Genomic DNA, 288,358 nt, shown 5'->3' on the forward strand with positions numbered 1-288,358 from the left:
CATCAGCTAGGCATATAGTGCCTCACTCAGCTGAAATCCCAGTGCCAGTTTTCCTTGAACTACCCTCATTATAAGAACAGCGAACAAACTTACAGCAATGATGAAGATTTTAAAATTGAAGATGTCTTAGTTCGTAAGGAAATTTAACCAGCCTGAGTTGAATGATTTGCAACGAGATTTAGGACTATCAAATAAAGCTTCTGAACTTCTAGCATCAAGACTGCAAGAGAAAAAGTTGCTTAAAAAATGCGGAAAGATATACATTGGATCCAGAGAAAGGGCATTTCTACAATACTTTAGACGTGACAGTGGCTTTGTGTATTGCCATAACATAGATAGTTTGAGAAATTGGGAATTCCAATCTATAACTAAAATTAATGGTGACTATACATCAACAGCTCAAAGCGGAGCTTGATGTGTGTCCTTGTCACATAGTGACTACCGGAGTTCCGCCAGGAATGAGAACCCCCAGCAAGTGCCGCAACAGGGTACAACGGGAGCACAATACAACAGTGGGCTCTGGTGCTAGGGAGAGGGGAGCAGGGTCACCTTCTGCATTCACCTGAGGCTGTTCCCTACACTTCCTAACGACATTCTGGTTCCAGACTTGCCAGAGATGTTCCCGAGACAGGTTACACCCATGAGAGTCCACAATGACAATTTATTTGGTGCAGTCTTAATTGGTTATTCAGTTTCTCTTTGTGAACAATACAGAGACATAACGAGAGTCATTGAGTTGTCAGGGTAGATGGGATGTACATATGATGGCTGACTACTGTTGGACCTTCAGAAGAGATTGTCCTCAGATTGAACAGTCCTGGAAAAGCTATAAGCGTACATTTTTACCTTCACTACTACCTAACTTTACTACTTGCACACAATATATCCTTTGTATGAACAAAATAATTTTAACTCCTTCACGACATTTGACGTTAGTTTACATTATGGTCAGGAAGGGTTCCAACAAAATATGTCATGGCATTAATTCGGGCACAGGACCTGTGCCCACACGATTGCCGCTGGGAGCTCAGCGTGATAGCCTAGCTGTCACCACTAGGGATGGTGAGTGCACGGCCCCTGGCTCTTTAACTGCCTAAATACCAATAGCGATTGCAGCATTTAGGGGGCTGAGAGAGGGAGTGCGTCCAATCGAGACACCTGCGATGTAATCACAGGGGCCCAATCATTGCCATGACAACCCGAGGTCAAATGACGACCTCCGGGTCTGGCAGCTACGGTGGCCTGTTAGACCATACCAGAAGAACGGTCTAACAGGGACTCTGCCAGTGTCACCCACATTGCAATACACATACACTGCGATCACATACATTGATAAACATACATTGCGATCACAGTAATAAAAGTTAATGTCTCATATAGGGACAAAGTAAAAATAGTAAAAACAATTGTAAAAACAAAAAAAATAAATATATATATTATACCAATAAATACGTACATTTATGTAAAAACAAAAAAGCACACACATTTGGTATTACTGTGTCCAGAATGACCCAATCTATAAAACTCTCCCACTAGTTAACCCCTTCATTGAACACCGTACAAAAATTAAAAAGAAAACTTAGCAAAAACTGTCTTTTCATCATAAAGCTGACAAAAAAGTGGAAATGTCAAGTATAAAAATGGTATCTCTGACAACGTAATCTTGTCCCGCAAAAAACAAGCTGCCATACTGCTCTGTCAATGAAGAAATAAAAAAGCTACAGCAATCAGAACACAAGAGTGCAAAAACAATTATTTTCTATATATAGTTTTTCTGGAAAAGCGGCAAAACATAAAAAAAGAATATAAATGTGGTATCATTGTAAGGCTATGTGCGCACTAGGCCGTTTTACCCGCGGATTTACCCGCGGATTTGCTGCGGAAATTTCTTGAGAAATGTCTGCAATCTTTGTGCAGACATTTCCCAGCAAATCCTATGAGAAAAAAAAATAGCTGTGCGCACGCTGCGGAGAAATTTCCTTGAGAAGATTTCCTTGAGAAAATTTCTTGAGAAAATGAGCATGTCAATTCTTTTCCGCAGGTACCTGCGGATTTCTGCAGTACAGCCTGCAAAATCCGTAGGGAACAACCTGCGGGAAAATCGCGGCAAATTCGCAGCTAATCTGCGGCAAATCCGCATGCGGATTTGGTGCGGATTTTTTCCGGAGGTCCGTAAATCTTCCACTCCCAGAAGTTTCTCAAGAAATTTTCTTGAGAAACTTCACATTTCTAGTGCACACATAGCCTTATTGTACTGACCTGAAGAATAAAGCTGTGTTATCATTTTACAACATGGTGAATGGCATTACTGTTTTTTTCTGGATTCTGCTTCCCAAAAAGTGGAATAGAAAGTGATTAATAAATATGATGTGGCCCAAAATAGTACTAATAAAAACTCCACTGATCCTGCAAAAATAAGCCCTCGCAAACCTTCAAAATTTGGTGATGAAAATTTTTTTTTTGTTGTAAGAAACACGTTTTTTAGCGTGATAGTAGCCAAACCTAAAACAAGCTATATAAATCTGGTATCGCTGTAATTGTACTGAACTGAATAATTAATTTGCCTACTATACAGCAAAGTGAATGGCGTAAAAAATAAAGACAGTTCTACCATTGCTAGATCAAGGCTTATGGAGGGTTACCAAAATTTTTACATGTGGACCAATGGTTTACATGTAAAAAAAATCATACCTGTAGTTCACGAATCAACGTTTTCTAGTGCAAAAGTTGCATGTTCCGCTAAATTGTTGCATTACTTGATCAAAAATTTCAGATATGCATAAATTCACTCCAGGCGGGACTAGAATACATTTGTGTAAAAATGTTATGGCTTTCTAAAAAGTTACATATGCATAAATAGCAGAAAATATCTATAAATCCCAAACCTCCCCAAGAATGATGAGCACAGTAAGACGCAAAAATAAATAAACAAGAACAAATTTAAAAAAAAAAATGTGAATGAAAAATGGACAAAAAAACTATACAAGAAAGGGCGCAAATTAATTATGGAAAAAAAAGCAGAGGCCATACGGACACTATCCTTATGGCATACTTTTTTAACAGCTCCATTACAATAGTTAACATAAGAAACAGTATTTCACACTGTATCATCTTTTAACTGTTGATATGTAAAAATAGATGACATATGGATGTCAAACGAACATACAGATCACATACAGATGGCGTACATATGACAATATGGAGAAAAAGTTGACTGTTTAGATTAAAAAAAGGAACAATTTAACACATGCTTGTCTGAACCAGGCCTAATGCTAAGGATGATGACCTGTCTTTATGCCCATTGTTGGGTGCATATGCTCTTTAGGCATATGAGCGACAATGGCCAGTCAGGATTGATGCCCGGAAAAGCATACACAATTAGACACCCTTGAAAGAAAAAAAACCCCAACATAGTACTTGATGTACATTTTTGCAGGAGTGGTCTGTACAGAAGTTAAACTGTACATAGATGCATAGAACACTGATTTGGCCTTCATGTGGTGAATGGAGTGCTATGGGAATACAATGTGCACTAAACCTGGGAAAATAATGACATCATACTGTGTCTGTAGACCAACACTATATTACGCCAAATAACAGTGCCATTAAAAGACCACATAACACCAATAAAGTGGATGTTGTAGCAGTATCATACATAGCATATAAGGCTGGTTTCACACTACGTCTTTTTAACATCCGTTGAAAACGTTATTTTAGCGGAAGTACGGATCCAGGGCAAATGCGTTTTCATTTCAATGCATTTGCAATGGACTCGCGTTAACATCCGTTCACCTGCGTTTGCCTGCGTTATAGTGCGGATCCGGTGACTTGCAGTTTTTTAACATGTTTCAAAAACGCTACTTGTAGCGTTTTTGAGCTGCGTCAAAATACTGCAAGTCACCGGATCCTGACTAAACAGCACGCGAACGCAGGTGAACGCTGGTGTGCTGATAGGCAGGATCCTGCTTTTGTACTGAGCATGCCCAGAAAGTACTGAGCATGCCCAGAACCAGTCTCGCGTGATCTGTCTCTCTCCTCCTCCCTCCCTCACCCTCTCTCTCTCTATCTCTGTCTTTCCCCCTTCCTCCCCTTCCTCTCTCTCCCACCTGAGAGCTGCGGACACTCGTAACCAAGGTAAATATCGGGTAACCACTTGTCTTAGTTACCCGATGTTTACGTTGGTTACGTGTGCAGGCAGCCCTGCTCCTAGCAGCTGCAGACACTCGTAACCAAGATAAATATCGGGTATCCAAGGCCGATGTTTACCTTGGTTACCAGCGTCTGCAGCTGTCAGAAGCCGGCTCCCAGTCTAGTTACCCTCACTCCCGATCACATGACTCCAATGCCCGTCCCTAAACATCCAGTGCAGGATCCTGCAAAATAACAGATGCGTTTGCATACGTTATTTGCTGTAAAAGCAGGATCCGTACTTCCGCTAAAATAACGTTTTCAACGGATGTTAAAAAGACGTAGTGTGAAACCAGCCTAATATAGCTGAGGCAGCTTTAGGAAAACCTGCCAGTGAGGACGTTTAGAATGTGATGGCTGTATTGGGGGCAGCTTAGGCCCCTTAATAAATAATGACTGGGGCAAGTGCCTCTTTTGCGCAGGACTCACCTATGGCTCATCCACACTCTGACCTTCTGGTGTTTCCTTATAGACTTGTCTAAGGGTACATTCCCAAAATCAGCGTTTGCAGCATTTTGGATGCAGTGTGTTTTCGCTTTGTCCAAAATGCTGCGTTGTGCAGCATAAGCACAGCGAATGGGATTTCTAGAAATCCTGTGCCCACTGTGCGTATAGGGCCCGCAGCGAAAACTGACCTGCGGTGCGGCTTTCAGAGCTGCAAGCATGTCAATTCTTTGCTGCAGAGTCGCAAGCATTCTCCATAGGGAGAACACAAACGAGAGACCGCAACTGCTCCTATCCCTGATCATGGGCACAGGCAGCTGTGATCTCCTGCGGAGGTGACTCGTGGCCACATTGCATCCAGGACGTAGCGGGTCCTGATCGTGGGCATATGCCCTAAGAGTATTTTTTGCACAGAAATCAAAAGAACAAGTGCTCAAAGAAATGGACACATATCATTCTATGTAAAGATGATATCTAGTTCATGTTTTTGCACGTCTTTTAAACACTTCACACTTTCAAAAGACGCCAAGTGGTTATAAGACGTGACATGTACATTTTAATGGTTACTTAAGGGGAACCTGTCAGAAAGTTCTGCATCCCCAAACATTTATATATTTAAGATCTAAGCAACTTGATCCCTCTATGAAACAAAAGTGATGCTCCAGAGGGGAGATATCCCATTGTGAGGTTCTGTATGGAAGTGCATTGGTTTGTGAGAATGCACTTACAGCTCCTCAGCCTCACATTGTATCTCCTGCCTAGCACCACCCTCCTCTGCCTGATTGACAGGTTTAGGCCTAAGTCACATGGCAAGAAAATCGGAGCGAGTGAAATGCGATAAAACATCACAATCCACTCGGACCAATAATATTCTATGCGTCAGCACACATGAGCGATTATTTTCTCAGCCCTAATCTGACCGAGAAAACAATCGCAGCATGCTGCGACTGTAATGCGATCCAGGTTTCTCTTGCACCCATTAAAGTCTACGGGGCGGGAGAAAAATCGCACTGCACTCGCATGACACTCGGGTCCCGCTCTGCTGCCAGCGTGAGCCGAGTGTCATGAGAGGATCGCAGTACTCCCCATGTAGCCCCAGCCTAATAACTCCAATACAAGGCAGGGTTCAGTGTGAGGCTGAGGAGCTGTGAGAGCATTGTCTCACCCCAATGCACTTCCAGACACAGGAACATATTTCTCACTATTCGAACTTTCTTATCTTTTAAAGGGCGAAGAAGATTCTGACAGATTCCCTCTAATTCTTTACAAGTCAATGGGAAGACCAATGGGTGCCCAAGAGTATCATTGAGGATTTTGTCAGCATTTATCATTATTAGGCTGGGGCCACACGAGGATTACTGCGATCCCCTGGCGTAACACTCTGCTCACGCTGGCAGTACAGCAGAGTCGAGTGTCATGCGAGTGTCCCAGCGACTGAGGTCCGATCATGCGAGTGGACCTCAGCTGCGGGGGGCGGGCTGGCGCTGAGGAGGGGCGAGCCGGTGCTGCGAAGGAGAGGGATTTATCTCCCTCCTCCGTAGCCGGCTATTGCCTTTCTCGCCCTGCACTCGCGGTACAACGGAGTAATGCGAGTGCAGTGCAATTTTTCTCTCACCCCATAGACTTGAATGGGCACGAGAGAAAATAGGATCGCATTAGTCGCAGCATGCTGCGATTGTTTTCTCGGTCCAATTAGGGCTGAGAAAATAATCGCTCATGTGTGCTTGACACATAGGTAATATTGGCCCGAGTGGAATGCGATTTTTTTATCGCACTCAACTCGCACCGATTTTCATGCCATGTGGCTAATGGTGCTTTCACACATCCGGCATTTCGCCGGATTGCTGGATTCGTCACACTCCAGTACAGTGCAATACAGTACAATGGCATCGCGGCAAGCTCCGGTCACATGCTCTCATGTGACCAAAGCATGTGACTGGAGCTTGCCACGATGCAATTGTACTGTACTGTATTGCACTGTATTGAAGTGTGACAGATCCAGCAAACCGGCGAAATGCCCGATGTGTGAAAGCACCCTTAGGGCGGCTTTGCATGTTGCGACATCGCAAGCCGATGCTGCAATGTCGCATGCGATGTCGCATGCGATAGTCCCCGCCCCGTCACGATATCGTGTGATAGCTGGCGTAGCGAACATTATCGCTACGCCAGCTTCACATGCACTCACCTGCCCTGCGACCGTCGCTCTGGCCGACGACCCGCCTCCTTCCTAAGGGGGCGGGTCGTGCGGCGTCATACGGCCAATAGCGGCGGAGATGAGCAGGATGTAAACATCCCGCCCACCTCCTTCCTTCCGCATATCCTACGGAAGCCGCGGTGACGCCGGTAGATGTTCCTCACTCCTGCGACTTCACACACAGCGATGTGTGCTGCCGCAGGAGCGAGGAACAACATCGGACCGTCGCGTCAGCGTAATTATGGATTACAGCGACGCTGCACCGATGATACGATTACGATGATTTTGCGCTCGTTAATCATATCATCTAGGCTTTACACACTACGATGTTGCATGCGATGCCGGATGTGCGTCACTTTCAATTTGACCCCACCGACATCGCACCTGCGATGTCGTAGTGTGCAAAGCCCGCCTTAGACCTTAACCCTCAACTGGTGAGGTGGGGTTTGCAACACCCCAGGGAAATTTTGTTCAGCTGGCATTCATTGGAAAATGCTGGTATGAATCATCAATGTATTACATTTTCCGATACTTGTGGGTGTCAAAAATTTGGTATACTCATGTGTAATCAATCGCCAATAAGAAAACTATTAAAACAAATGTGATCTTTGCATTTTCTGTAAAAATTAGAGATTTCTAAACACTGGGGTATAGGAAGCCCACATCACCAGCTGCGTAACAAAAATGCCAACCTCACCAGTTGAGGGTTAATGGATTAAAGAAAAAAAGAAAAAGTCCTCAGAAAAGATCCCAAAAATAAACCCACTAAAAAGAGACACTTTAGCCTTAAAACCCCCACAGAATAGGAGGCATTCTTGGAGCTTGCTTGAAATATGTTTGGGAAAAGCTTCGATGTGAACACAACTTAATATTTGTATTTTTATAAATAATAAATAAAAAAAGCTATAAAAATTGTTACTTCTATTATAACCCTCTAAAATGTGACAGTGCCGCCTTCATGAACGGGACGAGGTGCTATACAGTGTGTGCACGAGTCCTGTCATACGTTTCCCGCCTAAAGTCAGACTGGTGCCATTATTTCCCGGCCAGCCCTGACTGGGATGTAACAGTGTTTTCTAGTCAGGAGGTGGCATGTGTGTGGACGGTCACACTGGGGCAGGACGAGCCATGTGCTCAGTGTCCGTCACCCACACACAGTGCAGCACGGGCAGACACTAATCTCCACAGAGCAGGGTTTTGTACGGCAGATTGTGTTTCAATAAAGTTGTTTGAAAGATTTTCTCCGACGTCAGGCAAAATGGCAGCCAAGGGAGCTGCGGTGTCTGTTTTGGCTCCTAACGGACGGCGGCAGACGGTACAGGTGACGGCGGGCACCCCACTTCTTCAGGTAACCCCTCAGCTGCACATAAACCGGCGGCCATTCGGTGTGAACAGCCGCTAATCCCGCCCACATCTCCTCAGGGATGCTATGCTTGTATTCACCTGCCACGGGCGGGTGTCACGTGACAGGCTCCTGCACGTGACTCCTCAGTAGCTTCTGCATTAGAGGACTACAACTCCCAGCATGCACTATTTCACATCTGTCAGGAGGACGAGCTGGGACTTGGAGTTCCACAAGATCTGTTGTGTCACATTTTGCTGTGTCATGTGCGGCTGACAACCCGGCTTTACATTGCAGTGGTAGTCAGCAGGTCCCAATGTAGAGCAATACGCCTTTTCTTCCTTTTCCTGCTGACCCTCATTATAATGAATTGTTCCCCCTGGCCTCCTAGTGAGGTGTCGTGGCACGACCAGCGCCATTATAGATATGAGTGGCGCCATGTTTGTATTGGGACACTCTGGGTCTCGGTGGTTTTGGGGACACATGCTCAGCGAGCCCTCTTCTCGTTCGATATTACCACCCAGGCTTCTTGTTGTTTTTATCATTACTGGTTTCGGGTCCGTACCACTTTCTGATTAGACACAGTGGTCAACTTCACCACAACCCGTGGGTGGCGTCATGAACTCAAACACGGCTCCGGCCGTGCCCCTACCTACCCCCCTCCAAAAGCGCCAGCACCCTTTTCAGAGCGAAGTGACCCCGGGTCTGGAGGCGCCCGAGCCACCCACCAACAAGCCCGGATACGAGCGGCTCGGCTGCAGCCGAGTGCAGGGCGGTACAGTACACAGGGGCGTTCAGTAGACACCATGACAGTGCCATCAGCACCCTGCAGTCATGAGGTACAAAGTACACTAGAAGGGGCTCCGTCCACCCCGAAACCTCAAATAGAGGCCCTCTGAGGATATGATAAAGGTGCCGTCACGGGTCAGGGCAGGTTGCAGCCCGAAATACGTGGCTGTGGCCTTTTCTGTTATCACATTCTCTCGGTCACTAGCTCTATCCTAGAGGTTATCCTGCTGCACTTCCTGGGGTTCCTCAGACCTGAGAAAAATGCATCAGCAGCCATTATACTTCTATAGTCTGGATCATCCCTTTAAGAGGAGGGCTGGTTATGGCAGTCTGTATTCTGTGTACTAAGCAAAACATGGTGAGGATAAGCCATTCACATAACAACTCCTGTTATCCATCACATATGCCTGATGTCTTTTCTAGTGATCAGATTATGGGCACAGATGGTGATGTGGGCACTGATGAATCTCCACCACTTTTGGAATAAATGAAGATCCTAAGAATGGTCTGCTATATACATTCTTCCTAATCCGCTCATTACGTATTCACTTTAAAAGCTCGTCTGCGGACATTTCATTCTTGGAGGCTACAGATTTCCTTGGACTTATGCCGATCCGTATAACAGTGTCCATATCCTACTATGGGCAGATGCTGTACAGTTATATTCACCAATTCTGTGTCCAGGCACAGATTGTACAGGGTTCATGGCTGAAGCTTTGACGTGTACATGAACTCTAAAGGCGGCTTTACACGCTACGATATCGTTAATGTTTTGTCGTCGGGGTCAAGTTGTTAGTGACGCACATCCGGCGTCATTAACGATCTCGCAGCGTGTGACAATGACCAGCGACCTTAAGCGACCTCAAAAATGGTAAAAATCATTCACCATGGAGAGGTTGTCCCAATCTAAAAAATCGGTAAGGGTTGTTTATTCAGGTGGTTCATCGCTCATGCGGCAGCACACATCGCTATGTGTGACACCGCAGGAGCGAGGAACGTCTCCTTACCTGCCGCCGGCCACAATGCGGAAGGAAGGAGGTGGGCGGGATGTTACGTCCTGCTCATCTCCGCCCCTCCGCTTTGATTGGCCGGCCGCTTAGTGACGTTTCGGTGACGTCGCTGTGATGCCGAACGTCCCTCCCCCTTGAAGGAGGGATTGTTCGGCAGTCACAGCGACGCCGCCGACCAGGTAAGTATGTGTGACGCTGCCGTAGCGATAATGTTCGCTACGGCAGCGATCACAAACAATCGCATGCGCGACCGGGGCGGGTACTTACACGCTCGATATCGCTATAAATTGCTAGCGATATCGCTACCGTGTAAAGCCCCCTTAAGGCTATGTGCCCACGGGACAATGTCAGAGAAAAAGGCAAGTCCTGCACTACTCGTGCGTAGCTGTTACCACGTGGGCTCACTCACATATAGGAAGATGCAGCTTCAGCTGGCCATACGGGTCCCGGATCAGTGTGCAGGTCAGAAGGAAGGGAAAGTTCCAATGATCCAAGGATAAGAAGAAACTGACCGCAAAACAGCTGCTATACCGGTAAATCTTTATTCCAATTTCCAAAGGTGCAGGATACAATCGGGCGGGAGGAAACCTGGATGCGGCCACTTGCTGAGGACGATGGCCATTTCGCCTGTAATTAGGCTTCTACGGGTCCACCCACCATTCGTGGACCCGTAGAAGCCTAATTACAGGTGAAACGGCCGTCGTCCACAGCGAGGGGCCTCATCCAGGTTTCCTCCCGCCCGATTGTATCCTGAACCTTTGGAAATTGGAATAAAGATTTACCGGTATAGCAGCTGTTTTGCGGTCAGTTTCTTGTTATCCTTGGCCCACGGGACAATGTACCCGCGGATTTTGCCGCAGAAAACCTGCGGATTTATCTGGATTTTCTAGATAAATCCGCAGGTTTTAGCAAGTACAGACACTCCCTATGTTATCCTATGGGACATGGGGAGTGTCTGTGTCCATGCTGCAGAATGTGCAGCTGGGGAATATGCTGCGGATTCCTCGCAGTCGCACGTAACTGCATGTCAATTATTCCTGCAGAAATATCTGCGGAAGTCCCGCCTCTTCACTATGGAGATAGAGGTCGGGACTTCCACAGGTAAGTCGTACGGATGTCTGCAGGTTTACCGCAGATATTTCGCTGGAATCCCGCAGCAATGGATAGCTGCGGATTGCAGGGAGCAGCTGCGGGAAACCTGCGGACATACCTGCGGATATATCCGCAGCCGCACATATCGCATCATTGACACAGCACTTCCCATATCCCATAGGATAACATGTGGAGTGTCTGTTCTTGCTAAAACCTGCGGATTCATCTAGAAAATCCAGATAAATCCGCAGGTTTTCCGTGGCAAAATCCGCGGCTACAGAGTCCCGTGGGCATATAGCCTTACAGCTCTATTAACCAATCTACATAGTAAATGCAGGAACAATTTCAATGTAAAGAATAGGCAGAGGAACATTTTTTTGAAACCTCATTCACATGTAAGGCCATGTGCACACATTGAGTATTTTACCTCAGTATTTGTAGCCAAAACCAGGAGTGGGTGATAAATACAGAAGTGGTGCCCGTATTTCTATTATACTTTTCCTCTGATTGTTCCACTCCTGGTTTTGGCTACAAATACTGAGATAGAAACCTCACCAAATACTCAGTGTATGCATATGGCCTCAGAGGAAAAGTACAATGGAAACACTGGGATCACTTTTATGCCCACTCCTGGTTTTGGCTACCAATGCTGAGCTAAAAAACTCATCAAGTACTCAACGTGTGCACATGGCTTAAAAGATTTTTTTTTCCCTGATTGAATTTTCAAAGCTGCAGCTTGGCTATTATGGAATAGCAAAATCCACTTGTTATAAAAAATGCAGAAAACATGCCAGTCACCTGAACTCGCCCTTAGGCTGGAGTCACACTTGCGAGTATAATACACACAAGTCTCGCATCGCATTATCTGGCACGGCTGCGCACTCTCTGGACAGGAGCATCTCGGCTGCATAGAAATACTTGCAGCCAACCCGCTCCTGTCAAGAGAGTGTGCGGCCGTGTCGGGTGATGCGACGCGAGACTCGCACGTATTATACGTAAGTCACTCGCAAGTGTGACTCCAGGAAGATTTCAGAATGGACTGCAATGTATGGACCAGCCAAGTGTCTCTTGACCTGAACAGAACAGCCCCATATGTGCTTATTGAGGTTGATGCCTTCAGGTCAGGACACTTGCAGCTAATCTGGACGGTCTTTAATCAGACTGTGAAAGTCAAAATGATTAAACCGGTCTTAGACCGGAGTCACACTTGTAAGAGACTCGCATCGCATCACTCGGCACGGCCGCACACTCTCCTGACAGGAGCGGGTCGGCTGCATGTATTTCCATGCAGCTTAGACGCTCGTGTCCAGAGAGCTTCAGGCCGTGCCTGATGTTGCCATTCGGGTCTCTCGCAAGTGTGACTCTGGCCTTAAAGGGGATATTTGTGTTTTGAAAAACATGACTGTTTTTTCCCTAAAACATTAGCACACCTACTCATAAGTTGTATTCAGAATTGCTCAACTGCATTTCTTTCAAATGAGTTGAGGTGCAATACCAGACATCACCCATGAATAAGTGTGACATTGTTTCTAGAAAATGGCAACCATGGGGCCCATTCATCGTTACTGGTGTAGCGCATGTCTTGATGGAGTACAAGAAGCGCTGACTCCCCTTGATGAATTCAGTGATTCTTCTGAGTGGTTTGTGCCTCTGTGTGCCGCTCCAAAAATGCTATTCCAGAATAGAGTAGTGTTTTTCCTGTACAAAATGCTGGCAGTTTTAATTAATTGGACAGGAGGGCATGGCCTCAAACTGGTGTGAAAATGCCAAAAATTGTACTTTTCACAGCTTTTATGCCACTTTTGTGCCTTAAAAGGGTTGATTACTTGGCTTCTATGTTTAATCTTAGTTTAATCTCTTTAATCGCTCTGCCTTTGTATTTCATACTACTAGAAGGGGTGTGGATATGTGGAGAGAATCAAAAGGGAGTTTGGAGTGGAAAGGAAGGAGGGTAGACATCAACTAGTATATGTGTGAATGTATATGAATATATATTACAGTACAGACCAAAAGTTTCGACACACCTCATTTAAAGAGCTGTCTTTATTTTCATGACTCTGATAATTGTAGATTCACATTGAAGGCATCAAGACTATGAATTAACACATGTGGAATGAGATATTTAACAAAAACGTGTGAAACAACTGAAAATATGTCTTATATTCTAGGTTCTCCAAAGTAGCCACCTTTTGCTTTGATTACTGCTTTGCACACTCTTGGCATTCTGTTGATGAGCTTCAAGAGGTAGTCACCGGAAATGGTCTTCCAACAGTCTTGAAGGAGTTCCCAGAGATGCTTAGCACTTGTTGGCCCTTTTGCCTTCACTCTGAGGTCCAGCTCACCCGAAACCATCTCGACTGGGTTCAGGCCTGGTGACTGTGGAGGCCAGGTCATCTGGCGTAGCACCCCGTCACTCTCCTTCTTAGTCAAATAGCCCTTACACAGCCTGGAGGTGTGTTTGGGGTCATTGTCCTGTTGATATATAAAGTGAAGGGAAATGAGCATGAGCGGGACCACGGGCGCCCAGGGGCAGCGTCCTGAGATATGAAATTCAGCGTTGGGGGTGGCGTAAATCTGCTGGAGGAACAGCAACGGTCAGCAGAGAGCCCGCCCCATGGACGATTTACAAAATTTACATCGCAAAAGGTACAAGTTTATAAAGTATTTAATTTGGTTTAAAAGGGGCCACAAAAAGTACAGGAACCTTGCTAGAATGCAGCCCAGGAGCTGCAGAGGGGGAAACTTTTAGGTTTCAAGCTAAATTTCTGATGACAGGTTCCCTTTAAGTATTTCATTCCCATGTGTTAATTCATAGTTTTGATGCCTTCAATGTGAATCCACAATTTTCAGAGTCATGAAGATAAAGAAAACTCATTGAATGAGAAGGTGTGTCCAAACTTTTGGTCTGTACTGTGTGTGTGTATATATATATATATATATATATATATATATATATATATATATATATATTACACACACACAGTACAGACCAAAAGTTTGGACACACCTGTAAAAAAAAATAAATATGCACATTGTATTCTGTGTTATATTGTTGCCATATAAGTTGTGGATTTGCTCGGTTTTGATGAGTGTATTTCTAGGTGCTGGAAGAAGTCTGCAAGAAACAGAATTTCAATTCCAGAGAATATAACCTGAAGTGAGTGTGTAGTACTAAGGCTCTAGTATCATCATTTATCACCAATCTACACATATATTCATATATAGTCATTCATATCTCTCATAATAAATTAGCAACACATTAAAAGGGTTGTTTTAAAAAACAAAGCAATACTCCCCTACTGGCACACAGGTTTCTCCATGGTCCGTACTTACACCTAAAGTAAGTTGTTACCTCTGGAACCTGTGATTGGCTGCCGTGGTCTGGTGACCGTAGCAGCATGTTATTGGTGATGTTGGCAATGACATGATGTTGAAGACATCTGACCACAGCAGTCAATCACAGGTCCCAGCGGTCCTGCAGCTTCTTTGAACGGTGACGTCTCCCACAAAGTGTCCTGTTCTGGATCCCAGTAAGTGCCTGTAGGTGAGTAGAGCCTCATTTGTATATTTTTTTAATGTACCAAGTCACTGATAACATTTTAGTTTTGCCCAGATAACCCCTTTAAGCTAATGAGTGTTCAGTGGTGCTCTGACTGTGGGGCATATTGTCAGAAACAGTGCACTCCTCCTTGCCATCCAGGCATGTTTCCACAATCAGATGTCCTTCCCCAACAGTGCATGACTGCAGGAGCTGACTAGTTTGTTGTCTGTAACCATGGAGACACATATGACATTCAACACTAGGATACCTTTTATAAAGATGCACAGCAAATGTTCTTCATTCCTTATTTTAGATGTATTAGAGCAATAAAATCTATTTACCTGACATGCAATTTTAGTAAGATAACTTCATCCTGGTTTATGCATCTATTTTTTTTAAAATCAGTAATATTGTATTTAAAATATTACTTAAAGGTGATGTTCACCTTATTCTGCCCATATGTGTGCATGCAACTTGAACCTTTTAAGTTAGCTATTCCCAGACCCCCAGTCTCAGGATCTGCAGGGTTTCCATTGCCATCTAATAAAGTATCTTTATGTGGTGCTGCTCATCAAATCCGAATACTCCCAGCAATAAATGTCTCATTATTCACAAATCGATTACTAAAAATATGACTACACTTCTTGAGCACCATACACAGATGCCTTATTTCTCATATCCATTCCTATATGTTAGCATGGGCTTTGGTAAACTCTGACATTTTGGTTGCTATGGTCTTAAAAGGGAATCTGTCAGCAGGTTTTTGATACCCCATCTGAGAGCAGCATAATGTAGAGACAGAGATCCTGATTCCTACGATGCATCAATTAATTTACTGGGTGACGTAGTTATAGAATCAGTCTCCTTTGCTGCAGATCTAGCAGTACTCTGAATGCTGAGCTCTGTATAACCCTGTCCATACAACTGATTGTCAGCTTTCTGTGTACATGGTTTATTGACAGAAAGCTGCTAATCAGTGGTAGGGGTGGGGTTATACATAGCAGGAGGACTACAGGGCATGAGACAAATAGTCTTTTAGTGATAATCTTTTGATAAAATACTGATTTTATTGAAACAACAAGTAATGACTTAGGCTGCTTTCCCACATCCGGTTTTTGCTGAGCGGCACAATACGGTGCTCTGCAGAAAAAACGCAACCATTTTTTTTTTCCGCCGGTTGCGTTTTTTCCCGCATAGACTTGCATTAGAGCCGTATTGTGCCGCATGGACTTGCGTTGCGTCCGTTTTTTGCCAGATGCGGCATATTTAGCCCATGCGGCGGCCGGATGGAACGTTGCTTGGCACGTTTTTTTGTGCAACGCGATGCGGTGCAATTCTCAATGCAAGCCTATGAACACCGGATGCGGCGTCCTGCGGCAAAAAACGCATCCGGCCGCCGGATGCGTTTTTTTATACTGCACATACTCAGTATCAAGCCGCATCCGTCAAAAACCGGACGGGCCGCATGGAAAAACTTATGCAACGGATCCATTTTTTTCGCCGCATCCGTTGCATATGTTCTTGAGCCGGATTGTGCCGCTCAGCACAAACCGGATGTGTGAAACCAGCCTTAGTAAGTCATACAACACTGAAATCAGGGTCTCAGCCCCTTCATTATGCTGCTGACAGATTCCCTTTAAATAATGGAATTCTATATTTGGGATTTAGAAAACCTTATTCAGTAGCCTCATGTGTTAGCCTACATGGGGAGTAAGTACAAAGTGCACCTTTCCCTTGAGGACCCGTTGCACCCACATCAGATGCAGGTTACCTGTGGCATTGCAGCTGCATTGAAACCATGCTGTTGTGCACCACAGATTACAGCTGATTACTGTAGTCTCAGCAGCAGGACACCCTGAGATCATTAATTATCAGCAATAACTTCTAAGAATAAGAAACTTTTTTTTTTAGTATTAGATAATAAAATAAGGTACCCACCTTACGAGGTGCCCACAGCACGCAGCATGAAAGGAATTCTTAAGAGCACTTGCTCCTTGTATGTGTCCCTGACGGGATTTCACTGTCTGGGTCAGGATCATTCGGTCTAAGCTCTACATTGTTACTTCTTATAAAGTCATTAATAATTTTATCATTCACCTGCAGATTTCAGAGGACAGTGCTGGATCTCTCACTTCAGTGGCGATTTGCCAACCTCCCCAATAATGCCAAACTAGAGATGGTGAGCTCGGCTCAGCAGCGTGCTACAGCGGGGAGCACGGTAAGACGCCTGCTGCAGGGCTCCGGGAATTCTGTCTTTTCTGGTGATGAGGAATATTTGTGGTTAAAGTGCATATTACGTTTACAAGCATTTTCCTGGTTTTACACAAGGCTATGCTGCAGCGAGTGCTCTAAGTACAGCATGAAATGTTAGTTTTCTCTAGGCACTGTATGCACCTTGCTGATTTCTGGAACAACTAGGGTGTCCATGCTAATGGCTAGCTATACCGGCGGCTATATCTCCCGCTCTGGCAGAATTAGGCTGCTTTCACACTTGCGTTGTTTTGCATTAGTCACAATCCGTCGCCATGAGGAAATACGGTATCCTGCAAAATATTTTGCAGGATTCAGTTTTTTCCCCATAGACTTGTATGGACGACGGATTGCGACTGATGGCCTTGCATTGCATCCGCCGTGTGACGGATCAGTCGTGGAACGACTGACCGTCGGGTGGCAAGAGCGCAGCATGTAACATTTTTTGAGCGTCGGAATCCTTTTTTTTTGCTCAGCTCTTGTTTAATCATTGAAAGCAATGTCTCTCTCTCGGCGGCCGAACGATCAGCTGATCGGCCGGCGTCGGCTTTTGTGAACGATCTGCTGTTTGCCCAGTGGCCGGCTACTGTGAACAATCAGCTGATCGCCCAGCGGCCGGCTAATGTGAACGATCACCTGATCGGTCTGCGGCGGCTTTTGTGAACGATCAGCTGATCGGCCGGCGGCGGCTTTTGTGAACGATCTGCTGATCGGTCGGCGGCGGCTTTTGTGAACGATCTGCTGATCGGCCGGCGGCGGCTTTTGTGAACGATCTGCTGATCGGTCGGCGGTGGCTTTTGTGAACGATCTGCTGATCACCCAGTGGCCGGCTACTGTGAATGATCAGCTGATCACCCAGCGGCTGGCGTTTGTGAACGATCTGCTGATCACCCAGCGGCCGGCTACTGTGAATGATCAGCTGATCGGCCGGCCACTGTGAACGATCAGCTGATCACTCAGCGGCCGGCTACTGTGAACGATCAGCTGATTGCCCAGCGGCCGGCTACTGTGAATGATCAGCTGATTGCCCAGTGGCCGGCTACTGTGAATGATCAGCTGATCGCCCAGCGGCCGGCTACTGTGAATGATCAGCTGATCGCCCAGAGGCCGGATTTTGTGAACGATCAGCTGATCACCCAGCGGCTGGCTTTTGTGAACGATCTGCTGATCACCCAGCGGCCGGCTACTGTGAATGATCAGCTGATCGGCCGGCTACTGTGAACGATCAGCTGATCACTCAGCGGCCGGCTACTGTGAATGATCAGCTGATTGCCCAGCGGCCGGCTACTGTGAATGATCAGCTGATCGCCCAGCGGCCGGATTTTGTGAACGATCAGCTGATCGCCCGGCGGCAGCTTTTGTGAACGATCAGCTGATCGCTCAGCGGTTGGCTACTGTGAACGATCAGCTAAAACAGGTAAAACAGTAAAAAAACAAACAAACAGATCGTTGTTTTGCAGCCTCAGTCACATCAGTTGTGCCACTATCTTCAATGCATCAGTTGCATCAGTCACATAACTGATTGTAACGGATGCAAAACAACGCAAGTGTGAAAGTAGCCTTAGTGGGTTACACAGTCGTCCATTCATTTGAATAGCTGGCATGTTACGCTATATTTTCTCTGTTGAAGAAACCGATGGGAAGACACAAGTTTCCCAACTGATAAAAGCTGAAAAAAGGCAGACTGGCAAGATCCAATACATATAACATTATTACAGATTTTGCCGTCTCTTTATTCCTTGAAGAACTTAAATGAATGTCTAACTTCCATTTTGTGTCATCCTTTCCTAGAAAGTTCGAGTAGCATTGCAGTTGGAAGAAGGGGCAAGATTACAGGACGATTTCCTCTGCTGCCAAAGTCTTTGGGATGTCCTGACCCATTTCCCACAGAGCAGGTAAGTGGATAATCTATCAGTTATTATCTATGACTACAATATTATCCCAATAGAATGCATCTACTTATTAAAATAGTGCAAAATTAACATGTTGCCTTCAGTAACCAAAAATCTTTACAGGGGAACGCCGACACGTTAAACTATATTCTGTTCAGTAATGTGTATGATGTACCCTGAAGGGGGTTCCAACATGTTCAGCATTGACACGGAGTTTGTCCGTAGCCCCCTATTTACTCAATTGAGACCAAAAGTGTGTCCTTAGAGATGGCATGCACTGGTTTTAACAGTTTTTAATCACAGCAGACTGCAATTTTGTATACAGTTATTCAATTCAGTAAAGAGATTCACTGCCAACTACACAGTATAGTAATTCTACACATGGAGCCAACACAACAATATAGTAGTAATGGTGGATAGATAAGTACCAGTTAAGCGGTCTTTACATGCAACAACATCGCTAACGAGATGTCGTTGGGGTCACGGAATTAGTGGCACACATCCGGCCTTGTTAGCGATGTTGTTTCATGTGAAACGCACGAACGACCGTTAACGATCAAAATTACTCACCTGATTGCTGAACGTTGTCTCGTTGTTCTAATCCCAATTATCGTTGCTGTTGCAGGACGCTGATTCTTCGTCATTCCTGTGGCAGCACACATCGCTATGTGTGACACCGCAGGAACGAGGAACATTACTGTCCCTGCGGCCGCCTGCAATGAGGAAGGAAGGAGGTGGGTGGGATGTTATGTCCCACTCATATCCGCCCCTCCGCTTCTATTGGGCGGCTGCTTAGTGACGCCGCTGTGACGCCAAACGAACCTCCCCCTAAGAAAGGAGGCGGTTCGCCGGCCACAGCGACGTCGCTGGGTAGGTAAGTCCGTGTGACAGGTGTAAGCGATGTTGTGCGCCACGGGCAGCGATTTTCCCGTGACGCACAACCGACGGGGGCGGGTGCTTTCACCAGAGACATCACTAGCGATGTCGCTGTGTGTAAAGCCCGCTTTACTGTTGGTACTTGCATACTATCCTTCTCCTGCATTGCCAGAATGTTTCTGCCTCTTTATTATTTTTTTTTAGTTCAATAGGTTAAAACCAGGTATTCTCACCCTCCTTTTATGGATCTGTAAAAGTCACATTTGCAGTGATGCATCTCCACCTATTATATGCAGGGATTATTTGCCATGAAGGAGTGGAGCAACCACAATATACCCCCATGGGAATAATCACATGAAGGCCTACGTGGATGGAAATTTTACATTTATTGTGACTTTTCCCTTTAAGGAGATGGAGTTTGTAGTCGTAAAAGACACCATGGAACACGCTAGAAAATAGCGAGTACAGTAAGAGGAGAAACAAATTTAATTAAGAAAGGTCTCTATAGAATTGTGCATAAATTGACAGAAGAAATGACTCCAGGATTATATTAGGCTCTTCAAACGAAAATGTTATTTATAGAAATGTGTTTACCCAGGTTGTCTTCTTTCTGGGAGGTTTGGGTAGTCTGGCTCCTAGCTACATAGATGAGATGATTCTGTCTGATTTTTAGGTTTAGTTTTAGTGATGTTGTTTATATTTTTCAGGGTGTGTTTGGAAGAGATTGCTCCTGGAAGCATTGCCGTATGCATTTATATGCGGGATGAGGTAAGTTAGAGCAGGAGAATACAGAACCAGACAGCTCGTTAATGAGTGATTCATTTACGCTTGTGTTTCCAGCTCGCACCTCTCTGTGTCCTCAAATCCTATGAACTGATGTACGACAGTGGCCAGAGAGTCCCATCAACAGGCTTTGAAGTTCTAATAAAAGTGCATCATTAAAATGGGCTTAAAAGGAACACAGATGACTTCATTATACAGTTGGCATTGCGCTGTGTGTGCCCAACTTCTCTTAAAAGCTTGTGTTAGAGCAAATGAGAGAGCCGCTTGTATCCATGGACATTTGGGTTGTTTTCACCAGTTCTGTTAATGTTCCTCCACTTACATTCTAATGATCAATCCATATATATATGTTAACAAAATAGAATGTATTAACATTCCCGGGATAGAATGTATAAATAGAATATATTAACGCCCGGGATAGTAACTGTCTCTCTGTTTCTCTCCCATTCTTTGTCTGTCTCCCCCTCTGTATATATCTCTCTGTCTCTCTCTCTCTATCTTTGTCTGACTGTCTCTTTCCCTGTCTGTCTCTGACTGTCTCTGTCTCTTTCTCCGTCTGTTCAATGCCTTTCCTTGTCTGTCTATCTATCTCTGTCACTTTCCCTGTCTGTCTTTTTCCCTGTCTGTCTCTTTTCCTCTCTTTCCCTGTCTGTTTCCCTGTGTCTGTCTGTCTGTGTCTGTGTCTGTCTCTTTACCTGTCTGTGTCTGTCTCTTAACCTGTCTCTCTCTTTCCCTCTCTTTCCCTGTCTGTCTCTTTCCCTGTCAGTCTGTCTCTAGTCTGTCTGTCTCTTGGTGTCTGTCTCTTACCCTTATCCATATAAGGGTGTGGCTGCGCATTCTTCTGAAGTTCTGGCTGTGGCTCCCAGCTCCATTCGCTTTAATGGAAGCAGTTTATTTGGCGAATAACTGTAAATAGTGGGGTTAAAATTTCCCCTCAAAACATAGCCTATGACGCTCTCGGGGTCCAGAAGTGTGAGTGTGCAAAATTTTGTGGCTGTAGCTGCGACGGTGCGGATGCCAATCCAGGACATACGCACGCACACACACACACACACGCACACACGCACACATACACACATTCAGCTTTATATATTAGATATATATAGCATATATATATAATATTAATTACATTAAAGGTAAGGAAGTCCAGAAACATCATTGTTTCTACATAGGTTGAATCAGGCAGAAAAAAAAAAACCTCAGACAATTGGTAGTGGAATTCAAGTATTTTATGTGCAGATTGTGACACGAAGGATTTCAACAATCACTTTGCAAAGGGTAAAAACCATGATGCATGCATTCATAGCATACCTTCAAATCTGCCGCCTATGTAATATAAGCATCATTCACATGTACTATCTGTGTCAGTCCACAACAAGTTTAAGAGTACATTCCTATTAGGATTAGTAGCGCTTTGGACTAAGGGGTGCTTCACACACAGCGAGATCGCTGCCGAGATCGCTGCTGAGTCACGCTTTTTGTGACGCAGCAGTGACCTCATTAGCGATCTCGCTGTGTGTGACAATGAGCAGCGATCTGGCCCCTGCTGCGAGATCGCTGCTCGTTACACACAGCCCTGGTTCGTTTTCTTCAAAGGCGCTCTCCCACTGTGACACACAGATCGCTGTGTGTGACAGCGAGAGAGCGACAAATGAAGCGAGCAGGGAGCAGGAGCCGGCGTCTGACAGCTGAGGTAAGCTTGTAACCAAGATAAACATCGGGTAACCAAGGTGGTTACCCGATATTTACCTTAGTTACCAGCCTCTGCAGCTCTCACGCTGCCTGTGCTGCCGGCTCTGGCTCTCTGCACATGTAGCTGCTGTACACATCGGGTTAATTAACCCGATGTGTACAGCAGCTAGGAGAGCAAGGAGCCAGCGCTAAGCAGTGTGCGCGGCTCCCTGCTCTCTGCACATGTTGCTGCATTACACATCGGGTTAATTAACCCGATGTGTACTGTAGCTAGGAGAGCAAGGAGCCAGCGCTCAGTGTGCGCGGCTCCCTGCTCCCTGCACACACAGCTAAGCGGTGTGCGCTGGTAACTAATGTAAACATCGGGTAACCATACCCGATGTTTACCTTAGTTACCAGTCTCTGCAGCTTCCAGACGGCGGCTCCGTGCAAGCGCAGCGTCGCTTGCACGTCGCTGCTGGCTGGGGGCTGTTCACTGGTCGCTGGTGAGATCTGCCTGTTTGACAGCTCACCAGCGACCATGTAGCGATGCAGCAGCGATCCTGACCAGGTCAGATTGCTGGTCGGATCGCTGCTGCATCGCTAAGTGTGAAGGTACCCTAAGCGTATTTTCGCTGCTTCCAAAATGCTACATAATACAATTCAAGCACAGTAGATGGGACTAATAGAAATCACATTGTGCTTCTTTTTAACACTGTGTAAACTGACCTGTGGTATGGGTGCCCTATCCACATCATGTCAATTTCTTGTGCTGAGATGCTTGATTCTCCTGCATAGGAGAATAAAAAAAATACGTTGCGTCCAGAATGACACATAACCCTGATCGTCAGCTCGTACCCTAAAACATCTGAACAAGGCCTTCAGAAAAGATCCCATGGTGAACTGAGGGATCAGGCAGGTTGCCTTCATTGCATGCACAGGATTTTGGCCAGTGTGATATACTGTATATGGCAAATATAGTCCTGATCGTATATTATCTCTCAGATCTCAGGTGAGCATTCTTTAAAACAGACAACCCTCCAGTCTTTGGGTCTTACAAGTGGAAGTGCCATAATCAGGTGAGAATTTTTGCTTAGGGTTATCATTTGATTTAAAGAGGTATTCCTATCTCCAAGATCCTATCCCAACATGTAGTAGGTGTAGTAATAATAATAATATTAGCAAATACTTCCAATTAGAAATGTAGTATAGGTCTCCTGATATAGCCATGTTTTTTACCTCACGTGCAGGGCATTGCAGTAGCTTAGGTATCCAAGGTTACCGCCACGTAAATGGCAACAGTTTGTTAGTTGCTTGTTGTTGTAACTATGGATAGCTGAGCTCCTGCCATGCCTGCAAATGAGGTAAGAGATATGCAGTTGAAACCAGAAGTTTACATTCACTATCTAAAAAGACATATGCATGTTTTTCTCACTATCTGACATGAAATCATAATAAACCTTTCCCTTTCTAGGTTAATTAGGAATACGAAAATTATTTATATTTGCCAAATGCCAGAATGAGAGAATGTTTTAAGGCATTTTTATTACTTTCTTCAAAGTCAAAAGTTTACATACACTAAGGGGTACTTTGCACACTACGACATCGCAAGCCGATGGCAGCGATGCCGAGCGCGATAGTCCCTGCCCCCGTCGCAGCAGGGATATCTTGAGATAGCTGCCGTAGCGAACATTATTGCTACAGCAGCTTCACATGCACTTACCTGCCCTGCGACGTCGCTCTGGCCGGCGAACCGCCTCCTTCCTAAGGAGGCGGATCGTGCGGCGTCACAGCGACGTCACACGGCAGGCAGCCAATAGAAGCGGAGGGGCGAAGATGAGCGGGACATAAACATCCCGCCCACCTCCGTCCTTCCGCATAGCCGGCGTGAGCCGCGGTGACGCAGGTACGCTGATGTTCCTCGCTCCTGTGGCTTCTGACACAGCGATGTGTGCTGCCGCAGGAGAACGAGGAACAACATCGTACCGTTGCTGCAGCGAAATTATGAAAATGTCGGACACTACACCGATGATACGATTACGACGCTTTTGCTCTCGTTAATTGTATCAAAAAGGATTCACATACTCCGATGTCGACAGCGACGCCGGATGAGCGGCACTTTCGATTTGACCCCACCGACATCGCAGCTGCGATATCGTAGTGTGCAAAGTACCCCTAAGAGTACTAGACCTTTGAACAATATGGGACAGCCCATATTATGATGTCATGTCTTTGGAAGCTTCTGATAGGTTTATTGCCAACATTTGAGTTAATTAGAGACACACCTGTGGGTGTATTTTAATGCACACCTGAAACACACTGGTTCTTTGTGTAGCATTGTGGGAAAGTCATAAGAAATCAGCCATGATCGCAGGAAGAGAATTATGGACGTGCACAAGTATAGTTCATCCTTGGGTGCAATTGCCAAATACCTGAAGGTGCCTCATTCATCTGTACAAACAATTTTGCGCTAATACAAACAAGATGGGAATGTACAGCCATCATACCGCTTAGAAAGGAGATGGGTTCTGTGTTTCAGAGATGAACGTGCTTTTGTCAAATATGTGCATATCAACCGAAGAACAAAAGCAAAAGACCTTCTGAAGATGCTGGCAGAAGCTGGTAAGATCGTGTCATTATCCACAATGAAATGAGTACTATAGTAACATTTCTAATTGTCGGTATTAGCTAATATTTTCTTTATCGTTCCTATGGGAGACCCAGACCATGGGTGTTTAGCTTCTGTCTCTGGAGGACACACAAAGTACTACACTTAAAAGTGTAGCTCCTCCCTCTGAGCTTATACACCCCCTGGAGAACCAGATCTAGCAAGTTTTATCGCTTTGTGTTCAGGAGGCATACATCCACACATGCATTCTCTAGGTTTTGCCTGAGAACCGAGCCGATGGTGCCTTCTTGTCGGCCTCGCCGCTTAGTTTCGTTTTCCTGCCCTCGCATGTCACTCATGCAGAGGGACAGGCTCGGCTCCTCCCGGCGGCCGTTCTACACAGGGGAGGGACACTCCCCACTGCTGGGGCGTCCCTCCTCCCCTGCAGGTCTCTATAGCCCTCCAGTTCCCGCTCTCCTATAGGAACGCCCCCTAGTCCCGCCCCCTCTCCTCGCTCCGGCGGCCATTGCTCACGCAGAGTTCACTCTGCTCTGGGACATTCTGCACTCTGCATCTCTGCTGAGGTGCTGTGCACTGGGGGACCGGGCTTCGGGATCTGGAGGGCACACAACACCGCGCCCAGCGGTCTGGTAAGCCACAGCCGGTCTCCGGTTGTGGACCTCTGTATATTCTCCCTGGGGTTCATTCTCTGCAAAGCCCCCACTCCAGCAGCATGTCTCACACAAGGAGCAAGGCTCCAAAGTTTTATTCAGTATGCACTGCATGTAAGCTCCTGCTGCCTGAGCCGAGCACTTATCCACACTGTGATGGTTGCTCTAACTTGGCGGTGCCACAGCCTGGAGTCTCACCCCCAGTGGTCTCTCAGGCTGCTGCTGCACCTGTGGCTGAACCCCCGGCCTGGGTAGAGTCCTTTTCTAGGTCCATATCCCAGTCATTTGCTGAGTCCATGGGACTTTTGTCCAGGACTTTGATGAATATGCATCAGCCCTCCTCACAGGGTGCCTCTAATACTCTTGCCAGAGGATCCCTATCCTCTGACCTCCGTCCATCAGAGCTCACAGAGGATTCATCATCAGGTCCCAGACCCCGTCTTTCTAAGAGAAGGCGCAGGGTTTCCTCCCCCTCCTCATCCCACGGCTCTGTCTCAAGAGCTGACTCGCAAGATGAGGAGGATGCCCTCACGGGTGGCTCGGAGGCTATGTATCCCTTCGATTTCTCTGAGGGTGACTCAGATCTTCGTGACTTGATTGCTTCTATTAATTCTGTACTGGATCTCAATCCGCCAGTCTCAGAGGAGCAACCCTCTTTGGCAGAAAAACATCAGTTTACCTCGCCTAAGAGAGTGAAGAGTTTGTTCTTTAACCACTCCAGTTTTCAGACCGCTGTGACCAAGCCCAGGGCCTGCCCTGACAAACGCTTTCCAAAGCGTGGTTCTGATGATCGGTTTCCATTTCCACCTGAGGTGGTCAAGGAGTGGTCTCACTCCCCAAAGGTAGACCCTCCGGTGTCTAGGCTCTCAGCCCGGACCGTTGTGTCGGTGGCTGAAGGCACCTCACTTAAGGATTCCACTGACCGTCAGATTGACCTTTTGGCCAAATCTGTGTATGAAGCTGCGGGGGCCGCGTTTTCCCCGACTTTTGCAGCAGTGTGGGCTCTCAAAGCCATCTCTGCTTCTCTGGAGGAGATGCATTCCCTCACCAAGGAATCTATGCCTGAGATGGTTACCTTAACCTCTCAGGCTTCAGCTTTTTCATCTTATGCCATGTCTGCAATGCTAGAGGCTGCTCACCGCACTGCGGTGGCTTCAGCTAATTCTCTTGTTATCCGCAGGATTTTGTGGCTTCGAGAGTGGAAGGCAGATTCTTCTTCCAAGAAGTTTCTTGCTGGGCTCCCTTTTGCTGGTTCATGGCTGTTTGGTGAACAGCTGGATGAAATCATTAAGGAAGCTACTGGCGGGAAGAGTACTTCCATGCCACAAACCAAGACCAGGAAACCCGCCCAGGGTAGGAATCAATCGAGGTTTCGTTCCTTTCGTTCCTCCAACTGGTCATCCTCTAAGCCTTCCGCCTTGTCCGCTAACTCAGCTAAGGATCAGAAATCCAACTGGCACACAAAAGCGCGTCCGCAGAAGTCCGCAGGAGGTTCTGCCACTAAGGCAGCCTCCTCATGACTCTCGGCCCGCTCCAGCCACGTCCTCTGTCGGTGGCAGGCTCTCCCACTTTGGCGACGCTTGGTTAAAGCAAGTCTCCGATCAGTGGGTGAGAGACATCATATCTCACGGCTACAGGATAGAATTCTCTTCCAGCCCGCCAAACAGATTTTTTCTCTCAACTCCCCCCTGCTCCAAGGCCGCCGCCTTCTCACAGGCCGTGGCATTCTTGCAGGCAAACGGTGTGATTGTACCAGTTCCTGCTCCAGAACGGTTCAGAGGTTTTTACTCAAACCTCTTCCTAGTTCCAAAAAAGGACGGTACCTTCCGGCCCATCCTGGATCTCAAGCTTCTCAACAAGCATGTCCGGGTGCGGCATTTTCGCATGGAGTCTCTGCGATCAGTCATTGCCTCTATGACCCAAGGGGATTTCCTGGCGTCCTTCGACATCAGAGATGCCTATCTACATGTGCCAATCGCAGTGTCACACCAGCGTTGGTTACGTTTTGCGATAGGAGAGGATCATTTCCAATTCGTGGCTTTCCCCTTCAGGTTAGCCACGGCCCCTCGGGTATTCACCAAGGTCATGGCGGCAGTGATTGCGGTCCTGCACCTCCAGGGGTTGGCAGTGCTTCCTTATCTGGACGACCTTCTGGTCAAGGCTCCATCCAGCGCAGACTGTCAGCGGAGTGTCTCGCTCACTCTCGCCACTCTAGCCCAATTCGGGTGGCTTGTCAATCTTCCCAAGTCCACCCTGACTCCGACCCAGAGTCTCACGTACCTATGGATGCAGTTCGAGACTTTGCCGGCACTTGTGAAGTTGCCCTTAGTCAAACAGCAGTCTCTCCGGCTAGTAGCGGTGCGCTCTCTGCTGCGGCCCCGCCGTTATACCCTCAGGCGCCTGATGCAGGTGCTGGGTCAAATGGTGGCGTTCATGGAGGCGGTTCTCTTTGCCCAGTTCCATCTGCGCCCCCTGCAGCTGGACATTCTCCGCTGTTGGGGCAAGCGGCCTTCCTCCTTACACAGGTTAGTGGCTCTGTCGCCACGGACCAGGAGCTCTCTTCAGTGGTGGCTTCGACCCCTCTCCCTGTCCCAAGGGCGCTCCTTTCTGACTCCGTCCTGGGTGATTCTCACCACGGATGCCAGCCTATCCGGCTGGGGAGCGGTATATCTCCACCACAGAGCACAGGGCACTTGGACTCCGTCCGAGTCAGCCCTTTCGATCAATGTGCTGGAAACCAGAGCTGTGCTTCTAGCTCTCATAGCCTTTCACCACCTGTTGGCGGGCAGGCACATTCGAAAACCAGTCAGACAACGCGACAGCGGTTGCCTACATCAATCACCAAGGCGGGACTCGCAGCCGCCTGGCAATGTTGGAGGTCCAACGCATTCTTCAATGGGCGGAGGACTCCAAGTCCACCATATCCGCAGTCCATATCCCAAGCGTAGAAAACTGGGAGGCAGATTATCTCAGCCGTCAATCCGTGGACGGTTGCGAGTGGTCCCTGCACCCGGCAGTGTTTCAGTCAATCTGCCGCAAGTGGGGCACTCCGGACGTGGACCTAATGGCATCCCGTCACAACAACAAGGTTCCGGTTTACGTGGCTCGCTCCCACGATCCTCAGGCCTTCGCCGCGGACGCTCTGGTTCAGGATTGGTCCCAGTTTCGTCTTTCCTACGTGTTTCCCCCTCTAGCGCTCTTGCCCAGAGTTCTGCGCAAGATCAGAATGGAGGGCCATCGAGTCATCCTCATTGCACCGGACTGGCCCAGGCGAGCTTGGTATCCGGACCTGCTCCAACTGTCCGTAGAGATGCCGTGGCATCTTCCGGATCGTCCAGACCTACTCTCACGAGGTCCGTTTTTCCGCCCGAATTCTGCGGCACTCAATTTGACGGCGTGGCTCTTGAGTCCTGGATTTTGACGGCTTCTGGTATTCCTCCTGAAGTCACCTCCACTATGACTCGGGCCCGTAAGTCTTCCTTCGTCAAGATCTATCACAGGACTTGGAAAATTTTCCTGTCCTGGTGTCGCTCTTCCGGCCATCCTCCTTGGCCATTCTCGTTGCCGACCCTTCTGTCTTTTTTACAGTCCGGTCTGCAGCTAGGACTGTCCCTCAACTCTCTCAAGGGACAAGTCTCAGCTCTATTAGTGCTGTTCCAGCAGCGTCTCTCCCGGCTGGCTCAGGTCCGCACCTTAATGCAAGGCGCGTCTCACATCATTCTGCCTTATCGGCGGCCCTTGGATCCCTGGGACCTTAACTTGGTCCTCCCGGTATTGCAGAAACCCCCTTTTGAGCCCCTTAGGGAGGTTTCTTTGTATCGTCTTTCTCAAAGGGTGGCCTTTCTAGTTGCCATAACTTCTCTCAGGAGAGTCTCTGATTTGGCTGCGCTCTCCTCGGAGTCACCTTTTTTGGTTTTTCACCAAGACAAGGTAGTTCTCCATCCGACTCCGGACTTTCTTCCTAAGGTGGTCTCTCCCTTCCACCTTAACCAGGACATTTCCTTGCCTTCCTTCTGTTCGGCCCCTGTTCATCGCTTTGAGAAAGCGCTGCATTCTCTGGATCTGGTGCGTGCTCTCCGGATTTATGTGTCTCGCACCGCTGCGCTTAGGCGGTGCACCTCTCAAGCTTTTCAAAGCACACTCGACCAGAGCTGTCGGTGCCTCTTGGGCTTTTAGGCACCAGGCTACGGCTCAACAAGTCTGTCAGGCTGCCACTTGGACTAGCCTGCATACCTTTTCGAAGCACTACCAAGTGCATGCTCATGCTTCGGCAGATGCGAGCTTGGGCAGACGCATCCTTCAGGCGGCTGTCGCCCACTTGTGAAGTTAGGCTCCGCCTACTTCTTAGTTTTTTCTGTTTATTCCCACCCAGGGACAGCTTTGGAACGTCCCATGGTCTGGGTCTCCCATAGGAACGATAAAGAAAAAGAGAATTTCTTTATCGTTCCTATGGGAGACCCAGACATTGGGTGTATAGCTTCTGCCTCCGGAGGACACACAAAGTACTACACTTAAAAGTGTAGCTCCTCCCTCTGAGCTTATACACCCCCTGGAGATCCAGATCTAGCCAGTTTATCGCTTTGTGTTCAGGAGGTCACATCCACACATGCATTCTCATCTGATTTTTTCATTTTTTGGAAAGAGTCTGAAGAAAAGCGGGTCCAAGCCTGGACCCCCGGCACGTCCCTTCTCACCCCACTGTGTCGGCGGTGCTGTTAAGGTTGATTCCCAGGCTGGAGCCTTACATGCCGTGCTCCTTCACCATCCCTCCGGGGCTCTGGGTTGAAGTGGGAGCCAGCACGGTTCTCCATGCTTGGCATGAGACCGGTCTCCATCCGCAGCCCTTTAGGATCCTGCTGGCCCGGAGCACTCATCCCCAGGGACTGGCTACCCTGCGTCTCAGCAAGCTAAGTACCTGAGACGTTTATTTGTGGGGGTCCCTTGTACTTTATTGTGGTGGGAGAGTGTGCTGAGTTATTTTTATGACATTTCCGGCGGGTTCTCTGGCTATCGCCTGAGAACCGCGCCGATAGTGCCTGCGCGCCGGCCGCACCGCTCAAATTTAGGCCCCGGCTTTGCCGGAGGCCTACTTTCGGTTTCACTGCCCTCGCATGTCATTCATTCAGAGGGACAGCGCGGCTCCGCCCAGCGGCCGTTCTACAAAGGGGAGAGACACTCCTCATTGAGTACATGTCTCCTCCCCTGTGAATCTCTTTGGCCCTCCAGATCCCGCTCTCAGAGTGAGTCCCGCCCCCTCTCTTCACTCCGGTGGCCATTTTCTCAGCGTTTTTCCCTGTGATCACCACTGGTTTGCAGCATCCCTGCTGAGGTGCTTGGGAGTCCGGGCTTCGGGATCTGGAGGGCACACAAACCGCTCCAGCGGTCTGGTAAGCCACAGCCTCTGGTTGTGGACCTTCTGTATATACTCTCTGGGGGTCATTCTGGCAGAGCCCTCACTCCAGCAGCATGTCTCAAAGCTGTTTTCAGTATGCACTGCATGTAAGCTCCTGCTGCCGGAACCGAGCACCTATCCACATTGTGATGCCTGCTCTAACCTGACGATGCCTCAGCCTGGAATCGCCCCCCCAGGGGTCTCTCAGGCTGCTCCGGCTCCTGTGGCTGACCCCCCGGCTTGGGTAGAATCCTTAACCAGGTCTATCTCCCAGTCTTTTGCCGATTCCATGGGACATCTGTCCAGGACTCTGCTGAGCATGCATCAGCCCCCGTCGCAGGGTGCCTCTGCTGCTAGGTCTCTCTCAGGACCGGAGCTCACAGAGGATTCATCATCTGGTCCCAGGCCCCGTCCTTCTAATAAGAGACGCAGGGCCCCCTCTCCTTCGTCCCGCGGCTCGGGTTCAGAAGCTGACTCGCAGGATGAGGAGGATGCCTTTACTGGGGGCTCGGAGACTACCTCCATGTGCCCCTTTGGTCTGTCCGACAGTGACTCGGATGTTAGTGATTTGATTGCGTCCATTAATTCTGTACTGGATCTCAATCCGCCAGTATCAGAGGAACAACCCTCTCTGGCAGAAAAGCACCAGTTTACCTCGCCTAAGAGGACGAAGAGTGTGTTCTTTCTTCAGCGCTCTATTGGGAGACCCAGACGATTGGGGTATAGCTACTGCCCTCTGGAGGCCACACAAAGCACTACATCAAAAGTGCAAGGCCCCTCCCCCTCTGGCTATACCCCCCCGTGGTATCACGGGTTCTCCAGTTTTAGCTTTGTGTGCGAAGGAGGTCAGACATTCCATGCATAGCTCCACAGATTTTAGTCAGCAGTAGCTGCTGACTATGTCGGATGGAAGAAAAGAGGACACATATAGTGTCCCCAGCATGCTCCCTTCTCACCCCTGGATGGTGCTTGTAAGGTTGAGGTACCTATTGCTGGTACAGGGGCTGGAGCCCCACATGCTGTTTTCCTTCCACATCCCCTTGTAGGGCTCTGTGGAAGTGGGATCCTGCCGGCCTCTCAGCTCTGATGCCGGGCTCCATCCACAGACCCATTGGAACCTGATGGATTCGGAGCAGGAGTACGATCAGGGACAGGGCCCTGCATCTTACAGGTACTCTGTGTCCCCGGCAGGCACAGACACACTCCGGGCTGGCTGGGTGTTATAGTGCGCCGGGGACCGCAACGTGGAGTTGGTGTCCCTACAGATTACTGGGGGATTGTTTGTGTTTGGGAACGCAGCGCCGACCCCCTCTGGACCGGGCGGCGCTGCTGTGACTTGTGGTGCGCCGGGGATCCGCCGTCCGCGCTTTTACGGCGGCGGCGGTTATAACTTTAGTCCCAGGCTTTTTGGGCCTAGGACGCCGGCAGCTCCGTTTCGTTCCCGCCCCCACCCTGTCATTCAGGGTAGGGGAGAGACGCTGTTCGCAAGCAGCGACGAGGGCTGGAGCCTGATTTACATGCTCCAGCCCTCTCACTTGGCACAGAGGGAAGCAGGCTTCCCGCTCCTGGCCAGGAACGCCCAGGGCCCGCCCCCCTTCCTCTCTCGAGACGCCGGCAGCCATTACATGCATGCCTGGCTGGAGGAAGGACGCAAGGCTCTGGGAGACCTGGACTAGGGGCTATCTGGCGACCACACACCCGCTTTTTAAGCGGGCGGTAAGCGATTTTCTGTGCTGGTCCCTCTAGTGCCTCACTGTGTATCAGTGTACTGGATACAGTTATATAGATATTGTATTTCTTGCACTGTGAGGTGCGCTTCTGGCTGCATATCCCAGATCGCTCTGTGGAAGCAGCAACATGTCATCCTCAAAACGCAAGGCGGCCAAGGCAAAAAGGGCTGTGTATACTGCGTGTGCTGCATGTGGGGCTAATCTACCAGCAGGCTCTGATGACCCCCATTGTGTGCAATGCTCCGACCCGGTGCTGCTTCGCCAGCCGGAGTCAGGAGAGGTAGCGACCCAGGCTGAGACGCTTGTAAGTTCTGCCCCGGTGACAGGGACGGACTTTGCAGTTTTTGCAGATAATATGTCTGTTTCTATGGCAAAAATCCTTGAGACCTTGCAATCTATGCATGGGGCTCAGTCTCTGGGCACGGCGAGGCCTCTGTCCTCAGGTCCCCCTTACTTGGAATGTATCCAGCCCACAGGGGGGTCCCCGGCTTCACAGGCCGAGGATTATGACTCAGATGATGGCCCCAGCCACCCTAAGCGAGCTCGCTGGGAAAGACCCTCGACGTCTTCACACTGCTCAGGGTCTCAGCGCAATCAGTCTCCCTGTGATGTGTCTGATGAGAGTGATCAGGAATCCACTCCTGGAACCCCTCTCAACCTGGATACCCCGGATGGGGATGCCATGGTAGACGACCTTATCTCAGCCATCAATAGGCTGTTGGATATTTCTCCCCCAGCCCCTTCAGCAGAAGAGGCGGCTGCGGAGCAGGAAAAGTTTCGTTTCCTTTATCCCAAGCGTAAATTGAGTGCTTTGTTAGATCACTCTGACTTCAGAGAATCAATCCAGAAGCACGACGCTCACCCAGAAAGGCGTTTCTCTAAACGATCTAAAGATACGCGTTTCCCTTTCCCCCCTGAGGTGGTCAAGCGCTGGACACAGTGTCCAAAGGTAGACCCCCCGATTTCCAAACTTGCAGCTAGATCCATAGTTGCAGTGGAGGATGGCGCTTCACTTAAAGATGCCAATGACAGACAGATGGACCTTTGGTTAAAATCTGTCTATGAAGCTATAGGCGCGTCGTTTGCTCCGGCATTCGCAGCCGTATGGGCACTCCAGGCTATTTCAGCTGGCTTAGCAAAAGTGGATGCTATCATGCATCCAGCAGTGCCGCAAGTGGCGCACCTTACCACGCAGATGTCGGCGTTTGCGTCTTACGCTATCAATGCGGTCCTAGAATCTACCAGTCGCACCTCAATGGCGTCCGCCAATTCGGTAGTTTTGCGCAGAGCCTTGTGGTTAAAGGACTGGAAAGCAGATGCTGGTTCCAAAAAATGTTTAACCAGTTTGCCTTTGTCTAGAGAGAGACTGTTTGGCGAGCCATTGGCTGACATCATTAAGCAGTCCAAGGGTAAAGACTCCTCTTTACCACAACCCAGAACACCCAAACCTCAGCAGAAAAAGTGGCAGCAGAGGTTTCAGTCCTTTCGAGGTTCGGGCAAGACACCATTTACCTCGTCCAAAGGGACTCAGAGGACGCAAAGAAACTCAGATTCGTGGCGGACTCACACACGCCCCAAGAAAGCAAATGGAGGTACCGCTTCCAAAGCGGCTACCTCATGACTTCCAGCCCCCCCCCCTCCGCATCGCCGGTCGGGGGCAGGCTCTCCCGCTTTTCCGGCATTTGGATGTCACAGGTCAAAGACCGGTGGGTGACGGACATTTTGTCTCGCGGGTACAGAATCGAGTTCAATTCTCGTCCTCCAGCTCGGTTCTTCAGAACCTCCCCACGTCCAGACCGAGCAGATGCTCTGCTGCAGGCGGTGGATTCCCTAAAAGCGGAAGGAGTGGTTATCCCAGTCCCTCCTCAGGAACAAGGGCAAGGGTTTTACTCCAATCTCTTTGTGGTTCCAAAAAAGGACGGCTCGTTCCGTCCTGTTCTGGACCTAAAACGGCTCAACAAACATGTGCACGCCAGGAGGTTCCGGATGGAAACCCTCCGCTCTGTCATTGCCTCAATGTCCAGAGGAGACTTCCTTGCCTCAATAGACATCAAAGATGCTTATCTCCACGTGCCAATTGCTACAGAACATCAACGTTTTCTACGTTTTGTGATAGGAGACGACCATTTTCAGTTCGTAGCTCTTCCATTTGGTCTGGCGACAGCCCCACGGGTCTTCACCAAGGTCATGGCGGCGGTGGTAGCAGTCTTGCACTCTCAGGGACACTCGGTGATTCCTTACCTAGACGACTTATTGGTCAAAGCTCCCTCTCGGGAGGCATGCCAACTCAGCCTGAATGCTACGCTGGAGACTCTACAGTCTTTCGGATGGATCATCAACTTTCCAAAGTCGATCCTATCACCGACTCAGTCACTAACGTATCTTGGCATGGAGTTTCATACTCTAGCAGCGATAGTGAAGCTTCCGCTGGACAAGCAGCGGTCACTACAGACAGGGGTGCAATCTCTCCTGCAGGGCCAGTTGCATCCCTTGCGGCGCCTCATGCATTTCCTAGGGAAGATGGTGGCAGCCATGGAAGCAGTTCCCTTTGCGCAGTTTCATCTGCGTCCACTTCAATGGGACATTCTCCGCCAATGGGACGGGAAGTCAACGTCCCTGGACAGGAAAGTCTCGCTTTCCCAGACGGCCAAAGACTCTCTACATTGGTGGCTCCTTCCCACATCATTGTCTCAGGGAAGATCCTTCCTGCCCCCATCCTGGGCAGTAGTCACGACAGATGCGAGTCTGTCAGGGTGGGGAGCAGTATTTCTCCACCACAGGGCTCAGGGGACGTGGACTCCGCAGGAGTCCACCCTTCAGATCAATGTTCTGGAGATCAGAGCAGTGTATCTTGCTCTACTGGCCTTCCAACAGTGGCTGGAAGGAAAGCAGATCCGAATCCAATCGGACAACTCCACAGCGGTGGCATACATCAACCACCAAGGAGGGACACGCAGTCGGCAAGCCTTCCAAGAAGTCCGGCGCATTCTAATGTGGGTGGAGGACAGAGCATCCACCATATCCGCGGTTCACATCCCAGGCGTAGAAAACTGGGAAGCAGACTTCCTCAGTCGCCAGGGCATGGACGCAGGGGAATGGTCCCTTCACCCGGACGTGTTTCAGGAAATCTGTCGCCGCTGGGGAGTGCCGGACGTCGACCTAATGGCATCCCGGCACAACAACAAGGTCCCGGCATTCATGGCGAGGTCGCGCGATCAAAGAGCTCTGGCGGCAGACGCCTTGGTTCAAGATTGGTCGCAGTTTCAGCTCCCATACGTGTTTCCGCCTCTGGCGCTCTTGCCCAGAGTGCTACGCAAGATCAGATCCGAGTGCAGCCGCGTCATACTCGTCGCTCCAGACTGGCCGAGGAGGTCGTGGTATCCGGATCTGTGGCATCTCACGATCGGTCGACCGTGGTCACTGCCAGACCGACCAGACTTACTGTCCCAAGGGCCGTTTTTCCATCAGAATTCTGCGGCCCTGAACCTGACTGTGTGGCCATTGAGTCCTGGATCCTAGCATCTGCTGGATTATCTCAGGGAGTCATTGCCACAATGAGACAAGCTAGAAAGTCGAATTCGGCTAAGATCTACCACAGAACGTGGAAGATTTTCTTGTCCTGGTGCTCTGCTCAGGGAGTGTCTCCCTGGCCATTTGCATTGCCCAAGTTTCTTTCCTTCCTGCAATCGGGGTTAGAAAAGGGCTTGTCGCTCAGCTCCCTTAAAGGGCAAGTTTCGGCACTATCCGTGTTTTTTCAGAAGCGTCTAGCACGTCTTCCTAAGGTGCGCACGTTCCTGCAGGGGGTCTGTCATATTGTGCCCCCGTACAAGCGACCGTTAGATCCATGGGATCTGAACAGGGTACTAGTTGCTCTCCAGAAGCCGCCCTTCGAGCCTCTGAAGGAAGTTTCCTTTTCTCGGCTGTCGCAGAAAGTGGCGTTTCTTGTTGCAATCACATCGCTGCGGCGAGTGTCTGAGCTGGCAGCTCTGTCATCTAAGGCTCCCTTCCTGGTGTTCCACCAGGACAAGGTTGTGCTGCGCCCCATTCCGGAGTTTCTCCCTAAGGTCGTATCCTCTTTTCATCTTAATCAGGATATTTCCTTGCCTACTTTTTGCCCTCATCCGGTTCACCGGTATGAAAAGGCCTTACGTTTGCTAGATCTGGTGAGAGCACTCAGAATCTACATTTCCCGCACGGCGCCCATACGCCGTGCCGATGCACTTTTCGTCCTTGTCGCTGGTCCGCGCAAGGGGTTGCAGGCTTCTAAAGCCACCCTGGCTCGATGGATCAAAGAACCAATTCTAGAGGCCTACCGTTCTGCGGGGCTTCCGGTTCCTTCAGGGCTAAAAGCCCACTCCACCAGAGCCGTGGGTGCGTCCTGGGCATTACGTCACCAGGCTTCGGCTCAACAGGTGTGCCAGGCAGCTACCTGGTCCAGTCTGCACACTTTCACCAAGCATTATCAGGTGCATACCTATGCTTCGGCGGATGCCAGCTTAGGTAGAAGAGTCCTGCAGGCGGCAGTGACACCCCCATAGGGGAGGGCTGTTTTGCAGCTCTAACATGAGGTATTTATTTACCCACCCAGGGACAGCTTTTGGACGTCCCAATCGTCTGGGTCTCCCAATAGAGCGCTGAAGAAGAAGGGAATTTTGTTACTTACCGTAAATTCCTTTTCTTCTAGCTCTTATTGGGAGACCCAGCACCCGCCCTGTTGTCCTTCGGGATGTTTTTTTGTTGTTTGCGGGTACACATGTTGTTCATGTTGAACGGTTTTTCAGTTCTCCGATGTTATTCGGAGTTAATTTGTTTAAACCAGTTATTGGCTTCCTCCTTCTTGCTTTGGCACTAAAACTGGAGAACCCGTGATACCACGGGGGGGTATAGCCAGAGGGGGAGGGGCCTTGCACTTTTGATGTAGTGCTTTGTGTGGCCTCCAGAGGGCAGTAGCTATACCCCAATCGTCTGGGTCTCCCAATAAGAGCTAGAAGAAAAGGAATTTACGGTAAGTAACAAAATTCCCTTCTTAACCACTCCAGTTTTCAGGCCACTGTGACCAAGCCCAGGGCCTGCCCTGACAAACGCTTTCCAAAGCGTAGTTCTGATGACCGTTTTCCCTTTCCACCTGAGGTGGTCAAGGAGTGGGCTCTTTCACCAAAGGTAGACCCCCCCGGTGTCTAGACTCTCAGCCCAGACCGTTGTATCAGTGGCTGATGGCACCTCACTTAAGGATTCCACAGACCGCCAGGTTGACCTTCTGGCCAAATCTGTATTTGAGGCAGCAGGGGCCTCGTTCTCCCCGACTTTTGCAGCAGTGTGGGCTCTCAAAGCCATCTCTGCTTCTCTGGAGGAGATGCATTCCCTTACTAAGGAATCTATGCCTGAGATGGTTGCCTTAACTTCCCAAGCTTCGGCTTTTTCATCCTATGCCATGTCTGCCATGCTGGAGGCTTCTCACCGCACTGCGGTGGCTTCGGCTAATTCCCTCGCTATCCGCAGGACCTTGTGGCTTCGAGGCTCCCTTTTGCTGGGTCCCGGCTGTTCGGTGAACAGCTGGATGAAATTATTAAGGAAGCAACTGGCGGGAAGAGTACTTCCATGCCACAAACCAAAACCAGGAAACCTGTCCAGGGTAGGAATCAGTCGAGGTTTTGTTCCTTTCGTTCCTCCAACTGGTCGTCCTCTAAGCCCTCGGCCTCGTCCACTAACACTGCCAAGGACCAAAAATCCAGCTGGCGCACAAAAGCGCGTCCACAGAAGATCGCAGGTGCTGCTGCCACTAAGGCAGCCTCCTCTTGACTATCTGTCCGCGCCAGCAATGTCCTTAGTCGGTGGCAGGCTCTCCCACTTTGGCGACGTGTGGTTTCAACACGTCTCCGATCAGTGGGTGCGGGATATCATCTCCCACGGCTACAGGATAGAATTCTCTTCCAGCCCGCCAAACAGATTTTTTCTCTCAACTCCCCCCTGCTCCAAGGCCGCCGCCTTCTCTCAGGCCGTGGCATCCCTGCAGGCCAACGGAGTAATTGTACTGGTTCCCGGCCGGGAACCGTTCAGAGGTTTCTACTCAAATCTCTTCCTAGTCCCCAAAAAGGACGGTTCCTTCCGGCCCATCCTGGATCTCAAGCTTCTCAACAAGCATGTTCAGGTGCGGCATTTTCGCATGGAGTCTCTGCGGTCAGTCATTGCATCAATGACCCAAGGGGATTTCCTGGCATCCATCGACATCAGAGATGCCTATCTGCATGTGCCAATTGCAGTTTCTCACCAGCGTTGGCTACGTTTTGCAATCGGAGAGGAACATTTCCAATTCGTGGCTCTCCCCTTCGGGTTAGCCACGGCCCCTCGAGTATTCACCAAGGTCATGGCAGCAGTGGTTGCAGTTTTGCACCTACAGGGGTTGGCAGTGATTTCTTACCTGGACGACCTTCTAGTCAAGGCTTCATCCAGCGCAGACTGTCAGCGGAGTGTCTCGCTCACTCTTGCCACTCTAGCCCAATTCGGGTGGATTGTCAATCTTCCCAAATCCACTCTGACTCCGACCCAGAGTCTCACGTACCTAGGGATGCAGTTCGAGACTCTGCCGGCACTTGTGAAGTTGCCCTCAGTCAAACAGCAGTCCCTCCAACTGGCGGTCCGCGCTCTGCTGAGGCCCCGCCGTTATTCCATCAGGCACCTGATGCAGGTGCTGGGTCAGATGGTGGCGTCAATGGAGGCTGTTCCCTTTGCCCAGTTCCATCTGCGTCCCCTGCAGCTGGACATTCTCCGCTGTTGGGACAAGCGGCCTTCCTCCTTGCATAGGTTAGTGGCTCTGTCGCCACAGACCAGGAGCTCTCTTCAGTGGTGGCTTCGGCCCCTCTCTCTGTCTCAGGGGCGCCCCTTCCTGACCCCATCCTGGGTGATTCTCACCACGGATGCCAGTTTGTCCGGCTGGAGAGCGGTATATCTCCACCACCGAGCGCAGGGCACTTGGACTCCGTCCGAGTCAGTCCTCTCGATCAATGTGCTGGAAACCAGAGCTGTGCTTCTAGCTCTCCTAGCCTTTCACCACCTGTTGGCGGGCAAGCACATCCGAGTCCAGTCAGACAACGCGACAGCAGTTGCCTAAATCAATCACCAAGGCGGGACACGCAGCCGCCTGGCAATGTTGGAGGTACAACGCATCCTTCAATGGGCGGAGGACTCCAAGTCCACCATATCCGCAGTCCACATCCCAGGCGTGGAAAACTGGGAGGCAGGTTATCTCAGCCGTCAAACCGTGGACGGCGGCGAGTGGTCCCTGCATTCGGCAGTGTTTCAGTCAATCTGCCGCAAGTGGGGCACTCCGGACGTGGACCTATGGACCTAATGGCATCCCGTCACAACAACAAGGTTCCGGTTTACGTGGCTCGCTCCCACGATCCTCAGGCATTCGCCGCGGACGCTCTGGTCCAAGACTGGTCCCAGTTTCGTCTGTCCTACGTGTTTCCCCCTCTAGCGCTCTTGCCCAGAGTTCTGCGCAAGATCAGACTGGAGGGCCGTCGAGTCATTCTCATTGCTCCGGACTGGCCCAGGCGAGCTTGGTACCCAGACCTGCTTCTTCTGTCCGTTGAGGTGCCGTGGCATCTTCCGGACCGTCCAGACCTTCTCTCACAAGGTCCGTTTTTCCGCCAGAATTCTGCGGCTCTCAGATTGACGGCGTGGCTCTTGAGTCCTGAATCTTGACGACTTCTGGTATCCCTCCTGAAGTCATTTCCACTATGACTCGGGCCCGTAAGTCTTCCTCCGCCAAGATCTATCACAGGACTTGGAAAATTTTCCTGTCCTGGTGTCGCTCTTCCGGCCATCCTCCTTGGCCATTTTCCTTGCCAACCCTTCTGTCCTTTCTACAGTCTGGTCTGCAGCTGGGACTGTCCCTTAACTCTCTTAAGGGACAAGTCTCGGCTCTATCAGTGCTGATCCAGCGGCGTCTCGCCCGGCTGGCTCAGGTCCGCACCTTCATGCAGGTCGCGTCTCACATCATTCCGCCTTACCAGCGGCCCTTGGATCCCTGGGACCTTAACTTGGTCCTCACGGTTTTGCAGAAACCCCCCTTTGAGCCTCTTAGGGAGGTTTCTTTGTTTCGTCTTTCACAGAAAGTGGTCTTTCTAGTGGCCATAACTTCCCTCAGGAGAGTCTCTGATTTGGCTGCGCTCTCTTCGGAGTCACCTTTTTTGGTTTTTCATCAAGACAAGGTGGTTCTCCGTCCGACTCCGGATTTTCTTCCTAAGGTGGTCTCTCCTTTCCACCTTAACCAGGACATTACCCTACCTTCCTTTTGTCCGGCTCCTGGTTCATCGCTTTGAAAAAGCGTTGCATACTTTGGATCTGGTGCGTGCGCTCCGGATCTATATGTCTCGCACCGCTGTTCTTAGGCGGTGCACCTCTCTTTTTGTGCTAACCACAGGTCGGCGCAAAGGCCTCTCTGCTTCTAAGCCGACCTTAGCCCGTTGGATTAGGTCGACCATTTTGGACGCCTACCAGTGTTCTCAGGTGCCTCCCCCGCCGGGGATCAAGGCACACTCGACCAGAGCTGTCGGTGCCTCTTGGGCTTTCAGGCACCAGGCTACGGCTCAACAAGTCTGTCAGGCTGCCACTTGGACTAGCCTGCATACCTTTTCAAAGCACTACCAAGTGCATGCTCATGCTTCGGCAGATGCGAGCTTGGGCAGACGCATCCTTCAGGCGGCTGTCGCCCACTTGTGAAGTTAGGTTCTGCCTACTTCTTAGTTGTTCTGTTTATTTCCCACCCATGGACTGCTTTGAGACGTCCCAATGTCTGGGTCTCCCATAGGAACGATAAAGAAAAAGAGAATTTTGTTTACTTACCGTAAATTCTTTTTCTTATAGTTTTTTGAGTGTAGTACTTTGTGTGTCCTCCGGAGGCAGAAGCTATACACCCAATGTCTGGGTCTCCCAATACGGAACTATAAGAAAAAGAATTTACGGTAAGTAAACAAAATTCTCTTTTTTGTTTACTTACCGTAAATTATTTTTCTTATAGTTCCGTATTGGGAGACCCAGCTCCCTCCCTGTTGCCTGTTGGCAATTTTCTTGTTCCGTGTGTTATCACCGGCTGTTGTCGTGGACAGAGTCTCCGGTTGTTCCGGTTCTTGCTCGGTTCTACTTGTGGGTGGCTATTCTCCTTCAGCTTTTGCACTAAACTGGATAGATCTGGTTCTCCAGGGGGTGTATAAGCTCAGAGGGAGGAGCTACACTTTTTAGTGTAGTACTTTGTGTGTCCTCCGGAGGCAGAAGCTAAACACCCATGGTCTGGGTCTCCCAATACGGAACTATAAGAAAAAGAATTTACGGTAAGTAAACAAAATTCTCTTTTTTGTTATTACACCCACTGCATATTGGGTTAGGATCTTGGAGATGGGAATTACCCTTTAATATTAGGTTTACCGTGGCCTACTAAAATGTAATAAAAACATATATCTCTACCAGGTTTATAGTGCGGAAGAATGAGCCTTCTGGAAACTGGCAGCCTGAGATACTTCAGGAGGAAACAAAGAAGAACATCTTTGCCCCCAAGACTGCGAGGGAAACTCCTCCAGTAACCAAGAAAGCAGTAGGGAAACCTTCTGCTGGCCAGAAAGAGCCGCAGTCCAGTGACACTACAAAGTTAGATCCCAGTACTGCTCTTGTGCAGGCAGTAGATGACGGATTATCATCAGCAAAGCCTATAAACCAAAGCTTCAATTACATAAAGGCCAGCCAACCAGATATTGAGTGTGACAAGCCTGGACCTTCCTCTGTAGGCTCATCTACATCATCTGCTCAGGTGACTTCATTTATGCCTTTTCAAGGTGGTGGCCATCGTCTAGGAGGTGCCAATGCCCCTACAGAAGCTAACATGCCCACCGCCACAGCTCAAGAGCCTTTCCAGAGTCCAGGCCCATCTAAGCCAAAGAAAACTAAGACTGATGAAGAGGAAAGTGCTTTAGAGGTGAGCACTGGTGATTGTTAGGATTGTCTAATATTTCTTTTGGCTAACCCTTATAAGATTAAAGGGGTTCTGCGTGGCTATAATATTGCTGATTGAAGCGTGGCAGTGACCGCAGCGTCCTCTTCATTGTTTATCAGTCCAGTCTCTGTACTTTCAGTATTGGCTGTGCCTGATGTTACAGCTCTGTCCAATTATCAGATACACGCCACTGTGCCTGGTACAAAATGAAGAATTAATATACAGTGGAACCTCAGTTAACGAGTAACCCAGTTTGCGAGTATTTCGCTATACGAGCAAAGCTTGCTGTAAATTTGTAACTCAGTTTACGAGCAATCTTTGCTGTACGAGCAAATACTCACCGCACACACTTCCGGTTCTGTAGTTCCGCTCTAAATCACTCTTGCAGTCTGCACAAACACACACACACACATTATGCTCATCTTACCTTTCGTTCCATTGCCGGCCTCCCGGTTCTTGTAGTTTGCCGCTGCAGGATGTGTATCGGGTAACCATCGCGACGATGGAGGAACTTCCGCTGTCAGCCGCTACTGAAAGGCAGCGCATTGACCAATCAGAGGCAAGCGGCTCCTGCCTTTGATGTAAGCGCGCTGGCAGCAGAAGGTTCGGCATCGGTTGCGATGGTTACCCGATACACATTCTGTACTGGTGAACTGCAAGAACCAGGAGGCCGGCGATGGAACGGAAGGTAAGGTGAGCATAATATGTGTGTGTGTGTTTGTGCGTGTGTGGAATGGCACAATAGGGGACCAGGATGGGACATTGAACAAGTTGTGGAACGAATTGTCTGCATTCCAATGATTTCCTATGGGAAATTTTGCTTTGCTAGACGAGTAACTTGGTTTACAAGCATACTCCCAGAACGGATTGTTCTCGTAAACCAAGTTTCCACTGTATTGCTTTGGGAAATCACTTAAAGGTGTAAAATCTGAAACTTATTGTTTTTGTTTTGTTTTCTTTTTAGCCAATAGATAGACAGAGCCTTGTGTGCCACTTGGATTTGGAGGAAGGCAGGAGTGCCAGTTTTCTGGAGCTCCCAGATAACTTTTTTGAGGTCACAATGGATGATGTACGGAGACGATTTTCTGAACTTAGAGGTGAAAGGTGAACAATTCTGTTATTTATCTCACTTTATGAAATCAGAGTTTTCTTGTTTTTATAAAGGACACTAAGGGACTGATTCACCAAAGTTTTTACACCACATAGACTTGCACAAAAATGTAGTGACTTTTGGCATTTTCACAATAGTCCGAATAGTCTCCTCCAAAATGGGCGAGATTGGGGTTGTGGCCACGCCGGCCCATCAAATTTATCAGAGGTGCCGACTTTTGTACAAAAGAAATGCTACTCCAGTCATGCAGCGCACAGTACCAAATTCATTAAGTGGCGTGTGTCTCTTAATGAATTTAATGACTTCTAGTCCTGCAAGACTGGCATAAAGGGATTGTGTGCTACGCCAGTCTAGATGAATTGGCCACTATGTGTCGAGAATGTCTTACCCATATTCTGCCCCTGACACATACAATATGTGTGAAAAATGTCAGCTGCAGACTTTAGTTGTAATATACCTATAATAGGGATAGTAAATGATATCTCAATAATTGATAGGTATAGAGAATATTGGAAATGCCTAGAGAGGTATTACATAAATTGCAATCTATCCAGTGGATAGGTCATATTTATTGGATCGATGTGGGTCTTGTTTTTCCTGACTGCATGCTCACATCCAGCGGGGACTTATTGTAAATGGAGCGGCTGGTCCATTCTGCTGAACCTTACCACTCAATTGGATAGCATCAAAGATGGTGAACCTGTGCTCAGCTATATTTGCCCGGTTCATAGAGTTTGGATGGAGCATTGACCAGCTGCTGGTAAGTTGGTTAGCGTGACCAAAGCTGACCTAACTATTGTGACCTATCCAGAGGATACATGATAACTTTAGTTAAACTGGATCCACCTTTAGGTAGTTCCACTAGTATCCATACATGTCAATTATTGAGACTATGTTTGGTGCATTTCTTCATCGTTCCTATGGGAGACCCAAACCATGGGTGTATAGCTTCTGCCTCCGGAGGACACACAAAGTACTACACTAAAAAGTGTCGCTCCTCCCTCCGAGCATATACACCCCCTGGATAACCAAATATAGCCAGTTCAATGCTTTGTGTTCAGGAGGCACACATCCACACATGCATTCTCATCTGATTTTGATTTTTGGAAAGAGTTTGAAGAAAAGCGGGTCCAAGCCTGGACTCCCGGCATGTCCCTTCTCACACCACTGTGTCGGCGGTGTTGTTAAGGTTGATTTCAGGGCTGGAGCCTTACATGCCGCGCTCATTCACCATCCCTCGGGCTCTGGCTTGAAGTGGGAGCCAGCACGGTTCTCCCTGACTTGCAGGAGACTGGTCTCCATCCGCAGCCCTTCAGGATCCTGCCGGACGGAGCACTCATCCCCAGGGACTGGAAACCCTGTGTCTCACAAGCTAAGTATCTGAGACGTTATTTTCGGGGGGTCCCTTGTACTTTATTGTTGGGGAGAGTGGGCTGTGTATCTATGCTGACATTTCCGGCCGGTTCTCTGGTTTTCACCTGAGAACCGCGCCGATGGTGCCTGCGCGCCGGCCGCATTGTTAAATTTAGGCCCCGGCTTCGCCTGAGGCCTAGTTTCGATTTCACTGCCCCTGCATGTCAATCACTATGGGGAGATAAGGTATGCACACCAGTGACTATGTAAGGGGAATACATGGAATAGCAGAAACTGCTGTGTGAATACTGACTTGAAAAATCCAATAGCTATATGAAGAGTGAAAATGTGAAAAATGGAATCTGCATTACTGCCATGAACATATGAATCAAGAGAAATTTAGCTACTGAATTGATCAATGCAATAGAGCCCCAACACTACGCCAAAGTATTTCTCTACGTTGGGGTCCCTAGCTTGTGTGTGTCCTCTCATGCAGTTATTCGTTATTGTTAGTAGTTTTTCGTTTGTGAACCCTCCCCACCACACCTATTGCCAATCCGTATAATACGCATAAATAGCCTGGGTCTCAGCTTCCCATACACGGTAAGTTTTTTAACTGCATGAGAGGACACACACAAGCTAGGGACCCCAACGTAGAGAAATACTTTGGCGTAGTGTTGGGGCTCTATTGCATTGATCAATTCAGTAGCTAAATTTCTCTTGATTCATATGTTCATGGCAGTAATGCAGATTCCATTTTTCACATTTTCACTCTTCATATAGCTATTGGATTTTTCAAGTCAGTATTCACACAGCAGTTTCTGCTATTCCATGTATTCCCCTTACATAGTCACTGGTGTGCATACCTTATCTCCCCATAGTGATGTTTTTTTAGGTTTTTTGCACCCAGTTCAGACTTAGAATGGTGTTCCAAACGTTATTCCTTATTGCCTGCATGTCAATCATGCAGAGGGACAGTGCGGCTCCGCCCAGCGGCCGCTCATTTTGGACTTGATGCAAGATTCCTAGCAATATACATGGAAGAAAAATTATGTCCTAGGGGTTTGAGGATTAACCGCACCTCCCCCTTCCCTAATGACTCAGACTTTACTAAAGAATGGGATAATATCCTGCAGGCTTGCATGCAGGGGATGATTAACTGTCTTTACAAAAAAAGATCTGCTATTGCAACAGCTGCGACAGCCTCTATTACCAAAATGTATACCAATTTATCTTGTTATGATTTCCATCCTGAATTCAGACGTTTGAATACTGAGACGAACACTAAATTGGCACAGTTGGAACATGACTTTATTATGAGGAAATGTAAAAAATTGCAGAGGGATCGCTTTGACAAAACCAACCCTGTGAATAGGAACGATAATACAAATATGAATAAAGAGGGCCATAACCCGGGTAATCATTTCACTAAGAGAAGGGATAGCTCTAATAGAAACTTTTTTAATAGCAAGTACCATAAACCCAGGGGCAGCACTGGAAGGCTAAATTCTGAGACCAACAGTGATAAGCCCTTGGACACAAAAAGGACCCACCCCACTTTAGCCTCTAATCAGTCCACTGGGATTGAGGTGGATATGTCTCCCAACACCAATATGGGGACCAACACAAAAAGCTCCCCCTGTGTTACTGCAGAAAATGTACCCCAAGTGACCAGTACTAGTTGTGATAAAAAGAAAATTATCTCCAAAACTATTAACATAGAGGAGACAAAGAGACAATTGGCTCAAATAAAAAATCAGATCGAAAAAATTAGACAAAAAAGATCTACCATCGCTGACAATTTTTCAGTTTTTGAGGAAGATAGAGATTTCATTGATTTAATGGATCTCACGATACATGAGGAATGTGGTTCCCTTTCCAATTCCCAAGCTACCAATAGTAGGGGTGACCCTCAAATTGGTGTTACAAAGATTAACACAGAACCAACACAAAATAATAAAAGCACAAATAAAATCACTATTGACAATAGTAACAAGAGAGCCCCATCGGTGCCTTTTTTGCCCTCAGCTACGGTCTCCAACAAGGAGATCATAGTACAGCAACCCACACCAAAAGCCACAAAAAGAAAAAGTGTACAAGAGGAAGCAGAGCAGGAGTCAAACATAACCAAAAAAGGAAAGAAAACCACCCAGCAAATATAGGAAATATTTTTAATTTGTCCAACTCTGTGCTCTCCAAATATGAAATCTCTGTTTTAAATAGAGGTCTCTCGTTTTGCCCCACCACGCGATCTAAAGACTTTGTTGTATACCTTGATTTTCAAACGTATATTAGAAAACGTACTTTAAAAAGACACTTCCTTATGAAAACAGATCTAGGTAATGACAAGCGGTCAAATGAACACATTGCTAGTAACCCACCCATCCTTACTGATTCCTTCCTGCATACTAATGTCAAAGCAAAATCTTCATTTTACCCAGTAGCAAGTAAAGGTCATCCATATAAAAACATTTTGCGATTTAGTTGTGAATGATTTTAAAAAGCTGAGCCTGAATAGCAGTAATAATCATGGACAATTCAATTTGGGTAGAAAAGAACGGTTGGCCCTTTCTGCACTAAAGAAAAACATAGACATCGTGATACGCTCGGCGGATAAAGGTGGTGGTATAGTGGTCCAAAACAGAACAGATTACATCTCTGAAGCGCTAAGAATTTTATCCAACCCCTTGCAATACCAAAAAAGTGATATATCACAATATGAGAAAGCCATTGTGGAATACAATGATTTCATTTTAGAAGCAATCAATAAAAATATCATTAATGAAAAAGAGAAAAAATTCCTACAAGTAAAAAACCCCAAAATGGCATTTATGTACCATCTCCCTAAAATTCATAAGGATCTTTCCAACCCCCCAGGGAGACCCATTATTTCCGGGATTGAAGCATTGACTTCAAACCTAGCAACATATATTGATGAGATAATGCATGTCCATGTTGTTAAACTGACGAGTTACTTGAGAGATACAGCACAATTAATCACACTTATCAAAGATATTGAATGGAGAGACTCTTATCTTTTTCTCACTATGGACGTATCTGCACTTTACTCCAATATTAATCACGATCTTGGACTACAATGTTTTTCAGTATTTATTGAAAATGACATGAGAATTCCGGTTTTACAAAAAAAATTTATCCTACAAGGTATGAAATTCATTTTAAAGAACAATTTTTTTACATTTTTAGATGTTTTATACCAACAGATACTCGGGACCGCAATGGGGAGTAAAGTAGCACCTACTTATGCTAATTTATTTATGGGAATTTTTGAATCTATTTTTATCTACAATTCTATTTTTAAAGATGCCATTGTGTTTTACAGAAGGTACATTGATGATTTGATATTTATTTGGGATAATAAGGATAATAATATCTCAGATTTTATTACACACATCAATAACAATAATTGGGGTTTGGCTTTTTCACCCTGCATAGGTGATAAAGAGATTGATTTTTTGGCTCTTACCATCACGCATAGGGATAATTGTCTTATTACTAAAACTTTTTTTAAAATGGTAGACACTAATGGATATATACATTTTAATAGCGCCCATTATAACAAATGGCTTCTTAATATTCCCCGAAATCAGTATAGAAGAATCAGAAGGAATTGTAGCCAGGATGAGGATTTTGAAGCACAGGCCAAAATTTTATTAAATCGGTTTTTAGAGAAAGAATACCCCAAAAAACTTTTAAAAAATGCCTTTAATGAGACCCGGGGTCTGAAACAGGAGGACTTAATTTTATCCAACGCAGAAAAATCTGTATCAACAACAGAGAATAATTTTATATCAAATTTCATTACCACTTTTAGTGAGGACAACGGGTCCATAAAAAGAATACTATCCAAACATTGGAACATTCTCAAAAATGATCCGGTTTTGAGTAGTAATATTCCTGACCACCCTGGCATTACCTTTAGAAGGGCACCCACTATTCGCAATGTTGTGGCACCCAGCAGACTAAAAATCCTTAATAATGATTATAAGAGAATGACTGATCTTCCTATGGGTGCGTTCAAATGCTTCTCAAATAAATGCTTATGTTGCAATATAATTAAACATAGGAGAAAGAGTTTTGGCCCAAGGGGAGAGCCAGAACTTTACTCCATTAAGGGACACATGACCTGTCAATCAGATTTTGTGGTGTATCTGATTGACTGCCTGTGTGGGAAGCAATACATAGGCAGGACCACACAGGCATTACATAATCGTTTAAATTCCCACAGGCATAATATCAAAAAAGGTTTCCTGCTTCATGGTCTTTCACGTCATTGTACGATGGTGCATGACAAAAAGATAAATTTTACTATTACTCCTATAGAACAGATTTCCAGCAATATCTCCAATAGACATGAAATGTTGAGTAAAAAGGAAACCTTTTGGATTTATTAACTGAATACATTGAAGCCTTTGGGTCTCAACGAAGTAACTGATTTATTTTATTGATCTTATAAATCCTCTTACTTCAAGAACATGGCCATATTTCTGATGCTTGTTGTAACAATATTAATGATTTTAATGTTGGTTTTTTTTTGGTTTTTTTTTTTGTGTTTTTTTTGTTATATTTTATTATTATTTTTTTATATTTTTTTATTTTTGCAGTATTTATTTATGTAGCACTGTTTTGTAATACTATTGGGGGCTGTAAACAATACAGACTTTCCTTTTTGGGGTTTAGTACTAATATCAGGTGGGCTTCCTCTTACTGCCGATACAATTTTTGGTTTTATTTATTTATTAAATCCCATCCCTGATCTACTATGAATATACTCCTGTGATCTACTGCACTTTTTGTTTTTTTTCTTGTACTTATATATATATATATATATATATATATATATATATATATATATATATATATATATATATATATATAATATTTTTCTCCTCTATGCAGCATCTCTCCTATGGGCTCCCTAGATATTCAATTGACTAGCATCTGCACTGGAGTTACCTTGCAGGACATGCGCATAAGCATTATTTCCCACGGTCTGGACTTTCTTGACCTGTCTTCTATCAGCGCTCTGTTATGCTACTCGCTCCTGAGCCCTGAATATAACACGAATTTTCCTTTTTCACTGTGGTGATGTTTCTACAAATTTTAACATTTTTTATTGATCTTAATAAAGGTTTTACCTATTTTTAATGTTTTTCCGGTCAGCGCTATTTTTTATTAATTGTGAATGTCACTTCAGGTTTTTTAATACACATAGACCCTATCCTTTTAATACACATAGATCTCTACTATACACTCCTCTTTTGTTTTCACATTTGATTCTTTCTTTGTCGCTCCATTGGGAGACCCAGACAATTGGGTGTATAGGCTATGCCTCCGGAGGCCGCACAAAGTATTACACTAAAAGTGTAAAGCCCCTCCCCTTCTGCCTATACACCCCCCGTGCTCCCACGGGCTCCTCAGTTTTTTTGCTTTGTGCGAAGGAGGCAGACATGCACGCATAGCTCCACAGATTAGTCAGCAGCAGCTGCTGACTATGTCGGATGGAAGAAAAGAGGGCCCATAACAGGGCCCCCAGCATGCTCCCTTCTCACCCCACTCTTGTCGGCGGTGTTGTTAAGGTTGAGGTATCCATTGCGGGTACGGAGGCTGGAGCCCACATGCTGTTTTCCTTCCCCATCCCATTTAGGGCTCTGGGTGAAGTGGGATCCTAATCGGTCTCCAGGCACTGAGACCGTGCTCCATCCACAGCCCCTGGGGACTCTGCTGGATAATGGAGCCGAGTATTGTCAGGGACATGGCCCTGCTACTTTGAGGTACTCTGTGTCCCCGTGGGGACCGCGCACAGAAACACTCCAGCATTGCTGGGTGTGTTAGTGCGCCGGGGACCGCGGCGCTGACCGCAATTGTGCCATCACACGCTGCAGCGTGGCTGGGTGTGTAGTGTATTGGGGACTACCGCGCTGACCGCCGCTGCCATTGTTATACATGCGGCGCGGCTGGGACTGTTAGTGCGCCGGGGACATCCGCGCCGACCGCGCTTATACGGCGGCCGCGCTTATAACTCTAGTCCCCGGCTTTTGCGGCCTAGTCTCATTCTCTTCCCGCCCCCAGGCCTGCCAGTCAGGGGAAGGGCGGGACGCTGTACAGAATGTCAGCACTGAGGGCTGGAGCATGCTTTGCATACTCCACCCCCCTCACTGTGCACAGTGGGGCACCAGTTTCCCGCACTTTCTAGGGCATGCCCACGGCCCCCTCCTCTCCTCAGGACGCCGGCAGCCATTCCTGTCAGCTCTTCTGACGCTGGAGAGGGGAGACAAGCTCTGGGAGACCCAGGCAGGGATTCTGGTGGCCACACAACCGCTTTGAGCGGCCGGTAAGCAGCACCTCTGGTGCTGGCCCCACTTGTGCAGAAGTGTACTTATAGATTATATGATTATAGGCTATACTTTACACTGTATAGTGCACGGTTGATTTTTGGCTATATACCCTCCTGGGTTGCTCAGGGGAGACAACAGCATGGCGCCCACAAGAAGCAGGGGTGCCAAAACACAGGCTTACTATGCTGCCTGCGCCGCATGTACGGCTTCACTACCGGCAGGTTCCACTGACCCTCATTGTGTGCACTGCTCGGCCCCTGTGGCACTTACTCAGCCGGAGCCTCTGCTAAGGGTGGCCCAGGGGGAACCACCTGCTAACACTGTCCAGGTGACAGGGACGGAGTTTACAGTTTTTACTGAAAGACTTTCTGAGACTATGGCTAAGATACTAGAAGCTTTGCAGTCCAGACCGGTATCTCAGACCATGGGCACTGTGGAATCATTGCCCCCTGGTTCCCCTCAGTTGGAACAACCATGTCCTCCCGGGGTGTCTCATAGATCCCAGGGTGAGGTCTCTGACACGGACCGCAGTCCCAGACCGCCTAAGCGAGCTCGCTGGGAAATTCCCTCGACATCATCACATTGTTCAGGGTCTCAGCGGGAGGACTCTCTGTATGATGAAGCGGAGGTAGCTGATCAGGATTCTGATCCTGAGGCCGCTCTCAACCTTGATACTCCTGATGGGGACGCCATAGTGAATGATCTTATCGCGTCCATAAATCAAATGTTGGATATTTCTCCCTCAGCTCCTCCAGTAGAGGAGTCAGCTTCTCAGCAGGAGAAATTCCGTTTCAGGTTCCCCAAGCGTACAACGAGTATGTTTCTGGACCACTCTGACTTCAGAGAGGCAGTCCAGAAACACCGGGCTTGTCCAGATAAGCGTTTTTCTAAGCGCCTTAAGGATACAAGTTATCCCTTCCCCCCTGACGTGGTCAAGGGCTGGACTCAGTGTCCCAAGGTGGATCCTCCAATCTCCAGACTGGCGGCTAGATCCATAGTGGCAGTTGAAGATGGGGCTTCACTCAAGGATGCCACTGACAGACAGATGGAGCTCTGGTTGAAATCCATCTATGAAGCTATCGGCGCGTCTTTTGCTCCAGCATTCGCAGCCGTATGGGCACTCCAAGCTATCTCAGCGGGTCAAGCGCAAATTGACGCACTCACACGTACGTCTGCGCCGCAAGTGGCTTCCATAACATCTCAAACGTCGGCATTTGCGTCCTACGCTATTAATGCTGTCCTGGACTCTGCGAGCCGTACGGCGGTTGCAGCCGACAATTCGGTTGCAATACGCAGGGCCTTGTGGCTACGGGAATGGAAGGCAGATTCGGCTTCCAAAAAGTGCTTAACCGGTTTGCCATTTTCTGGCGACCGTTTGTTTGGTGAGAGATTGGATGAAATCATCAAGCAATCCAAGGGAAAGGAAACATCCTTACCCCAGGCCAAACCAAACTTACCCCAACAGAGGAGGGGACAGTCGAGGTTTCGGTCCTTTCGGGGTGCGGGCAGGTCCCAATTCTCCTCGTCCAAAAGGCCTCAGAAGGATCAGAGGAACTCCGATTCATGGCGGTCTAAGTCACGCCCTAAAAAGACCGCCGGAGGTGCCGCTACCAAGGCGGCTTCCTCATGACTTACGGCCGCTTCACACCGCATCCTCGGTCGGTGGCAGGCTCTCCCGCTTTTGCGACACCTGGCTGCCACAGGTAAAAGACCGTTGGGTGAGAGACATTCTGTCTCACGGTTACAGGATAGAGTTCAGCTCTCATCCTCCGACTCGATTCTTCAGGACATCTCCGCCTCCCGAGCGAGCCGATGCTCTTCTGCAGGTGCTGGGCACTCTGAAGGCAGAAGGAGTGGTGGTCCCTGTTCCTCTTCAGCAACAGGGTCACGGTTTTTACTCCAACTTGTTCGTGGTTCCAAAGAAGGACGGGTCTTTCCGTCCTGTCCTGGACCTAAAACTGCTCAACAAACACGTAAAGACCAGGCGGTTCCGGATGGAATCCCTCCGCTCCGTCATCGCCTCAATGTCTCAAGGAGATTTCCTTGCATCGATCGATATCAAAGATGCTTATCTCCACGTTCCGATTGCTCCAGAGCATCAGCGCTTTCTGCGATTCGCCATAGGAGTCGAACACCTTCAGTTCGTGGCACTGCCGTTCGGCCTGGCGACAGCCCCACGGGTTTTCACCAAGGTCATGGCTACAGTAGTCGCGGTCCTCCACTCTCAGGGACACTCAGTGATCCCTTACTTAGACGATCTGCTGGTCAAGGCTCCCTCTCAAGAGGCATGCCAGCACAGCCTCACCGCTACTCTGGAGACTCTCCAGAGTTTCGGGTGGATCATCAATTTTCCAAAGTCAAATCTGACACCGGCCCAATCGCTGACATATCTTGGCATGGAGTTTCATACCCTCTCAGCGATAGTGAAGCTTCCGCTGAACAAGCAGCGTTCACTACAGACGGGGGTGCAATCTCTCCTTCAAGGTCAGTCACACCCCTTGAGGCGCCTCATGCACTTCCTGGGGAAGATGGTGGCAGCAATGGAGGCAGTCCCTTTCGCGCAGTTTCACCTGCGTCCTCTTCAATGGGACATCCTACGCAAATGGGACAGGAAGCCGACGTTCCTCAACAGGAACGTCTCCCTCTCTCAGGCAACCAAAGCTTCCCTTCGGTGGTGGCTTCTTCCCACTTCATTATCGAAGGGGAAATCCTTCCTACCCCCATCCTGGGCGGTGGTCACGACGGACGCGAGTCTGTCAGGGTGGGGAGCAGTCTTTCTCCACCACAGGGCTCAGGGTACGTGGACCCAGCAAGAGTCCTCACTTCAGATCAATGTTCTGGAGATCAGGGCAGTGTATCTTGCCCTGAAAGCGTTCCAGCAGTGGCTGGAAGGCAAGCAGATCCGAATTCAGTCGGACAACTCCACAGCGGTGGCTTACATCAACCACCAAGGAGGAACACGCAGTCGGCAAGCCTTCCAGGAAGTCCGGCGGATTTTGATGTGGGTGGAAGCCACGGCCTCCACCATCTCCGCAGTTCACATCCCAGGCGTGGAAAACTGGGAAGCAGATTTTCTCAGTCGCCAGGGCATGGACGCAGGGGAATGGTCCCTTCACCCGGACGTGTTTCAGGAGATCTGTTGCCGCTGGGGGATGCCGGACGTCGACCTAATGGCGTCCCGGCACAACAACAAGGTCACGGCATTCATGGCACGTTCTCACGATCACAGAGCTCTAGCGGCAGACGCCTTAGTTCAAGATTGGTCGCAGTTTCAACTCCCTTATGTGTTTCCTCCGCTGGCACTGTTGCCCAGAGTGTTACGCAAGATCAGGGCCGACTGCCGCCGCGCCATCCTCGTCGCTCCAGACTGGCCGAGGAGGTCGTGGTACCCGGATCTGTGGCATCTCACGGTCGGCCAACCGTGGGCACTACCAGACCGACCAGACTTGCTGTCTCAAGGGCCGTTTTTCCATCTGAATTCTGCGGCCCTCAACCTGACTGTGTGGCCATTGAGTCCTGGATCTTAGCGTCTTCAGGATTATCCCAGGAGGTCATTGCCACTATGAGACAGGCTAGGAAACCAACGTCCGCCAAGATTTACCACAGGACGTGGAAAATATTCCTGTCGTGGTGCTCTGCTCGGGGTTTTTCGCCCTGGCCATTTGCCTTGCCCACTTTCCTGTCCTTTCTTCAGTCCGGATTGGAAAAGGGTTTGTCACTCGGCTCCCTTAAGGGACAAGTCTCTGCGCTCTCTGTGTTTTTTCAGAAGCGCCTGGCCAGGCTTCCACAGGTACGCACGTTTCTGCAGGGGGTTTGTCACATCGTTCCTCCTTACAAACGTCCATTGGAACCCTGGGATCTGAACAGGGTGCTGATGGTTCTTCAGAAACCACCGTTCGAGCCAATGAGGGATATTTCTCTCGCACGCCTTTCGCAGAAAGTGGTTTTCCTAGTAGCAGTCACTTCACTTCGGAGAGTGTCTGAGCTGGCAGCTCTGTCATGCAAAGCCCCCTTCCTGGTGTTTCACCAGGACAAGGTGGTTCTGCGTCCGGTTCCGGAATTTCTCCCTAAGGTGGTATCCCCCTTTCATCTCAATCAGGATATCTCCTTACCCTCTTTTTGTCCTCATCCAGTTCACCAATGTGAAAAGGATTTGCACTTGTTAGATCTGGTGAGAGCACTCAGACTCTACATTTCTCGTACGGCGCCCCTGCGCCGCTCGGATGCACTCTTTGTCCTTGTCGCTGGCCAGCGTAAGGGGTCACAGGCTTCCAAATCAACCCTGGCTCGGTGGATCAAGGAACCAATTCTCGAAGCTTACCGTTCTGCTGGGCTTCCGGTTCCCTCAGGGCTGAAGGCCCATTCTACCAGAGCCGTGGGTGCGTCCTGGGCTTTGAGGCACCAGGCTACGGCTCAGCAGGTGTGTCAGGCGGCTACCTGGTCGAGCCTGCACACTTTCACGAAACACTATCAGGTGCATACCTATGCTTCGGCAGATGCCAGCCTAGGTAGGCGAGTCCTTCAGGCGGCGGTTGCCCACCTGTAGGACGGAGCCGTTACGGCTCTATTATGAGGTTTTATTTTACCCACCCAGGGACTGCTTTTGGACGTCCCAATTGTCTGGGTCTCCCAATGGAGCGACAAAGAAGAAGGGAATTTTGTTTACTTACCGTAAATTCCTTTTCTTCTAGCTCCAATTGGGAGACCCAGCACCCGCCCCTGTTTTTTTGTGTACACATGTTGTTCATGTTGAATGGTTTCAGTTCTCCGATATTCCTTCGGATTGAATTTACTTTAAACCAGTTTATAATTTTTTTCCTCCTTCTTGCTTTTGCACCAAAACTGAGGAGCCCGTGGGAGCACGGGGGGTGTATAGGCAGAAGGGGAGGGGCTTTACACTTTTAGTGTAATACTTTGTGCGGCCTCCGGAGGCATAGCCTATACACCCAATTGTCTGGGTCTCCCAATTGGAGCTAGAAGAAAAGGAATTTACGGTAAGTAAACAAAATTCCCTTCTTTTTCTCTATCGTTTCATTGGGGGACACAGGACCATGGGTTATGCTGCTGTCACTAGGAGGCTGACACTAAGTAAACATAAAAAGTTAGCTCCTCCCTAGCAGTATACACCCCGAGCCGGAGGCGGGCTCAGATCAGTTTTAGCTTAGTGTCGTAGGAGGCTGATGTGGGCCGTCTCGGCCCCCCTCAGCCATGTATGTTTTTGCGCTTTTTCTTTTATTTCGGCGCCGCTCATCACTCTCATACCTGTCGTCTTTTTCTCTGCAGGTATTCGCTTCACTCATCCTCCGCAGCCCCGTGGGTACCACTCCCTAGGGTCGCAGGGGCTTGAGACTTCGGGCCCTCTCCCCCGCCCGTCCCCGTGGTACCACTCCCGGGGGTGCGCGTGTGGGCAGGTTGTTTTGTGGGCACCCCTGATTCGCCCTGCGGTATCACCCCAAAGGGCGTACAGGGGAGTACAGCAGGGATGGAACCTCCGCAGCGTGTGTAATAGATGGGGCCCTGTCACGCTGCCTTCTCCTGCAAGGGGGCTGCTACCCCCATCATGATGTCCACTATCCTGCCTCAGCACGATCTCCCCCGGGGTCTTCCTGGACGAGTAGCGCTGTACACAGGCAGGGGCAGGGAGCCCTGCCTGCACCGCATCCATCGCTGGGCCGGCGCCGCCGATTACAGGTAGGACCGACCTCTCCTGCACTTTCCCCCGGCCCTCTCCATAAATTTAGTCCCCGGTCTCGGCCTAGTCGCTCCTGCGTCCTAGCCACGCCCCCGCTGCAGCGCTATTGGCCGCCGGTCGTCTCCCTCTGTATCCTCCCACTGCTCTGCCTCCTGGCTGATGGTGGGGGCTGTGAATCCTCCGGTTTTTTCGCGCCGGAATCCTGCTCCTCCCCCAGCCTCCTCCAGCGTCCCCTCGCCATTTTAGCCTGCCTCTGGTTCCCCTGAGGCTGCAGCGCGCCGGCGTTCTGACACTTCTGGCCAACTCACTCCTGGACTCCACTTCTGGACTGGTGGGCAGCACGCAGGACCTGGGTAAGCTCTGCTCCTAAAGAGTAGCCCTCACTAGGTAGCGTTCTCTGAGTTTAGGGACGAGTTAACCCTCTCCTGTCTCCTTCCTAGCAGCCACCAGGGAGAGTACCTGTTTGCACCATGCCTAAGGCTAAGCCCACCCAATCCAAGCAGGCCCCCTTTGCACTATTTTTTGCATGCTCCTCCTGCAGCTCCAAATTTTCCCAGGGTCAGGACGCCCCACTATGCTCCGTCTGTTCTACAGACGCGCAGCCTCCGCAGGACTCCGCGGCCGACGCTTCTGATACCGCAGACGCCACAGCGCCATATTCTGCAGGGCCCTGCGTCCCGCCCCCCCCCGACTGGCTAGCGTCCCTGTCCCAGTCCGTAGATTCCCTCTCTGAGGCTTCTCGGACCATCGCGCAAGCTCTGCGCCTGCTGCCGTCGCTCGCCCAGATTCCCGCAGACCCGGCGCAATTGCCTCCGGAGCAGGTGAGCCCCGTTGCAGGGTCCTCCTCTGCTGCTCAGAAACGGACCCGCCAGGTCTCGTCCTCAGACTCTTCCCAGGTTTCACCTTCATCCCCAGGTCCAGACCGTCAGTCCTCCAGGGAGGCTTCTGACTGCTCCGATGATGATTCCGATGCGGCACCCCTGCAGGACTCAGAGCAGGCGGCTGATATTCGGCGCATGGTGAATAGCCTGATAGAAGCAGTAAACCAGACCTTGAAGGTACAGGTGGACCCAGTCTCCTCCCAGAGCACCCAGGTCTCCTTTAAGTGGGTGAAGCGGGCCCAGAACACATTCAGCGGACATCCAGAATTCGCTGAGTTACTGCGCAGCCACAGGCAACAGCCGGACAGGGTATTTACCAGCGGTAAGTCCATCGATTTGCATTATCCCTTTCCTGAGGGTCTTCGAAAGGATTGGGCAGGATCCCCTGTGGTCGACCCCCCAATCTCCCGCCTGTCTTCTCACACAGTCCTTCCACTAACTAGCGGTACGTCTCTCAAGGACCCTACGGACCGTACTATTGACAGGTTGGCCCGTTCCGCCTTCGAGGCAGCGGGCACATCCCTCTCTCCGGCCTTTGCCTCGGTTTGGGTTGCGAAGGCCCTGATTTCCTGGGCGGACACGCTACGCTGCGGTCTCCGCGCCATTCCTGCCAATCCGGACCTGGTTCCCATCGCCTCGCAGATTTCCCTAGCGGGTGAGTACTTGCTCAATGCAGCCCTGGCGTCTGCAAGTTGCGCGACCCAGGCCGCCAGCAACAATGTGGCCATCCGTCGAGCCCTTTGGCTCCGGTCCTGGAACGCGGATGCGGCCTCTAAGAAGTCACTAACTTCCCTGCCCTTCCTAGGGGAGCGTCTCTTCGGAGATAGGCTGGACCAGCTGATCTCCGATGCAACGGGAGGAAAGAGTACATCTCTCCCCCAATTGCGCCCCAAGCGCTTCCAGAATCGGCGCCCCACCGCTCGTTTCCGGCCCTTTCGCAGCTTCAGCTCCAGATCCCCCTGGCCGCCGATGCCTGGGTCAGAGAGATCATCACATCAGGCTACAAAATAGAATTCGAAGCAAAGCCACCGAGACGTTTTTTCCTATCTCGCCCTCCCGAGTCTACCGCGCGGGCTCGCGCGTTCTTTCACTCCATAGACTCCCTCCTCCGAGCCGGAGTCGTGGTACCAGTTCCTCCCGCAGAGCGTTTCAAGGGGTTCTATTCCAACCTTTTCGTGGTCCCCAAAAAGGACGGCTCTGTCCGTCCCGTCCTCGACCTAAAGCTTCTAAACAGGTCGGTGAGGCCTCGGCCGTTTCGCATGGAGTCACTCCGGTCCGTCATCGCATCCATGGAGGTAGGCGAATTCCTGGCATCGCTGGATATTCAAGACGCCTATCTTCACCTCCCGATAGCCACCTCTCACCAACAGTTCCTCCGTTTTGCGATAGCGGAAGATCACTTCCAGTTCACGGCTCTTCCCTTCGGCCTCGCATCCGCACCCAGGGTCTTTACGAAGATCATGGCTGCTGCCATGTCCGTCCTGCATACCAGGGGTGTCATGGTCATCCCGTACTTGGACGATATGTTGATAAAGGGCTCTTCCTTCGAGGAATGTTGTCTTGGGGTTCAGGTCACGATCGACACCCTTTCACGGTTAGGGTGGCTGATAAATCGGAAGAAGTCCTCTCTGACCCCGGCCCGTCGGATCACCTTTTTAGGCATGGTATTCGATACCATCCAAGGGCGAGTTTTCCTCACACAGGAGAAGATGTCCTCCCTACAACGAGGCCTCCGCGCTCTCCGGCGTCAGCGCCAAGTTTCCATCAGGTTCGGCATGCGAGTCCTCGGTCGTATGGTGGCGGCGATGGAAGCGGTACCCTTTGCACAGTTCCATCTCCGGCCCCTCCAGCTGGCCTTGCTGAAGAAGTGGGACAGATCTCCCTTTTCTCTGGACCGCAGGTTTCATCTTTCGCCGGAGACCCACCACTCCCTCCGTTGGTGGCTCAATCAACGCAACCTCGCATCAGGAAGGTCTTTCCTCCCACTCCACTGGAAGATAGTGACCACCGACGCCAGTCTCCAGGGTTGGGGAGCAGTGTTTCGGCATCACACAGCGCAGGGCCGATGGTCACCGCGGGAGAGTTGCCTCCCGATCAACATTCTGGAGATAAGAGCCATCCGGCTAGCCTTGCAGCAGTTTCGGCACCTAGTACAGGGTTGCCCGGTCAGGATCCAGTCGGACAATGCGACGGCGGTGGCGTACATCAACCACCAAGGCGGCACAAGAAGTGTCGGGGCGATGCGAGAAGTCAAGAAGATTTTGCACTGTGCCGAGTGTCATCACTCCCTGATCTCAGCGGTACACATCCCAGGCGTGGACAATTGGGCGGCGGACTTCCTCAGCAGGGAAGGCCTCGCCTCCGGAGAATGGTCCCTCAACCGGGAAGTCTTCAACCAGATCTGCGACAGATGGGGAGTTCCGGACGTGGACCTAATGGCCTCCCGGTTCAACCGTCAGGTTCCGCACTTTGTAGCGCGGTGCCGCGTCCGCTTGGCTTTAGGAGTCGACGCCCTCACCCTGTCATGGAGCCAGTTCAGTCTCCCGTACATCTTCCCTCCGCTCCCTCTAATTCCGAGGGTCCTCAAGAAGATCAAGGCGGAAGGAATACCGTTCATCCTAGTGGCTCCGGACTGGCCCAGGCGAGCATGGTTCGCGGAACTAACTCAGCTCCTCGCAGACGCTCCGTGGCGCCTTCCAGAACGTCCAGATCTCCTGCAGCAGGGACCTCTCTTCCATCAGAACTCACAGGTCCTAAATTTGACGGCCTGGCCATTGAATCCTGGGTTCTAGCTAAGGCTGGTTTTTCCTCAAGAGTGATTCAGACAATGATTAGGGCCAGGAAGCCATCTTCATCAAAGATTTACCACCGCACGTGGAAGGTTTTCTTCAGGTGGTGTGAAGAGCATAATATTTCTTCTCCCCTCGCCTTCTCCCTTCCTTCCCTATTGGCATTCTTGCAGTCAGGCCTAGATGCGGGTCTCTCGCTCGCAACACTAAAAGGCCAGATATCGGCGTTATCAATCCTGTTTCAGAAGCCACTGGCCGCTCGTTCACAGGTTAAGACCTTCATCCAGGGAGTGGCCCACCTGGCACCGCCGTACCGTCGGCCTCTAGAGCCGTGGGACCTTAATCTAGTCCTAGGGTCACTTCAGGGCCCCCCATTCGAGCCCTTGCGAGAATCTTCCCTTTCTCACCTGTCTTGGAAGGTGGTGTTTCTTGTTGCCATCACTTCTATTCGCAGGACGTCAGAGCTGGCAGCTCTCTTGTCGTTCCTCCTTTTTGATTTTTCACCAGGACAAAGCAGTTCTCCGGCCAGACCCCGCTTTTCTCCCAAAGGTGGTCTCCCCGTTCCATCTTAACGAAGAAATCGTTCTTCCGTCCTTCTGTCCTGGCCCCTCTCACAGCTTGGAGAGGTCCTTGCACACCCTGGACCTAGTGCGTGCACTTAGAATTTATGTCTCCAGAACCGCGCCGTTCCGTAAGTCAGATGGTCTGTTTGTCCTCCCTTCCGGTCCCAAGAGGGGTGAATCGGCATCAAAGGCCACAATTGCCAGATGGATCCGTTCCGCCATATCAGAGGCCTATCGGATTCGGGACAAGTCTCCGCCGCGGGGGGTAAGGGCACACTCTACCCGTGCAGTGGGAGCCTCTTGGGCGATTAGGCATCAGGCGTCGGCCGACCAGGTCTGCAAGGCCGCCACCTGGTCTAGCCTGCACACCTTTACTAGGTTCTACCAGGTTCACACCCAAGCATCGGCAGATGCTATTTTTGGGAGAAAGGTCTTGCAGGCAGCAGTTGCACACCTGTAATAGGGTGGCAGCATTCAATTATAGTGCAAGCCCGCCGAGGGAGGTTGTTGTTTTTCTTCCTCTCTGCGGGTTTTTCGGTATTCCCACCCAGGGACTGCTTTTGGACGTCCCATGGTCCTGTGTCCCCCAATGAAACGATAGAGAAAGTAGGATTTTTGTGTACTCACCGTAAAATCTCTTTCTCTGAGTCTTCATTGGGGGACACAGCACCCACCCTGCTTGTTTTTTTGGTTGTTCAATTGCATTTGCCTGCTATTTTTCAGCGGTCTTATGTTCATAGACCTCTTGTTTGCACGCTGCATTGTTTTAGTTACAACTTATTTTTATGTATGGTGATTCTGGTACTCCTCCTACTGCTTGTGCACCAACTGATCTGAGCCCGCCTCCGGCTCGGGGTGTATACTGCTAGGGAGGAGCTAACTTTTTATGTTTACTTAGTGTCAGCCTCCTAGTGACAGCAGCATAACCCATGGTCCTGTGTCCCCCAATGAAGACTCAGAGAAAGAGATTTTACGGTGAGTACACAAAAATCCTACTATTTCCTACACATCTTTCACAGAATATGGAATAGCCAGTTTCACTAATAACACTGACTTTGAGGTTTTAAGGAATCCACCCTATGTGGGTTCTAGTGTAATGTTCACACCTAGAAAAGGGTTTTTTTCTTCATATAATAATTTCTGTTTTCTTTTTTTCTTTTCAAAATAATTTGTCACTCCTATAACTTTTATATTCGTTATTCATTATTATCTATTAGTCTATATGTGAATTTGAGTTCTACTAAATATCTGTTATGTCACTGAATCAGTGGTTCCTCCCAGGGTTTTTTTTTTTTTGGGGTTTTTTTTTCTTCATCTAATGGGCGGTGCTCTCTGTTATCAGCTGTATATATATGTCTGACATCTTCATTTATGCTATACTATGTTGATGCACTGGTCCTGAAGAAGAGGTATATCCTCGAAACGCGTAGACCGATGGAATAAAAGAATACGTTTATAACATCAACGTGCTACATCTTCATTTTGGCTGATGCGCGGCATTAACCCCCTCTTCACTCTGATTTGTATGCACATCCTCGTGGGGCTGCAGCAGACGCCATCATCCTATGCTTTATCAGTGGTTGTGACTATCACAACCTTTTCAGGTGAGTGTATTTTTCCTGATCTACCTCACTGATCTGTTGGTATTACACTATCAGCGCTCCTTATTTTTCAGTTTATATAATCATGCAGAGGGACAGTGCGGCTCCGCCCAGCGGCCGCTCGGCACAGGGGAGGGACACTCCTATCTGAGGAAATGTTTCCCTCCCCTGTATATCTCCTTGGCCCTCCGGATCCCGCTCTTAGAGTAGGCCCCGCCCCCTCTCCTCGCTCCGGCGCCATTTTATCAGCGTTCTTATGCCATGTCTGCACAGCGATCGGCGCTGGCTGCAGCATCTCTCTGGGGGTCTGGGCTGTGGGATCTGGAGGGCACAGAGACGTCCCAATGTCAAACGGTCTGGCAAGCCACAACCTCCGGTTGTGGACCTGCTTATATACTCTGCTTATATACTCTGCTGGGGGTCATTCTGGCTCAGAGCCCCTACTTCAGCAGCATGTCTCACACGAGGAGCAAGGCTGCAAGGCTGTACTCAATATGCACTGCATGTAGGCTCGTACTGCCTGTACCGAGCACATAACCACATTGTGATGCCTGCTCTAACATGGTGGTGCCTCAGCCTGGAGGCTCATCCCCAGTGGTCCCTCCGGCTTCTCCGGCTCCGGTGGCTGAACCCCCGGCTTGGGTAGAATCCTTCTCTCCATGGGACAGCTGTCTCGGACTCTGCTGAGCATGCATCAGCCCCCTTCTCAGGGCGCTTCTGCTGCCACGGCTCGCTCAGCAAAGCTCACAGAGGATTCTTCATCTGGTCTCAGATCCCGTCCTCCTAAAAGGAGACGCAGGGTCCTCTCTCCTTCCTCGTCCCGCGGCTCTGAGTCACGAGCTGACTCGCAGGACGAGGAGGATGCCTTCACTGGGGGCTCGGACGCTACCTCCATGTACCCCATTGATCTGTCCGAAAGTGACGCAGATGCTAGTGATTTGATTGCGTCCATTAATTTTGTACTGGACCTCAATCCGCCTGTATCAGGGGAGCAACCCTCTCTGGCAGAAAAGCACCAGTTTACCTTGCCTAAGAGAACAAGGAGTGTGTTCCTTAACCACTCCAGTTTTCAGGCCACTGTGACCAAGCCTAGGGCCTGTCCTGACAGACGCTTCCAAAAGCGTGGTTCTGATGACCGTTTTCCGTTTCCACCAGAGGTGGTCAAGGAGTGGGCTCATTCACCAAAGGTAGACCCTCCGGTGTCTAGACTCTCAGCCCGGACAGTTGTATCAGTGGCTGATGGCACCTCTCTTAAGGATTCCACTGACCGCCATCTGTATATGAGGCGGCAGGGGCCTCGTTCTCCCCACCTTTTGCAGCAGTGTGGGCTCTCAACGCCATCTCTGCTTATCTAGGGAGATGCATTCCCTCACCAGGGACTCTATGCCCGAAATGGTTGCCTTAACTTCCAGGCTTCAGCCTTTTCATCCTATGCCATGTCTGCCATGCTGGAGGCTTCTCACCGCACTGCGGTGACTTCGGCTAATTCTCTCGCTATCCGCAGGATCTTGTGGCTTCGAGAGTGGAAGGCAGATGCTTCTTCAAAGAAGTACCTTGCTGGGCTCCCATTTGCTGGGCCCAGGCTGTTCGGTGAACAACTGGATGAAATTATTCAGGAAGCTACTGGCGGGAAGAGCACTTCCATGCCACAAACCAAAACCAGGAAACCTGTCCAGGGCAGGAACCAGTCGAGGTTTTGTTCCTTTCGTTCCTCCCACTGGTCGTCCTCTAAGCCCTTGGCCTCGTCCTCTAACTCAGCCAAGGACCAAAAACCCAACTGGCGCACGAAGCCGCGTCCTCAGAAGACCGCAGGAGCTGCTGCCACTAAGGCAGCCTCCTCTTGAGTATCTGGCCCCGCCAGCAACGTCCTTGGTCGGTGGCAGGCTCTCCCACTTTGGCGACGTGTGGTTTCAACATGTCTCCGATCAGTGGGTGCGAGATATCATCTCCCACGGCTACAGGATAGAATTCTATCCAGCCCGCCAAACAGATTTTGTTCTGTCAACTCCCCCCTGCTCCAAGGCCGCCGCCTTTTCACAGGCCGTGGCATCCTTGCAGGCCAACGGAGTAATTGTACCGGTTCCCGCCTGGGAACGGTTCAGAGGTTTCTACTCAAATCTCTTCCTAGTCCCCGAAAAGGACGGTTCCTTCCGGCCCATCCTGGATCTCAAGCTTCTCAACAAGCATGTTCAGGTGCGGCATTTTCGCATGGAGTCTCTGCGATCAGTCATTGCCTCAATGACCCAAGGAGATTTCCTAGCATCCATCGACATCAGAGATGCCTATCTGCATGTGCCAATTGCAGTTTCACACCAGCGTTGGCTACGTTTTACAATCGGAGAGGAACATTTCCAATTCGTGGCTCTTCCCTTCGGGTTAGCCACGGCCCCTCGAGTATTCACCAAGGTCATGGCAGCAGTGGTTGCGGTTCTGCACCTCCAGGGGTTGGCAGTGATTCCTTTTCCTGGACGGCATTCTAGTCAAGGCTTCATCCAGTGCAGACTGTCAGCGGAGTGCCTCGCTCACTCTCGCCACTCTAGTCCAATTCGGGTGGCTTGTCATTCTGCCCAAGTCCACTCTGACTCCGACCCAGAAGCTCACGTACCTAGGGATGCAATTCGAGACTCTGCCGGCACTTGTGAAGCTGCCCTTAGTCAAACAGCAGTCCCTCCACTGGCGGTGCGCTCTTTGCTGAGGCCCCGCCGTCATTCCATCAGGCACCTAATGCAGGTGCTGGGTCAGATGGTGGCGTCAATGGAAGCGGTTCCCTTTGCCCAGTTCCATCTGCGTCCTCTGCAGCTGGACATTCTCCGCTGTTGGGACAAGCGGACTTCCTCCTTGCACAGATTAGTGGTTCTGTCGCCACAGACCAGGGGCTCCCTTCAGTGGTGGCTTCGGCCCCTCTCTCTTCAGGGACGCTCCTTCCTGGCCCTGTCCTGGGTGATCCTCACCACGGATGCCAGTCTATCCCGCTGGGGAGCAGTATATCTCCACCACAGAGCGCAAGGCACTTGGACTCCGTCCGAATCAGCCCTCTCGATCAATGTGCTGGAAATCAGAGCTGTGCTTCTAGCTCTCTTAGCCTTTCACCACCTGTTGGCGGGCAAGCACATTCGAGTCCAGTCAGACAACGCGACAGCGGTTGCCTACATCAACCACCAGGGCGGGACACTCAGCCGCCTGGCAATGTTGGAGGTTCAACGCATCCTTCAGTGGACGGAGGACTCCAAGTCCACCATATCCGCAGTCCACATCCCAGGCGTGGAATACTGGGAGGCAGATTATCTCAGCCGTCAAACCGTGGACAGCGGCGAGTGGGTTCTGCATCCGGCAGTGTTTCGGTCAATCTGCCGCAAGTGGGGCACTCCGGAAGTGGATCTTCGCTCCCACGATCCTCAGGCCTTTGCAGCGGATGCGCTGGTTCAAGATTGGTCCCAGTTTCGTCTGTCTTACGGGTTTCCCCCTCTAGTTCTTGCCCAGAGTCCTGCGCAAGATCAGAATGGAGGGCCGTCGGGTCATTCTCATTGCTCCAGACTGGCCCAGGCGAGCTTGGTACCCAGACCTGCTCCATCTGTCCGTAGAGGTGCCGTGGCATCTCCCGGACCGTCCAGACCTTCTCTCACAAGGTCCGTTTTTCCGCCAGATTGACGGCGTGGTTCTTGAGTCCTGGATCTTGACGACTTCTGGTATCCCTCCTGAAGTCATCTCCACTATGACTCGGGCTCGGAAGTATTCCTTGGCCAAGATCTATCACAGGACCGGGAGAATTTTCCTATCCTGGTGTCGCTCTTCCGGCTATGCTTCTTGGCCTTTTTTTCCTTGCCGACCCTCCTGTCCTTTCTACAGTCCGGTCTGCAGCTAGGACTATCCCTCAAGGGACAGGTCTCGGCTCTGTCAGTGTTGTTCCAGCGGCGTATCGCCCGCCTGGCTCAGGTGCGCTCCTTCATGCAGGGCGCATCCCACATCATTCGCCTTACCGGCGGCCTTTGGATCCTTGGGACCTTAATCTGGTCCTCACGGCTTTCCAGAAACCCCCCTTTGAGCCTCTTAAGGGGGTTTCTTTGTCTCGTCTTTCACAGAAAGTGGTCTTTCTAGTGGCCATAACTTCCCTCAGGAGAGTCTCTGATTTGGCTGCGCTCTCTTCGGAGTCACCTTTTTTGGTTTTTCATCAAGACAAGGTGGTTCTCCGTCCGACTCCGGACTTTTCTCCCTAAGGTGGTTTCTCCTTTCCACCTTAACCAGGACATTTCCCTGCCTTCCTTTTGTCCGGCTCCTGTTCATCGCTTTGAAAAAGCGTTGCATACTCTGGATCTGGTGCGGGCGCTCCGGATCTATGTGTCTCGCACCGCTGTTCTTAGGCGGTGCACCTCTCTTTTTGTGCTGACCACAGGTCGGCGTAAGGGCCTCTCGGCTTCTAAGCCGACCCTAGCTCGTTGGATTAGGTCGGCCATTTCTGATGCCTACCAGTGTACTCAAGTGCCTCCCCTGCCGGGGATCAAGGCACACTCGACCAGAGCTGTCGGTGCCTCTTGAGCTTTCAGGCACCAGGCTACGGCTCAGCAGGTCTGTCAGGCTGCCACTTGGACTAGTCTGCATACCTTTTCGAAGCACTACCAAGTGCATGCTCATGCTTCGGCAGATGCGAGCTTGGGCAGACGCATCCTTAAGGCAGCTGTCGCCCATTTGTGAAGTTAGGTTTCGCCTACTTCTCAGTTTTCTGTTTATTCCCACCCATGGACTGCTTTGAGACGTCCCATGGTCTGGGTCTCCCATAGGAACGATGAAGAAAAAGAGAATTTTGTTTACTTACCGTAAATTCTTTTTCTTATAGTTCCGTAATGGGAGACCCAGCTCCCTCCCTGTTGCCTGTTGGCAGTTTCTTGTTCCGCGTGTTATCACCGGCTGTTGTTGTAGACAGAGGCTCCGGTTGTTCCGGTTCTTGCTCTATCTCTACTTGTGGGTGGCTACTCTCCTTCAGCTTTTGCACTAAACTGGCTATATTTGGTTATCCAGGGGGTGTATATGCTCGGAGGGAGGAGCTACACTTTTTAGTGTAGTACTTTGTGTGTCCTCCGGAGGCAGAAGCTATACACCCATGGTCTGGGTCTCCCATTACGGAACTATAAGAAAAAGAATTTACGGTAAGTAAACAAAATTCTCTTTTTACCTTTCACATTCTAGGATTACTAAAAGTAAAATGGGCAGCTTGTAAAATCAAGTCTCCCTTGTTGGTGGATAGTGGTACCCACACCAATCTAACAATTGTCACCGATCTAATGGTGATCATTTGTGTAGACACGATTGCCCTGTTAAAAAATAACCAGATCTACACATGGCTTATTTACTTAGTAATGCATCCATGCTAATGTGAAGAAGAAAGGCAGACTGACACAAACAGTACCTTCAAAATTCACTTAATTTTCACCATTTATTAGAAATCACCATTTATTATAACCTATACATCTTAGCTAACACCTAAAAAGTATGTATAGAATCAGCCTGATAGTGCCAGTATAGCACTGGCTTTAGGTTATAGAGGAATATCCTGGTGATTAGTGCACTTTAAATTGCCATGGGATGTTTGGATGTCGGGTCTGGTCTCCACTGAATGTTAACTACCATTTAATTTCACTTGTTAAGGCTGGGGTTACACGAGCATATAAAAATAAATCCGTCCTTATCTCATCCAGAAAAGTGTGGCCATTTTTTGGTCACTTGTCATCTGTGTGCTGTCCGCTTTTTTACTCTGCAGCTAGTAATCCTTTACAGGACAGTTTACAGTTTCCCATCTTACAGAATTGTAATTTATCCGTAAAAATCAGATGCCTTACTGATGGTCTGGATGGCATTTCTTCTCGCACTGTACTGATTTAGGAGTCCAGTCGCAGCGTGCATGCCGAATACACCTGAGAAAATGCACAGACCTGCTCTGCCTCATTGAATAACATTGGTCCGAGTGCAATCCTTTCTTTTATCTGATTGCACTGGTCCGGTTTATACGCTTGTGTTAGCGAGCCCTTAATGTGTAGATTTTTTTGAAGCAGCTAGATCGCCTGTGTAATATAATTTCTCTTATTAGGAAGCGGCTTGAAGAAGCTCCTCTACTGACTAAAGCTCTGAGGGAAGCACAACAAAAGGAGAAACTGGAGCGCTACCCAAAGGTAGGATGGGAAACCTGCATCATTGAGACTGATCTACCCATAGTCCTTATCTAAAACCTCAATTGTGTCTATACTATAAGCATTAAAAATACAGGTAAGACAAGTAACAATCACCCATGTGACAACTGATCTCTTCTGGCCCTTTACACTAGCTGATAATCCGCAAATGATCATTCGTAGGAATGCATATTCCTATTATGTCAATCTAACTATGCCTGCAAATGCATAACAAACTAGCAAAATGCTTAATCATTATGTGGCAGCACATAAGCATGAAGATAATATGACCTGTATTAATGATTGACAATCAAAAGTCCCTCACATCCATAAAATACCAACCTTATTGTAGATCATTCCATTAAAAGTGAATACGCAGGGCCTTTGATTAACGTAAGACACATTTTGGATCACGCTACTGTAGAATTGTCACAATAATAAAATAGTTTGGATTTTAGGAATGTGCTGGACGTTTTCTCCTGTGTCCCTGACACAGGAATAGTCGGCTCCTTCAAAACAGCTGCTTATTTTCTATCAATCATGCATTTCATAGACGCTGTTTGATTAGTGCCAGTCCATGGGCTCTATCCGGTTATGCTGGTCAGCCTCATGTATGGCGTGCCCAGACAGCTAGGCACACTGATTGAAACTGGTCTAAAGAAAAGATAATAATAATAATAAGTTTTATTTCTATAGCGCCAACATATTCCGCAGCGCTTTACAATTCAGAGGGGACATGTACAGACAATATGAGACAATACAAAATAACAAAATTAAGATACCAGAAGAAGTGAGGGCCCTGCTCGTAAGCTGACAGTCTATGAGAAAATAGGGGAGACACAAAAGGTGAATAGGGGGGCAAGCTTGTCATATATGGTCCAGCCATCGATTTAATAGGGCATTCAAAAGCAGCTGCATGAACCCATCGGTGAGAATTTATACAGGTACAGGGGACAAAAACTGGAAGTACATTTTTTGAAGGGCAGAAAGGGACTAGATTAGATCAGGGCAGTGAGGGGATAGGCTAGACTAAAGAAATGCGTTTTTAGGGCCCACTTAAAGGTGTGGATGAAGAATCCTAGCTGCAAGTCTAGTTCAGATAACACGGTCTTCTTCTGGGCCTCATATATGCGGTTCTGGCACTTTCTGGTCTTATCCTCTAGACTTATATAGTTTACCTCTTCTTGATATGGAGGTTGTAGTTCTTCGTTGTTTCTACTTCACAGTTACAGAACCTATATTTATCAGGTAGGTGACAGCGCCATGATGGAAGTCATCACGCTGACAATGATTTCCATTGAATAGGCAACTTGTTGGGCATCGATTATTCTCCAGCTTCCATGACAGCCTGAAAAATGTGAAAAACGAAAGAGATGGATCATTGCATAGAGATTTCCCATCCTTTTCTCTCCTTAATTGGCTCAATTTACCTCCAAGTCAATTCCTCGCCCCTTCTGGTCACATGGGTATCTTAAAGGGCATTTCATGTAGGCATTGCCGTGTCAGCCTGGTTTTATAGCATTCGGCTGTTGCAACCAATTTAAATGTGATATACAGATGTTTCCTCTATAAAGTGTTGGGATTTAACGCTGTGGATATTTTAAGCAGCAGTTTAGTGGTTTGTAAGGGTTTATTCGCATTTATTTTTTACATTAGAAGCCTTCATTGGGTAAGGCTCCCAACATACAGGGCATAGAAATGCTTGCAGGTCCAAAAGTGATAATAGTTAAACATATACAGATAAATGTTTGCCTTGCTGATTATGGGTAAATGATGCTATATGCTCATCTCAATTGGTCCATTTATTCTAACATTTTGTAATATTTTCTAAATTCATTGGTTCATTCATGCTTCACTTTACAATCATTCTAAAAAAGATCTGATTGCTGTCAATGAATAAAACACAATTGTCTACATTCTTTTTCTGAATCTTGTCCTGTTCCTATATAGTCATGCTTAGGCTATGTGCGCACTGAGCGTTTTTCTCAGCGTTTTTGTGCATTTTTGTGCTAAAAACTGCATGACTTTGCTTCCCCAGCAAAGTCTATGACTTTTCATTTTTGCTGTCCGCACAAACAAACGCTCAAACACAGCGTAAAAAAAACGCTGGGTGCGCACATGGCTTTAAAGAGGACCTAGCACTAGGTAAAAGTGGCCAGTTTTTGCCCTTATATTATTCCCACAGCTCCCCCAAGTATGCCGTTCTTTGTTTTCTTCACAATCCGCTATACGGTTCCAGAGATGTGACCCTTTTTTTTAAGTCCTCATTTTCATAGTCTTTTTTTTCCAAGGGAGCAGTGCTCATAGGGTAATGCAGAGAACCTTGGAAAAGTCCATAAAAATTAGCACTAAATTTCTCTGGAGCTGTAAGGAGGATTTTGATAAATAAGATGGATTACTCAGGGGAGCAGTGATAATATTTTTATTTGTAGTTTAGCTGCAGTTTGAGGAGTAAAAAAAAATAACACCCAAATTGCATATAAAATAGAAGACTATTATGGGATTCCTACATGTGCCACATTGCTAGTTCTCATTTTCCTCCCTCGAGTTGTTTTTTCTTTTCCGGCCCTTTAATAATTTGTCTGTTTTTAGCCAGTAACGTGATCCAAATTCCGAAACTGTGAAACAGGTTTTATCAAGCAATCGGAAAGTGCGACTGTAATCGTTAGAGAATGAAGACTTCCAGCGCACAAGTATGCTTTGATCTGGATTCAGTGGAAAGTTTGTCGTTACCTACTAAGCACTTCTCGTAATTGCGGACGTTACTGATTCTTCCGTAATGGATAAAGTGAGAATCCTCAGATATAAGGTTATTTTAGGAAAAGGACTGCAGAGGCAACTATTTAACAAAAGCCGCAGTGTCCTCCAATTTGAAGAAAGCTTTGTGATAATAAAAAACTATAATCATACATTTTCTATAATCTCCTCCTTTCATGGACAGTTCCTTTAATTCTGTAATTTGTGGCAGAAGAGATGACATACAGATACGGGCTTGCTGTACTGTGTTATAGGGTCACATCCCTCTATGAAGCCATAGTTTTTATCTTTCACTGATGAGGGTGAACAGGCCAGAAATAGTAGGGAGGTTGAAATGAAAAGCACTGGGGTCTGATTCTTCATTGCATTTGCACCTTATTTTCTGGAGTATAAATGTTTATAATAAAGATTTTTTTCATTATTTGCTCCCTATTTGTTGCTTGGCTTTGTCTGCTTTTCTTTTTTTTTTTTAGCATCTTGGCTGTGATTTTTGTTTTGCCAATATTGTAGCCTTATTCAAAATCATTTGTAATTTTTCAAAATATTTCAACATTTTTCCTCAATAGTTATCAAGTACCCTAGTCCGAGTGGAGTACATAATCTGTGTGTAGATGAAGACAAACATGCAATATTTTAGCCCTGTAAAGATATGAACAATTTTGTATTTGCACTTCAATTTTTTCCTAAAAAATATTATATTTTCATAAGATGGACTTCTAAAGACCTGACAATACCTAATGTGTTTTATTTTTTTGGTGGGTGAAAAGGAGTTGAGTTAACTTTGTATTCACCAGAAATCCCCTTTATCACCTATGCACAGGATCAGTGGGGGGTTGACTGCACCGATTGGCATAACAGGAAACTTTTATCCCTGTCAGATTCGGAGCAACAGTGTGTATGTGCAATCTGTGCTTCATGCATTTCCTAGGGGGCTGCTGAGCGCTGCACTTGTTATTTTCCAGCATTCCCATAGAATATGAATTGAGAATCAGTCGGGCATCTAATCTGCTACGGTCAAACTAGGTACGAGGAAGTACCAAGCGAATGGTGAAAGGTAAGGGAAAGGGACCCGTGCGACTAAGGAAGGGAAAGATGGTGACCCCTGACCAAACTTACTGCTGATCCCTGGGGTTCTTCACCACCCCAGATATGTTTCGCACCTATGCACCAAGTCAAGTACCTGACCCTAGGTATCCCTAGTGCTGTACCCTAAATAGGGAACGTATCGGATGGGTTCTTCGTCAACCCCACTAAACGCTAAAGGAAGACACACGGGGGAAAAGCATGAAATGCTTATCCCTATATGACACAGGCAGGAGTTCAGCAAGCTTCAGCAACAATACTACAGATGAGAGCAAGCCACCTGCTTGTAACCAGAGCTAGAATGAACTGAATAATATCACCAGCACCAGTCCAGGGGACAAGGGAAGGGAGTATTTAAAAACCAAGAGAATACTGGTGATCAGCAGCTGGGTGGAGGGCGTGTGCCTGCTGGGTCCAAAACAGAGAGAGATGAAAATCCATCAGGAAAGCTACCTATACCAATGAATACTGAGAACAGGAACAATGGAAAGTCAGGGAGCGGTTTTCACAGCCAAACGCTGTGACTTTCTATAGCCAGAAACCACATGACTGTCTGTCACCCGTGACACACCCGTGACAGCTGCTCCTTTTTGCAACAGAGATTAAAAAGTTGCCCTTCGGGCATAAAAATTCTGTTGATCAGTAGAGGTCCCTTTGGTCACATGGGCAAGTTGTCACCGTCCCTGCAGATAGATGAAAACTTCATTCCATATTACTGCTTCTTTAAAGTATACTCCTCAACACTGAAACTGAAACACCATTGATATGCAAATGATGAAAACATGGAAGGAACATTTTAAAAAATGATTTATTCAGTATTAGGTATGAGTGCTATACGTAGAAATATCTGCACTTGCATGTTATCTATGAGGTTAACGGTTGTCTGAGGAATCTTCTGCCATTCGAGATCCACCCGCTGCTGTTAAGTTAAATGCCGCTGTCTAACTCTGATAGCGTGGCATTTAACACACCCTAACCGGAATCTAGTCACTGATCCCGTCCATCAGCGCCCCTTCACGTGATCATGGGCCCGATGGGTTATCATGGCAGTCGGGGGTCAGCTGATTAGCTCCATGCCTGTGATCACGATCCTCCTGTGAAAGCCGGGTGCTAGTCAGCATTCATAGGAGATTCTGATTTCTGCTGTACAAATCAGTACTGATGCCCTGCTTTGTGTAGCATAAGTGATCGGATGATCGCAGCTTTATGTCTCCTAAGGAGATTAATAAATACTGTAAAAAATAAAAAAAAAGTTTTAAAATATATTAAAACAATCAAACCCCAAAATTTCAAATCGCCCCTCGACTGTAAATAAAATAATTAAACAAAATACAGATAGATGATATGTTAAAAAATTCCCGATCTATTAAAATATAAAATAAATGGTAAACAGCATAAAAAGGAAAACAAAATCAAAATGACATGATTACTTGAATTTTTTTTTTCACCACTTAACTTACGGTAAATAAAAAAACTGTACATGTTTGGTATCAACGTACTCATACTGACCTGGAGCATCATATTGCTAGGTCATTTTTACCATATACACAGATATATAGTGAACATGTTGAATGAACCCCCCCCCAAAAAAACATTGTGGAATTGCACTTTTTTTTTACAATTTCACTGCATTTGGATTTTTTTCCCATTTTCCAGTACACTGTGGCAGAATTAATAGTATTATTTAAAAGTATATCTCTTCCCTCAGAAAAATTTAACCCTCATTCTGCTACATTGACAAAAAAAAATTAAAATGTTATGGCTCTTGAAAGGAGGGGAGGAAAAAACGGAAAATCGCTTGGGGGTGAAGGGGTTAAAGAAATGGCTGTACCACTAGTTCATCAATCACCAAATCAATATAACACCACGCTGTTAATGTACCTGGAATGTAGCCTAGAGCGGTCCGGCTACTGTATATTTGCCATACCATTTTCTCTTGAAGGCCTCTTCATGGCATTTCTCATGTTTCCAGACTAATCTCCGGTTATCATTATCTCCAAAACAAGAGCAGGACTCATCACGGAAGGGGATAGATCTCCATTCCATCCTCCTCTGCTCCATGATAGCCTTTGGGCTCTATCCCACTTTTTTGTGGCCTTAACCATGGCCTGCAGCGTCTCCAAAATTGTCCCTTTTTGATTACAGCTGAGATATAATTGTTCAGCAAGCACCAAGGGAGCTGGCATCAGCAGATCTTGAAGATTTGCGGGCACAAGCGCATTCAACTGGGTGACCTCAACTGGCTCGGTATCATTATTGTACAACTTAAAGGGAATATGTCAGCAGGCTTTTGCTACCTCATCTGAGAGCAGCATGATGTAGGCAAAGAGATCATGAATCCAAAGATGTATCACTTAGATTACTGGGTGTAGCCGTTCTGACACAATTAGAATTTTTCATTTTAGACTTGTAGCAGAGGTGAGAGAGTTATTCCCACCCATACAAGGCTCTCTATAGAGATTGTACATTGATAGTGAGGTGCCAATCAGAACAGGGAGTGTGCCGGACTGGCGAGTGCGTGACTTTGTAGTTCAGCAATTAGTCCTAAGACACACAGCGAGAAAAACGGAGCGAGTGGAGTGTGATAAAACATCACATTCCACTTGGACCAAAACTAGCTTGTGTTTCAGCGCACATGAGCGATTATTTTCTCAGTCCTAATCGGACCGAGAAAACAATCGCAGCATGCTGCGGGTGTAACGCGAGACTCTTTCTCTCGCACCCATTCAAGTCTATGGGGCGAGAGAAAAATTGCAGTGCACTCGCAGTACACCGGTGTTCCGCAAGTGCAGTGCGAGAATGGCAAAAGCCGGCTACGGAGAAGAGAGGGCGAGATAAATCCCTTCCTCCCCTCCTCAGAGCCTGTCCGCCCCCCGCACAGTCGGACCTCAGTCGCAGGGACACTAACATGACACTCGGCTTGCTCTACTGCCAGTGTGAGCCGAGTGTCTTGCGAGGATCGCAGTAGTGCCCTGTGTGGCTCCAGCCTTAAGCTGGTGTCACACACAGCGACAACGACAACGACGTCGCTGCTACGTCACCATTTTCTGTGACGTTGCAGCGACGTCCCGTCGCTGTGTGTGACATCCAGCAACGACCTGGCCCCTGCTGTGAAGTCGCCGGTCGTTGCTGAATGTCCAGCTTCATTTTTTGGTCGTCACTCTCCCGCTGTGACACACACATCGCTGTGTGTGACAGCGAGAGAGCGACGAAATGAAGCGAGCAGGGAGCAGGAGCCGGCGTCTGGCAGCTGCGGTAAGCTGTAACCAGCGTAAACATCGGGTAACCAAGGGAAGACCTTTCCCTGGTTACCCGATATTTACCTTCGTTACCAGCCTCCGCCCTTGCTGCCAGCGCCGGCTCCTGCTCTGTGCACATGTGGCTGCAGTACACATCGGGTAATTAACCCGATGTATACTGTAGCAAGGAGAGCAAGGAGCCAGCGCTAAGCAGTGTGCGCGGCTCCCTGCTCTCTGCACTGTGACATGTAGCTGCAGTACACATCGGGTTAATTAACCCGATGTGTACTGTACCTAGGAGAGCAAGGAGCCAGCGCTAAGCGCGGCTCCCTGCTCTCTGCACATGTAGCACAGCGACGTTATGATCGCTGCTGCGTCGCTGTGATTGACAGCTAAGCAGCGATCATAACAACGACTTACAAGGTCGCTGTTACGTCACAGAAAATTGTGACGTAACAGCGACGTCGTTGTCGCTGTCGCTTAGTGTGAACCCAGCTTTAGAAGGGTACTGCTACTTAAACAAACATAGTAAGTAAACAACAGATTGGACGTTGACAACACAGGCATCACTGAATTCTGTGTCTTAGCCCTTACAGCATGCTGTCTTCAGCTTACATAGCAAAAACCTGTTGTTGGATTTCCTCTAAATGCTGCTGTCAGAGATTAACAGCAATATTTAATTGGCTATGATGCAACCTTAAGTGATAGCTCTGATTTCTGCTATTAGAGGCAGCTGCTGACTGTATTACACATTTGGCACCTGACCTGTGCGGAGTGGACTCACCGTCTGAGCCTACGCCACACCCGCGTCCACACCCCACCATGTACTAATATTACCTAGGAAGTGTATAAAGCTTAATATGAAGGGACTGTGCTATTCTAAAAAGGTGCGAAGGAGCCAGAAGGATATGTTTCATTGTATGCTCATTTTCATAACTTTTATGTAAAATTCACCAAAGCAAAAAAAAAAAACAAAACAAAATGACAAAAAATTACTAAAATAAAAAATGCCAATGATGTATCTGTACCTGGAATTATAGGCTCTGTTCCATGCTGTAGATGCTTCTGAGTACACACTGGTGTTTCTTTTGTTTCTATGACCATGAAGATGTGAAGACACACAGGTTTTCTTCTGCTGCTATCACACCTCCGGTTTTAGCAGAGCCGGCCAATCCGGCTCTAAAACCTATGCAACGGATGCGGCAACAAAACCGCTTCCTTTGCAAAAGTTTTTTACATGCGGCCCGTCCGGTTTTTGCCGCTTGCGGCAGGCTACTGAGCACGCGCAGTGGAAAAAAACGCATGCGGCGGCCGGATGCAGGTTTTGCCGCAGGACGCTGCATGCAGCACCTATAGGCATGCATTGCAAATCGCGCCGCATCGGCTGGATGCGGCGCGATGCGGTTTTTTTGCCGGACAAAAAAACGTGCCAGGCAACGTTCCATCCAGCCGCCGCATCTGCTAAATCTGCCGCATGCTGCAAAAACTGGACGGAACGCAAGCCCATACGGCACTAATGTAAGTCTATGCAAAAAAAAATGCAACCGGCGGCAAAAAAAAAAACGGTTGCGGTTTTTCTGCAGAGGGCCGGATTGGGTCGCACAGGAAAAAACGGATGTGTGAAAGCAGCCTTAGGAGTAAGGCTATGTGCCCACAGGAGCTTGCTTCTGCGGATTTTGCCGCGGAAAACCTGCGGATTTATATGGATTTTCCAGATAAATCCGTAGGTTTCAGCAAGTACAGACGCTCCCCATGTTATCCTATGGGACATGGGGAGTGTCTGTGTCCACGCTGCAGTATGTGCGGCTGCGGAATATGCTGCGAATGTCCAGCAGCCGCACATAACTGCATGTCAATTATTCCTGCAGAATTACATGCGGAAATACCGGCCCTCCACTATGGAGATAGAGGCCGGGACTTCCGCAGGTAAATCGCATGAAAGTCTGCAGGTTTACCGCAGTTATTCCCCTGTACTACCGCAGCTAAAAATAGCTGCGGATGCTGGTGGGCAGCTGCGGTAAACCTGCGGCCGTACCTGCGAATATATAGCCTTAGATAATTTTAATCACACCAGTGTGTAAAGTTACTTCACATAGATGCAATAAAGACGGTTGTAATGGTGTACACAGGCAATACGCTTTATGTATTCTTTACCAATACCCTGGATCCACTCTTATTAGGTTAGGACCCCATTATTATCTGTTTAGAGGTAAAAGACTTGTGTGATTTCGTCCTTACATGTACAATGACGAGACTTTATAGAGCGATCAGATACTACTGACTGGATACCATTTAAGTCAGATATAAGGGATTTTTTTTTTTTCAAGCACTGTGCAACCAATTTGTCATGATTGACTCCTGGCTCAGCTGGAGCTGAGCCTTTTTTTTAGTTTCACTTCTGATGCAAGTCACGTTAGGGGTTAATCCTTTCTGCCTCGTTCTGGAGGTCATGCTGCTTTATTAGGGCACTGTTTCTCTTGGACTTCGCCAGTGATACTTCTGGCTCTGCTGTGTTCTGCTCTTGAGTGACCTGTTGTCTGCCCTGCCCCCTCCTGACCTCCGTGTTCACCTGACCTGTTAACCTCCTCTGTTGTCTGTTTCCATCATTGTCTCTCCCGCTGTCTCCCTGTTCGTTCCTTATCTGTTTACCTTAATTCTGTCTTGTGTTCCCACTCCCCCTCGCTTCTAGGCTCTGATTTCCCGGCTACTGACTATTTGCTTCCCTCTGACTACGTTTAGACTTTGCCCTTGTGTACTTACAAGACCTCATGTTGTGACACGGCTTTCTGACGATTCTGCTGCCATCTGGTGGGCTTGACTAGTATTACCTCTGCTAGGGAATTCTCTGCTCATATGTTTCCTCCACTTTTACGCCCCCTAGTGGTTTACCAGCTAACTACCTTCTCAGATAGTTTCAGGAATCCTCTCAGTCCCACATTACTGCGCTGTACTGCTATTGTACATCTTAGAGTACAGTGTAACACAATTTAATTTATTTATCAAATTTAATAGTATAATTTGTTCTTGGCTGATAATTCTTGTCATGTCTCTACCCACATCGTCCCTTCATGTATGATTTGAGAAGAGATGTTGCTTTTATAGTTTGAGTGAATGGTTTCCGTCTAGACAGGTTGGCATTTTCCTTTCACAAAACCATAAGAAGATAATGTATACATCCTAGCATATAACCCAAATAGGAAGGATTTAATCCTTGTATAGGCACACTCTATTACACTAGCGTGCCAGGGTCATGCAAACTGCTGGATTATCTCATTTCATTGATACACTGACGAGCAATGTTTTGAACATCTGACTTTCAGGCTCTGTATCTCACCATCCATTACAGCTTTAAACGTGGGACTACCTTCATTTTTATAGACAATCATCTTGGCTATCTCATACATAAATTTGGCTTACAACTATTTAGCATATAATTAGTTATGCAAATTCTTGGTATGTACCTGCATTGTTACTGTTTTGCTCCTGGTGGTGGAAAATAGTTTTCTTCCTGAATACTACAAATTACAACCTGTTCTCACATTCCCTATTAGTGTTTGTTATTAGGCTGATTCCCAAGCCAAAAGTCACTCGTTCGAGTCGAGGACCAGCCTGAAGAAGATTTCACAAGAAATGAGAAATTGCATCATCGAGCTCATTGTTACCTGTTTCTTGGCCAAGAAAATTGACAGACTGTATTATGTGAGGCCATGACAGTTGGAAGAATACTAAATGAAATCCATCCAATCAAAATCCATTAGGTGACATCCAGGCAACATATCGGAGTTAACAAGTTCAAGTTGGCTCATCATAAGTTATATCAATCCTGGAGCAACAAACATGGCAGTGAAGGCGGCTCGTATGCTTCATAATAGTGAGATCACAGATATCCATGCAAACACCGTGCTACACACTTTACACAAGTCTGGAATGGTGGCCCAAAAAAAGGTGATGAAGTGTCGACTTCAATATCGTCATAAGAAGAGTTTGCAAAAAAGTATGAAAAGTGGACAGTAGAAGATTGGAAACGCTTGATTTGGAGCGATAAGATGAAAGTCAATAGACTGCTCTGATGGGTGCAAATGGGTCTGGAAGAAGCAAGAGAAGAGGGGCTAGCAGATCAAGAAAGTGAAGGAAATGTCAAGTTCAGTGGAGGAAGCCTGATAATATGGGAATGTTTCACAGTCAAAGGCGTTGAATACTTGATCAGGATCGATGGTGGTCTGAATGGTGAGCTATGTGTGAGTATCCTACATGAGGAGTTACTTCATACACTCAAGTATGAAAAGGATGACAGTGTTCCAGCAGGACAACTACCCGAAGCATATGTCAAGATTGGTGAAGAAATGGTTTAATGACAATGAAGTAGAGGGGCTGTATTAGCCCTGACAGTCCCGAGACCTCAACCCAATCAAATACTAGTAGGTAGAGTTGAAGAAAAAGCTATATACATACCCAAGTGAGTCAACAAGTATGCACCAACATTGGGAATGTGGAGAAGTGACCTGGCATCAGATTTCGGTTGAGGCAAGCTTGAATCTTGAAGCATGTCCAAAAGAATTGAAGCAGTTTTGAAAGCCAAAAGGTTGATTTACAAAATACTAACAAAATAATAAAAATTACATTTTAGATTTTTAAGAGCAAAACTGTAACAATGCAGTGACATGAGAAGAATCTGCATAACTAGTCAAGTGCTAAATAGTGCAAGTCAAATTTATGTATGAGATAGGCAAGATGATTGTTAATAAATGGAAGATAGTTTCATGCTCAAAGCTGTAGGGGATAGTGAGATATGGAGTCTGAAAGTCAAAAGCTCTAAAAACATTGTTACTCTTTTTTGTTCGTCAGTGTAAATATTGGTCCTCCTGTAATCACTGTCATACTGATTCTGCATCACTTCTCTTTAAATTTGATGGCTCTCATCTGAATACTCGCTCTGCTGCGTGTGTAAAGCTGGGTTCACACTAAGCGACAGCGACAACGACGTCGCTGTTATGTCACCATTTTCGGTGACGTAACAGCGACCTTGTAAGTCGCTGTTATGATCGCTGCTTAGCTGTCAAACACAGCAGAAGCAGCGATCATAACGTCGCTGTGCTACATGTGCAGAGAGCAGGGAGCCGCGCTTAGCGCTGGCTCCTTGCTCTCCTAGGTACAGTACACATCGGGTTAATTAACCTGATGTGTGCTGCAGCTACATGTCACAGTGCAGAGAGCAGGGAGCCGCGCGCACTGCTTAGCGCTGGCTCCTTGTTCTCCTTGCTACAATATACATCGGGTTAATTAACCCGATGTGTACTGCAGCCACATGCTGCCAGCGCCAGCTCCTGCTCTGTGCACAAGGGCGGAGGCTGGTAACGAAGGTAAATATCGGGTAACCAGGGAAAGGTTACCCGATGTTTACGCTGGTTACAGCTTACCGCAGCTGCCAGACGCCGGCTCCTGCTCCCTGCTCGCTTCATTTCGGGAGAGCGGGAGAGTGACGACCAAAAAATGAAGCTGGACATTCAGCAACGAGCAACGACCTCACAGCAGGGGCCAGGTCGTTGCTGGATGTCACACACAGCGACAGCGACGGGACGTCGCTGCAACGTCACAGAAAATGGTGACGTAGCAGCGACGTCGTTGTCGCTGTGTGTGACACCAGCTTAAGCCGAGTGTCATGCCACTGTGCTGCAATCCTGTGATCGTAACACAGCTGCTGAGGGGAGGGAGGTACTAATCTCCCTATCTCCTCCATTATCAGCTGATGTGTATATGGCACTGCACTTCTTTGTAATGCAAGTGCAGTGTGACTTGTATGGGTGCGAGTGAAAACGAATCGGATTCCTGCGATTATTTTCTCAGTCCGATAAGTGGCTGAGAAAAAAATCGCACATCCAACAACCAACATCCAGTCCTCAGACAATTCTAAATGAGGATTACATCACTACTTGCTTAGCTTTATCAGGTTACGCTAAGTTGCAACTCAGATCCTGCATATTGCTGTAGTTTATTTATTCTACAAATGAAAGTTAAAGGGATCTAATCATCAGGATTTTCATATATAAAGTAAAACCAGTTCTATACTGGTGCTAGGATGCTGAATGTAACCATACGTTTGTTCAGAGATTGTAGATTTTATTTCAGAAATATGTGCAAGTAAAGTTCCAGCAATGCACTGCTATTTGATTGACAGGTGCAACAGGAATGGAATATGTGCGTCAGTTCTTTCTATCTATTCCCGCCTTTGTCTGTTCACCTGCGCTAGAATTAACATCTATGATGGTGACATGGGGAGGAAGGCCAGGCAGGCAGACAGGAGCAGAAATAGATAGCAAAACCCGACCCACATCTTCCCGCCCCTGTTGCACCTATCAATAGAACATTCAATCTCTGAACAAAATGTATGGTTACATTCAGCATCCTATCTCTAGTGGTACTAACCTTACTTTATACAGTGGAACCTCAGTTTGCGAGTATTTCGCTATATGAGCAAAGCTTGCTGTAAATTTGTAACTCAGTTTACGAGCATGCTTTGCTGTATGAGCAAATACTCACACTTCCGGTTCCGTACTTTCACCGCGCTCTGACCCGCACTTGCAGTCCGCACACACACGCACACACACATATTATGCTCACCTTACCTTCCATTCCATCAACAGCCTCCCGGTTCTCGTAGTTCGCCGCTGCAGGATGTGTATCGGGTAACCATCGTGACGATGGAGGAACTTCAGCTGTCAGCCGCTTCAGGATATCTTTTCTAATAATTGTTACTTGGTTACTTTTACAGGTTGTGCTCCGCATCCTCTTCCCAGACCGATATGTCCTGCAAGGTTTCTTCCGTGTGTCAGAGACAGGTCTGTACCAATATTTCTGTAAATTCCTCTTCTGCCTCTCATTTAAACTATTAAAATGCTGATTGTTATCCACTTTCCTGTGCAGTTGGAGCAGTGCGGGAGTTTGTGGCGAACCATCTTGACGAACCTGAGATCCCATTCTACTTGTGTATGTAAACACCATCATTTGTGATCCGAGTACTAACAATCTGCTCCTGTATGGCTTAGTCAGGGGTGGTGTGGTAATGTGCTATACTGCTAAGCTGGAATCCTTCCACTTTACATGCTACAGTCAGAAAAAACGTGATCCAGTAACTCATCCAAAATATGTAAAACAAATCTTAATTCCATAATGTTAAAAAAAACCATGAATAGGTTAGATGTAGAAATACAAACAGTGCATCCAATGTATAAATGCAAACAGTTGCTGGATCACCTTTTTTTGGATCTTGCTGTGCTGCACCCTTGGACAAGGAGCCTCTTCCATGCACCATCCTGACCCAGGAGCCAAGAGTTTATGGGTGAGCTGACAATCTTTTTTCTTTGCTTGGCTTTACAAGCAACAATACATTATTGTCTGGCATTCACCTTGCTCCAGCATTGTGATAGATGGTGATGACAGGCAGATAGGAGAGTGAAGAAGGTCAACTGTGCCAATGTAGACTGCAAAGAAGGATAGTGTTGAATTGTTATCAGTGACAGTGTTCACAGGGAACAGAATGTGACTCCAAAACATTAAAATATAATAAAAAGACACTAAAAATCCCACAATCTGGTATTCTGGTCTGATAATATATATTTTTTCGTTTTTCTGTTATCCATGTTGTTGCAGACGTGTGAAAATGTAAAATTATTAATAACTAGTTTCTCATATTAAAAAAAATAATATATATATATATACACATATGTATTGTGAGGTAGCGTCGTCGGCTGCGCTGCAGAAGACACGGGATCCAGGCACCAAGGTTCACAGCACACGGTTTATTCCAAAGAAAAAGTTCACAATAGTACATAGGTGCCTTTCCGGCAGAGAACTCAGGGAGATGTGATCACCCCCTCACACCCGGCACCTCTGCCCTTGTTCCTGAATCTATTTATCCCTCCCTTCAGCCTGTAGGGAAAACAGCATTAACCCTATAGTGGATTATCATGGAGTGAGCACAACCGGGGCGAGACATACCGGCCGTCATAGATAACCCCGGTCACAGTCTCACAGTATATATATCCATATGTATGTGTATATATATATATATATATAAATAAATATATATATATATATATATATATATATATATGTGCATATAGAAGACTCAGAAAAAGAGATTTTACGGTGAGTACACAAAAAATATATATACACACACACACATACACACACACACACACACACACACACACACTGTGTTTTCATACCCCATGAAGTTTTCCACATTTATTTACCCTAGACCCACAAACTAAAATGTATTTTATTTTGATTTTAGGTGATACAGTATATACCAACATTAAGTAACAAGTATATTGAAATGTAAACTGAATAATACATATAATTGTGACAGGCATTTACGTTCAGCCTCTGTAATCTTATGCCGCTAAACAAACTGCCGTGTGACCATTTGTCTCCAGAATTCACTTAGTAAATTGAGTCCGCCTATGAGTAACTTATTCTCAGTATAAGTACAGCTGTTCTGTGAAGACATCAGAGGTTTGTTTGAGAACATTAAGGATCAAACTGCATCATGAAAACCAAGGAACTCACCAGACAGGTCAGGGATAAAGTTCTGGAAGAGAGTAAAGCAGGTTGAGGATATAAAAAAAAAATGCCCAGGCTCTAAACATCTCACAGAGCACTGTTCAATCTATTATCCAAAAATGGAAGGCGTATGGCACCTTATCAACCAAGATATGGCAGTCCATCTAAACTTACATCCCAAGCAAGGAAAGCGCTAATTAGAGAAGCAGGCAAGAGGTCCATGTCACTGTGGAGGAGCCTCAGAGATCTACAGCTCAGATTGGAGAATCTGTCTGCAGTACAACTATTAGTCATATAATCCACAAATCTGGCCTTTATGGAAGAGTGATTAGAAAAAAGCCATCTAAGGGACAGAGCTAGTATGAAGGAGAATGTGCTTTAATCTAATGTGATCTAATCAGGTGAACCCTTTTGGGCTATATGCAAAACGCTATATGTGGCAGTAAACTAACACTGCACATCACCCTGAAAACACCAACGTCAGACATGGTGGTGGCAGTATCATGCTGTGGAGATGCTTTTCTTCTGCAAGGGGACAGGGAAGCTGGTCAAATTTGATGGAAAGAATGATGGTGCTAAATACAGGGCAATCATGGAGGACAACCTGATAGAGGCTGCAAAAGACTTGAGACTACGATGTTGGTTCACCTTCCAGCAGGACAACAGCCCTAAACATATCGCCAGTGCTACAATGGAACGGTTTAGATCAAAGCATATTCATGTGCTTGAATGTCCCAGTCACAGTTCAGACCTAAATCCCATTGAGAATCTGAGACAAGACTTGAAAATTGCTGATCACAGATGCCTCCATCCAATCTCACTGAGCTAGAGCTGTTTTGCTAAGAAGAATGGGCAAAAATTTCAGTCTCTAGATGCACAAAGCTGGTAGAAACATACTGCAAAAGACTTGCAGCAGTAATTGCAGCAAAAGGTGATCCTACAATGTTTTGACTCAGGGGGGCTGAGTACATATGCCTGTCACAATTTTCAAATTTAGATTTCTTAAATATTTCGAAAAATATGTATCATTTCTTGAAAATCTCAATAAAATGAATTTAAGTTTGTAAATGTAATGTGAAAGATATGTAAAAGTTCACAGATATAAATACTTTGTCAAAGCACTGTATAGTAGCAATTTTGATGTCCAGATTGTATTTTACCATTTTTTTTATTAAGTAAAGCCTGTGCAGTGATCATCTGGTCGTTGTGAGCACTGTAGCAGGAAAAATGCATTTTATCCTTTCACTCATATCAATGGCCAATGACGTAAAACATAACCTGCTTTAGTGCAGCAGACTGACGCGGTTGTAGGTATATAGACTGTAGTCATCAATGGAAAATAAATAACGGATATACTTTCCTGTGGCAGTAGAGAGAAGTGCAGGAATAAACTCTTTCCTAATAAAAGTACAGTCGGTGTTTTAAGCCACAGCAGCATGCATTCTCTACACCCCCTAGCTACCGAGAATTTCATGGTCTCTTTTGCAGTACCCTACAATGGTTGCAGGTAGCTATAGACTAAAGATCGCCCATCACATCTTGCTTTTACAGCTGTATCATTGTAATAATGTAACCTTATTTCTGTCTTCCTTGTAGTTATTACTCCTCCAAGAACTGAATTGGATGACTCCCTTACCCTTTTCCAGGTAAGTGACATTTCAGGTATTACTGTCTCTGTACCACATGGCAAAAAATCTTCAGCCATCGACCCAGGTAATTAAACCAGAGAGCTATTCTGTCACTTTCACATCACATCATTGCAGCATGATATCTACATGTTTAATTGTAAAACTGTGTATGTTTGGAAATGCCATAATGATCTTTAAAGGGAACCAATCACTAGGATTTTCGTATATAAGCTAAAATCAGCCTGATAGTGCCAGTATAGCACTGGCTTTAGCTTAAATCCTAGTGATTGGTTCACTTTTAAGACTTTTAGAGCATCTTTGGGTTTGGGAGATGAAAACAAATGATTAGAAAGTGTAAAGGTGTATAGTATGGGAAGGGGACTGTCCGAAGACTAAAACACCAGTATGCATGTCATTCCGACAGTCAATGACCAGTGGCATGCCAAAAGCTGTTAAGGGGTGTCTGAGATCCTGCAGACTTTGTCCAGAGGGAATAAGTTGAATAAAATAAGAAGAGGATCTATACTCTGCGGATTAATCACCTGCCAATCCAATTCCCAGTCAGTCTTTGATTACTTTCCAGCAGCGATGACATTCTATTTGCCCAAATGACTTTTAAATCCAATCACTGGCCTCAGCTCTGTCAGACATGAAACCAATGAGGCCAGTGATTGGCTGCAGTGGTCACGTGAGTAGATGATATTTTAGTGCTGCAGTTAGGTAAACGGCGACCATTGGGGAACATCAGATCAGCAACCTTTTTAAGAGGTAATTATAGTTTTGGTTTTTTTTTCTTATTTAATAACTTTCCATCCCTCTGGACACATTATGAGGATTTCAGAAACCTCTTTAATAACTAAGTAAATAAATAGCTGCTAACATGAAGAGAACATATTGTGAAGACTGAATAGGTAATAGCTAGTAGCAAAGCGTACGGTATATTATCATCCACTGTAATCCGCTTGATTTCTAGGATGTCTTTATACCAGCATTATATACTGAGCTGGATGCAAGGTCTTCCCTGTGCATCCTATACCTGTCAGGCCATTCTATATATGATTAGTTTGCTGTGTGGGTCTCTCCATCCTCCTCTACAGTAGTAACCTGAGACCCCTGCTTGTGTGTTCAGCCTGGAGTGGGTTCCTGGGAGGAGAGGGGGTTCTGAGCTCTTGGCAGCTTGTGAAGGGGTCTTTCTTCTCTGTAACGTTCCGGCAGCGGAGCCTCTCCTGCCTCAGACTTTCATCTTGCTGGCAGCCCTGTTATTCTTGGCTGGCTTTCCATGACTGCTGTTCCTAATAGAGGCGCTTCCACTGAACCTTAAACTACTCAATAAAAGTGTCACCGGTGGAGGGAGGTCCTTCCCCAGGGCTCAGAGGGCAATAAGACACATCCTGTCGTGATGGAGATTGTGTATGTTGCTGGAAGAGGGTACTTACATCTGAAGGACGACTGCTCATGTGTGATTTCAGTCCCACTGGTGCTGGGTGTTTTTTTTTTTATTTTTGCATGTGGAAAAATTATCAGCCTTTTAAACCTATTCTGATCAAAAGGAAGAAAGTTGTGTAGTTTTCCTTCACTATAAAGGCCCAGTCACACACAAAGACTTATCAGCGATCCCGAAAACGATGCCACCTGAAAGGGATCGCTGGGAGGTCGCAGGTGAGATGTCACACAGTCAGACCTTACCAACGATGCAGGAACGATACAGGTCGTAGTAGCGACCTGTATAACGATCTCGGCAGTCACTGTGACCCTATCACACAGTGTCAAACACAGCGATGTGTCCTGCCCAGCAGGACATCGCCTTTGAAGAAAATGGCCTGGACCATTCTGCAACGACTAGAGATCTCACAGCAGGGGCCTGATCGCTGGTAGGTATCACACATAACAAGATCGCTAACGGGATCGCTACTGCGTCACAAAAACCGTGACTCAACAGCGATATGTTATGTGTGACGGTACCAGTCGCTAAGCGAAACCCTAAGGTGATACATTTTATTGCATTATATAGATGGTAACTGATTCATTCATATGCCCTAGAAAGGGCAATCATAGTAGGATCTGCCAAGCCTGAAGATGATTGTGACAAACAGAAGATATTATATATTACTCATATACACTGAAGCATCCCCTCTTTTCATCAGTTAGCAGGTCATTATGCCCTACTGCATGGAGGCTATTAAGCTTTAAAAGGGAACCTGGCACCGGGTTTTTCTTTGTCGCTCCATTGGGAGACCCAGACAATTGGGTGTATAGCTATGCCTCCGGAGGCCACACAAAGTATTACACTAAAAGTGTAAAGCCCCTCCCCTTCTGCCTATACACCCCCCGTGCTCACGGGCTCCTCAGTTTTTATGCTTTGTGCGAAGGAGGCAGACATCCACGCATAGCTCCACAGCTTGGTCAGCAGCAGCTGCTGACTAGGTCGGATGGAAGAAAAGAGGGCCCATAATAGGGCCCCCAGCATGCTCCCTTCTCACCCCACTTTGTCGGCGGTGTTGTTAAGGTTGAGGTGCCCATTGCGGGTACACAGGCAGGAGCCACATGCTGTTTTCCTTCCCCATCCCTTAATGGGCTCTGGGTGAAGTGGGACCCGGATCGGTCTCCAGGCACTGGGACCGTGCTCCCTCCGCAGCCCCTGGGAATCTGCAGGATAGGAGCTGGATATCGTCAGGGACAAGGCCCTGCTACTATGAGGTACTCTGTGTCCCCGTGGGGACCGCGCATGGAGCGCTGGTCCCATACACATTACAGCACTGCTGGGTGTGTTAGTGCGCCGGGCATGGAGCGCTTGTGCCAGACACTTTCCAGCTCTGCTGGGTGTGTTAGTGCGCCGGACATGGAGCGTTTGTGCCAGACACTTTCCAGCTCTGCTGGGTGTGTTAGTGCGCCGGACATGGAGTGCTTGTGCCAGACACTTTCCAGCTCTGCTGGGTGTGTTAGTGCGCCGGACATGGAGCATTAGTGCCAGACACTTTCCAGCACTGCTGGAGGTGTTCGTGCGCCGGGGGACTACCGCGCGGCCGCGCTTATTGCCGGCCGCGCTTATAACTTTAGTCCCCGGCTTCTGCGGCCTAGTGTCATTCTTTCCCGCCCACAGGCCTGCCAGTCAGGGGAGGGGCGGGACGCTGCACGGATCGTCAGCGGAGGGCTGGAGCATACATTAGTATCCTCCTCCCTCCTCACTCAGTACAGTGGGGCACTGGATTCCCGCACTTTTCTTGGGCACGCCCACGGTCTCCTCCTCCCCACAGAACGCCGGCAGCCATTCCTGTCAGCGATTCAGACGCTGGAGAGGAGAGGCAACACAGGGAGACCCAGGCAGGGAATCTGGTGACCACACAACCGCTCTGAGCGGTCGGTAAGCAGCACCTGTGGTGCTGGCCCCACTGAGTACCGAAGTGTATATATATATATATAGGCTTATAGGCTATACATTGCACTGTACGGTCGCTCTGTTGATTTTTGGCTATATACCCTCCTGGTTGTTCTCAGAGGAGACAACATGTCATCTGCAAAAAGCAAGGGTGCCAAAGCACAGGCGTACTTTGCAACCTGTACCTCATGTACAGCTGTACTACCGGCAGGGTCCACTGACCCTCATTGTGTGCAATGCTCGGCCCCTGTGGCACTTACTCAGCCGGAGCCTCTGCTACAGGTGGCCCAGGTGGATCCACCTGCTACCACTGTCCAAGTGACAGGGACGGAGTTTGCAGCCTTTGCTGACAAACTGTCTGAGACTATGGATAAATGGTCTGCTAAAATACTGGAAGCTTTGCAGTCCAGACCGGTGATTCAGGCCCCGGGCTCTATCCAATCCTTGACCCCTGGTCCCCCTCAATTGGAACAGCAATGGGCCCCGGGGGTAACCCACAGGTCCCAGGGTAAGGTCTCTGACACGGACCGCAGTCCCAGGCCGCCCAAGCGGGGTCGCTGGGAAATTCCCTCCACTTCATCACACTGTTCAGGGTCCCAGCAGGGGGACTCTCTGGAGGATGAAGCGGAGGTATCAGATCAGGATTCTGATACTGAAGCCGCTCTCAACCTAGATACACCTGAAGGTGACGCAGTAGTGAATGACCTTATAGCGACCATGAATCAGGTGTTGGATATTTCTCCCCCAGCTCCTCCAATTGAGGAGTCTGCTTCTCAGGAGAAATTCCGTTTCAGGTTTCCAAAGCAAACATTAAATATGTTTCTGGATCACTCTGACTTCAGAGAGGCAATCCAGAAAAACCGAGACTGTCCAGACAAGCGTTTTTCCAAGCGCCTTAAGGACACACGTTATCCCTTCCCCCCCGAGGTTGTCAAGGGCTGGACTCAGTGTCCTAAGGTGGATCCTCCAATCTCCAGACTGGCGGCTAGATCCATAGTTGCAGTGGAAGACGGGGCTTCACTTAAAGATGCCACTGACAGACAGATGGAACTATGGTTAAAATCCATCTATGAAGCTATAGGCGCGTCTTTTGCTCCAGCATTCGCTGCCGTATGGGCACTCCAAGCTATCTCAGCTTGTCAGGCGCAGATTCATGCGGTAACACGTACATCTGCCCCACAAGTGGTGTCCTTAACCAATCAGGCGTCGGCGTTTGCGTCCTACGCCATTAATGCTATCCTGGACTCTGCGAGCCGTACGGCGGTGGCATCCGCCAACTCGGTGGTACTCCGCAGGGCCATGTGGCTACGTGAATGGAAGGCAGACTCTGCTTCCAAAAAGTTCTTAACCGGTTTGCCATTGGCTGGCGACCGCTTGTTTGGTGAGCGATTGGATGAAATCATTAAACAATCCAAGGGAAAGGATTCATCCTTACCCCAGTCCAAACCAAACAGACCTCAACCACGGAAGGTACAATCGAGGTTTCGGTCCTTTCGGACCGCGGGCAGATCTCAATTTTCCTCGTCCAAAAGGCCTCAGAAAGATCAGAGGAACTCAGATGCATGGCGGTCTAAGTCACGTCCTAAAAAGACCGCCGGAGGCACCGCTCCCAAAGCGGCCTCCTCATGACTTTCGGCCTCTTCAAACCGCATCCTCGGTCGGTGGCAGGCTCTCCCGCTTTTGCGACGCCTGGCTGCCACAAGTAAAAGACCGATGGGTGAGAGACATTCTATCTCACGGTTACAGGATAGAGTTCAACTCTCGTCCTCCGACTCGTTTCTTCAGAACATCTCCACCCCCCGACAGAGCCGAGGCTCTTATGCAGGCGGTGGGCACCCTGAAGGCGGAAGGAGTGGTGATCCCGGTTCCTCTTCAGCAACGGGGTCACGGTTTTTACTCCAACTTGTTCGTGGTGCCAAAAAAGGACGGATCCTTCCGTCCCGTTCTGGACCTAAAGCTGCTCAACAAGCATGTGAAAACCAGGCGGTTCCGGATGGAATCGCTTCGCTCCGTCATCGCCTCCATGTCCCAAGGAGATTTCCTGGCATCAATAGACATCAAAGATGCTTATCTCCACGTACCGATTGCGCCAGAGCATCAGCGCTTCCTGCGCTTCGCCATAGGGGACGAACACCTTCAGTTCGTGGCACTACCTTTTGGCCTGGCAACAGCCCCACGGGTCTTCACCAAGGTCATGGCAACAGTGGTGGCAATCCTACACTCTCAGGGACACTCGGTGATCCCTTACTTAGACGATCTACTTGTCAAGGCACCCTCTCAAGGGGCATGCCAACACAGCCTGAACATTGCTCTGGAAACTCTCCAGAGTTTCGGGTGGATCATCAATTTTCCAAAGTCAAATCTGACACCGGCCCAATCACTGAAGGTCCCGACGTTCATGGCACGGTCTCAAGATCACAGAGCTCTGGCGGCAGACGCCTTAGTTCAGGATTGGTCGCAGTTTCAACTCCCTTATGTGTTTCCTCCTCTGGCACTGTTGCCCAGAGTGTTACGCAAGATCAGGCCCGACTGCCGTCGCGCCATCCTCGTCGCGCCAGACTGGCCGAGGAGGTCGTGGTACCCGGATCTGTGGCATCTCACGGTCGGCCAACCGTGGGCACTCCCAGACCGACCAGACTTGCTGTCTCAAGGGCCGTTTTTCCATCTGAATTCTGCGGCCCTGAACCTGACTGTGTGGCCATTGAGTCCTGGATCCTAGCGTCTTCAGGATTATCTCAAGAGGTTATTGCCACCATGAGACAGGCTAGGAAACCAACGTCCGCCAAGATCTACCACAGGACGTGGAAAATTTTCCTGTCGTGGTGCTCTGCTCAGGGCGTTTCTCCCTGGCCGTTTACCTTGCCCACTTTTCTGTCCTTTCTTCAATCCGGATTGGAAAAGGGTTTGTCACTAGGCTCCCTTACGGGACAAGTCTCTGCGCTCTCTGTCTTTTTTCAGAAGCGCCTAGCCAGACTTCCACAGGTACGCACGTTCCTGCAGGGGGTTTGTCACATCGTACCTCCTTACAGGCGTCCGTTAGAACCCTGGGATCTGAACAGGGTGCTGATGGTTCTTCAGAAACCACCGTTCGAGCCAATGAGGGATATCTCTCTCTCACGCCTTTCACAGAAGGTGGTCTTCCTAGTGGCAGTCACATCACTTCGGAGAGTGTCTGAGCTAGCAGCGCTGTCATGCAAAGCCCCCTTCCTGGTGTTTCACCAGGACAAGGTGGTTCTGCGTCCGGTTCCGGAATTTCTCCCTAAGGTGGTATCCCCCTTTCATCTCAATCAGGATATCTCCTTCCCCTCTTTTTGTCCTCATCCAGTTCACCAATGTGAAAAGGATTTGCACTTGTTAGATCTGGTGAGAGCACTCAGATTCTACATTTCTCGTACGGCGCCCCTGCGCCGCTCGGATGCACTCTTTGTCCTTGTCGCTGGCCAGCGTAAAGGGACACAAGCTTCCAAATCAACCCTGGCTCGATGGATCAAGGAACCAATTCTCGAGGCTTATCGTTCCTCCGGGCTTCCGGTTCCCTCAGGGCTGAAGGCCCATTCTACCAGGGCCGTGGGAGCGTCCTGGGCTTTGCGGCACCAGGCTACGGCTCAGCAGGTGTGTCAGGCGGCTACCTGGTCGAGCCTGCACACTTTCACGAAACACTATCAGGTGCATACCTATGCTTCGGCAGATGCCAGCCTAGGTAGGCAAGTCCTTCAGGCGGCGGTTGCCCACCTGTAGGACGGAGCCGGTTGCGGCTCTATTATGAGGTATTATTTACCCACCCAGGGACTGCTTTTGGACGTCCCAATTGTCTGGGTCTCCCAATGGAGCGACAAAGAAGAAGGGAATTTTGTTTACTTACCGTAAATTCCTTTTCTTCTAGCTCCAATTGGGAGACCCAGCACCCGCCCCTGTTTTTTGTGTACACATGTTGTTCATGTTGAATGGTTTCAGTTCTCCGATATTCCTTCGGATTGAATTTACTTTAAACCAATTATAATTTTTTCCTCCTTCTTGCTTTTGCACCAAAACTGAGGAGCCCGTGAGCACGGGGGGTGTATAGGCAGAAGGGGAGGGGCTTTACACTTTTAGTGTAATACTTTGTGTGGCCTCCGGAGGCATAGCCTATACACCCAATTGTCTGGGTCTCCCAATTGGAGCTAGAAGAAAAGGAATTTACGGTAAGTAAACAAAATTCCCTTCTTGATATGTAATCTGAGAGCAGCATGAAGTGGGGCAGAGACCATTATTCCAGCGACGTGTCACTTACTGAGATGTTTGCTGTCATTTTGATAAAATCATTGTTTTCTCTGCTGTAGATGTAGCAATGCTCAGAATCCTGAGCTTTTTATAACCCTGCCCACACCACAGATTGGCATCTTTCTGTGTACACTGTGCATAGGCACCAATCTGCTAAATAGTGGTGAGGGTGGGGTTGCACAGAGAAGGAGGACTACATGTAACAAGACAACTAGTCTTGTATTGATAATCTCCTGCTGATAAAAAAAACCCCTGATGTTATTGAGACAACAGCACAAAGTTTAGTAATGATCCATGGCTGGAATTAGGGTTCATGCCCCTAAACTATGCTGCTCTCAGATTACATAGCAAAAACCAGCTGACCGATTCCCTTTAAACATAGGTGAATCCTTGGTAGTAATCATAAGATTGCAGAAAGAAATGTATTACCTATTTAAAAGGGTTTGCTCGCAAATCCAGTTTCATGCAGCAAATTTGCTTACAGCAGCTTACTGCAGAAGTGGCCATGACTATAGACCCACCATTGTCCTGCACCATTATCCTAATGTCTCCACTATTAATTAGAAAACAGTGTAATTCCTAATATACAAGAGTAGGTTTACCAGAGTTGGGGCTAAGGCTTAGAATGGTTTCAGGCAGTGGTAATGCTGCATTTTAGCGTCTATTTTCATGCCGTAATTGTGGTCTCATGGGAATGAGGCTAAGCCTATGTGCGCACGTTGCGTAATTGCATGCAGTTACGCTGCGATCTGCACCGCAGTGTAACTGCATGCGTCCTGCGTCCCCAGCATAATCTATGAAGATTATGCAGGAGACGTGCGCACGTGGCGTATTAGAGAGCAGCGCTTCGGCTGCTGCCCGAAGCGCGCGTTCTAAGAAGTGACATGTCACTTCTTTCCTGCACTTTGTCTGCATCCCCCGCCCTGTCTATGGGAGGGGCTGCACTCAGAGCGCATGGAATCGGCTTTTTTTTCTTTCATTACGGACTGTTTCTGCAGCGATTTGAAGCGCACGTGTGCTGTTCAAATCGCTGCAGAAATTTTTGCAGGAACAGTACGCAACGTGCGCACATAGCCTTAAGCGGGCTTTACACGCTGCGATATTGGTACCGATATCGCTAGCGTGGGTACCCGCCCCCATCTGTTGTGCGACACGGGCAAATCGCTGCCCGTGCCGCACAACATCGCCCAGACCCGTCACACTACTTACTTGTCCGGCGACGTCGCTGTGACCGGCGAACCCCCTCCTTTCTAAGGGGGCGGTTTGTTCAGCGTCACAGCGACGTCACAGCTGCATCACTGAACCGCCGCCCAATAGAAGCGGAGGGGCGGAGATGAGCGGGACGTAACATCCCGCCCACCTACTTCCTTCCGCATAGTGGGCGGGAGCCAGGTAAGGAGTGGTTCCTCATTCCTGCGGTGTCACACGGAGCGATGTGTGCTGCCGCAGGAACGAGGAACAACTTTGTTACTGCTGCAGTAAGGATTTTTGAGAATGGACCCCCATGTGACCGATGAGCGATTTTGCACGTTTTTGCGACGATGCAAAATCGCTCATAGGTGTCACATGCAACGGCATCGCTAATGCAGCCGGATGTGCGTCACCAATTTCGTGACCCCAACGATTTCGCATTAGCGATGTCGTAGCGTGTAAAGCCCTCTTTAGTCACCAAACATCCCTGACACTGCTTACTAATGGGCTTTTCAGCATAGCAAGACGTAGTATATAACTTGGTCTTGGACATACTCTAACTTAATGCACCTGTAGAAAATCTATGGGTACAGTCACACTGGACGTTTCTGCTTCATGTTCGCCTGTAGAAAATCTATGGGTACATTCACACTGGACGTTTGTGCTTCATGTTCACCTGTAGAAAATCTATGGGTACATTCACACTGGACGTTTGTGCTTCATGTTCGCCTGTAGAAAATCTATGGGTACAATCACACTGGACGTTTGTGCTTCATGTTCACCTGTAGCAAATCTATGGGTACATTCACACTGGATGTTTGTGCTTCATGTTCACCTGTAGAAAATCTATGGGTACATTCACACTGGACGTTTGTGCTTCATGTTGCAAAGTGCAGTAGATGTCCAATCTGCAGTGCCAATAAATATATGCTGTACATCAGGGGTCTCAAACACGCGGCCCGCGGGCCGCATGCGGCCCCTGAGGCTGTTTGTTGCGGCCCGCAGACCCCGTGACAATTGCGGCTCTATGCTGAGGGTCGGCGCCGGCAGGAACTTGAATTTGAATCCATCTGCGGTGCCGCGCAAGGAGCTGTCAGTTCTATCCCAGTTGCTGCTGCTGTCTGCCAATCAGATGCAAGGAGGTGACGTCATACAGCGACGTCACTTCCTTGCATCTGATTGGCAGACAGCAGCCATTGGTCCAGACACAGCTCCTCTGCGCTACACCGCAAATGGATTCAAATGCAGTGAAGTTTCTGCCGGCGCCGACCCTCAGCACAGAGCCGCGATCATCACGGGCCGCGACAAGCAGGTAAGGTACGTGCTCAAGATCAGGACCCGCTGCGTGCTGGACACAGCGCGTCCTGATCAGCGGGGCCGCAAGTCTGCTCCTTAGGAGACCGCAGCTGCCCGTGCCTGCGATCAGGGGTTCGGGCCGCTGCGGTCTCCTCGCTGTGCTCTGCCTAGGGAGGACGCTTCAGACGCCGCAGCATAAATTCACATGCTGCGGCCTCTGGAAGCCACACCGCAGTTCCGTTTTCACTGCGGGCCGTACACGCACAGTGGGCATGGGGTTTTTAGACATTCCATGCCCACTGTGCTTGTACCATACATAGCAGGGTTTTGGACGCAGCTGAAGCATGCTGCATCCAAAACTCTGCAAGTACTGATCGTGGGCACACAGGGAACGGAGGAAAGGTGAGGAGATTTTTTTTTTTTTGTTTGCGTATTACTAAAGGATGGGCAGAATACTACAAGGGTGGGCAGAATACTACAGGGATGGCCACAATACTACAGGGATGGCCACAATACTACAGGGATGGCCACAATACTACAGGGATGGCCACAATACTACAGGGATGGCCACAATACTACAGGGATGGCCACAATACTACAGGGATGGGCTGAATACTACAGGGATGGGCAGAATACTACAGGGATGGGCAGAATACTACAGGGATGGCCACAGTACTACAGGGATGGGCTGAATACTACAGGGATGGGCAGAATACTACAGGGATGGGCTGAATACTACAGGGATGGGCTGAATACTACAGGGATGGGCAGAATACTACAGGGATGGCCACAATACTACAGGGATGGCCACAATACTACAGGGATGGCCACAATACTACAGGGATGGCCACAATACTACAGGGATGGGCTGAATACTACAGGGATGGGCTGAATACTACAGGGATGAGCAGAATACTACAGGGATGGGCAGAATACTACAGGGATGGCCACAATACTACAGGGATGGGCAGAATACTACAGGGATGGGCAGAATACTACAGGGATGGCCACAATACTACAAGGATGGGCAGAATATTACAGGGATGGGCTGAATACTACAGGGATGGGCAGAATACTACAGGGATGGCCACAATACTACAGGGATGGCCACAATACTACAGGGATGGCCACAATACTACAGGGATGGCCACAATACTACGGGAATTGGCAGAATACTACAGAGCACAATACTACAAGGATTGGAACAATATTACTGGGCACAATACTACAGGACACAAGGATGGGCACTATACTACTGGGCACAATACCACAAGGATGAGCACCTTACTACAGGGCACACGGATGGGCACATTACTACAAGATTTTGGCTAAGATTACTATATGATGCTGCTAATTGTAAAACAATTACAAGAAGGTGATAAAATGTAAAAAAAAAAAAATAATCCTAAAGCATGACTTTTTTTATTTACATTAAAAATGCTTTTCTGTATATAAACTTAACAAAAAAAGTACACGTTTGTTATAATAAACAAGCGAAAAATGTTTACAAAAGTGATCCAAGATGTATAGAAAAAAAACATGGATTCATTAAAAATGTTCACTTTGTCCTGCAAATAATGCGGCCCCCCTCATTTTTTTTTTTCTATATGCGGCCCATACACCCAGCTGAGTTTGAGACCCCTGCTGTACATGTTCCCTCATCCACAATTATGAAACACAACAGAATTTCCTGCCTGTGTGAACATACCTTAAAGGGGCTGGTGTCCTATAATACCTCCTATTTGTACACAGCCTCTTCACAGAGGAAAAGAATAGGGTATGTAGTGAAACCTATTGGATGCATCAATCTTATAACTCAATATCGACCCTTTAAATGACTTAAGATTCCTAACCAAACCATTATCTCCATTGGCATTTTGCCCCTTTTTCTTGACATACAGTAATACCTCTTAATAAAAGTGAGCCAAATTAAAGGGAAACCGTCACCATGAAAATGCAGTCTACTATGCAGGCATCCAGGGATCTGAGCGGAATGATATATAGTTTGTGAGAGAAGATTTAGTATAAGGCTGCTTTCACACTTGCGTTATTTTAAATCCGTCAGGTCTGTTGTTCCGATATAGTTTTTTAGGCTAGTTTCACACTTGCGTTGAATGGCATCCGTTGCATTGCGTTGTGTGACGGATGCAACGGATGTGTTGCATATAGTGGCACAACGGATGCTGCAAAACAACGGAATCCGTTTTGATTTTTTTTTTTCCGGCGGCAGACTATTGTGAACGATCAGCTGATCGCTCCCAGTAGCCGGCCGCCGGGTGATCAGTTGATCGCTCCCAGTAGCCGGCCGCCGGGTGATCAGCTGATCGCTCCCAGTAGCCGGCCGCCAGGTGATCAGCTGATTGCTCCCAGTAGCCGGCCATCGGGTGATCAGCTGATCGCTCCCAGCGCCGGGTGATCAGCTGATCGCTCCCAGCGCTGGCTGGTCAGCTGATCGCTCCCAGCACCGGGGGGGTGAACTGATCACTCCCAGCGCCGGGAGATCAGCTGATCGCTCCCAGCACGAGGGGGGGGGGGGTAAACTGATCACTCCCAGCATCAGGTGATCAGCTGATCACTCCCAGCGCCTGGTGATCAGCTGATCGCTCGGCCGCCTAGTATGTGTGCGGGGGGCGGAGTGGGTGGAGCTGAGCGGGGCCCTGGCGCTGAGGATAGGTGAGTGTGTGTATGTATGTATGTATGTGTGTGTGTCTGTGTGTGTGTGTATGTATATATATATATATATATATATATATATATATATATATATACATACATACATACATACATACATACATACATACATACATGCGGAGTGGACTGCGGGAGGGGGCGGAGCCGAGCGGGGAATTGTCGGGCTCCCTGCACACGTGGCCAGGGTAAATATCGGGTAAAGCACTTTCCCTGGTTACCCGATATTTATCTTGGTTACGGGTGCAGGGAGCCAGAGAGAGCATGCGCAGTGAAATCCTAAGGATTCCGCTGCTCAAAAAAAAGTCACATGCTGCGTTCCTCCCGCTGGGCGTAAGCAACGGAGCGTCGCCCAGCGGAAGCAACGCAGGTCCTTTTGGCACAATCCGTCATCCATACAAGTCTATGGGAAACAGCGGAATCCGTTAACGGATTCTGCTGGATTCCAAAAGGGCTGATTGTGACGGAAGGAAAACAACGCAAGTGTGATAGATAGTACCCTTAGATGGCAACGAATAAATTATTTCACAGGATTCTGTTCACAGGAATCCTGTGAAAAAACTGATCTGTCGCGTCCGTTACATCTGCTGTGCGACCTTTTTTTTTGACAAATTTGTCGTGATTCGTTTTTGTTTGGGACAGCCCAATGGGTGTGCCAAACATGCTGGGCATACTCAGTGGAGTATGACGGAATCCAGCACTGGATTCCGTTGTGTGACGGATTATGGCGGAATCCAGCACCATAGACAGCCATTATAGCTCTTGGCGGATGGCGATGGAATTGTGTGCAGTGCGTTTTTTTGCTGCTCCAAAAAACGTTACATTGTGCATTCATACCGCCCGACAGTCAGTCATTCCACAACTGATGCAACGCAGGGCCATCAGTCGCAATCCGTCCTTAATACAAGCCTATGGGGAAAAAACGGAATCCTGCATAATATTTTGCAGGATATCGTAATTCCTCAAGGTGACGGATTGTGACTGATGCAAAACAACGCAAGTGTGAACGCAGCCTTAGGCTGCTTTCACACTACGTCTTTTTAACATGCGTCCTGAACGTTTTTTTGCTGCAAAAGCGGATCCTGCTTTTACAGCAAAAAACGCATGCTAACGCATGTGTTACTTTGCAGGATCCTGTCACTGGATGTTTAGGGGCGGGCATTGGAGTCATGTGATCGGGAGTGAGGGGAACTAAACGTGCCAGACTGGGAGCCGGCATCTGACAGCTGCGAGGCTCGTAACCAAGGTAAACATCGGGTATACTTGCTTGGATACCCGATATTTACTTTGGTTACAAGCGTCTGCAGCTGCTAGGAGCCGGGCTCCCTGCACACGTTACCAACGTAAACATCGGGTAACTAAGATAAGTGGTTACCCGATATTTACCTTGGTTACGAGTGTCCGCAGCTTTCAGGTGGGGGAGAGGGAGGGGGAGAGACAGAGAGAGAGGAAGGAGAGAGACAGAGTGGTAGGAGAGAGAGACTGATCACACCAGGCTGGCTTCTGTGCATGCTCAGTAGAGCAAGCAGGATCCTGCCTATCAGCATGCCAGCGTTCACCTGCGTTTGCGTGCTGTTTAGTCAGGATCCAGCAATTTGCAGAAGTTGGACGCAGCTCAAAAACGCTACAAGTAGCGTTTTTGAAAGATGTTAAAAAACTGCAAGTCGCTGGATCCTCACTATAACGCACGCAAACGCAGGTGAACGCATGTTAACGCGAGTCCATTGCAAATGCATTGAAATGAAAACGCATTTGCACTGGATCCGTTTCTGCGTTAAAAAAACGTTCAGGACGCATGTTAAAAAGACGTAGTGTGAAAGCAGCCTAACCTGTAATTTAAATCTTTGCTCTTTCCAGTGAGCGACCCTATCAGTAACTGACTGCTTTCCTTGTGTAAATAGTCATACGGAGGCAGCTGTCACTGATAGGACCGCCCTGGACCAAAAATCCCCAAAAGAGCAGAGTTGTAAATGATGAAAACACAAATTGTACTGAATGTTTTGTCACAAAATTGTATCTCAATCGCCTACTGATTGTTGACTCCTATGTAATGAGCTGTGTAAAGTCCGCTTTACACGCTACAATATATCTTGCGATGTGTCGGCAGGGTCACGTCATAAGTGACGCACATCCGGCATCGTAAGTTATATTGTAGCGTGTGACAGCTACGTACGATTACGATTGAACGTTAAAACATTCATCGCGTGCACGTTGTTCAATTGCTAAAAATTGAATGTGCGGTTGTTCAATGTTCCCGAGGCAGCACACATCGCAGTGTGTGACACCCCGGGAACGATGAACAGCAGCTTACCTGCGTCCCTCGGCTCCCGCAGGCAATGTGGAAGGAAGGAGGTGGGCGGGATGTTAAAGTCCCGCTCATCTCCGCCCCTCCGCTTCTATTGGCCGGCTGCTGCGTGACGTCGCTGTGACGCCGAACGTCCCTCCCACTCCAGGAAGTGGACGTTCGCCACCCACATCGAGGTCGTATGGAAGGGTAAGTACATGTGACAGGAAATAATCGTTTGTGCAACACGCTCAACAAATTGAATGTGCCGCACATACGATGGGGGAGGTTACGATCGCATACGATATCATATGCTTAATCGTAACGTGTAAGTAAACCAGGCTTAAGAGGTGTTACCTGTCATTGTAGTCCTGTCTGTGCTGATTATAAGGAACCTGCTGAAAAGACAGGAAGTATGTGTCTAAAAAAAAAGCACCACAGTTTATGACTAAGGCTCAGCCATTGGAGTTTCCTTTTAGTTTTTGTTGAGCAGATCCGCCTCATCAGGGTATCTCATGAAATTGCACCGTGTCCTTCCTGCATCACAGCCACAGGATGTTTTTGCCTAATAGTAGTATTAGCTTTAATAATGAAGATAGTTTAGGTTTTGTCAAAGTCGCACTCGGATTCTCCCGGATGGCCGCAGACCCCGTAATTATAGCGTACTTGTTCTGGTTGCTCTGGTTCCTCTCCGTTGTTCGCTGGTGGTTCCTTCCTGTCTGAAGCTTTTGATCTGCTCCCTGTGAAGACATCGCTCAAGCCTTAAACGTCATTTCAAAAGCTCTCAGATCATCCTATGTGTCTCTAAATGTTTGCATTCTGGATTTTGCCCGTCATCCCCGCGCGCCCTTTGAAGTGCTCTCGGTCCCATTGATCTTCAGACATCAAACTAAACAGACCTGTGTGGCACTTTAATCAGCTACCATCCTGTGATGGAAGGAATGCCGCATATGCCACCAGCTTTCCCTGCTCGGGGACACTGATTGTTATGTTCTGTTTATGTCTGAAGAAGCAAACATAGATTTGGTGACAGATGTACAGAATACCTCCTCTCTGTTCTCCCTGTCTCCGCCACTCTTTTTTTTTTTTTTTCCTTCCACTATTTATACTTTTTTTTTTTCCTTCACTGTACGACTTTATTCTTTGTGTATCTATGGCTCAGTGTCGCCGAGCCCTGTTGTCTTTGTGTTCCTATTGCTGGGTGTATGTGCGGCCTGTTCCTCCCTGCAATGAATTCTCTGTGACCCTCGGGGCCTTTTTCCTCACGAGGCTTTGAAGTGTTTGCCCAGAGATTGACTGACAAGGAAGTTTTAGTGGCGGCACCAGGGGGAATGGACAAAAAAAGGGACGCGCTTTGAACTAAAGATCTTTCAGTTGGGAGATGCTGGCTTTAGTTATCTCCTTCACTATGTTAATTATTCACCACGATAATTGGGGGGGAAGAGTAAAGAGAGAGAGGAGGTTATTAAAAAATTCCAGCACTAACACGCTACACAAACCTCATTTTCCAGCTTCCCGCGTGCATAAAAGAAATGTTGTGTTTAAAGGGGGCTAGTGTGTTTCAAGGGGGAGCGAGGGGCCCTTTCTAAGCTGTCCTTTTCTCTAAATAGTGAAATCCCTACAGATGAAACATCAAAGCTTTGGCGAGTGTTCTCTCTCTGAGTTTTGACCATGTCTGGTACTCTGTAATTAAAGTTTACGGAAAGCTGTCTTTGTTTTCCGATGGCATGCAACCTTACACAATACAGATAGAAAAGGAAATGTTAAAAGCCTCATAATGTGTCCAGTCGCTGTCCTCTTTCATGTGCTGCACCCATCTGACCTGGTAACAGGGGCAGCACTCCTTAGGGTTTATTCACACACGGCAGACTCTCTTGCAGATATTTCTGAGACATTCCTATTCATCTAAATGGAGCTTACAGAAATCCATGTGACTGCCACTAAAACAATCCCATTCACTTGAATGGAACTGAAATTTCTGCGGGCATCGGAAGTCTGCAGGGCTTTGTCATCCCCCCGTCATACACATCAGCACACGTTGTGAATGGAGATGGGAGTATGTGCCTGATTCCCAGGGACCAGATGATGTAATGGCATAGGTTTGGCTTTCCTTGCGACATTGTTAGGAGTAGTAATAGACTCATCTCTGTCTATCACCCCACCGGTGCTCTCCGTTCTGCTAATGACCTAAGACTGACATCCTCAACAATTCGAACCTCCCACTCTCGTCCTCAAGATTTCTTACGAGCTGCGCCTATGCTCTGGAACACACTACCAAGAGCAATCCGATTCATTCCCAACATCCACACCTTAAGCGGGCCCTAAAAACGCATTTCTTTAGATTAGCCTATCACCTCACTGCCCTGATCTAATCTAGTCCCTTTCTGCCCTTCACAAAATTTACTTCCAATTCTTGTCCCCTGTATCTTCTGATTGCGTTCCTCTCCATGTACTTTTTTAAACTCTGTACTTGTGTAAATTCTGGCTGGCGACCGGTCCATGCAGCAAGTTGTGAATCTCCTATTAAATCGTTGGCTGGACCATATATAACAATCTTTCCCCCTCCCCCCCCCCAATTCACCTTTTGTGCCTCCCCTATTTCCTCATAGACTGTAAGCTTACGAACAGGACCCTCACTCCTCTTGGTATCTGAATTTTGTTATTTTGTATTGTCTCATTGTCTGAATTGTAAAGCGCTGCGGAATATGTTGGTGCTATAGATATAAAAAATTATTGTATTGTTAATGTATGGACGTTTTTTTGTATGTAAATGCACTGATACTCCATTTTTTTCCTTTTTGATTTTACTGTTTAGTTGCATTAATTCTAGCAGAACAATGTAATATCATCTGTGGCAAATGAGGAGAAACTTCTGGGCAATGTGCCCCCTACCAGAACATCTCCATACCATTACGGGAGATCACAAAAAAAGCACATGTTGGCACTAACCACAGATTATCACTTGCTAAAATAAAAAAAGGCCAGGTTTGACCCTGGAGCTAGTTCACCCATTCTTGTATGACAATATTGTTGTAACTGTTGAAGATTGAACACCATGCAAGTTCACAAATCCCATAAGGAAAAAGGGGTAGTGACTACTTTACATGCTTCTCATGTTGCTTCTACATGTGCATCTCAATAAATTAGAATATCATCAAAAAGTTAATTTGTTTCAGTAATTCAATACAAAAAGGGAAACACATATATTATATAGAGTCATTACACACAGAGTGATCTATTTCAAGTGTTTATTTCTGTTAATGTTGATGATTATGGCTTGCAGCCAAAGAAAACCCAAAAGTCATTATCTCAGAAAATTAGAATATTATATAAGACCAGCTGAAAAAATTATTTTAAACTCAGAAATGTTGGCGCCTACTGAAAAGTATGTACAGTAAATGCCCTCAATACTTGGTTGGGGCTACTTTTGCATGAATTACTGCATCAATGCCATGGAGGCGATCAGCCTGTGGCCCTGCTGAGGTGTTATGGAAGCCCAGGTTGCTGTGATAGCAGTCTTCAGCACATCTGCATAGTTGGGTCTGGTGTCTCTCATCTTCCTCTTGACAATACCCCATACATTCTCTATGGGGTTTAGGCCAGTTGAGTTTGCTGGCCAATTAAGCACAGTGATACTGTGGTTAATAAACCAGGAATTGGTACTTTTGGCAAGTGTGGACAGGTGCAAGAAAAGAAAAGTCCAGCTCACCACCATGTTCATCCATCCTCAGTATGGAGTCCCGAATCCAGCCTCGCCATGGCTTCCAAAGAAATGAAGATAATCTGAGAATCCAGCTCAAAACATACGAGTTTTCTTTATTTATATAAAGCGCATAATAACAGAAAACATGACATCAACACGTTTCAAGTGCAAGATGCACTCTTAGTCATCATCATGAACGTTGATGTGACGTTTGCTGTTATTATGCACTTTATATAAATAAAGAAACCTCGTATGTAGTGATGAGCGATCCCGAACTGTAAAAATCGGGTATTGTACCGATCATATAGTGATCGTGTACACGATCCCAATCACAAGCTTTTGTGGGAAGCTCGTGTTACAGATCAGGTCCAGTTCGGGTCCAGGGGCTGTAAAAAAAAAAAAAAAAGCACATTTTAAAAAATATTATGATCATACTTACAGGTCCCGTGACACGTCCTGCAGACACTGTCTCCCGGCCGCTTCTGCTTCCTCGTCCGATCATTCCTGTGTCCACCCCGGTAAGCACCACTGCCTAAAGGACCTTCCATGACATTATAGCCATGTGACCAGTCTGGTGTGAATGTTGTAATTGGCTTACAGACCGGCCACATGACTATGATGTCATCAAAGGTCCTGTTAACTGAACTTTGAGTGTCACTGTGTGAGTGTCTCATCGCATCACGGCGTACAATCTCCTGACAGGAGCGGTCAGCTGCATGTATTTCCATGCAGCTGAAGCGCTCCTGTCCTGAGAGCATATGGCTTTGCAGGGTGATACAATGCGAGGCGCAAGTGAAATCATACCCTCACTGTCAGCCTGCTTCTCGCTCTGTACAGAGCGATGTAGCAGAGCTGACAATGCTCTCTCTGCTTCTCACTTTGTATAGACTGTGTCTGTACTGTACAGAGTGATGAAGCTGACATTTCTGTCCCTGTGGATTACGTCGGACTAATGATCTTTTTTTTTATAATAAAGATGGAGTCTCTAATTATTTTTTTTTGTTTTATTTCTAATAAAAAAAAAATTCTCTGTGTTGTTTTTTTTTTTTTTTTTACTGTTTACTAGAAATTCATGGAGGCCATGTCTAATTTGGCGTGACGCCATGAATTTCGGGCTTAGTACCATCTGAGAATACAAAGCTGGTATTAACCCCTTTATTACCCAGTGTGCCACCGCCACCAGGGCCATTGGATGAGCCGGGTAAAGCGCCTGGAAATGGCGCCAAGAAACAATGCGCCATTTCCAGGGGCGGCTGAGGGCTGCCGAGACTCCCAGCCCCTAGCTGCCTGGCTTTACCTGACTGGCAATCAAAATACGGCGGGAGCCCACGCATTTTTTTGTTATTTTTTTAAATAATTAAAAAAAAAAATTGTGAGCTTCCCTGTATTTTGATTGCGAGCCAAGGTAAAGCTAGGCAGATGGGCCGTCCGTCCGCTTTATCTGCACTGAGAATCAAAAATCCGTAGAGCGCTACGTCATTTTTCAAAATTATCTATTTTTATACAACTATATCTTGTGTACAATATATATATATATATATATATACATATTCATATGTGTGTGTGTGTGTGTGTGTGTGTGTGTGTGTGTGTGTGTGTGTGTGTGTATATATATATATATATATATATATATATATAATCAGTGCCTTGCGAAAGTATTCGGCCCCCTTGAATTTTTTAACCTTCTCCCACATTTCAGGCATTAAACCTAAAGATAAAATGTTTAATGTTATGGTGAAGAATCAAAAACAAAGCAGCAAACTCACTCCAGAAGTTCATTGAGGATCTCTGAATGATCCAATGTTGTCCTAAATGACTTATGATGATAAATATAAGCCACCTGTGTGTAATCAAGTCTCCGTATAAATGCACCTGCTCTGTGATAGTCTCAGTGTTCTATTTAAAGCACAGAGAGCATCATGAAAACCAAGGAACACAGCAGGGAGGTTCGTGATACTGTTGTGGAGAAGTTTAAAGCCGGATTTGGTTACAAAAAGATCTCCACAACTCTAAACATTCTAAGAAGCGCTGTGCAAGCGATCATATTGAAATAGGAGAAGCGTACCACTGCAAATCTACCAAGACCCGTCCGTCCCTCAAATATTTCATCTCAAACAAGGAGAAGACTTCTCAAACAAGGAGAAGCCAAGAGGCCAATGATCACTCTGGATGAACTTCAGAGATCTATAGCTGAGGTGGGAGAGTCTGTTCATAGGACAACAATCAGTCATACACTGCACAAATCTGGCCTTTATAGAAGAGTGGCAAGGAAAAAGCCATTTCTCAAAGATATCCATAAAAAGTGTCGTTTAAAGTTTGCCACAAGCCACCTGGGAGACACACCAAACATGTGGAAGAAGTTGCTCTGGTCAGATTAAACCAAAATCGAACTTTTTGGGCACAATGCCAAACGATGTGTTTGGTGTAAAAGCAGAGCTGATCACACCATCCCCACTGTCAAGCATGGTGGTGGCAGTATCATGATTTGGGCCTGCTTCAGCAGGGACAGGGAAGATGGCTAAAATTGATGGGAAGATGGATGGAGCCAAATACAGGACCATTTTTGAAGAAAACCTGTTGGAGTCTGCAAAAGACCTGAGACTGGGACGGATATTTGTCTTTCAACAAGACAATGATCCAAAACATAAAGCAAAATCTACAATGGAATGGTTCACAAATAAACATATCCAGGTGTTAGAATGGCCAAGTCACAGTCCAGACCTGAATCCAATCGGAAATCTGTGGAAAGAGCTGAAAACTGCTGTTCACAAACGCTCTCCATCCAACCTCACTCAGCTCCAGCTGTTTCCAAAGGAAGAAAGGGCAAGAATTTTAGTCTCTCGATGTGCAAAATAGAGACATACTCCAAGCGACTGTAGCTGTAATCGCAGCAAAAAGTGGCACTACAAAGTAATAACTTAAAAGGGGACGAATATTATTGCACGCCCCAATTTTCAGTTTATTATTTTTTCTAAAAGTTTAAAATAAGCAATAACTATCGTTCAACTTCATAACTGTGTCCCACTTGTTGATTCTTCACCATACATTTTTTTTTTATCTTTATGTTTTGAAGCCTGAAATGTGGTAAAAGGTTGGTGTGTGTATGTGTATATAATATATATATATATATGTAAATTGTAAACAATATATAGTTGTATAAAAATAAATCATTAAAAAAAAGACGTAGCACTCCGTGGTATTTTTGATTCTCAGTGCAAATAAAGCGAATGGCTACGGGCTGCCACCCCATCTGCCAGGCTTTACCTTGGCTGGCAATTAAAATACAGGGAAGCCCATTAATTTTTTTTAATTATTTAAAAAATAATTAAAAAAAAATGCGTGGGCTCCTGCCGTATTTTGATCGCCAGGTAAAACCAGGCAGCTGGGGGCTGGGATTCTCCGCAGCCGCCTCGGATATAGCGCATTGTTTCTTAGTGCCATTTCCAGGCACTTTACCCGGCTCATCCAGTGGCCCTGTTGGTGATGGTACACTGGCTAATAAAGGGGTTAATACCAGCTTTGTATACTCAGATGATACAAAGCCCGAAATTCATGGTGTCACGTCAAATTAGACATGGCCACCATGAATTTCTAGTATACAGTAAAAAAAAAAAAAAAAGAACACAACAAAGAGAAAAAATGTTTTTATTTGAAATAAAACAAAAAATTTAGAGACTCCATCTTTATTATAAAAAAAATCATTAGTCTGACGTAATCCACAGGGACAGCAATGTCAGCTTCATCACTTTGTACAGACACAGCCTATACAAAGTGAGAAGCAGAGAGAGCCATGTCAGCTCTGCTACAACGCTCTGTACAGAGCGACAAGCAGGCTGACAGTGACGGTATGATTGCACTTGCATCTCGCATTGCATCACCCTGCAAAGCCTGATGCTTTCAGGACAGGAGCGCCTCAGTTGCATGGAAATACATGCAGCTGACCGCTCCTGTCAGTAGATTTTGCGCCATGATGCGATGCGACACTCGCACAGTGACAATCAAAGTTCAGTTAACAGGACCTTTGATGACATCATAGTCATGTGACCAGCCTGTAACCAACGAGGTAATACAACACTCACACCTGACTGGTCACATGGCCATGACATCACGAAAGGTCCTTTAGTCAGTGCTGGTTTCTGGGGGGCACAGCAATGCTCGGATGTGGAAGCAGAAGAGTCTGCAGGACGAGTCGCGGGATCTGTAAAGCCCGAGATCGGTGATCGGACGCAAATTCGCGTTCTCGATCCCGATCTCGAACCAGATCTTTACAGAACGATTGGGCGAGGCTCCTGATCCCGACCATCGGGCGGATTTGCCCATCACTACTCGAATGTTTTGAGACGGATTCTCAGATTATCTTCATTAGTGTAGACAGGTGCCAAGTCCTGCTGGAAAATGAAATTTCCTTATCCAAAAAGCTTGTCAGCAGAGGGAAGCATGAAGTGCTCTAAAATTTCCTGGTAGACGGCTGCACTGACTTTGGTCTTGATAAAACACAGTGGACCTACACCAGCAGATGATATGGCTCCCCAAACCATATCACTGATTATGGAAACTTCACACTAGACTTCAAGCAGCTTGGATTGTGGCCTCTCCACTCTTCCTCCAGACTCTGGGACTTTGATTTCCAAATGAAATGCAAAATTTACTGTCATCTGAAAACAACACCTTGGACCACTGAGCAACAGTCGAATTGGTCATGAGTGGCTTGACACAAGAAATGCAACAGTTGTAGCCCATGTCCTGGATATGTCTATGTGGGGTGGCTCTTGAAGCACTGACTCCAGCAGCAGTCCACTCCTTGTGACTCTCTCCCAAATTTTTGAATGGCCTTTCTTTAACCGCAGCCTTGATAGGATTGTTATCTTGGTTGCTTGTATATATTTTTCTACCACACTTTTTCCTTCCACTCAACTTTACATTAATATGCTTGGATACAGCACTCTGGGAACAGCCAGCTTCTTTAGCAATGACATTTTGTGGCTTACCTTCCTTGCGGAGTGTGCCAATGACTGTCTTCTGGACATCTGACAAGTCCAGCAGGCTATGGTGCTGGTTTAGAAGATGCAGCAGTAAGCCCTTTGTGTAAGGGCGCTCTCACATATCCCGCTTTTTGCCGGATCCGGCGCACACCAGTACAGTGTATACACTACAGTGGCAGCGCGACATGTGACCCGGAAGTTACAGCGCTGCCACTGTACTGTATACACTGTACTGGCATGCGCCGGAGCCGGCAAACCGGTGAAAAGCCGGATGTGTGAGAGCGCCCTTACCCATTCAGTATTGGCTTTTGTAGAGGTCAGACTCATACCAATTATAGTAATGTGCCATCACTTTAAATAATGGGAATACCCCTTTTACTTCTAAGGCTACTTTCACACTTGCGTTTGTCGCAATCCACCACTATGGAAAATAGCACAATTTGTTAACACGGCTTGCGCTGTTTCCCATAGACTTGTATTGATGACGCACTGCGACGCAAGTGTATATGTTGCATCCGCTGGCCAACGCTAAGTTGTTATTTTGACTGAGCGCCGGGCGGGTGAATCGCAGTATGTAGCGTTTTTTATTGCTTGCTGTAAAAAAAATCCGCACTCCACAGGATTCCGTCAGGATCTGTTAAGAGGCATAATGAATGTCTGTGGTGCTGGATTCCGTCGCCATGCGTTTGGCAACGGATTCCAGTGCAGGATTCCGTCACGTTCTACTGAGCATGCTCAGTATGTCCAGCAGAACATTCTAAATCGTTTAAAATCACTCCTGGTCTCTCTCTATCGGTCGGTTTCTCTCTCTCACCCCCTCTCTCATACTCACCGTTCACTGGCGCGGCGCTGCACAGCTGTCACACTGCTCTGATGGCTTTTCCTGCTTTTGAAAATGCCGGCCGTTCATTATTCCATCTCGTATTCACTGCTTCCCCGCCCACCGGCGCCTATGATTGGTTGCATTCAGATGCGCCCCCACACTGAGTGACAGCTGTCTTACTGCAACCAATCATAGCCACCGGTGGGCGGGTCTATATCGTGCAGTACAATAAATAAATATATAATTAAAAAAAAAAAACGGTGTGCGGTCCCGTCCCCCCCACAATTTTGATACCAGCCAAGATAAAGCCACACGACTGAAGGCTGGTATTCTCAGGATGGGGAGACACACGTTATGGGGAGACACACGTTATGGGGAGACACACGTTATGGGGAGCCCCCCAGCCTAAAAATATCAGCCAGCACCCGCCCGGAATTGCCGCATCCATTAGATGCAACAGTCCCGGGACTATACCCGGCTCATCCCGAATTGCCCTGGTGTGGTGGCAATCGGGGTAATAAGGAGTTATTGGCAGCCCATAGCTGCCACTAAGTCCTAGGTTAATCATGGCAGGCGTCTATGAAACACCCCCAATGATTAACCTGCAAGTGAAAGTAAATAAACATATACACCCGCAAAAATCCTTTATTTGGAATAAAAGACAAAAAAACACCCTCTTTCACCACTTTATTAATCCCCAAATACCCCTCCAGGTCCGACGTAATCCACACGAGGTCCCACAACGCTTTCAGCTTTGCTACATCGGAAGCTGACAGGAGCGGCCGTAGAACACATCCGCTCACTGTGAGCTCCACGCAGCAACTGAAGTGAGTTGCGCTGTCAGCTGAGGTAGGGCCGTTGATGGGGACGGTAGTGCATGTGTTTGTGCGGTGATGATGGGGGTGGTAATGCTGGTGTGTGTGCGGTGATGATGGGGGCGGTAGTGCCGGTGTGTGTGCGGTGACGATGGGGGCAGTAGTGCCGGTGTATGCGGTGATGATGGTCTCTCTCTCGGCTAAAGAAAACTAAAAGAACGCTAGGCGTTATTTCACAGGAATCCGTTGCCTTTATTATCACACTATTTACAACGCATCAGTCACGTGTCACACAACGCATTGTGACGGATGCTACACAACGCAAGATTGAAAGTAGCCTAAACAAACTAGGCCCGCTCTTTACATAGTTGGTGCTGCCTGTGTGATGCTGCCAGCACTTGCTTCTAAAATCGGTGACCGGAGATAGCTTCAAATGTTGCTAATTAACCCCTTAACGACCGCGGGCCGTAAAATTACGTCCTAAATGACATAATCTTACTGCCCGCGGTCCTCCGGCGGCAGCATGCCGCGATCGGCACACATCTCAGCTGATTTTCACAGCTGAGATGTGTGCCTGCTAGGCACGAGCAGAATCGTTATCTGCTCGTGCCGATTAACCCCTTATATGGCGCTGTCAATACATGACAGCGCCATTATAAGCGCGATTGCGGTAAGCATTTACTTACCGCCCGAAACCGGAAGTCACGTGACGCGATCACGTGACTCCCGATAGTTGTCATGGTAGCACAGGGTCATGTGATGACTCCTGTACTACACATGACTTGGTTTCACTTTCGCTGTGCCCGGGGCACAGCAAAAGAGAAAGACAGCGTATCTGCTGTTTACAGCCTTCCAGCTGTGATCAGCAGATACTGCAGAGCGATCGGAATGCTGATCGCAATAGCCCCCTAGGGGGACTAGTAAAATAAAAAAAAAAAGTTAAAAAATAAGTTTTAAAAAATTAAAAAAAAACAAAAAAACCTAAAAGTTCAAATCACCCCCCATTCGCCCCATTGAAAATTAAAGGGTTAAAAAAATAAAAAATATACACACATTTGGTATCGCCGCGTTCAGAAACGCCCGATCTATCAAAATATAAAATCAATTAATCTGATCAGTAAACGGCGTAGCGGCAAAAAAATTCCAAACGCCAAAACGACGTTTTTTTGTCGCCACAACTTTTGCGCAAAATGCAATAAGAGGCGATCAAAACGTAGCATCTGCGCAAAAATGGTACCGTTAAAAACGTCAGCTCGAGACGCAAAAAATAAGCCGTCATTGAGCCTAAGATCCCGAAAAATGAGAACGCTAGGGTCACGGAATATGGCGTAAAACGTGCGCCACTTTTTTCGGACAAACTTCCGATTTTTTTTTAACCCCTTATATAAAAGTAAACCTATACATGTTTGGTGTCTACGAACTCGCACTGACCTGAGGCATCACACCCACACATCAGTTTTACCATATAGTGAACACAGTGAATAAAATATCTCAAAAACCATAGTACTATCGCACTTTTCTTCGGCGCTCCATTGGGAGACCCAGACGATTGGGTGTATAGCACTGCCTCCGGAGGCCACACAAAGCAATTACACTAAAAAGTGTAAGGCCCCTCCCCTTCTGGCTATACACCCCCAGTGGGATCACTGGCTCACCAGTTTTCTGCTTTGTGCGAAGGAGGTCAGACATCCACGCATAGCTCCACTGTTTAGTCAGCAGTAGCTGCTGACTATATCGGATGGAAGAAAAGAGGGCCCATATGGGGCCCCCAGCATGCTCCCTTCTTACCCCACTTGTGGTTTGTAAGGTTGAGGTACCCATTGCGGGTGCGGAGGCTGGAGCCCACATGCTGTTTTCCTTCCCCATCCCCCTGAGGGGCTCTGAGGAAGTGGGATCTTACCGGCCACCAAGCCCTGAGGCCGGGCTCCATCCACAGACCCATAGAACCTGCTGGATGTGGAGCGGGAGTGCCGTTCAGGGACAAGGCCCTGCAACTTTCAGGTACTCTGTGTCCCCGTATGGCAGGCCACGCACACCCCAGGCTTGCTGGGTGTGCTAGTGCGCCGGGGACTGTAGCGCTGTGCGCTGGGCTTATAGTCCCCGCAGATTACTGGGGGACTTTATGTGTGTGGATCGCCGCGCCGACCGCCCCTGGAGCGGCGGCGCAGCTGCGACTTGTAGTGCGCCGGGGACGCGCCGACCGCGCTTTTACGGCGGCGGCGCTTCTAACTTTAGTCCCCGGTTTCCTGCGGCCTAGCTCCGCTTCGTTAACGCCCCCCACCCTGTCAATCAGGGTAGGGGAGAGACGTTGTTCAATCGGCAGCGCCGAGGGCTGGAGCACGATTTACATGCTCCAGCCCTCTCACTGAGCACAGTAGGACACAGGCTTCGCGCTTTTTCTCTGTGCACGCCCTAGGCCCGCCCCCAGGCTTGCAGCTCCCCAGGACGCCGGCAGCCATTATACACATGCAGTCTGGCTGGAGAACGGACGCAGGCTCTGAGGGACCCAGGCTAGGGGTTTCTGGCGACCACACACCCGCGCTAAGCGGGCGGTAAGCAGCACATACGTGCGGCCCCACTAGTGCCACAGTGTTATATTTGTGTACTGCACTGTAAGGTCGCTTCTTGGCTGTACACCCTATATTGCTTTGAGGAGACAACAGCATGTCATCCGCAAAACGCAAGGGTGCCAAGGCACGGGCTGTATACACTGCTTGTACAGCATGTGGGGCTAATCTACCAGCAGGCTCCAACGACTCTCATTGTGTGCAATGTTCAGTCCCAGTGGCACTTCGTCAGCCAGAGCCTATTGTGGTGGTAGCCCAGGCAGAGACGCCTGTGAACCCTACCCCGGTGACGGGGACAGAATTTGCAGTCTTTGCTGATAAAATGTCTGTGACTATGACAAAAATCCTGGAGACCTTGCAGTCCAGGCCAGTTGCTCAGACCATGGGCACCGCTGTGTCTATGTTCCCCGGCCCCCCTCAGCTGGAATTAATCCGTAATTCAAGGGGGTCCCAGGCATCACAGGCTGAGGGCTCTGACTCCGATGACAGTCCCAGTCCGCCTAAGCGAGCTCGCTGGGAGAGACCCTCCACGTCATCACGCGGATCAGGGTCTCAGCGAGAAGGGTCTCTATATGATGGCTCAGAGGTGGGTGATCAGGAGTCTTGTCCTGACGCCGCACTCAATTTGGATACGCCAGATGGTGACGCCATGGTAAATGACCTTATAGCGGCCATCAATAGGCTGTTGGATATTTCTCCCCCAGCCCCTTCTGCAGAGGAGGCAGCTGCACAGCAGGAGAAATTCCATTTCCTGTATCCCAAGCGTAAATTGAGTACTTTTCTGGACCACTCTGACTTCAGAGAATCCATCCAGAAACACAATACTTATCCGGACAAGCGTTTTTCTAAACGCCTTAAGGATACCCGTTATCCTTTTCCCCCTGACGTGGTCAAACGCTGGACCCAGTGTCCAAAAGTGGACCCTCCAATATCCAGGCTTGCAGCTAGATCCATAGTTGCAGTGGAGGATGGGGCTTCACTTAAAGATGCCAATGACAGACAGATGGACCTTTGGTTGAAATCTGTCTATGAAGCTATTGGCGCGTCGTTTGCTCCAGCATTCGCGGCCGTGTGGGCGCTCCAAGCTATTTCAGCTGGTCTGGCACAGGTGGACTCTCTCATAAGTCCAGCAGTGCCGCAAGTGGCGTCCCTAACTACGCAAATGTCTGCGTTTGCGACCTACGCTATCAATGCGGTACTGGACTCTACGAGCCGTACCTCAATGGCATCCGCCAACTCTGTAGTTTTGCGCAGAGCCTTGTGGTTAAAGGAATGGAAAGCAGATTCTGCTTCTAAAAAATGTTTAACCAGCTTGCCATTATCTGGAGACAGACTGTTTGGTGAGCAATTGGCGGAAATCATTAAACAGTCCAAAGGTAAGGACTCCTCCTTACCCCAGCCCAGATCAAGCAAACCTCCACAGAGGAAGTGGCAGTCAAAGTTTCGGTCCTTTCGAGGCTCGGGCAAGCCCCAATTCTCCTCGTCCAAAGGGACTCAGAAAGAGCAAAGGAGCTCTGATTCCTGGCGGGCTCACTCACGCCCCAAGAAAGCAACCGGAGGTACCGCTTCCAAGGCGGCTGCCTCATGACTTTCGGCCGCCTCCCTCCGCATCCTCGGTCAGTGGCAGGCTCTCCCGCTTTTGCGACATTTGGCTGCCACAGGTCAAAGACCGGTGGGTAACAGACATTTTGTCTCACGGGTACAGGATAGAGTTCAGTTCTCGTCCTCCGCCTCGGTTCTTCAGAACTTCCCCACATCCCGACCGAGCAGATGCCCTTCTGCAGGCGGTGAATTCTCTAAGAGCAGAAGGAGTGGTGGTCCCTGTTCCTCTTCAGGAACGAGGTCAAGGTTTTTACTCCAATCTCTTTGTGGTGCCAAAAAAGGACGGCTCATTCCGTCCTGTTCTGGACCTAAAACTGCTCAACAAGCATGTGAACGCCAGGCGGTTCCGGATGGAATCCCTCCGCTCAGTCATTGCCTCAATGTCTCAAGGAGATTTCCTAGCATCAATAGACATCAAGGATGCTTATCTCCACGTGCCGATTGCTACAGAGCACCAACGCTTTCTACGCTTCGTGATAGGAGACGACCATCTTCAGTTCGTAGCTCTGCCATTTGGTCTGGCGACAGCCCCACGGGTGTTCACCAAGATCATGGCGGCAGTGGTAGCAGTCTTGCACTCTCAGGGACACTCTGTGATCCCTTACTTGGACGATCTACTGGTCAAGGCACCCTCTCAAGAGGCATGCCAACTCAGCTTGACGGTTGCACTGGAAACTCTCAAGACGTTCGGGTGGATCATCAACTTCTCAAAGTCAAATCTGTCACCGACTCAATCACTAACGTATCTTGGCATGGAGTTTCATACTCTCTCAGCGATAGTGAAGCTTCCGCTGGACAAGCAGCGGTCTCTACAGACTGGGGTGCAGGCTCTCCTTCAAAGTCAGTCGCACTCCTTAAGACGCCTCATGCACTTCCTCGGGAAGATGGTGGCGGCAATGGAGGTGGTTCCGTTTGCGCAGTTTCATCTGCGCCCACTTCAATGGGACATTCTCCGCCAATGGGACGGGAAGTCAAAATCCCTGGACAGGAAAGTCTCCCTTTCCCAGACGGCCAAGGACTCTCTGCAGTGGTGGCTTCTTCCCACCTCATTATCACAGGGAAGATCCTTCCTACCACCGTCTTGGGCGGTGGTCACGACAGACGCGAGTCTGTCAGGGTGGGGAGCAGTTTTTCTCCACCACAGGGCTCAGGGTACGTGGACTCAGCAGGAGTCCACCCTTCAGATCAATGTTCTGGAAATCAGAGCAGTGTATCTTGCCCTACTAGCCTTCCAGCAGTGGCTGGAAGGAAGGCAGATCCGAATTCAGTCGGACAACTCCACAGCGGTGGCATACATCAACCACCAAGGGGGGACACGCAGTCGGCAAGCCTTCCAGGAAGTCCGGCGGATTCTGATGTGGGTGGAAGCCACGGCCTCCACCATATCCGCAGTTCACATCCCCGGCGTAGAAAACTGGGAAGCAGACTTCCTCAGTCGCCAGGGCATGGACGCAGGGGAATGGTCCCTTCACCCAGACGTGTTTCAGGAAATCTGTCGCCGATGGGGAAGGCCGGACGTCGACCTCATGGCGTCCCGGCACAACAACAAGGTCCCAACCTTCATGGCACGGTCTCGCGATCAAAGAGAGCTGGCGGCAGACGCCCTAGTGCAAGATTGGTCGCAGTTCCGGCTCCCTTATGTGTTTCCACCTCTGGCACTCTTGCCCAGAGTGCTACGCAAGATCAGATCCGATTGCAGCCGCGTCATACTCGTCGCCCCAGACTGGCCGAGGAGGGCGTGGTATCCGGATCTGTGGCAGCTCACGGTCGGCCAACCGTGGGCACTACCAGACCGACCAGACTTACTGTCCCAAGGGCCGTTTTTCCATCGGAATTCTGCGGCCCTGAACCTGACTGTGTGGCCATTGAGTCCTGGATCCTAGCGTCTTCAGGATTATCCCAAGGGGTCGTTGCCACCATGAGACAGGCTAGGAAGCCCACGTCCGCTAAGATCTACCACAGAACGTGGAGGATATTCTTATCCTGGTGCTCTGCTCAGGGAGTGTCCCCCTGGCCATTTGCATTGCCTACCTTTCTTTCTTTCCTGCAATCTGGGTTAGAAAAAGGTTTGTCGCTCGGCTCCCTTAAAGGTCAGGTCTCGGCGCTATCCGTCTTTTTTCAGAGGCGTTTGGCACGCCTTCCTAAGGTGCGCACGTTCCTACAGGGGGTTTGCCATATCGTACCCCCGTACAAGCGGCCGTTAGATCCATGGGATCTGAACAGGGTACTAGTTGCCCTCCAGAAGCCGCCCTTCGAGCCTCTGAGGGAGGTTTCACTTTCTAGACTATCACAGAAAGTGGCTTTTCTGGTAGCGATCACATCTCTTCGGAGAGTGTCTGAGCTGGCAGCGCTATCATTCAAGGCTCCCTTCCTGGTCTTCCACCAGGACAAGGTAGTGCTGCGCCCCATTCAGGAGTTTCTCCCGAAGGTGGTATCCTCTTTTCATCTTAATCAGGATATCTCTTTGCCTTCATTTTGTCCTCATGCAGTTCATCGGTATGAGAAGGATTTACATTTGTTGGATCTGGTGAGAGCACTCAGAATCTACATTTCCCGCACGGCGCCCTTGCGCCGTTCGGATGCACTCTTTGTCCTTGTCGCTGGTAAGCGCAAAGGGTCGCAGGCTTCTAAGGCCACCCTGGCTCGATGGATCAAAGAACCAATTCTTGAAGCCTACCGTTCTGCTGGGCTTCCGGTTCCATCAGGGCTGAAGGCCCATTCTACCAGAGCCGTGGGTGCGTCCTGGGCATTGCGACACCAGGCTACGGCTCAACAGGTGTGCCAGGCAGCTACCTGGTCGAGTCTGCACACTTTCACCAAACATTATCAGGTGCATACCTATGCTTCGGCGGACGCCAGCCTAGGTAGAAGAGTCCTGCAGGCGGCAGTTGCCTCCCTACAGGGGAGGGCTGTCTTGCAGCTCTAACATGAGGTATTCTTTACCCACCCAGGGACAGCTTTTGGACGTCCCAATCGTCTGGGTCTCCCAATGGAGCGCCGAAGAAGAAGGGAATTTTGTTACTTACCGTAAATTCCTTTTCTTCTAGCTCCTATTGGGAGACCCAGCACCCGCCCTGTTGTCCTTCGGGATTTTTGGTTGTTTTTCGGGTACACATGTTGTTCATGTTGAACGGTTTTCAGTTCTCCGACGTTACTTCGGAGTGAATTTGTTTAAACCAGTTATTGGCTTTCCTCCTTCTTGCTTTTGCACTAAAACTGGTGAGCCAGTGATCCCACTGGGGGTGTATAGCCAGAAGGGGAGGGGCCTTACACTTTTTAGTGTAATTGCTTTGTGTGGCCTCCGGAGGCAGTGCTATACACCCAATCGTCTGGGTCTCCCAATAGGAGCTAGAAGAAAAGGAATTTACGGTAAGTAACAAAATTCCCTTCTTTTTGCAATTTTTCAGCATTTGGAATTTTTTTGCCATTTTCTAGTACACAATATGGTAAAACTGATGGTTTCATTTAAAAGTACAGCTCGTTCCGCAAAAAATGAGCCCTCACATGACCATATTGACTGAAAAATAAAAAAGTTACGTCTCTCAGAAAAAGAATGGCGAAAAAAAAACCGGAAAGCGAAAAATCGGCCGGTCGTGAAGGGGTTAATCATTGAGATGCCACTGTGAATCACCAACAGTGATCATAATATCGTTTGAAATGGTAAACGCATGTGGTGCTGATTTGAATATCATAGCATTTGGTGGTCTAATGAAGACCCTTGTTGGAGCCATCTTTGTGCTTCTAAGGCTAGACTTCAAATGATATCACCATTGTTACTACCGTATATACTGCAATATATAGTATAAGCTACCAAAAAAGATCACAGGGTCAATAAGGCGACTAAAAAACATCTATAACGTGATTAAATACTAATAATAAACCATACAGTTCCAGAGATATGGGGCTTTTAATTGAATGCAAATCCCCCCCCCCCCCCCCCCCAGGGACTGGTGCTCACAGGGTAATTATATAGGAAGTCATGATATTTAACTATGACTTTTGTTGCATGAAGCCCACCTGAGTTTTTTTCAGTCTCACCAGACAAATCAGCCTGAGGGATAATAGGGTCTTACCTGGATGGATGCTTCACCCATGATTATCGGCCCTTGTGTGTATGGTTGATTACACAATGCATATCTTCAGCTATATAATATGTTAGGATGTACGTAAACAAGTTCTTTTTTATAATTGCAGGGTAGATTCATTACATTGTTACCTACCATATTGTATACATAAACTGATGTTTGCTCTTGTTTTTTTCATCTCACCCCCAGGCCCAGCTTTTTCCTGCTGCTGTTATTCATTTTGGGTCCCGAAAACAGAAAGGTACGATCTTATGGACCACCAATTTATTCTGTCATGATATGTGTGTTGTCTTAATGCATGGGTAAACAGTAAGGGGTACTTTACACGCTGCGACATCGCTACCGGCGCCGGATGTGCGTCACAAACGACGTGACCCCGACGATATATCGGTAGCGATGTCGCAGCGTGGAAAGTACCCCTAAGTCCCAACATGCTGTTCGGTGACGTGTGCGGTCACTCCTTTCACATGTCACCAATCGTATGAGTGGAATATTGTACATTACTTCCCAAAAGGTCATGAAATAATGCGTGAAACCTCTAGTCCTCTGCTTAAAGGGATAGGGCCATGAAGATAACCCAAGCCTTTATGTCCTATAGCACATGAACATGATCGAAGAGAGTTCTCTGTATGAGATCCCGCTCTATGAGCTAAACCAGAGCTGCTTTCTAAGAGCGTCTCTCATTCTCAAGAATTTGAAATGTCTTTGTATTACAAGGATGGACATCTATCTGAATAGTCACCACATAATTGCACATTTCCCCTGTAGTGGCCACGGCATAGAAACCTCTCTCAGTAGCCATAGCTTCCACAAGCAAAAATAAGGTTTGTGCCGGAACCAAGCAATCTGAGGGCTGCTTCTTGAAAGAAATTGTCTTTAATGAAATAACAGCTTTTCACCCTCAGTCATATGCTGCTTTTATCAAACACTTACTGAAATACCAACACAAGTGAATATGGGGGGAAGGGGTAGTTTTGTGTATAGTGTTGAGCGAGCGTGCTCACACTGCTCATTACTGTATAGGGCATTGGGTTGCTCAGATGTGACTCGAGTGATGAGTATAATGGAAGTCAATGGGAAACGTGAGCATTTTAAAACTCAGTTGCTCAATCGAGTAACGATCAGTGTTGAGCACACTCACTCATCACTAGTTGTGTACTAAAAATTCCATGCCCATCATGAAACTGTAAGTATGGGCAGATAGCTGCCTACCATTGATTAGTCTACAACACGACTTCCACAACCTTTCTTATCTTGAGACTACATTAAAGCTGGGGTCACACATAGTGACGCAGCAGCGATCACGACGGGGGACCTGACCTTATCAGGATCGCTGCTGCGTCGTTACATGGTCGCTGGTGAGCTGTCAAACAGGCAGATCTCCCCAGCGACCAGTGACCAGCCCCCAGCCAGCAGCGACGGGTGGAAGCGCTTGGTAACTAAGGTAAATATCGGGTAACCAAGGAAAGCACTTCTCTTGGTTACCCGATATATAACTTAGTTACTAGCGCCCACCGCTCTCACGCTGCCAGAAGCTGGCTCCTGCTCCCTGCTAGCTTCAGTTCGTCGCTCTCTCGCTGTCACGCACAGCGATGTGTGCTTCACAGCAGGAGAGCAACGAGCAAAAAATGAAGCAGGACATTCAGCAACGACCAGCAGGGGCCAGGTCGTTGCTGGATGTCACACATAGCGACAGCGACGGGACGTCGCTGCTACGTCACATATAATGGTGACGTAGCAGCGACGTCGTTGTCGTCGTCGCTGTGTGTGACACCACCTTAAGCTTTGAGATAGGATTATGAGCTACATCCAGACCACCCGAATAGTGACATTCAGCTCCTGCCTCCCCCCAGTAGTGACAGCCAATGCTTCAACACAGAAATCACACCAAGACAGTATACTCTAGGGGTTCCCACCTTACCTGCGTGTGGTATTCTTGCATCAAGTACTGTCCCAGCATGTTATTGCATTATCATTGCGGTATCGTGCTATGTCCAGCTTAGCACTTACTTAAGTTCTGGCGCTTATTTAAGTACTGGCCTTTGCTCTCCAACTCCAAGGCCAGTATATGCTCATCCAGATCTGCTCATCTTTGTGGGGCTAGTCTTAAAAGTCGCCATCTGGAGACCTGCAGTTCTTAGCCTTTTGCTAGGCCTGGTGCTAATGCACCAATCTGGCAGACAGCCGCAGGCCACATGTGACTCTCGAGCCACAGGCTGGGGATCCCTGGTCTACAGGGACCTAGTAATGTTGCAGATTAGTTGTGTATGCAGCATGTCATTAGCCACTGGCCAGTTAAATTCTCCACATTAACGGACTTCACAATATAGTTTAAGACAATCTCTATGTATACACAAATAATGGGAATGTTTTAATGTTTACATGATTTCCCCCCTCACTATACAGAACAATTCCTGCGGCAAAACTTTGTGAATGAAGCGATATCTCCTTCCCAGGCTGACATTATCATTGCCAGGTAACAGAGGCCTTAAATGAATTACAATACGACACAATGTATTGCTCTCCGCTTGTGCTTAGGAATGCCTTTCTACCTCGGTAGGGCCATGCCACGTGTTCCAGCTGTGTCTGCAGCACCTGTGATGGAGGAGTGTCTGGAGGACGGCTCAGAGGCTGCTCATAGAGCACCGGAGAACTATGAAGAGCTGTCAGGAATCTCTGATTCTCATCAGCAAGTTCAAAGGGACCACGGCAAAGTACCCAAGTGGTTGAAACTACCAGGTAATAAGTGCACATGGCTGAGCCACACGTGGTCTGAGTTTAGGCTATACATTACTCCTGCTGAATGTACATCCACATGCTAATTGCTGATGCTTCTGATTTCCTCAGGAAAGAACTGAGTGACATTCCTCGTTACGGAAGTCTGTTTGAGGCACTAAACCGTCTGGTTACCAGTTATATGGAGTTCTTTCTGCTGCTGAACATGTTTGCATTGATTGGTTGATAGGACCTTGCAAGTTTCTAAGGTTGAACTGACACAGATGTAATTGTTCTACATGCGCGTCACGTCTTGCTTCAGCAGTGCTGAAGTAAGTGCGCACAAGGAAAGTTGTTTGCATCATTAAATTAAATCAATTAAAGTTTCTTTTTGCTACGCCTTTTTTTCCCCCCTTTATTTTCCTGTTCCACACAGCGTTAACCTTTGCTTACAGAATGTGAGCCCGTGGCGTGAATCCGGTGAGTTTGACATTTGGTATGGTGTGACGACTCTTGTCTAGATTGATGGTAATGTTCTGTAAGTGGAAAAAAAAAAACCTTAATGGATGAACATGTCCTTTTGGAAGCTGTTTTCTAACTCCGTTGGATAATGATCCAAAATGATGCCTCCGACGGCACAACACAGCCTTGTGTTAACGATGCAGGAGACTACTTAAAATGTCCAAATGTCTTTGAAGTCAGCTACTTGGCTCTGATCTCTTTCCACTTCACCATATTGACTTTGCTAATTACTCATCCTCCAACAACAAGGAACCCAAGCTGAAAAGGTCCTTTTTACCTCGAGTTTGTCTGCACTCCCCGTTTCCTCCACCCCGTGCTTTCCTTGGCTGGTGCTTTTCCTGGGTTGAAATTGTCCTTTGTTGGCACAGCTTCCTCGGTGAGGTTGCGTCTGAGCCACACATGAGATGCTGGAGCTGATAAAAGGGACAATCCTTGGCATTTATAACCAGCATGGAATAAAATGCACTCAGTGTTCCTCAATCTTTTGCGTCACCTTTTTCTACTACACTAGTTTCTTTCCTCTGATGAAGCATGGAAAACAGACCTGAAACTATGATACTCGTGGACTTTGTGTTTCGTGCTCTAAGATGTCCTTAATTGTGATTGCTCCGACACCCCTGTGCATATGGAAAGTTAATTAAGGACCTGCACCTTACCACTGGTGACTGTCACATCTCCCCTCCCTACGCACACAGCTTAATATCAATTGACCAAGCATCAAAGCAGCACCTGTCTTTGTCTCCAGTCAGGGAATGTTTTCCTTCATGCCTAATGACTTCCAAATGCTTAAAGCAGAGGGGGTGGGTTGACTGCAGGAGTTAAAGAGGAGCTATAGTTTTAGCAGACGCAAAGGGACTGCTTGGTATTTAGAGACAGATTGAGTTTAAAGAGAATATAGGGGATGTTTTAGACAAGTGGGAAAGAAAACTTTTGCGAGGCTTGCTGGACAGAGAGGAGTCACACTGTCTGAAGGACTGAAGTCTGTTTTCGGAAGTGTTTCTCAAGATGCTCATGAAAAAAAAAAAGTTTCCCAATTTGCTCCATAAATTTCTTTGAAGAGTGGCCAAAATTGCAAATGACGAGCAGTATGTTCTAGGAGATGAGATAAGCAACTTGTGATCCGGCTGCAGATTCATCAGAAGAGAATGAATACATGTGGTTGGATTAAGCATTTCTGTGCTTATTCTGTAGTAGGAGCTGCAGAGACAGCCAATGCAGAGCCCTTAAGAACACTTAGAAATGAGTTTTCTCATTTCTTCAGTCGCTCTTTCCTATCAAGTTAAGAACCCATGTTAGACTTTTCTTGGATTACATGTAGGAAAGCTGAATGATATATTCTAGAAATTCATCAGCAACTAGAGCTCACCAACTGAGAAATAAGTATATATTTGCATTTATGCTAATAAGACTTTACGAAAAGTGTGGGAAGTAATCGAAACGACCACTGTTTCCAGCATTGTTTGGTATCTCGCTGCTGTCACGGAACAGGTAGTAACCCCAGTTGGCTTCATTTCTTCGTAAAAGAGTAGTCAAAGGATGAATGATGAGGTGAAGCCACACGAAACGGTTACCTTTGGCGAATGCAGCGGAACCCCCTCGACCGCATGCGGATTATCGGTAGCCCATATGCGACAGTTTTGTGTATTCACCATTCCATTCAGGTAAAAATGCACTTTGTTGCATCACAGAACATTCCATGGTCAATTGCCATGCACTTCCACTCTCGCCAGAAACATGAATGCAAATGTCATGCGGGTATCATTGTCACGAGGAAGAAGTTGTTGATGATGGCTAATTTTGTACGGTTATGCCCACAAGACTTTTCGGAGAACTTTCCACACTATGCTGTACGGGAGCCCCAATTGCCTGGAAACCCTGCGTGCACTGCTGTTCCCAGCAGGGTTGTTCGTGCCCTGTTCCACATTGGCAGTGGCAATGTCCTCCACAACCTCTCTGATTACCGGTCATCGCCCACGCCCAGGCTGTACACTCTGTAACCCTGTTGCCCCAAAACGTGTCCTCATCCGTCTCAGCGAATTGACAGCCATTGGACCGCTACGTGTGAAGGTCTTTCAAACGATGAAAGGCTCTCAGTGCAGCTGTAGCATTCCTGGCATTCTCATAAAACTACCACACTAAGGCTATGTGCCCACGTAGCGTATTTTCATGCAGTTACGCTGCGTTCTGCCCGCAGCGTAACTGCATGCGTCCTGCATCCCCAGCACAATCTATGGAGATTGTACCTAATCCATGCCCACGTGGCGTATTAGAACGCAGCGCTTCGGCTGCTGCCGAAGCGCTGCGTTCTAAGAAGTGACATGTCACTTCTTTCGTGCGCTCTGCATGCAGCCCCCGCTCTGTCTATGGGAGGGGCTGCTATCAGAGCACATGAAATCGGCAGTCACCGAAGCTTCAGAACGAAGATTTTCAGCTGCGTTTTGAAGCGCACATGCAGTGACGTTACGCTGCTGTACAGAGCGCACACACGTGGGCACATAGCCTTACAGCGCACGATCCAGCAAAGAGACCGGCATCTTGCAGATTGATTTGAAAGGCACGCTCAAAAAATGTTTTTAAGATGCTTTCCGTTTCTCCATGCCTTGAATAGCATACAGTGTGTCTACCCATATCCTGTCCACCACCATTAGCGGCAGCTATAGGCATAGAAGTGGTGTCTAGGTATACTAATGTAGCCATGCGCTACACAATGAAACCACCTATAGCGCCACCTGGTGGAAAACAACGGAGTTAGCATTTTTATCTCAAACGGAACAAGAGAGAAAAAAAGTGAATTAAATAATTGTAGGGCAACATCAATTCAATATGAATCGACACCTTGCATACAAAAATGCTATGATATGAAACCCGTGACCCCCCCCCACCCCCCAAACATTGAATGCTGGTCACACATATGGCGCTCATTTACCTTTGCTCAAAGTGGCCACCGTCAGCTGCATTGCACATCTGGACTCTGGACAGCGTACTGTATCTTGCTGCACGTTGTGCATTATGGTAAGTGACACGTTTGCACAAGCATCTGTAATACGTCGTCGTAGGTCCTCAATGTTGATGGAGGGGTCGCATACACCTGCTGTTTGATGTGACCTCACAGAAAGAAGTCCAATGGGGTCAGGTCAGTTGTGTGTGGAGGCCACTCCATGCAGCCACCATGCCCAATGACTTGTAGGAAGGTCTCCATTATTATTATTTATTATTATAGCGCCATCAATTCCATGGCGCTTTACATGTGAAAGGGGTATACATAATAGGGACAAGTACAATAATCATAAACAATACAAGACACAGGTACAGGAGGATAGAGGTCCCTGCCCGCGAAGGCTCACAATCTACAAGGGATAGGTGAGGATACAGTAGGTTAGGGTAGAGCTGGTCGTGTGGCGCTGTATCAGACTGAGTTTTACGGCAGGTTGTAGGCTTGTTGGAAGAAGTGGGTCTTCAGGTTCCTTTTGAAACTTGTCAAGGTAGGCGAGAGTCAGATGTGTTGAGGCAGAGCATTCCAGAGTATGGGAGAGGCACGGGAGAAATCTTGGATGCGATGGTGGGAAGAGGAGATGAGAGGGGAGTAGTGAAGGAGATCTTGTGAGGATTGGAGGTTACGTGCAGGTAAGTACCGGGAGACTAGGTCAGAGGAGTGTAGGGAGGAGACAGGTTGTGGATGGCTTTGTAGGTCATGGTTAGGGTTTTGAACTGGAGTCATTGGGCAATGGGAAGCCAGTGAAGGGATTGGCAGAGAGGAGAGGTCAGGGAGTAGCGGGGGGACAGGTGGATTAACCGGGCAGCATAGTTTAGAATAGATTGTAGGGGTGCAAGACTGTTAGAAGGGAGGCCACAGAGCAGGAGGTTGCAATAATCCAGGCGGAAGATAATAAGGGCATGTACTAAGGTTTTTTCAGCTTCTTGTGAAACGAATGTACGGATCCGGGAAATATTTTTGAGTTGGAGGCGGCAGGAGGTGAAGAGGGCTTGGATGTGTGGCTTGAATGAGAGATCAGTGTCTAGAGTTACTCTCAGACAGCGAGCACGTGGCACTGGGGAAAGTGAGCAGCCATTGACATTGATGGATATGTCAGGTGGGGGAGTTGAGTGATGAGGAGGAAAGATAATGAATTCTGTTTTGTCGGTAGTAGTAGGGAGGTGATGTCAGGTCCAGAGAGGTAGATCTGCGTATCAGCAGCGTAGAGATGATACTGAAAGCCGTGGGATTCTGAGATGTCCCAGGCCAAAGGTGTAAATGGAAAACAGCAGGGATCCAAGAACTGAACCTTGCGGGACACCGACAGATAGGGGGTGAGATGAGGAAGTGGTGTGAGAGTGGGAGACGCTGAAAGTTCGGTTGGTTAAGTATGAGAAGATTCAAGATAGTGCCAAGTCTGTGATGCCCAGAGATGAGAGAATTTGTAGTAGAAAGGAGTGGTCCACTGTGTCAAAGGCAGACGACAGATCCAGGAGGAGGAGGACAGAGTAGAGTCGCTTGTATTTTGCGGTTAGTAGGTCGTTAGTGACTTTGGTTAGGGCAGTTTCAGTGGAATGACGGGGTTGGAAGCCAGATTGTAACCGGTCAAAGAGGGAGCAGGAAGAGAGGTATGAGGACAGTTCATTGCTTGACGTCCACAGGCTTGTGAGTTTTACACGTTCTAATCATAGCATTTCTGTATGCAAGGTGTCGATTCGTATTGAATTGATGATGCCCTACAACTTTGTAATTCACTTTTTTTTCTCTCTCGTTCCGTTTTCGAACTAAAATTGCTAACTGTTGTTTTCCACCAGGTGCCGCTATAAGTGGTTTCATTGCGTAGCGCATGGCTACTTTACTATACCTAGACACCACTTCTATGCCTATAGCTGCCGCTGTTCTCAAGTTAATGGTGGTGGACAGGATATGGGGGGACACACTGTATATACCAGTTTTCAGCCAATTCTGTCCACTGGGTCAGTCTGCACACTGCTCCAAACAACACCTTAGGTTATTTTATGGCCACCTTGTACATTTTATTTCCTCTGTCCAAGTGCATGACCTTACATTTATCCACATTAAACTTCAATTGCCATTTCACAGCCCAAGCCTCCAGCTTACATAAATCCTTCTGTATTAATAAATTATCCTCATCTGCATTGATTACCCTGCAGAGTTTGTACCGTGTTTTTTCCAAAAATAAGACACTGTCTTATACTTTTCTTTTGCCCCCAAAAAAGCACTAGGGCTTATTTTTGGAGGAGGTCTTATTCTTGGAGAAACGCAGTTGGGGGTAAGTTTACCCACCCAAAAAAAACAATCCCCCCTTCCCAGGAGACTCATACCAGACCCTGGACGCCTGAGTGACTTCTAAGCCCTCCCTGTGATCTCCGGCAGCCGCTGCCAGCAAGTATGCTGCACTCTGCCTCCTGTTGCTGGACGGACACACACACATACTCATAACACAAACACTCATACACGCATCAGATATCACACACACACATACACTCCATCCATCCAGCGGTACAGAGTGCGTCCATTAGGTTATACCTGTCAGGAGCCCGTACATTCTAGCATCTACCCCGGCCGGCCGCAGGGATGAGAGGAAATTACATGTTCCATGTCCTTGTGCTTCACCGCATGGCTTCTTAGCATCGGTATCGCTGGATCTGGTGAGTGTGTGAGCGATCTGAAGGGTGATTGTGTGTGTGATGTGATGTGTGATTGTGTGTGTGATGTGATGAGTGCGGGGGTGTTATCGCTACAGGTCCTGCCGCTCAGCGTCTGATCAGTGTGATTGCAGGGTGTCCGCTTTCTATAATGAAGTGTCCTGTAGTATCTAACTTTCTTCAGCGCTCTATTGGGAGACCCAGACGATTGGGGTATAGCTACTGCCCTCCGGAGGCCACACAAAGCACTACACTAAAAAGTGCAAGGCCCCTCCCCTTCTGGCTATACCCCCCCGTGACATCACGGGTTCTCCAGTTTTAGCTTTGTGTGCGAAGGAGGTCAGACATCCATGCATAGCTCCACAGATTTTAGTCAGCAGTAGCTGCTGACTATGTCGGATGGAAGAAAAGAGGGCCCATATAGGGCCCCCAGCATGCTCCCTTCTCACCCGTGGATGGTGTTGTAAGGTTGAGGTACTTATTGCTAGTACAGAGGCCGGAGCCCACATGCTGTTTTCCTTCCCCATCCCCATGAGGGGCTCTGGGTGAAGTGGGATCTTACCGGTCTCCAGGCACAGAGACCGAGCTCCATCCACAGACCCAAAAGAACCTGCTGGATATGGAGCTGAGTATCGTCAGGGACAGGGCCCTGCTACATCAAGGTACTCTGTGTCCCCGGGCAAGCGCGCACACACACACCAGCATTGCTGGGAGTGTTAGTGCGCCGGGGACAACAGCGCGGAGCGCTGGTGCTATTATTCACTGCAGCTTTGCTGAGTGAATTTATGTATTGAAAACGGCCGCGCCGGCCGCTGCTGATTGTTTTTTACATTGTGGCGCGGCTGGGACTTGTGGTGCGCCGGGGGACTTCGGCGTCGGCCGTGCACATAGGACGGCCGCGCTTATTACTCGAGTCCCCGGCTTTGCGGCCTAGCTTTCGTTTCGTTCCCGCCCCAGCCCTGCCAGTCAGAGGAGGGGCGGGACGCTGTACAGAAGCTCAGCGCAGGGAGCTGGAGTCTGCTTTGCATTCTCCAGCCCCCTCTCACTGAACACAGTGAGACGCCGGGTTCCCGCTCTTGGCTGGGGCTCGCCCACGGCCCGCCCCTCTGCACAGGACGGGGAAGAGAAGCCGGCAGCCATTATGGTTTCCACTCTGGGAGAACGGAACCAGTCACAGGTTTTTGGGCGACCTCACACCCGCTCTTGTGCGGGCGGTAAGCAGTACTGACACCACTAATGCTGAAGTGGGCTTTTGGACTGTGTGCTGATATGCTATGCACTGTACTGTACTGTCGCTATTCTGGGCAACAGCAGCAAATAAGCAATGCTGCTGAGGCACAAGCTTTCAATGCTTCTTCGTTTGCATGTGCTGCAGTGTTTACTGTCAGATTGGGCAACAGTAGCAGTAGAGCAATTTGTGCTAAGGCACAAGCTTTCAATGCTGCTTCGCTTGCATGTGCTGCACGGTTTATTGTTATGCTATACATTCACTGTATGTCGCTATTCTTGGCTAATGCGCCCAGATAAACAGACAAAAGCAGCAGTAGAGCAATGGTGCTACGGCACAAGTTTTCAATGCTGCTTGACTTGCATGGGCTGCAGTGTTTACTGTCATGCTTGTATGCTATACATTCACTGTATGTCGCTATCCTTGGCTAATGTTCCTGGATAAATAGACAACAGCAGCAGAAAGGCTAGGGTGCTAACGCGCAAGCTTTCAATGCTGCTTGGATTGCATGGGCTGCAGTGTTTACTGTCAGGCTTGTATGCTATACATTCACTGTATGTCGCTATCCTTGTCTCATGCTCCTAGATAAATAGACAACAGCAGCAGAAGAGCAAATGTGCCAAGCCACAAGTTTTCAATGCTGCGTGTACTACATGTACTGAAGTGTTTATTTGTACTTCATGCTTGTATGACTATTCACTGTACGGTCGCTATCCTCGGCTAGGCTCTTAGATAGCTAGACAACAACAGCAGAAAAAGACAAGTTGCCAATGCACGGGCTTTCTATGCTGCTTGTACTGCATGTCATACGGTTCCAGGACCCCCAGTGCGTGCAATTGCTCAACCGGGGTCTCTGCTATATGTGGCCAAAAGAACCACCTGTGATCTCTGTCCAGAGACAGGGACGAAGTTGCAGTTTTTCCGCTGATATATTGTCTGTGACTATGACTGACATCTTACAGACTTTGCACCCCAAGCAGACCGTGGGCAATATGGTTGCAATGACCCTGGCCGCCCTGATTTGGAGCATCTCAAGGCGCCAGAGTGATTCCAGGCATCCCAGAGAGCAGGCATCCGACACGGTCGACAGTCCCAGATGGCCTAAGCGGGCTCGCTGGGATTAGCCCTCGACTCCATCACTGGTCAAGGTCCCAGCTGGAGTACTCTCTGTACGTTGAGGCAGACGTAGCTGTTCAGGACTCTGATCCTGAGACCGCTCTCAATCCGGATACACCGGATGGTGACGCTATAGTGAATAATCTTATTGCGTCCATCAACGAAAGGTTGGGTATTTCTCCCTCAACTCCTCCAGTGGAGGGGTCAGCTTCACAGCAAGAGAAATCTCTATTTCAGTATCTCAAGCGTATATTGAGTACTTGTTTAGCACTCTGACTCCAGAGAAGCAGTCCAGAAACGACACGCTTATCACGATAAGCGTTTCTCCGACCGTATTAATGAGACACGTGTCGCTCCCCCCTGACGTGGTCAAGCGCTAGACCCAGTATCCAAATGTGGATCCCCAATCTCCATGCTTGCAGCTAGATCTATAGTTGTAGTGGTGGATAGGACTTCACTTCAAAATGCCATTGACAGGCAGATTGGCCTCTGGTTGCAATCTGTCTATGAAGCTATCGGCAGGTCGGTTGCTCCGGCAGTCGCAGCCGTGAAGGCACTCCAAGCTATTTCAGCTAGTATTGCGCAGGGGGTCGCTGTCACAGGTACTCTCGGTCCCAGCAGCGTCTTTAACTCGCAATGTCGGCATGGCGAATCATGCTGTTATTGCTGTCCGAGACTCTACGAGCCGGACGTCAGTGGCATCCGCCAACTCCGTGTTTTTACGCAGAGGCTAGTAGTTGAGAGATTGGAACAGAGGCTGCTTCCAACGAAGTGCTTAACCAGGTTGCCTTTATCTAGTGATAGTCTGTTGGTAAGGGTTGAATGAAATCATTCAACTATCCAAGACGACTCAAAAAGCCCAGAAGGGCATAGATTCCTAGCGGGCTCAATCACGCCCGGGGAAGGCAGCCGGAGGACCCGCTACCAAAGTGTTTTTCCTCATAATTTTCAGCCCTCTCACTCCGCAACCGCGGGGGGGCAGACTCCCCCGCTTTAGCGGCATTTACCTACCGCAGGTCAAGGGCCTGTGAGTGAGAGTCAGTTTGTTTTCAAACTACCGCACCGACCGAGCCGAGGCTCTTCTGCAGGCGGAAAGAGCGGTAATCCCTGTTCCTCTTCAGGAATCAGATACGCATTTTGCTCCGACCTGGTCGTGGTGCCAAAATAGGACGGCTCCTTCCGTCCCGTTCTGGCATTTATACTGCTTAACAAGCACGTGAAAACCAGGCGGTTCCGGATGGCATCACTCCGCTCCGTCATTGCCTCTCTGTCTCAAGGAGTTTTCCTAACATCAATAGACATCAGGATGCTTATCTACACGTGCCGATTGCTCCGAGGCACCGGCGTTGGCTACGATTCGTTATTAAAGACGAGAATATTTCGTTTCGTAGCCATACCCTTTGGCTGGCGACAGCCCCACGGGTGTTCACCAAGTTCGTGGCAGCAGAGGGAGCAGTCCCGCGCTCTCACGGTCACTCTGTGATCCTTTACTTGGGCAATCTACTGGTCAAGGCACTCTCCTTTAGAAGCATGCCAACACAACCTGAACATGGCGCTGGACCCTTCCCAGAGTTTCGGGTGGGTCTTCAACTTTTCAAGGTTGAACCCAATCGCTGGCATCTCCTGGAGAGTTTTCACACTCTCTCAGCGATAGTGAAGCTTCCGCTGGACAAACAGCGTTCACTACAGACGAGGGGGCAGTCTCTCCTTCAAGGAGGCGCCTCATCCAGAGGCGAGCTTTTTTCACGCAGTTTCATCTGCGTCCGCCTCAATAGCACATTCTTCGCTTATGGGAGGGAAGTCGATGTCCCTACACAGGAACGTGTCACTTTTCCAGACGGTCAAAGACCGTCTTCAGAGGAGTCCACTCTTCAACTCAGTGGTCTGGAGCTCTGGGCAGTGTATCTTGCACTGCAAGCCTTCCTGCAGTGGCTGGAATGCAAATAGATCCGAATTCAGTCGGACTATCCACAGCGGTGGCATACACCAACCACCAAGGCGGACTACGCAGTCGACAAGCCTCCCAAGAGGTCCGGCGGATTCTGCTATGGGTAGAAGACAGAGCATACACCATATCAGCTGTTCATATCCCGGGCGTACAACACTAGGAAGCAGACTTCCTCAGTCGCCAGGGCGTGGACGCAGGGGAATGGGCTCTGCACCCGTTTGTTTTCAAGAAATCTGTAGCCGCAGGATGAAGACGGACGTCGACGTCATGGCTTCTCGGCAACAACAAGGTCCCGATTTTCATGACGCGGTCTTACGATCAAAGAGCTCTGGCGACAGGCGCCTTGGCTCAGGATTGGTCACAGTTCCAACTACCGATTGCTGCCACACCATCCTCGTCGCCCCAAACTGGCCGGGGAGGTAGTGGTACCGAGATCTGTGGCACCTCACCGTCGGTCGACCGTGAGCACGACGTCATTGCCACCATGAGACGGGCTAGCCAGCCGCGGTCTGCCAAGATCTACCACAACTCGTGGAAGATATTCTTATCTTAGTGTTCTGCTCAGGGAGTGTCTCCCTGGCCATCGGCATTGCCTACTTTGCCTTCCCTCCTGCAATCTGGTTGGGAAAGAGGTTGGTCGCTCGGCTCCCTTTAAGGGCAAGTCTCGGCACTATCCGTGTTCTTTTCAGAAGCGTCTAGCACGTCTTCCTAAGGTGCGCACGTTACTACAGGGGGTTTGTCATATTGTGCCCCCGTACAAGCGGCCGTTAGATCCATGGGATCTGAACAGGGTACTAGTTGCTCTCCAGAAGCCGCCTTTCGAGCCTCTGAGGGAAGTTTCCCTTTCGCGCCTGTCACAGAAAGTGGCCTTTCTGGTTGCGATCACGTCGCTTCGGCGAGTGTCTGAGCTGGCGGCTCTGTCATTCAAGGCTCCCTTCCTAGTATTCCACCAGGACAAGGTGGTGCTGCGCCCTATTCAGGAGTTTCTCCCTAAGGTTGTATCCGCGTTTCTTCTTAATCAGGATATATCCTTACCTTCCTTTTGTTCTCATCCGGTTCTCCGGTATGAAAAGGATTTACAGTTGTTAGTTCTGGGGAGAGCACTCAGAATCTACATTTCCCGCACGGCGCCCATGCGCCGCTCTGATGCATTTTTTGTCCTTGTCGCTGGTACGCGCAAGGGGTTGCAGGTTTCTAAAGCCACCATGGCTCGATGGATCAAAGAACCAATTCTTGAAGACTACCGTTCTGCGGGGCTTCCGGTTCCTTCAGGGCTGAAGGCCCATTCTACCAGAGCCGTAGGTGCGTCCTGGGCATTACGACACCAGGCTACGGCTCAACAGGTGTGCCAGGCAGCTACCTGGTCGAGCCTGCACATTTTTTCACCAAACATTATCAGGTGCATACCTATGCTTCGGCGGACGCCAGCCTAGGTAGAAGAGCCCTGCAGGCGGCAGTGGCTTCCCCATAGGGGAGGGCTGTCTTGCAGCTCTAACATGAGGTATTTCTTTACCCACCCAGGGACAGCTTTTGGACGTCCCAATCGTCTGGGTCTCCCAATAGAGCGCTGAAGAAGAAGGGAATTTTGTTACTTACCGTAAATTCCTTTTCTTCTAGCTCTTATTGGGAGACCCAGCACCCGCCCTGTTGTCCTTCGGGATTTTTTTGTTGTTTGCGGGTACACATGTTGTTCATGTTGAACGGTTTTTCAGTTCTCCGATGTTACTCGGAGTTAATTTGTTTAAACCAGTTATTGGCTTTCCCCCTTCTTGCTTTGGCACTAAAACTGGAGAACCCGTGATGTCACGGGGGGGTATAGCCAGAAGGGGAGGGGCCTTGCACTTTTTAGTGTAGTGCTTTGTGTGGCCTCCGGAGGGCAGTAGCTATACCCCAATCGTCTGGGTCTCCCAATAAGAGCTAGAAGAAAAGGAATTTACGGTAAGTAACAAAATTCCCTTCTTTTAGCTGCACGGACACTTCATTATTGAACCGCGACTAGGACTTATTTTCGGGGGAGGGCTTCTATTTAAGCCTTGCTCCGAAAATGCTTAAAATCCCTGCTAGGGCTTATTTTTGGGGGAGGTCTAATATTATGAAAAACATGGTATCATCTGAAAATATAGAGACTCTACTCTGTATGCCCTCATTAAGGTAATTAATAAATGCTAAAAAGAAGAGGGCCCAATATTGACCCCTGTGGTATTCCAATGTGAGCTGCGACCCAGTCTGAGTGTCTTCCATTAACAAACACCCTTTTTCTTTTTCGCTCCTAATTGGGAGACCCAGACAATTGGGTGTATAGCTACTGCCTCCGGAGGCCGCACAAAGTACTACACTTAAAAGTGTAAGGCCCCTCCCCTTCTGGCTATACACCCCCCCGTGGGAGCACGGGTCCTTCAGTTTTTTGCTTTGTGCGAAGGAGGTCAGACACGCACGCATAGCTCCACTGTTTAGTCAGCAGCAGCTGCTGACTATGTCGGATGGAAGAAAAGAGGACCCATACAAGGGTCCCCAGCATGCTCCCTTCTCACCCCACTTTTTGTCGGTGGTGCTTGTTAAGGTTGAGGTACCCATTGCGGGTACGGAGGCTGGAGCCCACATGCTGATTCCTTCCCCATCCCCATTAGGGCTCTGGGCGAAGTGGGATTTTACCGGTCTCCAGGCACAGAGACCGTGCTCCATCCGCAGCCCCTGGAGAAGCCGCTGGATATGGAGCTGAGTATCGTCAGGGACATGGCCCTGCTCCGTCAAGGTACTCTGTGTCCCCGTGCATACGCGCGCACACCGCAGCATTGCTGGGTGTGTTAGTGCGCCGGGGACAACAGCGCTGCTGCGCTTGTGCCATTTCCTCACTTCAGCTTAGCTGAGTGGGTAGACTCAGGGAGAACGGTCGCGCCGGCCGCTGGGACTGCGACGCGGCTGGGACTTGTGGTGCGCTGGGGACTTCCGCGCTGGCCGTGCATATATCACGGCCGCGCTTATTACTACAGTCCCCGGCTTTTGCGGCCTAGTTCGTTCGTTCCCGCCTCCGCACCTGCCAGTCAGGAGGAGGGCGGGACGCTGTACAGAGCATCAGCGCTGAGGGCTGGAGTCGTTTTTACATACTCCAGCCCTCACACCAGGCACAGTAGGACGCAGTTTCCCGCTCTTTGTGTGTGGCACGCCCACGGTCCGCCCCTCTTCACAGAACGCCGGCAGCCATTCCTGCCTGCACGCTTAGCTGCAGAGGGGAGACGGGGAGACCCAAACACGGGATTCTACGGCTTCATACCCGCTGTTCAGCGGGCGGTAAGCAGCCCTCAAGGGCTCACCCCCACTTGTGCCGTTTGTATACTGAGTATTTTGTGTTGCAAATACTTTGTACTGTACGGTCGCTGGTGATTCTCGGCTATATACCCTCCTAGATTACAAGGAGGCAACAGCATGTCGTCCGCTAAACGCAAGGGTGCCAAGGCACAGACATTATATGCTGACTGTACCGCATGTGGGGCTGCTCTACCGGCAGGTTCCACTGAACCCCATTGTGTGCAGTGCTCGGCCCCTGTGCAACTTGCACAGCCGGGGCCTCTGCTGGACGTGACCCAGGGTGTACCACCTGTGAATGCTGTCCAGGTGACAGGAACGGAGTTTGCAGCTTTTGCTGACAGATTGTCTGTGACCATGTCAAGGATTCTTGAAACATTGCAGTCTAGACCAGTAACTCAGACCATGGACACTGTGGCATCATTGCTCCCTGGTCCCCCTCAGCTGGAACACTTCCAAGCTCCGGGGGTGTCACATGCACCCCAGGGTGACGATTCTGACTCGGACGACAGTCCCAGACAACCTAAGCGGGCTCGTTATGAGGGGCCCTCAACTTCGTCTCACTGGTCAGGGTCCCAGCGGGACGGATCTATGGGTGATGAGGCGGATGTAACTGATCAAGATTCTGATCCTGGGTCCGCCCTCAATCTGGATACACCGGATGGTGACGCCATAGTGAATGATCTTATAGCGTCCATCAATAGGATGTTAGATATTTCTCCGCCAGCTCCTACTCAGGAGGAGGCAGCTTCACAGCAGGAGAAATTCCATTTCAGATATCCCAAGCGTAAATTAAGCACTTTTCTGGACCACGCTGACTTTAGAGATGCAATCCAGAAACACCACGCTTATCCTGAGAAGCGGTTTTCTAAACGGCTTAAAGATACACGCTAGCCTTTTCCCCCTGACGTGGTCAAGGGTTGGACCCAGTGTCCCAAGGTGGACCCTCCAATCTCCAGGCTTGCAGCTAGATCCTTAGTTGCAGTAGAAGATGGAGCGGCACTTAAAGATGCCACTGACAGGCAGATGGAGCTCTGGCTGAAATCCATCTATGAAGCTATTGGAGCGTCGTTGGCGCCAGCTTTCGCAGCCGTATGGGCACTCCAAGCTATTTCAGCTGGGCTTATACAGGTCTACTCGGTCACACGTACATCTGCCCCGCAGGTGGCACCATTGACCTCTCAAATGTCTGCATTCGCGTCTTACGCGATTAATGCTGTCCTGGACTCTACGAGCCGTACGGCGGTGGCGTCAGCCAACTCCGTGGTTTTGCGCAGAGCCCTGTGGTTGAGAGAATGGAAAGCAGATTCTGCTTCCAAGAAGTGCTTAACCAGTTTGCCCTTTTCTCGTGACCGATTGTTTGGGGAGCGTTTGGATGAAATCATTAAACACTCCAAGGGTAAGGACTCATCCTTACCTCAACACAGACAAAACAAGCCCCAACAAAGGAGGGGTCAGTCTGGTTTTCGGTCCTTTCGAGGCTCAGGCAGGTCCCAATTCTCCTCGTCCAAGAGGACTCAAAAGGATCAGAGAGGCTCAGATTCTTGGCGGACGCAGTCACGCCCAAAAAAGACAGCAGGAAGAACCGTTACCAAGACGGCTTCCTCATGACTTTCAGCCTCCTCTCTCCGCATCCTCGGTCGGTGGCAGGCTCTCCCGCTTTGGCGGCATTTGGCTGTCACAGGTCAAAGACCGTTGGGTGAGGGACATTCTGTCTCACGGGTACAGGATAGAATTCGTCTCTCGTCCTCCAACTCGTTTCTTCAGAACTTCCCCACCGCCCGACCGAGCCGATGCTCTGCTGCAGGCGGTGACCGCTCTAAAGGCGGAAGGAGTGGTGACTTCCGTTCCTCTTCAGGAACAAGGTCACGGTTTTTACTCCAATCTGTTTGTGGTGCCAAAGAAGGACGGGTCCTTTCGGCCCGTCCTGGATCTAAAGTTGCTCAACAAACATGTAAAAACCAGGAGGTTCCGGATGGAATCTCTCCGCTCCGTCATAGACTCAATGTCTCAAGGAGATTTCTTAGCATCAATAGACATCAAGGATGCTTATCTTCACGTGCCGATTGCGCCAGAGCATCAGCGTTTTCTACGCTTCCTTATAGAAAGCGAACACCTGCAGTTCGTCGCGTTACCTTTCGGGCTGGCAACAGCCCCTCGGGTCTTCACCAAGGTCATGGCAGCAGTAGTAGCTGTCCTGCACTCGCAGGGTCACTCCGTGATCCCGTATTTGGACGATCTACTTATAAAGGCACCCTCTCAAGAGGCATGCCAACACAGCCTGAACGTGGCACTGAAGACTCTCCAGAGTTTCGGGTGGATTATCAACTTTTCAAAGTCAAATCTAACCCCGACCCAATCACTAACATATCTTGGCATGGAGTTTCATACTCTCTCAGCGATAGTGAAGCTTCCACTGGACAAGCAGTGCTCTCTGCAGACAGGGGTGCAATCTCTCCTGCAGAACCAGTCCCACTCCTTGAGGCGCCTCATGCATTTCCTAGGGAAGATGGTGGCAGCAATGGAAGCAGTCCCTTTCGCGCAGTTTCATCTGCGCCCTCTACAATGGGACATTCTCCGCCAATGGGACGGGAAGTTGACGTCCCTCGACAGGGATGTCTACCTCTCTCAGGCAACCAAGGACTCTCTCCGTTGGTGGCTTCTTCCCACCTCATTGTCAAAAGGAAAGTCGTTCCTACCCCCATCCTGGGCGGTGGTCACGACAGATGCGAGCCTATCAGGGTGGGGAGCAGTGTTTCTTCACCACAGGGCTCAGGGTACGTGGACTCAGAGAGAGTCCACCCTTCAGATCAATGTTCTGGAAATCAGAGCAGTCTATCTTGCTCTGCGAGCCTTCCAACAGTGGCTGGAGGGCAAGCAGATCCGGATTCAGTAGGACAATTCCACAGCGGTGGCGTACATCAACCACCAAGGGGGAACACGCAGTCGACAAGCCTTTCAAGAAGTCCGGCGGATTCTGACGTGGGTGGAAAACACAGCATCCACCATATCCGCAGTTCACATCCCAGGCGTGGAAAACTGGGAAGCAGACTTTCTCAGTCGCCAGGGCATGGACGCAGGGGAATGGTCCCTTCACCCGGACGTGTTTCAGGAGATCTGTCGCCGCTGGGGGATGCCGGACGTCGACCTGATGGCGTCACGGCACAACAACAAGGTCCCGGTTTTCATGGCACGGTCTCACGATCACCGAGCTCTGGCGGCAGACGCCTTAGTTCAGGATTGGTCGCAGTTCCGACTACCTTATGTGTTCCCACCTCTGGCATTGTTGCCCAGAGTGCTCCGCAAAATCAGGTCCGACTGCCGTTGCGCCATTCTCGTCGCTCCAGACTGGCCAAGGAGGTCGTGGTACCCGGATCTGTGGCATCTCACGGTAGGACAACCGTGGGCGCTACCAGGCCGTCCAGACTTGCTGTCTCAAGGGCCGTTTTTTCCATCTGAATTCTGCGGCCCTGAACCTGACTGTGTGGCCATTGAGTCCTGGATCCTAGGGACCTCAGGTTTATCTCATGATGTTGTTGCCACCATGAGACAGGCTAGGAAACCATCCTCCGCCAAGATCTACCACAGAACGTGGAAGATATTCTTATCTTGGTGCTCTGCTCAGGGAGTTTCTCCCTGGCCATTTGCGTTACCTATTTTTCTTTCCTTCCTGCAGTCTGGGTTGGAAAAAGGTTTGTCGCTTAGCTCCCTTAAAGGACAAGTCTCTGCGCTATCCGTATTCTTTCAGAAGCGCCTGGCGCGACTTCCTAAGGTACGCACGTTCCTGCAAGGGGTTTGTCATATCATTCCCCCTTACAGGCGGCCATTGGAACCCTGGGATCTGAACAAGGTTCTGATTGCTCTCCAGAAGCCACCTTTCGAGCCTATGAAGGAGATTTCCTTTTCTCGGCTTTCACAGAAAGTGGCTTTTCTGGTGGCGGTCACGTCTCTTCGGAGAGTGTCAGAGCTGGCGGCGTTATCTTGCAAATCTCCCTTCCTGGTGTTTCACCAAGACAAGGTAGTACTGCGTCCAATTCCAGAGTTTCTTCCCAAGGTGGTATCTTCCTTTCATCTCAATCAGGATATCACTTTACCATCTTTGTGTCCGCATCCAGTTCACCATTTTGAAAAGGGTTTACATCTGTTGGACCTGGTGAGAGCACTCAGGATCTACATTTCCCGCACGGCGTCTCTGTGCCGTTCGGATGCACTCTTTATCCTGGTCGCTGGTCAGCATAAAGGGTCGCAAGCTTCCAAATCCACCCTTGCGCGGTGGATTAAGGAACCAATTCTTCACGCCTACCGTTCTGCTGGGCTTCCGACTCCTTCTGGACTGAAGGCCCATTCTACCAGAGCCGTGGGTGCGTCCTGGGCATTACGGCATCAGGCTACGGCTCAGCAGGTGTGCCAGGCGGCTACCTGGTCGAGTCTGCACACTTTCACCAAGCATTATCAGGTGCATACCTACGCTTCGGCGGATGCCAGCCTAGGTAGACAAGTCCTGCAGGCGGCGGTGGCCCACCTGTAAGAAAGGGCTGCCTGACAGCCCGATCGCGAGGTATTATTTTACCCACCCAGGGACTGCTTTTGGACGTCCCAATTGTCTGGGTCTCCCAATTAGGAGCGAAAAAGAAGAAGGGAATTTTGTTTACTTACCGTAAATTCCTTTTCTTCTAGCTCCAATTGGGAGACCCAGCACCCGCCCTGTTTTTCTGAGGGTATTTGTTTTTCGGGTGCACATGTTGTTCATGTTAATAACTTACGTTCTCCGATATTGTTTATCGGATTGAATTTGTTTTTGAAACAGTTATTGGCTTTCCTCCTTCTTGCTTTTGCACTAAAACTGAAGGACCCGTGCTCCCACGGGGGGGTGTATAGCCAGAAGGGGAGGGGCCTTACACTTTTAAGTGTAGTACTTTGTGCGGCCTCCGGAGGCAGTAGCTATACACCCAATTGTCTGGGTCTCCCAATTGGAGCTAGAAGAAAAGGAATTTACGGTAAGTAAACAAAATTCCCTTCGTTTCCTATCACTGAGCCAGTTGTTCACCTAGTTACACATATTTTCCTCTATTTTCATTAATCTCATTTTATGTACCAACCTATTGTGTGGTACTGTATCAAACGTCTTTGAAAGGTCCACACAGACAACATCCACTGCCTTTCCCTGGTCTGGAACTTACCTCTTCATAGAAGCTGATCAGATTAGTTTGACAAGACCAATTCCTCATAAATCCATGCTGATACTGGGTCATGAGGTTATACTTCTTGAGATAATCCAGGAGAACATCTCTTAGGAAACCCTCAAAAATTTTACCCGCAGTAGAGGATAAACTTACCTGCCTACATGTCCCTTTCTTTGTCGCTCCATTGGGAGACCCATACAATTGGGTGTATAGCTTCTGCCTCCGGAGGCCACACAAAGTATTACACTTAAAAGTGTAAAGCCCCTCCCCTTCTGCCTATACACCCCCCGTGCATCACGGGCTCCTCAGTTTTTATGCTTTGTGCGAAGGAGGCTGACATCCACGCATAGCTCCACATCTTAGTCAGCAGCAGCTGCTGACTATGTCGGATGGAAGAAAAGAGGGCCCATAACAGGGCCCCCAGCATGCTCCCTTCTCACCCCACTCTGGTCGGCGGTGTTTGTTAAGGTTGAGGTACCCATTGCGGGTACATAGGCAGGAGCCACATGCTGTTTTCCTTCCCCATCCCTTAAGGGCTCTGGGTGAAGTGGGATCCTAATCGGTCTCCAGGCACTGGGACCGTGCTCCCTCCGCAGCCCCTGGGGAATCTGCTGGACAGGAGCCGGGTATCGTCAGGGACAAGGCCCTGCTACTGTGAGGTACTCTGTGTCCCCTTGGGGACCGCGCATGGAGCGCTTGTGCCATTACACACTGCAGCGCTGCTGGGTGTGTTAGTGCGCCGGGGACTACCGCGCCGACCGCGCTTATTTGCCGGCCGCGCTTATAACTTTAGTCCCCGGCTTTTGCGGCCTAGTATCGCATATTCCCGCCCCCAGGCCTGCCAGTCAGGGGAAGGGCGGGACGCTGCATAGGACGTCAGCGCTGAGGGCTGGAGCATACTTTGTATCCTGCTCCCCCCTCACTGAGCACCGTGGGGCACCAGATTCCCGCACTTTCTAGGGCACGCCCACGGCCCCCTCCTCCCCACAGAACGCCGGCAGCCATTCCTGTCAGCACTTCTGACGCTGGAGAGGAGAGACAACACGGCTCTGGGAGGCCCAGGCAGGGAATCTGGTGATCACACAACCGCTTTGAGCAGCTGGTAAGCAGCACCTGAGGTGCTGGCCCCACTGAGTGCCGAAGTGTACATATATATATATGCTTATATGCTATACATTTACACTGGACGGTCGCACTGTTGATTTTTGACTATATACCCTCCTGGATTGTACTCAGAGGAGACAACAGCATGTCGTCCGCAAAAAGCAAGGGTGCCAAAGCACAGGCTTACTTTGCAACCTGTACCTCATGTGCGGCTATGCTACCGGCAGGTTCCACCGACCCTCATTGTGTGCAATGCTCGGCCCCTGTGGCACTTACTCAGCCGGAGCCTCTGCTACAGGTGGCCCAGGTGGAACCACCTGCTCCCACTGTCCAGGTGACAGGGACGGAGTTTGCAGTATTTGCTGACAAACTTCCTGAGAGTATGGATAAATGGTCTGCTAAGATACTAGAAGCCTTGCAGTACAGACCGGTAACTCAGGCCACGGGCACTGTTGAATCATTGACCCCAGGCCCCCCTCATTTGGAGCAACAAAGTGCTCCTGGGGTGACTCATAGGTCCCAGGATGAGGTCTCTGACACGGACCGCAGTCCCAGGCCGCCTAAGCGGGCTCGCTGGGAAATTCCCTCGACTTCATCACACTGCTCAGGGTCTCAGCAGGAGGACTCTCTGGACGATGAAGCTGAGGTAGCAGATCAGGATTCTGATCCTGAGGCCGCTCTCAACCTAGATACACCTGATGGTGACGCCATAGTGAATGACCTTATAGCGACCATCAATCAAATGTTGGATATTTCTCCCCCAGCTCCTCCAATTGAGGAGTCAGCTTCTCAGCAGGAGAAATTCCGTTTCAGGTTTCCCAAGCGTACAATGAGTACGTTTCTGGATCACTCTGACTTCAGAGAGGCAGTCCAGAAACACCGAGCTTGTCCAGATAAGCGTTTTTCCAAGCGCCTTAAGGATACATGTTATCCCTTCCCCCCTGACGTTGTCAAGGGCTGGGCTCAGTGTCCCAAAGTGGATCCTCCAGTCTCCAGACTGGCGGCTAGATCCATATTTGCAGTGAAAGATGGGGCTTCACTCAAAGATGCCACTGACAGACAGATGGAGCTCTGGTTGAAATCCATCTATGAAGCTATCGGCGCGTCTTTTGCTCCAGCATTCGCAGCCGTATGGGCACTCCAAGCTATCTCAGCTTGTCATGCGCAGATTAATGCAGTCACACGTACGTCTGCTCCGCAAGTGGTGTCCTTAACCTCTCAGGCGTCGGCGTTTGCGTCCTACGCCATTAATGCTGTCCTGGACTCTGCGAGCCGTACGGCGGTAGCATCCGCCAATTCGGTGGCAGTACGCAGGGCCATGTGGCTACGTGAATGGAAGGCAGACTCTGCTTCCAAAAAGTTCTTAACCGGTTTGCCATTTTCTGGCGACCGCCTGTTTGGTGAGCGATTGGATGAAATCATTAAACAATCCAAGGGAAAGGACTCATCCTTACCCCAGTCCAAACCAAACAGACCTCAACAACGGAAGGTACAATCGAGGTTTCGGTCCTTTCGGTCCGCGGGCAGGTCCCAATTCTCCTCGTCAAAAAGGCCTCAGAAGGATCAGAGGAACTCCGATTCATGGCGGTCTAAGTCACGTCCTAAAAAGACCGCCGGAGGAACCGCTCCCAAAGCGGCCTCCTCATGACTTTCGGCCTCCTCACACAGCATCCTCGGTCGGTGGCAGGCTCTCCCGCTTTTGCAACGCCTGGCTGCCACAGGTAAAAGACCGTTGGGTGAGAGACATTCTGTCTCACGGTTACAGGATAGAGTTCAGCTCTCGTCCTCCGACTCGGTTCTTCAGAACATCTCCGCCCCCCGAGCGAGCCGATGCTCTTCTTCAGGCGGTGGGCACTCTGAAGGCAGAAGGCGTGGTGATCCCTGTTCCTTTTCAGCAACAGGGTCACGGTTTTTACTCCAACTTGTTCGTGGTGCCGAAAAAGGACGGATCCTTCCGTCCTGTTCTGGACCTAAAACTGCTCAACAAACACGTAAAAACCAGGCGGTTCCGGATGGAATCGCTCCGCTCCGTCATCGCCTCAATGTCCCAAGGAGATTTCCTAGCATCAATCGACATCAAAGATGCTTATCTCCACGTACCGATTGCACCAGAGCATCAGCGCTTCCTGCGTTTCGCCATAGGGGACGAACACCTTCAGTTCGTGGCACTGCCTTTCGGCCTGGCGACGGCCCCACGGGTCTTCACCAAGGTCATGGCAACAGTAGTAGCAGTTCTGCACTCTCAGGGACACTCCGTGATCCCTTACTTAGACGATCTGCTTGTCAAGGCACCCTCTCAAGTGGCATGCCAACACAGCCTGAACATTGCTCTGGAGACTCTCCAGAGTTTCGGGTGGATCATCAATTTTCCAAAGTCAAATCTGACACCGGCCCAATCACTGACATATCTTGGCATGGAGTTTCATACTCTCTCAGCGATAGTGAAGCTTCCGCTGGACAAACAGCGTTCACTACAGACAGGGGTGCAATCTCTCCTTCAAGGTCAGTCACACCCCTTGAGGCGCCTCATGCACTTCCTAGGGAAGATGGTAGCAGCAATGGAGGCAGTTCCTTTTGCGCAGTTTCATCTGCGTCCTCTTCAATGGGACATTCTCCGCAAATGGGACAGGAAGTCGACGTCCCTCGACAGGAACGTCTCCCTTTCTCAGGCAGCCAAAACTTCCCTTCGGTGGTGGCTTCTTCCCACTTCATTGTCGAAGGGGAAATCCTTCCTACCCCCATCCTGGGCGGTGGTCACGACGGACGCGAGTCTGTCAGGGTGGGGAGCGGTCTTTCTCCACCACAGGGCTCAGGGTACTTGGACTCAGCCAGAGTCCTCCCTTCAGATCAATGTTCTGGAGATAAGGGCAGTGTATCTTGCCCTAAAGGCGTTCCAGCCGTGGCTGGAAGGCAAGCAGATCCGAATTCAGTCGGACAACTCCACAGCGGTGGCATACATCAACCACCAAGGCGGAACACGCAGTCGGCAAGCCTTCCAGGAAGTCCGGCGGATTCTGCTATGGGTGGAAGCCACAGCCTCCACCATATCCGCAGTTCACATCCCGGGCGTAGAAAACTGGGAAGCAGACTTTCTCAGTCGCCAGGGCATGGACGCAGGGGAATGGTCCCTTCACCCGGACGTGTTTCAGGAGATCTGTTGCCGCTGGGGGAAGCCGGACGTCGACCTAATGGCGTCCCGGCACAACAACAAGGTCCCGACATTCATGGCACGGTCTCAAGATCACAGACTGGCCGAGGAGGTTGTGGTACCTGGATCTGTGGTATCTCACGGTGGGCCAACCGTGGGCACTACCAGACCGACCAGACTTGCTGTCTCAAGGGCCGTTTTTCCATCTGAATTCTGCGGCCCTCAACCTGACTGTGTGGCCATTGAGTCCTGGATCCTAGCGTCTTCAGGGTTATCTCAAGAGGTCATTGCCACTATAAGACAGGCTAGGAAACCAATGTCCGCCAAGATCTACCACAGGACGTGGAGGATATTCTTATCTTGGTGCTCTGATCAGGGGTTTTCTCCCTGGCCATTTGCCTTGCCCACTTTTCTTTCCTTCCTTCAATCCGGATTGGAAAAAGGTTTGTCGCTCGGCTCCCTTAAGGGACAAGTCTCAGCGCTCTCTGTGTTTTTTCAGAAGCGCCTAGCCAGACTTCCACAGGTACGAACGTTCCTGCAGGGGGTTTGTCACATAGTCCCTCCTTACAAGCGGCCGTTAGAACCCTGGGATCTGAACAGGGTGCTGATGGCTCTTCAGAAGCCACCTTTCGAGCCAATGAAGAATATCTCTCTCTCACGCCTTTCGCAGAAAGTGGTCTTCCTAGTAGCAGTCACATCACTTCGGAGAGTGTCTGAGCTAGCAGCGCTGTCATGCAAAGCCCCTTTCCTGGTGTTTCACCAGGACAAGGTGGTTCTGCGTCCGGTTCCGGAATTTCTCCCTAAGGTGGTATCCCCCTTTCATCTCAATCAGGATATCTCCTTACCCTCTTTTTGTCCTCATCCAGTTCACCAATGTGAAAGGGATTTGCACTTGTTAGATCTGGTGAGAGCACTCAGACTCTACATTTCTCGTACGGCGCCCCTGCGCCGCTCGGATGCACTCTTTGTCCTTGTCGCTGGCCAGCGTAAAGGGTCACAGGCTTCCAAATCAACCCTGGCTCGGTGGACCAAGGAACCAATTCTCGAGGCTTACCGATCTTCTGGGCTTCCGGTTCCCTCAGGGCTGAAGGCCCATTCTACCAGAGCCGTGGGTGCGTCCTGGGCTTTGCGGCACCAGGCTACGGCTCAGCAGGTGTGTCAGGCAGCTACCTGGTCGAGCCTGCACACTTTCACGAAACACTATCAGGTGCATACCTATGCTTCGGCAGATGCCAGCCTAGGTAGGCGAGTCCTTCAGGCGGCGGTTGCCCACCTGTAGGAAGAGGCCGTTTTACGGCTCTATTACGAGGTTTTATTTTACCCACCCAGGGACTGCTTTTGGACGTCCCAATTGTCTGGGTCTCCCAATGGAGCGACAAAGAAGAAGGGAATTTTGTTTACTTACCGTAAATTCCTTTTCTTCTAGCTCCACCCAGCACCCGCCCCTGTTCCCTTCGGGCTGTTGTTCTTTGTGTACACATGTTGTTCATGTTGAATGGTTTCAGTTCTCCGAAATTTCTTCGGATTGAATTTATTTTAAACCAATTTATAAGTTTTCCTCCTTCTTGCTTTTGCACCAAAACTGAGGAGCCCGTGATGCACGGGGGGTGTATAGGCAGAAGGGGAGGGGCTTTACACTTTTAAGTGTAATACTTTGTGTGGCCTCCGGAGGCAGAAGCTATACACCCAATTGTCTGGGTCTCCCAATTGGAGCTAGAAGAAAAGGAATTTACGGTAAGTAAACAAAATTCCCTTCTTTTTGAATATTGGCACCATATGTGCTATGCACTAGTCATGTGGTACAGACCCTGTTTTTATGAAATCTATGAAAAATAAAAGTTAATGGTCTGTCTACCACTGTACTTATTTCCTGCAGTACTCTGGGGTGTTTGCCATAACGTCTGGAGATTGATCTACTTTAGTGATTTTTGAGACTTCATGCTGGGTTATGCAGGTGGCATTTAATGGAGAATTTATCATGTCATCTGTAATGGGATTTTCTTGTATAAATACTATAGAGAAAAAGGCGTTTAGCAGATTGGTCTTTCCCTCATCCTCTTCCACACAGACTATTTTTTGAGGGGTCAACACTATCATTTTAGTTGATGTAGTTGAATACTTTTGGATTATTTTTATTTTCTCTCGGAATTAGTCTCTCCGTCTCAATCAGCGAAGTGCCTAACTCGAGCACCAGGAAGACAGAACACTTTGACATTCCCTGTGTTTGTGACAGATTGCCCAATCTGTTCTAATAATGGGGTCCTGCAGAACAGGAATAATATAAATTTTACCCTGTCGTGCCCATGCGTAGCTCCTGCCCTGACAAAGGCAATCCCCAAACGTGTGAGAAATGTTACCCTAAATAGTGTGTACCCTCCAACGCGTTTCTACCACAATAGCGTGGTTTCCTCAGGGGAGCAATCATAGAATATAAGGGGATTCCTTTATATCTGCAGTGGCAGAATATAGCAGGATGGCATGTATATGCTTCAGTAGCAAATTCCATCTCAAACTCACCATATTTAAGGCCAGAATTACACTTACTAGTGCCTTGCGTGTAACTCGCACGAGTCTCTCATAGTAGAACCCGGCTTGGCCACACACTATGCATACAGGAGCGTCTGAGCTGCATAGAGATACATGCAACCGACCCGCTCCTGTCAGGGAAGTGTGCGGCCAAGCCGAGTTCTGCCATGAGAGACTCGCGCGAGTTACACACGAGGCACTAGCAAGTGTGATTCTGGCCTAAGTCTACCACTTCATCTGTTGTCGTCTGTGGTCACTTCCGGGTTTCTAACGTCACCATTAGTATTTTGTTACACATGTGTCAAGAGTACTGCGGGCATGTCTGTTCCCTGTACAGCTTTTTTTCCGGTTTCTGTATACTACTCCAGCCCCTCCCATAGACCGTCCCTATTGCTTTATCAAGTATATTCTCTAATTCCTTAGTATAGAATGTACCTATGTATGTTGTCACCACTGTATCCCGATAATATACGCATTACAGGTTTGTTAAACCGGCGCCTGCCCTAGTGACGTTAGTGGACACGCCCACGAATGAGCGCTACCACTGTCCTCAAGCAGCGTCTGCATATTGCTGCCCACACCGCGTCTTGCAGTCTGCTGACATCTGCGCATGTCACATATAGGGCGCGCCCACAGAGAGGCATCCAAGCCGTAACCAAGCAACGCAGGTGCGCCTCCTATGTTCTGTTCAGAGAGGACACCCACCGAGTGACATTATTACAGACGCCCAATCAGCAACCACTACCACCATAACTAGGCAACATCCACACCACAACATATCAGCGCCCCTACTAATCTGGCATCACCAAATCAAATAGTATGGCCATCAAGTGGCGAAACTGATGTAAATAGGTATACCTCATTGTTTAATGGATTATATAGGTTCCATAGATGAAAACAAGAGGGTCAATTATGAGATCCCTCCATTTCTTGGAACATGGATTAGGCACTCATGTAGTAAATCACACGTGATGTGACATTTAAGGGCTCAATGTCAAAATCCTGATGTACTTGTTGAAATAAATGTCAGGATCTATAGTTATGTAAAAACAGATTACCAACAGCAGGTGGCGATCCTATCTAATGAGATAATTGAAGTATAGCGGGACCATGCTTAAATTGTATATGAAAAACACATTTGGCATAATTGCTAACCCTAAATTGATTAAATTGATATGTATTCGTAATATTACAACCATAGTTATAAAAAAAAAAGTATATTTGTGCAGTAAATCCTGCCTTATCAATATCAGGTATCTCTATCGTATTTATTACCCTGTTCACACTAGCATCTATTTATTCTAGGAATGTAGAGGTGCAGTCTTCCTCCCGGGGATACAAATAACCCGTATTAACAACCTGATTGAAATCATAGGCTGTATAACCTCAAAGAGGTGCTAAATCCACTCTCATAGCACCAAAAGTTAGAGAAATTCTTCCTAAAAAAAAACAAGCATAATACCATCCGAGTAGTGTGTGTTTAGGCGAAATATAAGTCTAGCTTCTCTTCTCAAGAGCAACTAGTCAAAATTACCACCTCATGAAGACAGTTTTATTTTTAAATCCCAATAAATTGAATCTTTTCAGTGTTTCCCCTGTGTTGTTCATTCATGTGCTTCGCAAAAGAAGTCTCTCTCATGTTGCGAATATCGCCCATGTGTTCTCCAATACATCTGGGAAATTCTCTGCTTTTTTTTCCGACGTATTGTTTATTGCAACAACCCCAGGTACCCAGGTATATTGGTCTTACAATTGATGAATTCCCTGATATTAAGGGTTTTTCCTGTGGAAGTGCTTTTACAATATTTGCCAACCTTCATTTGCACACACGCAACACATGAACCGCACTTAAAACAATGCCCCGGTTTATTAGGGAGCCAGGATGTGGGTTTGGGTGGTAGTGACTCTGTACAATCTGGTCCCCAATGGATCGGTTTATTCGATAAGTAATGGCTGGTGTTGTGCCAATAATCTCTCTCAACTCCTCATCCATTTAAAGAGTTCTCCAATGCATTTTCAAGATTTCTCTCATCCTATCTGATCCATTATTAAAAGGTAGTGATGAGTCTCATATTTCCATCAGCACCTCCTAACCTTTTGATAAAGGGAGTATTGATATGCCTTCCGTAATATATTGTCCGGGCATCCCCTAGATAGAAATCTAAACCTTAAATCCTTTGCTTTGGCCAAAAACTAATTTAAATCCAAACAATTTTGTCTCAGCCAAAGCTACTGGCCCTTGGGAATACCTCATTTAAGAGGAACCGGATGTGAGCGCTCCCATCTCAACAGGGTATTTGTAGATGTAGGTTTACGATAAATTGTAGTATTTAGATGACCCTGTGGAGAGGTCGAGATCAAAGTGTCCAGAAATGTCAATTTATGTGGGTATATACACGATGTGAAGGAAAGGCCTATCCTGTTCGTATTCAGAGCCCCCATAAAGGAACTAAATTCATCCCTAGTACCTTTCCACAACAAGAATACGTTGTCAATAAACCGTACTCAAAGATCAATATGGGTTGTGATGGCTCATCTCTTCACTGAAAACAATATCCTCCCACCAGCCCAGGAACAAATTAGCATAACAGGGAGCGCATGAGCTCCCCATTGCTGTGCCCCTGAGCTGGTGGTAGACCGTCCCATCAAAGGTAAAGAAGTTTTCCAACACAAATTGGAGTAAGGATACAATAAGTTGATTGTGCGCAGCAAATTGACGACCTCTGGCAGAGATGAAATGTTCCACAGCTTTAATCCCCAAATTATGGAGGATGGACGAGTAAAGGTCTTCCACATCAATACTCGCTAAAAATGAGTTTTGGTCTACTGTAATACCTTCGATTCTTTATCAGATCCAATGTGTCTCGGATGTAAGATGGAAGCGCTATTACAAAAGGTTTCAAAATCTCATCCAAATAGACTCCAACATTGTGTCCCACACTGTCGATTCCTGAGACAATAGCAGGTCTACCCTTTAATGGGAATGTTCCCTTGTGAATCTTAGGCAAGGTATAAAAGGTAGACATTCCTGGAAATTGTGCAATCATGAATGAATATTCATCCTCACCAATTAGGCCGTCAACTATAGCTATAATCAATATCTCACTGAGGGACTCTTTGGACCTTACAACAGGATTCCCAACACACTTCTTGTAGGTATCATTGTCTCTCAAAATCTGCAAGCACGTATGTCAATATAAATCCACATCAAGGACAACGATGTTGCTCCTCTTATCAGAGAGCATCACCACAATAGAGTTGTCCTTTTCCAAGGAACACAAAGCTTCCATTTCTTTTCTGGACAATTTGTAATGTTCCCGACCAGATCCCTTCTTCCACATACCTCCAGGGGGGGAAAATTTTTTTGACAGCTGTGGTCAGGTCACTAATATAGCAATAGTCGACAGATGCATGGTTGATGGTGGCATTTTGTTATTTTTGAATTGGGTGAAAGGTCCCCTACCATTACTATCAGATGGTATAGTATCTAAATCTGCCAATAGTCTGACATCAGGAAGTATTTCAGGTTGAATTTCAAGCTGAGCACATAGTCTTTTTTTCTCTTTGTAGATACAATTTGCACCATCTAAGTTTCCTGATAAACAAATTCAAGTCCTTAATAAACTCAAAAGGAGCAAAATCACTAGTTGGTATAAATGAAAATCTTATGCTGAGGATTGACAAGTTGAGGACTTGATTTTCCAGCACGTTTTACATGTACTTTTTTGCATTGTGATGAGGCAGTATCCTACAGAAAGAGGGCTCTGTCATTATAAAATTCTATTACCTGGAAGCAGAGTGCTTGGCCTATCTTTAGGTAGGTGTGCATGTCAAAATAACATTTACAAACGCCAAGACACAAGCTTTCCCAATAACTATTGCATAGAGCATTACACTGCCTCAGCAAGCTTGTCTTCTTCTCTGAATCCATGAGATTACCATCTCTTCCCCAGGTAAGAAAAACACATGAAAATGTTATTTATCAGTCGAGCCCACCCTCTCTCACTTCACCATTATCCAGTTTTGAATCTTTCAAGGAAATATAGTTTAACACAACATATAAAAAGGTGCATGTAGAATACAGTCCAGCCAGCAGAAGAGACAGGGTGGAGATAGAGAAGAAACAAACAGGTGGGAAGGTGCATTTAAATGTTTGGCCACGAGCACCGAGCGCCTATACTTGGTTTAAACAGTCATTCTGTCCTGACAGAGTCCCCTTATGAAAACACAGAAAAAGTTTTAAATCTAGAGGAATTTGTTGCACACGGACCAAAACCTTCAGAGAACACAACTAGAGAAGGCAAACATTTAAAGTACCATTCCAGTTTTTGTTTATTGCACTGCTGGAGTGGTGCTTTAAATCTAAGTCCTCTGCCTCTTGTATTGTGCTCCCCTTCCGGCAACTTCATCTTTTTCCATCACCCATGACAGCACCACGAGAGAGGGGATCCACCTTTCAAGGACAGAAAACCTACAGGATAAAAAAGGGCGGCACCTCTGCCCGCATCAGTTGGTTTCCTATCCTTGAACAGGGAACCTCCAGAATGCTGCGATTCAAGAGAGCTCTTAGGAGCCGAAGAATTCCAACATCCCAGCCCTGGCCGATCGATACTGGCAGCGGCACGGGTCCTGCCACAGCTGGTTGAGGTGCTGAGGGGAGAGCCACATCAGACCCATGGGGGGTGGGGGTCGTGCCCGTGAGCATCACTATCATCCTGCTTCATAAATCCCCCACGGGAGAGGTGTTGGCAGTAACCACACCGCAACCACCCATGGGGGCTCTCTCTCTGGGTAGCGATGCCGCCCACGCGGCAGGCGGCGGCCACCATCTTACCCGGTAAGTCCGGTGGGCACGGGGTAATGGCATTCCAGCATGACTGTCAGAATCAGTATAGGCGCGGTGGTGGCGTGTAGCACGGTGCCATCTTGTGAATAACCGGCTGCCACACACATGATCATCTGCACATGCGCAAGAACATCCCCTGCTGTTGGATGATGCGCTTCTGACATTTCCCGGAAGTGATTCCAGGCCTATGGGTGCCCGGAGAGTGGTTTACACCTCAACAACCATGGAGTGGACCGGTATGCTCCAGCTTAGGGCTCCAGCAAAATAGATGAGGAGCAGTGGCAGCAGCCAACGCTGTTACCAACACAGCTATAGGCTGTCACTCAGAAGAGGCAGCAGAAAAAGCAGGTCTCAGCGCGGTCGGGTGAGCAGTGTTCTAGCTCAGTCTAAAATCCAATAGAGCTGACTGCAGGAAACCCTTCAGAGGGAATTTGTCTGAGGACGACACTCCTCCTCCAACCCAGTACCGCCTCTTTTGCATCTGAGTGATAAATGATCTTGGTGAAAGTTCACTTTGTACATAGGTCCTTTTATCTGTTTCCTTCAGGTTCAGGACAAACCCAAAAATACACCTCTAGAAACCAGAGACAGGGAATGCTCTCTGTAACCGGGACCGGTCTAATACCTAGTCTAAAAAGCCTGGCCAGTGCTGTATTCAACAGACTCAGATTAAGCCTGCAGTTTGGCTCGGATCTGAGGTCCATGATTAGGGATGAGGTAAGGAACTCACTAAGATCCCTATCAAAATAGAGTCATAGCCTTACGAAATGCAGACCTGCCTATGAGGAATCAGACAGGTCCGAGGGGGAGAACAAATCTTCTGAATCAGTTTCCCCCTCCAGGTCACAGCAACAAAGGAGGTCATCAATGCTTCCCGATTGAGAATTCGGGGAAGCTAGTAAAAGCTGTCAGGTCCACTATGGACATTCCTGTAAAAAAAAAATGTTCAGGATTGTATGTTTAGTGGCCTGGAGCGGAGAAAACGACGCTCCTTCCCAGTAACTCATAAAGGTGCAGTCCCTGACTGCAAGGGAATGGAAGAAGCAGGACAAAAGAGGTTCCATCCTGGCAGCGTTTAAAAGTAAAAAAGTAAATCCCCCTTTGAGGAAGCAGCCTGTTCCTTCTGGGACAGGGCCCCCAAGCTGGATGTCTCCATCGCCAAGGCGTCTAGAAAATTTTCTCTGCCCTTTGAGTATATGGTGACTTTAATGGACCCTTTACACAAAAGAGCTGACCACTTCCTTAAGAATGCCTAGGAACCTTCAGCTGGGGCTCTAAGACCAGCCATTGCAGCTAACTGCACAACAAGGCCCCTGGCGGTATAGATTGACCAACTTAGCGATCAGATTAAAGAAGAGATTATTGTAAAACATCTCCCTTTATTACGTGGGGCAGCAGCATTCCTTGCAGAAGCATCTGCAGACTCAACCAGGCTGTCAGCTAAGGTCAGCACCCTCATCCAGTGCAGCCAGAGGAGTCCTCTGGCTGAAGTGCTGACCGGGGGATATCCAAATAAGATCAGGAATTTGCGTTATCCAATGGAAAAGGAAATATCTGTTCGGCCCAGTCCTGGATGATATTTTAGGAGAGGCGGGCGATAAGAAAAAAGGGTTTCCGAACACATCAGTTTCGGTTTTTAAGCAGACCTTTCGGAAAAGACGTTTTGGCTGAAGAATTTGGTGATCTGAGTTGTTGGTCTGATCGAAGGAAATCAGGAAAAGGATTTATGTTTAAGAGACCCTTTAAAGATAGCAGTGGGTCCTCCCAGTGACTTTCTCATTTCCTCAAAAAAAGGGAGAGGATATCCTCAAACCGATGGACCCAAACCGTTTTGAAATCTGATCTCAGACTTAAGTTCCAAAAAGATTCACACAATAATAAACCTGAAAACCCTCAATACTTATAGAGAGCTTCAAATGGAGTCAGTGAGATCCACAGTGAAACATTTATTTACAGGTTGTCACATGGCAGTAGTATATCTGAAGAATGTGTATTATGATGTCCTGATAAGCATCAAGTTTCAAAAATTCCCCAGAGCAGCCCTGTATATGGAAGGGAAGATCAGACATTTCCAGTATACAACCCTTGCGTTGGTCTGGCAGTGGCACCGAGGGTCTTCACAAGAATATTGGAAGTGACAGCTCATCTAAGGAAAAAGGAAATTCTCATCATCCCGTATCTAGATGACTTCCTGGTTATCGGCAATTCTGCCCAACATTGTGCCGAATTTCTGCAGGAGGGCTTTTAGATTCAGAAGCTGAAGAATGTTGACTTCCAGAATCCAAACTAGAGAATCTCCAGGTGCAAATGGAACAGGGAACAAAAGTCACAAGATAGCTCCTCAGAGAGACAAATGTCCCTCCTGGGCTCCCTTACATCCAACTTGGCGGTTCATACCAGAGTCCTTCAGTGGGACCTCCTGGAGAATTATAAAGGCTTGGAGGTCATCTGGACAAGTATGTTACTCTCCAGCCCAACACCGTGGATTCCCTGCATTCGTGGCCAAATCCAGAGGACTTACGAAGAGGCGTGAATTGGAAGACCCAAGTATCAAAGGTGCTTACCACCAAAGCAACTTTAAAAGGTTGGGGGGCCCACTAAAGAGACTCATGTTTCCTCAAACACCAGGGAATTGCTTCCAGTAGAAAAAGTAGGGGTCAGTTCCTACCCTCCCTAACTGGCAATTATACAAAAGTCCTCTCTGACAATGAAGCAACGATAGCATATCTCTATCACCAGGGGGGGGGGTCTCTGTCCTGATCACTGATCAAAATAGTGAGCAGAGTTAGATCTAGCAGAGCATTATTTAAAATCCGTTTCAGCAGTTCATATACAAGGGAAAGAACTGTACGGCAGATTTACTCAGCCGCAGCAAGTTGAGGCAGGGAGAATGGGCCTTAAGTCAGTTTATTTTCAATCAAATACCAGAATTGTGGGGTGTCCCAGAGATTAGATCTTTTTTGCAACCTGCAAAAACACGAAAGTTCAACAGTCCTGTTCTCTAAATCCAAGGGAACGACCTCACTCTGTGGACGCCCTGCTGATCAAATGGAACTTTGGCCTTGCTTACACCTTCCGTCCCATAGCCCTCATTCCAGCAGTTCTGGAACTACCAGACCTTCTCACTCAGGGTCCAGCTCTTCTTCCCCTGACAGGCAGGCAGCATATAACAACATGGTTTTTGAAAGGTCACTTCTAAGTAACAGAGGGTTCTTTCCTGGTCTTATCACTACTCTTATGCAATTCAAGAAGCCAATTAAGACTCCAATCTACAGCAGAACTTGGATGAAATTCTTGTCATCCACAGGGCAAATCCAGATGACACAGCGCCAATTGCGTTAATCTTTGCATTTATCCAGAAGGGGTCAGAATGGAGTCTGTCAGTTAACCCACTAAGGGTTCAGGTGTCGGCCTTAGCAGCCTTGTATAATTGTGACCTAGCGGGAGATCACTGGATTCCGATTTATTAGGGCATGCTCTAGAGCTAGACCTAAGTGAGGTCTGACCTTTCCACCATGGGATCTTATTCTCATCCTGTCAGCCTTGACGAAGCACCGTTTGAGCCCTTAGAGTCCATATCTCTTAAGAATCTATTCTCAGAAGCAACTTTTTCTAAAAGCCTTAACATCAGCACGTAGGGTTAGTGACATCCAAGCCCTATCTTTAGTTCCTCCCTTTACTCAGGTTCTTGGGAATAAAGTGGTCTTGAGTCCTGACTTGGCTTACTTCCCGAAAGTAATTTCTAACTTTCATAGGTCTCAAGAGATTGTTCTGCCATCCTTTATGGTAATCCTAAAGATCAGGAGGAAGGTTGGCATTTCTTGATTGTTAGACGTTGCCTTATGGAATATCTCTGTCACCAGTGCCTGGAAAAGGGACAAGTCCCTGTTTGTGCTTTTCAGGGTAATAGGAAAGGGCTCTAGGCTTCTAGATCTACCTTAGCTAGGTGGATCATAGAAGCCATTTCTATCGCCTACTCAGCCAGTGGTAAGGAAGTGCCTGCAGGTCTGAAAGCTCTCTTGACAAGAGCAATGGCATCTTCCTGGGCCGAAAGATCGGAAGTCACTATCTAGCAGATCTGTACGGTGACCACGTGGTCTTCACCTTCCACTTTCTATAAGCACTATAGAATGGATTTATCATTTACTGGCCTCACTTTTAGAAGGGTTCTGCAAGCTGTGCTCCCTCCCTCGGTTCCCTTGTCTATGTAATTCTCTCTTGGTGCTGTCATGGGTGATGGAACAATACAAAATTACTTACCGGTAATGTGTTTTTTTTCTGAACCCTTGACAGCACCTTTACATTCCCTCCATGCACGTGGATGTGTTAATAGTACTTTGGTTCTTCACTTCTCTTCACATGGCTATATGTTGGTGGTGGTTTTGTGTTATAATAATGTTCCTTTTACAGAGGTCCTTTCATTCTCTGTAACCAAGTGATGAGGGGAGAGGTGCCGCCCATTTTTATCCTGTAGGTTTCCTGTCCTTGAAGGGCGGATATCCTCTCTCTTGTGCGGTCATGGATTCAGAAAAAAACACATTACCGGTAAGTAATTTCGGATTTTCTATTGCCCCTGCTCCGATCCGTCTCAGAAATTGGTGACCTGCCAGTTTGCTGCAGTATTTAATGGAATGCGCTGGAAGTCACAGATCAACGCATCTCTATGAGAGCTTCGTTTTGGCTCTGCTAGAGATATATTGGGAACTTGTGACGTAACTAACTTGCAGCCAGTCAGAAGTTACATCACAAGATGGCGCTGTGGGACCGGAGCAGCGTCCGTAAAAGGTGAAGCCGCTGGAAGGTGAGTATATGACAAAGGGTAGGGAACTTAGATTTAAAGCACCACTCCAGTGGTGAAAAACAACAACGCTGCAGTGGTGATTTAACATAGGACTAGCAGGGTTCCTGGGTGCTATAGACAAGAAGTTACATTTAGCATTACATGATTAGGAGAAGTCTCCTGCATACAAAAACAGATTAGAGAGATCTCAGATTGCAAAAGAGGTTTACATACAATCACTGAACAATGAGAAAAGATGGTTTTGAAATGTATTAAGATCGTGAACAGAGCATGTGAGCTTAACATGGGAGGAGAGTGGGACTGATGTGTGTGACGACATGGACTGTCAGTGCCTAGCATGGGTTAAGTTTCTTAAAATTCAGCCAGACAGGATGTTGTTTATAAACGGGGGATAAGCCCCTCATTGAGTCTAGTGTTAAGGTGGCTTTACACACTGCAACATCGCAAACGACATCGCTGTAACGTCACCAGTTTTGTGACGTAATAGCGACCTCCCCAGCGACAATGCAGTGTGTGAAACACATCAGCGACCTGGCCCCTGCTGTGAAGTTGCTGATCGCTACAAATCGTTCAGGACCATTCTTTGGTCCTTTGTTTCCCGCTGTGCAGCATGATTGCTAGAAAGTTTCAGTGTGTAAAGGGGACTTTACAGCGACTTCTTTAGCGACTTCCCTTTCAAAAAGCTGCTTTACAACGTCCCCAATGACTAGCTAGGTCGTTCTGCAGGTCCGGATCGCTGTTGCGTCGTTGGCCAGGTTTGCCTGTTTGACAGCTCACCAGTGACTCACCAGAGACTTTGTAGCGATCCCGGCCAGGTTGGGATCGCTGGTGGGATCGCTGAAAGTCTCAGTGTGTAAAGGGGCCTTTAAAGTTCTTGTTGACTCATGTAATTGCCTTGGCCAGTGAATCTCAGATACCCAGACAAATCAATTATGCGAACCTCCCATTCAGGGCCGGCTCCAGGTTTTTGTGGGCCCTGGGAGAAAGAGTCTCAGTGGGCCCCATCCACACATAGACATGCACAGATACAGGCATACGTACACATACATATTTAAAGAGAAATTCACAAAAACATATATAAATAGACAAATCTAGACACAGTGATATACACTGACATACATTACATAGATACACATCATACATGCACACACAGACACATATATTTTTATATATAATTCTAATATTGGTAAGCCGGCAATAGCTTCATTCACCTCCAACCAGCTCCTCCTGGGCATATGTCTGTGCCACGTTGATTGGTGGCAGTCACTAACAGACATAGTCGTACATAGAGCACACTAACACTGCTGTATATACATCACAAGAGAGTCTGGGGACATACAAATTACTGGGGGCATACATATTACTGGGGAAAGGGGTATACAGCAATGCGGGGCATACAGCTCTAGAGGGGGTAGTGGCTCTGAGGTTGGAGGGGGGGGGGGGGGGGGGAGACATACAGCTCTGGGGGGTATACATCTCTGAGGGGGTATAGTAGTATGCAGCCCCCATAATCCTTCAAATAGTGTTATGAAGCCCCCATCATCCTCCATATATTATGTAGCCCCCATGTAGCATTATTCAGCCCCCATATGGCACTATGCAACCCCCATATAACATTATGCTGCCCCCATATGGCACAATACAGGCCCAGATAGTATTAGGCACCCTCATGTAGTAAACAGCCCCTATATAGCACAGTACAGTGCCAGATAGCATTAGGCACCCTCATGTAGTGTACAGCCACCATATCATTTAATGCAGCTCTATGGTCGTCTGGCCACAATGATTACATACATACGTCTCCTCGTTCCCCCGCTGCTCCAGTCTCCTCAACGCGTCCAGTGCTGTCGCTCGCTCTGACCTCTTAGCAGGCGCGCAGTGATGACGTCACCACACCGCTGTTGAGCAGTCGAGCGCTGAGACACAGCGGGGAGAATGATAAGAGGGAGCGCGCCGCTCCATCTCATTATTGCTCTCAATTGTATCAGCATTCGGCAACTGCAATGCCGATACAATTGAAAGCGCGATCCTCGGTGGGGGGAGCCGATAACAGCGTGGGCACCGGGCTCCCCTGACTAGCTGTACGCCACTCCTGCCACCGCGAGTGGGACCCCCGGTAGACCAGGGCCCCGGCCTTTGACCGGGTTTGCCGGGTGCAGATGCCGGCCCGGCTCCCATTGTAACACTATGTGTATTGCTAGATGCGATGTAAGATAAGCTGTCCCTCCCTCGTCTCTGCCAGAGACCATTACTACTAGGGATATTTTGTATATGGCTTGAAATCTAGCCATTAAGAGCACAGTCTTATCCACCAATCGTGAAGACCCCAATGGTCTGAATGGAGAGCTCAGGGGTATAAGGAGGACTGTCCATTGCCCGGGAAGACTCTTGCTACTTGATACCAATCTAGGATCTGCGGACCGAGTGGCAAGCCATAACTGAACCTGGATTATAAAATACTACATGGACTTTAGCTGTATCCTGGTAGAGTATTAGTTTTTGGCCTGGGCAATGTACACACTGCAGCCCATCTTTGCTGTAATACTTAATTTTTGGAGGATATTTATTCCTCTTTTTGTTGCTATTTTTATATTTAGTGGAGGAACCTACAAGCACGAGGTCCCGTGACGAGGGTTGTAGGCTTCCGTTTTATGGCCATAAATACCAACTAAAACCTCTTTTTTGTACAGGATACAGCCAGGCCCCTTTCCGTTAGGCCTTGCATTTTAGAGTTTCTGTCCCTGCATGATATACAGGTGGGGTACGGCTTGGCAGCCTGCCTGATCTAATAGTATGGGTGTCACCTAATAGGTTGCAGGATTGTGACTGTGTTATCTGCATGTGTGAACAGTGCTCTATGCAAGCCACTAGTGTGCAGTTTTACCATCCAGCAATCGCCCCCTCCATTCCATGGAGGTGTGTGTGTGATTTGCTCCTCCTGCACCTGTGATGCCTCCACTTAGTGGGGGTTTAGCTGTATCCTGGTATTAGTTTTTTTTCTTGCTTCATTTATCCCGGAATCCGGCCCGCTGACTGTCCGTGCACTGATCTCTAAAACCGGCCACAACAAATATAGAGGTGAGCTGATCCTAAAAATTTTCTTTGCTTTATTAGTTTTTGGCTTGGGCGATGTACACACTGCAGCCCATCTTTGCTGTAAGTAATACTTAATTTTTGGAGGATATTTATTCCTCTTTTTGTTGCTATTTTTATACTACATGGACTTCAGCATCGAATGCAAGGATTCGGCTGAGATATAAAGGACTACCTAAGGAAGGAATCCAGCTTGGGACAATCTCATCACCTGACTACAGGCTTTGTGGCCCTCAGCCAGCTTCCTAAATTTGGCGTTATTCCATTCTCAGTGGGTGCCCGCCGAAAGCAGGGTGCTGCTGGTTTGGAGTAAGTAGCCCTGGACGCTCTGAGGCACGGACATTCTAAATCCCTGGTGAACCAGCAGAAGGGTGAGAAACGGTTGCCGGTTACATTCTGTGGTTTTGCTGGGTATGTGTTACATTCTGTGTTGTCTGTGTAGTATTCTGCCCACGGTTAAGGAGGTTGGGCGTTCATTTGGGATGAGCCCTAGGCCATGCTGTCTACCTAAAGGGGGCCGGGCCAGCGGACGAGAGCACCCACTGACCCCCGTGTCTCCACAATGTGGATAGAGTGCACTGCAGATAGGAAGTGGTGGTAGGTTTGAAAGAATACAACAGCCAAATTAAAGTTGAAGTCAGTAATCACGGTAAGACAATTTTGCAGCATATTTCAGGTTTGTTTCAGTATCTTGCCTAGGATACGTGTCTTGAGAAAGATGGCCCTCATGTCTCCAAATAAGCTCTCATTTTAGGCTCTTTCGTTAGTGGTGGGAGGTCAGCATGAGACAAGTCACACCACAATGATGTACCCACACCCAATGATCTACCCAACACATATGTAACGACTGCACCTCTTTGACAGGTGCAGTCGTTACAATCAATATGATCCACTCCGAATGTCAGGGGTTATAATGGTAATGCTGAATGGTGTGTATACATGCTTGTTATGGAGATAAAGTCCTGGCCAAGTGAATAAGAACTAGAAAGAACACTTTAATTTCCATTTCTAGTGAACTTTCACTTTGAATGTTACATCAGTATTACAAATTGGTTTACACAACAGTTTCCGCCATTATTAATACAATAGAATATCGCCATCTACTGGGGAATATACAGCACGTACAATAGCTTCTGTACTATTTCTGCACGGAATCCCAAAATGTTTGCATCCAGGTTTGGAAGATAACGAGTTAACAACTAGCAAAAACTCCAGCAGGCAAGTGCTAATAAGGTAGTTATATGGAAGACAACCACACTTCTCCATGGATGTTGGCTTTGGCAGCTGTGGAGACGAGCTGACGGAAAAAGCATAGACATAGTAATGGTGTGTTTATTACCAGATCTGGGGTGGTGTTGGTGAGAAGCTGGGAAAATTTATGACAAGGCATTAGCTCTTGGCCGACAGGTTTAATAAACGAATTTGAAAGGTTTGTGGTTTCCAGAGAATTGGAACAAGTCTAGTTATGGCTTTTTCTTGAAAAGCTATGGTGAAAAGTTATTTACTGGGAATATAGTCCTAGGTCTTATAGAAAATGACAAGATCAGACTTGATATCCTTAGCAGTGCACTTAGTCTGGTACAGGTGATCAGTAAACGCGAATAGCACAAAATGCCCCATCTAGAAGTCCAGCAACTGGAAGAAAGAAGAAATCACTTTAATGAACCAGATACTAAACTTGTTATGTGTTATAATATGAGAGGCCTGACACTTACCAATCGAGGCAGGATCTTCTCCACATGTTCTATGTCCACCACAGGCAAATCTTCAGCCAGGGCTTGACGTGCTGCTCGACTAGCTGCCTCTGTGAAACCAATGCAGTACAGGTAATTCATTGCAGTCACTGGCTACAGACATCTCCATCTTGCAGTCTCCAAAAAAATAGATGCATGATCCATGGGTGGAATTAAAAAGGCTGTCCAGGCTTGGGGCTCAGGTCTGCTATCCCTCTATGTGACTGCACATTTGTGAATCCTCATACCATATACAGTGCGCACTGTCAGGATTCTCCAGTGCGTGAAAGCAACTATGTGATTTGTATAAACACAGTCACATGCCGACCAGACATGCACGGCCAAACTCAATACAAGTAAATTGAGCAAGGCCGAATATGTCTAGTCAGGATGTTGCTGGAAGTATGCAAAATTATATACCTGCAGTCAAATGGCCGCAACAGAGAATCCTGACAGTGCGCAATATGCGCAAAGTGAGGATTCAAGAGTCTGCAGTCACAGTCTTGACAACTCTTTGAAGGAGCTTATCCCGACCTTTCAGGATGATTTACCATGAATTTGAATACATGCATTAAATAGTAACTAAGCTTTGAATATGATTTTTGCATATTTGGCAAGCATTTTAATTGATCTGTGGGGGTCTGGGTCCTCAGGGCACCACCAGTTGAATTATAGACCCCCTACACAGCTAACAGCTCAGCAGACAGGGGTGCAAAAGAATGGTGTACAGATTCAATAGAAAACCAATGCCTTCTACAGTATTTAATATATACTTCACTTTGTATGCGCACTGCAGACTTGGACCCTCACCAATTCACAGGCTATTAAATTGCCTTCCAAACTTGGAAGAAAAAAAAAAAAAAAAAAAAAAAAAAATCATAAAAATCATATTCAAGGTTTAGTTATCTGTTAAGTATATAGCAACACCTGACCACTGCACCATGTTCACACAAATCCATGAATAGGTAATCTAGGTGGACAAAAATGGCTACTTTTTTCACATTAAAAGGTCTTTTCTCAAAAATCAGAACTCCACCTTTCCACTGTTTAGGTAATTAGCGTTAGATTGCTTTGGTCCAATCAATTAGAAGGATCTTCTCCATTAGAATGGACCAGCAGTGATGCCTTGCACACTGCTGCTTTACACTCTTCTCGCTGAGGCCAATTTTCTTTTTCTTTCCTCCAAACACCCATACATTTTTCAACATAGTCGCATAAGGGCTTGTGTTTTCCATGGAGTTGTAATTTTGAATGAGACAATTCATTTAAAACATACAATATACTGAAAAACAGAAAAAGGCTGAGCTTCAAAGGAGGGTAAAGATGGCAGGCACAGGGGTCTTCATCAGTTCCTCAGCTACTGTGAAAACCTATCAGCTCCCCCATGATCACATTGTGGAGGGCCACTGTGAGCAAGTGTACACACACACACACACACGTGTAATTTACGTGTCGACACAGCACTTAAAGTGAATCGGTCAACAGGTTTTTGCTACCTCATCTGAGAGCAGTATGATATAGACAAAGAGATTCTGTATTATGTAGATTACTGGCTGCAGCAGTTCTGACAAAATCAGAATTTTTAGCTTTAGTCATGTAGCTGAGCCCAGCGAGCTGTTCCGTCCACACCAGGCTCTCAATAGAGATTGTGCATTGACAGTGACGTGTCAATCACAGCAGGTGGCGTGTCAAACTTCTCTGCATGTAAGGTTCTAATACTGTATGAAGTGTCCTGCTGCTTAAAAATAGCAAATAAACAAAAGATTGGATTGTGACAAAACTTCAGCTTACATAGCAAAAACGTGCTGACAGATTCCCTTTAATTGGCACAGTTAGTGATGGACTACTGGTTAAAAGGGAACCTAGCACATGAAAAAAAGCTATTAACCTGTACATACAGGGTTAATCTGAAGATTAATAAAGTTCTCAACCTGCCCAGTCCCTAAACATCGAACCCCGCTGCTGGAGGGAAATTAACTTTATTTACCCTGGCAGCATTTTGATTACAGTCATGTGGTGGTGCAGGTTGTCACTGCTTTATGTATCGAGAGTAGTGGCTGTAATCACATCCCCCGCACTGACTGACAGACGTTCAACATTAGAACCTGCTGTCAGTCAGTGAGGGAGACACGATTACAGCCACCACTCTCAATACACAAATGTGACGCCTGCCTGGAGCCACGGACTCCGAATCGGTGAATAGAGGTAACCGGCCACAAAGCAGGAACCCGGACGCCACAACCCTTTAACACTTATATAGGGATTTGTAATTACAACAGGGCCCAGGTGATCGCTGCCTGCGGGAGACTACGGTCCTGAGAATAGCAGTAACCAGGCAGGGTCAAATCCAGAAAGTAGAACAGGGACAAAAATCGTCAGGCAGGAGAGTGGTCAGATATCAGGCTAAAGGTCCAGTCACACTAAGCAACTTACCAGCGATCCCAACAACGATAGGGATCGCTGGTAAGTTGCTAGGAGGTTGCTGGTGAGCTGTCACACTGCGACGCTCCAGCGATCCCACCAGCAACCTGACCTGGCAGGGATCGCTGGAGCGTGGCTACACGAGTTGCTGGTGAGCTCACCAGCAACCAGTGACCAGCCCCCAGTCTCCTAGTTACAGCACACATCAGGTTAATTAACCCGATGTGTGCTGCAGCTAAATGTGCACAGAGCAGGGAGCAGCGCACACTGCTTAGCGCTGGCTCCTTGCTCTCCTAGTTACAGCACACATCGGGTTAATTACCTGATGTGTGCTGCAGCTACATGTGCACAGAGCAGGAGCCGGCAGCACAGGCAGTGAGAGCGGAGGAGGCTGGTATCAAAGGTAAATATCGGGTAACCAAGGACAGGGCTTCTTGGTTACCCGATGTTTACATTAGTTACCAGCCTCAGCAGAAGCTGGCTCCCTGCTCACTGCACATTAGTTGTTGCTGTCTCGCTGTCACACACAGCGATCTGTGCTTCACAGCAGGACAGCAACAACTAAAAAATGGCCCAGGACATTCAGCAACAACCAACGACCTCACAGCAGGGGCCAGGTTGTTGCTGGATGTCACACACAGCAACATCGCTAGCAACGTCACAAAAGTTGTTCGTTACCAGCGATGTTGCTAGCGATGTTGCTTAGTGTGACGGGGCCTTAAGAGTCAAAACCGGAACTAGCAGCGAAGTACAGGAACGGCAGGCAGAAGAGTGGTCAGGTGGTCAAGCTAAGGTCAATACAAGGGAATACAAACAAACAGCAAGGAACCAGTCTAGCAGGGAATTACAGGACTATATCTGGCACCTGTCAGCAGAAGGTATAAAGCATAAGACGGGTGTGGTGCCTTCCCATTGGCCCCAGCTGAAAGGTAGGTACTCCAGCTGGAAGGCACACACCACCACAGTCAACCAGTGGTACTGCAGGTCCTAGTGAAACCCAGCCTAATAGATGAGCGGAGCCTGTGCCCAGCAGAGCCACTGACTGATCCCTCGTCCCCAGCGCCGCCCATAGTGGTGACGCGGAGGCGTCTGGTGTTTGAAGCAGAAGTCAACTCTGGTGGAGACGTGACAACATAGCAGTGACTAAACCTGTGCCACCTGTTACTGAAAGCAGAACACTTCTGGGAGGAATAAAGCTAATTTCCTCCCAACAGCAGTGTTCAATGTTCAGGCGCCGGGCAGGTTCAGAACTCTATAATGGTAACCTGCAGATTAACTCCATTTCTGTAGGTTAATAGCGTTTTTTAATTTCAGTTTGTGATGACAGGGAACAGCGCAGATTGCTGATACCTATGAGGCCAACCATACACCCGAGATACAGAAATCAACCGTTGCCAGCTGGAAAGGGAGGTAAGCCGACAATCACCACCAATGCCGCTGCTGGACGATCTTTGGGAAAGGCAAAGTTAGCAGGGGGTCTCGCCACATCTGATATCCACTGGTGCTACACCTAGAACTAACTGGGACATATTAGCCTCATCTGTGGTATAAGAGGAACTCCACATCAAAGGGCTTGGTGCAGCTGTGCTTTTTGTGGGTGGTACCGGTGGGTGGTCCTGTGAAAACTTGCAACCAGTTACGGTGGCGACAGTCACTGTGGGACTCAAGGACACCGGTGCAGCACAAACGCATCTGCACTGAATTTATGTTCCCTAAAGAACTTAACCCGGGGAAGATTCCAACTACATAGGAGTAATATTGCCTGACACCACATAGTATTTTCTTCCTCCTTAGCAGTCATAATACAGTGCCAGCTTGACTAAGCTCAGTGAGACTATGCTGAAAGGAGTCATCACGGTTAAAAGGGTTTTGGATGCCTTTTCTGCTCATAGTCATCTTAAAAGTGATGGCTCCTGGTGATAACTTGTTTAATCATTGAAGTTTGGGAGGAATTTTTTTTCCCCTTAAAAATTCAGCTTTTAGCTCATGCAGGATATCTCCTTTTGATTCAACATTATGGGAGAATAGGGTGACCTGCATGGATGGACAGCTTTTTCTTACAAACTATGTGATTACTAAGTCTCCATTACAAAATTATCTTTATCAATGACAGCATACTGCCCCCTGCTGGGAGGTGCCTATAATGAGTTGTGGGTCTCATAAAGGAATTTTTCCAACCACTGAGTTATTACAAGTTGATAAGACAGGGGCGTTGGGTACAGTAACATTACAGAGTCTGGCAGTGGCTATTGTACTTACCATGAACAAATACTCTAAGTAGCTCTCTCATAAGTTGTATGGAGTCACCGCTGACTGAAATACAAGAAAGAATATATTATAATCTATATTCAAAAATTTAAGAAACTAATAAAACTTGATTCTTTATTAGAGATTAATAAAAACTTTTGAAAACATAATGCATATCATCCCAAAAAGATCGTACTGTGAGTGAATGTGCTCATAATAAGGACATTTTTGTGTACTCACCGTAAAATGTCTTTCTTGGAGCCTTTCATTGGGGGACACAGACAGTGGGTTATATGTTGTCTCCAGGGGAGGCTTGACACTAGGTTTAAAAAAGGAGTTAGCTCCTCCTCCCACAGCATATAACCCCAGCTAGGCGGGAACTAGCTCAGTTTGGTGTAAAAGCAGTAGGAAAAGGACTACCAAAACCACAAGGGCGGGAGCTGTGTCCCCCAATGAAAGACTCCAAGAAAGACATTTTACGGTGAGTACACAAAAATGTCCTTTCCTTTCTCGCCTTTTCATTGGGGGACACAAACAGTGGGACGTCCTATAGCAGTCCCTGGGTGGGAACTGAACTATTAACAGTGTATAACATCAGACTAAGAGCTGACTAACAACTGCAACTGCAGTGAACACATATCAAAACACTGTCAAGAACCAAGCAGTGGCCACTTATAAATGGGCCACTGCCGCCTGAAGGACTTGTCTTCCAAGAGCAGCATCCGCGGATGCATGCGTATGCACTCTGTAGAATTTTGTGAACGTGTGCACACTGGACCAGGTAGCGGCCTTGCAAAGTTAGGCCGCCGAAGCCTGATAGCGGATAGCCCAGGAGGCACCCACTGCTCGTGTAGAGTGGGCCCGCACAGATTGAGGGGGGGAACGGCACCTCGTGCTTTGTATGCCTCACAGATGGCAGTCCTGATCCATCGAGAAATCGTGGATTTAGACGCCGGGTTGCCCTTTTTGTGTCCTACTGGGAGGACGAAGAGGGCATCGGACTTGCGCAATGGCGCTGTTCTGGAGATGTAGATCTACAGAGCCCTGACAAGATCGAGAGTGTGAAGGGCTTTCTCAAAAGGAGTGGACCGGGGCCAGGCAGAATGACGGCAACACAATATCCTCGTTCAGGTGGAAAGAGGATACGACCTTCGGAAGGAAGGCGGGGGAAGGCCGAAGGACCACTTTATCATGATGGATATCAGGTAAGGTGAGCGACAGGAAAGAGCTGCCAGTTCGGAAACTCGCCTGATAGAGGTAATAGCGACTAAAAAGGCAACTTTCCAAGACAGTCGTTGAAGAGAGATTTCTCTCAGAGGTTCGAAAGGAGGAAGTTGAAGGACTCCCAGAACCAGATTCAGATCCCAGGGATCTAAGGGGTGGCGATAAGGAGGGACCAAATGCGCTACCCCTTGAAGAAAGGTACGGACCTGAGGTGGAAAGAAAAAAAGAAGAAAAAAAAAAATAGACAAGGCAGAAACTTGTCCTTTAAGGGTACTGAGAGCAAGACCCGAGTCCAGACCGTCTTGCAGAAAAGCAAGAACATTAGGGATTGAAAAGGACAGGGGCGACCAATTATGATGGTCACACCAGGAAAGATAAGTCTTCCAGGTCCTGTGGTAAATGCTGGCAGAGGAAGGCTTCCGAGCATTAAGCATGGTATGAACTACCCTGGAAGAAAGACCAGATTTGGTTAGAATCAGGGATTCAAGCGCCACGCCGTCAAATGCAGCTGTGCTGTATTCTGGTGCATTATTGGACCTTGCGACAGAAGATCCGGGCGGTCGGGAAGACGCCAGGGAGTGTCGCTGAGAAGTTGGAGGAGCTCTGGATACCAGGCTCTCCTGGGCCAGTCCGGGGCCACGAGGATCACCGGGATTCCCTCTGCTTTGATTTTCTTGATTACTCTCGGAATGAGAGGAAACGGAGGGAAGATGTAGGGCAGGCGAAACTGCGACCATGGAAAGACTAGGGCGTCGGAGCCGAGCGCTAGCGGGTCTCTCGACCGAGATATGAAGGGATGTATTTTGGCATTCATTCGAAACGCCATGAGGTCCACATCCGGGAGTCCCCAACGAAGAGTGATCTAATGGAACACTTCGTCGTGGAGGGACCATTCCCCTGCCGCTAGACCTTGCCTGCTGAGAAAGTCTGCGGCCCAGTTGTCTACCCCTGGGATATGGACAGCTGAAATAATGGGGGATGTGCTTCTCTGCCCAAAGAAGAATCCTGGATACTTCCTTCATCGCTGTCTTGCTGAGAGTTCCTCCCTGACGGTTGATGTAAGCCACGGCCGTGGCATTGTCTGACTGGATCCGAACAGGGAGGCCCAATGGTAAGGGTTGAAAATTCTGAAGGGCCAAAAATATGGCTCAGATCTCCAGAACATTGATGTGCAAAGAGCGCTCGGAAGGAGACCAGCGTCCCTGAACAGTGTGGTGGAGAAACACCGCCCCCCAGCCTATCAGGCTGGCATCCGTCGTGACTACCTGTCAGTGGACCGGGCGGAAGGACTTCCCTTGAGATAGGGATGAGACTTGAGTCCACCAGACGAGGGAGCCGAGCGCAGACTGAGATAGGCGGACTGACTGGTCCAGGGAAGCTGGATTCTTGTCCCAGGAGGATAGAAGATCCAGTTGTAGAGGGCGCAGATGGAATTGGGCAAAGGAAACGGCTTCTATGACCGCCGCCATCTTGCCTAACACTCATTCCATTCCGAAGGGATGTGTGACGGCGAGAGCGGAGGAATTGGGCGGCCCGGATCAGGGAAGACCTCTTGTCCTCTGGAAGAAGAGCCCGGGACTGAGCCGTGTCTATCAGCATACCTAGAAAGGTGATGCGCTGATGAGGAATGAGGGATGACTTGTTGAAGTTGATAAGCCACCCTGGCCTTGACAGCATGTCTAGGCAAATCTGCACGCTTTCTGAGCAAACGTGAAGAGAGCTCCCTTTGACAAGAAGGTCGTCCAAATAGGGAACGACCAGGATACCTCTGGGGTGTAAAATGGACATGACGGCCGCCATGACCTTTGTGAAGACCCGAGGCGCAGTGGCCAGCCCAAAGGGGAGGGCCCTGAATTGGAAATGACGGTGTCCTACGGCAAAGCGAAGGAACCGTTGATGAGAGACACATATGGGAATGTGTAAATAAGCAGCTTGAACGTCTATGGAAGCTAGGAATTCTTCAGGTTCCATGGCGGCTAGTACTGCTCTCAATGATTCAATTCGCAAAGTTCGAATCCGTACGAATTTGTTCAGCCGTTTGAGGTCCAAGATAGGGCGGACAGAGCCATGTTTTTTGGGAACGACAAAAAGGTTTGAATAGAAACCTTTGCCGCGCTGTTCCAGGGGCACTGGAATGATAACGTTTGCTTTCTGTAAAGAGGCTATGGCCTGAAATAAGGCCTGGCTTTGCATTTTGGACTTTGGAAGACGAGAATGCAGAAAACTGTTGGCCGGCAGGGAATGGAAATCGATCTTGTAACCTGAGGTGACGATTTCTCGAACCCAAGCATCGTGAGTGTGGTCTAACCAGATATCCCGAAAAAGCAAAGGCCGCCCTCCCACAGGAGTCGGATCTGCGGGATACCTGGCGTCATGCTGAGGGGGCCTGTACAGAGCGAGGTCCTTTGGGTTTAGGTTGCTTGGAGTGGGAACGACAAGAAGAGCCCCTTGAGGGACCCGGATCCTCGATCTAAGAGTTGGGACGGTCCTTGGGCCGATGGTTTTTGGGGGGCAGGCCGAAAGGACTGCCTGCGCCAAGAAGATTTTTTGAAATTTCTGGCTACAGGCCGCTTTTGTGGTAGAATGGTACTTTTACCACCCGTCGCCTCAGATATGAGTTTGTCCAGGGATTCACCAAAGAGACGAAGACCCTGGAAGGGAAGTATGGACAGGGACTTCTTGGAGGCACTGTCCGCATTCCATATTTTTAGCCACAGAACCCTGCGGGCGAAGACAGCATTGGCTGCCGTTAGGGCTGACCAGCTAGCTGCATCTAGGGAGCCGTGAAGAAAATAATTAGAGGCGAGAGAGAACAAATCAAGAATCTCAAGAGCCTCTGGAGGAATATTGCAAGGGCGAAGCAACTTGGGCAGGTTCCTACTCCACACGCTCATAGCTCTTGCCACCCATGTCATGGCAAACAGGGGGCGCAGAGAGGAGCCTGAAGCCTGGAAAATAGATTTGACCGCAGCCTCAACTGCGCGGTCGGACAAGTCCTTGAGAGACGCGTTGTCTGAAACAGACATAACCGTGTGTTTAGCCAGTCTGGATACTGGCGGATCCACAACGGGGGGTACCGACCAGGGCTTAACCATTTCCGAAGGAAAGGGATAAGTGAATGAAGAGGAGGATTTTTTATTAAACCTCCTATCAGGGTGATCCCACCGTTTAGATATGATTTGATGAAAAATCGGATCCTGGGCAAAAGGACTTAGGAGGCTTCTTCCCTCGCTTGATTGCCGACTGAGAAGTCGGGTCCGAGGGATGATCAGAAATCGACAGAGAGTGATTGACAGCCACTATTAAAGTGTCTTCCATATGCCTAGACTCAGAAGGTACATCTGAATCAGAGTCAGAGTCTCGGGAATCGTGACTACTAAAGGTCACGGAGCCTGAGTCAGACTGAGCATCGTGTGAGTCAGACGAGGTGGAGCGGTCGCAATGGCGCCTTTTGGTGATAGCCTTTTTACGTACTGGGGATGATACACCAGACGAAGGCGGGCTCCTCTGAGGGACCTGAGCTGGGGGGAGGCTGCGGGAGCCTGTGCAAGGCTGGGATATCTGAGCGGCCAGGTCATCTAACCTTTTAGACATCAGAAGAACCCATGCAGGGATAGCCTCATCAGACGGGGGTGCTGCCTGAATGGTGGCCGGGGCCAAACCCACAGACTGCACGACCCCCTGGTCCGGCAACGCCTGTTGTGACACTGTAGTAGGGGCATCGCAGCTCCGGCAGAGTGGATAGCTTCGACCATTGGGAAACGAGCTTCCACATATGGTACAAGCATAGTACAGGTCCATAGAGGATGCCTGGGAAGCTTTATCACCCTTGCGGTTTTTACGCATGTCAGCAACAAACGTACAATTAGAACTGTGAGCCTCTAGCAGTATTACACTACTGTGGGTGAGGAGCTACTAGCAGTATTAGAAAGGGACTGCTATACAGAGCTGGTATATACCAATAGTAAAGTGGCATACACTGCCAAACAGTCGGTATATACCTGCAGACACAGTCAGTATATACCGCAAAAAGCTGATATACACCGCCAGCCAGCAGGCACACACCGCTAGAAAGACAGCGATATACCGCTGAACAGAGCGGTATATAGTGCTGCAGAGTTGCAGAGCCAAGGAGGCGATCTCACCCGTGTCTGCTCCCCATATGTAATGGCGTCCAGCGTTCTCTGGCAGCATGGAGGGGAGAGACGGCCCACTAGAGGGAGCGGCTTCTGAAGCAGTGGAGGGGGCGTTGCTAAGAATGCAGGCCGACACCGGGAGCTAAATTTATGATGCTTCCCCGGGAACACGGCCTGTATAGCCCCACCGGCGCCTCCTCAGGCGCTGGTTGCATGCAGGGGACGGGTACACGTCATCTCCCTACCTGCTCTTGCTCCGTCTGAAGACGCGTCGGTCCTGGGATGCGGAGATCTCGGGGACGCATCTTCAGCTCAAGGCTAGCAGGTGCTGGGCTCTGCTTAGCACTCTGGAGCTACCTTTGTGAGGTGCTTCCAGGGAGCCTGGAGGGGTACGCAGACCCGACCACTTGGGCGCGAGGGAAGACTGACGGCTTTTGCACGCCAGGGTTCCTCTGCCCGTAAGCGGGGGGAACGAGGGTGAGCATACCCTGGTATTGCCCCAAAGTCAAAAATAGAATAAAATCACAAAGAAAAAGAAATAAACAAAAAAACATGAGCTGGCCTGGGGCTCAGGCCAGACGTGTCAGTCTCCCTGCTGACACTAAAAAGAACTGAGCTAGTTCCCGCCTAGCTGGGGTTATATGCTGTGGGAGGAGGAGCTAACTCTTTTTTAAACCTAGTGTCAAGCCACCCCTGGTGACAACATATAACACACTGTGTCCCCCAATGAAAAGGCGAGAAAGGAATACAGGTGGCCACGCACAGATGAGAAGAGCTACAATGTGGCTGATCATCCTTATGGTCCGGCCAACAAGCCAAAGTAATATTGTACATTCGAATAATACTCTTTTTTTTGTTTCTTTACACCCCAACTTCCAAGTGCCATACATGTTTTATTTCTCTATCAAAATAACTGTATGGCGTTATAGCGTGGGATAAGTTAGAGCAGACCTGGGCAAGGGGCGGCCCGCGGGCCACATCCGGCCCGCCTACTCTCTGTGACCGGCCCGCCTGGTTCAGGGCGTCCTTGCTGGCCGGTCACTGATGAGGGCAATCTGACCTGCTGTCCGGAGCTCCAGGCTCCGGGAGGCCCGTGGTCAGATTTCCCTCATCACACGCTGCGTGCCGGGTAGGAAACAGAGGACAGATCCTGCAGCTCCGCACAGTCAGTGCACGCAGCGGAACGCAGGAATCTCTCCTCTGTTCCCTGCAGCAGCTTTTCTCTGTGACACACGCGCGCCCTGATATCATCAGAACGGCGCGCGTGTGTCATTTGAAAAGTGCCCGCCCGGCAGCAGAAGACGCTGCAGCAGCCGGGGCCGCACGGAGAGAAGCAGCGGCTCCTAGGAATACAGCGTCGGCGCAGCCTGGGCATGTGAAGGAGAAGCAGCTCAACAGGGGGAACGTACAGAGGTGCCTGAGGAGGGGACAATAAGAAGACAGGTGAGTGGTTACTACTAACCTGCGGGGGCAATGGGGGGGGGGATTAACTGTTGACAAATATTTGGGGTGTAGTATAATACAGGTGTATATAGGGGTGTAGTGGTGTAGTACACACACCGTATATATGCGCGTATGTGATTATATATATATATATATATATATATGTGTATGTAGAACCGAGTTAATTATATTAGTCCGGCCCTCTAAAACCATCACAACTTCTCATGCGGCCCCATGGGAAAATTATTTGCGCACCCCTGAGTTAGAGGTTTGAATGGCACCATTTACTATATAAATGTACTGAAAAAAAAAAAATAAAATAAATCAGGAAATTAAAATTCCACGGGGGTTGGAGTGTTGTAAAAAAAAATGCAATTCGGCCAGTTAACTTTCAAAGTTCACTAGGTGGTAAAAAGGGCTAGGTAACTGGATTTTCCAGGTTTGCATAATTCTAGCAATACCAAGCATATTATAAATATACTAGCTGTTCTCAGCCAGCTAACGCTCGGCTCAAGGGTAAACAGCTCTCCTCCCCCCGAAGAGTATACAGCTGTTCTTCCCCAAAAGGTTATACAGCTCCGCTCTGCTCCCCCCAAGGTTATAAAGCTCCCCTCCTCCCAAGGGTATACAGCTCTCTCCCCCCCCAAGGTTATATAGCTGTCCCTCCCTCAATGGTATACAGCTCCCCCCCCCCCCCCCCAAGGGTATAGAGCTTTCTCCCCCCCCCCCCCCCAAGGGTATACAGCTCACTTCCCCCCCAAGGGTATACAGCCTCCCTCCCCCCAAGGGTATACAGCGCTCATCCTCAAGGGTATACAAGCTCACCTCCCACCAAAGGGTATACAACTCCCCTACCCCCAAGGGTATACAGCTCTCCCTTTAAGGTTATACAGCTCCCCTTCCCCCAAGGGTATACAGCTCTCTCCCCCCCAATGGTATAGGCCTGAGTGTGAAGAAGCGGAACATGTCAGGCCACCTGTGAGCCCGGGGCGGGAGCGGACAGGACAGTAGTTAGCGGCGACTGACCTGCACAAAGTGTCGTAGCAGGCTGCGAGGAGCGGCACTGGGGCACACATGCAGATGACTGCGGTGCAGGGCAGGTGACGGCGGCTCCAGGTACATGACAGGACGCGGGCTATAGGTGCTGATCTCAGACACTGGGACTGGGCGCCGCGTTCTGCGCACAGATGGCCGCTCGGCGTGCTGCACTTCCTCATGGCCTCCCGCCTCATCATCCCCCAGACCGCCAACCTGCACCGGTACAGCAATGTGATTCTCTTTAAAAAATAAGGAAATATCTACGTGACCCTCAACTTTTGAACTGTAGTGTACATGTCCGTTTTTATCATGTTTTTCATTTCTTTTTGGAAGCTCATGTTGTAAAGCACCACTGCTGGAATGGTGCTTTAAAACAGAAGTCCCCTTTTATACTTTTATACTCACCCTCCGGCATTTGCGCCTTTTGTCAGAGTTGCTCTGGACCGGTCCCACGGATCCATCTTGTGACTAACTTCTGAATGGCCAGAAATCAGAAGTTACGTTACAAACTCCCAATATAAAAACGAGAGCCAGAACGTGGCTTTCATAGACTTGTTATTAATCTGTGACCTCCAGCTTGCACCATGGAACACTGGAATAGCTGCTAGGTTGCAAACTGCTGGAGATCAACGGAAGCAACGCTGAAAACAGATGAAGACGCCGAGTATAAGACTGGGGCCAGGGGACGTAGATTAAAAGGGAATCTGCCAGCAGGTTTTGGTATGCAATCTGAAGATAGCATGCTGTAGAGGTTAACACACAGATTTCAGTGAAGCATTTCTTATCACGTGTGCAGTTGTTTACCTGCAATGTTTGTTTTAGTTTCAGGAGATTATCATTACCAGACAAGGTTAGTAGAGGTAGATAGTCAGGCACGCCCCCTGCCGTGATTAGCACATCACTGTCTATAAAAATGTACATACAGAGCTTGGTGTGGGCAGGGCAGCTCTCAGCTCTACTACAACTAAAAACTCTGTGCCGGAACCACTGCATCCAGTAATCTAAGTGATACATTGTTGGATTCAGGATCTCTTTGCCTACATCATGCTGCATTCAGATGAGGTAGCAAAAACCTGCTGACAGATTCACTTTAAAACACCACTGCCAGCTGGAGTGGAATAAAAAACAAAGCTGGAGTGGTGCTTTAAGTTAAAATCCTGTGTTTTTTATATTTCCTGGTATTTGGCTTTGCTAAAACTTCATGTATGGATTACTTGTGTTTTTACTGTGTCTCTACAGCTGAAATGCGCTAAAAACGTGTTTTTTAGCTGTGTATTTTCCTCATTTAATACAATTCTATGGGGAAAATCTGCACATAAAACTCAGCATCGCCACAAGAGAAATTCACAAGTTGCGGATTTCAACCACGCACCGCAAGTCAGTTTACGCTGAGTAAAAAAGAAGCAGAGTAGGCGGATTTCTAGAACTCCCATCCATTTCGCAGATTCTGTATGACATTGCGTTTTTGACGCAGTGAAAATGCGCAGCTTAAAAAAAAAAAAAAAAAAACACCAAAAACTCATTGTGGGCAGCAGTAGAATACAGCTGACATCCACTATGTATGGAGAGGGCGACTGACGGAAGGGGACTTAAAAAAGGAAAGTGTGCGTGGGCAAAATGGCTCTGATGTCTTCAGACGATCATTCCATTTGCCAGCAATGGGTTCAACAATGATGTGGAGGCCAAAAAAAAAAAAAAAAAAAAAAAAAAAAAAAAAAAAAATCGCCCCCTGCATCCTCCCACATCAATCATGTGGTTCTCTAAGGAGGCTATAATGTAGGCACTTATTCACTAGATATTATAATTAGATGTACAGTTAGCAATGATCTTCCCTGTGTTGAGATGTCTATCACAGGTTCGGGCAGATAAATAGAGGGCTGGAGAGCAGTGCTGCTCCCCTGATAAAGCATCATGTGTAATGCACGCTGGGCACTGCTTGCATCTATCAGTAGGTATATGTCATATTGTGTATTATATGATTGACTAATACTGTGAGGCATGGCAACAGTGAAATGGATTATATAACGTTAGGACGCTTCTGTAACTCAAGCCCCCAGCGCTTTAGTTTGTGTATGTGCTGTATGGTCCTTTATACAGTGTGTCCACCCATATCCTGTTCACCGCCATTAACTTGAGAACGGCGGCAGCTACAGGCATAGAAGTGGTGTCTAGGTATAGTAAAGTATCCACACCCAACGCAATGAAACCAACTATAGCGCCACCTGGTGGAAAACAACGGAGTTAGCATTTTTATCTCGAAAACGGAATGAGAGAGAAAAAAAGTGAATGAAAGAATTGTAGGGCATCATCAATTCAATACAAATCGACATCTTGTATACAGAAATGCGTTGATTAGAATGTGTAAAACTCACAAGGCTGCGGACGTGAAGCAATACCTCATGGAGACCTTCCTACAAGTCATTGGGTATGGTGGCTGTGCTGAGTGGCCTCCACGCTCACCTGACCTGACCCCACTGGACTTCTTTCTGTGAGGTCACATCAAACAGTATGCAACCCCTCCACCAACATTGCAGGACCTACGACGACATATCACAGATGCTTGTGCAAACGTGTCACCTACCATATTGCACAACGTGCAGCATGATACAGTATGCTGTCCAGAGTTCAGATGTGCATTGCAGCCGACGGTGGCCACTTTGAGCATCAATGTTACGTGAGTGCCATATGCGTGACCAGCATTTAATGTTTGTTTTTTTTGGGGGAGGGGGGGGGGGGTGTCATGGTTTTCATAGCATAGTATTTCTGTATGCAAGGTGTTGATTCGTATTGAATTGATGATGCCTTTCAATTTTTTAATTCACTTTTTTTCTCTATCTTGTTCAGTTTTCGAGATAAAGATGCTAACTCCGTTGTTTTCCCACCAGGTGGCGCTATAGGTGGCTGTTCTCAAGTTAATGGCGGTGGACACATTGTATATGTTGGCTCCATGTGCCGATGCTTTTGTTGTACTTTTCCTGCACGTTGATATTTTTTAAATATCTTGTTGCAATAAAAATGTCAACCATTTTAAGTCTGTGGTTTTGCAGCCTATTCCTGTGATGAGTGATGTACCTTTTTTTAATTTTAACTTTTGGTGGAGGAGAGGCTTTAAGCGGTGTGCACACGCTGTGTTTTCATGCATACTTTAATCAATACCGCAAGGAAAAACGCATCCAAGCAAAGTCTATAAGAATCCTGACTTGCTGTGCCCACATTGCTTCTTTTTTCCTTGCATATTTTCTTGCAGAAAAAAAAACTATCTGCACCATGTCAATTCTTCCAGCATTTTTCCTACATCTGATCTAATCCAGTGCAGTGCTCAATCTCTACAATGGATTAGATCTGTCAGTGCTGCACTCGCACCACTGACACACCCATTCATCAGGCATGGTCTATGAGGCGATATGTAGCTCAGTAACCCGGGGTCGTCAAGGTGATGTACCAAGGTTACCATGCTAACAATCGGGTCCCTGTGATCGCATTACAGGCACCTGATCGAAAGGGAGAGGTAAGTGATTCCTCTCCCTGCCTCCTGAATACTACAACCACGATTGATCGCAGCATTTAGAGTGTTAAACTGCCAAGAGCAGCATGGTTACTGCTCCTGGCAGTGAGAGCCACATCTCAGCTGTAACATTAGTCGGAGACCCGGGGGCGATTGTGGGGGTACAGTGCAGAAATCCTTATTAACCTACTGTCTCCTCCCCATAATCCTATAGAATGTAAGCCTGCAAGGGCAGGGTCCTCTTCCCTCTGTACTAGTCTGTCTACTGTAACTTATATATGTATTTTGTATGTAACCCCCTTCTCATGTACAGCACTATGGAACTAATTTTGCTCTATAAATAATAATATTATCACCATGATGTAAAAACCCATGAAAAAAAAAGGGAATTTTGTTTACTTACCGTAAATTCCTTTTCTTCTAGCTCCTATTGGGAGACCAAGACAATTGGGTGTATAGCTTCTGCCTCTGGAGGCCACACAAAGTATTACACTTTTAAAAAAGTGTAACCCCTCCCCTCTGCCTATACACCCTCCCGTGGACCACAGGCTCCTCAGTTTTGGTGCAAAAGCAGGAAGGAGTAAACTTATAAATTGGTCTAGGTTAAATTCAATCCGAAGGATGTTCGGAGAACTGAAGACCATGAACCAAAAGAACAATTCAACATTAACAACATGTGTACACAAAAGAACAACCAGCCCAAAGGGCACAGGGGTGGGTGCTGGGTCTCCCAATAGGAGCCAGAAGAAAAGGAATTTACGGTAAGTAAACAAAATTCTCTTTTTCTTTGTCGCTCCATTGGGAGACCCAGACAATTGGGACGTCCAAGAGCAGTCCCTGGGTGGGTAAAAGAATACCTCAATCAAAAGAGCCGAAAACGGCCCCCTCTTACAGGTGGGCAACTGCCGCCTGAAGGACTCGCCTACCTAGACTGGCGTCTGCCGAAGCATGGGTATGCACTTGATAGTGCTTCGTGAAAGTGTGCAGACTAGACCACGTAGCTGCCTGACACACCTGCTGAGCCGTCGCCCGGTGCCGCAATGCCCAGGACGCACCTACAGCTCTGGTAGAATGGGCTTTCAGCCCTGAAGGGTGCGGAAGCCCAGAAGAACGGTAGGCCTCGAGAATCGGTTCCTTGATCCACCGAGCCAAGGTTGACTTGGAGGCCTGAGAGCCCTTACGCTGGCCAACGACAAGGACAAAGAGCGCGTCTGAACGGCGCAGGGGCGCCGTGCGAGACACGTAGAACCGGAGTGCTCTCACTAGATCCAAAGAGTGCAAATCCTTTTCACACTGGTGAATTGGATTAGGGCAAAAGGAAGGCAAGGAGATATCCTGATTTAGATGAAAAGGGGATACCACCTTAGGGAGAAATTCCGGGACAGGACGCAGAACCACCTTATCCTGGTGAAAAACCAGGAAGGGGGCTTTGCATGACAGCGCTGCAAGCTCAGACACTCTCCGAAGTGATGTGACTGCCACCAGGAAGGCCACCTTCTGCGAAAGACGGGAGAGAGAGACCTCCCGCAGCGGCTCAAAAGGCGGCTTTTGAAGAGCCGTCAGGACCCTGTTAAGATCCCAAGGTTCCAACGGACGTTTGTAAGGTGGGACCATGTGGCAGAGCCCCTGCAGGAACGTGCGGACCTGCGGAAGCCTGGCTAGACGCTTTTGAAAAAACACGGATAGCGCCGATACTTGGCCCTTGAGAGAGCCAAGGGACAAACCCTTGTCCATTCCAGATTGTAGGAATGAAAGGAATGTGGGTAAGGCAAACGGCCATGGCGGAAAGCCGTTATCAGTGCACCAGGATAGGAAGATTTGCCAAGACCTGTAATAGATCTTGGCGGACGTTGGCTTCCTGGCTTGTCTCATGGTGGCAATGACATCCTGAGATAACCCTGAAGACGCTAGGAGCCAGGACTCAATGGCCACACAGTCAGGTTGAGGGCCACAGAATTCAGATGGAAAAACGGGCCTTGTGACAGCAAGTCTGGGCGGTCTGGAAGTGCCCACGGATGACCCACCATGAGATGCCACAGATCCGGATACCAAGACCACCACGGCCAGTCTGGAGCAACGAGAATGGCGCGACGGCAGTCGGACCTGATCTTGCGTAGTACCCTGGGCAGCATCGCCAGAGGGGGAAACACATAAGGCAGTCGAAACTGCGACCAATCCTGGACTAAAGCGTCCGCTGCCAGAGCTCTGTGATCCTGAGACCGTGCCATGAAGGCCGGGACCTTGTTGTTGTGTCGTGACGCCATGAGATCGACGTCCGGCGTTCCCCAGCGGCGACAGATCTCTCGAAACACGTCTGGATGCAGAGACCATTCCCCCGCGTCCATGCCCTGACGACTGAGAAAATCTGCTTCCCAGTTTTCTACGCCCGGGATGTGAACTGCGGAGATGGTGGAGCCTGTGGCTTCCACCCACTGCAGAATCCGCCGGACTTCCTGGAAGGCTTGACGACTGCGAGTGCCACCTTGGTGGTTGATGTAGGCGACGGCAGTGGCGTTGTCCGACTGGATTCGGATCTGTCTGCCCTCCAGCCACCGATGGAAAGCCAATAGGGCTAGATATACTGCCCTTATCTCCAGGATATTGATTTGAAGGGACGATTCTATCAGAGTCCAGGTTCCTTGAGCCCTGTGGTGGAGAAAAACCGCTCCCCAACCTGACAGGCTCGCGTCCGTGGTGACCACGGCCCAGGTTGAGGGTAGGAAGGATTTTCCCCGAGACAGAGATGTGGGTAGCAGCCACCACTGAAGTGATGTTTTGGTTGCAAGGGAAAGAGATGTTCTTGTCGAGGGAAGCCGCACTCTTGTCCCATTTGCGAAGAATGTCCCATTGGAGTGGCCGTAGATGGAATTGCGCGAACGGCACTGCCTCCATACCTGCAACCATCTTCCCCAGGAAGTGCATGAGGCGCCTTAAGGGGTGTGACTGACTCCGAAGAAGTGATTGCACCCCCGCCTGCAGAGAAAGCTGTTTGTCCCGCGGTAGCTTGACTAACGCTGGCTGGGTATGAAACTCCATCCCGAGGTAAGTCAGTGACTGGGTCGGTGTCAACTTGGATTTTGGGAAATTGATGATCCACCCGAACTGCTGGAGAGTCGCCAGAGCGACGGTAAGGCTTTGTTGACACGCCACCCGAGAAGGGGCCCTGACTAGGAGATCGTCTAAGTAGGGGATCACCGAGTGGCCCTGAGAGTGCAGGACCGCCACAACGGATGCCATGACTTTGGTGAAAACCCGTGGGGCTGTCGCCAGGCCGAAAGGCAATGCCACGAACTGGAGGTGTTCGTCCCCGATGGCGAAACACAGGAAACGTTGATGTTCGGGTGCGATCGGCACATGGAGATAAGCATCCTTGATGTCGATCGATGCTAGGAAGTCTCCTTGTGACATTGAGGCAATGACCGAGCGGAGAGATTCCATCCGAAACCGTCTGGTTCTCACATGTCTGTTGAGTAGCTTGAGGTCCAGAACGGGACGGAATGACCCGTCCTTTTTTGGCACCACGAACAAGTTGGAGTAAAATCCGCGACCACGTTCCTGAAGTGGAACGGGAATCACAACTCCTTCGATCTTTAGAGCGTCCACTGCCTGAAAAAGTGCTTCGGCCTGTGCGGGGGGTGGAGAGGTTCTGAAGAAACGAGCCGTAGGTCGGGAGCTGAACTCTATCCTGTAACCATGAGACAGAATGTCTCTCACCCACCGGTCTTGAACATGTGGCCACCAGGCGTCGCCAAAGCGGGAGAGCCTGCCACCGTCCGAGGATGTGGCTAGGTGAGGCCGAGAGTCATGAGGAGGCCGTCTTGGAGGCAGTGCCTCCTGCGGCCTTTTGGGGGCGTGACTTGGACCGCCACGCATAGGAGTTCCTCTGGCCTTTCTCCGGCCGGTTGGACGAAGAGGATTGGGGCTTGGCGGAGGGACGAAAGGACCGAAACCTCGATTGGATTTTTCTCTGCTGAGGTCTCTTAGGTTTGGACTGGGGTAAGGAGGAGTCCTTTCCCGAGGATTCCTTAATAATCTCATCCAATCATTCGCCAAATAAACGTTCGCCAGAAAAAGGCAAACCAGTTAAGAACCTTTTGGAAGCAGAGTCTGCTTTCCATTCGCGCAGCCACATGGCCCTGCGGACTGCCACGGAGTTAGCAGATGCTACAGCCGTACGGCTAGTGGAGTCCAGGACGGCGTTCATGGCGTAGGACGAAAAAGCTGATGTGCGCGTACGTTTGGGGAATCGAAATTGGTGTTTCTCCTGCTGAGAAGCCGACTCCTCTACAGGTGGAGGCGGGGGAGAGAGATCCAACACCTGGTTGTGTGTGCCTCCTTCAACACAAAGCATAAAACTGAGGAGCCCGTGGTCCACGGGAGGGTGTATAGGCAGAGGGGAGGGGTTACACTTTTTAAAGTGTAATACTTTGTGTGGCCTCCAGAGGCAGAAGCTATACACCCAATTGTCTGGGTCTCCCAATGGAGCGACAAAGATATGTAATTAAAAATGTGCATTTTTTTCTCCTGCGTTTTTTCTTGCCAAAACATGCAGTTTTGTGTGCAGAGAATCTTCTATGTGGGCACATACCCTTACAGGACTCAAGTGAGAGATGGGCAACGCGCAATGAGGCACATTATTAGGGTAAAGTAGAGGATTTAGGGTCAGGATAGCGCCAGTGTGGATTATAAGGAGCCCTACATACCTGCTGCAGGTCATTATTATACTTCTATTCATTCTGCAAACATCTGTGGCCTATAGTTGTTGGGGTTATCGGAGACTGACACCTTTTGGCATTATATGGGTGTATTACAGCCGCCGGCATATCTTCCCTCTATAGCCCATCAATAGATCACACATGATTATCTTTTTGCATTTATGTGACATCCATGGGGTTAGACTTATTAGTGTGATACAGGTCACATCGTACTTCTTAGTTCTGTGATGGATCCTTTCTGGTATTCATGGTGGGGGATTTTGTACTTTTCCAAATGACCCCACTGTCATGAACAGCCGGGGGAGTCACTCAGAAATCCCACCGCCTGCCACCAATATGTCACGATCAGGGGGGGTAACAAGCAGGAGTCACACCCCTCCTTTATACCTCCCGACCGACAGACAGAGCACGTGACGCACTCTCTAGCGCCCCTCTTATAGTCAAGCCAATTATGGAATTGCCCGACAATAAGCAAGGAGGCCGCTATTCTACTGTGCCGATGCTTGAAGGGCTCCCGGTGAGAGTAAGGTATATATTCCCCCGACCTCCGCAGACGGAATATATAAAAAACTCCCCGAATCTCACTGGCCGCCCCACAATGATCCTTGGCACAAACTCGCTGCCACCAACCGATTTATGGTAACTATTAACCGAACACACCGACGTGGGATTCAAGATCGAGATAACAGAACAGCCCAAGATTAATTATATAATTTAATCGGCCTAAGCCACACTAGAAACTACAATATATACAATAGGGAATTTACAGAATATACAGTTAGGTCAGAGTACATTTACAGGCAAGGTATGGGTTACAAACAGGCATACAATTCCAGCAGTTACCTTGTGCGTCTGATCACAGGGGGGTGCTGTTCGACCAGGTTTCCAGGAACTTCCTCACATCTGTTCTCAGACACAAGACCCCCGAGCAAGAACAAGCTAAAATGTCCGAACTGTGGTTATCAACCTGGCCGAATCCCTGTCCCCTCCTACCTTCGTGACCTCAGAGGGAAGCACTGCCACTCCCCCTGCCTTGAGTCAGAGTAATATCCCAGAAGGGACTATTACCCGCAACTCCACACTGGGAGGTCCGATCGGGACGGTTCTGGTGTCATCAGATCCACCCGGGTCCCCTCTGCATTTTGAGTCCAAGCATGACTCATTTACCGGACTCCTACTAGCAGTTCTCTATATCTTGCCGCCCCAGGGCGCCACATAGACTTCGAGGATATGCAGAGATTCGGCTCGAAGTCCCGATTCTAACGATGTAGGGGGTGTATGGCTGAGACGCACGGTAATATCATAACTGTGTATGATATTACGGAGCCAGCAGTATGCCCTCCTGCTGAGACTAGCTTCCTTTTGGTTTTGCTAGGTCCCTGTCCACTCGCTTTGATGAATGGACACAACCCCCCAGGGAGTCTTCCTCTCCCTTTGTTGTAAAGGCCTGATAGGACACCTAATCTCCATATCATAGGAGATTGCTTTTGGATGTGTTGCTGGGATTTGACACCTTTCCAGATGTTGGGCATCTGAGAAGCAGCTCTGTGTGTGTGAAGGGAGGGGGGGGGGGGGGTGACATCAGGAGGGCTGACTGACATGACTGAATATCATAATTTATCGTCATATCTCCGGATTTACCTCACATCCACTATTTAGCCATTCTGTACAGGTATAATCATGAGGCTAATCCATCAATATATAGGTATATATTCAACCATCACACTATTCATTTGTAGTCTCAGCCGACCAATCGCAGTTTTGCAGAAGAAGGTCGGCTGCCATTTATCTGCTGTGTACGGAATAACTGGTCCTTACATCTCGTCTTCTCTTCTTCCAGGTGCATCTGCAGCAGTTTGGTGACTACGCTCTGTAAGAGAAAGAGTGGCCATTAACCCCTTCAGGACCAGCCCCTATTTAGGCCAGAGTTATTCCTCCCCTCTTCAAAGACAGATATTGATACTGTGTGTAAAAACAAGCGCTTCTGCAATTTACTGCCTCTTAACCCCTTCAGGACCAGCTGATTTTTCACTTTCCGTTTTTTTTTTTCGCCATTCTTCTTCCGAGAGACGTAACTTATTTTTCAGTCAATATAGCCATGTGAGGCCTCATTTTTTTGTAGAACAAGCTGTACTTTTAAATGAAACCATGAGTTTTACCATATAGTGTACTGGAAAACGGTAAAAAAAAAATAAATCCAAAATTTGGAAAAATTGCAAAAAAAATTGTATTCACTATATGGTAAAACTGATGTATGGGTGTGATGCATTTTGCGCCAGTTTCCGTGACCCATAGTGTTCTCATTTTTTGGGATCTATGGCTCATCGACAGCTTATTTTTTGTGTCTCGAGCTGATTGTTTTTAATGGTACCATTTGTGCGCAAATACTACGTTTTTATCACCTGTTATCGCATTTTGCGTAAAATTTGTGGCGATAAAACAAAACCCTTAATTTTGGCGTTTGGAATTTTTTTGTCGCTATGCCATTTACCAATCAGATTAGTCGATTTTATATTTTGATAGATTGGGCATTTCTGAACACAGCAATACCAAATGTGTGTATATTTTTTATTTGTTTAACCCTTTAATTTTCAATAGGGCGAAAGGGTATGATTTGAACTTTTAGGTTTGTTTTTTCAAAACTTTTTTTTAATCTATTTTACTAGGTCCCCAAGGGGACCATAACGATCAGCAGTCTGATCACTCATGCATTTCTTCCGGTCTGAGTGGTGGTGCTCTAATCGGGAGAAATGGTCATCTCTTGTAACAGCCTGTACTCAGCTGTTTGTGGACAGGACCTTAGTCATGTGAGTCACTGTATCGACCTACAAATCGGCCACTAATATTAAAACTTCACTGGCTGTGTGGACAGTACAATAAAATATAACCTTTATTATTAAATATTATTGTTCAGGCCTTGACATATTTTATAGAATTAACTGTAGCAGCTTTGACTGAGATAACAACTACCAGTCTACCTGCTATTCTTCTTTCTGAACCCAGTTATTTTTGTGTGTTTCAGATAGGCTTCAAAATTGGGTGGAATTGTTATCAAAAATGTTTTAATAGTATTTAATTATAAAGGTTATATTTTATTGTACTGTCCACACAGCCAGTGAATTCTTAGTCATGTGAGCACAGAAGTCATCACATGACCCTGTGCTACCATGACAACCACCAGAAGTCACGTGATAATGTCACTTCCGGTATTGGCCTGTAGTTAAAGTTTCAGTGTGATCATGGTTGTAATGGCACTGTCACTTATTGACAGCACCATTTAAGGGGTTAAAAGGCACGGGCAGATAACGATTCCGCTCGTGCCTGGCAGGCACACGTGTCAGCTGTATAAATTAGCTGAGATGTGCACCAATCTCCCCTGGCCAATATTAAAGGAGTTGTACAACAAACTCCAAAAAAATGATTTCAGCTAATCTGTGCTGTATTGTCATAAAACAACCCTACATTATTTTTTTTTTTTTTTCTAACTTTTGTTCCTCTTGAATTATCCCTTTTGTTCTCTGCAGCCACTTTATTTACATGCAGCACAACCTAACATGACATTTTTGTTTCCTTGGTTGCCAAACGTCAGTCAGAGCTGGCACCGCCCGGCCTCACTGTCCAGCCCCACCCTCTGCACACTCATTGGCTGTCAGTATTCTGCCCAGCAAAAAGCTCTGCTATATGTGCACAATATGGGCACATATAATGTAGTATTGTGAACAGCCTTGTGCCCATCATATAGTACTATGCCCCATCCTTGTGCCCATCCTATAGTAATGGCCCCATTCCTGGTCCTCTGCCATCATCTAGTAGTGTCCCCTATTCTGCCATATTTCACACATGCAAAAAAAAAAAAAGACAAATCCAGATTTCCGGGCGCTGTGCAGGACGAGCTCTCTATGTAGCTTCTCCGCTAAGCAGCTGCAGCCTCTGATTGGTCGGTGGCTTAACATTGCAGTAGCTACTGCTGTATACGGAGCTCCCATCTGAGCAGTGCCAGGGAATCTGTTCTCTGTTATAAAGCGCTGACTGCACAGCCCCAACACAGGCAGCGATCAGTAAGGGGGCCACAGGCCTGCATGCTGCAAGACGCATCAGGAGCCGCCACTGACAGCGCTTTATATAAGAGAACAGATTCCCCTGCGCTGCTCAGATGGGAGCTCTGTATACAGCTACTACAATGATCAGCTGCTGCCTCTGATTGGCCGGTGGCTAATCATTGCAGTAGCTGTATACAGAGCTCCCATCTGAGCAGTGCAGGGGAATCTGTTCTCTTATATAAAGCGCTGTCAGCTGCAGCCCCCTTGATGAACGCTGCCGATGCAGAGGCCGCAGCTGACAGTGCTTTACACGAGAGGACAGATTCCCAGGCGCTGCACAGGGCCAAGCTCTCTATACAGCTTCTCCAGTGATCAGCTGCTGCCTCTGATTGACTGGCGGCTGCAGTAGCTGTATACAGAGCTCCCATCTGCACAGAGCTGAGGAATCTGTTACAAAGCGCTGTCAGCAGCCCCAGCACAGGAAGTGATCAGCAAGGGGGCCACTGCCTGCGTGCTGCAAGAAAAATCAGGGGCCGCATACCGGCAGCATCTTAGACCACTGCACTATGGAATGTGTGGGAGGGTGCGAGGGTAGGTGGTTGGGGACTCCATGCTCGGTACCCACCCAGCAGGGCGGCAACATGAAGTGGCCCTGATGCCCGTCAACAAGGTCCTGACCCTGTCATCGTGAAATCACAGGAAGCAGCAAAATCACGGCAGGAGCAGTCACATGACAGCTCTTAGGTGAGGGAGAGGGGCTGACAGCAGGGCAGGTAGGTAGTCACTATCTACTTACCTGCCCCAATGTAGCCCAATAGTGACATTACAAAAAAAAAAAAAAAAAAAAGCAAAAGAAGCCGAATAACCCCTCTAAGACTATAACCGTTGGGACGTAATATTACCACCCGCAGTCGTTAAGGGGTTAAAATTTGCAGCCATTTTTGAGATAGTACAGTACCACTTGTTTTGTTTACAGCCCATTGCCTAGGAGACCGACCACTCCTGCAGCCTAACTTACAAGCTTTTCTTTTTTTATTGAGCTTGTAAGCACTGTGCTAAATAAAAATAATAAAAAAAAGCATGCTGTTACCTCAAGCGCAGGGATTACAAGCTAGAGACAGGGGCAGCGCAAAGGTCACTGTTATGGGGGATTGGTAAACCATCATGTGTACTATCAGGACATGCAGACGCTACATGCACTCACTTTCCGCTCAGTACCGGCTCCCTGAGACGTGGAGCCATGGAGTACTTACCTTCCGAAAATCCGCCGGTTTGACTTCCCGCTCCATCCTTCCTAGCTGCCGCTCGGTCGTGCGCCTCCTCTAATCGATATACGGAGCTGATCGAGCAGCTGATTGGTTGAGAGGCCTGTCAATCATACAGTCTCCAGCAATCAGCTTCGCGCGGTGCATTCCAAATAGAATTCTGAACACAAGAGCGCGCAGTGTAATGCCACAGTTTGTCCCCAGCTCTTATGGTGACATCTCCGAGGGTGGCCATGTTTCTGAAGATAAAAGGCTATTCAGTTTTTATCAGTCGGCGTTAATAAAATGGTGTCTATACTGCAGTCACATTCTCTCTGTGGTCTTTTGGGTCTGACAGATTGAGCACAGTGCCTTCCTGGTTACATGTTGTGTGTACATGGAGTAAGCGATAGTTGGAACAGGTAAGTGGCAGTCTGAGGTTATATTTCCATACATTGCATGATTACAGTGTATACTCTATGCTGTAAAGTATATATATATATATATATATATATATATATATATATTACTCTGGCAGATACAGACAGAAAAGGGCTCCTGTGCATTACCAGCATATGGGTCCTCCTCAGTCCAATAATTCAGCAAATTACACCTGCATTGGAGGCAAAAATACCCCTTGGGCCCCTGTGTGGCTTGGCTTTACAGGTTGCACTTATGATATATCCACCGCTCTGTGTGTGTATGTAATTATATATATATATATATATATATCTCATACACACACACAGCATCTGGTCTTATGGCCAGTGCAGTGTCCACAGTTAACTGTTGCCAATAGTAGCAAAGCCCATGGAAGACAATGGAATCTGGCTGGTCATGTCACCTTGCCTTGACATGTGAGTCCACAGATGGTAAAAGCTGTTCTTCCCATATATCGCCTGACAGTGACTTGTGATCTGAGTCTGGCGATACTTTATAACACCAGACAACCCTTGGTGCAGTTTCCATAGTGGGGAGGAACCTTAGCCTTCTTCCATCATGGGGCTTTTCTGGTGAATGCAGGGTTAGGTCTCTTTGTTTGGGGGCAGTAACCCTCAATAGTGCCAATTTGGGGTAGGATTTTGCTGAATGAATAGTCCTTCCATATACACTATTCATCAGCTCTCTGCAATTAATAAATATATGAACTGCACCATTACTGCATGCATAAAAACAACGGTTACTTGGTTTATATGTTTTATCAAAAGTGTATCAGCCCATCCATCTGCCAGGGACAAGGCACCTCCTGCTACATGGGACCTCCATCGACATTTTTACTGAAAAGTGTATAAGCCTACCCACCAATGGCAAGGTGACTTCACTTCAGAAGTGACCATGATTCTGCAGACTCCGTGTTCCTGGGCCTTCATTGACCAAAGGGAAGAAACAGCTCCAGATATTCTTTGCTCCAATTAAATAGACATATTAGGATGAGCAGATGTGTCTAGATGGATTTCATCCAATTCCCCGGAGCATCTTCCCAGCAGATCCTCACTGCACAGAATTGGTACAGACGTCCCTGTGGAAGTGCTCCGGTGACTTCTGGATTACTGTAGGAAGGCAAGTAGAAACAAATGTATAACTCTCACTTAAAGGCCTCGGTTTCACTTGCGATTAACATGGGTGAGTGCAATCTGATAAAACATCGGATTGCACTCGCGCCAGTGTTAAACTATGGGGCACTGTCCATCTATGATTTTTTTTTTTTCCCCAAATCAACATGAGAAAAGAATCTCAGCATGTGGTGTTTGGCAGTGAGTCTTGCATTGCACACATAGTACAGTCCGATATACAGTAGCTACTGCAATGCCCTGCAAATGAGGTAAGTGACATAGTTAATCAGGAGAACTATACTGCATATCTAATTTGAGGTATTTGCTAATTTTATTATCATTATTACACCTACTACATACTGGGATAAAATCTTGGAGATGGAAATACCCCTTTAAGAAATGAACCCAGTGATGGATATGCTGCAATTATCTTGGTGAAAAAATAAGCGTATCAAAGTATCTGCAAAGTAGATGAGATTTATCCAGGTGTTGCATAGATTAAAATCCGAAGATATTTTTTTTTTTTTTTATTTAAAATCTACAGTAAATCCTACCGGTGCTGCATTCACACATCCATGTGTCACAAACCGGCTGCTGGTCTCTTGGCCCAAACTTAACAACCTCCAAAAATATGGTTATCAATCAGATCATGAGGCCCGAGGGCTGTCAGTATGTCGTGGTCCGTGCTCAGACCGGGACACACGGATGAGTGGATGCGGCATAAGGCTGAATTTTCATATACTGGTGTTGTGTAGTAGTTATAAGTCATTTTTTTGAGATTCGCCTTTTACGTGTCACTCCTTGGTTTTCATATAGGTGAAAGTATTTGAGTTCTTCTTTTAGCGCACAAGTGATGGATGAACTGAAACGGCTATACATCAGGCTGTGCCAGGAGAAGGGGGCAGACCCTCAAGATGCAGTGCTAAAGGAATTACAGAAGATCAAAGACTCCTGTGGAAAAGAGAAGTTGGATTTATCCACCCAGAACCTCTCTATGGAGTCCTGCCAGGTCCTGGGTCTTCTGCTGCAGAACGACGTTACCTTCTCCCATGTGGTCCTCAGTGACTGCATGCTCAGCGAAGATGGTAAGTGCCCAACAGTGCCCCTAATGCCTGCACGCTAATGTTCTGCTGTCTTTACACACTATGGACAGTACTTTTATGTTTTCACAGGTTTAAAGCTTATTTTGCAAGGCCTCCGCAATAATGCTGTAGTAAAATACCTGGATCTGAAGGTCAGTGGGTATTTATTTGACTTTCCTGAAGTTTTATGTTACTTCCTGGATTAAGACCATTTGTATTCTTCCAGGGTAATAATCTGCGTGGTGAAGGTGCAGAAGCATTGGGGAAGCTCTTGAGACACAACCCCTCTGTAACCAGGTCTGTTATCAAACAGTTAGGTCATTATAGTCCTGACATCATTATTATAGAATGACACCAAGGAGTTTTCTACCCTCCAGACAGAGACGAAATGAGAACATTACAAGGTTTTGTAGGTTCACGTGTACTATTGAGTAATACTATTGAGTTATGGAAGCTTGTAGATGCCCATTACAGGGTACTATTGAGTTATGGAAGCTTGTAGATGCCTGTTACAGGGTACTATTAAGTTATGGAAGCTTGTAGATGCCCATTACAGGGTACTATTGCGTTATGGAAGCTTGTAGATGCCCATTACAGGGTACTATTGAGTTATGGAAGCTTGTAGATGCCCGTTACAGGGTACTATTGAGTTATGGAAGCTTGTAGATGCCCATTACAGGGTACTATTGAGTTATGGAAGCTTGTAGATGCCCATTACAGGGTACTATTGAGTTATGGAAGCTTGTAGATGCCCGTTACAGGGTACTATTAAGTTATGGAAGCTTGTAGATGCCCATTACAGGGTACTATTGAGTTATGGAAGCTTGTAGATGCCCATTACAGGTACTATTGAGTTATAGAAGCTTGTAGATGCCCGTTACAGGGTACTATTGAGTTATGGAAGCTTGTAGATGCCCATTACAGGGTACTATTGAGTTATGGAAGCTTGTAGATGCCCGTTACAGGGTACTATTGAGTTATGGAAGCTTGTAGATGCCCATTACAGGGTACTATTAAGTTAAGGAAGCTTGTAGATGCCCGTTACAGGGTTTGTACAGGAACCAATATGCACACTTCTAAAGATAATCATTATACATACAGACTGGGTCTACTGCAGGATTTTTTTTAATGTTTGCCATTTATTCCAGTCTGACTTTGGAGTGGAACAACCTTGGCATGTGGGAAGATGGATTTTCCCTTCTGTGCGATGGACTTAGCTGTAACCAAACTCTTCAAAGATTAGATCTCCGTAACAATCAGATCAACCATAAAGGGGCAGAAGAATTGTCCACGGCTCTGAAACAGAACCTCACTCTACGAGAATTAGGTATGGAGTACATAAGCTTTCCAGTAGCTGGTTACTTCTCGATGTTAGTAGAGTCACTGGTCATTTAGTGGTTCCCCAGCTAAGGCTCAGACAGACATTATGACATTGGGGGCCACATCAGTTACAATTCAATTTCTTCAGCGCTCTATTGGGAGACCCAGACGATTGGGGTATAGCTACTGCCCTCCGGAGGCCACACAAAGCACTACACTAAAAAGTGCAAGGCCCCTCCCCTTCTGGCTATACCCCCCCCGTGACATCACGGGTTCTCCAGTTTTAGCTTTGTGTGCGAAGGAGGTCAGACATCCATGCATAGCTCCACAGATTTTAGTCAGCAGTAGCTGCTGACTATGTCGGATGGAAGAAAAGAGGGCCCATATAGGGCCCCCAGCATGCTCCCTTCTCACCCGTGGATGGTGTTGTAAGGTTGAGGTACTTATTGCTAGTACAGAGGCCGGAGCCCACATGCTGTTTTCCTTCCCCATCCCCATGAGGGGCTCTGGGTGAAGTGGGATCTTACCGGTCTCCAGGCACAGAGACCGAGCTCCATCCACAGACCCAAAAGAACCTGCTGGATATGGAGCTGAGTATCGTCAGGGACAGGGCCCTGCTACATCAAGGTACTCTGTGTCCCCGGGCAAGCGCGCACACACACACCAGCATTGCTGGGAGTGTTAGTGCGCCGGGGACAACAGCGCGGAGCGCTGGTGCTATTATTCACTGCAGCTTTGCTGAGTGAATTTATGTATTGAAAACGGCCGCGCCGGCCGCTGCTGATTGTTTTTTACATTGTGGCGCGGCTGGGACTTGTGGTGCGCCGGGGGACTTCGGCGTCGGCCGTGCACATAGGACGGCCGCGCTTATTACTCGAGTCCCCGGCTTTGCGGCCTAGCTTTCGTTTCGTTCCCGCCCCAGCCCTGCCAGTCAGAGGAGGGGCGGGACGCTGTACAGAAGCTCAGCGCAGGGAGCTGGAGTCTGCTTTGCATTCTCCAGCCCCCTCTCACTGAACACAGTGAGACGCCGGGTTCCCGCTCTTGGCTGGGGCTCGCCCACGGCCCGCCCCTCTGCACAGGACGGGGAAGAGAAGCCGGCAGCCATTATGGTTTCCACTCTGGGAGAACGGAACCAGTCACAGGTTTTTGGGCGACCTCACACCCGCTCTTGTGCGGGCGGTAAGCAGTACTGACACCACTAATGCTGAAGTGGGCTTTTGGACTGTGTGCTGATATGCTATGCACTGTACTGTACTGTCGCTATTCTGGGCAACAGCAGCAAATAAGCAATGCTGCTGAGGCACAAGCTTTCAATGCTTCGTCGTTTGCATGTGCTGCAGTGTTTACTGTCAGATTGGGCAACAGCAGCAGTAGAGCAATTTGTGCTAAGGCACAAGCTTTCAATGCTGCTTCGCTTGCATGTGCTGCACGGTTTATTGTTATGCTATACATTCACTGTATGTCGCTATTCTTGGCTAATGCGCCCAGATAAACAGACAAAAGCAGCAGTAGAGCAATGGTGCTACGGCACAAGTTTTCAATGCTGCTTGACTTGCATGGGCTGCAGTGTTTACTGTCATGCTTGTATGCTATACATTCACTGTATGTCGCTATCCTTGGCTAATGTTCCTGGATAAATAGACAACAGCAGCAGAAAGGCTAGGGTGCTAACGCGCAAGCTTTCAATGCTGCTTGGATTGCATGGGCTGCAGTGTTTACTGTCAGGCTTGTATGCTATACATTCACTGTATGTCGCTATCCTTGTCTCATGCTCCTAGATAAATAGACAACAGCAGCAGAAGAGCAAATGTGCCAAGCCACAAGTTTTCAATGCTGCGTGTACTACATGTACTGAAGTGTTTATTTGTACTTCATGCTTGTATGACTATTCACTGTACGGTCGCTATCCTCGGCTAGGCTCTTAGATAGCTAGACAACAACAGCAGAAAAAGACAAGTTGCCAATGCACGGGCTTTCTATGCTGCTTGTACTGCATGTCATACGGTTCCAGGACCCCCAGTGCGTGCAATTGCTCAACCGGGGTCTCTGCTATATGTGGCCAAAAGAACCACCTGTGATCTCTGTCCAGAGACAGGGACGAAGTTGCAGTTTTTCCGCTGATATATTGTCTGTGACTATGACTGACATCTTACAGACTTTGCACCCCAAGCAGACCGTGGGCAATATGGTTGCAATGACCCTGGCCGCCCTGATTTGGAGCATCTCAAGGCGCCAGAGTGATTCCAGGCATCCCAGAGAGCAGGCATCCGACACGGTCGACAGTCCCAGATGGCCTAAGCGGGCTCGCTGGGATTAGCCCTCGACTCCATCACTGGTCAAGGTCCCAGCTGGAGTACTCTCTGTACGTTGAGGCAGACGTAGCTGTTCAGGACTCTGATCCTGAGACCGCTCTCAATCCGGATACACCGGATGGTGACGCTATAGTGAATAATCTTATTGCGTCCATCAACGAAAGGTTGGGTATTTCTCCCTCAACTCCTCCAGTGGAGGGGTCAGCTTCACAGCAAGAGAAATCTCTATTTCAGTATCTCAAGCGTATATTGAGTACTTGTTTAGCACTCTGACTCCAGAGAAGCAGTCCAGAAACGACACGCTTATCACGATAAGCGTTTCTCCGACCGTATTAATGAGACACGTGTCGCTCCCCCCTGACGTGGTCAAGCGCTAGACCCAGTATCCAAATGTGGATCCCCAATCTCCATGCTTGCAGCTAGATCTATAGTTGTAGTGGTGGATAGGACTTCACTTCAAAATGCCATTGACAGGCAGATTGGCCTCTGGTTGCAATCTGTCTATGAAGCTATCGGCAGGTCGGTTGCTCCGGCAGTCGCAGCCGTGAAGGCACTCCAAGCTATTTCAGCTAGTATTGCGCAGGGGGTCGCTGTCACAGGTACTCTCGGTCCCAGCAGCGTCTTTAACTCGCAATGTCGGCATGGCGAATCATGCTGTTATTGCTGTCCGAGACTCTACGAGCCGGACGTCAGTGGCATCCGCCAACTCCGTGTTTTTACGCAGAGGCTAGTAGTTGAGAGATTGGAACAGAGGCTGCTTCCAACGAAGTGCTTAACCAGGTTGCCTTTATCTAGTGATAGTCTGTTGGTAAGGGTTGAATGAAATCATTCAACTATCCAAGACGACTCAAAAAGCCCAGAAGGGCATAGATTCCTAGCGGGCTCAATCACGCCCGGGGAAGGCAGCCGGAGGACCCGCTACCAAAGTGTTTTTCCTCATAATTTTCAGCCCTCTCACTCCGCAACCGCGGGGGGGCAGACTCCCCCGCTTTAGCGGCATTTACCTACCGCAGGTCAAGGGCCTGTGAGTGAGAGTCAGTTTGTTTTCAAACTACCGCACCGACCGAGCCGAGGCTCTTCTGCAGGCGGAAAGAGCGGTAATCCCTGTTCCTCTTCAGGAACCAGATACGCATTTTGCTCCGACCTGGTCGTGGTGCCAAAATAGGACGGCTCCTTCCGTCCCGTTCTGGCATTTATACTGCTTAACAAGCACGTGAAAACCAGGCGGTTCCGGATGGCATCACTCCGCTCCGTCATTGCCTCTCTGTCTCAAGGAGTTTTCCTAACATCAATAGACATCAGGATGCTTATCTACACGTGCCGATTGCTCCGAGGCACCGGCGTTGGCTACGATTCGTTATTAAAGACGAGAATATTTCGTTTCGTAGCCATACCCTTTGGCTGGCGACAGCCCCACGGGTGTTCACCAAGTTCGTGGCAGCAGAGGGAGCAGTCCCGCGCTCTCACGGTCACTCTGTGATCCTTTACTTGGGCAATCTACTGGTCAAGGCACTCTCCTTTAGAAGCATGCCAACACAACCTGAACATGGCGCTGGACCCTTCCCAGAGTTTCGGGTGGGTCTTCAACTTTTCAAGGTTGAACCCAATCGCTGGCATCTCCTGGAGAGTTTTCACACTCTCTCAGCGATAGTGAAGCTTCCGCTGGACAAACAGCGTTCACTACAGACGAGGGGGCAGTCTCTCCTTCAAGGAGGCGCCTCATCCAGAGGCGAGCTTTTTTCACGCAGTTTCATCTGCGTCCGCCTCAATAGCACATTCTTCGCTTATGGGAGGGAAGTCGATGTCCCTACACAGGAACGTGTCACTTTTCCAGACGGTCAAAGACCGTCTTCAGAGGAGTCCACTCTTCAACTCAGTGGTCTGGAGCTCTGGGCAGTGTATCTTGCACTGCAAGCCTTCCTGCAGTGGCTGGAATGCAAATAGATCCGAATTCAGTCGGACTATCCACAGCGGTGGCATACACCAACCACCAAGGCGGACTACGCAGTCGACAAGCCTCCCAAGAGGTCCGGCGGATTCTGCTATGGGTAGAAGACAGAGCATACACCATATCAGCTGTTCATATCCCGGGCGTACAACACTAGGAAGCAGACTTCCTCAGTCGCCAGGGCGTGGACGCAGGGGAATGGGCTCTGCACCCGTTTGTTTTCAAGAAATCTGTAGCCGCAGGATGAAGACGGACGTCGACGTCATGGCTTCTCGGCAACAACAAGGTCCCGATTTTCATGACGAGGTCTTACGATCAAAGAGCTCTGGCGACAGGCGCCTTGGCTCAGGATTGGTCACAGTTCCAGCTACCGATTGCTGCCACACCATCCTCGTCGCCCCAAACTGGCCGGGGAGGTCGTGGTACCGAGATCTGTGGCACCTCACCGTCGGTCGACCGTGAGCACGACGTCATTGCCACCATGAGACGGGCTAGCCAGCCGCGGTCTGCCAAGATCTACCACAACTCGTGGAAGATATTCTTATCTTAGTGTTCTGCTCAGGGAGTGTCTCCCTGGCCATCGGCATTGCCTACTTTGCCTTCCCTCCTGCAATCTGGTTGGGAAAGAGGTTGGTCGCTCGGCTCCCTTTAAGGGCAAGTCTCGGCACTATCCGTGTTCTTTTCAGAAGCGTCTAGCACGTCTTCCTAAGGTGCGCACGTTACTACAGGGGGTTTGTCATATTGTGCCCCCGTACAAGCGGCCGTTAGATCCATGGGATCTGAACAGGGTACTAGTTGCTCTCCAGAAGCCGCCTTTCGAGCCTCTGAGGGAAGTTTCCCTTTCGCGCCTGTCACAGAAAGTGGCCTTTCTGGTTGCGATCACGTCGCTTCGGCGAGTGTCTGAGCTGGCGGCTCTGTCATTCAAGGCTCCCTTCCTAGTATTCCACCAGGACAAGGTGTTGCTGCGCCCTATTCAGGAGTTTCTCCCTAAGGTTGTATCCGCGTTTCTTCTTAATCAGGATATATCCTTACCTTCCTTTTGTTCTCATCCGGTTCTCCGGTATGAAAAGGATTTACAGTTGTTAGTTCTGGGGAGAGCACTCAGAATCTACATTTCCCGCACGGCGCCCATGCGCCGCTCTGATGCATTTTTTGTCCTTGTCGCTGGTACGCGCAAGGGGTTGCAGGTTTCTAAAGCCACCATGGCTCGATGGATCAAAGAACCAATTCTTGAAGACTACCGTTCTGCGGGGCTTCCGGTTCCTTCAGGGCTGAAGGCCCATTCTACCAGAGCCGTAGGTGCGTCCTGGGCATTACGACACCAGGCTACGGCTCAACAGGTGTGCCAGGCAGCTACCTGGTCGAGCCTGCACATTTTTTCACCAAACATTATCAGGTGCATACCTATGCTTCGGCGGACGCCAGCCTAGGTAGAAGAGCCCTGCAGGCGGCAGTGGCTTCCCCATAGGGGAGGGCTGTCTTGCAGCTCTAACATGAGGTATTTCTTTACCCACCCAGGGACAGCTTTTGGACGTCCCAATCGTCTGGGTCTCCCAATAGAGCGCTGAAGAAGAAGGGAATTTTGTTACTTACCGTAAATTCCTTTTCTTCTAGCTCTTATTGGGAGACCCAGCACCCGCCCTGTTGTCCTTCGGGATTTTTTTGTTGTTTGCGGGTACACATGTTGTTCATGTTGAACGGTTTTTCAGTTCTCCGATGTTACTCGGAGTTAATTTGTTTAAACCAGTTATTGGCTTTCCCCCTTCTTGCTTTGGCACTAAAACTGGAGAACCCGTGATGTCACGGGGGGGTATAGCCAGAAGGGGAGGGGCCTTGCACTTTTTAGTGTAGTGCTTTGTGTGGCCTCCGGAGGGCAGTAGCTATACCCCAATCGTCTGGGTCTCCCAATAAGAGCTAGAAGAAAAGGAATTTACGGTAAGTAACAAAATTCCCTTCTTTGTATCTAATTGAAGCAGCCAGGTATTAATAAACAGCCTTTGTACGTTGGTATTGTTGTCCATAGACTTGCGATGGAATAATATTGGTCTCCTGGGAGGACGCGCCCTTCATGAGTGTCTTCAGAGCAATAGGACTTTACTGAAGATGGAGCTGTCAGGAAACAACATCCCCAGTGACGTCTTAAAGGCTATCGGTAAGAAAAGTATATAACACAAGCTATGTGATCCTGATCAAAAAATGAATTACTCAGTTAATGATTAGTGAAGACGCCATGTGAATGTGTGATAACTACCTGGAAACGAGTGTTTTCCTTCGAGAATAAGGCTGTTAACTCGTTGTGGAAAATTTTCATTACAGCTTTGGTTACAAATCTGCAATATATCCGCAGACAGAATCCACATGTGTTACTAGCACATTTCATTGTGCATTTGGCTGGAGATTTCACTGTACTCCATTTTTAGCATTGAATAGGGTAAAAACCACATTGAAAATCCGCTTAATAGTGAGCATCCTGCAGAATTGAAATCCGAATATCAATAGGAGATAGATCAGCTCACCGCAATTAATGGTCCAAAGCTTCCGGAGCGCAGGAAGGTGTCTTTGCTGAGATGTGTAGATTTCAAATCCACACCATGTTTTAATTTTTATGTGACGTTTTTGCAACAACATGTGACTAGAATTTGAAAAAACCTTATTTACTGTAATTGTACTGTAAATTGTTGCGGACTTGTGATCTTCACTGTGTGAACGTCGCAAAAGTAGTATGTAGCGTAATAAGGAATAGTGTAAAGCCTGATGGTCATCAAAGCAGTCACAGAAATAAGTACATTGCATATCCAGTTATTTCTTCAACAGTATAAAGGATTGTACAGATATGTTATGAAGCGCACACATGTGTGTATATATATATATATATATATATATATATAAATACATATACTAGAAGGTGGCCCGATTCTAACGCATCGGGTATTCTAGAATTTATTGTGTAGTTAATGTATGTTTTTTGTTATATATGTATATATGTGTATATAGATAGATATATATATATATATAGATAGATAGATAGATATAGATATATATATATATATATATATATATATATATATATATAAACATAAACAAAAGACATACATTAACTACACAATAAATTCTAGAATACCCGATGCGTATATATATATATGTTGTTGTGTGTAGTTACCAAGTGTTTGTGTAGGGCACTGTAAATGTGCTGGGTGTTGTCTGGGTGGGGGGGTGTGTGAGAGCGGTGTTGTTTGTGTGTTGCGTTGTATGTGGAGCGTTGTGTGTCTGCAGCGTTCTGTGTGTGTGGTGCTGTGTGTGTTGTGCGGTTTGTGTGGGTGTGGAGTGCGTGTGTGTATTTTGGGGGGAGGTATGTTTTGTGCAGTGTGTGTGTGTTGCGCGGTATGTGCGTATATTTGTGTATGCCGCGGTGTTTGTGTGTTGGGTGTTGTGTTTGTGTGTGCGGTGTTGTCTGTGTGTTGCGTGTCTGTGTAGGGCGGTGTTTGTGGTTCCCAGTGTGTGTGGTGTGTTGTGTGGCGCTGTGTGTGTGTTTTGGGGGGAGGTATGCACCCCCATCGTGCTCCATCCCCCATGCTGCGCACCCCCCATCGTGCTCCATCCCCCATGCTGCGCACCCCCCATCGAGCTCCATCCCCCATGCTGCGCACTCCCCATCGTGCTCCATCCCCCATGCTGCGCACTCCCCATCGTGCTCCATCCCCCATGCTGCGCACCCCCCATCGTGCTCCATCCCCCATGCTGCGCACCCCCCATCGTGCTCCATCCCCCATGCTGCGCACCCCCCATCGTGCTCCATCCCCCATGCTGCGCACCCCCCCATCGTGCTCCATCCCCCATGCTGCGCACCCCCAATCGTGCTCCATCCCCCATGTTGCGCACTCCCCATCGTGCTCCACAGTCACACATCAGACAGTATACACGCACACATCTGATCGCACACTCACACCACACTTCTCCCTGTGCCCTCCGGTGGGCGGTCCCAGCAGCTGTCCTGCACGCCGTGCTCCTCTGCCTTCTGCCGACACTCACAGATCCGATCGCATACACTCACACATCAGAACACACGCACACATCCGATCGCATACACTCACACATCAGAACACACGCACACATCCGATCGCATACACTCACACATCAGAACACACGCACACATCCGATCGCATACACGCACACATCCGATCGCATAAACGCACACACACACTGACTATATCGCACATACGCGCTCACACACTCACAACATCCGGAGATACCACATGCTTCCGGCCATGTGATCCTCCGGCAGGTCCTGGAAGGTCACTGCACGCACAGTATCGCCGCCGAGAAGTAAGCGATATCACTGGATGTTGTGAGTGTGTGGATGCGATCTGATGTGTGTGTGTGTGTGTGTCTGTTCTTATGTGTGTGCGTGTGTGTGTGTTCCGCCGCTGCAGGACCTTGATGCGCTCACCTGCTCCCGGTCGGCGTCTGGTGAGTATGACTGCGGGGTCTTCTTTCTTCTGTCTTCTCTCTTCTGGGGGTGCCCGCTGCCTATAATGAAGTGTCTTGCAGTGTCTTTAACTCTTTCACCACTGCATGACACTTCATTATTGACCGCAGCGTATGCCGGCTCCCTGCACATGTGTACCGGGAGCCGGTGTTCGCTGGTAACCATGATACACATCGGGTAACTAAGGGAAGCGCTTCCTATAGTTACGCGATGTGTATCATGGTTACCAGCGTACACCGGCTCCATCACGATCCCAGCATCGCAAGGTTATGTCCGCCGGGGGCAGGGCCGAGTGTGCCAACGTGTGGCGGGGGGCGAGGCGTCAGCGTATGCCGGCTCCCTGCACATGTGTACCGGGAGCCGGTGTACGCTGGAGCGGGGCTGAGCAGGCGAGGCGTCAGCGTATCCCGGCTCCCAGCACATGTGTACCGGGAGCCGGTGTACGCTGGAGCGGGCGATGCGTGCGGAGGGCCAGGGCGAGCGGCTAATCCATGCGGGGGGCGGGGCCAGGCCGAGGCGAGCGGCCAATCCGTTGGGAGGGCAGGGCCAGGCCTAGCCCAGCAGCCAATCCGACAGTTGTCACTTTTATGACACTGTCACGGTGACACAATTTTGGAGCAAGACAGACAGACAGACAGAATAAGGCAATTATTATATATATAGATATACGTTTTGCCATACACATGCTAAATTCCAATGCGAACAAAACAAAAAAACAGAGGAAAAAAGGCAAATTGGGCATAATTTCACACGAAACCTAAAAATGGACACGTAACAGGTGTGGGTAATATGAAAATTTCACCTGAAGCCAGATAAAAAGGGGAGAAGTTGACTCAATCTTTGCATTGTGTGTCTGTGTGCACCACACTAAGCAAGGAGAACAGAAAGAGGAGAAGAGAACCGTCTGAGGACTTGAGAACCAAAATTGTTGATATCAACAATCTCAAGGTTACAAGTTTATCTCCAGATGTTCCATTGTCCATGGTGCAAAACATAATCAAGAAGTTTATAACACATGGCGCTGTAGCAAATCTCCCTGGACGTGGAGGGCAGAGAAAAATTGATGAAAGGTTGCAATGTAGGATAGTATGGATGGTGGATAAGCTGCACCAATCAAGTTTCAAAGAAATTCAAGCTGTCCTATAGGCTCACGGTGCTTCAGTGTCAGCACAAACTCTTTGTGCACATTTGAATGAAATGAAATGCTATAGCAGGCCCAGGAGGACCCCACTGCTGACACAGAGACCTAAAAATGCTAGACTGCAGTTTGTCAAAATGTACGTGAGTAAAGGCCGCTTTAGATGCTGCGACATCGCTCAAGCAATCTCGTTGGGGTCATGGAATTTGTGACGCACATCCGGTCGCTTTAGCGATGCCGTTGCGTGTGACACCTATGAGTGATTTTGCATTGTTGCAAAAACGTGCAAAATCGCTCATCGGTGACATGGGGGTCCATTCTCTAATATCGTTGCTGCAGCAGTAACGAAGTTGTTCCTTGTTCCTGCGGCAGCACACATCGGTACGTGTGATACCGCAGGAACGAGGAACCTCACCTTACCTGCCTCCCGCCCGCAATGCGGAAGGAAGGAGGTGGTCGGGATGTTCCGGCCGCTCATCTCCGCCCCTCCGCTGCTATTGGGCGGCGGTTCAGTGACGCAGCTGTGACGTCGCTGTGACGCTGAACGAACCACACCCTTAGAAAGGAGGCGTTTCGCCAGTCACAGCGACGTCGCCGGACAGGTAAGTAGTGTGACGGGTCTGGGCGATGTTGTGTGCCACGGGCAGCGATTTGCCCATGTCGCACAACTGATGGGGGCGGGTACCCACGCTAGCGATATCGGTACCGATATCGCAGCGTGTAAAGTGGCCTTAAGCCAAAATCCTTCTGGGAAAGCGTCTTGTGGACAGATGAGACCAAGATAGTGCTTTTTGGTAAAGCACATCATTCTACTTTTTACCACAAATGGAATGAGGTCAAAGAACAGAGTACCCACAGTTAAAGGTTCAAAGATGTTTTGGGGTTGTTTTACTGCCTCTGGCATCGGGTGCCTTGATTGTGTGCAAGGCATCATGAAATCTGAAGATTACCAACTGGTTTTGGGTCACAATGTGGTGCCATAAATTAAATTACCCTTTAAAAACAATTTTCATTGAATTATTCTAAAAGCTCAACCAGGTGCAACATTCAGTGAATACTTCTATAAGTGCACAGAAAAGGGAGAAGATGATACTGACCCTGTGCCGGTCGCTCCGACCCCTGCCCTACCTGTCAGCGGAGGTCGGCGCCTTAGATAGCGTAATGGTGCCCCCGCTCACCGTAGATTTACCCTGCCTATCCCTGTATATCCCTGCCGAATAAAGTGCAGTGCCTCATAAAGTGTCACAGTAATACATTAAAGTGAACAGTGCTTAAATATATTTATCCAAATCGGCAGATACAGGGTAGGTAAGATATTTTATATACACACACACATATACATATATACACACATACATACAGTGCCTACAAGTAGTATTCAACCCCCTGCAGATTTAGCAGGTTTGATAAGATGCAAATAAGTTAGAGCCTGCAAACGTCAAACAAGAGCAGGATTTATTAACAGATGCATAAATCTTACAAACCAACAAGTTATGTTGCTCAGTTAAATTTTAATAAATTTTCAACATAAAAGTGTGGGTCAATTATTATTCAACCCCTAGGTTTAATATTTTGTGGAATAACCCTTGTTTGCAATTACAGCTAATAATCATCTTTTATAAGACCTGATCAGGCCGGCACAGGTCTCTGGAGTTATCTTGGCCCACTCCTCCATGCAGATCTTCTCCAAGTTATCTAGGTTCTTTGGGTGTCTCATGTGGACTTTAATCTTGAGCTCCTTCCACAAGTTTTCAATTGGGTAAAGGTCAGGAGACTGACTAGGCCACTGCAACACCTTGATTTTTTCCCTCTTGAACTTCTTGGCTGTGTGCTTTGGGTCGTTGTCTTGTTGGAAGATGAAATGACAACCCATCTTAAGATCCTTGATGAAGGAGCGGAGGTTCTTGGCCAAAATCTCCAGGTAGGCCGTGCTATCCATCTTCCCATGGATGCAGACCAGATGGCCAGGACCCTTGGCTGAGAAACAGCCCCACAGCATGATGCTGCCACCACCATGCTTGACTGTAGGGATGGTATTCTTGGGGTTGTATGCAGTGCCATCCAGTCTCCAAACGTCACGTGTGTGGTTGGCACCAAAGATCTCGATCTTGGTCTCATCAGACCAGAGAACCTTGAACCAGTCTGTCTCAGAGTCCTCCAAGTGATCATGAGCAAACTGTAGACGAGCCTTGACATGGCGCTTTGAAAGTAAAGGTACCTTACGGGCTCGTCTGGAACGGAGACCATTGCGGTGGAGTACGTTGCTTATGGTATTGACTGAAACCAATGTCCCCACTGCCATGAGATCTTCCCGGAGCTCCTTCCTTGTTGTCCTTGGGTTAGCCTTGACTCTTCGGACAAGCCTGGCCTCGGCACGGGTGGAAACTTTCAAAGGCTGTCCAGGCCGTGGAAGGCTAACAGTAGTTCCATAAGCCTTCCACTTCCGGATGATGCTCCCAACAGTGGAGACGGGTAGGTTCAACTCCTTGGAAAGAGTTTTGTACCCCTTGCCAGCCTTGTGACCCTCCACGATCTTGTCTCTGATGGCCTTGGAATGCTCCTTTGTCTTTCCCATGTTGACCAAGTATGAGTGCTGTTCACAAGTTTGGGGAGGGTCTTAATTAGTCAGAAAAGGCTGGAAAAAGAGATAATTAATCCAAACATGTGAAGCTCATTGTTCTTTGTGCCTGAAATATTTCTTAATACTTTAGGGGAACCAAACAGAATTCTTGTGGTTTGAGGGGTTGAATAATAAATGACCCTCTGAATAAACTTTTCTCAATTTAAAAAAAAAATAAATAAATAAATAACATTCTTTTTTGCTGCAGTGCATTTCACACTTCCAGGCTGATCTACAGTCCAAATGTCACAATGCCAAGTTAATTCCGAATGTGTAAACCTGCTAAATCTGCAGGGGGTTGAATACTACTTGTAGGCACTGTATATATGTATATGTGTGTCTGTGTGTGTATGTATGTATGTGTGTATGTGTGTGTGTATATATATATATATTATATATATATATATATATATATATATATTGCCTTATTCTGTCTGTCTTGCTCAGAAATTGTGTCCTTACAGTGACAACCGTCGGATTGGCCGCTGAGCTCTGCCTGGCCCCGCCCCCCGCATGGATTGGCCGTTTGGCCAGGCCACGCCCCATCACGCGGTGCTGCTAGGCCACGCCCCCTCACACTATGCCACTAGGCCCCGCCCCGCACTATGCCGCTAGGCCACACCCCCACTATGCCGCTAGGCCACGCCCCCCGCACACGTTGGGCACCTGTACACCTCCTTCCAGGACAACTCCTCCCATTATACTCCTCCTATTATACTCCTCTCTGAGGGGTTTGCAGCATGGGGGATGGAGCACGATGGGGGGTGAAGCATGGGAGATGCAGCACGATGGGGGGTGGACCATGATGGGGGGTGCCCAGAATGGGGGGATGAAACACGATGGGGGGTTCGCAGCATGGGGGATGGAGCATGATGGGGGGTGCAGCATGGGGGATGGAGCACGATGGGGGGTGCCCAGAAAGGGAGGTTGAAACACGATGGAGGGTTCGCAGCATGGGGGATGGAGCACGATGGGGGGGTGCAGCATGGGGGATGCAGCACGATGGGGGGTGCCCAGAATGGGAGGTTGAAACACGATGGGGGGTGCGCAGCATGGGGGATGGAGCACGATGGGGGGTGCAGCATGGGGGGATGGAGCACGATGGGGGGTGCCCAGAATGGGGGATGGAGCACGATGGGGGGTGCACACCTCCCCCCAAAACACACACACACCGCCACACATGCACCGCACAACACACCACACACACTGGCAACCACAAACACCCCCCTACACAGACACCCACACACACAGACAGACAACACCGCACACACACAACACACAAACACCGCGGCACACACAAATATACGCACATACCGCGCAACACACACACATTGCACAAAACATACCTCCCCCCCAAAACACACACACGCACCCCACACCCACACGCACATAAACTGCGCAACACACACAGCACCACACACAGACAACACTGCAGACACACAGCGCTCCACAAACAACGCAACACACACAACGCAACACACAAACACCGCTCTCACACACCCCCACCCAGACAACACCCAGAACATTTACAGTGCCCTACACAAACACTTGACAACTACACAGAACATCTATATATATATATATATATATATATAACAAAAATCATACATTAACTACACAATAAATTCTAGAATACCCGATGCGTTAGAATCGGGCCACCTTCTAGTATATGTGTGTGTATATATATATATATATATATATATATATATATATATATATATATATATATATATATATATATATATATATATATATATATTGTGAGGTAGCGTCGTCGGCTGCGCTGCAGAAGACACGGGATCCAGGCACCAAGGTTCACAGCACACGGTTTATTCCAAAGAAAAAGTCCACAATATTACATATGTGCCTTTCCGGCAGAGAACTCAGGGAGATGTGATCACCCCCTCACACCCGGCACACCTGCCCTTGTTCCTGAATCTATTTATCCCTCCCTTCAGCCTGTAGGGAAAACAGCATTAACCCTATAGTGGATTATCATGGAGTGAGCACAACCGGGGCGAGACATACCGGCCGTCATAGATAACCCCGGTCACAGTCTCACATACCCCCCCCCTCAGTTCAAGCGTGCGGGGTTGAACTCCTGCCATCAAACATGGGCCGCGGGACAAGGCATCGGCGTTGCCCTGCAACCTACCGGCCCGGTGTTCAACCGTAAACCGGAAGTTCTGCAGAGAAAGGAACCACCGGGTAACCCGGGCATTCCGTTCCTTGGCGGACCTCATCCAGACCAGTGGAGAGTGATCCGTCACCAAGCGAAACTGCCGTCCCAGCAGGTAATAGCGTAGGGACTCCAAGGCCCACTTGATCGCCAGACACTCCTTCTCCACTACGCTATAATTCCGCTCGGGAGGGGTGAGCTTCCTACTTAAGAAGGTGACGGGGTGTTCCACCCCCTGAACCACCTGAGACAGCACTGCCCCCAGGCCGACCTCCGAGGCGTCAGTCTGTACTATGAACTCTTTCCGGAAATCAGGGTTTACAAGAACGGGCTGTGCGCACAGGACCTCCTTCAGGGCCCGGAAGGAGTCCTCGGCCTGCGGAGTCCAGCGCACCATGACGGACTTCTTGCCTTTGAGAAGGTCCGTCAAGGGGGCTGATAGTCCCGCAAAATCTTTTACAAACCTCCTGTAGTACCCCACGATACCCAGGAAGGCCCTAACCTGCTTCGTGGTCAGGGGTCTAGGCCACTTCTAGATCGCCTCCACTTTGTTAATTTGGGGCTTAATCACTCCTTGGCCTATTACGTAGCCCAAGTAGCGGGCTTCCGTGAGTCCCAACGCACATTTCTTGGGATTGGCTGTCAATCCGGCTGTTCGAAGTGCGTCCACCACCGCTTGTACCTGTTCCAAGTGGGTCTGCCAATCGGAGCTGTAAATAATGATGTCATCAAGGTACGCTGAAGCATACGCCTGGTGGGGTTCCAGCACTAAGTCCATCAACCTCTGGAACGTGGCCGGAGCGCCATGTAACCCAAAAGGCAAGACAACATAGTGGAAGAGACCCTCCGGCGTAACAAAAGCGGTTTTCTCCTTGGCGGACTCCGTTAGTGGCACCTGCCAGTACCCCTTGGTCAGGTCGAGCGTGGTAAAGTATCGCGCCTGTCCCAGCCTATCAATCAGCTCATCCACCCGGGGCATGGGGTAGAGATCAAACTTGGATATTTCGTTCAATCTCCTAAAGTCATTGCAGAACCTTAAGGAGCCATCGGGTTTTGGTATTAGGACAATCGGACTAGCCCATTCACTCCGGGATTTTTCGATGACCCCCAGGCGTAACATTGACTTTACTTCCTCTGATATGGCTTGTCGTCGAGCCTCCGGTACCCGGTATGACTTCAGGCGTACCTTCAGGTGGGGCTCGGTGACAATATCATGTCGTATCAGACTGGTCCTACCGGGCAGCTCGGAGAAGACATCGGGGTTCTGCTGAACCAACCGTCTGGCCTCTCGCCTCTGTGTCTTGGTGAGGGCTTCTCCAATCCTTACTTCCGGTTCGTCCCCTCCGGAGGTCGCTGGAGCCGGATGTGAACGACCCGAAGAGGAGGGAGGTGGGGAAAAAACAGCCATCAGGTTTTCCCGTTCCTGCCAAGGTTTTAATAGGTTGACATGGTATATTTGTTCAGGTTTCCGCCTACCGGGCTGCAATACTTTGTAGTTAACCACCCCGACTCTTTCCTTTATCTCGTAGGGGCCTTGCCACTGAGCCAGGAATTTACTCTCCGACGTGGGAATCAATACCAACACCCGATCCCCGGGATTAAAGGTCCGCACGGTGGCTTGTCTATTGTAGCGGCCGCTTTGCGCGGCCTGAGCCTCCTGTAAATGCTCCTTCACAATTGGCATGACCGCGCTTATGCGGTTCTGCATACCCAAAATGTGTTCAATCACACTTTTATGGGGGGTGGGCTCCTGCTCCCAGGTTTCTTTTGCCAGGTCCAACAATCCCCGGGGATGTCGCCCGTATAACAATTCAAAAGGCGAAAACCCCGTGGATGCCTGTGGCACCTCTCGTATGGCAAACATCAAATAGGGAAGCATCATATCCCAGTCTTTCCCGTCTTTGGAAATCACCCTTTTGACCATGGTTTTCAGGGTTTTATTGAATCGTTCCACTAAACCATCCGTCTGAGGATGATACACAGACGTACGCAACTGCTTGATCTGGAGTAGCCGGCATAGCTCTTTGGTCACTTTAGACATGAATGGGGTCCCCTGATCCGTAAGGATCTCCTTGGGCAACCCCACCCGGCAGAACACAGCAAACAACTCCCGAGCTATAAGCTTGGCTGCAGTATGTCTGAGAGGTATCGCCTCTGGATACCGGGTGGCATAGTCAACGATCACTAGGATATGCTGGTGCCCTCGAGCAGACTTTACGAGGGGCCCCACCAGATCCATTCCTATCCGTTCAAAAGGGACTTCTATAATGGGTAACGGTACCAACGGACTGCGAAAGTGGGTCAGGGGTGCGGTAAGCTGACACTCCGGGCAGGTTTCGCAGAACCGTTTTACCTCCCCAAAGACCCCGGGCCAATAGAACCTTTGCAATATTCGCTCCTGCGTTTTCTTGACCCCTAGGTGACCACTCATCAGGTGTTTATGAGCCAAGTCGAGGACCCGCCGGCGATACAGCTGGGGCACCACCAACTGCTCTACCCCTACGCCCCGTATTTAATCTACCCGGTAGAGTAAATCCTGCTTAAGAGCGAAATGGGGGTATCTTACCTGGGCACCAGGCAGCTGTGCCACCCCGTCAACTACTGTCACCCGACTCCGGGCATGTATTAATGTAGGGTCCTGGAGTTGGGCTGTCCCAAACGTATCTGGGGACGCCTCCAACTCCGGGATGGGCTCGACCGTCTCAGCCTCTCCTGCCAATACCTCTAGGGGCGACCTATCAGGTTCACATCCTGTCCCTATCATGGGGACCCCTACGGCAGGCGTCCCGGATTCAGGATTGTAGGGCTCAGGTCCCGGACTGACCAATATCTGAGGGGACTTAGGAGGTCCCTTCCATAAAGTCCAAAAATAGGGCAGATCCCTTCCTAGGATCACATCATAGGGAAGAGTATTAATAAGTCCCACCTCATGTTGCACCTGACCGCAAGGTGCTGTGATGGTGACTATCCCCGTGGGATAGTCTCGGCGGTCCCCATGTATGCAAACCACCCCCACGGTACGTCCGGTGGCCTTTACTTTAGCCCTTAGGGTTGATCGCACAAGGGTCACTAAGCTTCCGGAATCCAACAAGCCTGTAACCGGACATCCATTCACCTGAATTTGGCACAAGTGGGGCTCAGTCTCTGGGTAGACCAGGTCAGCGGTACACACCACCTGAGCATACATTGAACCCCGCCGGGTAACCCCACAATCCATGGGCTCCGTGGTGAGTGAACACTGGGCTTCCATATGTCCCACCCGCTGGCACCGCCAACATCTAATAGGGAAGGACACCCCCTTGACGAGTTGTCGTTTAGGGTACATAGTTTTCCGGACCTCAGGGACGGAGGGTGCAGCTTCAGACGGGACGGTAGCGGACTCCCGCACCGGTGTCAGCGGTGGGTCCTTGGCCCTAGGCATGGAGGGGCCGAACCGCCGGGCGGTACGCAAAGTCTCAGTGTCCCGTATCAAGTCCTGCGTAGCCACATGCCGCTCTACCAGGGACACTAATTGGTCCAGGGTACTCGGGTCACCCTGTCCGACCCACCGTTGAACGGTGACGGGTAAAGTGCGCACAAAACGATCCACTACTACCCTTTCCACCATTTGCGCCGGGCTCAGAGTGTCAGGCTGCAACCACTTTTTTACAAGATGTAACAAGTCATAGGCCTGGGAGCGTACGGGTTTGGCTTCCTCAAAGAACCACTGATTTACCCGCTGAGCCCGTACATAGGTATTCACCCCCAACCGAGCCAGTATTTCGGCTTTCAGGGTCACATAGTCAATGGCGTCCTCGGTACAGAGGTCCAGGTATGCTTTTTGGGGTTCCCCCGTCAGATAAGGTGACAATACCTCAGCCCACTGCGGGGTCGGCAGCTTTTCCCGCTCGGCCACCCGTTCAAACACCGCCAGGAACGCTTCCACATCATCACCCGGGGTCATCTTTTGCAACGCTTGTCTCACCGCTTTCCGGACGCTGCCGTCATCACCCGATCCCGGGGTTGTTGCTGCCGGTCCGGCACGGATCGACTTGGCCAGGAGAACCATCTGTTCTTGGTGCCTTTTTTCCTGCAATTGCAAGGCTTGCTGCTGACGTGCATTGGCCTGCTCCATCTGTTCTTGGTGCACTTGCAAGGATTGCTGCTGACGTGCATTGGCCTGATCCATCTGTTCTTGGAATTTTTTTTCCTGCATTTGCAAGGATTGGAGCAGGTGTGCATTGGTCTGTTGCTGCTGTGCATTAGCCTGAGCCAAATGCTTTAGTATGTCCTCCATGGCGTCGCCGGGTTTGGGCTGTAGTATAGCCGCTCGAATCCAGGACATGTGCTACTGGGTCACCAGGAATGGATGCTACACCTCACCGGCTGTCATGCCCGCCGATTCTCCACCATATGTGAGGTAGCGTCGTCGGCTGCGCTGCAGAAGACACGGGATCCAGGCACCAAGGTTCACAGCACACGGTTTATTCCAAAGAAAAAGTCCACAATATTACATATGTGCCTTTCCGGCAGAGAACTCAGGGAGATGTGATCACCCCCTCACACCCGGCACACCTGCCCTTGTTCCTGAATCTATTTATCCCTCCCTTCAGCCTGTAGGGAAAACAGCATTAACCCTATAGTGGATTATCATGGAGTGAGCACAACCGGGGCGAGACATACCGGCCGTCATAGATAACCCCGGTCACAGTCTCACAATATATATATATATATATATATATATATATATATATATATATATATATATATACACATATACTAGAAGGTGATTATATATATATATATAATCACACACACACGTGTATATATATATATATATATATATATATATATATATATCACACACACACATATATTATATATATACATATATATATATAATATATGTGTGTGTGTGATATATATATATATATATATAATATATGTGTGTGTGTTATATATATATATATATATATATATATATATATATATATATATATATATATATATATATATATATATATATATATATATATATATATATATATTACAGTTAGGTCCAGGAATATTTGGACAGTGACACAAGTTTTGTTATTTTAGCTGTTTACAAAAACATGTTCAGAAATACAATTATATATATAACATGGGCTGAAAGTGCACACTCCCAGCTGCAATATGAGAGTTTTCACATCCAAATCGGAGAAAGGGTTTAGGAATCATAGCTCTGTAATGCATAGCCTCCTCTTTTTCAAGGGACTAAAAGTAATTGGACAAGGGACTCTAAGCGCTGCAATTAACTCTGAATGCGTCTCCCTCGTTAACCTGTAATCAATGAAGTAGTTAAAAGGTCTGGGGTTGATTACAGGTGTGTGGTTTTGCATTTGGAAGCTGTTGCTGTGACCAGACAACATGCGGTCTAAGGAACTCTCAATTGAGGTGAAGCAGAACATCCTGAGGCTGAAAAAAAAGAAAAAATCCATCAGAGAGATAGCAGACATGCTGCTTGGAGTAGCAAAATCAACAGTCGGGTACATTCTGAGAAAAAAGGAATTGACTGGTGAGCTTGGGAACTCAAAAAGGCCTGGGCGTCCATGGATGACAACAGTGGTGGATGATCGCCGCATACTTTCTTTGGTGAAGAAGAACCCGTTCACAACATCAACTGAAGTCAAGAACACTCTCAGTGAAGTAGGTGTATCTGTCTCTAAGTCAACAGTAAAGAGAAGACTCCATGAAAGTAAATACAAAGGGTTCACATCTAGATGCAAACCATTCATCAATTCCAAAAATAGACAGGCCAGAGTTAAATTTGCTGAAAAACACCTCATGAAGCCAGCTCAGTTCTGGAAAAGTATTCTATGGACAGATGACACCAAGATCAACCTGTACCAGAATGATGGGAAGAAAAAAGTTTGGAAAAGAAAGGGAACGGCACATGATCCAAGGCACACCACATCCTCTGTAAAACATGGTGGAGGCAACGTGATAGCATGGGCATGCATGGCTTTCAATGGCACTGGGTCACTTGTGTTTATTGATGACATAACAGCAGACAAGAGTAGCCGGATGAATTCTGAAGTGTACCGGGATATACTTTCAGCCCAGATTCAGCCAAATGCCGCAAAGTTGATCGGACGGCGCTTCATAGTACAGATGGACAATGACCCCAAGCATGCAGCCAAAGCTACCCAGGAGTTCATGAGTGCAAAAAAGTGGAACATTCTGCAATGGCCAAGTCAATCACCAGATCTTAACCCAATTGAGCATGCATTTCACTTGCTCAAATCCAGACTTAAGACGGAAAGACCCACAAACAAGCAAGACCTGAAGGCTGCGGCTGTAAAGGCCTGGCAAAGCATTAAGAAGGAGGAAACCCAGTGTTTGGTGATGTCCATGGGTTCCAGACTTAAGGCAGTGATTGCCTCCAAAGGATTCGCAACAAAATATTGAAAATAAAAATATTTTGTTTGGGTTTGGTTTATTTGTCCAATTACTTTTGACCTCCTAAAATGTGGAGTGTTTGTAAAGAAATTTGTACAATTCCTACAATTTCTATCAGATATTTTTGTTCAAACCTTCAAATTAAACGTTACAATCTGCACTTGAATTCTGTTGTAGAGATTTCATTTCAAATCCAATGTGGTGGCATGCAGAGCCCAACTCGCGAAAATTGTGTCACTGTCCAAATATTTCTGGACCTAACTGTATATATATATATATATATATATATATATATATATATATATATATATATATATATATATATATTATATATACTAGAAGGTGGCCCAATTCTAACGCATCGGGTATTCTAGAATTTATTGTGTAGTTAATGTATGATTTTTGTTATATATATATATATATATATATATGTTGTGTGTAGTTGTCAAGTGTTTGTGTAGGGCGCTGTAAATGTTCTGGGTGTTGTCTGGGTGGGGGTCTGTGAGAGCGGTGTTGTGTGTTTGCGGCGTTGTCTGTCTGTGTGTGTGGGTGTCTGTGTAGGGGGGTGTTTTGGGTTGCCAGTGTGTGTTTTGGGGGGAGGTGTGCACCCCCCATCGTGCTCCATCCCCCATGCTGCGCACCCCCCATCGTGTTTCATACCCCCATTCTGGGCACCCCCCATCATGGTCCACCCCCCATGCTGCACCCCCCCATCGTGCTGCATCCCCCATGCTTCACCCCCCATCGTGCTCCATCCCCCATGCTGCAAACCCCTCAGAGAGGAGTATAATGTGAGGAGTTGTCCTGGAAGGAGGTGTACAGGTGCCCAACGTGTGCGGGGGGCGTGGCCTAGCGGCATAGTGGGGGCGGGGCCTAGTGGCATAGTGTGAGGGGGCGTGGCCTAGCGCCATAGTGTGAGGGGCGTGGCCTAGCACCATAGTGTGAGGAGCGTGGCCTAGCACCATAGTGTGAGGGGGTGTGGCCTAGTGGCATAGTGTGAGGGGGCATGGCCTAGCACCATAGCGTGAGGGTGTGGCCTAGCGGGATCGTGAGGGGGCGTGGCCTAGCTGCAGTGTGAGGGGGCGTGGCCTAGCTGCATAATGTGAGGGGCGTGGCATAGCGGCATAGTGTCGGGGCGTGGCCTAGCGGCACAGTGAGGGGCGTGGCCTAGCGGCACCGCGTGCGGGGCGTGGCCTGGCCAAACGGCCAATCCATGCGGGGGGCGGGGCCAGGCCGAGCTCAACGGCCAATCCGTGGGGGGGCCAAACGGCCAATCCATGTGGGGGGGCGGGGCCAGGCCGAGCACAGCGGCCAATCCGACGGTTGTCACTGTAGGACACAATGTCACTAAGGACAGAATTTTGGAGCAAGACAGACAGACAGAATAAGGCAATTATATATATATATATATATGTATGTATATGTGTGTGTGTGTGTATATATATATATATATATTTCTTCATCGTTCCTTATGGGAGACCCAGACCATGGGTGTATAGCTACTGCCTCCGGAGGACACACAAAGTACTACACTCAAAACGTGTAGCTCCTCCCTCCGGGCTATATACACCCCCTGGATGACAATCTAACCAGTTCAATGCTTTGTGTTCAGGAGGTCACACACACACATGCATTTTCTGATTTTTAATTTTTAAGATTTTTGATTTCAAAGATATGGAAGAAAAGCGGGTCCAGTCTGGACTCCCGGCATGTCCCTTCTCACCCCACTGTGTCGGCGGTGCAGTTAAGGTTGACTTTTACAAGGCTGGAGCCTTCACATGCCGCGCTCCTTCACCATCCTCTGAGGCTCTGGCTTGAAGTGGGAGCCATCACGGTCCTCTCTGCTTTGCAGGAGACCAGTCTCCATCCGCAGCCCTGTCAGGTTCCTGCCGGACGGAGCGTTTAACCCCCACCAGGGACATGGCCCTGCGTCTCAAAAGCTAAGTATTGAGACGTTTTTCAGGGGTCCCGGGTACATTTATTGAGGGGAGAGTATGTTTGGTAACTCTGCTGTGTTTTACGGCCGGTTCTCTATTCTTTTCCTGAGAACCGCGCCGAGGGTGCCTGCTCGTCGACCGCATGTAAAAATCTAGGCCCCGGCTTCAGTCGCGGCTTAGTTTCGGTTTCAGTCTCTCTGCATGTCATTTTTTGCAGGGGAGCAGGGCGGCGCCGCCCACCGGCCGTTCAGCAGAGGGGAGGACACTCCTCTCTGAGGAAGTGTTCCCCTCCCCTGTATCTCTCCTTAGCCCTCCGGATTCCCGCTCTTGGGCTAATCCCCGCCCCCCCTCCTCACTCCAGCGCCATTTTATCAGCGTTCTACACTGATCGGCGCTGGCTGCTGCTGCTGTTGCATCCACTGGGGGTCTGAGCTGTGGAATCCGGAGGGCACACAAAAAAGCGGTCTGGTAAGCCACAACCTCTGGTTGTGGGCTTTATTATACACTCTCAGGGGGTCATTCTATAGGAGTGTATTATTTACTGCAGAGCCTCCACCTCAGCAGCATGTCTCTCACTAGGAGCAAGTCTGCTAAGCTGTACGCTATATGCACTGCATGTAAGCTCATTCTGCCAGAACCGAGCACATACCCACATTGTGATGCCTGCTCTAACATGGTGGTGCCTCAGCCTGGAGCCTCTTCAGGGGTCCCCCCGGCCGCTCCGGCCCCGGTGGCTGAACCCCCGGCTTGGGTAGCATCTTTTTCCAGTGCTATCTCCCAGTCTTTTGCCGACTCCATGGGACAGCTGTCCCGGGCTCTGCTGACCATGCATCAGCCCCCTTCTCAGGGTGCCTCTGCTGCTCCGAGCTCTGCAGAACTCTCAGAACATGTTTTAGGACCCCGTCCCCCTAAACGGAGACGCAGGGATCCTTCTCCTTCCTCGTCCCACGGCTCTGATTCACGAGCTGAGGTGCAGGGCGAGGATGATACTTTTACTGTGGGCTCAGATGCTACCTCTATGTACCCCATTGACATATCTGAGGGTGATGCGGATGTTAGTGACTTGATTGCATCCATTAACTCCGTACTGAACCTCAATCCACCAGTGTCAGAGGAACAAGCCTCTCTGGTAGAAATACACCAGTTTACCTCTCCTAAGAGAGCTAGGAGTACGTTTTTTAACCACTCCAGTTTTCAGGCCACTGTGACCAAGCCCAGGGCCTGTCCTGACAAACTCTTCCCAAAGCGTAGTTCTGATGACCGTTTCCCCTTTCCACCTGAGGTGGTTAAGGAGTGGGCTCAGTCCCCAAAGGTGGATCCTCCGGTGTCTAGAATCTCAGCCCGGACAGTCGTTTCTGTGGCCGATGGCACCTCTCTTAAGGATCCCACTGACCGCCAGGTTGACCTTCTGGCCAAATCTGTATATGAGGCGGCAGGAGCCTCGTTCTCCCCGTCTTTTGCAGCAGTGTGGGCTCTTAAGGCAGTCTCTGCCTCTCTGGCGGAGATACATTCCCTCGCCAGGGACTCCATACCCGAGATGGTTGCCTTAACTTCCCAGGCTTCGGATTTTTCATCCTACGCCATGTCTGCCATTGTAGAGGCTTCTCACCGCACGGCGGTGGCTTCCGCTAATTCTCTCGCGATCCGCAGGATCTTGTGGCTTCGAGAGTGGAAAGCAGACGCTTCTTCAAAGAAGTACCTTGCTGGGCTCCCCTTTGCTGGGTCCCGGCTGTTCGGTGAACAACTGGATGAAATTATTAAGGAAGCTACTGGCGGGAAGAGTACTTCCTTGCCATAAATTAAAACCAGGAAACCTGTCCAGAACAGGAACCAGTCGAGGTTTCGTTCCTTTCGTTCCTCTAACTGGTCATCCTCTAAGCCCTCAGCTTCGTCCACTACCTCATCCAAGGATCGTAAACCGAACTGGCGCGCGAAGCCGCGTCCTCAGAAGAGCGGAGGAGCCGCTGCCACTAAGGCAGCCTCCTCTTGACTATCTGGCTGCGCCAGCAACGTCCTTGGTCGGTGGCAGGCTCTCCCACTTTGGCGACGTGTGGTTTCAACACGTCTCCGATCAGTGGGTGCGGGATATCATCTCCCACGGCTACAGGATAGAATTTTCTTCCAGCCCGCCAAACAGATTTTTTCTGTCCGCTCCCCCCTGCTCCAAGGCCGCCGCCTTCTCTCAGGCCGTGGCATCCTTGCAGGCCAACGGAGTAATCGTACCGGTTCCCGCCCGGGAACGGTTCAGAGGTTTCTACTCAAATCTCTTCCTAGTCCCCAAAAAGGACGGTTCCTTCCGGCCCATCCTGGATCTCAAGCTTCTCAACAAGCATGTTCAGGTAAGGCGCTTTCGCATGGAATCTCTGAGATCGGTCATTGCCTCAATGACCCAAGGAGATTTTCTAGCATCCATCGACATCAGAGATGCCTATCTGCATGTGCCTATTGCGGTTTCACACCAGCGTTGGCTACGCTTTGCAATCGGAGAGGAACATTTCCAATTCGTGGCTCTCCCCTTCGGGTTAGCCACGGCCCCTCGTGTTTTCACCAAGGTCATGGCAGCAGTGGTTGCGGTCCTACATCTCCAGGGGTTGGCAGTGATTCCTTACCTGGACGACCTTCTTGTCAAGGCCTCATCCAGTGCAGACTGCCAGCGGAGTGTCTCGCTCACTCTCGCCACGCTTGTTCAATTCGGGTGGCTTGTCAATCTGCCCAAGTCCACTCTGACCCCGACCCAGGAACTTACGTACCTAGGGATGCAATTCGAGACTCTGCCGGCACTTGTGAGGCTGCCCTTAGTCAAACAGCAGTCCCTTCATCTGGCGGTGCGCTCTCTGTTGCAGCCCCGCCGTCATTCCATCAGGCACCTCATGCAGGTGCTGGGTCAGATGGTGGCGTCAATGGAAGCGGTTCCCTTTGCCCAGTTCCATCTGCGTCCCCTGTTGGGACAAGCGGACCTCTTCCTTGCACAGGCTAGTGGCTCTGTCGCCGCAGACCAGGAGCTCTCTTCAGTGGTGGCTTCAACCTCTCTCTCTGTCACAGGGACGCTCCTTCCTGACTCCGTCCTGGGTGATCCTCACCACGGATGCCAGTTTCTCCGGCTGGGGAGCAGTATTTCACCACCACCGAGCACAGGGCACTTGGACTCCGTCCGAATCAGCCCTCTCGATCAATGTGCTAGAAATCAGGGCTGTGCTTCTAGCACTCGTAGCCTTTCACCACCTGTTGGCGGGCAAGCACATTCGAGTCCAATCGGACAACGCGACAGCGGTTGCCTACATCAATCACCAGGGCGGGACTCGCAGCCGCCTGGCGATGTTGGAGGTTCAGCGAATCCTTCAGTGGACGGAGGACTCCAAGTCCACCATATCCGCAGTCCACATCCCAGGCGTAGAAAACTGGGAGGCCGATTATCTCAGCCGTCAAACCGTGGACAGCGGCGAGTGGGCCCTGCATCCGGCAGTGTTCAGGTCAATCTGCCGCAAGTGGGGCACTCCGGAAGTGGATCTAATGGCATCCCGGCACAACAACAAGGTTCCGGTTTACGTGGCTCGCTCCCACGATCCTCAGGCCTTCGCAGCGGACACGCTGGTTCAAGATTGGTCTCAGTTCCGCCTGGCCTATGTGTTTCCCCCTCTAGCTCTCATGCCCAGGGTTCTGCGCAAGATCAGAATGGAGGGCCGTCGGGTCATACTCATTGCTCCGGACTGGCCCAGGCGAGCTTGGTACCCAGATCTGCTCCGTCTGTCCGTAGAAATGCCGTGGCATCTCCCGGACCGCCCAGACCTTCTCTCTCAAGGTCCGTTTTTCCGCCAGAATTCTGCGGCTCTCAAATTGACGGCGTGGCTCTTGAGTCCTGGCTCCTGACGGCTTCAGGCATTCCCTCTGAGGTCATCTCCACTATGACTGAGGCTCGGAAGTCTTCCTCGGCCAAGATTTACCACAGGACTTGGAAGATTTTCCTGTCCTGGTGCCGCTCTTCCGGCCATGCTCCTTGGCCGTTCTCTTTGCCGACCATCCTGTCTTTTTTACAGTCCGGTCTGCAACTAGGATTGTCCCTCAATTCCCTCAAGGGACAGGTGTCGGCTCTGTCGGTGTTATTCCAGCGGCGTATCGCCCGACTGGCTCAGGTGCGCACCTTCATGCAGGGCGCATCTCACATCATTCCTCCTTACCGGCGGCCTTTGGATCCCTGGGATCTTAATCTGGTCCTCACGGCCTTACAGAAACCCCCCTTTGAGCCTCTTAGGGAGGTTCCCTTGTTTAGACTTTCACAGAAAGTGGTTTTTCTAGTAGCCATAACTTCTCTCCGGAGAGTCTCTGATTTGGCTGCTCTCTCTTCGGAGTCACCTTTCTTGGTGTTTCACCAAGACAAGGTGGTTCTCCGTCCGACTCCGGATTTTCTCCCTAAGGTGGTGTCTTCTTTCCACCTTAACCAGGACATTTCATTGCCTTCCCTTTGTCCGGCTCCTGTGCATCGCTTTGAGAAGGCGTTGCATACCTTGGATTTGGTGCGGGCGCTCCGAATCTATGTGTCACGCACCTCCGCTTTTAGGCGGTGCACCTCACTTTTTGTGCTAACACGGGTCAGCGCAAGGGTCTCTTGGCTTCTAAACCGACCCTAGCTCGTTGGATTAGGTCAGCCATCTCTGATGCCTACCAGTGTTCTCAGGTGCCTCCACCGCCGGGGATTAAGGCACACTCGACCAGAGCTGTCGGTGCCTCCTGGGCTTTCAGGCACCAGGCTACGGCTCAGCAGGTTTGTCAGGCTGCCACTTGGTCTAGTCTGCACACCTTTTCGAAGCACTACCAAGTGCATGCTCATGCTTCGGCAGATGCGAGCTTGGGCAGACGCATCCTTCAGGCGGCTGTCGCCTATTTGTGAAGTTAGGTTTTGCCTACTTCTCAGTTCTGTTTATTTCCCACCCATGGACTGCTTTGAGACGTCCCATGGTCTGGGTCTCCCATAAGGAACGATGAAGAAAAAGAGAATTTTGTTTACTTACCATAAATTCTTTTTTCTTATAGTTCCGACATGGGAGACCCAGCACCCTCCCTGTTGCCTGTTGGCAGTTCTTGTTCCGTGTGTTTCACCGGCTGTTGTTGTAGACAGAGGTTCCGGGTTTTCCGAGTTTTACTCTATCTCTACTTATGGGTGGATGTCCTCCTTCAGCTTTTGCACTGAACTGGTTAGATTGTCATCCAGGGGGTGTATATAGCCCGGAGGGAGGAGCTACACGTTTTGAGTGTAGTACTTTGTGTGTCCTCCGGAGGCAGTAGCTATACACCCATGGTCTGGGTCTCCCATGTCGGAACTATAAGAAAAAGAATTTACGGTAAGTAAACAAAATTCTCTTATATACACACACACACACACTATAAATATATATATATATATATAAAATGTGTGTGTATGTATGTGTGTAATATATATATATATATATATATATATTAGTGTGTGTGTGTGTGTGTGTGTGTGTGTGTATATATATATATATATGTACATATATATATATATATATATATATATATATAATATTTGGCTCATCAGGAGGTTGATGAAAATGCCCTATTTTGTGGGCTAACCGCCATGAAATACTCAGTAGTCAAACTTTTTAGGAGCCAGCTGCTAGCATGGTGACCAGAGATGAGTCCAGCTCCCAGCACAATGGCTATATGTCAGATGGATGTGATAGCAACGTTGAGGTCACCTTCAAATATTAGAGACTGTAACAGTTTACAAAGAAGAAGTCCAAAATTCCAGTTGGGAGGTGTAAGAAGTTTACTGATGGTTACAGGAAGTGATTGCAGTTATTTATTTCAAAGGGTGTGCAACCATATAGTAAGTTGAGGGTGCCAACAATTTTGACCAGCCCATTCATGGTGTTTTGTGTGATATTATGTCCAATTTGCCCTTTTTTTTTTTTTCTTTTTTTTGTGTTGTTCCAATATACACAAAGGAAATTTATATGACAAAACGTGCAATCATTTTCTGGGAGAAATACTTCATTTTTTGTAACAATTTGAAGGGTGCCAACACTTTGTCATGGCTGTAAGTCATTAATGTACAGCATGATGATAAATTAAACTGTATTTTTTGCTTTATAAGACGCACTTTTGTTCCCCCAAATTCTGGGGGAAAGTAGGGGGTGCGTCTTATAATCCGAATATACGGGGGGGTGTAGTATGTATATGTGTGTAATAAATATATATATATATATATATATATATATATATATATATATATAATAATATATTACATACATACATACTAGAGTCCAGGGGAGGTGGGGGTAGCTCTGGAGCACTGCTGGGGGCTGGTGAGGGATACAGAAGCCAGCGGCAGATCTCCTGCTCTCGCTCATATAATATGCCCTTCCGCTGTCCATCACTGTGGTGCTGAAACCGCACCGCGGTGATGGGCTGGGCGAGCGGTGCATATTATATGTGCCTGTGCTCCCCTTTGATGGCACATGCAACCCCCCCCCCACCTGTGTTAGATATAGCCCCCATGCTCCCATGCTGCTCATCCTAAAATAAAAAAAGCTTTACTTACCCCCTCCAGCGTTTCTCCCCAGTCTTTTGCTGCCGCTGTCATCAGGCACGCAGAGATGATATCACTCTGCTGTGACGATCACATGACCCGCACCGAGAACCAGGAAGTGGAGGAGCTCACAGGTACGGAGGGAGACACGAGGGGGGGACAGCGCTGGAGAAGGTAAAGTAAAGTGTTTATTTTACTATGGGCAGCAGCATGGGGGCCATATCTAACACAGGGGAACGTGTGCAATCCATAGGGGGCCATGGGCACCACAGGGGAACGTGTGCAATCCATAGGGGGCCATGGGCACCACAGGGGAATGTGTGCCATCCATAGGGGGCCATGGGCAGCACAGGGGGATGTGTGCAATCCATAGGGGGCCATGGGCAGCACAGGGGGACGTGTGCCATCCATAGGGGGCCATGGGCAGCACAGGGGGATGTGTGCCATCCATAGGAGACCTGTGCCAGCTGTAGGAGGCGTGTGTCATCTATAGGAGACCTGTGCCAGCTGTAGGGGACGTGTGCCAGCTAGAGGGGACGTGTGCCAGCAATAGGAGACTTGTGCCAGGCTGCCAGCAATAGGGGGCGCGTGCCAGCACAGGGGGACATGTGCCATAAATAGGGGACGTTTGCCATCAATAGGGGCGTGTGCCATCAATGGGGGACATGTGGCATCACTGGGGGACGTGTACCAGCACAAGGGGGCTATATTCAATATAAGGGGGCCATATCCAGATTAAGGGGGCTAACTTTAGGATGGGGGGGCTATGAGGGCGATCTACCCTATGTGATTTGTTAGACAGACACTGGCATTATAAGACGGACCCCATTTAACATTTAAAAAAAAAAATTATCTTTTCCTTCACCAAATTTGGGGGTGCGTCTTATAATCAGGTGCGTCTTATAAAGCGGAAAAATACGGTACTTTGTCTTAAAACAATTTCTCAACTCAAAGCAGGCAGAGCTAGACCCAACCCATCTAACCACATTGATCATTTATTTTATTTTTTCCCTGCTCTCCTATTTTATATAGATATATTGTTCCATGGCAATTAGCTAGTTAGATTTATTCCCAAACTCTCAATGTGATGGTGGAGTCTGTTTTAGCCTGTTCTGGTGCATGTACAACATTGTATGTGCAGCAATTTCAGTAGGACCCATACACTGCAGGCCTTCACAAACCCAAGGGTGTAAGTTTAACAGTGATCTTATGGATAGAGCTGATTAGGTCTGTAACTCCTACCTCATATCAGACTAGTTTAGAACTTGAGTACATATTAACCCCTTCAGCCCCCGGGCACTTTCCGTTTTTGTTTTTTGCTCCCCTTCTTCCGAGAGCCGTAACTTTTTTTATTTTTCCGTCAATCTTGCTATATGAGGGCTTGTTTTTTGCAGGACGAGTTGTACTTTTAAATGAAACCATATGTTTTACCATATGGTGTACTGGAAAACAGCAAAAAAAAGTGTGATGGCACAATAGTTTTTTATTCACCGTGTTCACTATATAGTAAAACTGATGTATCTATGTGATGCCTTAGGTCGGTGTGAGGTTGTAGACACCAAACATGTATAGGTTTACTTGTATCTAAGGGGTTAAAAAAAATTCACAAGCTTGTCCAATAAAAGTGGCGCATGTTTTGCGCCATTTTCCGAAACCCGTGCATTCTTATTTTTTGGGATCTATGGCTCAGTGACTGCTTATTTTTTGCGTCTCGAGCTGACGTTTCTAATGGTAGCATTTATGCGCAGATGCTACGTTTTGATCGCCTCTTATTGCATTTTGCGTAAAACTTGCAGCGACCAAAAAACGTAATTTTGGCGTTTGGAATTTTTTTTGCCACTACGCCGTTTTACCAATCAGATTAATTGATTTTATATTTTGATAGATCGGGCATTTCTGAACGTGGCGATACCAAATATGTGTATATTTTTTTTTTTTAATTTTTTTTTTTAACCCTTTAATTTTCAATGGGGTGAAAGGGGGGTGATTTGAACTTTTAAGTTTTTTTGTTTTTTTTTAATTTTACTAGTCCCCCTAGGGGGCTATAGCGATCAACAATCCGATCGTTTTGATCGATCTGCTGACCACAGCTATACAGCTGTAAACAGCAGATATGGTCACTTCCTGCTTCACTGGCCTCCGGGCCGTGTGAAAACGAAAGTAACTCGTCATAGCTGCAGGCGTCATCACATGACCCTGAGCTACCATGGCAACCACCGGAAGTCACGTGATCACTCACGTGAATTCCGGTGGGGGCGGCGGTAAGTGAAAATCCTGACCGCGTGTATTTACATCTTGCTGCCAGACTTTGGCAGCGAGATGTAAGGGGTTAATATTACGGGTGGAATGCGATTGCCGCAACCTGCCCGCGGTAGGGGGCGGAGCTTAACCTCATATGATCCATGATGGATCGATCCGTCAAAGGTCGTGAAGGGGTTAAAGGAAATCTCTCAGTAGGGTCAAGTCTAAGCAAATGGTCAGTCACTACATGTCTCATACTGGTAACTTCCATTTTAATTGAAAATAAGCTCTGGAGGCAAATTTTTGGGTAGATCTATGTCCTGCCTATAGATCTTAACAGCTCATTTACATATTAAGAAAAATGTGGATTTCTCTGGAATTATGCATCGGATCACAGATATCAAGGTATCATTTCATTGAGCTTCCTATGACCTACATGTCCATATGGTTGGCTTAGAAGGGTTGATCCTACTGACAGATTCCCTTTGAGTGTCACAACTCATCATGCTTTTTCCATTCCTTGCATATATGACTGCTCCATAACCCAATAAGAACAGTGGAATTGTATATTCTCTGTGCAGTAGACAAAGGTGTGATAACCTGTGTGTCTCACTAAGGCTCTTAGGTTCTCACCTTTGTCCCTATGATATTTCTGCTCCTCCTTTCTTGGGTCAAGGTCACCCTCCCATTTTGGTTTTATAGACATAGCCTGGAAATAAGTTCTTCTGAGTGTCCTACAGAGCCTTTCAGCTGCTCCACCGATGGTTTGTGTCTAGTGATGAGTGAGCATTACCACACTCAGTACTTATTAAGAGAAGTTGGATGCTTTGATAAGCGCAACTCGAGCACCAAAGTATAATGGAAGTCCAATGGGGACTCAAAACATTTTTCTGGAAGATTTCCCAGAAAAATGCTTTAGTCTCCATTGACTTCCATTATGCTCTGGTGCTTGAGTTGCGCTCATCCGAGCATCTGACTGCTCGTTTCGAGCACCCAAGCATGGTACTGCTCGCTCATCACTATTTGTGACTAGTAACGAGTTTCTATTGTTGACTAATCCTGCATTAATATCGTGATAGAGCAGCACATATTTTTAAAAAGGACTTTGGAAAGTTAAAGTCCCCATAAAGTTCTTTTTGAAATACATTAATATCCACAGTGTCTTTTTGTGATGGAATGCCTTTTGCTAGTCATAGTCCTGAATGTACAGGATTCAAGCCTTTTATAATTCTTAGGATCTGTGCCTGATGTCCTTTCAGAATCGTTACCACGTTTTTGACACCATATGAGTAGTATCACTAATTAGGCCATGAAACCCAATTGCAAAAATGATTTTTCGCTCCACATATATGCATTTCAGTAACAAAAAATAAAATTTTCCCTGAAGGTGGACAACCTAGCAATGAGCTGTACAGTGCCTACAAGTAGTATTCAACCCCCTGCAGATTTAGCATGTCTACACATTCGGAATTAACTTAGCATTGTGACGTTTGGACTGTAGATCAGCCTGGAAGTGTGAAATGCACTGCGGCAAAAAAGAATGTTATTTTTTTTTTTTTTTTTAAATTGTGAAGTTTATTCAGAGGGTCATTTATTATTCAACCCATCAAACCACCAGAATTCTGTTTGGTTCCCCTAAAGTATTAAGAAGTATTTCAGGCACAAAGAACAATGAGCTTCACATGTTTGGATTTATTATCTCTTTTTCCAGCCTTTTCTGAATAATTAAGACCCTCCCCAAACTTGTGAACAGCACTCATACTTGGTCAACATGGGAAAGACAAAGGAGCATTCCAAGGCCATCAGAGACAAGATCGTGGAGGGTCACAAGGCTGGCAAGGGGTACAAAACCCTTTCCAAGGAGTTGGGGCTACCTGTCTCCACTGTTGGGAGCATCATCCGGAAGTGGAAGGCTTATGGAACTACTGTTAGCCTTCCAAGGCCTGGACAGCCTTTGAAAGTTTCCACCCGTGTCGAGGCCAGGCTTGTCCGAAGAGTCAAGGCTAACCCAAGGACAACAAGGAAGGAGCTCCGGGAAGATCTCATGGCAGTGGGGACATTGGTTTCAGTCAACACCATAAGTAACGTACTCCACCGCAATGGTCTCCGTTCCAGACGAGCCCGTAAGGTACCTTTACTTTCAAAGCGTCATGTCAAGGCTCGTCTACAGTTTGCTCATGATCACTTGGAGGACTCTGAGACAGACTGGTTCAAGGTTCTCTGGTCTGATGAGACCAAGATCGAGATCTTTGGTGCCAACCACACACGGGATGTTTGGAGACTGGATGGCACTACATACGACCCCAAGAATACCATCCCTACAGTCAAGCATGGTGGTGGCAGCATCGTGCTGTGGGGCTGTTTCTCAGCCAAGGGTCCTGGCCATCTGGTCCGCATCCATGGGAAGATGGATAGCACGGCCTACCTGGAGATTTTGGCCAAGAACCTCCGCTCCTCCATCAAGGATCTTAAGATGGGTCGTCATTTCATCTTCCAACAAGACAACGACCCAAAGCACACAGCCAAGAAAACCAAGGCCTGGTTCAAGAGGGAAAAAATCAAGGTGTTGCAGTGGCCTAGTCAGTCTCCTCACCTTAACCCAATTGAAAACTTGTGGAAGGAGCTCAAGATTAAAGTCCACATGAGACACCCAAAGAACCTAGATAACTTGGAGAAGATCTGCATGGAGGAGTGGGCCAAGATAACTCCAGAGACCTGTGCCGGCCTGATCAGGTCTTATAAAAGACGATTATTAGCTGTAATTGCAAACAAGGGTTATTCCACAAAATATTAAACCTAGGGGTTGAATAATAATTGACCCACACTTTTATGTTGAAAATTTATTAAAATTTAACTGAGCAACATAACTTGTTGGTTTGTAAGATTTATGCATCTGTTAATAAATCCTGCTCTTGTTTGAAGTTTGCAGGCTCTAACTTATTTGCATCTTATCAAACCTGCTAAATCTGCAGGGGGTTGAATACTACTTGTAGGCACTGTAATTGCTGTTGTGTCCTACATATTTACTCTGCAGAGCTGAAGAGGTTAAGACCGCCGTACAGATTACACAACAAAAGTCTCTGCTTTTTCCACCCATGTGATGTGTATAGGGGCCTCCCGATTCTCACCCAACAGGTACGGTAATAGCAGAGGAAAGAAGAAGAGTTTTGCCCTGCCTAATCAAAGGGGGCTCAAGTGCGGATCATCTTTTTATTGTAGCAATTTACCCTTAAATGGACTACCAAGTTAATGTAAATACTCATCATCATATTCCACAGCGCTTTACAGACGTGATCATTGCTGTCCCCATTGGGACTCGCAATCTAGATTCCCTATCAGTTTGTCTATGGCGTGTGGGCAGAAGCCAGAGAACTTGGAGGAAACCCACACAATCACGTGGAGAACATATAAACTCACTAGATACACTATATACGCAGCGTGCATGCCTATGATCAGGCTGCCTCCTACAGCATTTGTCCCCATAGTCTCCGTGGCTTGTCATTTGATACTGTAGTTTGCTTGTCTACTAATATCAGATAGAGTTTCTGAGCACACAGGGAAAGAGATCCCACAGGTAGCCTTTGTCTATGGAGCCTTCTAATGAGAGAAAAGCCTTACCGTTAGATATGTAGGATGATTGTACAGTGCCTTGCAAAAGTATTCGGCCCCTTGAATTTTTCAACCTTTTCCCACATTTCAGGCTTCAAACATAAAGATAAAAATTGTAATGTTATGGTGAAGAATCAACAACAAGTGTGACACAATTGTGAAGGTCAATGATATTTATTACTTATTTTACATTTTTTTTAAAAAAATAATAAACTGAAAATTGGGGCATGCAATAATATTCGTCCCCTTTTAAGTTAATACTTTGTAGTGCCACCTTTTGCTGCGATTACAGCTACAGTCGCTTGGGGTATGTGTCTATCAGTTTTGCACATCGAGAGACTGAAATTCTTGCCCATTCTTCCTTTGCAAATAGCTCGAGCTGAGTGAGGTTGGATGGAGAGCGTTTGTGAACAGCAGTTTTCATCTCTTTCCACAGATTCTCGATTGGATTCAGGTCTGGACTTTGACTTGGCCATTCTAACACCTGGATACGTTTATTTGTGAACCATTCCATTCTAGATTTTGCTTCATGTTTTTGATCATTGTCTTGTTGAAAGACAAATCTCCGTCCAAGTCTCGGGTCTTTTGCAGACTCCCAACAGGTTTTCTTCAAGAATGGTCCTTTAATTAGCTCCATCCATCTTTCAATTTTAACAATCTTCCCTGTCCCTGCTGAAGCAAAGCAGGCCCAAACCATGATGCTGCCACCACCGCGTTTGACAGTGGGGATGGTGTGTTCCGGGTGATGAGCTGTGTTGCTTTTATGCCAAACATATCGTTTGGCATTGTTCCCAAAAAGTTCGATTTTGGTTTCCTCTGACCAGAGCACCTTCTTCCACATGTTTGGGGTGTCTCCCAGGTGGCTTGTGGCAAACTTTAAATGACACTTTTTATGGATATCTTTGAGAAATGGCTTTCTCCTTGCCATTCTTCCATATCCGATCAAGAAAAGTTTTTTTTAATAATGGAGTAATGATAGAGTGTTTGAGGGAGCAGAAGAAGATACCAGAAGAGAGAGAGAGATTGAAGATTTTAGTTAGGTGAGTAGTGACAATCGGAGAGAGGGACTGGAGAAGGGGTGAGGGAAAGGCATCAGTAGGGCAAGTGGTAGGACGAGAAGAAGAGAGGAGCCTGGAGACTTCCTCCTCTGTAACTGGGTCAAATGTGGAAGGTGAGCTGGATGGGATATGGGGAGTGGTGGGATTCACAAAGCTTGGTGGCTGGGAGCTGATCTCTCGGCGGATGTTTTCTATTTTCTCTGTGAAATACGAGGCCAGGTCATCAGCATGAAGGTCTGTGATAGGGGTCTGTGCTTTGGGACTGAGGAGAGAGTGAAAAGTGTCAAAGAGCTTTTTTGGATTGTTGGATAGTAAGGCGATAAGGGTGGTGAAGTAGGTCTGTTTGGCGAGGTGAAGGGAAGAGTTGTAGGTCCTTAATATGAACTTGTAGTGGATGAAGTTTTCTGGTGTGCGGGATTTTCTCCATAGGCGTTCGGCACTCCTAGAGCATCGCTGGAGAACTCGAGTTTGTGATGTGAGCCAAGGCTGTTTTACTCGGTGTTTGGAGGTTCTGAGGGTGAGGGGTGCTACTTGGTCCAGGGTGCATCTGAGAGTTTCATTGTAGTGGTTTACAGCCAGATCAGGACAGGAAAGTGAGGAGATAGGGGACAGTGATGAGTGTAGAGAGTCTGTAAGTGTCTGAGAGTCAATAGCCTGTAGGTTTCTGAATGTGTGATAGGTGGGAGTATGCTGGGGCGGACGAGGGTTTGTGAGCTTGAAGGAGAGGATGTTGTGGTCAGAGAGGGGAAGAGGTGAGTTGTCAAAGTGAGAGATTGAGCAGAAGCGGAAAAAGACCAGGTCATCATGTGTCTCAGTGGATGGGAGCTGTAAGAGGCCAAGGGAGGTGGTTAGAGATAGAAGCTGGGATGCAGATGGGGAAGAGGAGCTGTTCATGGGGATGTTGAAGTCTCCTAGGATGAGGGTTGGCAATTCAGAGGACATGAAGTGTGGCAGCCAGGTTGAAAAGTGGTCAAGGAACTGGTGGGTGAGCCTGGTGGACGGTATATGACAGCTACTCTGAGGGAGAGGGGATGGAAGAGCCTGATGGTGTGGACCTCAAAGGATGGGAATGAGAGTGATGGAGCTGGGGGGATAACCTGGAAAGTGCATTGTGGGGACAGGAGTAAACCAACTACACCACCATGTCTGTTTCCAGGTCTTGGTGAATGGGTAAAGTGTAAACCACCATGAGAAATGGCAGCAGGGGAAGCAGTGTCAGAATCCTGGGTCTATGAGCAGGATGAGGGCATATAGCAGGATGGGGGTATATTATGAGTAGGATGGGGGGATAATATTATGAGCAGGATGGGGGGATAATATTATGAGCAGGTTGGGGGTATATTATGAGCAGGGTGGGGGTATATGAGCAGGATGGGGGTATATAGCAGGATGGAGGTATATAGCAGGATGGGGCCATATGCCAGGATGGGTTATATAGCAGGATGGGGCCATATGCCAGTATATAGCAGGATACGGACATATGCCAATATATAGCAGGATGCGGCCATATGTCAGGATGACGGTATATAGCAGGATGGGGGCTATACCAGGATGAGGGACATATACTGTATATACAAGGCAGGAGGATCATTACCAGGCTGGGGTACCTTAGTAGAGAATTTGGGGACATTACCCCCCATAACAGTGTCAGCAGCAGATCCTCGCCCCATAACAATGTGTCATGACCACATTTTTTGCTTAAAATTTTATTTCCTATTTTCCTATTTTTTTTCCTCTAAAACCAGGGTGCGTTTTATAGTCCGAAAAATACGGTATGTCCCATCTTCAGCTGTCAGTTGCAGGGTTGTGATTTTGTGTGGCTTTAAAGGGAACCTGTCATCAGAAATTTACCTGTAAACCTAAAAGTTTCCCCCTCTGCAGCTCCTGGGCTGCATTCTAGGAAGCTTCCTATAGTTTTTGTGGCCCCTTTTATACCAAAATAAATACTTTATAAACTTGTACCTTTTCGTATGCAAATTTTGTAAATCGTCCATGGGGGCGGGCTCTCTGGGATCCGTTGCTGTTCCTCCAGCAGATTTACGCCGCCCCCGAACACTGAATTTCAAACCTCAGGATGCCGCCCCTGGGCGCCCGTGGTCCCGCGCATGCGTTGTACGACTGTATCGGTGCCGAGCACTGTGTGCACGTGTGACCGCTGGTGACTCTTTGTGCGGGCACGAGGTTATGGGCGGCGCTGTGAGTGTCATCAGCAAGTGCCGCTCATAACCTCGTGACCGCACTTTCCCCTTTGCCTCCTGAGTTCTGCGCAAGCGTCTCCTCGTAACCTGTGGTGGCCTGATCCGCTCCTCCCATCTATTTCCTGCTGCAGGGCAAGATGGGAAAGGTGACGTCGGATCATTTGGCCAGCGCTTGCGCAGAACGCAGGAGGAAAAGGGGAGAGCGCGGCCACGGTATTATGGGCGGGCACTTGAAATGCAATCACAGCGCCGCCCATAATATCGTGCCTGCGACAACGTCACCAGCAGTCCTCGCGTGCACGGGACCTCGGGCGCTGTGGGCGGCGTCCTGATCTATGAAATGAAGCAATGGGGGACGGTGTAAACCAGAAGGAGGGACAGTAACCGACACCACATGGCCCGCCCACATGGAAAATTTACAAGAATTGCAGGCAAAAAGGTACAACTTTATAAAGTGTTTTATTTGGTTTAAAAGGGGGCACAAAAAGTACAGGAAGCTTGCTAGAATGCAGCCCAGGAGCTGCAAAGGGGTTATCTTTTAGATTTAAAGCTCAATTTCTGATGACAGGTGCCCTTTAAATCACAATCTGCATCAATATCTATACATATCATGGATGCGGTTATACATTTATATAGTGAGACAATGATGGATTTGGTGATTATTATTTATTATTATAGCGCCATTTATTCCATGGCGCTTTACAAGTGAAAGAGGGTATACGTACAACAATCATTAACAGTACAAGACAGACTGGTATAGGAAGAGAGAGGACTCTGCCCGCCAGGGCTCACAGTCTACAGGGAATGGGTGATGGTACAATAGGTGAGGACAGAGCTGGTTGCGCAGTGGTGTACTGGACTGAGGGCTATTGTAGGTTGTAGGCTTGGTGGAAGAGGTGGGTCTTGAGGTTCTTCTTGAAGCTTTCCACGGTAGGTGAGAGTCTGATGTGCTGAGGTAGAGCATTCCAGAGTATGGGGGATGCACGTGAGAAATCTTGTACGCGCGATTGTGGGAAGAGGAAATAAGAGAGGAGCAGAGAAGGAGATCTTGTGAGGATCTGAGGTTGCGTGCAGGTAGGTACCGGGAGACTAGGTCACAGATGTAGGGGGGAGACAGGTTGTGCATGGCTTTGTATGTCATTGTTAATGTTCTGAACTGGAGTCATTGGGTGATGGGAAGCCAGTGAAGGGATTGGCAGAGTGGCGAAGCTGGGGAGTAGCGAGGAGAGAGGTTGATTAAGCGGGCCGCAGAGTTTAGGATAGATTGGAGGGGTGCAAGGGGTGGATGATTATATTGGAAGGTGCTGTTTAGCCGCTACAGTCTTGATCACATCAGCCTTAGATGTTGTCATAGATCAGTTCTTCTGAAAAATAATAGAAATTACAGAACCTGGCATCAGACAACCTCACTGACAGAGTCACTGGTAATTAGTGATAAGCGTGCACTACCATCCTCGGGTGCTCAGTATTTGTAACGAGCAGGTTGGACGCTCAGATGGGCTAAAATCAATACCGAGCATAATGGAAGTCAGTGGGAAACTCGCATGTCCCATGCTCAAGTGTCCCATTGACTTCCATTATACTCCATACAGGAGTCTAGCCCATATGAGCGTATGATCTACTCGTTACGAGTACCACGCACCCGATCATTGTAGTGCTCGCTTATCACTACTGTTAATTTATTGTGCAGTGTGAATAATGTCTATACAGGCTAAACAGTTCAAACTATTTTATAGAAACCCCACAGCAAAAAATATTTAAAAAAAAAAATGCATGCATTTTATGTGAAAAACAGAAAGTTACAGAAAAAAAAACCAACCCTCCCCTCAAAAAAAAAAAAAGTGCACATTGTCAATGAAAACAGGTTAATACCTATCCAGAAGATAATTTGTTGATAGGCTGGGCTCGTACTCCTGGGACTCTCACTGATCATCAGAACAGGGCACTTTTAGCCCCCGTTAGGATGGAGTGGCATGTGCTCTCCATTCATTGTCTATGAGGCTGCTGCGCGCTGTGCTTTACTTTTGCTGGCAGCTCCATTGAGAATATAAGGAGCTTGAGTGTCCTGACTGCCACTTCACTTTGTTACAGGGATCAAAGCTCACCGTTTGAGATAAAAATTCCTAGATTGGTACAGGTCCCAGCAGTCAGGCCCCCACCAATTGACAATTTATCACTTATCCTGCAGATCGGAAATACCTTGTTTTTACTGGACAATCCCTTTAGGGTAAGTTCACACAGTGCGTTTTTCGCGCGTTTTTTGGGTGCGTTTTTGCTCAGAAAACTGCATGAATTTGCTTCCCCAGCAAAGTCTGAGTTTTCATTTTTGCTGTCTGCACACAGCGTTTTTTTTAGCTGCGTTTTTGTGGGCACCACAAAAACGCAGCATGTCAATTATTTTTGTGTTTTCCACTCATTGAGTTCAATGAAATGTTCAAAAACGCAATGAAAGCCGCAAATTGCAAATATAGCTGCGTTTTAGTGCGTTTTTATGACTGAAAACGCAGCTATAAACGGAAAGGGTGGGTAGTACAGTGACATGTACAGGAAGAGGATTCCATCTGTCAGTAAACACAGAAGCGTGAATCCTCCCGGTACCGCCACCGCTGCTTCCATTTCCGGTGCCATGTCCGCTCCCGTGCAGGAAGTGGAAGCGGCTGCTAAATCAAAAGTGAACAGTAGAAAAATCTCATTCTCACCTGTCTGCAGACTCCCGGTGCCATGCTCCCAGCTCCGGAGATTAGCCCGGGATGTCTGCAGCTGTCATGAACTGAACCGCAAGTTCCGGGGAATCAATCACTCGGCGCTCGTTGTAAAGTCCAGGCTGCACGCCGGAGCTCAGGTGAGAGCTCCGGAGTGCAGTGCAGGTACCTGAATCCAGGCCTGGCATTACTGGAGTTTCCTCCGGTAGCCAGTCCGATGCTGCACAGAAGTGTGTAGTTTTTTGGGTTTTTTTTGCACTGATGCATCAGCTGATTGTATAAACGGCTTTTATACAATCAGCTGCTGTGTCGTGTGATTCAGGCCTTGAACCTGACACATCATCTGATTGCTTCATACGAAAAAGGAGAAAAAACAGGGCACTGCCCCACACCAAAAGACTTTTAGAACATCCTATACTGGGCTGAAAAAGTGCACATGCTCTGCGGTGCCGTTGATGTAAATAGGCATATGAATATCAGAGCGGTAAAAGAAAAAATATCATCAGGCACTCACCAGTTGTTGCTTGTGCAGGTTTTTTTGTTTTATTCGTGCAAGTTACAAGTGCATGGAGTGGAGGGGAGGGAGCGGACGCTACACACGTCCAAAGACGACGGCGGCCGTTTCGCACCTGTCTGGTGCTTCAGCTGGTCTGGATTGGACTGACATCACATCCATTATATCCACATAATACAAGTGGTCGATGTCAGCAGTGATTAAAACAAGTTTAAAATCAAACTACAGTATTACTACTGAATGGGGTGCAAAATAAGCATGTACAACATATAAGGACATATAATAATATCACATATAATTGGAATCCAGAAAAAATTATCCTAAGAATACGCTCAACTCATTTTTATCATTTAGTCCTAATGGACCTAGAGCTACACCATGCTGGCCCTACAGGTAATTTTAGATGTGGCAATTGTTCATTTTGCCAATTCCATATAGTAGGCAGAACATTTAAAATAGGTGGTCATTCACATTATGTCAAAAGTCTAATTACCTGTAGGTCCAAAATGGTAGTGTATGTGATATTCTGCCCGTGCCAATATTTCTATATTGGCAAAACCATCCGACATTTATTTGTAAGGTTTAGGGAGCATAGAAATTCCATCTCTAGCGGGATAGGCGCAACTAGATTGATTAATCACATAAAAGAAGCCCATGATTCTGACCCCAATGTATTGTCATTTGTAGGCATTGATTTAGTTAAAATTCCAGCCAGAGGTGGGGATACGCACAAACTTCTACTCAGAAAGGAGGCAGAATATATTATGAAGTTTAATGCTCTAGGTCCATTAGGACTAAATGATAAAAATGAGTTGAGCGTATTCTTAGGATAATTTTTTCTGGATTCCAATTATATGTGATATTATTATATGTCCTTATATGTTGTACATGCTTATTTTGCACCCCATTCAGTAGTAATACTGTAGTTTGATTTTAAACTTGTTTTAATCACTGCTGACATCGACCACTTGTATTATGTGGATATAATGGATGTGATGTCAGTCCAATCCAGACCAGCTGAAGCACCAGACAGGTGCGAAACGGCCGCCGTCGTCTTTGGACGTGTGTAGCGTCCGCTCCCTCCCCTCCACTCCATGCACTTGTAACTTGCACGAGTAAAACAAAAAAACCTGCACAAGCAACAACTGGTGAGTGCCTGATGATATTTTTTCTTTTACCGCTCTGATATTCATCTGATTGCTTTGCCTTCCAGCAAACCGATCAGATGATATTGGATCCGGATTGGACGGCACGGGACCCTTGACCTAGGATTACTGCGGAGGGGGGTTCCTTATTTCAATAAAGATGGAGTCACTAATTGTGTTGTGTTTTATTTCTAATAAAAATATTTTTCTGTGTGTTTGTGTTTTTTTTTTTTTTTATCTTTACTAGAAATTCATGGTGGCCATGGCGTGACACCATGAATTTCGGGCTTAGGGCCAGCTGATAATACACAGCTAGCCCTAACCCCATTATTACCAGCGAGCCACCCGGCATCAGTGCAGCTGGAAGAGTTGGATACAGCACCAGAAGATGGCGCTTCTATGAAAGCGCCATTTTCTGGGGTGGCTGCGGACTGCAATTCACAGCGGGGGTGCCCAGAAAGCTTGGGCACCCTGCATTGCGAATTCCAATCCTCAGCTGCCTAGTTGCACCTGGCTGGACACAAAAATTGGGCGAAGCCCACGTCATTTTTTTTTTTTAATTATTTCATGAAATAATTAAAAAAAAAAAAGGGCTTACCTATATTTTTGGTTCCCAGCCGGGTACAAATAGGCAGCTGTGGGTTGGGGGCAGCCCGTACCTGCCTGCTGTACCCGGCTAGCATACAAAAATATGGCGAAGCCCACGTCATTTTTTGGGGGAGGGGCAAAGAAATCCTGCATACAGTCCTGGAAGGGAGGATGCTGAGCCTTATAGTTCGGCAGCTGCTGTATGCTCTCCTGCATACACTATTGGATGGAGGATGCTGAGCCTTGTAGTTCTGCAGCTGCTGTCTGCTCTCCTGTATCCACTAGTGGATGGAGTATGCTGAGCCTTGTAGGTCTGCTCCCCCTGACTCTCCCTACAGCATACAGTCCTGGATGGAGCATGCTGAGCCTTGTAGTTCTGCAGCTGTCTGCTCTCCTGCATACACTAGTGGAGAATGAAGAACATATTGAAGAAGGAAATGACATCAGACCTTTCTTCTTTTTTTTCAACAATCTTTAATGGCAATGTTCACTGATAAAAAAAACGCATAAAAACGCAGTGAGCCAAAACGCGGTAAAAACGCATGCGTTTTTGCCGCAGGTGCGTTTTTGCGTAAAAAAAAAACAGTGTGTGAACTCAGCCTTAAGATATTTTGTTATCTTGAAATATATGCAATTTTTTGTAAAAGTTTAAAGATTAGTCTAAGATGCAATTATGTATAGATCCTAATCTGAATTTTCCACTTGTGAAAATACAGTCTTTTCTTCTGTATTATTGTTCCAGACGATAGACCTCATTAAGTGATGCAATTATTTGTCAGATATCTCTTAAGACCTTAGTATACATAAACATGTTAATTGGTGCAAGGCAACAGATGGTCTCGCTCACACTTGTGGGGTTTTATGGTCTACAGCTTAGCAAATTGGGCAACAGATCACAAAATGACATACATATGCATCAGTGTTCAATCTATTAGAAGAAAATATCAAAATCTGAGAACTGCCGCACAAAGAAAATACAGATTTATCAGTTTTATCATAGACATTGGGGGTTCAGTGATGACTACTATGCACCTATTTGTCGTTCAACCCTTCCAGGGTGATTTCCTCTACTGAATCCATTGCCGTACACTCATCTGTTACTCACCAAAATAAGTAGTGATCTAGAGTTTAGGTATTCATGGTTTGGCGTTTGATTTGCACTAGGGTAATGCCCAAATTACTTCAAAAGCACATTTTGGGCAACTTTACAATACAAGACATCTATAAAAGAAGACTTCAGGGTGTGGATTTGATAATCTCCATCATGTCCGTTCTGATTGCTTCTGATTTCTCATTGTGGAATTTGCCCTTTACGAGACAAAGGGTGAAATCTGGAACAAATCCGAAAGAAAATCCATGTTCTAAATCTCATGTAACGTGAATTTCGCTGCATATTTGTAGACCTTATCCCCTGTCTGGCTTTACATTTAGGTACTTCTGTACGCTTGTGGGGTCTTGCCCCTAAAACACTTTAGTTTACATATATACATATATTAAGGATTATTTAATATCCAATAGATGGATAATGACTTGTGGATAGGTAGGGATACGACAGCTTGGAGCCCCTGTAACCTGCGTCTGTCTCATGGAGAAACAATAAAGCAGTGGTGCCAATAAGCGGCCACTTCTCCATACTGTTGGCTGCTTATCAGGTAGGTGATGACTTGTGGATAGGTAAGGGTAGGACCACTGGGAGCCCCTGTAATCTCCAGCAGTCCCATACAGAAATGATGAAGCAGTGTTGCCAATAAACGACCACCTCTCCATTATGATATGGTCATATTGGGTAGGTGATGACTTTTCGCTAGGTAGAAGTACGACCACTGGGAGCCCCTGTAATCTCCATCAGTCCCATACAGAAATGCTGAAGCAGTGGGGCCAATAAGTGCAATAGTTAGCAAGTGGGGTCAAAACAAGGATACAGAACTCTTAAAACATAACATTTATTGAATATGCAGATAAAAGGTGGACTGCCACCATAAAAGAATAAAAAATGTTTGTCAAGGGCTGCAGAATATGCAATAACAGCCTCCAAACAAATCATACAAGGCACACACTACAGGAGGTATGAATACAAGTCACACTCAAACCTGCATTAATAGTCACAGCTAGGATGGTCGCTTCGTCAGAGTCAAACATCGATCGCAACCATTTAAACAGAAAAAAACGGCCTTGCCGTATTTTTCTAGGGCATAAGACGATATGGCTCAAGATCAGGTGACCTCATATAGGTCCTACACAAATACCTTTACTTGGCTCGAACCATACCAAAGTACCTCCCGACGCGTTTCAAGGAATAATCATCAGGGGAGTCTTCTTAGGGTACAAATCGTCATATCAGTAATGATAACTGGACTGATAGACAGTCAAAATTGCCCCATGGACGGACTGTAAAACGAAAATCATAGATTACAGCCCATCCAATCAAACAAACATGAGGAATAGCATCATACGCCAGGCTGCTTACCCCAAATAACGTCCAGCAAGGAAGAACGCCAAGCTGCAGGTGCCGCGCCGGTTAATTTGAAAACCGCGCTTCTTATAGGGGCCGCGCATGCGCGGAAAGTCCACCGCAGCGTCGTGACGTCAGTCCCAGCATACACCGTGCCGGAAGCCACGACGTCACAATCATGCCCGTCGGCCGCATCAACAGACATGCGCCGCCGACGTCATAGACAAGAGCCTGGAACGCAAGCCGATAGTCCGAATAAAACCGTAAGTGTACGGTAAACGATCACTTATTAACCAGGCTATGTCGACATCAAATAACAACTACAAGGTATTAATCCTTGTGTCCAGTAAAGGTGCACAGGGCCTACACGATCGCAAGATCTTCCAGGACACACTAAAGATACTAATTCAGACAGAAAGGCCAATTGTTCTATCAGACAATATTCCAACCCACAAAATACAAAAAACACAAATAGACCCCCAATGAAAGAAACACAAAATCAAAACATGGCGTGAGCAGGAGGACAAACAGACCCGGAGGGTTACTGAGGAAAGGGGGGGGGGGTTTGTTTAAATTCAGACTCAAATATGCAAAGGAGTCCCATATAGAGGGGGCAATACCCTACTCTAGAGGAGAACTGTCATGGACAATAAGTTAAAAAGAAGGAAAAAGGAAAAAACCTAAGTGCATACTGAACACACCCTAAACTCATAGACTGTCCCTACCTAGCCTGTGGAGGTCGGCACCCTAGAACCCCACGCCAATGGCGCCCCCACTCACCGTAGTCTATCCCTCCTACGATGCACCCTACCCTAAGGTGCATCTAAAAAAGGGAGGAAAGACAGTTGTTCGTTCAGTCCAGTCGGTACCTCAGTCTTTAGGGTATAAATCCAAAAGCACTCCTTCCGCAGTAGTAATCTGTCCCAGTTGCCTCCTCTTACTGGGGGTCTGATGTAATCAATGCCCATCACTCTTATGGCATCCTCCCTCCCACCATGATAGCTGTTGACATGCCTGGCTATGGATGTGTCATTTTTCTTACGAATATCATTTTTGTGTTCCCCCACCCTCCTGCGCAGCTCTCGAATGGTCTTGCCAACATACTGTTTACCACAGCAGCAAAGGATCCTGTAGATTACTCCCTTGGTTCTGCAAGTGATAAGGGACCTGATTTCAAAAGTCTTATCATTCCCTACACTGCTGAAAGTCTTTCCCTCCTCAATTAGTTTACAATTGACGCAATCCCGACATTTGAAACAACCTCTGATGTTGTTGTCAGCCCGAACAACCTGATTATCACGAAAATGGCTGTGCACCAACCTGTCTCTAAGTGATCTTGCTTTACGAAAAGTGACAGAGGGATAGTCAGAAAGATGTTTATCAAGTACGGGATCCATTTTGAGAATGGGCCAAAATTTAGTCAAAGTGCGCCTCAATTCATTTGCACCATTAGAGAAGGTAGTAATGAACCGTGGGGTACTTGTTTGATCCTCCCGCTCACGCCTTGGGTTCAGCACAGCAGCCCGATCCATCCTTGCCACAGAATCAAAGGCGTTCATGACCACCCTTCTGGGATAGCCTCTATCGTTGAGTCTCCCCATGAGGTCAAGGGACTGTGCCCTAAAGCCAGATTCCTCAGAACAATTGCGTCGCATTCTGACAAACTGACTCTTAGGTATACCCTTTTTCTGGGATTTGGGATGAGCACTTTCCCACCTCAAAAGTGAATTTGAGGCAGTTTGCTTCCTAAAGGTGCTTGTCATCAGACGACCACCTTCCCCCTTCTCTACCATGATGTCCAAGAAGGCCAGTCTCTCACCGCTAACCTCATAGGTAAAATGTAGGCCAATCCCATTGTGGTTGAGGGCATCGATGAAAGTCAGGAACCCTGCTTCGGGTCCCTTCCAGATGACAAAAATATCATCGATGTACCTCAACCACAGCACAACATCCTCAGTGTCCAGATCACCTCCAAAGACGACGGTTTCCTCCCACCAGCCCAGGAGCAAGTTGGCATACGATGGGGCACAACAACTCCCCATCGCAGTGCCCCTGCGCTGGTGGAAGTACTTACCGTCGAATACAAACACGTTCTTAGTTAAACAGAAACGTAGAGCCTTGAGTACAAACTCGCTATGTCCAGACAGATGGTTACCCCTTGAGTTCAGATAGTATTTCGTGGCCTCCAAACCTGCAGAATGTGGGATTGACGAATAAAGGGCCTCAACATCCACACTGCACAAAAGCATTCCCTCCTCAAGGAAAATATCATCAATTTTTTTCAAAAAATCTGTCGTATCCCCCAGATACGAGTTTAATGAGACAACAAACGGCCGTAAAATTTTATCCACGTAAACACTTAACTTCTCGGTAAGGCTGCCCACACCTGACACAATCGGGCGACCCTTCAAAGGGGACAGCCCCTTGTGGATTTTGGGCAAAGTGTAGAAAGTTGCCATTACCGGAAAAGGGGGAAAGAGATAATCATGTTCATTTTTATCAATGATACCATCTTCTAGGGCTTCCGCCAGGAGACTCTTCAATTCGTCTCTGAAGCCTGGGATAGGGTTAGATGAAAGGCGGGTATAACAATCTTCATCCTTTAGAATATCCCAACAGAGATTCCTGTACATCTGGGTGTCCAGTATCACCACATTGCCCCCTTTGTCAGAGGGCTTTATGGTGATACTGGAGTCCTGTTCCAAAGCCCGAAGACTATCCATCTCGGCCTTTGTAAGATTAAATTTAACGCCCCAAGAGTTGTAGCCTTTTTGTATGTCCTCAGTCACCAAGTTGACAAAAATGTCAACTACATCCACTAAGGAGGTGTTAGGCGGCATCCTATTGCTCTTGTTTTTAAGGTTCGTAAATGGGCCCTCTCCATAATCATTGGGATTTCTATCGTCAAGATGAAACAGGAGACGTACGTCCTGTAAGAGATCCTCAGATATACCCAACTCATTGGCAGATTTTTCTGCTTCCCTCCCATGAAAGATCTTCCATTTAAGGAGTCTAGCAAAGAGATGTAAGTCCTTGATAGCCCCAAACTCCTCAAAATTGGAAGTAGGTACGAATGAAAGTCCCCTGTTCAGCACCTGTAACTCAGTTGCACTCAAGATCTTGGAGGATAAATTGACTATCTGAGGAGCCTTCATGACTGCAGATGTTGCTGATTCTTGCTTCTCAGATAGTATTGGCTGTCTAAAAAACCGCCCCTTCCTGAGGCCTGTGCTGACCCTCGTCCTGGTCTACCCCTACCACCGGGTTTCTTAAAGCGCTGCTGTGGACGAAAATTACTATTATTGTTACCGCCCTCACCATCAGATAATTCAGCATCCGTGGATGAGATATCAGTATCATACGTTCTCACCCCACGGTTATTAGTGTAAACATAGACTCTGTTATCTTTAAAATCTTGTAGATCCCTGATAAAGAATCTATGTTTACGTTCCTTTAGCTTGTACTGGAACTTTTCAACAACCCCTTGAAGGGCTAATTCTTTTGTCTGAAACTCCGCCTCCCCAGAGAATTTCTTGGTAATCTCAATATTTTCTTTTAGTGATTCCTCAAGATTAACCAAATTTTTCTTCTCCTCCTCTAGCAGTAGTCTCATAAGTTTAAGAGAGCTCTCAGTAACCTCTTTCTCCCATTTGGCAAGAAAGTCAGCGTTTTTAAACCTATACCCCGGCTGTAGGGTAATCCTTAGATGACGTGGCACAATTTTTTCTTTCAAGTAGCTCTCCAAAGTCTGGACCTCCCACCATGCAATAATTCTTTCCTTGTAGACTTTGGTGAGGTCCTTGAAAGCCCCGTTCAAGGTGGGTGTGTATCTTTTGAGGGTTAGATTCCTGTCTGAAAAGACCTCCCTGGCCTCGTTAACCCACTGTCTAGTATCGAGGTCAGAAGAAAGGAATCCTGCCATTTATCGGCACAAGTAATAATAATAATAATAGCAAAAACCTTAATGGCGTGGGGTTCTAGGGTGCCGACCTCCACAGGCTAGGTAGGGACAGTCTATGAGTTTAGGGTGTGTTCAGTATGCACTTAGGTTTTTTCCTTTTTCCTTCTTTTTAACTTATTGTCCATGACAGTTCTCCTCTAGAGTAGGGTATTGCCCCCTCTATATGGGACTCCTTTGCATATTTGAGTCTGAATTTAAACAAACCCCCCCCCCCCCCCCTTTCCTCAGTAACCCTCCGGGTCTGTTTGTCCTCCTGCTCACGCCATGTTTTGATTTTGTGTTTCTTTCATTGGGGGTCTATTTGTGTTTTTTGTATTTTGTGGGTTGGAATATTGTCTGATAGAACAATTGGCCTTTCTGTCTGAATTAGTATCTTTAGTGTGTCCTGGAAGATCTTGCGATCGTGTAGGCCCTGTGCACCTTTACTGGACACAAGGATTAATACCTTGTAGTTGTTATTTGATGTCGACATAGCCTGGTTAATAAGTGATCGTTTACCGTACACTTACGGTTTTATTCGGACTATCGGCTTGCGTTCCAGGCTCTTGTCTATGACGTCGGCGGCGCATGTCTGTTGATGCGGCCGACGGGCATGATTGTGACGTCGTGGCTTCCGGCACGGTGTATGCTGGGACTGACGTCACGACGCTGCGGTGGACTTTCCGCGCATGCGCGGCCCCTATAAGAAGCGCGGTTTTCAAATTAACCGGCGCGGCACCTGCAGCTTGGCGTTCTTCCTTGCTGGACGTTATTTGGGGTAAGCAGCCTGGCGTATGATGCTATTCCTCATGTTTGTTTGATTGGATGGGCTGTAATCTATGATTTTCGTTTTACAGTCCGTCCATGGGGCAATTTTGACTGTCTATCAGTCCAGTTATCATTACTGATATGACGATTTGTACCCTAAGAAGACTCCCCTGATGATTATTCCTTGAAACGCGTCGGGAGGTACTTTGGTATGGTTCGAGCCAAGTAAAGGTATTTGTGTAGGACCTATATGAGGTCACCTGATCTTGAGCCATATCGTCTTATGCCCTAGAAAAATACGGTAAGGCCGTTTTTTTCTGTTTAAATGGTTGCGATCGATGTTTGACTCTGACGAAGCGACCATCCTAGCTGTGACTATTAATGCAGGTTTGAGTGTGACTTGTATTCATACCTCCTGTAGTGTGTGCCTTGTATGATTTGTTTGGAGGCTGTTATTGCATATTCTGCAGCCCTTGACAAACATTTTTTATTCTTTTATGGTGGCAGTCCACCTTTTATCTGCATATTCAATAAATGTTATGTTTTAGGAGTTCTGTATCCTTGTTTTGACCCCACTTGCTAACTATTGCTCTCTTGCCAGGGGGACTTCATTAAGGTTTTTGCTATTATTATTAGGGGCCAATAAGTGGCCACCTCTCCATTCTAACAGGATTTTTTAAATAGGTGATAACCTTTTATAAAGATTCTCAGCCTTTTAAAACCCACCAGACTGGAAATTTCTCCAACCTTAACCTTCAAAACTCAAACAAAGATTGTATTTGTGTGCCCACAGAACACTCCATCGATTATAATCTGGAGAGACAGACGGTAAAGAAGGAGACTGTAAATCAGAGGCAGATTCTCACCAAGGAAGTCCAGAACTTGAAGCAGGAGAAGAACAAACAAGTGGGTGATGGGAAAAGGCGTTTTCTTGGTTTCTTTCCAGATTTTTACTAACTATGTGGCTTCTCCTATAGTTCCTGGACTTAATGGAAACCATTGATAAACAGCGAGAGGAGATGAGCCGCACCACAAGGTTAGTCTGCCTGCAAGATTGACTAGAAAACTCTATCATCTTTTCTGTTTCTTATTCTTCCTCTTCTCTTTCCGTTACTATCAGAACAACAACTTTGCATGTCAGCAAACTTCAAGAGGCATTGGACGACAGGAAATCGGTTGTAAATTCACTGACATCCAAGTAAGGACTTCTGTGAGACATTGTTATTGTAGGACAAAGCATCGGATTTAGGCCTTGGTTTCACTTGTGTTTTGCACAGACGAGTGCAATCGAGTGCAAAACTATGGGTCAGTGTCCCTCTGCGTTTGATTTCTCATGCCATATCGGCATGAGAAAAGAATTGCAGCAGGCTGTATTTGGCAGCGAGTCTCTGCTCACCCACACCCATAAAAGTCTAAGGGTGAGGGTGAAACATCGCACTGCACTTTGATGTCATCCAAATGCAGTGCGATGTATCCACAGACAGGAAGCGGAGAAGAGGGAGAAAGTGCTTTCTCCCTCTTCACTGCTGTGATCCGATCACAACTTCGGATTACAGTTGCATGATCCTCGGCTCACTCTTGTAGCAGTGCCTGAGCTGAGGGTCATTCACGTATCGAGCTTCGGAAGTAATGCATAAGTGGGATTGAGGCCTTAAGTGAAACTCCAAATATGATTTCCATCCCATTTCACATGCAAGGAAAGCTCCTGGGGTATATGTCCAATGTATTCCTCAATCTGTGTTCATTGGCCCAGTAAAGGGCTGGTTTATTTTTTTTTTTTTTTTAGTCCCCATAGGGATTTTGAACCTGCTAACGGTATAGCAGTATATAGTGAAAATTAGTTTCCTATGAATCCCAACCCAAGGCTGGGTTTCACTGGAGTACCATAATGGTAGTGACGGGGGGGGGTTATTAAGCAAGACCTCGACTGGACACCTTGCATTTGCAAAATGATGGGGGGGGTAGTAAAGTAATAAGTGCCTGAATGAACGCCCCACAGGTATCGTTCTACTTGATTCAAGACTGAGTGGCATTTTACCCCCTCGCCTCCTCTGTGAATTTTCATTCTCCAGGACAGCACAATTACGGCAGTAGCAATCATACTAACATTTTTATTTTTTTTACTTAAAGGGAAGCAACCAGCAGAATTTTGCTATATAAAGTAAAGCCAGGCCACACTTGCGCTAGGTAGCTGAATGTAGGGATACCTTTGACAGATTGCATGCTTGATTGCAGAAAAAGCTTTAATCCAAGTTCCAGAAATGCACTGCGTGTGCATCAGGGCGGGACTATGTGGGTTGGGTTTTACAGTCTTCATCCGCTTGGCCTTTATTCCCCCCTCGCCACCTTTTCCTTTATGTCTGGTGCGTGCACAGTAGCATTGGGAAGTATTTATTCAACTCTTAAATAAGATGGCGTCAGAGTCAGCGCCTGTGCATAGCGCTATATCCAGCACGATCTTATTGAAGAAGGTCTATTCCTGCTTCCTACATGTCCGATGCTGTTGCCGAGGGCGGCTTTATTTCAAGCATCCCATCTGCTGAGCATGCCGGGAGCTGCTGCTAGGTGGGCTCCTTTATCTGTTTTGACCATGTGCTCTCCTGCGGTCTTGTAGAGTGAAAAGGATGCAAGGGCGCATGCACCGCCCTCAGCAACAGCATAGGAAGCAGGAGGAGACCATCTTCAATAAGATGGCACTGGAGAGCGCTATATACACAGGTGCTGACTCTGATGCCAGTTTAGTCCTGTCCCTCTAGGAGAGCGAGACGGACAGAAGTGGTTGTAGACTGGCCTTGGAGTAGTCATCAGAGATGCACAGTCCTAGTCGACTCCCCCCACCCCACCACTCCCGCATTTTTGCAGCGTTTTTTCACTGTAGACAGCAATGAGACAGTGCAGCCATGCATTTTTGGTGAAAGAGACTTTATTAAGCACACACAGTAGACGATTGACATCTATAATCTCCTGCAAAACCTGCTTTTTGGAAGCAGCTTCTTTACTGCCAAGAGAGCAGGTTTTGCCTGCAGAAAGTAGCAAAGCAATTTGTAAACATAGCCTAAAGTGTGCATTGCTGCCATAAAAGAGCCAGTGTCCAATCTGTGCTGCACATGATTCGGGCTACGTGAGACTCCTAACAGATTGTAAGCATGTCATCTGTCTGCAGGTTACACATGGCTGATGCAGCGCTGGCTTTATCCCAGCAGAAAGTGCAAGACCTTGGTGTGATCCTGACCCAAACAAAGCGCGATAGCTCCAGCATGAGAGAACTACATGCCAAGGAACTGAGGAAGGAGAAGGAGGTCAGGAGAGGTGTGAGGGATGGGGTACACTTCAGGGGAGCGGTGGGACAGGCAGCATTGCGGATAACAGTATGATGTACTTTTAGCAGGTACTGTTTCCTAGGGGAAAGGTGTATTTAAAGAGGTATTCCAGCTTGAAACATTTGTCGCCTATCTGCTGGATAGATGATAATTGCTATATTGGTAGGTGTTGGTTTGCCAAGGCCCACTTACTAGTCGTCAGAATGGAGGACGTTGGTTTCCCCAGCCAAAATGTTTGAGTTCGTTACTCAAAGTGTATGGCACCTCCACAATACCATTAATAAATGCTTCATGTTGGAGTACCCCTTTACAGGTGCACGTCTGTAATGCTCTACACAGCCAAAAATTGCATGTGGTCCACTGTGTTTTGCCCCGACGTTGCTCAACTACATGTGAATCAGATTTTATGGGACACTTGTTCCTTTTCTCTGTAATTGATAATGAAGCTGTGCAAACCCCGAACCGAACACTGCGCAATGAAAATGTGCCATTCACATAATACCCTAATTACACAGACGTGTGCCCTGAGCCGACTGTAAGGGTACCGTCACACTTAAGCGACGCTCCAGCGATCCCACCAGCGATATGACCTGGTCAGGATCGCTGGTGCGTCGCTACATGGTCGCTGGTGAGCTGTCAATCAGGCAGATCTCACCAGCGACCAGTGACCAGCCCCCAGCCAGCAGCGGCGCGTGGAAGCGACGCTGCACTTGGTAAATATCGGGTAACCAAGCACTTGGTTACCCGATATTTACCTTTGTTACCAGCGCACACCGCTTAGCGCTGGCTCCCTGCACTCCTAGCCACAGTACACATCGGGTTAATAAGCAAACCGCTGTGCTTATTTACCAGATCTGTACTCCAGCTACGTGAGCAGGGAGCTGGCACTGGCAGCCTGAGAGCGGCGGATGCTAGTAACCAAGGTACATATCAGGTAACCAAGAAAGGGCTTCCCTTGGTTACCCGATATTTACCTTGGTTACAGCTTACCGCAGGCTGCCAGACGCCGGCTCCCTGCTCCCTGCACATTCAGATCGTTGCTCTCTCGCTGTCAAACACAGCGATGTGTGCTTCACAGCGGGAGAGCAACGTCAAAAAAATGAACCAGCACTGTGTGTAACGAGCAGCAATTTCACAGCAGGGGCCAGATCGCTGCTTAGTGTCACACACAGCGAGATCGCTAATGAGGCCACTGGTGCGTCACAAAAACCGTGACTCAGCAGCGATCTCGATAGCGATCTCACTATGTGAGAAGTACCCCTAATAGATCATTCAGTAAGCATAGGCCGCCATTATTCTCAGCAGCAGGGGTCTTGTTTACACTGACCATGTGCTGCCAAGAAAGATGATCTTTTGTGAAAATCAGATCTTTTTCACCTGACGAACAGCATTTTGCTCTTTTGTCGGGTGATTGGCAGCCTGTGCAGATTGCACGTTTATTTTCCACTATAGTTGGGCACTGAAAATGCCACTTTACCTATAGCAGCAAGTCAGCAGATGTAGGATACAGGCAGGGGGCAATTGGGATAACCTTGTCCCAGTCCCCGTTTTGCAGCATACTCTGAACTCCCCTAAATGAGACAGTGACAAATAAAGCTTCCCTTTTCAAAATTAGCTATTTCTTGCCTATCTGCTGATAACTAGAGTGGCTTCTTTGTTAACCCCTTAGCAGCATCCGCCATATGTTTATTGCACTGATGCTATAGTAAGGCGATGTGCGCACGTTGCGTTCTGCCGTGACAAATATTCTGCAGCGTTTTGTCACTGCATGTGCGTTTCAAAACGCTGCGTTTTGGATGTATTTTGAATGCAGAATGGATGCAGAGTTCATGCGTTCTGGATGCTTGCTCTCCCATAGACAGAGTGGTAAAAGCATCCAGAACGCACAAAAGAAGTGACATGTTGCTTTTTAGAACGCATCGATGTAAAAAATTTGGTATCATAATGCTGCGTTTTTAAAACGCAACTTGCGCATGGAATTTGCTAAATTCTCATAGACTTTGCTGGGGACGCAGAACGCATGCGTTTACACTGCAGTTTAAAACGCTGCGTAAACACATGAAAAACCGCAACGTGCGCACACAGCCTTAGTGACAAGCGTCCCATGTGTATAATGTGGGAATGGTGAAGATAAAGCAGCCTGTTCCGTTCATACTGCTGCCAAGCATGGTATAGTATAATACTCCTTTGCAGGGGCTAAAACTAAACAATCTATTCTATAGAACTAATATGTTGTTGATCCTGTATTGTGAATGTAAAGAAAAATTGAATGGCATTTTTTTTAATCATTTTTTTAGCATTACTCAAAAATGGAATATTGGTCAATCAAATATACACCCTGAAATAGAAAAAAGTAAACTACAGCTTATCCCACAAAAAAAAACATAGCTTCATTAGGGGGGGGGGGTGATGGCTCTCAAGTGTGGCGAGTAAAAAAGAATATATATTTATTTATAAATATATATATATATATATATATGTATGTATGTGTATATATATATATATATATATATATATATATATATATATATATGTATGTATGTATGTATGTATGTATGTATGTGTGCTAGCTGGAGTACCCGGGCATTGCCCGGGATAGTAACTGTCTCTCTGTCTCTAAGACTGACTGCACTCCTTGACCTGACGTGTGAACAGGTGCATAACTGAACATGACATAAAATACAAAAAGAACAGTTTGCACTCTGATAATGCTAAAGTATGGAAACCATGAATATGTGAACATGGACCTGCATTACTGCTAAGGAAAATCTGAGAAAAATGAGATATTTAGCATATATAAAGGGCCATTTGTATGTCTGCCCAGTTGCCCCTTCACGGCATATCTCGTAACAGGGTCCCTGACGCTATGCTGAAGCCTTTAGCATTATCAGAGTGCAAACTGTTTTTTGTATTCTCTCTGTCTCTGTGTGTCGTTGTCTGTCTGTCTCTTTCCTTGTCTGTCTATGTCTCTGTCTGTGTCTCTGTCTGTCTGTTTCTATCTGTCTCTATCTCTGTGTGTGTCTGTCTCTCTATCTCTGTGTCTGTCTCTCTATGTCTGTGTCTGTCTGTCTCTCTTTCCAGGTCTGTCTCTCTTTCCAGGTCTGTCTCTCTTTCCCCGTCTGTCTCTTATCCCGTCTGTCTCCCCGTCTCTTTTCCTCTCTTTTTCCCTGTCTGAATTTTTCTATTTCTTTGTATGTGTCTTTTGCTGTCTGTCTCTTTCCCTGTCTGCCTGTCTCTCTGTCTTTTTTCCTTGTCTGTCTCTATTTTTCTTTGTCTCTTTCCTTGTCTGTCTCTATCAAAGTCTGTCTCTTTCCCCATCTATATTTGTCTGTCTCGCTGGCTGTATCCTCTTTCCCTATCTGCCTGTCTCTATCCCTGTATGCCTGTCTCTATCCCTCTCTGTCTGTCTCTTTCCCCGTCTGTCTCTTTCCCCGTCTGTCTCTTTCCCCGTCTGTCTCTTTCCCCGTCTGTCTCTGTCTGTCTCTTTCACCGTCTGTCTGTCTCTATCTCTCTCTCTATCCGTCTCCCCACCGACATCATACTACCTCACACATTAGCTTCTTATACTAACAATGTCCTTTGTTCCTATAGAAAGCAATCACAGCTGCTATTAAAACCAGTAGTTCCAGGCTCCATTTACTTTAATGGAGGCATGTTTTTGGGAGAGTAACTGTAAAGCGCGGGGTTACATTTTCCTGTCAAAACATAGTCTACGATGTTCCCTGGGTCACATGAGGCGTCTGTGCAAAATTTCGTGATTGTAAATGCGATGGTGCAGATTCCTTTAGCGGACATACACCCACACATACACACACACACACACACACACACACATACACATACATACATACATACATACATACATACATACATACACTCAGCTTTATATATTAGATATATCTATATTATATACTAGCTGTAGTACCCGGGTGTTGCCCGGGATAGTAACTGTCTCTCTGTCTCTCTCCCAGTCTCTGTCTGTGTGTCGATGTCTGTCTCGCTGTCTGTTTCTTTCCTTGTCTGTCAGTTTCTATCTCTCTGTCTGTATTTGCATCAGTCTATCTGTCTCAATCTCTGTATCTGTCTGTCTCTCTCTCTCTGTCTTTTTGCCCGGCTGTCTCTTTGCCGGGCTGTCTCTTTGCCGGGCTGTCTCTTTGCCGGGCTGTCTCTTTGCCGGGCTGTCTCTGTCTCTCTTTATCCGTCTCACCACTGGCATCTTTTTACCGTACACATAAGCTTCGTTTACTAACAGTTTATTTTGTTCCTATAGCAACCACTGACAGTTGCTATTTATTGCCAGGAGCTCCCAGCTTCATTCAGATTAATGGAGGCAGGATTTTTCTAGAGTAACTGTAAAGCTCGGGGTTACATTTTCCCGGCCAAACATAGTCTATGACGTTCCCTGAGTCACATGGAGTGTCTGTGCAAAAGTTCGTGATTGTAAATGCGACGGTGTGGATTCTTTTATCGGACATACACACACACACACATACACTCAGCTTTATATATTAGATATATATATATATATTTTTTTTTCATGTGTTTTCATTGCGCAGCAGTACTAAAAGAACTGTCATTTGTGCAGTAATTGTAATGACCCACATAGTAATGATAACATTCTATTATTATAAGATTGAACACCTTAAAAACAAATTAAAAAAAATGAAACATGCAACTCCCTCTTCCATACCAAAATAATAATAATAATAATAATAATAAAACAACATTAAAGTGCATTTTATTCACCTCAAAATAGTGATATTAAAAAATTCAACTCGTTACATAAAAAACGAGCTCCCATAGAGCTATTTATGCAGAGTCAATTGTTAAAAGTCTCTGTGCGTAGACCTATAGGGCTTGTGTAGTGAAATATTGGAGCAGGACACGGTCGGATGACTCTAATGACATTTAATACATTTTTTTATACATCATTTCTTTTTTCTTTAGGAATCTGCTATGCGGGAAGCAAAACTCAGGCAAGAAATGTCAGCAGCCAATGAGAAAGTACTACTGTCCCGCAATAAGGTATCACTAGTTCTGCATATGTAATGAACTCAAAGGCTAACTGTTTAGAGCAAATGTGTCACCAGATTTCATAATACGTATATAATTAAAATCATCTTTTTGATCTCAGAATTGATGTATAATCCATTAATAAGATAAGAGGTATTTCATTGTAGATATAAAATTATGTCCAAGTGTATTAGGTGTCTGCCCCTGCCTGATTGAGAGCTATAGCATGTATTGAGCAGAGTGAGATCTCAGCAGGGAGGAGGGACACTGAGGAGCGATCAATGAAGTTAGGTAGGTGACTCAAAAAAGATTACACAGACATTCTGATATGAAGATTCAAAGTAAGTACAGCAACCTTATTAGGTCAAAAGACCAATATCTGACACCAATCCTTTGGTTCACGTTGAGATAAGTCACTGCCAGAGGAGTCTGGCAGCAGCTCTCTTATAAACTATTTATGAAGGAGTTGGGTGAGATAGCTGTCGAGCAGAATGATTCGCTGAACTATCGTTTGGCCAATAGGTGTCTATTGTGCATGGAGGCTTCAGGCATTCTAGTTAAGGAGAATCCTTCACCAGGTTTTTGCTCCCCCATCTGAGACTAGCATAATGTAGAGACAGAGACCCTGATTCCAACGATGTGTCACTTATTCAGCTGTTGCTATCATTTTGATAAAATCTATGTTTTTTTCTGCTGCAGATCTAGCAGTTATACAGAGCTCATGAATATGCTGGACTACCTGGCAGCACACAAAGTAGTCCTCTAACGATAATCTACTGATGATTAATCAGTGATTTTATCAAAACTACACTAAGCATCCCAGTAAGGGAAACACCGATGGAATTGGCATTTCTGCCTCTACATTATGCTACTCTGATATTAGGTGGCAAAAACTTGGTGACAGATTCCCTTTAAAGAGAACCAATCACCAGAATTTTCGTATATAAGCTAAAGCCAGTGCTATACTAGCACTATCTGGCTGATTCTATCTGTAGTGGTCAGCTTCGGATGTTTAGGTCTTGAAATCCAAAAAAGTGAAGTTTATAAAATTAGGAGCTTGATGAGTGACAGCAGCTGAGGATCAAATAATATATTCATAGTTATCCCCTCCCCCTGTTAGAATTAGTATAAGCATTATACAAACAATTCACTTTGTCTCTTGCAGGACCTGTGTGAGGTCATACCCATGTGACCTGCTATCCAGCTTTGTTGGCTGAGGCCCTGCCCCTTCTGGTCACATGGGTATGAGCTCACACAGGTCCTGCAAGAGACAAAGTGAGTCGCTTGTATAATGCTTATGCTAATTCTAACAGGGGGAGGGGATAATTATGAATATATGATCTGCCCCTTTGCTGCTGTCACTCATCAAGCAGCTAATTTTATAAACTCGGAAGGCTTCAAATTTGCTTAGTTTTGCATCCTTATCTTATGAATCTGTTGTGTAGTGTAAAAATGTGTCCTTCCACAGGTCTTTTTAGTGGCTTGGATAAAAGACACCACTTCAGTTAAAAAAAAAAATAAAAAATTAGATGCAACATGGCTGGAATATACACTGTGTGCAGAATTATTAGGCAACTGAGTATTTTGATCACATGATACTTTTTATACATGTTGTCCTACTCCAAGCTGTATAGGCTTGAGAGCCAACTACCAATTAAGTAAATCAGGTGATGTGCATCTCTGTAATGAGGAGGGGTGTGGTGTAATGACATCAACACCCTATATAAGGTGTGCTTAATTATTAGGCAACTTCCTTTCCTTTGGCAAAATGGGTCTCGAGAGTAGAGTTGAGCGCGGTTCGTGGTTCGTGGTTCTCCAGTTCGCGGCTCGAGTGATTTTGGGGCATGTTCTAGATCGAACTAGAACTCGAGCTTTTTGCAAAAGCTCGATAGTTCTAGAAACGTTCGAGAACGGTTCTAGCAGCCAAAAAACAGCTAAATCCTAGCTTGGTTTCTGCTGTAATAGTGTAAGTCACTCTGTGAATCAAACTATTATCACATTTCAGTGTATAGTGTGCGTGAACAGCGCCTTCAGATCACTGCTGTTTCTATAATGGCGATCGCCATTTTTTTTTTTTTTTTCTTGTCTTCCTTCCCTAAGCGCGCGCGTCTTGTGGGGCGGGCCAGCATGTCAGCCAATCACAGACACACACACACCTAAGTGGACTTTGAGCCAGAGAAGCAACGGCATGTGTGATAGGATCTGCATGTCACATGTCCCTGCATTATAAAACCGGACATTTTCTTCACGAACGCCATTATCTGCCTTCTGCGTCTTTGGTGTCAGACATCAGTGTCGCAGCTCCATCCTGAGTCCTATAGCCGATACAGCTGTATGCGCTCCATACACAGCGTTAGACAGCTTAGGGAGAGCACATTCTAGCAGTCCTTTTAAGGGCTCAAAGCGGCAGGGTCAGAGAGCCATAAGTGACAGGTCCTGCAAACAGCAACAGCGTCTGTGTAGCCCAGGTCAGGGATTTCCTCCCTGCATTTCACCATTAGGAGGGAATAGAAAGGCAGGCTTCCATTCCTCTACCCAGAGCACCACAATCCTGCCACTGTACCCTCTTGTCCTCTGCACACTCCAACTCATTCTAAGTAAGCCATTATACTAGCAAACATTCAGTGTACCTAGTGGCATCCTATACGTGGCTATTGGACTTTGCTATAGTCCCACTAGTGCAAATACATTTGCAGAGCACGTCTGCCTGCATTGCACACTACAACTTTTTTAAACTAAGCAATTTTACTAGCAAACACTCAGTGTACCTAGTGGCATCCTATACGTGGCTATTGGACTTTGCTATAGTCCCACTAGTGCCAAGACATTTGCAGAGCGCACCTGCCTGCGTTGCACACTCCAACGAATTATAACTAAGCCATTATACTAGCACACACTCAGTGTACCTAGTGGCATCCTATACGTGGCTATTGGACTTTGCTATAGTCCCACTAGTGCAAATACATTTGCAGAGCACGTCTGCCTGCATTGCACACTCCAAGTTTTTTAAACTAAGCAATTTTACTAGCAAACACTCAGTGTACCTAGTGGCATCCTATACGAGGCTATTGGACTTTGCTATAGTCCCACTAGTGCAAAGACATTTGCAGAGCACGTCTGCCTGCATTGCACACTACAACTTTTTTAAACTAAGCAATTTTACTAGCAAACACTCAGTGTACCTAGTGGCATCCTATACGTGGCTATTGGACTTTGCTATAGTCCCACTAGTGCCAAGACATTTGCAGAGCGCATCTGCCTGCGTTGCACACTCCAACTAATTATAACTAAGCCATTATACTTGCACACACTAAGTGTTTTTTAGTGGCATCCTATACGTGGCTATTGGACTTTGCTATAGTCCTACTAGTGCCAAGACATTTGCAGAGCGCATCTGCCTGCGTTGCACACTCCAACTAATTATAACTAAGCCATTATACTAGCACACACTCAGTGAACCTAGTGGCATCCTATACGTGGCTATTGGACTTTGCTATAGTCCCACTAGTGCCAAGACATTTGCAGCACGTCTGCCTGCGTTGCACACTCCAACTAATTATAACTAAGCCATTATACTAGCACACACTCAGTGTACCTAGTGGCATCCTATACGTGGCTATTGGACTTTGCTATAGTCCCACTAGTGCCAAGACATTTGCAGCACGTCTGCCTGCGTTGCACACTCCAACTAATTATAACTAAGCCATTATACTAGCACACACTCAGTGTACCTAGTGGCATCCTATACGTGGCTATTGGACTTTGCTATAGTCCCACTAGTGCCAAGACATTTGCAGCACGTCTGCCTGCGTTGCACACTCCAACTAATTATAACTAAGCCATTATACTAGCACACACTCAGTGTACCTAGTGGCATCCTATACGTGGCTATTGGACTTTGCTATAGTCCCACTAGTGCCAAGACATTTGCAGCACGTCTGCCTGCGTTGCACACTCCAACTAATTATAACTAAGCCATTATACTAGCACACACTCAGTGTACCTAGTGGCATCCTATACGTGGCTATTGGACTTTGCTATAGTCCTACTAGTGCCAAGACATTTGCAGAGCGCATCTGCCTGCGTTGCACACTCCAACTAATTATAACTAAGCCATTATACTAGCACACACTCAGTGTACCTAGTGGCATCCTATACGTGGCTATTGGACTTTGCTATAGTCCCACTAGTGCCAAGACATTTGCAGCACGTCTGCCTGCGTTGCACACTCCAACTAATTATAACTAAGCCATTATACTAGCACACACTCAGTGTACCTAGTGGCATCCTATACGTGGCTATTGGACTTTGCTATAGTCCCACTAGTGCCAAGACATTTGCAGCACGTCTGCCTGCGTTGCACACTCCAACTAATTATAACTAAGCCATTATACTAGCACACACTCAGTGTACCTAGTGGCATCCTATACGTGGCTATTGGACTTTGCTATAGTCCCACTAGTGCCAAGACATTTGCAGCACGTCTGCCTGCGTTGCACACTCCAACTAATTATAACTAAGCCATTATACTAGCACACACTCAGTGTACCTAGTGGCATCCTATACGTGGCTATTGGACTTTGCTATAGTCCCACTAGTGCCAAGACATTTGCAGCACGTCTGCCTGCGTTGCACACTCCAACTAATTATAACTAAGCCATTATACTAGCACACACTCAGTGTACCTAGTGGCATCCTATACGTGGCTATTGGACTTTGCTATAGTCCCACTAGTGCCAAGACATTTGCAGCACGTCTGCCTGCGTTGCACACTCCAACGAATTATAACTAAGTTACATTGTCAGGGATATTTATTCTTTATTATTCTGCTGTTAATAAAGCTAGACCACCACTGCAATCTTCACCACCTCTCAATTTTTACTACCACATTTTCAGTCCACAATCTTGTCGCAATCAACATGAGTGGCAAAATGACAGATGCTGGTGGAAAGGGGAAGAGGCGTGGTGGAAAAGGCAAAAAAGGTTTTGTCAGTGGGGAAGGTGCCAAAGCTCCATTATCATCTGCTGAAGATAGACCATCTACTAGCAAAAGTAAGATGTCTACTACTTATTGTGGACAATCCGATGTGCTCCCTTTTTTACGGACACGAACAAGAGGAACAAAGGTAGATGATGGGCAAAAAAGGAAAATGCTTGAATGGATCTCAAGTGGTCCAACAAGTGCCCTCTCAGCCACTTCAAGTACCGCATCCAAAAAACACCATTCCTCTGAGTTGTCATCCCAATCACACTTGATTTCTCCCAGCTCTGAAGTCTCCATCAGCCCTGCACAGTATGGTGGAACTGAGATGGCTGAGTCTGCAGAGCTGTTCAGTCACACTATAGCCTGGGAATCAGAGGTCTGCTCCCAAGCTACAGTGAGTACAGAACAGGAAATGGTCTGCAGTGATGCCCAGAACCTTTGTGACTCAGATTCAGGCCGTGAGGACCAAGTTTCTGAGCATAATGTTGACCCTTTGTCACAAACTGTAACACCTGTGGTTATAGACAATGAGGAACATACTGATGAAGATGAGACGCAGATACCCGATTGGGATGACAACTTAAATATTCGGTCAGGGCAAGAAGAGGCTCGGTCTGAGGGGGAGGGGAGTGCGAACACAACAATTGATGATGACGTTCTAGATCCCACCTACTGTCAACCCCCAGTCAGGCACTCGAGGAGGTCAACAGAGGCGGTGGAGGAGGATGCAACCGACGACGAAGTTACCTTGCGCTTTCCTGGACAGAGTCGGAGCACTGGTAGCACGTCTACAACTGCATCCTCAGCCACCACTCTGCCTATGAGCATTATTCGGGGTGGATCAACAGGTCGCATGGCCTCTAAGCCTTGCCTAGCCTGGGCCTTTTTTCACATCGAAAAAGATCGCCCAACTCATGTGATATGTAACATTTGTCATGATTCTGTTAGTAGAGGTCAAAACCTCAGCAGTTTGACAACTTCTTCCATGAATCGTCACATGAATAAATATCATAAGTCCCGGTGGGAAGCTCACCGTGCTGCAATGCCGGCTAGCGGAGCGAACCATCCACCGCCCGCCCCTTCCAGTGCATCCGCGCGCTCTTCATCTTCTAGGACTGTGGGGACAGCTGTCACACCTGTTTTTCCACGCAAAACTTCCACCACTGTAACCGCAACAGGCAGTTTGCTTGTAAGGTCGTCAGTTGGTTTGGAAGGGGAAACAAGTGAGTGTGTACAGCTCTCTCAGACATCGATAGCACCAACGTTGGATGAAGGCAACATCATGTCTCCGCCTGCACTTTCCTCACAAACCTGCATTTTTCCAGGGACACCCTACTCAACACCGTCTACACACAGCAGCCAGATCTCTGTCCCTCAGATGTGGTCAAATAAAAGGCCACTTCCTCCGACCCATGACAAAGCTAAGAGGTTGACTCTATCTCTCTGTAAGCTGTTGGCTACCGAAATGCTGCCTTTCCGCCTAGTGGACACACAGGATTTTAGAGACCTTATGTCTGTCGCTGTGCCCCAGTACCAGATGCCTAGTCGCCACTACTTCTCTAAGAAAGGTGTGCCCGCGCTACACCAGCATGTCGCACACAACATCACCGCTTCCTTGAGAAACTCTGTGTGTGAACGGGTGCATTTCACCACCGATACTTGGACCAGTAAGCATGGACAGGGACGTTACATGTCGCTGACTGGGCACTGGGTAACTATGGTGATAGATGGTGAAGGGTCTGCTGCACAAGTCTTGCCGTCCCCACGACTTGTGTGTCAATCCTCTGTCTGTCCAAGTTCCGCCACAGCTTCTGCATCCTCCACCTCATCTGGGTCCTCCACCTCCGCCCCAAGCCTGCCTGGTCAGGCCACCAGCGTTCTCACTGCGCAGAAGGAATCACGCACGCCTCATTACTATGCTGGCAGCCGAGCGCAACGGCATCAGGCGGTCTTTAGCTTGACATGTCTTGGTAATAAGAGTCACACAGCTGAGGAGTTGTGGTCAGCTCTGCGGTCCGAGTTTAATAAATGGTTGTCTCCACTCAACCTGCAGCCTGGTAAGGCCGTGTGCGACAATGCTGCAAACCTGGGTGCGGCCCTTCGCCTGGGCAAGGTGACACACGTACCTTGTATGGCTCACGTGTTGAACCTTGTCGTGCAGCAATTTTTAACACACTATCCCGGCCTAGATGGCCTTCTGAACAGGGCACGAAAACTGTCTGCTCACTTCCGGCGTTCAAGCGCCGCAGCTGAGCGACTTGCATCGCTACAGAAGTCTTTCGGCCTGCCGGTTCATCGCCTGAAATGCGATGTGGCGACACGCTGGAATTCAACTCTCCACATGTTACAGCGACTGTGGCAGCACCGCAGAGCCCTGGTGCAATACGTCATGACGTATAGCCTGGGCCAACGAGATGCAGAGGTGGGGCAGATCACCCTGATGGAGTGGTCTCAGATCAAGGACCTATGCACCCTTCTGCACAGTTTCGACATGGCGACGAATATGTTTAGCTCTGACAATGCCATTATCAGCATGACGATTCCAGTCATTTACATGCTGGAGCACACGCTAAACACTATTCGGAGTCAGGGGGTGGGACAACATGAAGGGGAGGAACTACAGGAGGATTCATATGTGCAAGGGACAACAACATCACCAAGGTCCAGACGTTCATCATCACCAACGCAGCAGGCATGGGACCATGGGGAACAGGGATCGACAAGGGCGCATAGTAGCAGGCGAAATGTTGAGCAAGGTGCAGGAGAACATGAAGAAATGGAGGACGAACTGTCCATGGACATGGAAGACTCAGCGGATGAGGGAGACCTTGGTCAAATTTCAGTTGAAAGAGGTTGGGGGGAGATGTCAGAGGAAGAAAGAACGGGTAGCACCTCTATGCCACAAACACAGCGTGGACTTGGTCCGCATGGCTGCGCAAGACACATGAGTGCCTTTTTGTTGCACTACCTCCAACATGACAGTCGTATTGTCAAAATTAGAAGTGATGATGACTACTGGATTGCCACACTATTAGATCCCCGGTACAAGTCCAAATTTTGTGACATAATTCCAGCCATAGAAAGGGACGCACGTATGCAGGAGTATCAGCAGAAGCTGTTACTCGATCTTAGCTCGGCTTTTCCACCAAACAACCGTGCAGGTGCAGGGAGGGAATCTCCCAGTTGTAACTTGACAAACATGGGACGGTCTCGTCATCTTCACCAGTCTACCCGTACCAGTAGGACCGTATCTGGTGCCGGTAACAGCAATTTTATGGAATCTTTTCATAATTTTTTTAGACCCTCTTTTGCAAGGCCACCAGAGACAACAAGTCTGACACATACTCAACGGCTGGAGAGGATGATACAGGAGTATCTCCAAATGAACATCGATGCCATGACTGTGCAACTGGAGCCTTGCTCCTTTTGGGCTTCAAACATAGAAAAATGGCCAGAGCTCTCCAGTTACGCCTTGGAGATTTTGTCGTGTCCAGCTGCCAGCGTTGTCTCTGAACGTGTATTCAGTGCTGCTGGGTGTGTGCTGACAGATAAGCGCACGCGTCTGTCCAGTGACAATGTGGACAGACTGACGTTCATCAAAATGAACAAGTCATGGATCCAGAAGGAATTTACTACCCCTGTGTCATCCTGGGGAGAGTAAATGCTTGTGGATTTGGAATGTGCTTGATGCAAATCAAAACATCCTGTTTGCAACTAGGGCCCAAGTGCTGCCACTGATGGGGTGGGTGTCTGTGTGGCCCAATTTTTGGAAAAAAAGGGAGACTCCGCTTGGAGTAACCCTTGCTTGATGTGTTTTTAAAAGAAGCCAAGATGAACAGAGCTGGGATCAGCAAAGACTTTGCTACCTACCCCGGTGTCATCCTGGGGACGGATAAGAATGGCGTATTTTTGAATGTGCTTGATGCAAATCAAAACATCCTGTTTGCAACTAGGGCCCAAGTGCTGCCACTGATGGGGTGGGTGTCTGTGTGGCCCAATTTTTGGAAAAAAAGGGAGACTCCGCTTGGAGTAACCCTTGCTTGATGTGTTTTTAAAAGAAGCCAAGATGAACAGAGCTGGAGTAACCCTTGCTTGATGTGTTTTTAAAAGAAGCCAAGATGAACAGAGCTGGGATCAGCAAAGACTTTGCTACCTACCCCGGTGTCATCCTGGGGACGGATAAGAATGGCGTATTTTTGAATGTGCTTGATGCAAATCAAAACATCCTGTTTGCAACTAGGGCCCAAGTGCTGCCACTGATGGGGTGGGTGTCTGTGTGGCCCAATTTTTGGAAAAAAAGGGAGACTCCGCTTGGAGTAACCCTTGCTTGATGTGTTTTTAAAAGAAGCCAAGATGAACAGAGCTGGGATCAGCAAAGACTTTGCTACCTACCCCGGTGTCATCCTGGGGACGGATAAGAATGGCGTATTTTTGAATGTGCTTGATGCAAATCAAAACATCCTGTTTGCAACTAGGGCCCAAGTGCTGCCACTGATGGGGTGGGTGTCTGTGTGGCCCAATTTTTGGAAAAAAAGGGAGACTCCGCTTGGAGTAACCCTTGCTTGATGTGTTTTTAAAAGAAGCCAAGATGAACAGAGCTGGGATCAGGAAAGACTTTGCTACCTACCCCGGTGTCATCCTGGGGACGGATAAGAATGGCGTATTTTTGAATGTGCTTGATGCAAATGTAGCTGTGAAGTGTACAACTGGGGCACAACTGCTGCCACTGAAGGGGTGGGTGTGTGTGTGGCCCAATTTTTGGAAAAAATGGAGACTCCGCTTGGAGTCACCTTGCGGTGTTTTACATGATTTTAGAAGGGCGTGCCATGCCTATATCTGTGTGTCCTCCTCTTTTTCCTTGTCCAGCTGTTTTGTTTTCGCATGAGTATATGTCCTTGTCACTTTCCAATGTGTTTGAGTTGTTTGTCACCTTTAGGACACCTTTGAGGGTGTTTTCTAGGTGTTTTTCTGTGTTTGTGATTGCCTGCCATTGTTTCCTATGCAGTTCGAGTTCGGTTCGTCGAACGTTCGACGAACCGAACTCGAACGGGAGGTCCGTTCGGCGAACCAACCTCGAGCCGAACCGCGACCGGTTCGCTCATCTCTACTCGAGAGATTTGACGGGCTCTGAAAAGTCCAAAATTGTGAGATGTCCTGCAGAGGGATGCAGCAGTCTTGAAATTGCCAAACTTTTGAAGCGTGATCACCGAACAATCAAGCGTTTCGTGGCAAATAGCCAACCGGGTCACAAGAAGTGTGTTCGGCAAAAAAGGCGCAAAATAACTGCCCATGAATTGAGGAAAATCAAGTGTGAAGCTTCCAAGATGCCATTTGCCACCAGTTAGGCCATATTTCAGAGCTGCAACGTTACTGGAGTATCAAAAAGCACAAGGTGTGCCATACTCAGGGACATGGCCAAGGTAAGGAAGGCTGAAAACGACCACCTTTGAACAAGAAACATAAGATAAAATGTCAAGACTGGGCCAAGAAATATCTTAAGACTGATTATTCCAAGGTTTTATGGACTGATGAAATGAGAGTGACTCTTGATTAGCCAGATGGATGGACCAGAGGCTGGATCAGTAAAGGGCAGAGAGCTCCACTCCGACTCAGACGCCAGCAAGGTGGAGGTGGGGTACTGGTATGGGCTAGTATAGTCAAAGATGAACTTGTGGCACCTTTTCAGGTTATAGATGGAGTGAAGCTCAACTCCCAGACCTACTGCCAGTTTCTGGAAGAAAAGTTCTTCAAGCAGTGGTACAGGAAGAAGTCGGTATCGTTCAAGAAAAACATGATTTTCATGCAGGACAATGCTCCATCACATGCATCCAACTACTCCAACTACTCCAACTACTCCACAGCGTGGCTAGCTAGTAAAGGTCTAAAAGATGAAAAAATAATGACATGGCCCCCTTGTTCACCTGATCTGAACCCCATAGAGAATCTGTGGTCCCTCATAAGATGTAAGATCTACAGGGACGGAAAACAGTACACCTCTCGGAACAGTGTCTGGGAGGCTGTGGTGGCTGCTGCATGCAATGTTGATTGTAAACAGATCAAACAACTGACAGAATCTATGGTTGGTAGGCTGTTGAATGTCATCATAAAGAAAGGTGTCTATATTGGTCACTATTTTTTGGGGTTTTGTTTTTGCATGTCAGAAATGTTTATTTCTAAATTTTGTGCAGTTATATTGGTTTACCTGGTGAAAATAAACAAGTGAGATGGGAATATATTTGGTTTTCTTTATCGTTCCTTTGGGAGACCCAGACCTTGGGTGTTTAGCTTCTGCCTCCGGAGGACACACAAAGTACTACACTTAAAAGTGTAGCTCCTCCCTCTGAGCTTATACACCCCCTGGTGAGCCAGTCCCAGCCAGTTTATCACTTTGTGTTCAGGAGGCATACATCCACACATGCATTCTCATATGATTTTTTCCTTTTTGGAATGAGATTGAAGAAGTGCGGGTCCACGTCTGGACCCACGGCATGTCCCTTCTCACCCCACTGTCGGTGGTGTTGTAAGGTTGATTCCAAGGCTGGAGCCTTACATGCCGTGCTCCTTCACCATCCCTCCTGGGCTCTGGCTTGAAGTGGGAGCCAGCGCGGTCTCCATGCCTGGCAGGAGACCGGTCTCCATCCGCAGCCCTTTAGGATCCTGCTGGACCGGAGCACTCATCCCCAGGGACCTGGCCCTGCGTCTCAGCAGCTAAGTACCTGAGACGTTTATATGTTGGGGGTCCCTGTGCTTTATTGTATGGGGAGAGTGTGCTTACTGTATTTATCTTGGCATTTCCGGCGGGTTCTCTAGCTGTCGCCCGAGAACCGCGCCGATGGTGCCTGCGTGTCGGCCTCGCCGCTCAAATTTAGGCCCCGGCTTTGCCGGAGGCCTAGTTTCTGTTCACTGCCCTCGCATGTCACTCATGCAGAGGGACAGGCTCGGCTCCTCCCGGCGGCCGTCCTGCACAGGAGAGGGACACTCCCCACTGCTGTGCGTGTCTCCTCCCCTGTAGGTCTCTATGGCCCTCCAGATCCCGCTCTCCTACAGGAACGCCCCAAGTCCCGCCCCCTCTCTTCGCTCCGGCGGCCATTTTCTCAGACAGGGTTCACTCTGCGCTGGCCTGCACTCTGCATCCCTGCTGAGGTGCTGTGCATTGGGGGTCCGGGCTTCGGGATCTGGAGGGCACACAACACCGCTGCCAGCGGTCTGGTAAGCCACAACCGGTCTCTGGTTGTGGACCTCTGTATATACTCTCTGGGGTTCATTCTCTTGTAGAAGCTGTCCCCACTCCAGCAGCATGTCTCACACGAGGAGCAAGGCTCCAAAACTTTATACTATATGCGCTGCATGTAAGCTCCTGCTGCCTGAACCGAGCACCTATCCACATTGTGATGTCTGCTCTAACTTGGCAGTGCCACAGCCTGGAGTCTCACACCCAGTGGTCTCTCAGGCTGCTCCTGCACCTGTGGCTGAACCCCCGCCTTGGGTAGAATCCTTTTCTAGGTCTATCTCCCAGTCTTTTGCTGAGTCCATGGGACTTCTGTCCAGGACTTTGTTGAATATGCATCAGCCCCCTTCACAGGGTGCCTCTACTGCTAAGGGTCCCTTAGGATCTCTATCATCTGACCTCCGTCCACCGGAGCTCACAGAGGATTCATCATCAGGGCCCAGACCCCGTCCTCCTAAGAGGAGACACAGGGTTTCCTCTCCCTCCTCATCCCGTGGCTCTGATTCAAGAGCTAACTCCATGTACCCCATTGATCTTTCCGAGGGTGACTCAGATCTTAGTGACTTGATTGCTTCCATTAATTCTGTACTGGATCTCAACCCTCGAGTATCAGAGGAGCAACCCTCTCTGGCAGAAAAGCACCAGTTTACCTCGCCTAAGAGAGTAAAGAGTGTGTTCTTTAACCACTCCAGTTTTCAGGCCACTGTGACCAAGCCTAGGGCCTGTCCTGACAAACGCTTCCCAAAGCGTGGTTCTGATGACCGTTTTCCCTTTCCACCTGAGGTGGTCAAGGAGTGGGCTCATTCCCCAAAGGTAGACCCTCCAGTGTCTAGGCTCTCAGCCCGGACCGTTGTGTCGGTGGCTGATGGCACCTCCCTTAAGGATTCCACTGACCGTCAGATTGACCTTCTGGCCAAATCCGTGTATGAAGCGGCGGGGGCCGCGTTTTCCCCAACTTTTGCAGCAGTGTGGGCTCTCAAAGCCATCTCTGCTTCTCTAGAGGAGATGCATTCCCTCACCAGGGAATCTATGCCCGAGATGGTTGCCTTAACTTCTCAAGCTTCAGCTTTTTCATCTTATGCCATGTCTGCCATGCTGGAGGCTTCTCACCGCACTGCGGTGGCTTCGGCTAATTCCCTCGTTATCCGCAGGATCTTGTGGCTTCGAGAGTGGAAGGCAGATTCTTCTTCTAAGAAATACCTTGCTGGGCTCCCTTTTGCTGGGTCCCGGCTGTTCGGAGAACAGCTGGATGAAATTATTAAAGAAGCTACTGGCGGGAAGAGTACTTCCATGCCACAAACCAAAACCAGGAAACCTGCCCAGGGTAGGAATCAGTCGAGGTTTCGCTCCTTTCGTTCCTCCAACTGGTCGTCCTCTAAGCCCTCCGCCTCGTCCGCTAACTCAGCTAAGGACCAGAAATCCAACTGGCGCCCAAAAGCGCGTCCACAGAAGACCGCAGGAGGTGCTGCCACTAAGGCAGCCTCCTCGTGACTCTCTGCCCGCTCCGGCAACGTCCTTAGTCGGTGGCAGGCTCTCCCACTTTGGCGACGCTTGGTTTCAACACGTCTCTGATCAGTGGGTGAGAGATATCATCTCCCACGGCTACAGGATAGAATTCTCTTCCAGCCCGCCAAACAGATTTTTTTCTCTCAACTCCCCCCTGCTCCAAGGCCGCCGCCTTCTCACAGGCCGTGGCAGCCTTGCAGGCCAACGGAGTAATTGTACCAGTTCCCGCCCGGGAACGGTTCAGAGGTTTCTACTCAAATCTCTTCCTAGTTCCCAAAAAGGACGGTACCTTCCGGCCCATCCTGGATCTCAAGCTTCTCAACAAGCATGTTCAGGTGCGGCACTTTCGCATGGAGTCTCTGCGATCAGTCATTGCCTCAATGACCCAAGGGGATTTCCTGGCGTCCATCGACATCAGAGATGCCTATCTGCATGTGCCAATTGCAGTTTCACACCAGCGTTGGCTACGTTTTGCAATAGGAGAAGATCATTTCCAATTCGTGGCTCTCCCCTTCGGGTTAGCCACGGCCCCTCGGGTATTCACCAAGGTCATGGCAGCAGTGATTGCGGTTCTGCACCTCCAGGGGTTGGCAGTGATTCCTTACCTGGACGACCTTCTAGTCAAGGCTTCATCCAGCGCAGACTGTCAGCGGAGTGTCTCGCTCACTCTCGCCACTCTAGCCCAATTCGGGTGGCTTGTCAATCTTCCCAAGTCCACTCTGACTCCGACCCAGAGTCTCACGTACCTAGGGATGCAGTTCGAGACTTTGTCGGCTCTAGTGAAGTTGCCATTAAACAAACAGCTGTCTCTCCAGCTGGCGGTGCGCTCTCTTCTGAGGCCCCGCCGTTATACTCTCAGGCGTCTGATGCAGGTGCTGGGTCAAATGGTGGCGTCCATGGAGGCTGTTCCCTTTGCCCAGTTCCATCTGCGCCCCCTGCAGCTGGACATTCTCCGCTGTTGGGACAAGCGGCCTTCCTCCTTACACAAGTTAGTGGCTCTGTCGCCACGGACGGAGCTCCCTTCAGTGGTGGCTTCGGCCCCTCTCCCTGTCCCAAGGGCGCTCCTTCCTGGCCCCGTCCTGGGTAATTCTCACCATGGATGCCAGTCTATCCGGCTGGGGAGCGGTATGTTTCCACCACAGAGCGCAGGGCACTTGGACTCCGTCCGAGTCAGCCCTTTCAATCAATGTGCTGGAAACCAGAGCCGTGCTTCTAGCTCTCTTAGCTTTTCACCACCTGTTGGCGGGCAGGCACATTCGAGTCCAGTCAGACAACGCGACAGCGGTTGCCTACATCAATTGCCAAGGCGGGACACGCAGCCGCCTGGCAATGATGGAGGTACAACGCATCCTCCAATGGGCGGAGGACTCCAAGTCCACCATATCCGCAGTCCACATCCCAGGCGTGGAAAACTGGGAGGCAGATTATCTCAGCCGTCAAAGCGTGGACGGTGGCGAGTGGTCCCTGCACCCGGCAGTGTTTCAGTCAATCTGCCGCAAATGGGGCACTCCGGACGTGGACCTAATGGCATCCTGTCACAACAACAAAGTTCCTGTTTACGTGGCTCGCTCCCACGATCCTCAGGCCTTCGCCGCGGACGCTCTGGTTCAAGACTGGTCCCAGTTTCGTCTGTCTTACGTGTTTCCCCGTCTAGCTCTCTTGCCCAGAGTCCTGCGCAAGATCAGAATGGAGGGCCGTCGAGTCATCCTCATTGCACCGGACTGGCCCAGGCGAGCTTGGTATCCGGACCTGCTCCAACTGTCCGTAGAGATGCCGTGGCATCTCCCGGACCGTCCAGACCTACTCTCGCAAGGTCCGTTTTTCCGCCCGAATTCTGCGGCTCTCAAATTGACGGTGTGGCTCTTGAGTCCTGGATTTTGACGGCTTCTGGTATTCCTCCTGAAGTCATCTCCACTATGACTCGGGCCCGTAAGTCTCCCTCCGCTAAGATCTATCACAGGACTTGGAAAATTTTCCTGTCCTGGTGTCGCTCTACCGGCCATCCTCCTTGGCCATTCTCTTTGCCGACCCTTCTGTCTTTTCTACAGTCCGGTCTGCAGCTAGGACTGTCCCTCAACTCTCTCAAGGGACAAGTCTCAGCTCTGTCAGTTCTGTTCCAGCGGCGTCTCACTCGGCTGGCTCAGGTCCGCACCTTCATGCAAGGCGCGTCTCACATCATTCCGCCTTACCGGCGGCCCTTGGATCCCTGGGACCTTAACTTGGTCCTCACAGTATTGCAGAAACCCCCTTTTGAGCCTCTTAGACTATACAAAGAAACCTTCCTTTCTCAGAAAGTGGCCTTTCTGGTTGCCATAACTTCTTTCAGGAGAGTCTCTGATTTGGCTGCACTCTCCTCGGAGTCACCTTTTTTAGTTTTTCATCAAGACAAGGTGGTTCTCCGTCCGACTCTGGACTTTCTTCCTAAGGTGGTCTCTCCTTTCTACCTTAACCAGGACATTACCCTACCTTCCTTCTGTCCGGCTCCTGTTCATCGCTTTGAAAAAGCGCTGCATACTCTAGATCTGGTGCGTGCTCTCCGGATCTATGTGTCTTGCACCGCTGCGCTTAGGCGGTGCACCTCTCTTTTTGTGCTAACCACAGGTCGGCGCAAGGGCCTCCCTGCTTCTAAGCCGACCTTAGCCCGTTGGATTAGATCGACCATTTCGGACGCCTACCAGAGTACTTAGGTGCCTCCCCCGCCGGGGATCAAGGCACACTCGACCAGAGCTGTCGGTGCCTCTTGGGCTTTTAGGCACCAGGCTACAGCTCAACAAGTCTGTCAGGCTGCCACTTGGACTAGCCTGCATACCTTCTCGAAGCACTACCAAGTGCATGCTCATGCTTCGGCAGATGCGAGCTTGGGCAGACGCATCCTTCAGGCGGCTGTCGCCCATTTGTGAAGTTAGGTTCTGCCTACTTCTTAGTTTTTCTGTTTATTCCCACCCAGGGACTGCTTTGGATCGTCCCAAGGTCTGGGTCTCCCAAAGGAACGATAAAGAAAAAGAATTTTGTTTACTTACCGTAAATTCTTTTTCTTATAGTTCCGTATTGGGAGACCCAGCACCCTCCCTGTTGCTTGTTGGCAATTTCTTGTTCCGCGTGTTATCACCGGCTGTTGTCGTGGACAGAGTCTCCGGTTGTTCCGGCTCTTGCTCTGTTCTACTTCTGGGTGGCTATTCTCCTTCAGCTTTTGCACTAAACTGGCTAGGACTGGCTACCAGGGGGTGTATAAGCTCAGAGGGAGGAGCTACACTTTTAAGTGTAGTACTTTGTGTGTCCTCCGGAGGCAGAAGCTAAACACCCAAGGTCTGGGTGTTTAAGTTGCCTAATAATTCTACACAGTAATAGTTACCTGCACAAACATATATCCTCCTAAGACAGCCAAATCTAAAAAAAAAACACTCCAACTTCCAAAAATATTAAGCTTTGATATTTGAGTCTTTTGGATTGATTGAGAACATAGTTGTTGATCAATAATAAAAAAAACTCCTCTAAAATACAACTTGCCTAATAATTCTGCACACAGTGTAGAGGCAATATGGATAACACATCAGAGAGATACAGGCTTTTGCTCTTTTCACTGATAACAAGCTTGATGGTCTCTCTCCTTTTAAGACCGCAATACATGGTGGACGTTGTTTTCATAAAGAATTTTATTTTCTGATTTATTTGACCATATAACCGTTTTCTATTTTGGCTCAGTTCATTTTAAATGAGCTTTGCCCTAGAGAAGACACCAGTGTTTCTGGATTGTGGTGCTATATGGCTTATTGCTCCGCAATTTTCATAAGCAGTTTTTCACAGATTGATGAACCTCTGACTATCTTTGCTTCTGAGAGACTTTGCCTATCTAACATGTTTGCTTTATACATAATAATGTGACTTGGTTGACAATTGACCCACCAGCTGTATTTCATCACTTCCATTTACTCTTCTAGCCTTTTGTTAACACTGCCCCAAGTTTTTGAGATGTGTTGCTGCCATTGATACTTAAATTAGTTGGGAATAACATATAGCTGTAAGAGTATTCAAATCATTGTATTCTTGTTTTCCTTACATCCCATGGGAAGGTGAGAAAAGCCATTGAGACTAGATGACCGTAAGGGTGCTTCAGCCTTGTATTTATCTTTCAGGTACCAGTGTTCAGACCTGTACCTCTAAGACTTTAAGGAATCTGTCATGTCTCCAAACTCTATTAGCCCTCCAAATAAGGGTAAATCTGCAGCTTACAATGCTGTCCGGCCACATTACTGAAAGCATGTCTAATGGGAGAAAATTAACTTTGTTCCTCCTGGGACCACCGGCTTTCAGTCAGAGGTATGCCTGCAGCAGCTACAGTCACCATTCAGTACACAGTGAATGGCGGCTTTAAGCATGACACTTGACAGCTTTCGCTGCACAGATGCACTGTTGACAGTCATTGAAGCCACTCTTTGCATGTCACTATGACTGAAAGTCAGCAGCTGCCAGGGGGAATAAAGTTAACTTCCTGCAGAATAACCCAGTATCTGCAGGTTAATAGTGTTTAAGGACATGACCGTTTCCACTTAAGTTATCTCAATCATTACTGAGCAGTGAATTGAATTGCCTATATTTTATGAGAAATTGAGGAATTGTGCATTTAACAGGTGAGCGAGCTCCTTCTTGATTATCTGCTAATGTAAAAAATATCAGCAAATTACTTGTTCGTCCGGTGATCATATCATTGATTCCCCCCCCAAAAAATAAATCATTGTTAAATGATGCCTTGTGTAAACAGGGAAGATGCTACTAAAAACATCATATGATATTGAGGACCGAGTGATAATTGTTCATCAACATGTTACAGTAATTGAGCTCTAAGCTTTTTACATATACAGTGAGGAAAATGAGTATTTTGCAAGTTTTCCCACCTACAAAGAATGGAGAGGTCAATCATTTTTATCATAGGCACACATCAACTGTTACAGACAGAATAAAATAAAATACAGAAAATCACATTGTATGATTCTTAAATAAATAATTAATTTGTATTTTATTGTGTTAAATAAGTGTTTGATTACCATCCAACTAGCAAGAATTCTGTATCTCACAGACCTGTTATTTTTTCATTAAGAAGCCCTCCTACTCTGCTCTCATTACCTGTATTAATTGCACCAGTTTGAACATGTCCACACAATCAATCACACTCCAACCTCTCCATCATGTCCAAGACAAAAGATCTGTCTAAGGACACCAGGGACAAAATTGTAGACCTGCACAAAGGTGGGATGGGCTACAGGACAATAGGCAAGCAGCCTAGTGAGAAGGCAACAACTGTTGGCACAATTATTAGAAAATGGAAGAAACACAAGATGACTGTCAATCTTATGTGGTCTGGGGCTCCATGAAAAATCTCACCTCTTGGAATAAGGATGATTCTGAGAAAGGTCAGGAATTGGCCCAGAACTACTTGGGAGGACCTGGTCAATGATCTGAAGAGCGCTGGGACCACAGTCTCAAAGATTACCATTAGTAACACACTATGCCATCATGGATTTAAATACTTCAGGGCCCACAAGGTCCCCTTACTCACACAAGCACATGTCCAGGCCTCTTTTGACGTTCACCAATGATGTAAAGGAGGCATGTGAGAAGGTCATGTGGTCAGTAAAGACCAAAATAGAACTTTTTGGTATCAACTCCACTTGCCATGTTTTAGAGGAAGAAGAAGGATGAGTACAACTCCAAGAACACCATCCCAACCGTGTAGCATGGGGATGGAAAAATCATACTTTTCAGGGTGCTTTTCTACAGAGTGGAGAAAATGACTGCACCGTATTGAAGGGAGGATGGCTGTGGTCTTGTATTACGCGATTGTGGCCAACAACCTTCCTCCCTTAGTAAGAGCATTGAAGGTGGGTTGTGGCTGGGTCTTCCAGCATGACAATGACCTGAAACACACAGCCAGGGCCACTAAGGAGTGGAGGAGAAGCATTTCAAGGTCCTGGAGTGGCCTAGCCAGTCTCCAGACCTGAACCCGCCTAGCCAGTCTCCAGACCTGAACCCAATAGAAAGTCTTTGCTGGGAACTGCCCTGAAACCTGAAAGATCTGGAGAAGATCTGTATGAATGAGTGGGACAAAATCCGTACTGCAGTGTGTGTGTAAACTTTGTCATAAACTACAGGAAACATCTGAACTCTTAAGTGCAAGCAAAGGTTTCTGTACCAAATATTATTTTTTTTTCTATTGTATCAAATACTTATACATGCAATAAATATGCAAATTATTTAAAAATCATACAATGGGATTTTCTGGCTTTTTTTTTATTCTGTTTGTCTCAGTTGAAGTGTATCTACTATAAACATTTCAGACCTCTCCATTGTTTGTAGGTGGGAAAACTTGCAAAATCGGCAGTGTATCCAATACGTATTTTCCCCACTGTATATTTGATCAGCAATCGTTAACATGCATTGACGTGTTGACATTGAAACTACCAAATGCACTATAAGCGTACAGTCCTACAAGTGGAACAGTACCCTATTGGGTTAAGATATTGAAGCAGTTTGATTGGTACTGTGACTTTTACATGAATATGTTTATTCTTTGTGATTTATACCCCTTAGGTTGATGAGCTAGAGAGAAAGTGTAAGATGCAGCATGAACAACTGTTTGACTTGAAGCAGGAACTCACAAACACAAGTGCCGAGCTGAAGCTGCGGGCCGTACAGGCAGAAGGTAAGGGCTGAGCCGTGTCCTTACTGAGACTGGATGAGATGCAGGTGTTCTTCTCTTGTATTTGTCCTGATGGGGTCTTTTTCTCAGAACGCTTGGAAGCAGAGAAAAGAAGATTTCGTCAGTCACAAGATGAAGCCAGTGTGCTGCGTCAGAAGGAAGTATGTAGAGAGACTGATCACAAAGGAACATTTTCCCATTGACAATTTTTATCACTTATCCACTACTCCCTTCATTTCTGTAAGAATATGCTGAGATATCTGAGCTGTCATTGTTATAGAAGCAGCGTCTGACTGGCTACCGGAGAAACCACCAGTAATACCAGTCCTGGCTACGGTTACCTGCACTGAACTCCGGAGCTCTCACCTGAGCTGCGGAGTTCAGCCTGGCCTATCCGCAGCGGTCATGGACTGAACTGTGATAGACGGGGATTCAGTTGGTGCTGACAGTTCAGTCCTGCAAACCGCGGCTCCGTCCAGGCTCCACTCCGGAGCTCAGGTGAGAGCTCCGGAGTTCAGTGCAGGTAAATGCGGCCAGGACTGGTATTACTGCAGTTCCTCCGGTAGCCAGTCCGACGCTGTATAGAAGTGACAGGAGTAGTGGTCACATACTGTTCAGTGGTGGTCCCAGTGGTCAGACGCCCACTGATCACATATTCACAACCGGTTTATGCCCCTCACCCCTTTAATTATAAGCCATTACGTTTTATGTGATCACAGGTAGCACACATAACACGTCACATGGAAGACAGTGAGAGGTTGGCACAGGAAAGGATGCAACGTCTTGAGGCTACAAAGCTGGCAGTTGAAGAGGTGAGATGACCTATTTGTCAGCTATGAGAACATGGTGATCCCTGGCTCAGAGCTAAAAAGAAAAAAACAGAATTGTAAATGGGGGCACACATATTTGAGGATGATTAAGAAGTGGTAAAACCAGTTGCACTGCCTATTATTAGGAAATTGAGTATTTTGACCATATCCTAATTTTCATGCAGATTTTCCAGGTCCAAACTGTATAAATTGGAACGTTTATTGGAAGAAGCAGATCAGATTATGTGTGTTTTGTGTAACGAAGGAGGGTGAGGCTTAAGGATAGCAACACCATTTTATCAAGCTGTGCACTATTATTAGCCTGTTGTCCTCTGGCAAAATGGGCCAAAAAAGAGAGTTCTGAAAAGGGCAACTATTAGTCGTATACTACACATATCTGGCATTTATGAAGGCATGGAAGAAGAAAGTCATTTTTGAAAGCCGGCTATAAGAAGTACAGTTTGCAAAAATCCATGTAGGGGGCACCGTTAGTATTTGAAAGAAGATGTTCTGGTCAGATCTCTCTAAGATAGAACTGTCACACTAAGTATGGGGGAGTACCAAGGGAAGGGAAGGAAAACCCTGTGTCTAGAAAAGGGGAAGGTGGTGACCTCTGACCAAACCTACTGCTGGTCTCTGGGGTCCCTCACCACCCCGGATAGGTTCCGCACCTATGCGCCGAGCCGGGTACCTGACTCTAGGTATCCCTAGTGCTGGGCCCTAAATAGGAAATGGGTGAGACAAGCTCTTAGTCAACCCCACTAAACACTATAGAAGACACAAGGGGGACACACAGGCGGAATATGCTTGAACTACTTATCTACAAATGACTCAAGTAGAAGTTCAGGAAAGTTTTCAGCAATGACACCACAGAGGATTACAAGCCACCTGCTTGCAACCAGTGCTTGCATGAACTGAATAATAACACAACCACCAGTCCAAGGAAGGAAGGAATATTGAAGCACCTAGAGAATACTGGTGATCAGCAGCTGGGTGGAAGGCAAACTCCTGCTGGGTCCAAAAGGGGAAGTAATGAAAAGCCGACAGGAAGCTACTTATTACAATAAATACTGACAGCTGGAACAATGGAGATTCAGGGAGCATTTTTCGCAGCCAAATGGTGTGACCTTCTATGGCCAGAAACCACATAATGGTCTGTCACCCGTGACAAGAACATTTTGCGATTAAATGCAAATAGTGAAGTGTGGCTGAAAAACTAACACTACACATCACTGTGAAAACATCATTCCCACTGTCAAACATGGTAGCAACATCATGCTGTGGGGATGCTTTTCTTCAGCAGGGACAGATGGAAGGATGGATGGAGGTAAATACAGAGCAATCCTGTTGGGAAAGTTGTGAGGCAACGTTCCAACATTGAGAATTTGGTGAGTTTTTACCTCAGTATTTGTAGCCAAAACCAGGAGTGGAACAATCGGAGGAAAAGTATATGGGCACCAGTTCTGCATTTATCACCCACTGCTGATTTTGGCTACAAATACTGAGGTAAAAAAGTCGCCAAATTCTCAACGTGTGCATGGGACCTTTAGAGGCTGCAAAAGACTTGAAATGATGGCGTAGATTTACCCTCCAGCAGGACAATGACTGTAAACTTACTGCCAGAGCTATAATGATTTAGATCCAAGCATAGTCATGTGTGTGAATGGCTCAGTAACAAGCCAGATTGAGAATCTGTGGTAAAGGGCCCATTACACGCGTCGATTATCGGGAGATATGTTGTCAAGGTCACGGAATCCGTGACGTACATCCGGCATCGTTTACGACGTCGTTGCGTGCGACATCTACGAGCGAACATCCCACAGCGTCGTCGTCCGGGAGGTAAGTACGTTTGACGGGGGTTTAACGACTTTGTGGGCCACGGGCAACTAATTGCCCATGACGCACAAACGACGGGGGCGGGTACGATTGCTCGTGCGATCGCACGGTAGATCGTCCCGTGTGACGCCGACATTAGTTTCCAAAATGGGGTAACCTGTGGGGGTTTTTCACTGTTTAGGCACCTCAGGTTCTACAAACACAACACTGCTTTTGCTGTCTATTTTCTCCTGTTACTCTTGTAAGATGCAAAGTATGGATCCAGCTAAAGTAATTATTTTTGGGGGTAAAAGTAACATTTTAATTTTTTTTTCTTCCTCATTGCTTTAGTTCCTGTGAAACACCTAAAGGGTTAATACACTTCTTGGATGTGGTTTTGAGCAGTGTGAGGTGTGCAGTTTTTAGTATAGTGTCACTTCAAATGTGATGTGGTCCCTAAAAAATGGTTTTGTAAATTTTACTGGAAAATGAGAAATTCTCGATAAACTTTGAACCCTGGTAACGTCCTAACAAAAAAACATTGTTTCAAAAATTGCGCTGCTCTAAAGTAAACATGTGGGAAATGTTATTTATTAACTATTTTGTGTGACATAACTTTGGTTTAAGGGCCTAAAAATTTAAAGTTTGAAAATTGAAAAATTTCCAATATCTTCACAAATAAAAGTAAAAAATATGGTCCCAAATTTACCACTAACATGAAGTAAATACAGTGTGTCACTTAAAAACAGGCTTGTTATTATGTTAATTGTTGTGGTGTTAAAATCTGAAAACTTAATAAAAAATATTAAAAAAAATCTCAATCTCTGAGATCAATTGAAACATTCCAGCGTTATAACCTCATAAAGTGACGCTGGTCAGAATTGATAAAAAATAGCCTGGTCAGGAAGGTGAAAACAGGCTGAGGGTGAAGGATTCAGCTCTCATATGTATGACATGAAGGGATTTCCTTGGTCTGATTATTACCTCTAAGTGGTACTTTGCACGTTGCGACATCGCTATTGCGATATCGTCGGGGTCAAATCGAAAGTGACGCACATCCGGCGCCAGTAACAACGTCGCAACGTGTAAAGCCTAGATGCACCGATAAACGATCGCAAAAGCGTTGTAAATCGGTGATCTGTGTAGTGTCGGACATTTCCATAATTTCGTTGCAGCGACAGGTATGATGTTGTTCCTTGTTCCTGCGGCAGCACACATCGCTGTGTATGAAGCCGCAGGAGCGAGGATTTTCTCCTTACCTGCCTCCACCGGCTATGCGGAAGGAAGGAGGTGGGCGGGATTTTTACGTCCCGTTCATTTCCGCCCCTCCGCTTCTATTGGCCGTGTGACGTCGCTGTGACGCCACACGACCCGCCCCCTTAGGAAGGAGGCGGGTTGCCGGCCAGAGCGATGTCGCAGGGCAGGTAAGTGCGTGTGACGCTGCCGTAGCGATAATGTTCGCTACGGCAGCTATCACAAGATATCGCATCTGCGACGGGGGCAGGGACTATCGCGCTCAGCATCGCTAGCATCGGCTAGCGATGTCGCAGCGTGCAAAGTACCCCTAAGGCTATGTGCCCACAGGAGCTCGCACCTGCGGATATATCCGCAGGTACGGCTGCAGGTTTCCCGCAGCTGCTCGCCAGAATCCGCAACTATTCTTAGCTGCGGTAGCACAGCCAAATAGCTACGGTAAACCTGCAGACACTCCTGCGGATTACCTGCGGAAGTCCCGGCCCAATCTCCATAGTGGGGGGCCGGGATTTCTGCAGGTAATTCCGCAGAAAGAATTCACATGCAATTACGTGCGGCTGCGGGAGATTCGCAACATGTTCCGCAGCCGCATGTATCCGCAGCATGGACACAGACACTCCCCATGTCCCATAGGATAACATGGGGAGTGTCTCTACATGCTGAAACCTGCTGATTTACCTGGAAAATCCAAAAAATCTGCGGATTTTCCACAGATTAATCCGCAGGTTTAATCTCCCGTTGGCACATAGCCTAAAGGTGGCTTTACACGGTAGCGATATCACTAGCAATTTCTAGCAATATCGAGCGTGTAAGTACCCGCCCCCGTCGCACATGCTATATCGTATGATAGCTGCCGCAGCGAACATTATCAACACGGCAGCGTCACACACACTTACCTGGTCGGCGGCGTCGCTGTGACCGCCGAACAATCCCTCCCTCAAGGGGGAGGGACTTTTGGTGTCACCGCGACGTCACTAAGCGGCTGGCCAATCAAAGCAGAGGGGCGGAGATGAGCGGGACGTAACATCCCGCCCACCTCCTTCCTTCCGCATTGTGGCCGGCGGCAGGTAAGGAGACGTTCCTCGCTCCTGCGGTGTCACACATAGCGATGTGTTCTGCCGCATGAGCGATGAACAACACGGATAAACAACCCTTACCGATTTTTGAGTTTGGGACGACCTCTCCATGGTGAACGATTTTCATCATTTTTGAGGTCGCTGGTAAGTATCACACGCTGCAATATCGTTAATGACGCCGGATATGCGTCACTAACACCGATAAAACATTAACGATATCGTAGCGTGTAAAGCCCCCTTAACTGTCATCTTCCTCTAGTCACACAGGCGTACAAACCAGCTGTACACGTCCACATAAGTCCCGTATTCCTTGTCATGGACCCCTATCTGTGTAATATGGAAGTAGTAGGATATTTAGGTTCTCAACAGCAGTGCGCGGAGAGTGTAATTCAGTGCATTGTGACTATTCCTGCTGTTATTAGGGGAACAGACTCCCTTGTACTGAGGTTTGGATTCTGGTACTGAACTGAATGTGTAGATATGTGATGGGATTGCATATTTGGTCTGTATTCGGATGTATAGTACATACACTCCTCCCTGGTAAGACATGCAAAAAAGTTGTGTCCAGCTCACCTGCTTAGTAGGAGACCCAAATGCAGCGGATATTGCAAGGAAGGAAGGTCGGCAAATCCTGGTAGTACAAGGAGAAGAGTTTTTCCAGCAATTGGTCCACGCAAAATTTTTCTTAAAATCCAGTATTCTTTATTTAAGACATATTAAAAAGTCCAAAACATGGTCATCTTAGTCTGTCTAAACCATATGGTCACAGGACTGTTTAAAAAGGGGCTGAGACCCACCATGTGATCAAATGGACAGAGAGGGTTTGGCAGACAAAAGTTTTAACCCATCATAAGAAAGGCTAAATTTAAGCACTGAAATAAACATCATTTTATATATAAATATTTCTTTACAAAACTCTGAATATTTTTTTACAAAAATCTGAATATATATATATATATATATATATATATATATATATATATATATATTTTTTATTTTATTTTTCAAGAACTATATATATATATATATATATATATATATATATATATATATACACAAAAGATTATTCAATAAGCAAACAATAGTTCATTTCTTTTGTTAAGACCAGCAGGGAATCTTGTGCCCATAGAAAAGAAGGGAATTTTGTTTACTTACCGTAAATTCCTTTTCTTCTAGCTCCAATTGGGAGACCCAGACAATTGGGTGTATAGCTTCTGCCTCCGGAGGCCACACAAAGTATTACACTTTAAAAAGTGTAACCCCTCCCCTCTGCCTATACACCCCCCCGTGCATCACGGGCTCCTCAGTTTTGGTGCAAAAGCAGGAAGGAGGAAACATATAAATTGGTCTAAGGTAAATTCAATCCGAAGGATGTTCAGAGAACTGAAAACCATGAACCCAGAACAGTTCAACATGAACAACATGTGTACACAAAAGAACAACAGCCCGAAGGGAACAGGGGCGGGTGCTGGGTCTCCCAATTGGAGCTAGAAGAAAAGGAATTTACGGTAAGTAAACAAAATTCCCTTCTTCTTTGTCGCTCCATTGGGAGACCCAGACAATTGGGACGTCCAAAAGCAGTCCCTGGGTGGGTAAAAGAATACCTCTGTAATAGAGCCGTAACACGGCCCCTTCCTACAGGTGGGCAACCGCCGCCTGAAGGACTCGCCTACCTAGGCTGGCATCTGCCGAAGCGTAGGTATGCACCTGATAGTGTTTCGTGAAAGTGTGCAGACTCGACCAGGTAGCCGCCTGACACACCTGCTGAGCCGTAGCCTGGTGCCGCAATGCCCAGGACGCACCCACGGCTCTGGTAGAATGGGCTTTCAGCCCTGAAGGAACCGGAAGCCCAGAAGAACGATAGGCTTCAAGAATTGGTTCCTTGATCCACCGAGCCAAGGTTGACTTGGAAGCCTGCGACCCTTTACGCTGGCCAGCGACAAGGACAAAGAGCGCATCCGAGCGGCGCAGGGGCGCCGTACGAGAAATGTAGAGTCTGAGTGCTCTCACAAGATCTAACAAGTGCAAATCCTTTTCACATTGGTGAACTGGATGAGGGCAAAAAGAAGGTAAGGAGATATCCTGATTGAGATGAAAAGGGGATACCACCTTAGGGAGAAAATCCGGAACTGGACGCAGAACCACCTTGTCCTGGTGAAACACCAGGAAGGGGGCTTTGCATGACAGTGCAGCTAGCTCAGACACTCTCCGAAGTGATGTGACTGCCACTAGGAAGACCACCTTTTGCGAGAGACGTGATAGAGAAATATCTCTCATTGGCTCGAAAGGTGGTTTCTGAAGAGCCGTTAGCACCCTGTTCAGATCCCAGGGTTCTAGCGGACGCTTGTAAGGAGGGACTATGTGGCAAACCCCCTGCAGGAACGTGCGTACCTGCGGGAGCCTGGCTAGACGCTTTTGAAAAAACACAGAGAGCGCCGAGACTTGTCCCTTAAGAGAGCCGAGAGACAACCCCTTTTCCATTCCGGATTGAAGGAATGACAGAAAAGTGGGCAAGGCAAATGGCCGGGGAGTAAAACCCTGATCAGAGCACCAGGATAAGAAGATCCTCCACGTCCTGTGGTAGATCTTGGCTGACGTTGGTTTCCTGGCCTGTCTCATAGTGGCAATGACCTCTTGAGATAACCCTGAAGACGCTAGGATCCAGGACTCAATGGCCACACAGTCAGGTTGAGGGCCGCAGAATTCAGATGGAAAAATGGCCCTTGAGACAGCAAGTCTGGTCGGTCTGGTAGTGCCCACGGTTGACCCACCGTGAGATGCCACAGATCCGGGTACCACGACCTCCTCGGCCAGTCTGGGGCGATGAGGATGGCGCGGCGGCAGTCGGACCTGATCTTGCGTAACACTCTGGGCAGCAGTGCCAGAGGAGGAAAAACATAAGGCAGTCGAAACTGCGACCAATCCTGAACTAATGCGTCTGCCGCCAGCGCTTTGTGATCTTGAGACCGTGCCATGAATGCCGAGACCTTGTTGTTGTGCCGGGACGCCATTAGGTCGACGTCCGGCTTCCCCCAGCGGCAACAGATCTCTTGAAACACGTCCGGGTGAAGAGACCATTCCCCTGCGTCCATACCCTGGCGACTGAGAAAGTCTGCTTCCCAGTTTTCTACGCCCGGGATGTGAACTGCGGAGATGGTGGATGCTGTGGCTTCCACCCACAGCAGAATCCGCCGAACTTCCTGGAAGGCTTGCCGACTGCGTGTGCCGCCTTGGTGGTTGATGTATGCCACCGCCGTGGCGTTGTCCGACTGAATTCGGATCTGCCTGCCTTCCAGCCACGGCTGGAACGCTTTTAGGGCTAGATACACTGCCCTTATCTCCAGAACATTGATCTGAAGGGAGGACTCTGGCTGAGTCCAGGTACCCTGAGCCCTGTGGTGGAGGAAGACCGCTCCCCACCCTGACAGATTCGCGTCCGTCGTGACCACAGCCCAGGATGGGGGCAGGAATGATTTCCCCTTCGACAAAGAAGTGGGAAGAAGCCACCACTGAAGGGAGGCCTTGGCTGCCCGAGAAAGGGAGACGTTCCTGTCGAGGGACGTCGACTTCCTGTCCCATTTGCGGAGAATGTCCCATTGAAGTGGACGCAGATGAAACTGCGCAAATGGAACTGCCTCCATTGCTGCCACCATCTTCCCTAGGAAGTGCATGAGGCGCCTCAAGGGGTGCGACTGGGCTCGAAGGAGAGATTGCACCCCTGTCCGTAGTGAACGCTGCTTGTCCAGCGGAAGTTTCACTATCGCTGGGAGAGTATGAAACACCATCCCGAGATATGTCAGCGATTGGGTCGGTGTCAGTTTTGACTTTGGGAAATTGATGATCCACCTGAACCTCTGGAGAGTCTCCAGAGCAATGTTCAGGCTGTGTTGGCATGCCACCCGAGAGGGGGCCTTGACAAGAAGATCGTCTAAGTAAGGGATCACTGAGTGTCCCTGAGAGTGTAGGACTGCTACCACTGTTGCCATGACCTTGGTGAAGACCCGTGGGGCTGTTGCCAGGCCGAAAGGCAGTGCCACGAACTGAAGGTGTTCGTCCCCGATGGCGAAACGCAGGAAGCGCTGATGCTCTGGTGCAATTGGCACGTGGAGATAAGCATCCCTGATGTCGATTGATGCTAGGAAGTCTCCTTGGGACATCGAGGTAATGACGGAGCGGAGAGATTCCATCCGGAACCGCCTGGTTTTCACGTGTCTGTTGAGCAGTTTGAGGTCCAGAACGGGACGGAAAGATCCGTCCTTTTTTGGCACCACAAACAAGTTGGAGTAAAAACCGTGACCCCATTGCTGAAGGGGAACAGGGATAACCACTCCTTCTGCCTTCAGAGTGCTCACCGCCTGAAGAAGAGCCTCTGCTCGCTCGGGGGGCGGAGATGTTCTGAAGAAACGAGTCGGAGGACGAGAACTGAACTCTATCCTGTAACCGTGAGACAGAATGTCTCTCACCCATCGGTCTTGGACATGTGGCAACCAGGCGTCGCAAAAGCGGGAGAGCCTGCCACCGACCGAGGATGCGGTATGGGGAGGCCGAAAGTCATGAGGAGGCCGCTTTGGGGGCGGTTCCTCCGGCGGTCTTTTTAGGACGTGACTTAGACCGCCATGAATCAGAGTTCCTCTGACCCTTCTGTGGCCTGTTGGACGAGGAGAATTGAGACCTGGCTGAGGGCCGAAAGGACCGAAACCTCGATTGTACCTTCCGTTGTTGAAGTCTGTTTGGTTTGGACTGGGGTAAGGACGAGTCCTTTCCCTTGGATTGTTTAATGATTTGATCCAATTGCTCGCCAAACAGGCGGTCGCCAGAAAATGGCAAACCGGTTAAAAACTTTTTGGAAGCAGAGTCTGCCTTCCATTCACGTAGCCACATGGCCCTGCGGACTGCCACTGAATTGGCGGATGCTACCGCCGTACGGCTCGCAGAGTCCAGGACAGCATTCATGGCGTAGGACGCAAACGCCGACGCCTGAGAGGTTAAGGACACAACCTGCGGAGTAGCGGCACGTGTGACTGCATTAATCTCAGACTGACAAGCTGAGATAGCTTGGAGTGCCCATACGGCTGCAAATGCCGGAGCAAAGGACGCGCCGATAGCCTAATAGATGGATTTCATCAGGAGCTCTATCTGCCTGTCAGTGGCATCCTTGAGTGATGCACCATCTGCCACTGCAACTATGGATCTGGCCGCCAGTCTGGAGACTGGAGGATCCACCTTAGGACACTGAGCCCAACCCTTGACTACGTCAGGGGGGAAGGGATAACGTGTGTCATTAAGGCGCTTAGTAAAGCGCTTATCCGGAAACGCTCGGTGTTTCTGGACTGTATCTCTGAAGTCGGAGTGATCAAGAAATGCACTCCGTGTACGTTTGGGAAACCTAAAATGGAATTTCTCCTGCTGAGAAGCTGACTCCTCAATCGGAGGGGCTGGAGGAGAAAGGTCTAACACCTGATTGATGGACGCTATAAGGTCGTTTACTATGGCGTCCCCTTCAGGCGTATCAAGGTTGAGAGCGGCGTCAGGATCAGAGCCCTGATCTGCCACCTCCGCTTCATCCTCCAGAGAGTCCTCATGCTGAGACCCTGAACAGTGTGATGAAGTCGAGGGAAGCTCCCAGCGAGCCCGCTTAGTCGGTCTGGGACTGCGGTCCGTGTCGGAGTCCTCACCGTGGGACCTATGAGTCGACCCAGGAGCACTCTGCTGTGCCAAGCGAGGGGGGGCTGGGAGCAATGATTCAACAGTGCCCGGGGCCTGTGTTACCGGTCTGGACTGCAAAGCTTCTAGTATCTTAGCAGACCATCGATCCATAGACTCAGAAAGTTTGTCAGCGAATACTGCAAACTCTGTCCCTGTCACCTGGACAGTGGTAGCCGGTGGTTCCACCTGGGCCGAGGGTTCCACCAGTGGCTGAGACTCCGGCTGAGTGAGTGTCACAGGGGCCGAGCATTGCACACAATGAGGGTAGGTGGAACCTGCAGGTAGCATTGCCGCACATGAGGTACAGGTTGCAAAGTAAGCCTATGCCTTGGCACCCTTGCTTTTTGCGGACGACATGCTGTTGTATCCTCTTAGCGAATCAGAGAGGGTATATAGCCAAAAGCAAATAGTGCGGCCGTACAGAGTAAATGTATACAATATAAGCATATAAATATACACTTCGGCACCCAGGGGGGCCAGCACCTAGTAACAGGTGCGGCTTACCGACCGCCCTTAGCGGTTGTGTGACCACCAGATTCCCTGCCTGGGCCTCCCAGAGCTGTGGAGCTCGGCTCTGAAGTTCTCCAGCGTCAGACGTGCTGATAGGAATGGCTGCCAGCGTTCTGAGGAGGAGGGAGCCGTGGGCGTGCCTCAGAAAGTGCGGGAATCTGGTGCCCCACGGTGCTCAGTGAGGGGGGAGGAGAATACTAAGTATGCTCCAGCCCTCAGCGCTGACGTCCAGTGCAGCGTCCCGCCCTTACCCCTGACAGGCAGGCCCGGGGGCGGGAGTATGCGGTACTAGGCCGCAAAAGCCGGGGACTATAGTTATAAGCGCGGCCGGCAAACAAGCGCGGTCAGCGCGGTGGTCCCGGCGCACAAACACACCCAGCAGCTGCTGCAGCGTCCATTACACAGGCGCTCTATGCGCCGTCCCCAAGGGGACACAGAGTACCTCATAGGAGCAGGGCCTGTCCCTGACGATACCCGGTCTCCTGTCCAGCAGATTCCCCCAGGGGCTGCGGAGGGAGCACGGTCCCAGTGCCTGGTGACCTGTTAGGATCCCACTTCACCCAGAGCCCCTAAGGGATGGGGAAGGAAAACAGCATGTGGCTCCAGCCTTTGTACCCGCAATGGGTACCTCAACCTTAACAACACCGCCGACCAGAGTGGGGTGAGAAGGGAGCATGCCGGGGGCCCTGTTATGGGCCCTCTTTTCTTCCATCCGATATAGTCAGCAGCTGCTGCTGACTAAATTGTGTAGCTTGCATGGAAGTGTGCCTCCTTCAACACAAAGCATAAAAACTGAGGAGCCCGTGATGCACGGGGGGGTGTATAGGCAGAGGGGAGGGGCTTACACTTTTAAGTGTAATACTTTGTGTGGCCTCCGGAGGCAGAAGCTATACACCCAATTGTCTGGGTCTCCCAATGGAGCGACAAAGAAAATCCATTTTATTTCTTTTTGAAAAAGAATTACTTTTAAATTATTATTATTATTATTATTATTTATTATTATAGCGCCATTTATTCCATGGCGCTTTACAAGTGAAAGGGTATACGTACAACAATCATTAACAGTACATAACAGACTGGTACAGGAGGAGAGAGGACCCTGCCCGCGAGGGCTTACAGTCTACAGGGAATGGGTGATGGTACAATAGGTGAGGACAGAGCTGGTTGCGCAGTGGTCTACTGGACTGAGGGCTGTTGTAGGTTGTAGGCTTGTTGGAAGAGGTGGGTCTTGAGGTTCCTCTTGAAGCTTTCCACGGTAGGGGAGAGTCTGATGTGCTGAGGTAGAGCGTTCCAGAGTATGGGGGATGCACGGGAGAAATCTTGTACGCGATTGTGGGAAGAGGAGATAAGGGAGGAGCAGAGAAGGAGATCTTGTGAGGATCTGAGGTTGCGTGCAGGTAGGTACCGGGAGACTAGGTCCTCTTTTTGGTAACTTTATTTTTTCAATGGCGTTTACTTTCATACTGTTCAAGTTACCCGCATGAACGTCACGAAAATGCTGTGACGCTCCAGATAATTTTCTAGAGGAGGTATTATTCACATCATAGATGTGTTCAGAAATTCTCTTTCTTAAGAACGCGAAGTGCTCCCTGGTATATTATTTGGAGTGCCTGTGATTTGCAGCTCTTTGGCTGGAAACCCTCTACTATAAAGGCCCTGTCACACACAGAGATAAATCTGCGGCAGATCTGTGGTTGCAGTGAAATTGTGGACAATCAGTGGCAGGTTTGTGGCTGTGTACAAATGGAACAATATGTCCATGATTTCACTGCAACCACAGATCTGCCAAAGATTTATCTCTGTGTGGAAAGTAGCCTTTAGTCTAAAATCACCCCGGGTCATTGCTTTCATCAATGATGGTATTGATGTTTCTTCTCAGGAGCTGAGCAGGATAAAGTTAACATTAGCCAATGAACGTGCCCAGGCAGAGGAAGAGATTCAGAAAGCAAGGAGCACGGCCCAGCAGGAAGAGGTGAGGATTAGCTACAGCTCTACCTTCCAGGCAATCTTAACCACAGGATCTTCATAATCTTTGCTTTCAATGTCTGTCTTCAGCTCTAGGGAAAAGAGCTTGGTATGGAGTGAAAGGACTGATAACGGTTATGGCAAAATCTGAGAATAATGTATCTGTCCTATCAGCAAAGAAGGTTTATCTATGAAATATCAGAAGAGGTGCTTGAGATAGGCTACCACCTACAAGTGCAGTCGGCGCTCTCTTCTCGAATCCTTAAATATCAGCACAAGATCATTTTCTAGAACCCTATTAGGCTATGTGCGCTCTGCACTGCACCTAAAAGGTGCGCTTCAGAGCGCAGCTAAAAAGCTCCGTTCTGAAGCGCATGGTTCCGGCAGAGAACGTGCGCTCTGCCTGCAGGTCCTGCCATAGACAGAGCAGGGGCTGCCGGCAAAGCGCACGGAAGAAGTGACATGTCACTTCTTAGAACGTGCGCTTCGGGCAGCAGCCGAAGCGCTCCGCTCTAAGACTCCACGTGTGCACGGCCCCTGCACAATCTCCATAGATTGTGCAGGGGACGCAGGACGCATGCAGTTACGCTGCGCTACAAAGCGCAGCGTAACTGCATGAATTACGCACACGTGCGCACATAGCCTTAGTATTTCATATTGCAGAACTAAGCTCTGTACTGATGGGAAGCAAGAACTCTGAAGCAGCCATCTATTCATAATTGTAACAGCTAGTAAAGTAGTTAATATAAGTAAAAAATCCTAAAAAACTTTGTCTTTGTTGCTTTTATCTTCCACTCTACTTCCACAAACTCTATTAAAGGGGTTGACCAGCTTTGGCACGAAAGTCTGCTGTCACCCTATGTGACTGCAGACTTGTGAATCCCCACTAAGCGCACATTGCACACTGTCAGGACTTCCCAGTGCCGGCAGCGAAACCAAGCGGTAATGAATGCAATATGTTTACTTCTGGCCATATTCTGACTAGACGTGCGTGGCCTCGCTCAATTCAGAGAATCCCCATAGTGCGCGGTGTGAGGATTCACAAGTCTGCAGTCGCATACAGTGATATAGAGGGACTGCAGACTTTTATGTCAAACCTCTGGACAACATCTTTAAATTACATATACCCTAAAATAGTGATGTTGAAAAATACAACTTGTCAATCCAAAAAAAAAACCACCTCATACACTTACCGTATTTTTTGCTTTATAAGACGCACCTGATTATAAGACGCACCCCCAAATTTGGTGAAAGAACAGAGAATTTTTTAATAAATGGGGTCCGTCTTATAATGCCAGTGTCCGTCTAACAAATCATATAGGGTATATGTCCCTCATAGCCCCCCCATCCTAAAATTAGCCCCTTTAATCTGGCACACTGGCCCCCTGTGGCTGGCACACGGGCCCCCTGTGGCTGGCACACGGGCCCCCTGTGGCTGGCACACATCACCCTGTGTTAGATATCGCCTCCAGGCTGCTGCTTTTAGTAAAGTAAACTCTTTCCTTACCTTCTCAGCGCTATAATCCCTCCTCGTGTCTCCCTCCAGTGGGGTTGAGCTCCTCCTCCTCCACTTCCTGATTCTCAGTGCCGGTCATGTGATCGGCACAGCAGAGTGATATCATCTCTGCGTGCCTGATCACAGACAGCAGCAGCAGAGACATCGGGAGATCAGCGCTGGAGGTAAGTAAAGCTTTTTTTATTTTACTATGGGCAGCAGCATGGGGGCGATATTTAACACACGGGGTATCATGTGCCATCAAAGGAGGGCGCAGGCAGATATAATATGCGCCACTGCCCCAGCCCATCGCAGCGGTGCAGTTTCAGCACCATGGTGATGGACAGCGGCGGTGCATATTATATGAGCGGGAGCAGGAGATCAAAGGCTCCCTCCGGCAGCTTTTACTAGCTCACACCATCGCTCCAAAGCTGCCCCCACCTCCCCAGGACCCTGCAGTGTGTGTGTGTGTGTGTATATATATATATATATATATATATATATAACACACATATATATATTACATATATACACACACACACACACACCCATATATTCGGATTATAAGACGCACCCCCTACTTTCCTCCAAACAAAAGTGTGTCTTATAAAGCGAAAAATACTGTACATTGACAGGAAAATAAAAATGTTTTGTATCTTGAAATGTGATGAGAAAAATACATGAAAAAAAATGTTTTTCTACACGTGTGAACATGGCCTTACTCGTCTTGTATATCTGTTCATGGAGTTAATGAAATGTTATTCTCCTACTCTATGAGCAGCAGCAACATGCCGCCGTTCTGCAGGACAAGGTACGAACCTTAACCCAGTCCCGGGATCAGGCTCAGAATCAGGCCTTGCAGCAGAAGCAACAGGTTGGGGAATTTCAAGCTCAAAACAACCAACTGTGCCTTGAAATAGAGGGCCTAAAAAGGCGGATTGATGGTTTGCAGCAGGTAAGCATGACTTAAAAACGTACAAAACCTAAAATGAATAAATAAGTATGCCAGTAAGTACACCTTGTCGCGTGGGATGGCGTTTACACCTTTTTTGATCAAAACAATGTTTACTAAGTACCCTTTGTATAGAGTCATTACTGAAAGTCTTGGCATCCTTGAAAATGTTCCAGAAAATGAAGTATTTCTCCCAGAAAATTATTATTGCAATTACACATCTTGTTACCGTATATGCCGGCGTATAAGACGACTGGGCGTATAAAACGACCCCCAACTTCTGCCCTAAAAATATAGAATTTGGGATATACTCACTGCATAAGACTACCCCGCTCCCAAATGAAAAAAAGTCTGCTTTGATTGCAACATGTTAATTTTAATTCCGCGAGAGCCGTACAATATGTTTTTAAAGGGCCATTGACAGATCAATTGCTCCAATGTTCACT

The 288,358-nt window shown here is 47.9% G+C and overlaps 3 protein-coding genes across 4 annotated transcripts in view; 2 read left to right on the forward strand and 1 right to left on the reverse strand.

Moving 5' to 3' along the window:
* The first annotated feature begins 8,058 nt into the window (after positions 1 to 8,058).
* On the forward strand, positions 8,059 to 123,021 carry ASPSCR1 (ASPSCR1 tether for SLC2A4, UBX domain containing). Of its 2 annotated transcripts, XM_075349727.1 has the most exons (16): positions 8,059 to 8,174; positions 14,161 to 14,216; positions 16,704 to 16,818; positions 18,642 to 18,745; positions 20,326 to 20,386; positions 23,078 to 23,151; positions 41,942 to 42,443; positions 43,426 to 43,565; positions 68,890 to 68,971; positions 82,817 to 82,883; positions 82,969 to 83,031; positions 86,206 to 86,255; positions 120,099 to 120,150; positions 122,316 to 122,385; positions 122,470 to 122,648; positions 122,757 to 123,021. In XM_075349727.1, the coding sequence occupies exons 1-16, from the start codon at positions 8,085 to 8,087 to the stop codon at positions 122,765 to 122,767; spliced, it is 1,716 nt and encodes a 571-aa protein (XP_075205842.1). In that variant the 5' UTR covers positions 8,059 to 8,084; the 3' UTR covers positions 122,768 to 123,021. The 2 variants fall into 2 exon arrangements, with proteins under 2 accessions (XP_075205842.1, XP_075205841.1); XM_075349726.1 differs by lacking the exon at positions 14,161 to 14,216 and having other exon boundaries at positions 8,087 to 8,174.
* A 39,039-nt stretch (positions 123,022 to 162,060) lies between these two features.
* Positions 162,061 to 188,927, reverse strand: CENPX (centromere protein X). The gene is made up of 5 exons (XM_075347520.1): positions 188,841 to 188,927; positions 185,366 to 185,417; positions 167,499 to 167,552; positions 162,801 to 162,889; positions 162,061 to 162,720 (listed from the first exon to the last, which is right to left on the reverse strand). The coding sequence occupies exons 1-5, from the start codon at positions 188,874 to 188,876 to the stop codon at positions 162,706 to 162,708; spliced, it is 246 nt and encodes an 81-aa protein (XP_075203635.1). The 5' UTR covers positions 188,877 to 188,927; the 3' UTR covers positions 162,061 to 162,705.
* Positions 188,928 to 189,171: 244 nt separating this feature from the next.
* LRRC45 (leucine rich repeat containing 45) overlaps positions 189,172 to 288,358 on the forward strand; it is a 104,652-nt gene continuing 5,465 nt past the window's right edge. Inside the window, exons 1-16 of the mRNA XM_075349728.1 lie at positions 189,172 to 189,253; positions 191,201 to 191,469; positions 191,557 to 191,618; positions 191,693 to 191,763; positions 192,615 to 192,793; positions 199,070 to 199,198; positions 244,379 to 244,491; positions 244,563 to 244,621; positions 244,706 to 244,783; positions 246,749 to 246,884; positions 251,853 to 251,930; positions 272,222 to 272,333; positions 272,421 to 272,491; positions 273,050 to 273,142; positions 285,380 to 285,472; positions 287,742 to 287,915. Coding sequence (XP_075205843.1) covers positions 191,238 to 191,469; positions 191,557 to 191,618; positions 191,693 to 191,763; positions 192,615 to 192,793; positions 199,070 to 199,198; positions 244,379 to 244,491; positions 244,563 to 244,621; positions 244,706 to 244,783; positions 246,749 to 246,884; positions 251,853 to 251,930; positions 272,222 to 272,333; positions 272,421 to 272,491; positions 273,050 to 273,142; positions 285,380 to 285,472; positions 287,742 to 287,915 — 1,680 coding nt within the window. The 5' untranslated portion in view covers positions 189,172 to 189,253; positions 191,201 to 191,237. The remainder of the gene's footprint in view (positions 189,254 to 191,200; positions 191,470 to 191,556; positions 191,619 to 191,692; positions 191,764 to 192,614; positions 192,794 to 199,069; positions 199,199 to 244,378; positions 244,492 to 244,562; positions 244,622 to 244,705; positions 244,784 to 246,748; positions 246,885 to 251,852; positions 251,931 to 272,221; positions 272,334 to 272,420; positions 272,492 to 273,049; positions 273,143 to 285,379; positions 285,473 to 287,741; positions 287,916 to 288,358) is intronic.

This window comes from Anomaloglossus baeobatrachus, chromosome 5 (genome assembly GCF_048569485.1).
Source record: "Anomaloglossus baeobatrachus isolate aAnoBae1 chromosome 5, aAnoBae1.hap1, whole genome shotgun sequence".
In the NCBI taxonomy this organism is placed as follows: domain Eukaryota; kingdom Metazoa; phylum Chordata; class Amphibia; order Anura; family Aromobatidae; genus Anomaloglossus; species Anomaloglossus baeobatrachus.

What these genes read in the sequence shown, in the direction of transcription:
- ASPSCR1 (XM_075349727.1), top strand. Translation starts at nt 8,085, where the DNA reads ATGGCAGCCAAGGGAGCTGCGGTGTCTGTTTTGGCTCCTAACGGACGG. An exon ending in CGGGCACCCCACTTCTTCAG is followed by an intron (nt 8,175 to 14,160) that starts GTAACCCCTCAG and finishes GTGTATTTCTAG; the next exon opens with GTGCTGGAAGAAGTCTGCAA. An exon ending in ACCCATTTCCCACAGAGCAG is followed by an intron (nt 18,746 to 20,325) that starts GTAAGTGGATAA and finishes TATATTTTTCAG; the next exon opens with GGTGTGTTTGGAAGAGATTG.
- CENPX (XM_075347520.1), bottom strand. Translation starts at nt 188,876, where the DNA reads ATGGAGCGGGAAGTCAAACCGGCGGATTTTCGGAAG. An exon ending in GGAAGAAGAGAAGACGAGAT is followed by an intron (nt 167,553 to 185,365) that starts GTAAGGACCAGT and finishes CTTGTATTTCAG; the next exon opens with TCAGCGGTGACTCCATACAA. An exon ending in ACTTAGAGTATTTGTTCATG is followed by an intron (nt 162,890 to 167,498) that starts GTAAGTACAATA and finishes TTGGTTTCACAG; the next exon opens with AGGCAGCTAGTCGAGCAGCA.